We start from the raw sequence: 288,358 nt of genomic DNA on the forward strand, positions 1-288,358 counted from the left end.
TATTTTTCTTAGAACACTCTGATTTCATATGTGTTTTCACTACAGTCCTGATAATAGAGGTAATTGTTCATTCTTGAGAAGGAAATCGATGTGGCCAGTGAGCAAGGCAGTTATGTTCTAGGTTCTGAATTCCAAGCTTGGCTTGGAATCCTAATTCCACCACTCATGTGCTCTAAAGTCTTAAGTGAACCACTGACCTTTCTAGATCCTCTTCCCTCATCTGTAAAACTGACGTTTACAATGAGGAACATATCCTTTGGGTTGGTTGGAGCAGTAGAGGAAATAATGTATGTCACATATTTTACACAGTATCTGCAACAAAGAGAGTACTTCATAAAAAAACAGAAGCAAGAGAGATCAGACAGATTTAGGGTTAAGTATAGAGCTTGGAGGGATGAGAGCAGATAATAGTGAAAGGTAAGACTGGACAGGCAAGTAGGACCAGATAACATATGGGCATGTTTGGTGAGAATTAATTTCTAAACACTGCCTACATTTATATATTGAATCTTCATTTATTCTTCACAACAAACATGCTCAGAAAGTGAACTGTCCTGTCTGGGACACCTGGCTGGCTCAGTTGCTGGAGCTTGTGACTCTTGATCTCAGGATTGTGCATTTGAGCCCCATGAGCCACAATAGGAGATTATTTAAAAAAGAAAATCTTAGGGGCACACAGGTGGTTCAGTCAGTTAAGCGTTCACCTCCTGATTTCAGCTCAGGTCATGATCTCAGGGTCATGAGCTCAAGCCCAGTGTATGTCAGGATCCCAGCTCAAGAGAGTTTGCTTAAGGTTCTCTCCCTCTTCCTCTTCCCCTCCCCACCCTCACTCACAGTCTATAAATACATACATACATGCATACCCACACACATAAAATCTTTTTTAAAAAAGAAAGTGAATTGTCATTTCTATAAAAGAGAAATTAAGGTTCAGAGAAGAGTGATTTGCTGGAATTTATTTAACAAATGTTCTATCTTCATTCATGAGATTGTCCCCTTGATGCTAAAATATTAGGTGGTTGGGGGAGGAATTTTAATAGCAGGTGTTCTTTTGCTTTTCATTCCTAAACCACAAATTCCACACCCTTCTGCATAACCATTAGGAGAGACATCCGTGACTCTTGCAGGAATTAACCTTAGGCTAATTCCCAAAGGGGTCGTTGGCAGAAATAAAAAGTGACTCATTGGACAGAATTAGGATACTGAGATTCTTGCTTCTATTTTTAAAGGTATTAGGTCTGGAAAATTCAAGTTCTAATGGCAAAACCTCATGGGTAGGTTAGCTGAGAAAGAATGACAAACCTAATTTTCCCAGGAGTGCAAGTTGCATAGTCACAACTACTTGGCAAGGTTAGAACCAAATCTTGTACAACAGCTGCGTAATGTGGTTACTTGGCTGTCCTCTCTGTACGAGGGACTAGCCACCAGGTCTGACATATACAAAGCTAAACCCAGATAAAAGAGGTTTTTAACTAATAGAAAATTAACATGAACTCTGTTTGGTCTTTGCATTTATTGCTCCTTTATTCAAGGGTCCTTGAACAAAATAATGCCTAAGACGCTATAAGTTAGTACATGGCAACAGCAGGATTCCTGGTGTCTGATCAAGTATAATCCAAGGCTTTATATCTTCTTAATTATTCCTAGGTGTTCTCAAGTTGGAAAGGACAAAACGCTATTGGAAATAATGAATGAAAAAAATAAAACCCTAGAAAATAAATCCAGATACCTAGGTTCATTGAGTTTTGTGAGTTTTTTTTTTTTTTTGAGGAAAGCAAAATTTTATTTGAAACATCTTTATAGAAAATATAAAAATTATTATATAAAAATATTGATTGGAGTCGAATCCTCATTCCTTTTTTCTTTTTTCTTTCTTTCTTTCTTTTTTTTTTTTTGTTTCTGTCTGGTTTATCTCAAACAACCTGCTTAACATTGTTGTAAGTCTCTTCAAAGTACAGTAATAGTTACAACCTTTCTAGTATACACAGAGCCATTTTTTTTCCTTTTTTTTTTTTAATAGTGATCTCATTCTCCTCCATGTTATAGACCAAATATACCACAGCTATGCTATTAGCAAACTGGTAAGCTTCCCATCCAGGAAAGGTTTGGGGTTGGAGATGTAAAAATAAATAAAAATCATATTCTGTCTTAGAACAAATATGACCATGTGACACTGCATTTCAATTGGCAATGGGCCAATTAAAAGCAATGGGCATGTTGAAACTTTCTCAAAGTTAGGCTAGACATTGATCTTAAACCATGTTAAGGCAAAACAAAAAACAAAAACAAAAAAAAAAGGAAGGAATTTATTGTCTTAAATAACTGGGCAGATCATTGCAAGACAGCTGTGAACAGTGTCAGAAGACCACATCAGCAGGCTCTTTTCTCTCTTTTCTCCATCTCTGGCTGTTCTTTCCTCTATTGTCCCTGTTCGTGGGCTCTTTCTAAGTGCAGGAAAGATGGCCCCTGGCCTCTCACAGCTCCATTATCCCCATGGCTGCAGATCCCAGTAAAAGGGAGCACCTCTCTGCTTGACAGTTAGAATTGCAATCAATAAACTATCTAGAAATACCTGCCATCCTGACATTTGGGGGACTGACTAAATGAACAGGCTAAGTGTCTATTTCTGACGCATATACATAGTGCTGTATGACCAAAACCCATTAGGTTATCGCTGAAAATTCATAGGATCATTTAAAACTTTCTTTACATAAGGTACTTTGAATAAAATATCGACAAATATTTATAATTGAAGAGGGAAAACCCTTTAATTTATAGATATGTGTTTACTCAATCTACTGTTCTTTGTAGCCAACCTTAGGGGTCGCAGCAGGGGAGACCCAGGGCTGGTGGGAAGGGGGAGGAAGAGCTGCAAAGACAGAACAGTCAGTTTTTCGTGTTTGATGTGAGAGAGGGTGTAAAGAGAAAGAAACAATGAAAGCAACCAAGAAAGAAAAGAGAAAGAAGGGAATTTGTGAAAGCTGGAACAGTATTAGACCATAAACAAAATGCCTTCCAGAACAGATTGTATAAAAGGCATTTCACAAGATAAACAATCCCCTAACTGTCAAGGTTGTGAAACAGACCAGAGACTGAGAAGAGGCTGTCTCTCTCCTTTCTGTATTGGTCCAAGCAGAAATTCCTCGGATCTTTCTTTGTTTTGTTTTCACTGCAAAGAGTATGAAAATTGATAGTCCTTTAAATTTAAATTAACTAAGTCCATTTAATTTTTTTTTTAATTTACAGTGGACTAGGAAAATTTATTTTTGTGACTTTAAACCTCTCTGTTGGTAGAATGGAGAGATGATCCTTTTTGCTTCTAAACAGCATTATAATGTATTCTTCAAATACATGGAAGATATTGGGAAAAATTGTTTTCTAAAGACGCTTATAGATTTTAGCTGTTGATACCTGGCATTGCTCTTTGAGGCTATTCTGATTTCACTGACCAAATAAGATAAAATGACTGAGATTATCGTTAGTCTCAGTCAGTATGGAAGACATAACCTTTCTAAAGGTCTACTGTATTTCCAGCACTAGAAATGGCCTTCCAACTCCCACTTACATATCTTGACACTGCACTGGGGCTTTACATGTGTTTTCTCTAATACCTTTATGGGGTACATGCTATTGATCTTCCCTAAGTTACCTAAGAGGGACTTGAGAGAACCCAGGGAACTGGGCCAAGTTGTAAATCTAAGACATGGAGCCAGGTCTGCCTGACCTAAAGTCCATCTTCTTTCCACTTTACCTAACCCAGAATGTACAATTATGTTGATTTGATATAGAGACAGAAGTAAAACAGTCTGGAAAATGCTAGTTATTATGTCCCCACATCTGTAGGAACCATTGTTTAAGTCCAAATTTTGACATAATCAGAAGAGCAAACAATTTTGAGTTTGAGTTTGCTGGAAGTAACTGCAATACTGGTATCTTGCAGAAGAAAACACAAATATTTTTTTACACCAGATCTAGAAGAGGCATTGCTGAATTTCTTTTAAACAAAAATTAGAAAAAAAAGAAAAAAAGAAAAAGAAAGAAAATAATAGTAAAGAAAAGAAAATTTTAAAAAATGAAAGAAAGAAAGAAAAGAAAATTACAGCCAGTTATACCCTGTGCAAAATGAAGATTAAGTCACATCTTTGTGCAAAGGTAGGCTGTGGGGCTGACTAGGATTAGGGACAAAGCTTTTCTGTGCAATCAGGTTGGTGCTCCAAACTCCACACGACAAAGCTTGGAGGCAACATATATCAGCAAGGACTCTTGCTTGAAAGTGAGAGAAATCCACTTAGAACCAACATAGAGAAAAAGAAAAAGAAGTAGTTATCTTACAAAATATAAAGAAGGAGTGAACATCCAAACCACATGAAAAGCAAAGATTCAGTTGGGTCTCAGGACAAGATAGAACCAGGAATCAGTTGGGTATCAGGAAAGGATAGAATCAGGAATTTGAATGTTGCCAGCTCTCTCCTATCTCTGACTTATTTTCTGTTTCTCATTTGCTGTTTCTGCTTTGTGCCAAATTTTTCGCACACTGAACCAGGCTTTCTCTGTGAGGCAGGAAATGTGATCACTCTCAGCACCCAAGTTTTCTCTCAATTCCATCATAGGACAGGCCTGCCTCTCCCGTAATACATCCCTGTCCCCAAGAAACAACTGAAAAGATGGAGTAGAACGGTTTGGTGTAGTAGTCCATCCCTGGAATGTCCAACACTTTCGAGGAGGCAGAGTTGGTCAGAGGACAGCATGATTGCAGTGGAAAGAGAAGCAGTTTCCAGAAGATAGAGTTGCTTTTTTCCAGAAGAAGGCAGTAGGGTTTGGGTAGAACAATAAGCAAGTAGACTCCACAAGATTGTCTTGTCTCAGTGGCTTTTAAAGCCAGAGATTATGACTGTCAAATTCTCCTATACAATAAATTTAATCTTTAATTTAATTGATGGATTAAATATTTTATTTGCTGATACCCAATTTTATTGTAAAGGATATGTAAAATATATAATAAACTAACAATTAAATATGCCAACAAATCATAAACTACAATTTATATGAGGATGAAAAAGGAAAAACAAATGGGGCAGAAAATAGAAGTAGAATTGAATTAATTGAATAATGCAATCAGGGGTGCCTGGGAGGCTCAGTGGGGTAAGCCTCTGCCTTCTGCTCAGGTCATGGTCCCAGGGTCCTGGGATAGAGCCCTGCATCGGGCTCTCTGTTCAGCAGGGAGCCCACTTCCCTTCCTCTCTCTCTCTGCCTGCCTCTCTGCCTACTTGTGATCTCTGTTTGTCAAATAAATAAATAAAATCTTTTTTAAAAAATGCAATCGTGGCATTTTGAGCTACAGATTTTTCTTGATGGCAGGGAATTGGGAAAAGGGAACCTGATTGGTAACAGAATTCATGATATGCATAAAATAAAGCAAATCAAATTCTAAAAATGAACAAGACTATTTGTTATAATAGGACCAGAAAAATAAATGTTGTAAGGTTTTTCATGAAGTAGAGAGTGTGTATTCTGATGACATGAGTTCCACAGGAGGACTGATAGAGACATTCTCAGTATAATCCCAGAGCATCGTACAAAATACAATTGAGGAATAATTTTGGAAGGGATAAAACAATATATTCTGTTAGCAAATATTTTGAAATACCTACTACTTGTCTGACATAAATATTAGGAATACAGAGGGGACAAAATATAAAGGAATAAATGAAATGTGTATCTTTCCAAAATCATCCATGTACATTGTTTCTCTTAGTTGAGCTTTTAATAGATACTTGAGTAATAAAGAATTCAAGAAAGAATCTCTGGCAAGTAACTAGCAACTCTTCTCTGTTGCCAATTAAGGACACATTCATATGGCTTCTAAGGGAAAGAGCTAGGGTTAGAATGGATAACTTGGGAAAAACAAAGACCTTAATGTCTTTTTCCTGAAGCCATTCCACTTCCTCTTGGAGGTGAAGAAGGGAATTTCCATAGGCCCAACCAAGATCATCCTTAGAAAATAAAGACTGTCAAAAAGCCCCAAATTTCTCAGATAACTTGACAGTTAGTTGACAAAAATTATAAATCAGTATATCTGATTGCCGATCCCAACATTGTAAGATTCCTAGGATACACTCAGGAACACCAAATTTTGACCTAGGGTCCACATGAGATTACTTGTCAAATGTACATCTAGATCAGTAGACAGGATGTCATGTTACATTGATTCCTAATAATAACTTAAAGACAGAGTTTTCAACCAAAACTGACTTTGAAGTCGTTATCCTTTTTGTTGTTGTTGTTGTTTCTTTGAGGAGGCAATAGTTAATAAAACAAATTATTAAATATCCTACTTTATGTTTTACAAAATTGTATCATGTGTATCTATAAAAGTAGTTTCCAAAGTCTATATGCATGCCTGTGGAGTAGTTCCTTTTTAGGACACTGTATCCCAATGGGCCCACCTGGAACAGAAGTATCCCACAGTAGAAGTATCCCAGAGAACTCAGTGTGGTGCTAATGTGAAATTTATTCATCCCAATGGAGTTATGTAGCATCAACTGTACACCAAATGACAGTTTGGGTTTGGGTATCATTGATATTGATCAAGGGATATATTATTATTATTCATTTTACTGTCACCAGTCAATAATTTTAGCTTATCTATGAAGCCATTCCTGTAATTTATATAAGGATGTATCCATTATAATTTGCTTTGTCAGCATGCATATAAGCATGCATCTTATTAGTATACCAGTTTATTAATTGTTCTGATTTACTGACTCCATTCAGGAATGAAATTAACCTATCAGTTCCTTTTCACTCTTATTTTTATATGTAGTTTCGTGATAAACTCTCTACATCCACATAGAAAACCTGCTATTTATATCAAAATTATAAAACTTAATCTGTAGATCTCTGTTAAATCAATAGATAACAATAAATCAGAAATGACACAGAAATTCTTGGCTTATTTCTACCCTTTATTTTTCATCAGATACATGAAAAAGAATATAGGAATGACCATTAATTGATTAATTTTACGTAATGCTTGTCTACTCCTCCTAAAGGAATAGCCATGGTCTGGTACATAGGATGCACTCAGTAAATGCCTGTTAAATGAACTCCAACAAGCATATGACAGAGGGTTTCCTTCTTGTAAATAGGGAGACTATTTTTTCACTCTTTGTGCCAAAATTGAAGTGAGTTAATTCAGGTGATTTTGACTTTAAATTGAGAGTGTCTCCAGTCATCTGTGTCAATGTAATTGATTAATCAGATGCCCTAAATGGTATTGTTAGTTCTGCTTAGAGAAAATTCTATTATAAATTTCCAGTGAGGGGCACCTGGGTGGCTCAGTGGGTTGATCCTCTGCCTTCGGCCCGGGTCATGATCTCAGGGTCCCGGGATCGAGCCCCACATCGGGCTCTCTGGTAGGCAGGGGGCCTGCTTCCTCCTCTCTGCCTCCTCTCTGCCTGTGTCTCTGCCTATTTTTGATCTCTGTCTGTCAAATAAATAAATGAAATCTTAAAAAAAAAAAATTTCCAGTGAAAATGTGACTCTCCAGAAAACTCTGTGAATTAAATATTCTAAAAAGTTAAGCAATAAAAGTCACTAAGTGTTACTCTTTTCAGCTTGAAAATCATTTGGCTGTGCTGTTTTGGTTTGTTTTAACCATATAAAACAGAAATTTTGATAAATACACATGTTCAGATCCTGAACGTGTCCACTTTTTCTTATGTGCTACAAAATGTTATTATAAACACCAGTTACAACACTGTCCTCAGGACCGAGTAAAGTACTATCAACTGTAGGCACAAGGTTCCATAGCAGATTTTTAGAGCTTATTCATCTTGTATACCTATAACTTTATACTGTTTGAATAGCAGCTCCCTCTTTCCCCCTCCCCAGTCCCTGATGACCACTTTTAGGTATATGTACAAAAGAAAAGAAATCGGGATGTTAAAATCACATCTACTTTTTCATATTCATTACAGCATTTTTCATAATAGCCAAGATATAGAAACAACCTAAATGTCCGCTGATGGATGAATGGATAAAGAAAATGTGGGTGCCTGGGTAGCTCAGTCGGTTGAGTCTGCTTCCACTAGGGTCGCGATCCTGGGATCCTGGATTAAGCCCCACATTGGGGACCCTGCTTAGCATGGAGCCTGCTTCTCCTCTCCCTTTCTCTCTGCTTCTCCCCACCATTCTTGCTGTCTCTTGCTCTCTCTCTCAAATAAATTAATTAATTAACTTAAAAAAATCTTTAAAAATGCAGCAGATACATACGATAGAATATTATTCAGCATTAAAAAAGAAAGAAATCCTGCCATTTGCAACAACAGGGAAGAACCTGGAGAGTGTTGTGCTAAATGAAAGAAACCAGTTGCAGGACAAATATTTCACGATTCCCCTTACATGAGATATCTAAGATAGTGAGACTTAAAAGAAATACAGCAATTTAAAGAAAAAAAATTGAACGTCTCATTCTATGAAAAAAATGAAAAAAAAAAAGGCAGAAAAAAAAAATCTTTGTCAGAGAAAGCAGGGCAAATATGGAAACTCAGCAGGAGTTGCTTTTTAAATTCCCAGATGGTTCTGAGCACGCTCGCTTACATCTTAATTGGAAATCCTTCGTGTCTGGTATCCGTTCGTGCTTTCAGACACTTGCTTCATCGCTAAGCTAGTTCTAGCCTGATAGTCAGATATGAAGGTCTGAGCTTTTGGACTATTATTAACACAGAATCACCACTTACACTGTCCTTACACTAACCTTAACAAATTAACATGTGTGGTAGAAACCACAGAACACGGTCAGTTTCTGTCATTGGTTTGTCTGTTATTAGAAATGCTCATTGTCTTCCGGGTTTAGAGTTTTTTCTGTTCTATTTAGTATAACTATACCTACTGGGTTTTATTTCATGTACTCTTGCTTTAAACTCTGGGAAATGCAAATTTTCTTTCCTTCTTTTTTTTTTTAAGATTTCATTTATTTATTTATTTGATAGAGAGAGAGCAAGAACACAGAGAAGCCCTTTCTTTATTTGACAGAGAGAGAGAGAGAGAGAGAGAGAAGCAGAGTGGTAGACAGAAGGAGAGAGAGAAGCAGTCTCCCCACTGAGGAGGGAACTCAACAGGGACCTCCATCCCAGAATGCCAGGGTCATGACCTGCGCTGAAGGCAGGCGCTTAACTGACTGAGCCACCCAGGTGCCCCTGGAAAATGCAGATTTTCATAAGGGAAAATAGTAGATACTTATATAGGATCTTAGGACAGAATACTTAATAATTTTATGCTACAGGGTTCTTTATGATGGAGTCACTTTTATTAATTTTAAAAAAGAAATTCTCCCAGTGTATACTTGTAAAAAAAAAAAAAAAAGCCTTCAGGCTTTTAATATGCCTCTGCTTTTCATTCCCAAGAGAGTCAGGGAGGGACAAGATGCTGAGAGAGAGACAGAGCCAGGGCCCCAGGCAGGGGGACACCACCGTGCTAGTGGGCCAGGACCAGCCTGGCTCAAGGCAGAGCAGGAGGCAGCCAGCAGCAGCCATGCCAGAAAGAGCTGGCAAGGGAGCCTGGGGCATGCAGCCAGAGACCGCCAGGTCAGGGGAGGTCAAAGCAGGGGGCGGCCTATCAGAGTTCTCAGGACGGAAGGCTCGGCCCTGGCCCTGCCTTTCCTTGTGACCAGACATTCTACAAGTGGTTGTACTTCAGGTGCTGACTCCAGTTACATTGCTTCCCCTCCCCCACCCCAGAGCTTCTGAATGACAGTAAATTCCTTAGTGTCCAGCCCTTTAGAAGCTCATTCTGAGTCTCAAGTTGATACTAATCACATATTTAACCAATGTCAATCAGGGCAAATTGCAGAAACACAATCAATAAACCATTTGGACTGACTTTTTTTTTTTTCTTTTTTAATTAATTTTTTTATTTATTTTCAGCATAACAGTATTCATTATTTTTTTCACCACACCCAGTGCTCCATGCAGTCCGTGCCCTCTATAATACCCACCACCTGGTACCCCAACCTCCCACACCCCCTGCCACTTCAAACCCCTCAGATTGTTTTTCAGAGTCCATAGTCTCTCATGGTTCACATCCCCTTCCAATATCCCCCAATCCCTTCTCCTCTCTAACTCCCCATGTCCTCCATGCTATTTGTTATGCTCCACAAATAAGTGAAACCATATGATAATTGACTCTCTCTGCTTGACTTATTTCACTCAGCATAATCTCTTCCAGTCCCGTCCATGTTGCTACAAAAGTTGGGTATTCATCCTTTCTGATGGAGGCATAATACTCCATAGTGTATATGGACCACATTTTCCTTATCCATTCGTCCATTGAAGGGCATCTTGGTTCTTTCCACAGTTTGGTGACCATGGCCATTGCTGCTATAAACATTGGGGTACAGATGGCCCTTCTTTTCACTCCATCTGTATCTTTGGGGCAAATACCCAGGAGTGCAATTGCAGGGTCATAGGGAAGCTCTATTTTTAATTTTTTATTTTTTATAAACATATATTTTTATCCCCAGGGGTACAGGTCTGTGAATTACCAGGTTTACACACTTCACAGCACTCACCAAAGCACATACCCTCCCCAATGTCCATAATCCCCCCCCCCCCCGTTCTCCCAAACCCCCTCCCCCCAGCAACCCTCAGTTTGTTTTGTGAGATTAAGAGTCACTTATGGTTTGTCTCCCTCCCAATCCCATCTTGTTTCATTGATTCTTCTCCTACCCACTTAAGCCCCCATGTTGCATCACCACTTCCTCATATCAGGGAGATCATATGATAGTTGTCTTTCTCTGCTTGACTTATTTCGCTAAGCATGATACGCTCTAGTTCCATCCATGTTGTCGCAAATGGCAAGATTTCATTTCTTTTGATGGCTGCATAGTATTCCATTGTGTATATATACCACATCTTCTTGATCCATTCATCTGTTGATGGACATCTAGGTTCTTTCCATAGTTTGGCTATTGTGGACATTGCTGCTATAAACATTCGGGTGCATGTGTCCCTTTGGATCACTACATTTGTATTTGGACTGACTTTTTAAAAGATTTTATTTATTTATTTATTTGACAGAACCTGTGAGGGGGTGTGCATTGGTGGGGAGCAGAGGGAGAGGGAGAAGCAGGCTCCTTTCTGAGTAGGGAGCCAGACTTGGGACTTGATCCTGTAACCCCAGGATCACGACCTGAGCCAAAGGCAGACACTTAACCAACTGAGCCACCCAGGCACCCCTGGACTGACTGGCTTCTATGAGAGATGTGGGATTTTTTTTTTTCTTTTAGAGTTAAATGCTTTATTTCCAAACATAATCTCAAGACTTTTTTCATGTATTCAAAAATAGTAAGTAATATTTCTTTCCTGTGTAGTTTATAGTAGAATCCTTTTATGGCATGCTTTATTATTTAAATGGACTTGTGAATGAAATAGGACACAGTCATTCTGTTCTATGTCACACATACAGCAAAATTTTACTACAATATAGATGACTTTGGGGCGCCTGGGTGGCTTAGTCGGCTAAATGTCTGCCTTCTACTCAGGTCATGATCCCAGGGTCCTGGGATCGAGTCCCGTGTCCGCTCCCTGCTCAGCAGGGAACCTGCTTCTCTCTCTGTCAAATAAATAAATAAAATCTTAAAAAAAAAAATAAAATCCCAACAACAGTATAGATGACTTTTTGAGATGACGTGCAATCTAATGTTAGAAACAAACTATCTTTTAAATCCCTACTGCCTGTAGGATGGCTTCAAGATCTAGTTGCTACTATTTTCATCACCCAAATCCTCAATTATCTATCTCCTTTTCTCTTCTCTCCATGTACACAGACACTCAGTTTTAAACAATTTCCTTGCCACCCTCACAAGTTATGATTTCATGTGCAAGCAACGAAACTTGATCTTTCATTAGCCTGTATATAATGCGTACCAACTTCAGAAATAGCGCACACTGGGCCACCTCATTTAGAATTGGTAATTGTGAGCAGCATGACTCCAGAAACCAACACTTGGAAATACTCTGAAAATGGAGGTATCAGTTCCCCCACAGCAGTGTTGCTCTTTTTGTATTTTGTTTTGAAAAGAACCAAAATACATGGAGACTAAACAGCATCCTTCTAAAGAATGAATGGGTCAACTGGGAAATTAAAGAAGAATTGAAAAAAATCATGGAAACAAATGATAATGAAAATACAACGGTTCAAAATCTGTGGGACACAACAAAGGCAGTCTTGAGAGGAAAATATATAGCGGTACAAGCCTTTCTCAAGAAACAAGAAAGGTCTCAGGTACACAACCTAACCCTACACCTAAAGGAGCTGGAGAAAGAACAAGAAAGAAACCCTAAGCCCAGCAGGAGAAGAGAAATCATAAAGATCAGAGCAGAAATCAATGAAATAGAAACCAAAAAAACAATAGAACAAATCAACGAAAGTAGGAGCTGGTTCTTTGAAAGAATTAATAAAATTGATAAACCCCTGGCCCGACTTATCAAAAAGAGAAAGGACCCAAATAAATAAAATCATGAATGAAAGAGGAGAGACCACAACTAACACCAAAGAAATACAAACAATTATAAGAACATACTATGAGCAACTCTACGGCAATAAATTTGACAATCTGGAAGAAATGGATGCATTCCTAGAAACATATAAACTACCACAACTGAACCAGGAAGAAATAGAAAGCCTGAACAGACCCATAACCAGTAAGGAGATTGAAACAGTCATTAAAAATCTCCAAACAAACAAAAGCCCAGGGCCAGACGGCTTCCCGGGGGAATTCTACCAAACATTTAAAGAAGAACTAATTCCTATTCTCCTAAAACTGTTCCAAAAAATAGAAATGGAAGGAAAACTTCCAATCTCATTTTATGAGGCCAGCATCACCTTGATCCCAAAACCAGACAAGGATCCCACCAAAAAAGAGAGCTATAGACCAATATCCTTGATGAACACAGATGCAAAAATACTCAACAAAATTCTAGCCAATAGGATTCAACAGTACATTAAAAAGATTATTCACCACGACCAAGTGGGATTTATTCCAGGGCTGCAAGGTTGGTTCAACATCCGCAAATCAGTCAATGTGATACAACACATCAATAAAAGAAAGAACAAGAACCATATGATACTCTCAATAGATGCTGCAAAAGCATTTGACAAAGTACAGCATCCCTTCCTGATCAAAACTCTTCAAAGTGTAGGGATAGAGGGCACATACCTCAATATCATCAAAGCCATCTATGAAAAACCCACCGCAAATATCATTCTCAATGGAGCAAAACTGAAAGTTTTTCCGCTAAGGTCAGGAACACGGCAGGGATGTCCATTATCACCACTGCTATTCAACATAGTACTAGAGGTCCTAGCCTCAGCAATCAGACAACAAAAGGAAATTAAAGGCATCCAAATCGGCAAAGAAGAAGTCAAATTATCACTCTTCGCAGATGATATGATACTATATGTGGAAAACCCAAAAGACTCCACTCCAAAACTGCTAGAACTTATACAGGAATTCAGTAAAGTGTCAGGATATAAAATCAATGCACAGAAATCAGTTGCATTTCTCTACACCAACAGCAAGACAGAAGAAAGGGAAATTAAGGAGTCAATCCCATTTACAATTGCACCCAAAACCATAAGATACCTAGGAATAAACCTAACCAAAGAGACACAGAATCTAAACTCAGAAAACTATAAAGTACTCATGAAAGAAATTGAGGAAGACACAAAGAAATGGAAAAATGTTCCATGCTCCTGGATTGGAAGAATAAATATTGTGAAAATGTCTATGCTACCTAAAGCAATCTATACATTTAATGCAATTCCTATCAAAGTACCATCCATCTTTTTCAAAGAAATGGAACAAATAATTCTAAAATTTATATGGAACCAGAAAAAACCTCGAATAGCCAAAGGGATATTGAAAAAGAAAGCCAACGTTGGTGGCATCACAATTCCGGACTTTAAGCTCTATTACAAAGCTGTCATCATCAAGACAGCATGGTACTGGAACAAAAACAGACACATAGATCTTTTTTTTTTTTTAAGATTTTATTTATTTATTTGACAAACAGAGCTCACAAGTAGGCAGAGAGGCAGGCAGAGAGATGAGGAAGCAGGCTCCCCACAGAGCAGAGAGCCCGATGTGGGGTTCGATCCCAGGACCCTGGGATGATGACCTGAGCCGAAGGCAGAGGCTCTAACCCACTGAGCCACCCAGGCACCCCTTCTTTTGTTTTTTAAGAGAGAGCCAGTGGGTGGTGAGTTGGTGGGGGGTGGGGGGAAGAACAGAGGGAGAGAGAATCCCAAGTAAGCTTTACACCCAGAGCAGAGCCTGACGCGGGTCTTAAACTCTTGACCCCGAGTTTATGACCTGAGCTGAAATCAAGAGTCAGATGCTCAACCAACTGAGCCAGGCAGGTACCCCCAGGTTGCTCTTTTTAAAGCAAGGTGATGCTCAAAGTGGTGTGGGTGCCAGACAGTAGGTTTACTGAGGCCACGTTGTTCTGACCACAATGATTAGCACTGGCCTTACACAGCCTTTAGTGTCTGCACTGACGTCTTTTTTTCTAAATTGATGGGTTAATTATCTCTAAGGTCTAATGTATTTGCTCATCTTGTTCCTGCAAGACGGTGAACACAGCATCAGGGGATCTCAGCTCTACTCCCAGTCCTGTTTTGAAAGACCTGAAGGTAGAACTTGCTTAAATGTTCTTTGTTCCTGCTTCCCCCAAGGCTAAGTAGGGATAACTTGAATAACACAAAAATAATAGCAAAGTTACAATAATTAGATTATGATTTATTTAAAATAATTTTAAAAAGGGATGCCTGGGGGTGCCTGGGTGGCTCAGTCGTTAAGCCTCGGCCTTCAGCTCAGGCCATGATCCCAGGGTCCTGGGATCAAGTCTTGCATCAGGCTCCTTGCTTCGCCGGGAGCCTGCTTCTTCCTCTGCCTGCTTCTCTCTCTGCCTGCTGCTCCCCCTGCTTGTGCTCTCTCTATCTGATAAATAAATAAGTAAAAATCTCTTTAAAAAATTAAAAAAATAAAATAACTTAAAATGTATTATACAAATTTAAGGGGCTTTTCACCTAAAATTAGGTTAGTTCAATTGTATTTATCAAGATGGATTTATCGGACTTTTGGAGCAGGAGAACTTGCCTTTGCTAATGAAAACAGCACAGCAGGACAATGGTGCCCAAGCCAGGACTTCAAGGGCTGAGGCAAGAACAGAGGGTCAAAAGGGAGAATATTTTTCCTGACCTGGTGTGTGGGCCAATCTCATCCATTCTGGCCCAGGGCACCTGCATTTACTAAAGCGAAGTCTGACTGAGGCTGGAAGCTATTGTAATCATCTAGACTCACATGTCTCGGCGGCTCTTAGGGAATAAAGAAGATGTCCTTGACCAGCTCCTCGTCTCAGGGATCTTTTACTTACCCCTCATCCCTGATCCTGAGATCTCTATGTTTTCAGACATCTTAGGTGAACTCAAGGATGCTTTTCATTTGTTCTTTTGTTTGTTTTGTTTAAGGATGAGTTGATGCTGCGGTTCACATAATGCCACGTCAGGGCCGTCTTAGCCATGAGTTTGTACAACCATTAGATGAGGTACTTTGATGTACTTTGCATTAAGGCCAGCCCTGAATAGTACTATTTTCCATCTGTCTCTTTCCAAAGTCTGCTTTCTCGTATTTCATAAATGTTTATCTTCTTTAATAAACATTAAAAGCTTTTAACCAAATGTGGGAAGTAGCTGAGAGTTATTCTAGTGCTGAGGCATCTGTCAGTTCTATTTCTCTAAAGAATATTGTTACGTGACTTCACTAAGGAAGGGAAGGAATAGAAGCGTACGTTGTTTATAATGTTTCTCTGCATACGATAAGCAGAGAGAGTGTGGAGGAGCAGAATTGGGGTGTGGGCAGCTCTTTGGGCTCTGAAATGTCTGAGAGAGACTTGGATACCTTTTTGATACCCAAAGAAGATGATGAGGTATTTGCATTGTATTGACATTGGTTTTAATGAATGACCTACACAGGCTTGCGTTGGATCCTTCCAAATCACATTGGAAATGAAATTAAGCATCTGATAAGTGAACTGTAAGCCAATTTAGAATTAATTTAGTTTTTGTGTGAGTTGTGTTTGTTTTCCATGTATTCTTAATTAAATCACAGTGTGTGGGAGTCAGGTCCTATACTTGGGCCCTGGCTCAGAAATTGATTTTACTGTCCTTACTACTTACAAAATATGGGTGATATGAACAGTCAAAATGCCCTGGGGAACATAAAATGCCAGTGAAACTAGCTCCAGGAATTCTATGAGAAGGATATCAGGGGCAATTAACTTTGGTTCTTCCTTTGTGTCCATGAAATTCAATAAAACATCTACATGGAGCAAAATTTGCCCAGGAAGGTCCAGATAAATTTGGCATGTTGATGTCAGAATTGTATCCTATGCCAGTTCTGGTTATATCAGAATTAGTGTGCAATTCACATGAAAAAAAAAAGAAACAGATACAAATTTAGGGGGTTTGGGTGGAAGGTTTAGCTTCTGGCCCAAGTCCACAGGGGAACAAAGAGGAGGTGAAATTTCAGAGCTCAATTTGGAAGCCTCCATCTCTCCATTTGGTCCTTTGGCACAGAGCATCTCCTATTCCCATGCTTCAGATCTGCTGTTGCTGCAAAAATGTCCATAATCCTTAATAAAGTACTGCCTAGACCATGGTTATCGGTTTTTTATTAGGTTATTTTAGAAGACCTCATAATCATCAAAGGAACACACTGACAATTTTGTGTCCCACTCGACTTTCACATAGCTGGGTGTACACTTCAGACTTCCCAATCTTGAGGGAGAGGACAAGACACATACTTCTCAGGTTTTGTTTTCCTCAAGGGGGAGTCCGTCCAGGTATGAGCCAGTGGGCCCTTTGCCAGATATTAACTTCAGCTTTGTATACTGATAGAAACGGAGACCACTTTTACCTTTCAATCATTTTTATACTGGAAAGAGAATTAAAAGGCCCACTTTTGCTTTCTAGGTCTTTCTGTTCTCTCCTCCATGCTCTAAAAGACATGTAATTCTTCTAATGAGAAAACTCCCTGAAGTTTTCATTTTTACTTTTGAGACTTAAGTGATAGAGGTTTTCCTACTAGAGTGACTTAACCTACCTTGAGTGATCATCAGTATCACCTCCTAATTATTGATTTGCTTACACACTTTTTTCACCAGTCCCATCATCCACACTCTGAACACATCAATTGTTTATATAACTAAAGAGAGATGAAAGTAATGTTGGTTAAGTTATTTATTAAGGAAAATTTCTATTCTAGCGAGTTAAATTAACTTTGGCAAACCTCACATATTGACCTGGAGTGGAAAAGCAAACACCCTGAGGACCAGCTTGCCTTTGTTCCCAGAAATGTGTCTCACCTGTGGGCAGGTGAGGTTCTGAGCCAATATTATTACGCATCCTTTTTCTTTCACTGTCAGTTATAAGGTCAGGCGAGAGAAAGTCTGTGAAAATTGTACTGTCATTTGAAAGTAGGAAGTACTAATAATTCATAAATATCGAAGTAACACCTGTGTCATTGAGCAAATACTTATTTAACATCACATATGTCATCCTCCCCTGGGTTCGAGGATACAGGAATGCACAAGACAGACAACAGACTCTGCTTCTGGGTCACTTGGGGTTACCTGACTGAAACTATAAGACTTAATGGAAGGATTCAGCTACAAATCTCAGTGGTAGGGCATACTACCCTTCAGAGGCGTGTCTCATAGGCTGGTTTAGATGTTTCTGGGTTTTCCCAGGGGGGTTATCCCATGTGCTCAAAAATAAATCCACTGATGATCTTCCATCTGGGTTCTTCCTCACTGGTCATTGGTTTGAGGGAGAGGCTGAGTCTCTGCTGTCTCTTCTGTGAGAGCATGGCTCCCCGGCTTCCATGGGTAGGCCGACAACTCTGTCAGGTTCTGTGGCAAAGTTGCCCTTGGTGGTACACAAGTGGGAACAGATTTCTGTCTGCCCAACACTGTGTCAGAATTTGTCACTTGGGTTTCAAGCAGCACTGACACAGCTCTTTCAGCTTCTGTTCACTATACATTCCTTGCTAAGATGCCTGACTTCACATCTAAGATCTGCCTGAGGAAAAGACAAACAACACTTCAGAGGGCTCATATACACTGGGCACTGTTCTAAGTACTTTCCTTAGAATGGACGAACTCATTTAAGCTGCACAATAGCCTCTGTTGGGTGTGGGTGGGCAGTGCTTTATATTTTCCATTTTAGAGATGAGAAAGGGAAGGCATGGTATATTAGTTATCTATTGCTATACAACAAATGACCACAAACACTTTATCACATTTTCTATGGGTCAGAGCATAGTTTAATGGGGGCCTCTATTCATGAATGCAACCAAGGCGTTGGCTAGGGCTCTGGTCTCTTATAAGAATGCAACCAAGGTGTTGGCTAGGGCTCTGGTCTCAGGCTGAAAGACTGGGAAGCAATCTGTTTCCAATCTCATGTACATGGTTGTTGGCAAGATTCCTGTGGCACACTGAATTGAGGTTCTTGGTTCCTAGCTGGGTATTGTCCAGCAGATGCCCTCAGTTTCATGTCACATGGGTCCCTCCAGCATGGTGACCTGTTTCATCAAAGCCAGTAAGAGGAGAGTCTGCCAGTGAGATGAAAGTCACAGTCTTTTATAAGTGATAGCCCAATGCCTTTGACATCTTCTACAGCTTAGAAGCAAGTCACAGTTCCTGCCCATACTCAAGGTGTAGAAGATTACACAAAAATGTGCATACTAGGAGACAGGAGTCATTTGGGGCCATCCCAGGGTGTCTGTGTGTCACAGGAGAGGTTAACTAACTTTCTTAGTCTTAACCCTTTTGGGCTACTGTAATAAAATACCACAGACTGAGTGATTTAGAAACAATAGATATCCCCCCCAACACCCCCCCCCCCCCGCCCCATTCTGGAGGCTGAGAAGAGCAAGATCTTATCCCTGGCAGACTTAGTGTCTGGTGAGACTCCAATTCACTGTCATCTCACGTGGCAGAGGGGGCCCAGGAACCTTGCAGGGTCAATTTCATAAAAACACTAATCTCATTCTTGAGGCCTCTGCCCTCACGAGCTAATCACTTCCTAAAGGCCTCACTTCCTAATTCTATCCCCTTGGAGACTGGGCTGCAACGTATGAATTTTAGGCAGGGACACAAACATTCAATCTATAACATTTCCCCAGGATTAGCCACTAATAGACAAGCTAGCATTTGTGCACAAGAAGTCTAGCTCCAGAGGGAAGTAAGACAGTTTGGAGACTGGCTGCCCACAGAAGTAAGTCTGTTTTTCTTTTGTGTCATCTTTTGTGTGAGTTAGGAAAATAAGAGTTGCTGATGATGCAGGTTCTTTTGTGGTTGGTCTTTTTCCCCCAGACAGGTTTTCAAAAAAAACTTGAGGTGGTTTTGACACAATTTATCTAAATTTCCAGGAGCTTCTACAAAAATCATCCAAAGATACCTAACAACCTCCTTCCGTTTTCAGGCAACAGCAGCTCTGAGCTAGAACTAAGTAACAACTTTGCAACAACGTGCTGCTCTGATTCCAACAACTCCCTTCAAACCCTCTTCCTGTTCCTAGCATGCCACTGAGCTTCAGACATGCAACTTTGCTACTTCTGCAATTGAACAGAGAAGACACTATCAGCACTGCATAGTGAGCTCATTTATTAGGTAAATTAAAAGCGTTTTCTCCCAGATACCTTACCTACATAAAATTTCTTTGAATAATGTGAAATTTATACATAGAATTTAAATATTACCCCCAAACGTGCTGTCAGCTTAACAAAGTTACATTCACATTTGTAGAGACTTGATAAGACTGCTTCTTTATTACCCCAACTAGACAGGCCACCTGCTTACCTGCTCCTACACGATCTAGTTCCCCCTAGTGGTAGCTACCTGAAATGTAAATACAACAACTTGGCACTCAGGCTTTCTGAGGATAAAATTATTCATGTGTTCCTTTATGCAGTCAATGGGCATATATTCTGTAAGCTAGGATCTATAGTAATAAATCTAATTATAATAACTGAAATTATGAATTAAATTCACGTGATAAATAATTTCAACAAAGTCCTAGGGGAGTATGTGGTATACAAGAACAATACCTGGGTTTTCTACTTTTTTCAACATTCCATGCTTCCTTGCCTCAAATTCCCCTGATTATTTACATAAAACTGCAAGGTTGAGTTGGGGTTATGAATATGATCCTTGACAGGTTCTTTCTAAATTACCATATAATTGTATGTTAATTGTCATATTCTGCATACTTCAAAGAAACTTGTATAGAAAATATAATTACAGCTATTAGATTCTAAACTCTGGCAATTAGGTGATCAAAGTGGCTCTTTCTCTCTTGTAATTCTTTATGAGCATATCACAAAAGAGGAATGGTATTTCCCACCGCAGTCCCAGCTGGGAATTCCGATTGTCCCATGATTTCACAGCTGCAAATCAGCCCCCACCCTCTCACACTTGTCTCTGGCCAATGATGCTTTCCTTAATTAGTACATGACTTAAACTTCAGTCCAGACTTATCTGTTGCCTTGGTCCCTGGGCTACCTGAGGACTGGCTGGTCTACGCAGGAAAGAAAATCTTGTACATGGACGTTATTTGCCTGACATTGAACAAAGGGAAGATGAATTCGTTTGGCTGTTAAATTTGCTTTATCAACTGAATTTTCATTCTTTGGCAACTTTTCTCTCTACAGTCTAGTCTGGTGGTTACGTTTTGTATTTCTATTTGTGGTGTTATTATATTCTTATGGTTTTTATACCCTCCCCATCTTGAGAATGGCCTCTAGGAAAACAAAACAAAACAAAACACTAGGAGCTATGCCTCATCTAAACCAGTGTGAGACAAACTGTATAGAGTGTTGTGAGGAGCTGTGAGGGTCTCCTTTTTTTTCTTTTTTTTTTTTTTTAAGGCAGTATGTAGGTCTACTCCTTATTGTGAAACTCATTTGTGAAACATTAAAATGCACACGATAGACAATTTCAACAATGTCCTATAGCAATACCTTTTTTTTACTTTAAGTTTCCAGGGTCCCTTTCACTCCTCTGGGTGATTAAGCCACACATATGATAGCTTTTCTCTGGAAGTCGACTCTATGTATACTAGAGAAGAGAGCATTTGAGGAAACCTGTGATTCCTGGCATTCTCTTTGCTGGCCACTGAAGTTTTAGATTTATTTCCTTGATAGGGCACTAAAAGAAGTCTATCTGAGGAGTTAGAACACAGGACAGAAACTGAAAATGGGGATAGGATGAAATGAGAGGAGTATATGTTTTGTTTATGAAGTAACAAGTATTCATTAAGTATCTATAATATGCATGGTAGGATACCAGAGACTGAGGGGAGATACAAAACAATGCAAAAACATGCTTCTAGGGGGTTGAGATAATCTTGAAGCTGACATATGTTTGAAAAACAGGTAATAGAGTCATGGGGCACAGGTCAAAGTGCTGAAAATAAATAATATGAGTTAGAGAAACCTCTCACAAGAGGACATGGGGTTATAGCTTAAGAGGGTAGAAGTTCAGGCACTAACTTACATGGGCACAGGTGACTTGGAATTGGACTGTGTGGTGTTGGGTGGAGAAAAAAAGGAAACTGATCAGGCTAGAATAAAAGATGTTTTTTGAGCAGCTGAAGGCAGGAGTTGAGGCTTTACCCATGGGCCCTAGTCATTATGGATATCTGAGTAAAAACATAACATCATGAAAAGGATGTCTTAGGAAGAACTATGTCAATAGTTCTTAGGAAGAACTATGACTGGTTTGAGGTCGGAAACACTGGAGGCAGAAAGACTGGTTAGGGGCCAGCAGAAGCCCAAATGTGCCTATGATGGTAACTGGGAATGAATGGGAAAGACAGAAAGAAAGGATTTTTTGTTTTGTTTTTTGTTTTTGGATTGCCTGGACATGGAAACTTACTAAGATGGAAGGGGCAAAGGAGACAAAAGTTTACAGCCTGAATGACTCAGCCTGAGGGATGACCTAGTATCAACCAGGTGACTTAGTAAAGGGGAAAGCCCCAGATTTCAATAAGTACAATCATGGAATCCTGAGGTTTTAAAGCTAGAAAGGGTTCTAGGGATCATTTATTTTAGCCACTTCATCTTATAGGAGGACAACTGAGGTCAAGGGCAAATATGTGACTCAATCCAGGATAGGAAGCAGGGGAAGGCAAGGCTGTAGCAGCACCCACCTGTTTCACTAGCCTTTCTTTCTACTTCTGTCTCTCAAACTCTGGACTGAGGACCAGAGTCCATCCGGGGCCAAATTTGACAAAATAAGAAAAACAGATTGAATTTTTCAAAAGCTAAATTTATTCATTTAAAGAACTGACCTTTATTCTGTGATTATGTCCTGGCTAATGGTATTAAAATCTCCTTTAATTTAGGAAATGAAGCATTAATACAAGAGGTGCAATTTTTACTTCTTAGCGCAATAAAAAGCTAGTTAGTAATCTAAGTTCTTTCTTCAGGTTTTTGGTTTTTTATTTTGTTTTGCTTTATATATACTGGTCTTTAAAATCTAAAGGTCTGAGAGTCCACAGAAAAGATTACAAAACACTGTTTTCCTGTCTCTACCCCCACGCCCAAGGCCAGGATTACAGCCATTTTCTTTGTCATAGTTCTCTTGCACTGGTACTGGAGAGGAGCCCAAGGGATGGACACTGGTGCATGGGTGAGCGGATGAGAGATACCCCTCACCCAAGATTTTGAATCTCTCTATCCCGCCTGGGCTCCAATAAAGCTTCGCGACGCTTGAATCCTGGTCGGAGCTCAGTCCCTGGTAGGTAGAACCCTACAAAGGATACTAAGCTACAGAACGCTGGTGCATTGAGTTAGCAGGCAGGAAGGCCTGCGGCAGCGATCTTCAAAGATGTTCAAAGAGAGCTGCCCCGCTTCCTCCTAAGTATGACCTAATGGGAAGAGCACCGCAGGAGAAGTAAGGTATTTGTCTGCTTATTCTACAATTTAGGGAGATAAACACGCCAGTCTGCAAGGGCCCGTTTCCTCAATTCCAAGACTACGGGTCTAGTACTCCTTCCAGGGATACAAGATGCTGAAGTCCAACAAGATTTGGTAGCACTGTCAGGGAGGGCACGTGGGTCCCAGTGAAATCCCCTCGCTGTACACGCGAAGCCCAGGACTCCCTAGACCCCACCCTGCCGCTTCTCTTCCAGCATCCGCGGGCGGTGTGCGCGTCCCCGCCGAACTCAGCGTACGCGTCCCCGCCGGGCCCGGCGTGCGCGTGTCCGCCGGGGCTGGCAGCCGCTGCCGAGACGGGGCTGGGTCCGGTGGGCGGAGCCGGGCCGAGCTGGGCGGGGCCGAGCTGGGCGGGGAGGGGCGGGGCGCGCGAGGAGGGCGGCCGCCGGGGGAGGAGGCCGAAGAGCTGGACAGGAGGAGAAAAGGCGGCGGCCGGGCGCGGGGAGAGGCCAGTAGGAGGCGGACCGCAAGGGGGTGTGGGACGCCGAGCAGCCGGGACCGCGCGGACCAGCCGAGCACGGCGTCCTCGGCAGCCAGGGCCTGGGCCGCGGTTCGGCCGCGCGGGGCGGTGAGTGTCGGGAGGCCGGCGGGGGAGGCCAGCGCGGCGCGGGCTGCGCCGGGGACAGAGGCGGCGGCCGGGCCGTGCGAGGCCTGCAGCCGGGGCGGCGGCGGCGGCGGCGGCCGTGGGTCCCGCGGGCGGGGCCTGGGCGCAGTACAGAAGCGGCGTCCGCGGCGGCGCTGCGGGTCCCGGGCCGGCCGTCCTGGCGCGCGGAGAGGGCGTCCGCCGCGTGGGCGTCCGCGCCCGCCGTCCTGCCTGGCTGGCCGTGGAGGCGGCCGGCAAATGGCGACCCACAGCCGGGGACCGACCCCCGTGTCACCTGGCCTGCGTGTCCGTCTGTATGCGGGGGGTGGGGGGGGTGCGGAGGTGGTGGCTGAAGCGGGAGGTAAACTTGGAAAGCCCGGAGAACCTTGAAAACGCGGGTTCTGTTTCCTTTTGCCTTTTCAGAACTTGGGGGTGGTTGGGGACTGATGGGTTAAAAGTCCGATTGGGAGGCATCCTCCGCTGTCTTCCCGGGATGCGTGAAGTTAGTAACTTTTCCATTCATGGTAGTGAGCGGATCTTCGTCTTCGCCCCCGTCCTTATTAAAGAGAAACTTCCTGATTTTCTCGATCTGGGGGGTCTGGCCCTTTCCAAGTTATTTGTGTCCGGTCCCGTGGAACGCTGCTCGGCAGGGGGCCGCAGAGTGCACGTTGAATTCAAAGTCATCTCCTTTGAGTGTGTTTTCAGCGTGTGTCTTCGGGAGACGAGGCAGAAACCGGCAGGGCAGTGGGTTGTTTACCATGGTTCTTGTACTCCATTCCCCTCTCCTGTTTTTCTTGCTGAGCCGTATCGCAAGCCCCAGATAAAAGACGTTTGGGAAGGAATTGACCTTTTCTTCCGTAATTACTCTGTTGACTCTGATCCAGGAGGAACCTATTTATGGGCATTCTGCTGTCAGTGTAGATGAACTTAAAACTGTTGAAACACTTTTAAACATAAAACTTCCCAAACGTTTGGAACTTTAAAATTCTTTCTTTCTTTCGCTGCATTCCAATACTGTGTTGTATCCTTGAGAGACACAGGCTATGGAAACAGATTATGCATTTGCTCATATTTGTTAAGGTTTTAGAAAGTACTCCAGTTTTCGGCTCAGGAAGGGGAAAAGAACAGCATAAAATGTACGTTTAGGATTTTTCTGACGGTTCGGTTTTTCAATATGCAGTTTTGGCTGAATCACTGTTCCATATGCTTAGTCACTGTTTCTTACTCCAGAAGCTTAATTAGCGATAACGTGGTGTTTTGGTAACTTTTAAGTTGCCATTTCGTTCTTATCTAGTACCTTAATGCAGTGACAGAAGCTTTTTTTTGTGATTCTGGAAATGTAGGTGGGTGGAGTTTTTTGAGGGTTATCAGAGAACTGAAGTTTCTGATGTAGGCAAACTTTTATACATTCTAAGTGTGCTGGGTATTTAATTTCAACCCAATATTTTGCTATCTCTAGCATTGGAGACTTCTGAAAAATACAAAATGTCCTAATAAAGTACTTAATTAAGGGCAGTAATATTTTGAGGTAATGTATATAGTTAGGTACTTTGAGGTCACCACATAGGTGTTGCTTACTGTGTGTTTACTGTTTGATATACTATATTACTGAAATGTGACTTTTAATGGGATAAGCCCTATGCTATTTTTGTATGATTTTGGACACATCTTTTAACTAAGTTCCTATGATTGTATCATTAAAAGGACATTGTATTTGTAGAATTCTTTGACAAAGTCCTCAATCAAAAGGCTATATAAAATATTTAATTTCAAATTCAGTTTGATGAAATACGTGAGATTGGCATTGGGCTAATGCTTTTTATAGTGTAGATAGTTAGATACTTAAATCAGAAAAGCATACCTCATCTTTTACAAAAAGGGTATGTCTGTCTGTCTATTTATTGAGTGAATACTTTTAACATAGGTTATTTCCTCATACAGCTGCTTTTTATAAGCTTTATAAGTCTAAATGACCTGAAAGAAAAAATAATTTTACATAAAGCTTTGGGTATGTTAACGTGGCTGTTGTGTAAAGTGAAGTACATCCCTTTTCTGAGGAATACGTTGTATTCCATTAGACACACACGTAAAATATAACCCAACCTTTGTAGAGTTCTAGGTTGTTTTCACAGTAGAGTAATTGCCTCAAGGTCACAAAGCTGAGATTCCTTGGAAGCCCATTCCCCAATGCCCTGCTGCCCATTTTAATAAATTGAGTACCACCATTTGGGTGGATTATTTTTATCTGAGAATCCGTGCAAACGGGTTCTGGTCTGAGTATTAAATATTATATTATTTTAATTTCTTTTGTAAGTCTGTCATAATTTTATTTATTTAGTGAAGAACATTGCAAGTAGTTAGAACTTTCATTTTGAAATAAGTTACTCATGACCATATTTAGACTTAGAAGATGTATGTTTGGATTATATCATAGCTGGAAGGGTGAAAAATTTGACAGAATTTTCCATTTAATTAGGTCATCATTCTATAAAAAGTCAGAACTATAATTTAATAAAAAGAATGTATACAGTGTAACCTATTTAGCCATTTTAGACTCATCAGGAGGGCATGTGCTTTGAGTGGAGTTTAAGGATAGTGGATTTTAGATCTTGCCTAGTCACCATGATGCACCGCACCCCTCACCCCCCGCCCCTTTTAAACCAGTTAAGATGTGCAGCTGAGGTTTATTATGGTCTTTAGAACTGATTGTGCTTGATCAGCAAATCAACCAGGAGGTGTTTGTATTTAATATTAATTGTACAGTTAGTTGTATTAGTATAACTAGTACCTCCGACTATACAAAAAGGATGAGACTTGCTTAGAGGAGCTTATAGCTGATTGCTAAATGTAAAATTTCAGTCATGGACTTACTTGTGTTAACTAATTGAACAAGTCTGTCTATAGGTCCATTTCATCCTCACATTGAAGCAATATTTTATTGTTTAAGTGCAATTGCGTTTCATCTAGTACTATATGAACTGCAGTATCAAGCAGTCGGCTGATACCACTTCCTTTTTTGAGCTTTTTAGTGCAGTACCTACTCAGGCACGTGCACATGTGTGGACACTTTCACCTCTGCTTTTCTTTTTGAAGCTGATGCCTTCTGTAGTCAAGTAACCAGTAACTAGAGCGCAGAGTTGATTGGGGAGTTAAAATAATAGTGGAGCAATATACTGGTAAATGTTTACTTCTGTGCCTTTTATGACTATTTTTTAAGATTTTAAAATAATGGAAGGTTGAAATTACCTGTCTCTGACTTCTTTTCCCTTTGACTTGCTATTTTCATGGATGATTTATCTTAACTCTATATATAATGCTTGGAACATATAGATTTAGGTACTCAGCAAATGTTTGAACACTATTATTGACTTTTTATAGCTGGTACAATAAAGTAATTTTGACTCAGTCTGATTGTGTAATACTAGGTCTGTAAGGTTGTATTTTTTCATGAAGTGTGTAGTTTTCGATGAAATAAAAAACCTTGTTTTGGAATCCATTTAGCTGTTTCTTATAGTATATCTCTTTCATTTATTCATATTTCTAAAATAAGTGATGCTCCAATTAGGCACAGTCTGAAATATAGGAAACACAAGAATGGATGGATGAGACAAGAGATGGCCCTGCTTCCTTCATGGAGCTTACAGTTTTCCTGTGGGGTTTGATACTTAAGGATAGTGATTTACTTAGTGTTGTGACTAGTATTACAAGGAAAAACCCAATGTGTAATGAGCACACAGCATAATATGGGATCTATACCTTGCTTTTGGTATGTGGAAAGTAACATTTAAACTGAGACTTAAGGATCCTAGGCAGCGATTGTGGGGAGGGGTGCTTGCGTGTATTCACGTATCTTGCTAACAGAGGCACAGATAGCAGCAAGCTGTGTTGAGTGCTTTGGCTGACTTGACCTAGCATTTTTAAAATCATGCTAAGTTGCAGTGCTTCATTTATTTATCTCCTTAATTATTTTAATGAATCTGGAAAAATAAAGAAATGTTTTTTTGAAGTATTATTTTTGTGTATAGAAAATAACTTCAAATGACAAGGCCTCCTTTCACTGTATGAGAAAATGCCATGTCTTAAAACTATTTTTACGGATTGCTAGTCACAGAGTATCAGTTGGCCAAGAATTTTTATTGGAGAAAATTGAAACTATTGTAAAGCATTTAATCATTTACACATGTTTTCTAGTCTAATGAGACTTTCCCCAGTCATTCAACTTAAACGTGAATTATAAAGATGTTATTTGGAATGTTCAGATTCTTTTTCAAAGGGTTTAAGAAGACAATATTGAGGAGTTCTATAATTAAGTTTATCTTGAACTTGAAGCCTCAATTTTAGCAACATGTTTTCTAATGGGCCTGCTGTGTCACTGTTCAACTGATAAATCAGGGATGATGTTTATAAACCCGTTTCACAGGATTTATGTGCAAGTGCAAACTACCTAATGGAGGAATATTTACTCTGGTAATGATCTTGATTAGAAAAAGGATGGATCTGGAAGTTTTAAATTCTGAAGCTGAGGGTTCTGTCCTCAGAATACTCTGGTTATTATCTAGTGCTTTTTCTTAACTTACTTCTTAATATATTTACTTGTAAAATGGAATTAAACTTGATTCCTGCTTTATATTGCTGTTTTGAGATTTGCTAAATTTATATTCTTGTTCTGTAAGTTTATACTATTATAAATGCAAGTTATTTTAAAAGTAGTTTTAAATACTGACATTCAAAGCAAAGTTATGTGCTATTGTAATTACAAAGGACCAAAAAGACTTTCTTGACCACAGGGGTGATTAAGTGTTGGAATGAACTACAAGCAAAGTTGTGTAACCTCCATTCCTCAAATAACATCTTAAAATTGGATCACCAGTTACTGAAGTGCTGCCTGTTTTCTTCAGCTTTTATGAGTAAACATATCTTCTGATATGTTCAATCAGATATAGATTGAAGTCCCAGCTCTGCCATTTAACAGGGAGATGACCTTAGGGGAGTCCCTTAAGCCTGTCTGAACCTCAGTTTCCTAGGGGTTGTTAAAGAGGATTATGGGACACTAAGTGAAATGGTGTATGTAAGGAGAAGATTGGTACATAATTAGTGTGCTTTTTTCCTTCCTAAGTCTACTTCAGTAAATAAATATTTAGCTCATTGCTGTGAATGCCTTTATTTATTTATTTATTTAAAACATTTTTCTTATTCCAAGGGGAGTAGTGTGGAACTATTTTGAAGCTTGAGAAGCCTCTGTGTCTTCCTTTCAAAGTTGTTACTGTTTTGCATTTAACTTCTTGTTTGTAGCCGTTGCTGTTTTAAACAGTTTTGAGTTAAGTGGTGTTTTTGAATGTGTTCTGCCTGGTATGGTCATGTGATGTGCACGTAACATAAAGTGTTCCTGCAAGTTATGAGAGTAGTGGTTACTTCTTTGGAACTGCTTGTATTTTTAGGTTCTCTCTTAGTAACAGTCAAGTTTATAACCCTCATCATGTGAGATGAATTCCTTCTATTTGTTGCAAAATAAGAAAGCTTCCACTGTTTTAACAATCTAAGCACTCAGTAAAATTTGTCTTAATTCTTACTAACATTGTTCTTTGAACATTGGCTTAATTTACAAATGTTTCTCATCATTAGTCTGTCGTTCTTCTGTTATGACTCTTAGCATGTCTGTGTTTAACTTACAGGTTCTGTCTTAACCTATAAAATTTATGGGGTAAACATTCAGAAGTATTTAATTCATAGTTTGTAATTTTTTAAATACAATAAAAAATACAGTTTTTTGTTAAATGATGCCCTGTTCCCCCTGCCTCCTCCATGCCCCCTAGTGTCAGTAAGTGCCATAATATCAACTCCGAAATTTTCTACGTAATCAGTAGAGATCTGTCAGTATGAGGTAGGCTTTTTTGTTATTGTTTGAGGAAAATCATCCCTGGATTGGACAAAAATAGCAATTTCGGGACTAATTAGCTTACTTTAGCCACCTGAAACCCAGATAGCATGTATGGAAAAATATGTCAGAGAGCTAGTAATCTTTTATGCACTGAAGTGAAGAAAATAGGCTAAGAATCTACTTCTTACCCAGAAAATTATTACCCATTACAGTGTAATTTAATTTGGGGAGTGTTAAGATGAGTTGCTTGTCCCATGTAGGTGTAGAGACGTATAAGTAATTGACTTATTAGTAGAGATCTGAAGTCTGGGAGAGGGATCTGGGCAAGAAGTAAGTTTTCAGCATATGGGTGGTAATTGACGCTTTTGAGAAATTGAGAGCACTCAGAGGGAATGAATAGAATGAGCAAGAAATGACATGATCCCTGGAGAAGAGGAATATTTTAGAAAATATTAAGGATTAGAAAAGATTAAGGAATAGCCAAAAATAAAAATAAATATTGTAGGCTCATTGCTGTGAATGCTTTTATTTTTATTTTTTTAAAACATTAAAAAAGGTAAAAAAAAAAAAATAGGGAGAAAACCAGGGAAATGTAACATCCTAAGGAAAGACAAGTAGTTCAAAAAGGAGGGCCTATTCACCATAATGAGGTAAATGGCCAAGGAAGATGAAGTCTGGGGAAAAAAATGCCCTTTGAATTTAGCACCAAGGATCTCAGAGCAGTTTTAATGACTGTTGGTCACAAGAAAGCCAGATTAGAGGGCTGAAGAGTATATGGGAGGCATGAAGCCTATTTGTTGTTTTTGTTTGTTTGTTTTTTAATTTCTTTTTTTTTTTCCTGGAAGCTTGAAAATTTGGAAATTTCAAAATTTGGAAATTTTTTTTCCGGAAGCTTGAAGATTTGGAAATTTTAAGAAAAAAGAGTAGTAATAAAAGGGAGATATTGTTTTATTATTTAGGTTTTTAAAGATGAAATAGTTTTAAGTTTTTACTGCTCATAGGGACAAGCCAATAAAGAAGTTGAAGATTTTAGACAAAGATACATCAAATAGGATTAATAATTATAATTGAATCAGTATATTGTGCTGATGCTTTCTCTATTTTTGTATAAAATTTTTCTTGATAAAAGGAAGGACCATTAGGTATCTGTAAATCTCTCCTGTTATTTTTTTTTTAAGATTTTATTTATTTTTCTGACAGAGAGAGAGAGAGAGATCACAAGTAGGCAGAGAAGAAGGGAAGCAGGCTCCCTGCTGAGCAGAGAGCACCACGCGGGGCTCTATCCCAGGACCCCGCGACCATGACCTGAGCTGAAGGCAGAGGCTTTAACCCACTGAGCCACCCACTAACCCACTAGAGCTGGACTGGCCAGGTGCCCCTCTCCTGTTATTTTATAGATACTATTTCTCTGCTCAAATCTTTAGTGAATTCCTGTTACTTAAAGTCTGAACTCGTAAGAGTAGTATATAGCACAGTCCTCATGATCTGATTTATTTCTATTATCCAGCCCCATCTCTCAGACCTACCTAGCATTTCACCATAGTTATTTATCCATAGTTATGAACCGATGAACTAGAGCTGGAATTTAGATTTTCTGGGTAAATTCCATGTATGTTTTAATTAAGGCTTACTATGGTGATTCGTTGTAGAAGGTATTAAGGTGTATGTAGAAGGAATGATCAGTAGATGAAATCTTAAATGGATTCCTATATTTAGAGGGTATAAAAAATTTATAATAGTTTTAGTTAAGTATATTCATGAAACTCAGATCATTCTCTCAGGAATATGATGATGTCAGTGTGCTACGGGCGCTTCAGAGTCCATTTAGTTGAAACTAAAAATAAAAGCTAAAGCATTCTTTGAAATCTAAAAGTCAAATATGCTAATTTGTATTTAGCATCAGTTTATATACTACATAGTATACTAGAATTTAAGCATTATATTTTGAAACATTTAGCCTCTTAGGCATATTATTATATGAAAAAATGAACTTTTGCATTATTATTTGAAATGAGTGCTTAAGTTGTTTCAAGATGAATTGATTATATGTAAAATAAACTTGTTAAGTAGGCTTATTTTACATATATTTCTTTATGACTTGATTTTTGTTATTCAGCCGTTTTAAAAATCAACCACTTTTTGCCTAACTTCTTATCTTTTTCCCATCTCAACAACTAGAGCTGGACTGGCCATTATGGAGGAGGAGCTGCAGCACTCGCACTGTGTGAATTGTGTCAGTAGACGGTGTATGATCAGACCAGAGCCTGGGATTTCCTGTGACTTGATTGGTTGTCCGTTGGTGTGTGGAGCAGTTTTCCATTCTTGTAAAGCTGATGAACATCGACTTTTATGTCCATTTGAACGAGTGCCTTGCTTAAATAGTGACTTCGGATGTCCATTTACAATGGCTCGAAATAAAGTTGCTGAACATCTAGAAATGTGTCCTGCAAGTGTGGTGTGCTGTACTATGGAGTGGAACCGATGGCCAGTTAGTTATGCAGATCGGAAATCGTATGAAAATCTAAGCAGAGATGTTGATGAAGTGGCACAATTAGATATGGCCTTGGCCCTTCAAGACCAAAGGATGCTCTTAGAATCTCTCAAAGTAGCCACCATGATGTCAAAAGCGACTGATAAAGTATCAGAATCTAGAGAACAAATCTCAGTTAAATCAAGTGTCCCAGAAATCCCACATACTAATGGTTTGGTGTCTGTTGATGAAGAATCTTATGGTGCACTTTATCAAGCTACTGTAGAAACAACCAGAAGTTTGGCTGCTGCTTTAGATATCCTGAATACTGCCACAAGAGACATTGGCATGTTGAGTACAAGTCTTTGTGCTTCCCCAAATGACATGAGTGAAGAGCAAGATCCCAGAGGAAGCTTGCAGAATAGACACTTAAAAGACCAGGACCATTTTTATGAGGATGAGATAGGAGCAGTAGGTGGAATTGACCATAATGACACAAGTCTGAATGTCCAGTCTGAACAAAATGGTTCAAGTGATTTATTGTGTGACTCAAATAACAGTTCTTATGCCACTTCTGCTCTCTGTAATGGCTTTTCTTTGGAAAATATATGTACACAGGCCATAGACCAAAATCAGAAATTACATGGTGATTCAAAACAAAGTAACTTAACAAATGGAGAATGTATGGCATCAGATGGCACTTCACAACCTTCCAGTTCACTTTCCGTAGCAGCACAACTTAAGGAAGTAATACCATCTGGTGCTTTGCCTAATGGCACAATTCAGCATATCCTCATGCCAGATGATGAGGATGAAGGAGCATTGTGTTGGAGAAAAGTAGACTTAGGGGACTTGAGGAATGTGGATGTCTTATCTTTCAGTCATCCTCCTTCATTCAAATTTCTTTCTAACTCATGTTGGTCTAAACCAAAAGAAGATAAAGCAGTAGATACATCAGATTTGGAAGTTGCAGAAGATCCAATGGGCCTCCAAGGAATAGACCTAATCACAGCAGCATTGCTGTTTTGTCTAGGAGATTCTCCAGGAGGGAGGGGTATATCTGATAGTCGCATGGTTGATGTTTATCACGTTGACTTTGGGACTCAGACTTTTTCACTTCCATCTGCAATATTAGCTACAAATACAATGGTTGGGGAAATAGCTTCAGCATCAGCTTGTGATCATGCCAACCCACAGCTTTCAAATCCAAGTCCTTTTCAGACACTTGGCCTGGATTTAGTATTGGAATGTGTTGCTAGGTACCAACCCAAGCAGCGTTCAATGTTTACATTTGTTTGTGGACAGTTATTTAGAAGAAAAGAATTTTCTTCACATTTTAAGAACGTGCATGGTGACATTCATGCTGGACTCAATGGCTGGATGGAGCAGAGGTGTCCTTTAGCATATTATGGTTGTACCTATTCTCAGCGTAGATTTTGTCCATCAACACAAGGAGCAAAGATTATACATGACCGCCACTTGAGGTCATTTGGAGTTCAGCCATGTGTATCTACAGTATTAGTAGAGCCTGCTAGAAACTGTGTGTTGGGATTGCATAGTGACCATCTAAGTAGTCTTCCTTTTGAGGTCCTACAACATATTGCAGGCTTTCTAGATGGCTTCAGTTTATGCCAGCTCTCATGTGTATCCAGGTTAATGAGGGATGTGTGTGGCAGCCTGCTTCAGTCTCGTGGAATGGTCATACTGCAGTGGGGAAAAAGGAAGTATCCAGAAGGAAATTCATCATGGCAAATAAAAGAAAAGGTTAGTTTAATCTTAACCATATCACCCCCATATTTTATATATAGTAGACACTTAATGTTGTAGAATCAGTAAAATTAAGACCTTGTTGCAAAATTGACCGCCCTTAAAACTTACACTTTAATCTGACAGACATTTTTTAAAATAATGATTAATGAAAAACTGGGTTAGAGTAGTTTGTCATAATCATGTATTTATTGCAGACATCCTAATACTAGGTTCTAATCTAACATGGCCACAGCCACTTCTGTTTTTTTCATACTGCTTTTCTATACTCAGTTCTTCTGTAACAGTTCCTTTTGAGTCCATGTTAACCATCTTCCAGTTTGAGCTCCATCTGAGATGTTTCATCATAGGACAACGGAGGAAGCAAGGAGAAGGTTTTCTCCTGCTTACAATTGGCAGTTTCTCTGCATTCCTAGCAACCTTCTTAGATCTTAGTTATTTCAGGGAGAAAGAAAAGTTATAACTGCTGCTACTGGTAGGTGAGCAGTGGAATATTTGGAGACTAGAAACCATGAGGATGTGGATATGTGCTAGGTTGAAGTGAGGAAAGAGTGGGATACTTGGATTTGATATTGTGGTGGGGGGTCTAGGTTAGAATGGTACAAGAGAGTGTTGCATATTGGAGGCTTGAGGAGATTTAGGAAGTTTGGAGATTTAGGCAGATCTGGGAGCAAGTCTTGGGTCCCCCATTTTCTTTTGTGAAAATCCACTTTTGCACTTATTATTATTATTAGTAGTAGTAGTAGTGTCATATTTATAAATAATCTCTACACCCAGCATGGGGCTCAAACTCACAACCCTGAGATAAAAATTTGCATGCTCTACTGACTGAGCCTGCCAGGCACCCCTGCTTTTGCCCACCTTATGTTTGAGGCACTGTCTAGTAGAAACTAGAAGGCACTATAAATATCTTTTATTTCAGGAGTTTTTAATATTAGAACATTTATAATATGACATTTTGCATTTTATAAAGTAGAAAAAATTTGGTAAATTTCACCTTGATTGCACAAGGTTCATATTTCTGAATACTTTGTTCTTACCATCCTTAGGTTTTTTCTGACTTTTACTCACTGCTCCAGTTCTTCAGAATTCTACATTTTCTGTGTTTTTCTGAAGCTTTCACCAACAAATGAACATCTAATCTATTTCTTTTATGATTTTTTTTTCTCCAAATAGGAATTTTGGTGGCAGAAAGTTCCATACTTGCTGTGTATATGTATGTATACACATACAGAGGACTTGGTTTCTTTCTTCATTTGGGATGGGATATTCCAAGCATAGTATTATTTTTATCCTTGCCCACTAGTATTGACCTGTGGGGTGAAATGTTTTCTGGGGATTCTATTTCTGCAGGAAATCTCATCTACTCTTGAAGTTTAAATTGCCATCATTTATACAGGTTACTTACATGTCTATATCCTGGCCACTTTCTCCTGAACTCCAGAGGATTAAATATAAGTATCTGCTCTTGATTATCTCAGAGCTTCATCAAACTCAGCATGTCCAACCCACTTCACATCTTTATCCCCCCCCTTTTTCTTTTAAGATTTATTGATTTATTTTATTTTAGAGAGCTTGCATGCACAGTGGAGAGGGGCAGAGGGAGAGAGAGAATCTCAGGTAGACACTTGGCTGGGTGCGGAGCCCAGTGTAGAGCTCAGTCTCACCACCTTGAGATCATGACCTGAGCCAAAATCAGAGCCAAAATCAGATGGTCAACTGACTGAGCCACCCAGGTGCCTCTCTGCCCCTCTTTATCTCAGCAAGTGGTGGGGAGCCTGGGTGGCTTAGTCATTTAAGGGTCTGCCTTTGGCTCAGGTCATGATCTCTAGATCCTAGGAGTAAGCCCTGCATCAGATATGTTAGGCTTCCTGCTCAGTGGGGAGTCTGCTTCTCTCAGTCTCTCTCTCTGTCTCTCCTCCTCTGCCTCTACCCACTGCTCATTTTTCTCTGTCTCTCTCTCAAATAAACAAAATCTTAAAAAGAGAAAAAAAAGCTGGGAAAAAGCTTGATTAAAAAAAAAAATGTCGGCAAGTGGCATTTTCTATCAAGTTGCCTAAACTAGGAATTTGGGAATTAGGGTGAACTTCTTTTTTTTTTTTTTCCCCTTTATTTTCATATCTAGGTAATCTTAATATTCTCTTGAGTCTCCCTTCTTCATACCTCTCAGGTTTGCTTTACTGTTTCCACTGCCATTTACCTAACTCTCTCCCCTTCATCTCTCTCTTGATTACCACAAGATCCTAACGGGATTTCTGTTCCTAACTGGACCCTTCTCCAACATACTCTCTACATAAGGACTAGAGTTTTAAATATTTTCTTAAATACAGTTCTTACACTGTAGTGTTTAAAAACTAATGTTTGTTCATTGCACTGGGACAAAGAAAGACTCCCTAATGAACCTTTAAGAATTTTTATAATCCTGTCTTTACTTACCTCCTTAGTTTCTTCTTGTCCCTTTATATTCCATCTATGTTGATGTACTTAGTCTCCTGATGTTTTCTTTCTGACTTCTTGCCTTAAGGCCTTTGAATGTGCTGTCTCTAATATAGTAACTACATCTGAGCATTTACAATATGCTGGGCGTTGTGCTGATAAACGTACTTCTGTTTACCTGTTTAATCTACTGTCTCTATATTATGGATGAAGAAACCAAAGTTTAAAGAGATGAAGTAACTTGTCCAACTAATTGATGGATTCACATCTAGGGAACCTGTCTCTGGAGCTTGTGATCTTCATCTTCTCACTACAGATCCTGCTCACTCTACAGATCTTCAGGAAAGCCTTCTAGAACCCTACCCTAAAGCTTTTAGGGAGGTGTACAGCTCTGGTTCGTGTGGTGCCCCATTCTCTTCCCCTACTCTGTATACCCCTGCTAGAGTACTCTCCAGGCTGTTCGTGATGAATTACCGGTTTCCTTAGATTGTAAGTTCCTTGAAAAGTGAGACTCTCTGGGAACCAAAATATCCACTGCGTATAACAGCACTGCCATATAGTGGGCACTAAGTAAGTACCTGAGGAATACTTCGGAAAGAAAAATTGGCCCATTACTAAGAAGCCTTGCATCAGGAGATGGGAATCGTCCATTTTTTTCTGAGTTTGTTTCGCCAGACTCTTGTGGAAATTGGGAGGCTGTCTGTCACCATGAAATCGCTCATGAATGTGTTCTGCTGAGGCTTAACAGAACTCCTCATTCTTCCCATAGTTTCATAGGTATAGGGGATTGTAAGGGAGGCTAGCAGTATTTGTAATCTGTTGGTAGCTACTCTCTAGACCTTCATGGACTCCTGAGAAAGAACTCCACAGGAGGCGTAATTGATGGATAACCCTAAGGAATATAGGGAGTAACTACCCTTTGTGTGGAACAGTGGTGATTTCTCTTGCCCGCTGAAAAGTAAAAGTGTTCCCACGGAATTGGAAGACATCTAGTCTTCCTGGGAAGGCATTGCTCTCCTTTCCTGAGAAGCTCTGAGTGCTGAGGACTTTCCTCAAATTCATAGCCACTTTCTAGCGTATCTGCTGTTTACTGTGCATTTAGTGTGCTCTAAAATTTCCTTGTTGATGAGCTTAGCTAGGATACCTAGGCCTGATCTATCCCATTCATACTTGTTACTTGCGTCTGTCCTCCATTCATGCTTATTTCCTGTGTTCAGATAGCTTTATATTTAGAATTGTAAAGATGAGAAGGGGCCACAGCTGTCATTGCTGAACTAATAAGATGACATTGTTTCAAGGCTTGGAGCTGCTGAGTGGGTAAAAGGGGAAGTAGCTCATATTTTTACCAACAGATACATGAATAGGGATAGCAGGTGAATTTTTGCCTAGAAATGCATTTGGAATTAAATAAGATTGATATTACAAAAGTGTTTTATGTAAATTTTCAGAAACATTTTAAATAAATTGAGTACCTGTATTCATGAATATTACTAAGTACTTTTGGTACTTATAAATGGTGGAGTGATAAGGTACCTTGGTATAGTATTAGTGTGTTTTTTTAAAAATATTTTACTTGTTTGAGAGAGAGTGAGCTCCAGGGGGTCAAGGGTGGGGGGAGTGAGGGGGCCATGTGAATAGGGAGAGAGACAAAGGGGAAGGGAGAAGCAGAAACAGTCTATGCTGAACAGGGAGCCCAATGCAGGGCTTGATCCCAGGACCCTGGAGATCATGACCTGAGCCGAAGGCAGATGTTTAACTGATTGAGCTACCCAGGCATCCCTATAAGTTTATGATTTTTAAAGAATTGCTTAGGAGCAGCTAGTGGCTCAGTCAGTTAAGCGTTTCACTTTGGCTCAGTTCTGGAATCGAGGTCTATATTGGGATCTGTATGCTCAGCTGGGGAGTCTCTTGTGTCTCTCCCTCTCCCTCTATTTACATACTGTCTCTATCTCTTTGTTTTCTCAAATAAATGACTAAATCTTTTAAAAAATTGCTTAGTAAGCCAAGTTGGATGTCATTTTTAATGTTGAGTTTTGCTTTTTATTTCTTTCTTTTTGGTTACTGCATTTATTGTAGTTATAATGTCATAGAAGTGATTATCCTGCAAGTGTTTGATAAACAGATCTGCCTCCAAATGGATTTACTCCTTTTCAGTTTTGTAGCTAACTGCTTGGACCTTTATGTTGGATATTTCTCAAACAGTAGAAATGTTTGCAGTTGGAGTAAGAAGTATATTTTGATTGTTATAAATTGACTTGTTTAAATCTGAAGTAGAATTTTCTTTTAGGTATGGCGATTCAGTACTGCATTTTGTTCTGTTAATGAATGGAAATTTGCTGACATCCTAAGCATGGCTGACCACTTGAAGAAATGCAGTTACAATATTGTAGAGAAACGAGAGGAAGCAATCCCATTGCCGTGTATGTGTGTGACACGAGAACTCACTAAAGAGGGACGTTCACTTCGCTCAGTTTTAAAACCTGTACTTTAAAAACTGTAACTCCACTTGTGCATACATGCAAACACCTAGTATAATTTCTTTGTAATATGTGACACTTTATTAATGTATTAAAGATTACAACTAGCTAAATTTATTGCCACTATGTATATAATGTTTTGAAGTGACATATATTTTTATAAAGTACTGTCTAGTTGGAAACAAGTTGCCTTAATGTTTGAAATGTGTGAAATTTTTGGAACTTGCTGGACAGGGTGATTTTAATTTTTAGCTGCATAATTTCCAGAATTAGTATTTTTAATGGTGTGCATATTTTGGTTTTTAAATCTTTTGTTTCTTAAACTAACAAGATCCTGACCAAACATTTGTCCCTCATGTTTTCTGTGGGTTATAACCTGCGCATTCAGAAAGCAAAACTTAGATGCAAATTTTTTCAGCATAGGTTTTTCAGATAAAGACATTCAATTGCTTAAGAACTGCCCTAAGATCATTATAAGATTTTTATTTTCTAGTGCTCCCCTTATAGGATTGTGGATACCTAGATGATCTTTAATATGTATTTATGTAATATTTTAAATCATGATTAATGATTGGTAGTGCATTTATCATGTTTTAAAAATACCCACAAAAGTGTTTTCACCTTATGTGTTTGCAACTCTCATACAGAGAGTGACCGTGGGCAACTTCCTTTTTTGTTAGATACCACATCCAAAGACTTACAGCAGTGTGTTTTATGAGAGGTTAAAGTGAAAACTGACAAAACGCCTGTGAATTTATTATAATTTGAAACTGTTCATGTTATGATATATTTGCAAGGTTTTTGATATTTGGAAAGAAGAAAATATACCTCATTTAAAAGTTCAGATTGGGCATATTGTGTGAATAAATTTCAAATATTTAGAATGCAAAGGGCTTTCTTTCCTAAGTATTTAGAATTTTTGCCTTTTTATGTCTATAAAATCACAGCTATATTGTTTTAAGATGTTTAAGAATGTGAAATTTGGTATCTTTGTTAGATGACAATCATGAAATTGAGAAACCTGTCTTGGTTGACAATCTCCTTAAAACATTTCCAGGTTTATTTCCCATAGACTTCTCTACCAAGAGAGTAAGAATTGCATCTTTGTGTAAAGATCAAGATATAAGAGAAAAATATTCAAAGTCCTATTCTTGAAGTATTCTATTATAGTTTTCAAATGATTTACACTATTATTAACCTGATATGGTCAGTTCAAAAAATGAATATATCAGTTATTTAGAAATAAATCGCAAAGATGGGGAACACTTAAATAATTTGTTTTAAGTAACTTCTGGTATTTGGTAGTCTGAAATGGTGACAAGTTACCTTGCTATACAATATCAAACTTCTAGTGTGTCTTCTCTTCCTACATTGGTCCCTGAGAATGCTTTTTGTTAACTAGGGTAACAATATTATGGCAGTCAGATTGGGCAGAGGTGTTCCTTGGGTAATAGAAGGGAACTCTGATCTGCTTTTGACTTCTTTTGTTGGATCAAGCCCTTATTACAGTTGAAAATATAGCATTAAAAACTAATCAATTGTTTTGCCTCTCCTGTGATTTCAGTTACTAGGATAATTATTTCTCAGTGCTTAAACTTGGAACTGTGAGGTTGAATTATATAAATAATCTATTTCTGAAAAAGTCAGAAATAAGATCAAATACTGTAAAATATAACTGCCTTTTAAAGTTTTGCTGAAGAATGTGTCTGGTTAGGATAGCACAAACATTAACTTTGTTCTATTGTCGTGCTTCTTTGGTTTTTAAGTTCAGACTTCTTGTTTCTACACTGGATCATGAGATATTTAACAGTTTTCCACCTTATATTTCTTTTACACATCTTTGGCTGTTTTCTTTTTTGTTTGTTGTGCCACCATACAATTTTGTTAAAATGTTTTCTTTGTGCAACATTTGTTCAAATTCTAATAAAATTAATATTTTCCCTTTATGTGGCTCAGTAACTTTAAAGGAAAAACTTTCATATAAATAAAAATTTAATACTTGTTTGAAGATTCCACACAGCGTTTCTAAGTAGATTTTCTGCATGTAATTGGAGTTGTTTGTTGATTATCATTTCTCACCCATGTTTTACTGGTGAACATTCCTTTTTTTTTTTTTTTTTAATATGAAAAACTCATTAGTTAACTTTCTGTGCCCCTTTAGTGTTTTCCTGAAAGTAGTCCCATTTAGGGGTATTGAAAGACTGACGAGTTTCTGGCAATACTTTTTTTCTAAAACTTGTAATGGGAACAATCTATCTAGACTTTTTTTTTTTTTTTTAAAGATTTTATTTATTTGGCAGAGAGAGATCCCAAGTAGGCAGAGGGGCAGGCAGGGAGAAAGGGGGGTAGAGGGAGGCTCTCTGCTTAGCGGAGGGCTCGATGTGGGGCTTGATCCCAGGACCCTGAGATTATGACCTGAAGGCAGAGGCTTAACCCATTGAGCCACCCAGGTGCCCCTCTATCTAGCCTTTTAAGTGTGAAACGGTTTGTATGTCAATTAAGTTAATTATCATTTGAGAGGTCTTTGTTGATTTGTTAGTTTTTTTTCATTTCATTTTGTTTTAAGATTTTATTTATTCATTTGAGAGAGCACAGAGGGAGAGTGAGAAGGAGAAGCCTACTTCTTACTGAGCAGAGAGCCTTCTGCAGGACTTGATCCCAAGACCCTGGCTCAACAACCTGATCCACCCAGGCTCCTCATGATTTCTTACTTTTTCCTAACCAACAAGATAAAGGGCAAGTACTAGGATGGAAGACAGTATCTGTATTCACTTTTATCTGCTGCCTCCTTTGCTAGAACTGCATGTCTTTCTCTCTTGAGAGTGGACTCTTGCTTGTTCGCTCTCTCCCTCTCCCTCTTTTTCTCTCTCTCACCCTCGATTTTCATTAATTTAATAACTACAGCCTCCAGTGTCACCTTTTATATAATTTTCTCTCTTTCTTCCCCTCTCTTCGTCTCTCTCTGCAATTGCCTTTTGAGACTCACAGATCCCTTACAGTAGAGGTTCCCAGAATGTGGTCCCTGAGCCAGTAGCATCAGCATCACCCTGGAATTTGTTAGAAATGCAGATTCTTGGGTCTCTCTATAGACTTAACCAGAAACTTGGGGTGGAAAACAGTAATCTGCTTTAACAAAGGACTTCAGGGGATTCTGATGCACAGTTCTCACTCACAGTATGAGAACTTAAAGAAGAGCCTAGGACATGCCAGTCCTCCTGAATGGTGTGGTATTGGAGTGGCTATGTATATACACACATGTATATTACAAAATTAAGAGTAGTGGTAATTTATGAATGGTTATGATGTATGTTGTCTCAGTCTTACAGTTATATGACAAAATACATTGGGTACCATGGTGGCTGGACATTTTTTTAAAAACTAGCATTTACTAGGATTTAAAATTTACTGTTATTACTAGCATTTCATTTGCATTTCTTCTGTTCAAAGTGAATTTCAGTGCAACTTATAATTCATTAGCATTAAGCTTTAGATTAGCCGTCATTCTCACTCTTGTTGAATGGTTGTAGAGTCATGTGAACATAATAGATTTCTAGGATAAAAAGAGTAGAAGTACACAAACACTGGGTTAAATCCCTACAAAAATATTTGTAAGAATCCTTCCAACTCAACCTAAAGGTTGAGTTTCTGGATTATCAGAAGTATATAAGTATATAATCTTTTTTGGTCTTTGACCCTGTGCTACATATCCTATCAATATAGTTGCTATTATTAACTATCCCCTAACAACGGATATTGAGATCTTAGCAACTTTGAAGATAATGAAATTTTCAACAAAACGTACATATCCCTTGAAAATACGGTAGCTTATATTACTATATTGATAACATATTGTTAACCCCTACCAATCTAAATGTAGTTTTTGGCATTTAGAAGCAAAATAGATTTCTTCATACATTGCATCCCAACCTAAAAAGACATAGGATTTATTAATTTTAAAAATTTCCCAATAGTTATACAAACATTAAATAATGTGTTTCATGCATGTCACACCATATTAGAATGTGATGTGGATGTTCAGAATTGCAGTAGAAGAAAACAATTGGCCCTTATTCTCTCAGTAAACTGGATGAAGTCTTTTGATGGAAAGAATTTCACTGATAAGTGTCCGGCTGGTTGTCTACTGCTGTAAGTAGTTTCACTTAACACACTTCTGAGACCTAGAAAGTAAGAGAATATTAGTTATCCCATTAAAGAAAATCAACTTGTCAATGACTCATCCACTGTATTTAATGTAATTCAGTGATGGGTTTAGTTAGGTTTTGATCTAAATCTGAATTTCAAATAAGTTTTGAGGTATGTTAGTAAGGATAGACCAACTTTAGTAAACTTTGTTCTAAATAAAAGAAGACAGATGGTTTCTTCCTAGCGTCACCTTTTATGTAATTATTTTCTTTGATTTAAAAGATCAAAGTTAGTTCAAAAGATAAAAGCTCCTATTTTAATGATGAAAAAACTGAGGCACTCAACACTGAGGTACTGATGACTGGGGGTATTTCAGAGAAATGTTCACGTTTCTACTTTACTAATGAAAGAGAAGGGACAGTTAGATATAAGGAAATTACTTTGGAGAATATTGTTGCCTACAATACTTGATTCCTAATATGTATTTTAGAAAGAAATATTAGGTAATATCAAGAGGGAAAAAGGTAGAAATAAATTAAGTATGGATGTTGTTCTGAAAATCCTTCGTAAAAACTGGGTCTTTTGCTGAGTTTTTACAATTATTTTTTTGTATCTGTGATTGATAAAATTCTATAAATTTATTGTTTATTACATATATTTATTTGCATATATAATCTTCATATATTGGCTAAGTAGATTTTGATATATCTTGAGATAAGTTAATGGAGATACATCTTCAGGTGCTTTTTTTTGTATCTTAGAACATTTCAGAACTGACATTTTGTATTCAGAATGCTTGACATTCAAATGTGTTATTTGGGGATTGACTTTTCATTAATAACTACACAGAAATAGGTTATCAAGATGCTTCATGAATGTGCTCTATAGAAATACAGTAAAAGGTCATTGATATGAATCTCCTGTTTTTTGTTTTTTGTTTTTTTCTTTTTGACATGCTGGTCTGAGTATTGTTCATTATGAAGAAAAGCATTTCTGAAGCAAAACTAACAACATAAGTATGTTTCTTTTCACTAACACCAAAGATTTTAAGCATCCCCTAACTCATTTTTTAAATCTATTTGCATGCAAGTATTGTGACAGGAAATGGTTCTTCAATACGTAGCTAGTTTAGTGGTGATAATATTGTGTGTTTGAAAGTAATAAAACAGCATTTATGTTGAACTCTTTAAGACTGACCAACTCACCAAATCAAATTATCCTTTCCCAGGAAAAGCAAATTCATCAGGTTTAATTTTTATGTTTTTTTAATATAAATTGCTAGAATTATTTTTTTCTCAGACAAGATCGTTTAACAGATAAATAGGTTGATGTATGTGTTGCTTCATTCTTTGGCAAAGGAACTGACTAGAGTTAGCTTTCCCAGCCCCTTTCAGTCAAAGAGTAGCATTGTTATATTATTATTCACTGATCTAAGATAAAAACAGTAGCAATAATGTGTTACTGCTCAAAAGATTGAAGTTGAAGATAGGAGATCCTGCCCTTTGCTGCCTTCCTGGAATTTTATTTTCACTGAAATCCTCTTTTCCATGTTGATTGTCATTACTTCTTTTTTATGCTATGACTTCAATTTTCTGACCTGGTGATCAAAATAACCTAGATGAAGTACACAGAGTTTTTAAAAACTTGTTCTAATCAGCATATGTTGAGTAGTTTTGGTCAGTAAGTTTAGATTTGATTAAATAACATATTCAGCTTCTTTTAAAGTCTCAGCTCACAAATTTGTAGTGATAAAAAACTGAAGTATCAGCATTCAGGTTTAACTATTTGATTCAAAGAAATCAAGCTGTTGAAATGGAAACAATCATAAGTATAACATCTGTTCCAGAGTAGAATTACCCAGTGAATAATTATGTCAAGTGGGTGCCTTTTATATCAATTGATAACTTTAAAAACTCTGACTTATATTAGAAAGATTTGAAGTAGAGAAAGGTATTGATCCCTTACAACATTCCAATAGCTTTGTGATTAAAAACTCTGACATAAAGAAATAAACTGCTTTGAATGGTTAATAATTCAGTGGAAATGAATTCTCAAGATTCTTGTGCTGCATGTAAAATGTTAAAATTATATTGTTCACTTGATCAGTGTTTAAACACCAATCAATCCTAAAAACTTGAATGCATTCTGAAAGGTAATTGCACTGACTCATTCACTTACCTCGGTTGTCATTTAGATTCCAATGTATCTGTTATTCCCCTGATTTACATTAATAGTTGATTTTTCCTTAAATGCTAAGGGATATAGTATTTCTTGAAAAATATGCTAAGTGAAAGATCCTGCCCTTTGCTGCCACAAATTGTGATTCCATTTATGTGAAATATCCAGAATAGTTAAATCCATTGAGATTAATGGTTGCTAGGGGCTGGTGGGGAGGGGTGGGGATCGTGGGAAGTGACTGCTTAATGGGTACTGGTTTTGTTTTAGTAATGAAAATATTCTAGAACAAGATAATATTGATTATACAACATTGTGAATGTACTAAATGCCACTGAATTGTACACTTTGAAATGGTAAGTTTTATGTTATATGTATTTAACTACAATTGCAAAGTGCAAGTAATTTGCAGTTATTACAAAAGCCAAAAATTACCTTGTTCTCAAGGTTTATGAAATGCTCAAGTATGGTTTAGAATTAATTTATAGCATTAACAATGTGATGGATTTATTCAGGTAAAGGTCCTAATGAAATTCATGAATCCCATCACAGAAGTATGGCTAACAAAAGCAGAAATAAAGTTGTAATTCAACACAATTTATTTTAATACAATTTGGACTGTGAGCAATTGGCTTCCATGTCATTGTTCATATTTTACTTTTTACCTTATGATTCCTTGGGGAACTTCTCAATCACATTTTTTAAAGTTCTGTTTTTAAAATCATGCTTTGAAAAAACAATTTGTATAATTTTAAGGATCATTTTTTATAGTTTTATACTTTGTGTTCCTTTTAAAGAGCAAATACAGTGATGTATTACATAAGACTAAATTAATAAATTGAATCATTGTATACATTTTGTATTCTTTTGTTTTATCTTATGGGAGAAACATTTGAATCTTGAGATTGGTAGGTACTTTAATGATCATTTAGTGTCTCATTTTCTTTTTGGAGAAATCAAAGCTTGAATTTTTCAGTACGTGTGTTCGTTCAACAGGCTTTTGTTGACCACTCACACCAGGTACAGCTGAGGCTTGATTCTGGAAGGTTGTGACGTGCCTAAGTCTACACAGGGAACTGCTACTTCTTCCCTTCCCCTCATCATCTTTCTCCACCTCCCCTTCCAAATCCTAAAATCAGGTAACTATGCTAGATACATGGACAAATGGAGAAGTTCCAGAGAAGGAAATGCTTTAGGTAGAGATTCGCTTTAAATGGTTCTTCGCATAAATCTTCCCCAAACACTTTAAAGAAATGTTCTTTTGTGCAGTAAAATACACATGATCATGAAAAATCTATTACTTAAAAGGACACAATTATTAACAATTAAGTTTACTTTCATGACTTTGGGAAGAAGTATTTTCATATTACTTTAAGCCAATTATTTTCCACTGTTTTCTAAGGAGCTGGCTTTAGAAAACTATTGATTGCATTCTTGGTTTAAAAAAAGTTAAGTTACTTTGCAAATAACTGTGTCTCTGATATGATTGGGGGCACATATGCCACTTAAGGTATGTATATGCCCCAAGTTAAATAAGTATAATAAAATTAACCAAATGAGGGGTGCCTGGGTGGCTCAGTTGGTTAAGTGTCAGACTCTTGATTTTGGCTCAGGTCATGATCTCCTGGGTCATGGAACCCTAGTCTAGTCAGGCTCCACACTCAGAAGGGAGTCTGCTTCTCTCCTCCCTCTTCCTCTGCCCCTCTGCGCACACCACTGTCTCTCTTCTGAGTAAATAAATAAATCTTAAAAAAAAAAAACTTTGCAAATTAACTGAGTGAGGCTGATGGTGTGAACTAAGCTATCAGAATAAACAGTAGATGACCCTTGTGTTCTAATAGCTTTACTCATTGCAACATGGTCTAAAATCAGAGAATGGGAGGAAGTGAAATAAATGCAATAATTCATACTATAATAATTGTGATATTTGATGATTTCTCATTAACTTGATTTTATAATATTTCTATGGTAGTTGGGACTTATTGCCAAATGCATTATCTGACCCATATTTCCTTAATCATCACTTCTTATTCCATCCCCTGGAGGCTACATTTCTGTACCATTTCCCAAACGCATTATATACTTTCATGTCTCTCACCTTTACTTATCCCTTTCCTTTGCCTAGAATGTCCTCCCCTAACTTCTTTGTCTGGCAAAACTTTAGTTCATTGGTGAGGATCCAATTCTGATGTCACCTGTTTCTTCCTAGACCATTCCAATCCACCGAGCCACTCTTGTCTATGACCTTCCTCACCCTTTTTTTGCTTGTACCTCTTTTCAGTATTTATCACACTGCACTCCTATTACCTGTTTGCTGGTACCTGTACACTTATATTTTGTGAATCCCTCTAGGTAGAAACCACGTCTTAACTTGGCTTTGGATCCCTGGGCTTGGCAGAGGGCCTTATACACACAGAGATGCCTGTTGAACTAATCATGGACAATGATTAAATAATTTTTAATGCTGTTTCAGTTAGCTTTTGCTGCATAACATACCACCCCAAAACTTCATGGCTTGAAGGACGTTTAATTAATTCATGATTAGTTGGTTGGGCTCTTCTTGTCTGGCTTGACTTGGCTTGGTTGGCTCACATATCCATGGTCAGTTGATGGGTCAGCTGAAGGTTAGATGATCTAACACAGCCTTACTGACATGTCTCGCAGTTGGTGATCTTTAACTGGGGTCATGTGGATGATTAGGCTACATGTCTCTCATCATCTATCAGGCTAGTCCCGGCTTATTTACATGAGAGTAGCAAGAACAGTAAGAGAGTAAGTCGCATTGTGCAAGCCCACTCCAAATCGCTGCATGCCGTTTGATGACGTCCCATTTTCCAAAGCAGTTACATGTCCAAGTCCACATTCAAGGGGTGAAGAAATAGACTCTACCTCAATGGGAGGAGCAGCAAACTCATGTTGCAAATGAGTGTGTTTATGGGAACGGGGAGAATCATGTCCACTTTAGTCTATCACAAATGCTTAGGAAAGGTCCCAATTCGGTAGATTGTCCTTCCCTCTTTAGATTTTTCTTATAAAAACCCTTGAATATTTAAAATTAGGGACAATTAAAAATCAAAAGTATCCTTTGCTTTTTCTTTCTTTTTTGCACACTGGAGAGAGTAAAAAAGTACTGAATTTTGTTCCTCAGAGAAACTTCAGAATTTCTTGAGGGAAATGGAGTCAGAATAAAAGAATCACATTCTTGAAAATCCTCTATGTTTCACTCCTCTGGGGTCAAGGGAGGATCAGGAAGTTACCAGATCTTATAGTTTCCCCATACTGGTCCACTGTGATGCAGAAATAGTGGCAAGATTTTCTCTCAAGGATGTTGGAGTAGTATGGGGTAAACATGCAAAGCATAGAGAAAAAATACCAGAGCTGGAGAGTGGAGAAAAGTTTGGGAAACTTTGGGGTCCCGAGTATCAGAGTGGTAGTAGAGATCTAGGGAACAGAAGAAAGGCTGTTCTGAGAAATATTAATGTTGCTTATGTTGTGGAATTTGTTGATGTTCTTTGGCAGAGAAAAATAAAGCTTGGATTCTTATTCTGAAAACTCATGGACTCATGAATCATGCTTCCTTGAATGTAACTCAGTGTAATGACAGCCACATAGAACACCAATTATGTTCGGTTTACAAAATTAGAATAATAGCCCTGGAGATATAACATTGATAAATTAGTAGGCTTCAGATGTATGTTTTGAATTGGGGAATTTATGACCAAAATTCATGTATGGGACTAATTCTGAGTAGCAATGCATTAGGGGCTGGAGGGGACTTATTCCTGAGGGCTGTCTTAGCAGCTGCAAATGGTAGGAGATGGTGTGTTGTGGGACCAGCGACTCCTGAGCAGCGAAGGTAGCAGCAGGGGGAGGATTGTGTTACAAAAGGGACTCATTATACTTGTGTTTACAGGATCTACAGTCATGGTCCATCTTTCATGGCTGATAATAGTAATTTGTGTATCCTTTTTTTGTTTTTCTTTACCACTTTTGTTAGGGGATTATGAATTTATTAATTTTTTCAAAGAACCAATTTTGTCTTTCTTAATTTTATCCCTTGTTTGTTATGTGACACTGACTTTTGCCTCTTCTCCTTATTATTTCCTTCGTTTCTACCTTGTGTTTAATTTGCTCTTTGTAAAAAAAGATTTATTTATTTATTTATTTGAGAGAGAGAGAGAGAGCACATGTGTGCACAGGCAAGTAGGGGAGGGAGCAGAAGGAAAGAATTTGAGCAGACTCCCTGCTGAATGGGAGCTTGATGTGGGACTTGCCAGATACAACAACCCTGAGATCATGACCTGAGCCAAAAGCAAGAGTGGGATGCTGAACCAAGTAAGCCACCAAGGTGCCTCTGATTTGCTCTTTTCCCAGCTCGTTATTGTGGAAACTTAGATAATTGATTTTAAACATTTTTTCTTTTGTAATATAGGCATCGAAAGATGGAAAATTCCCTCAAATCACTGCTTCAGTGGCATCCCACAAATTTTGATGTTACTTCATTATCACTTAGTTCAAAATACTTTTTCACTTCTCCTGGGATTCCTTCTTTTATTTATTTAGAAGTATGTTATTAAATTTCCAAATTGGGGGAATTTTATAGAGAATAGTTGCCCCTGATTTCTGATTCCATTGTGTTCAAACTTAAAACTTTTTGAAATTTATCGTGACTTTTATTTTAAGGCCCAGCATGTGGCCAATGTTGATGGTAATCCGTGTGCACTTGGACAGGATGTGTATTCTGCAGTTTGGGCTGTAGCAGTGAGTAAATGTCATGCAGATGTTTTATCTTCTTACTGATTTCTTTTAGCACTTGCTCTATTAGTGATTAAGAGAGGGGTGTTTTCTTCTCCAACTGTGATTATGGATTTATTTCTGTTTTTGGTTCTATCAGTTTTTACCTCAGGTATTTTGAAGTTCATCATAGGTGTTCACTTTATTATTATGTCTTCTAATGAACCCTTTTACTTTTACGAAATGTTTTGCTTGATCTCTGGTAAAAGATAGGCTATGGAAAGGAAACTCTATGGAAAATAAATAAAACAGGAGAAAAGAATCAGGAAGGAGAGGATGAGAGGCACTTCGCAATTAAAAAAAAAAAAAATCGTAGTAAGCCTCCTTAAGAAGACACCATTTGAGCAGACTTGAAGAAGTTAGCAGAGTGGCTATCTAGGGGAAGAGTGTAGGTAGCGGCAAGTACAGATGCCCCCGAGACCCAATGTGTTAAATAGCTTCAAGGCAGGACAAGAAAACCAGTGTGGCTGGGGCGGAGTGAGTGGTGGGGAAAATAGCAGGAGAGACAAAGAGGTAATGGCAAGTAAGGAAAGGGTTAAGGTACAGGCAGAGAGGGGTAGGGGGCCCCTAACTAGGCTCTGAATCTATTCCTGGCAGACAGAAGCACCAGAAGAGAGTGAAACAGAGATAAGCAATAGACATCCCCCCCGCCCCGCTCCGCCCAAGATGTGAGGGACTATTTTTCTTTGGGGGCTACAGTATGATCACAGAAAATGATCAGACCTCAAAGAAGTAAGTTCTTAAGGATGTTACCATAGTCCTTGCTCAAACCAAGATGGCCCAAGATCTCAAGGCCTCAAGCTTCCTGGTCAAGTTTTCAATAAATGACAGCCACTAAAAGCCCATTTGGGACCCCTCTCACTCTAGAGAACTTTTTCTTTCCTTTCTGCTCTCACATTCATCTAATAAGCTTTCACTTCACTTCACCCTTTTGTGTCCATGAGATTCATTCTTCCACTCCGTGAGACAAGAACCCTACAATCCTGCAACACTGGGAGACCAGATCAAGGGCCTTGAAGGAAGGTTTTTGTGAGACTTTGGCTTTACAAGAAGTAGGGAGTCAGTTCATGGCTTTGAGTCCGACTTACTCCATGCTCTAATGTCCTTTTAAAGGGATCATTCTGGCTGTATTGAGACTAGGTTATAGTGGAGCAAGGAATAGAAACAAGATGAACACAGGGAGAAAAAAAAGGGAGGAGCAAACCAGAAAACAGTCTTTTAACTATAGACAGCACACCGGGGTTTGCTGACGGGGGGTTGGGCTGGGTGATGGGCTAAATGGGTGATCGGTCAAGGAGGGCGCTTGTGATGAGCACGAAATTCTACTCTTGAAACTAATATTATACTGTTGGCTAACTTAGTGAAATTTAAATAAAACCTTGGGAAAAAAATTGGTGTTGTGATAGTTGTGTCTGTGGCTCTCAGTAAAGGACACTGCATCTTTGGTCGAATGTGATAGAGGCACTGAGGGGAATTTTTTTTTTAAGTTATTTATTTATTCATTTGAGAGAGTGAGAGAGCAAGCGGGGCTGATGGGGTGGGGAATGGGCAAAGGGAGAGGGAGAAACAGGCCTCTGGCTGAGCAGAGATGCAGGGCTAGATCCCAGGACCCTGAGATCATGATCTGAGCTGAAGGCAGACGCTTAACTGACTGAGCCACACAGGCGCCCCGTAAATTAAGTGAATTCTTTTGCTAGTAACAAAGATGTCTGATAATATTTGTAAGATTGCCTTAAAATCCATGCAGATTATACTACCAAAAGGATAATGGGATTTATAAAGCATCAGTCTCCCTCATGTGGTTCAGAGAAAATACATCATGCATAATGTAGGTATATTCGTGGGAAGTTTTGGAAATGAACACCATAAAATACATGTTGTTAATGTGAGATCGTGAGATAAACCCACCATTCTAACAAGTAGATGTTTTAAAATATTAAAAAGTAGTACATGTTAAGTCTAGGAAAATAGATAATATAGATAAAAGTGAGAAATATTAACATCAAATTTCTATCACCCAACAGTAATCATACTTAACATTTTCATTTTTATATTTCTAGATTTTTCCTAACCATATTTTTTACCCACATGATACTATACTGTAAATATTATTTTGTGATTTCTATTTTCTATTTCCGTAAAGTTTTGTCCCACCTATACCCAGGCCATATTCAATAATACCCAATTCTGCAAAATGTTCTTTATAGTTGCTTTGTCCCCTGCAGTATCTAATCTAAGCCCACATAGTACATCTGGTTGTTATATATTGTAAGTGTCTTTTTAAACAAGCACTATCCTTTTTTATGACACTGACTTACTGAAAAATCCTGACCAGATTTCTGTGAAAATCATCTGCTGCCTTTGTCTGATTACTTCCTCGTTTAGCTTTTTCCTGCATCCCTTGTATTACCTGAAAATTGAAAGTTAGATTGAGTTAACCATTTCTGACTAGACTATATCTTAGCAGATATTATATTTATGATGCCTCCAGTACTTGTAAAGCATATGATGACAATTATCATGAATTATCATGAAAAATTACCATAAAGATAATTCAAATCTCTCATTTAGTCATCAGATTCAATTCTATCTTCATGAAATTCTTTACCAAAGCAACCCAGGAAAAGTGAAAGATCAATTTGAATTTTATATCCTTTGCTCTTCTTTTCTTTCTTTCTAATGGATGCATGTGAGCAATGAAATTGTACAACTGAAGAGCATCAGGAAGGAAAGAAGGAAAGCAAGGGATCTTTTCATTTACAAACTATGTAATATATGCTGTTAGATCATAAATTTATTTCATTATTTAAGATTTCAAAATATGAGAGTGACAATATTGAGAATGTTAGAGTAAGGACCTCAAATATCCTCTTCTCCGTAAGAATAATGAAAATACTGGCAATATAGTCAAAATTTCCTCCCCCACCCTGAACACAGGAAATTAACCAAAGACTTGCAACAATCCACGTAATATGTATTCAAGGAAAATGGCTGAATCTCAGTAGGAACAGCAAGCTTGTGACATCGTCCTCTCTTAAACTCCATGGAAATCTTGAAAACCAAGAGCTTATAATTATGGTGCAAACCAGCAGCTAGCAGCAACAGGAGGAGGCAGAATGGGTTTGGAGGTATTTCAAAGTCCCTTTCTCAGAGAAATGTAATTATTTAACTTATCTGGCAGTTCCCTGGCAAATTCCACTTGCAATGCGTATCTTTATTTGATCTGAATGAGAGATCCCCCAATGTGAAGAACCTTCATCCAAGGGCATTTATTGGAAATAACCAGTGATAGTTTAACTTTGTAGCTATGTGAGGCTGTGATAATAGCTGGGGCAAACAATAATCTAATGAAACTATTTAAAAGGAAAGGCTGAGAAATGCTATGTCCATGGAGGGGTTTTGCAAAGCTCTGATATATTATTGGGAATCTATAAGGTCGGTTCAACATAAAATTATTTCATGTGATACACGATATTAACAGAATAAAGGACAAAACTCACATAATTAACTCAATAGCCGTAGAAAAGCATGTGACAAAATTCAACACTCTTTCATGATAAAACTACCCATTAAGGCGCCCCTGAGTGGCTCAGTCATTAAGCATCTGCCTTCAATTCAGGTCAAGTCTCAGGGTCCTGAGATATTGTCCCCAGTCAGGCTCCCTGCTCAGCGGGAAGCCTGCCTTTCCCCCTCTTACTCCCCCTGCTTGTGTTCCCTCTCTCTGTCTCTCTCTCTGTCAAATAATTCAATAAAATCTTAAAAAAACAAAACACAACTCATCAAACAAAGAATTGAAAGGAATTTTCTCAACCTGTTAAAGGGTGTATACAGAAAATCCACGTCTACCATTAAACTTAATGGCAAAGACTAAAAGCTTTTCTCCTAAGTTCAGGGACAAAACAAGAATGACTCTTCTCACCATTTCTATTCAACATTGTATTAGTGGACTTACCAGAAAAATTAGGGGAAAAAAATTAAAAAGTTAAAAAATAAGTTTAAAAAAAGAATTTGAAAGGAGTAAGTAGAATTCTCTATTTGCAGACTGATAGATCTAGTATATAAAAAATTCTAAGGAGTGTACTACAGAACTATTAGAACGAATGAATGAGTTCACCAGGTTTGCAGAATAAATCATCGATTTACTTCAATTAAGTAAATTGAATAAAAATTTTAAAAATCAATTGTATTTCTATAAGTGGCAACAAACAATCTGAAAATAAAATTAAGAAATCAGTTAAATTTATAGTAGCATTAAAATAAAAAAAAATACTTAAGAATATACTTAACCCACTATAGAGTATTATGCCTCCATCAGAAAGGATGAATACCCAACTTTTGTAGCAACATGGACGGGACTGGAAGAGATTATGCTGAGTGAATAAGTTAAGCAGAGAGAGTCAATTATCATATGGTTTCACTTATTTGTGGAGCATAACAAATAGCATGGAGGACATGGAGAGTTAGAGAGGAGAAGGGAGTTGGGGGAAATTGGAAGGGGAGGTGAGTCATGAGAGACTATGGACTCTGAAAAACAATCTGAGGGGTTTGAAGTGGCGGGGGGGGGGTGGGAGGTTGGGGTACCAAGTGGTGGGTATTAGAGAGGGCACGGATTGCATGGAGCATTGGGTGTGATGTAAAAATAATGAATACTGTTATGCTGAAAATAAATAAAAAATAAATTTAAAAAATAAAGTAAAACACAAATGAGGTGTAGAACAAGGGTTAGCAAACTTTTTCTGCAAAACACAAGATAGTAAATAATTAAAGCTTAGCAGGTCATATGGTTTCATATGGCCACAGCTACTCAACTCTGCCATTGTAGCATGGAAATGGCCATAAACAAAACTTAAACAAATGAGTGTGCCTTGTTCTAATAAAACTTTATTTACAAAAGAAAAGAATAAACTTAACCAAAGAAATTCAGACTACATGCTAAAAGCTACAAAATATTGTTAAAAGAAATTGAAGAACATCTAAATAAACAGAAAAACATCCTATGAAGACTTAATATTGTTAAGATGGCAGTAGTCCCCAGATTGATCTATATAATCAATAGAATTCCTATCAAATCTCCAAAATGTATTTTTTACAGAAATTGACAAGCTGATCCTAACATTCATATGGAGATGCCAAAACAATATAGCTGAAACAGTCTGAAAAAGAACAGAGTTTTTTCTCACCTTTTCCACTTTTCAAGCTTACTATAAACCTGTTAATCAAGACACTATAGTACCAACCTAAAGATAGACATATAAATCAGTACAAGTGAGAGTCCAGAAATCAACTTCTACATGTATAAATTTTCAACTTTTACATGTATAAATTTTCAACAACATTTAGTTGTCTTGGCATGCTTTAAAAAAAAAAACAATAGTTTTTTCAATAAATGGTTTTGGGACAACTGGATATTCACATAGTAGAGAAGGATGTTAGACACCTTCCTTATACTACACATAAAAATTCACTCAAAATGGACCAATAATCTAAATAAAAGAGCTAAACTATTTTTTTCTAAATATAAGAGCTAAATTATTTTTTTCTTTAAGAAGAAAAAAATTGAACAAGGGTTAGCAAAGAAATTGTTAAAAGAAATTGAAGAACATCTAAAGATGTTTTCTTTAAGAAGAAAAAAATAATATAGACATAAATATTTGTGATTTTGGATTAGGCAATGCTTTCTTATATATGACATCAAAAACTCAAGCCACAAAATTAAAAACATACATTTTTTTTGACTTCATCAAAATTTAAAAATTTTTCATCTATTTTAACATTCTAGAAGCCAAACATTTTAAAATTATTAAGCCATCCTTTGCTAGCACTAAATTTTCCAGCTTTAGATTCTTCAATTTACTTTTACTTAACCTTGTCATATATTGACAAGGTATCATCCAAAGATGATACACAAACGGCCGGTAGCACATAGAAAGCTGCTCAAAATTCTTAGTCATGAGGCACCTGGGTGGCTCAGTCGTTAAGCATCTGCCTTCGGCTCAGGTCATGAGCCCAGGGTCCTGGGGTCGAGCCCCACATTGGGCTCCCTTCTTGGTGAGAGGCCTGCTTCACCCTCTCTCACTCTCCCTGCTTGTGTTCCTCTCTTGTTGTGTCTCTTTCTATCAGATAAATAAATAAACTCTTAAAAAAAAATCCTTAGTCATTAGGGATATGCAAATCAAAACCGCAATGAGATAGCTCTTTGCACCCACTAGGATAGCTATAATTAAAAAGTAGAAAAGTAACGAGCATTGGCTCTTTCCAAGAAATTGGAAGATTCATACATTGCTGATGTGAATGGAAAATGCTGCAGGCACTCACAACTGGTAAAACTCTGTCTTAATTTTAATTTTTTTAAAGATTTTCATTTTTAAAAGTTAAAAAGTAGAGCTACTGTACCACCACCTAGTAATTCCACTCCTAAGCATTTATACCTGAGAGCATCGTGAACATATGGTTACACAAAACTTGCACACAGATGTTCATGGGAGCTTTATTTGTATTTGCCAAAAAAGGAGAAACAACGCAAATGTCTGTCAATGAGAGAGGGAGGGGCAGAATATGGTATATCCATACAATGAAATGTTTTTTGGCGATAAAAAGGAATGAATTACTAATACATTCTAAGACTTGGTTGCACCTTGAAACATTGTGTTACGTGAGAGAAGCCACTCATGGGGCCACATACTGTATTAGTCCATTTACACAAAATGTCTGGAATAAGCAAATGCATACGGAAGGAAAGTTTATTAGTTGTTTCTAAGGACTGAGGTAAGAAAGGGTGGGGGGAGTTACTATTTATGGGTATTGGGTTTGGAGGATAGTGAAAATGTTTTGTGAATACACTATAAAGCAGCGAATTTTACATTTAAAAAGAATAAATTCTATGGCACACCCTACAAATACGTCTCAATTTAAATGCTCCAATATGGGGTACCTGGGTGGCTCAGTCGGTTAAGCATCAGACTCTTGATTTCAGCTCAGGTCATGATCTCAGGGTCATGAGATTGAGCCCCATGTCTGGCTTCCTACTGGGCATGGATCTGTTTGGGATTCTCTCTCTCCCTCTGCCTCCCTTCCCACACTTTCTCTCTCTCAAAAAATAAAAACTAAAATATCCAGTGTATAAAATTCACAGAATTTAATATTGTTCATTTAAAAAGAGTTTTGAAAATTTCACCTGTACCTTGTATTGTCTGCTTTTCATTTGATCATCAACACTGTGTGTTGTTACAAACAGAAATGTTCAGAGCATGAATCTCATTTGCGTGCGGCAAGGTTGATCTACCACTCATAATTTCCTCATTTATCCTTGCCTTTATCTGCATGAAAAATTTACCCACGTGCAAAATTAAAAATAAAACCGATTGTAACATCACAGCACATAAGCACTTTCAATAACTCATTAATCCTGCAAAGGAAAAGGCTCAGCAGCCATTGTCACTCAATAATGAGTGTGGCACAGAAATGGACTTGGGCTATTTACCATTCCCTTCATGTTAACTCTAACATCCTCTCCATTCTTGCTCACTCAACCAAACATTTCTGCAAAGCCAGTGAGGGGGAGTGATGTTTGTACAGGGATGAACTTTAAGCACTGTGTTCCTGTCAAACTTCGGATCTTTGACACTAACAGAAATTATTATAAGAGACACCGGAGTTGAGAGCTTGAGAACAATGCAAGTCATGGGTTACTGAATATTAGCCTCCTAACATAGCCTCCTAAAATTAGTATCTCTTTTTTGGATGTATTTGTATTGCAACGCTACCATGATTCAGCTCTCTGTGACCTTCACTCAATGCTTTCTTGAAGTTGCAGTTGCCACCTTAGGGAGTTAAAGGTTGGCCTTAGGAAGTCCTGATATCAAAGGTTGTGTGGGGACTTAGAACTCATTGTTCTCATTGCCTGCCGTCAGGGTGCTGATAAGACTGAATGCCAAAAAAGAATTTTTTAGACAAAACGCTAAAAGGAATGCAGAGCCACCCAGCCACTCTGGATGTGATCCCCTTAGTGGGAATGTGCTCCATTGAACAGCACTCGGTGCTCTGTACATTCAAATTCTATCTCCATACTGACTTTCCCTCGGTGTGGAAATATGATTATCTTCTCCATCTAATGTTAAACAGAAACCCCCACCGGTGCTTCACTGCCCTCCTCACTTCCATCTATCCCATCCTATCTCTCAACTCTTTATGTTGAGTCTTTTGAAAGAGCGGTTGGTTCTCACTCTGCCCTAGCTCAGGTCTTATCCCGTCCTATCTCTCAACTCTTTATGTTGAGTCTTTTGAAAGAGCAGTTGGTTCTCACTCTGCCCTAGCTCAGGTCTTATCCCGTCCTATCTCTCAACTCTTTATGTTGAGTCTTTTGAAAGAGCGCTTGGTTCTCACTCTGCCCCAGCTCAGGTCTTATTCATTAAGCACCTTGAACAATTTGATTTCCCTTCAACACAGGCAAATAAATCATGTTCAGCAATAACCTTTTGGATTATCAATTCCATTAGGATATTTTCATGTTCTTATCTTACTCCAACTTGACACTTGAAACTCTTGCTCCTATATCTCCCCTCTACTACACCCTCCTACTTTTCCTTGTATTTATTTTGGTTGCTCTTAGCTAGACTTCTTAAGTGCATGGACCACATCTTATTGGTCTTCCTATTATCAAACTTAGTGTATCAGACAGAACAAACACACAAATATTTGTCAAATAAGTGAATAAATGCTCCTTCTCCATCTCAAGGTTCTTCTCTAATACTAGTGGACATCAGAGCTTCGTCCTTGGTCATCTTCTTCACACATATTCTGCCCATATAAACGGATAATCCCGTTTACTTTTCACCTTCAGGTATACCAGATTTGGTAGCTCCTAAATTTAAACCTCTTCTAAACTCCAAGTGATTGACCCAGTTGTCTTCCAGTTAATGTCTCCTGGATGGCCTGCAAATATCAGAGTTCAACATGTACAAAGCCTGCAAATATCAGAGTTCAACATGTACAAAGCCTTCCTCATCTGTCTTACGAAAAGCATGCCTTAATAAGAGGGTTGATCAGTTGTTAGGAGCAGAGATGTTGAGACCCTTTGTTCCCGTTAGTTGTTCCCTAGGTGTGAGTGCTTTTGTTCCTTTAGTTCTCAAAGAGAAACCTTGATGAGAGAAAATTTTTTCTTACCAATAGACTGCTGCTTTTTTATAGTATAACCTGAATGGCTCTCTGAATTTTTTCTCTCTGCCAAAGCCTTAGATTCTCTCTTTGATTGTTCTAGTTTGGGATGGACTAGAGACTGAAGGAATTAGTGGGAAGCAACAGTGTGCGCGTGTACGCGCCTGTGTGTGTGTGTGTGTGTGTGTGTGTGTGTGTATGAGTCCCATTACATGAAGAAATTTGTTAAGAAAAAAAGACAGAAAAAATCCATTTTGCTACTTATATAAAATAAACACCTTTAAAAATATTTTTATTTATCTGGAGATAGATATTGAGCATCAAAAAATTTAAAAATCTTTCAAGCATGAATGTTATTACATTTTATACCTAAAATCCCATAACTAGCTCCTGACAATTGACAGTTACTAAATAATTTCATTTTCTTTTTTTTTGTTAAAGATTTTTATTTATTTATTTATTTGACAGAGATTACAAGTCAGCAGAGAGGCAGGCAGAGAGAGAGAGAGAGAGAGAGAGGAGGAAGCAGGCTCCCCACTGAGCAGAGAGCCCAATGTGGTGCTTGATCCCAGGACCCTGGGATCATGACCTAAGCCGAAGGCAGAGGCTTTATCCCACTGAGCCACCCAGATGCCCCTAATTTCATTTGATACAACCAATTCAGTTGCATGTCATTGACCTATCTGCTTGTCTAGAATTGCCTTAGATATTGATTACAAATAATGACTGGTCTAATACTAATATACTCAAAGTTTTTACCACTTACTTGTTTAATCAAAAGGTAAATTCGGAAACAAGATGGGATCAGAAGGGAGGCAAACCATAAGAGACTCTTAATCTCACAAAACAAACTGAGGGTTGCTGGTGGCAGGTGAGGGGTTGGGAGAGGGTGGTTGGGTTATGGACATTGGGGAAGGTATGTGCTATGGTAAGTGCTGTGAAGTGTAAACCTGGCGATTCACAGACCTGTACCCCGGGGCTAATAATACATTATATGTTAATCAAAAAAAAAAATATATATATATAGAGAGAGAGAAGGTAAGTTTGTTCAGGGTCGTCTGGGTGGCTTAGGCAGTTAAACTTCTGATTCTTGGTTTCAGCTCAGATCATGATCTCATGGGTCCTGGAACTGAGCCCTCTGTGGGGCTCTGTGCTCGGTGGGGAGTCTGCTTGAAAGATTCTCTCCCTCTGCCCCTCCCTCTGCTTTCTCTCTCGCTCACTCACTCACTCAATAAATAAATCTTTTAAAAAAGTAAATCTGTTCACAGTTTATAGATTTGTACAATGTATAGTTCAAATATGTCATTGGACCTAGAGTATTTTACTAGTTATGGCATTTTAATTTATCCAATGGCTTTTTGCTTTGATACTAAACCATCGAAATGTTAAAATTGAACAGATTAGTAATTATATGGCCACATTTATTTAATGTGAAATATATGTATAATAATGCAAAAGATGGTTATGTAATCAAGAAGTCAAGAGCAATGAAGAACACAATGAGTCTTATACTGGGATTCAGCATCTATTCATCTGCTGTGAGCTAGACAGTACAGGTACCGTGTAATTGTCGTTGCTCCTATAGTAAAGATGATACAGCTGAGTCAACATGACAGAAGCTGAGGATTCTGTAGGAGAATTCATGAGTAAGTAGTACTCCCCAAAGTACTTCAAAAGTATCATCCAGGGCGCCTGGGTGGCTCAGTGGGTTAATCCTCTGCCTTTGGCTCAGGTCATGATCAGGTCAGGTCAGGTCCTGGGATTGAGCCCGGCATCGGGCTCTCTTGTTCAGCAGGGAATCTGCTTCCCCACATCCCTGCCTCTCTCCCTACTTGTGATCTCTGTCTGTCAAATAAATAAATAAAATCTTAAAAAAAAAAAGTATTCATCCATTCTCTGGCTTCCATTTTTGCTATGAGGAAACAGCTGTCAGTCTAGTTATCTTTCCTTTGTATATTACCTTTTTTTTGTTTTCCCTCTGCCTGCTTTTAGGATAAACTCTTGGTCACTGGTGTTCTTTGTTTTCATTATGATAGATCCAGCTATGCATTATTTTTTGTCCCATTTGGGATTCATCATCATTCTTGAATCTGAAGATTTATATTTCTCAAAAAGACATACTGTAAGTCATATCAAAGAAATGTGAACAGTAAATAGAAGGAGATAGAGAAAGAGAGGTTTAGTTAGTTTGTTTCAAGATGAGAGAAATAGTAATATAAGTGTTACTGATGTATCTGATCCAGGAAAGAAAAAGAAATTGGTGGCACGGTGGGGGAAGGGCTATTGTCATGCCCTTGAGTAGCTGAGAGGAACTGAGATCATGCGGAGTTGGAGTTAGCCTTAGCCAGGAGGACTGACATGTACTGTAAGAGAGGGAAGGCAGAGTGTATGAATCCACATATATTTTATTGGGTAGAAAAGGGAGAAGCAATAGCATCTAGTAATTTTCCTTTATTTGTATACTTTCAATCAAAATTTCTTCAAATTGGCTTTTTTATCTGTTGCTATGTAAGTCGACATGAAAGAGCAATTTGTGTCAGAAACTCGTAGGGAGTTTAGAAAAATGACACGTGTCTTGAGTCCTCGTTCTCAATCATGGGTGGTATGACACCCTGGGGGACATCTGGTGACATCTGGAGACATTTTGGTTGACACAACTGCAGATGTGCTACTGGTATCTAGGGGGTAGAAGCCACAGATGCTGCTAAACTTCCTACAAAGCACAGAAAAGCCCCACAAAATAATTATGTGGCCCCAGAGGTCGATAATGCTGAGGCAGAGAATAGCGCTGGTGTGGAGCAGTGGTGAACAAGCTTTTCTGGAAAGGGTAAGGTAGTAAACATTTCAGGCTTGGAGGCACGTTGGTTTCTGCTGCATGTCCTCAACAATGCCAGGTTAGTGTGAAAGTACATGAGGGCAATAGCAAATGCGTGAACCTTCCTGCGTTCTAACAAACATCATTTTCAAAAGCAGGTGAGTGTCCCATTGACTATTTTCCTAACCCACGATCTAGTAGAAGTTTTTACTTCTGCTGCAAAACCTAAAACATAGAAGCAAAGTTTACACTAATCTTCACTGGCAACAACGATGAAAAGCTCTGCATTCCTGATGATGTTGGTGCTGTGATTAGTTGGCCATGTGCCTAGTTGGTGCTTAGTGAATGTTTTCAAATCCAGACAATTATAAGTTGGTAAGTCACCTGTTTTATTTCAGACATTAAATATCTTCCTATCACTATTTTTTTCTCCTGAGATGATCTCCTAGTAGCCACTGGTCCTATCCACATCCTTGTGATTTGGGGATTCTCGTGTCTGCTTTTCTCCATGACTACAGGTATATCTCTCCTCTATCCCCAGACACATTAGTTTCTCTCTCTCTCTCTCTCTCACACACACACACACACACCCACCACACACAGCCGAACTACACTGAAAGGTGTTTATTTATTATTGACCTCATTACTCATCTAATGGTTTATTTTTCTTCTGATATTATTAATTAGCACATTCATACATACTAAACAGATACAGTTTTTCATTTTATTGAAAAAGACTCACTATTCCTTTGAGGACTTGCCAATCCCAAGCATTATGATATTATAGTTTAACCAAATCTTTAAGTCATTCAGAATCAAATCTTCACTGATCAGACATTGAAATATATTCTTTATAGAACTATAAAATTAAATTTACTTTATTATTTTACAATTTTCAAAAATCAAGAAAAATGCTACCTTTCATCTTTTTTCAAAGTTGTATAAGTTTCATAGAAATCTATCATTCTTGATTTTGAGACACTAAGTTAGAATTATTGTCCAGAGTTTTCTTCCTATGTTATCTTTAACTTAGCTAGCAATAAAAGAATCACATCTAAATAGTGAGTAGAAAAGTTATCTTGACATTTTTAATATTTTCCACTGAAGATGTGGCTTGTATTGTTTGGGAACTTATATGTAATTCAAAAGTTGAAAACTTTTTCCCTCATACCACAGTAATTAGCTTTGTATTTATTCTCAGCAGGACTAAAGTTCATAATACATATAGATCTTTAAAGTATGACTTTTTTCCTAATAAAGGATCACTTTTAATGTACTGTGAAGGAAGAAATGCAGCTAACATGGCTCAAACATTTCAAAAGAATTTGCCAGAAGTTAAAAACTAAGATAATAAAAGAAAGTAGGCCAGAGAGTGAGAAGATTAGAGGAAAATAATGATTAACTTATGGAAATTAGATGGAAGAGTAAAATAGAAAACAAAAGAATTCCTATGCATGATGGGCAATGAGAACCATGACAAAGAATGTTTCTTAAAGCTTCTACTTTCAGTATATCTTTTTATTAATTTAAAAAAATTAATTAACATATAATGCATTATTAGCCCCAGGGGTACAGGTCTGTGAATCACCAGGTTACACACTTCACAGCACTCACCATAGTACATACCCTCCCCAATGTCCATAACCCCACCACCCTCTCCCTACCTGCCCCCCCCGGAAACCCTCAGTTTGTTTTGTGAGATTAAGAGTTTCTTATGGTTTGTCTTCCTCCCAATCCCATCTTGTTTCATTTATTCTTTTCCTACCTTCAAACCCCCAACATTGCATCTCCCCTTCCTCATATCAGGGAGATCATATGATAGTTGTCTCTCTCTGATTGACTTATTTCGCTAAGCATAATACCCTCTTGTTCCATCCACATTGTCGCAAATGGCAAGATTGTGTTTCTTTTGATGGCTGCATAGTATTCCATTGTATATATATACCACATCTTCTTTATCCATTCATCTGTTGATGGACATCTAGGTTCTTTGCATAGTTTGGCTATTGTGGACACTGCTGCTATAAACATTCAGATGCACTTGCCCCTTTGGATCACTATGTTTGTATCTCCAGGGTAAATACCCAGTAGTGCAATTGCTGGGTCATAAGGTAGCTCTATTTTCAACTTTTTGAGGATACTTTCAGTATATTTTGAAAAGGTTAGGTTACACAGGAGCATTACTCCAAAGATTTCAAGTTTTCTGCTTCAGAATAATACCAAACTCAGTATAAGGTGGTTTAAAAATTTCTCTACCAAAGTGTACTTTTTTCATAGCAAAAATTGGATAGACTTGAGAGACAAACAGAAAATATCTTACCTCTGTGAATTTGGGGGTTGAAGTCCTCCTACTTGATTATATACATTATCGTACTGATTAATACCTACTTTCCCCCTAAATTGACATTGCTTAAGTTGATTCCCAAGAATGTGAAATTCAACATTTAAAAAATAGTATTTTTATACTTAGATTAAGTCAGCCTCTTTAGTGTTTAAATATTAATATTACTTTTTTTTTTAGTTTAGAAATACATTTTCAATGTAGGTATAGCTTCTATTTTTTAAAGTGGGCCCCCATATATCTACTCACATCATTTTGAATTGTTTTGATAACATAATATCCTCACATCTCTGTACTATAATTGCGGTGTCAATTAATTTAACATCACTTGAACTGTAGCATTTTTTTATGAGGTAGCAATAAAATTAAAACCTCCAAATATTTTATTATAAGTGTAAGGCCTTTGGAGTCAAAAAGCTTTGGATTTAATACCAACTCAGCCACTTGCTAGCTTGTAACAGAAAAATTTAATTAACCAGTTAAGTTTCAGTGTCTTAACCAGCAAAATGGAATCCTAATTTCTACTTAAGAGAATTTTATTAGATAATAAAACCAAAGTCCGAAGCTCAGTGACTGCAACAATGTAGCTCCCATTAAATGATCACTTCTATTATGACCAAACTATTTGAGAACATCTAAGTATTTTGAAGCAATTAGACTGTTTCCTAAATATTTTGCATTTTTATTCTGATGTTTTGCTTATCTAAATAATGAGATGCATTATAGACTGTTCTGTATAAACAAATACTAACCCTGTGAAATTTCTTATGCCTAAAATAGTTTTGTTTTGCATATTTCTGCTTGTAGAAAAATGTCACACTTTCAGTTTTCCAAGTACAAGTTGTCAAACAGATCCTATCTAAACAAGAGCTGTTTTCTGAAGCCAGTAAATACAAGGGAATTTAGTAAACTTTTCCTAATTTAACCATTTTTCCATGTTACTTAGCAACCAGCTAATACTTCAGAAAAATCTCCTTTTTGTACTGAATTGCCATTGAGATTTGTGTCTGTTGCCAAACTGAAGATCAAATAGATAGTCACAATTTCCCTAAGGGACACAGCTGAAACCTAGCTAATGTTACCTCATCGCCACTAAAAGCCCAGTGTTTTCTACACTTCCTATTTAGAAATACCATTATGTGTTGTTACTTGTGTATAATAAATTCATAGTAAATCCTCTGAGACTGGGGCTATAAATGGAAACGCGTCATGTAGCCAACCATGCCTCCTTAATACTTAACATGTGCCCGTCCTCCAGAAACATTCTTTATTTGCTTTGAGAGCACATTAAATAAAGTATAATATGAGTAGGGTAACAGTACATTCTGTTTTGCCTGGCATGAATCTGGTTTACATCTACTGTAAATCAATTAACATTGTTAATTATTTTAACACCTCTTTTCATTCTCAAAATTTATCAGCTTAAGATAATAAGTTATGTGGTCACCCTGGATCTGAAAAATTTGGAGGCAGTTCAGAAGAGAGCAATGGAAATAACTAGAGAAACAACTAAAGGAGTTGGATTTATTTATCGCTTGAAGAAAAGGGTAAACATAAGGAGATTACACTCTTCAAGGAGAAAATCCAGAGGAGCTATCCCGAGAGGAATCGAAATCCTCAGCCTGCTTTCCAACTCAGGTCTGCATAGAATGAAAACTTTTACATTGAAGATATGCTATGTAGAAAGTAGCAAGACAGTAGATGTACATACTAGATTACACCCAGTAAAGGTTATTGTTCCTTATTTTTAATATTTTTTCAAGAACAAATAGAATATGAACATACTGTATGATTTAGCAATTCTTTTATAGAACTACTTATATAGTGATAGGTCCTAGAGAAATTAGTGCAAATGTACAACGTGAAGTACATACTAGGCTGTTGATAGCTTTATGTTTATAATAGGTCCATACCCAAAATAATTCACCTATTAGGGCACCTGGGTGGCTCAGTGGGTTAAAGCCTCTGCCTTCAGCTCAGGTCATGGTCCCAGGGTCCTGGGATCGAGCCCGGTGTTGGGCTCTCTGCTCGGCAGGGAGCCTGCTTCCCTTCCTCTCTCTCTTCCTGCCTTTCTGCCTACTTGTGATCTCTGTCTGTCAAATAAATAAAATCTTAAAAAAAAATTCACCTATTAACAATAAAATTTATAAAGCATAGGATATTCAGGCAATGAAATATGCTACACATGAACAAAAATAATTAAGTTATACTTACATGCCACAAGATGTATGTGTTTCAAAGCCATAGTGTTGAGAAAAAGACTTGTTACAAAAGAAAACATGCAGTATGGTTTCATTTTTACGAAATTCAAAAAAACAAGTGAAACTTTGTTTGTATGCGTGCCTTAGAAGCAAATCCTCAATCAAGGATTCTGGTTCAGGAATTAATTTGAAACTTATGAAACTACTGATACTCAATCATTTGTGACCTACACAAATGCCAGTTATGGTTCCATGAAATAGTTTAGTCAGGAAGAAGAGCAGTAGAGGTGGGGAAATAGACAAGGCAGAAGCAGATCATATAGGGACTCTTTCCAAGGCAGTTACCACTGTGGATGACTACAGCTTAATCCCCTCAGGGAAACTCAAGGGAGCCAGAATTCTGGACATACCAGAATTAACTTATTTTAGGCACAAAGAGGTTAAGATATATAAATATCTTAACCTCTTTTTTATATTTTCTGTTAATTTTTGTGGGGGGACATGCAGTGAGTACGATGTAGGGCAGATAATTCAGTCAACCCAATAAGGACACGTGATATGAGTAAGACATAAATGCTGGTGGTTTTAAGTCATGGATATTTTGAGGACATTTGTTATCAAAGCATCACCTAATCCTGACTGAACACCTAGTTCTTCAGCCTTTTCCAAAAGGCCCACTTGAAGGGAGTGTGGAGAAAGGGAAAACAATGGGGACTATCTCATAGGTTGGAAATGGGGAGGAGAGAGTCAAGTCAAGAGGGTGTTGCATGTGGTCTTCCAGCTGGGAGATCAGGAACAGCAAGATCAATCCCCATTTACTCTGAGGTCCTTGGGAGTGAGGGTATTGTTCACCTGGAAGGTAAAGTAACATATAATGAGAATGATATACCTCCAACTCCTGAATATACAGACCAATGCATTATTTTATTGCAAAGTGTCAAGGACTCTCTTCCTTTTTTGGACTGGTTAATTTGAAGGTAGTGCAATAAATTTCTCTACTCTAAAAAACATTGAGATTGCTCTTGAACATAACCCAGGACAATACAGCTTCCTGGAAAATCTCAAGGGAGGGAGTAGGCTTAAAATGCTGGTGATGGATGGAACCATCACATTAAAGACTATTTGAAGCTATTCTTAAAAAGTTCTATAATCATATTGTTCAGAAAACCAAAAGATAACTAATATTTATTTTCTTGAGGAAAATCACTTTTCTCACTCATGGATCATGTATGTTCCGGTGGCTGTATCATTGACACTTGAGGTGACCACAGGAGAGGAAGGACATGGAAACAAAAGGAAGTGTGTGTCTCTGATAATCCTTTATGTTTTAGAAAATTAGATGTATGGATAAAAACAAATAAATGAGAAACTTAAAACCTGTTTTTAATAAGCATCCCAGTTTCCTCATATATCAAACAAAGGAACATGGAGCTCCTTCTGGTTCTTAGAACTCTACTGTTCCAAGCACAGTTGTTCTTTCTTTGAATTTTCTAACTCAGAGCAATGTGGGAAACCAACTATATTAAACTGATTGACTACTAAAGGTATTAATCTGGTGAAATAAATTATATTCTCATTTATTCTTTGGAAGAATTTCTAAATTGATCATGGAATCAATTGCTCCTCCACCTGGGACATACAAACTTAATTAAACCACAGAATTTTTTTTCCCAGGTGAATTTACTGGCCTTGCAATGACTATGTCATAGCCGGACACTTATTGGAAATTAAAGATTCTGAAAAATCAATTTTTTCCTTAAAGTGATAATAAATCACACTTTCTAAAAAGAATGTTACTGCATCCAAAGATATTTACTTAAAAAATGCAATCTCATGTATCTAACATCATACTTCAGGAAGTCGGATAGCTAAATGAGATTATTAAATATATATTAGCCTTGCCATGATTAATACTGTTTGCCTGGTAAGCTTGCAGGTGGTGTACTCACATACTCACTGCCAAAGATAATAGCAAATAGATTAGAACAATTTACAGTATGCTAATTTTTGCTATTATAAAATAGCACAATGAACTTATCTTCATACTGAACTAAAGTGTATGAAATCGTTCACCTCTTGATTTTAATAAGTTAGATATTCTCTCTTTGGACAGTAAACACCCAAGACATTTTCTTTTCTCTATTTCCCATTTCTTCATTATAGAACTACCATAATATGCTTGTTTCTCTATAATTATTATTTAAAAAAAGATTTTATTTATTTATTTGACAGAGAAAGAGAGAGAGATCACAAGTAGGCAGAGGCAGGCAGAGAGAGAGGGGGAAGTAGGCTTCTTGCTGAGCAGAAAACCTGATGCAGGTCTCGATCCCAGGTCCTTGAGATCATGACCTGAGCCGAAGGCAGAGGCTTAACCCACTGAGCCACCCAGCTGCTCCTCTTTGTTATTTTTAATAGAAATTGTAAAACATATAAGTAAGAATGCAGAACTAGTCTAACCTATAATTGATTAGTGCAGAATATGTCATATAGTTATCTGAGAAAAAACAATTTCTGGGATCTGTATCCTTTGTTAGTCTGACATTACATTAAACATGCTTTGAGATTTTTTGTGTCTCTGCTTTTGTTGCTGTGGTTACCGGTGTACCGGAATACCAGTGGCCCTTCACCCCCACCTCTTTCTTGTCTTCTGTCCATTCCAAGCTCTGGTTGCAAGTCCTTCATGACCGGATACCAGACCCAACCTGTCTAGGTCCTTGGTGCTTCAGTCCTTCTGCGACCTTTATGATGCCTGCCGCTAGTTGTTCGTAGCTGCTTGGTGACAAGTAATTTAGTATTGTTAAACTTGAAAACAATAATTTTTTGTGTTGTAACAGTTTTCATGTGTATTTCTTTCCAGCAACTATACTGATGAACTCTATGAGAACAAGAATCACGTTTTATATTTGTTGGTGCGTTCCAAGTCACCTACCCAATGCTGTATACTTCAAAAGTATTTGTACACTGTGGTGCCTGGGTGGTACAGTTGGTTGAAGAGACCAACTCTTGGTTTCAACTCAGGTTGTGACCTCAGGGTCGTGAGACCATCCCCATGTTGGGCTCTGTATCGTGCTGGAGTCTGCTTAAGACTCTTTCGTTCTCTCTCTGCCCCTTCCCCCTATGCTTGCATTCTCTTTCTCTCTCAAATGAATAAATCTTCAAAAGTATTTGTATATAGATTGTCTCTTGTGAAATGGTTATCACTTTTGGAAGAAGCTGAAAAAAATAAAAAGGTTATTCTTCTATGTACTATCGCAAATCAGTACCTCAGTGTATGCTGGAGGAAGCAAATCCTCCTCTTGCAGATTCTTAGGAATCAGGTTTATGTGTATTTTCCTTTGAAAAACAGGGGTTCGGGATACCTGGATGGCTCAGTCAGCTAAGCATCTGCCTTCAGCTCAAGTCATGATCCCAGGGTCCTGGGATCAAGCCCTGTGTTGGGCTCCCAGCTCAGGAGGTAAAACCGTATTTTCCCTCTCTCTCTCTCTGCCCCTGCTCATGGGCTTTCTCTTTCTCTCTCTCACTCTTTCTTTCAAAGAAATAAATAAAATCTAAAACAAACCAAAAAACCAGGGGTTCAAAACCCACATGACTTCAAGAGGCCCACAGCTGTTCTAATAGTTGACTTGCTGTTTTTGGAACAGTTTTATTGAGATATTATTCATAGAAGTCATCTATTTAAAGTGTACAATTTTAATTTTAATATATTCACAGATTTGTGCAACCATCACTATAATCACTTTTAGGATATTTTTAACACTTCCTTTCCCAAACCCTATACCTTTATTAGTCACTCCTCATTCCCTTCCCTATAGATTCTGATCTGAGACATCACAAACCTCCTTTCCGTATCTGTAGACTTGCCTATTCAGGACATTTCATATAATTGGAATCACACAGTATGTGCTCTTTTGCAACTGGCCTTTTGACTCAGCATAACATTTTCAAAATCAAGCCATGTTATAACATACATCAGTACTTTATTTCTTTTTATGGCCAAATATAGCGCATTTTGTTGATTTAGTCATCAGGTGATAGAAATTTGAGTTGTTTTCAATTTTTGGCTATTAGGAATAATGTTGCCATGTATATTCACTTGCAGAGTTCTTTTTTTTTTTTAAGATTTTATTTATTTATTTGACAGAGAGAAACATCACAAGTAGGCAGAGAAGCAGGCAGAGAAAGAGGGGGAAGCAGGCACCCTGCTGAGCAGAGAGCCCGATGCGAGGCTCGATCCCAGGACCCTGAGATCATGACCTGAGCCGAAGGCAGCGGCTTAACACACTGAGCCACCCAGGCGCCCCTCACTTGCAGAGTTCTGAATGGACATTGTTTTCCATATCTTGTGAAGGAGTGGGATTGCTAGGTCATACGTTAACACTATGTTTTACCTTTGGAGGAACTGTCAAATTGTTTTCCAAAGTGGCTGCACTATTTTGCATTTTCATCAACCTAAATAAAACTTCCAGTATCTTCATATCGTCACTACTTCCTTTTTAATGCTGTCATGAAAACTAACAAACAAAAACTCTTGGAGTATCAGGATAAACAACAACTTGGCCCCAATTTCAGGGAGACAATATGGGCATGGTGGAAAATGGAGTGTTGGGAGTTCAAGCCCATCCAAAGGGGGAGACAGTCCCTTCTCAGCTCCACCCATTGTGTCTTGGAAGCTGTGGCCCCTTCTTGCTAAATCTTTTTTTTCAAGAGAAGATAAAAATTTGGATATTCCTGTGAAATTTTCCAATATTTATATTTTGGCAAGGAATTAAACAGAAGCCCATGTATGTCTGTCGGTTGTGGTCTGCAGTTTTGTGGTCTCTGCTACAGAAAGTACCAGTGGTTTCTAAGATCACAGACCAGTGATGTTGCAGCCACTATGTTACTTCCCACAGAGGGAGCAACTGTTACTCTTACAATTTCTCCATCTAGAACTCCTCCCTACCCTTACCCCCTACCCTGACTTTATAAATTCTACAAGCTCTTTTTTGTGTAGGGGTACAGAGATATTAACACCTCACTCTAGTCACATTTCTACCTGAAATCGAAGGGAAATGTGCTAAGTCAGATTAAGAAAACTTGTTTCTCTCATAATAGCAGTTTCTGGCCTTCTTCCAAGGAAAGAAGCTTTAGAATTTTGGTTTCCTGTTTCATTCATCTCTTGGAGTTCCCTGCACTACAGAAGGGCTGTGGAGTTTCTGGTGAAGTTCGTGCATAACAAAATCTTAGCAGAGAGTGCAGTCTCCCACAGGGCAGACCCCAAAGGCAGATGATATGGTCATAGTGAATGTATATAAAGTCTAGGGTACTGTTCTAAATCTAGTTAGATTCATCTGTGTTTGTCCAGACTGCTGCATATAATCTGTTTACAGCTCTAATTTTACTGAGGTTTGCCAACTGGATCTAAACAACTTAATTTTTTTTTTTTTTAACACTTTTAGAGTAGGGCTTTAGTTTATATATGTCTTTGTGAGAATTGGAATAATTCCCTGCTTGGAGAAGGAAATAGTGAAATGTGTTAGACCTGAGAGATGGCACCCCCCAAGGCTCCATATGTAGATTTGCCTCGTGGCACTAGGCTTACCCAGGAACAGACAGTTTATGGGAGGAGAACTGCACCCAGAACAAAAGGCTTTGCAAGTGGAGCATGGATTGCATTTCAGCCCTCCCCAGGCCTCCCCAGCCCTTCAGCCTAGTGTTTCTGTGCCCAACTATGTGCTGAGTCCTTGTCTGGAGAGGCTATTGAGTCAGGCATTCCTGTCTTCGTCATTTATTAGTTGTACGGCCTTAGGCAAATCAGTTAATGCTCAAACAATTTGTGGCTTTTTCTGGATAATGGAGATCATAGTTACATCATGGAAATGTGGACAGAATTAGATAAGAGGTGTTTGACACCCAGCACAATGCCAAGCCCATTGTAGATAAGAGTTCAATAATCTGGATGTTATTATTGTTATTTTTATACACTGTACAGAAAAAATATCCAAAACCTAGAATTGAGATATAAGGGTGACTGCCTGTCTTGCGTATTGGAGCAGGACCCTCAGTACCCTCCGAGTTATTTCATCCTCTACAAGAATATTTGTGCCTGATTTATGTTACTGTTTACTATTGGTTAGGGCCCTCCCTCCAAAAGCTATTTATTCAATATTGTAGATGTTTATCTGTCTAAAATGCAAGTGATTTCTGGGTGGCAGGATAGATAAATCCAAAAGTTAGTTTTAGTGCCCAGTAGGATATTAATCAGTTTTGTATCTAATCTAGTAATCTACCAGTCTTTCCGAGTCTATACATATTAGGTCTGGAATTCTTTTTGAACCACTTTTATCATTCTGCTGGTTTCTTCATTAATATATGTGAGAGTCATTTTGGAAAATTATACTTTGACAATCTCCATAGCGCATGCTTGGACGAGGATATAGTTTTGAATAAGTGGTTACTTCCTTTAATTAAACAGGAGTACAACTTCTCCCCAACGATTCTGCATTTCCGGGAATCCTTGAGCTCCTAGTATGAACTAGAGTTTAGCCGGGGAAGCCCATGGTCTTTACACAGTTCCTGCTTTACCCTTTTTTTCCTATCGAAGGTCAATGGGGTTTCACTTCAGGCTTCTCCTTGCCAGCTATCACCAATCCTTGCTTTCCTTCTGGGATCCTCACCGTTGTCCCCCTGGTGTTGAAGTAAACCAATGTTTCCAAACCAACCTTCTGTTTGTCCTCCTTTCCTCACGCCAGACAAAAGCATCCTAAACAGCGTCACGTTTAAAATACCTGTAGGCTTGATAGAAACACGTACAATGATTAGGAAAAAGCAGCAAAGGGTGAATTACAGAGTGTTCAAATTCCTGAAAACTACTTGTCAGGCTTGCCTCCTGCCCCTCCCCCGCGCGGGGCTGCTCGCCTTCCCCACCTTAGTCTCAGTTCTTCACTTAAGTATCAAGGAGCCTGCTCTGCTTCCAGCTAACTCTTTCCCTTTTCTCAAACTCCTCGAAAGTTCCCGTTGGAGTTTCAAATCATCCTTCCTAGCCACTACTCTTTTATTCCTAGTGGATGAGGTGTTGACCCTTCTACCCTTTTTGAGAGAGGTGTTAATTAACCTGCCATTCAAATTACCCCAGACCTAGGAGGCTCTTTTTCAATCTGAAGGAAGCTCTGAACTGGTGTCTCTGAACTCAAGGTCCAGCTAACCGGCCTGGCCCTGTACTTTCGCTAGGAAGAGCCAGTTGGGGTCATTGCTTGACAGAATCCAGGCTCAGACGACCTGTTGAGAAGAGGCATTCAGTTCAGAAGTGCGGAGAGGAGGTGTGGGTTTTACAAAGCGGACAGCAGCCGGCGTGTGTGTGTGTGTGTGTGTGTGTGTGTGTGTGTACACATGCGTGGCAGGGAAGGGGCAGGTCAATATCTTTTGAAAAGAAATATGCTTCACTGTAATTTTATACTTGGACCATTTAAAAAAAATCAATATTTCTGGGACACCTGGGTGACTCAGTTGGTTGAGCGACTGCCTTTGGCTCTGGTCAATTTAAAAAAATCAATATTTCTGTAGCATAAATTGCATAAAAATGCATGACTAAACTGACTGTTGGTGATGTCCTAAAAATGCAGTTCTTGTCTGTATGGTGGGATGGGGTGGGAGGTGGAATTATTGGAATCTCCTGCAGATAGGAGATTTTTATATGTATCAGAAAGGGGCATGGATTTTTTAAATAGTTGAGAAATTGTGGAATTTTTAGACAAAGCCTGGGTATAGGTCAAATCTGTCTATTGCTTCAGATCCTTGAAGGGATTTCAAGTAGCCTAACCTACAATTTTCCAACCCAGAAAAAAGTAAGCTGCAATATGCAAATTTTCTAAGCTATAATTAAATTCTTTCAGGAAGGTTTTGTTGTTTGCTTTTATTTTTTTATTTTTTTAAACCACAGAATTGGAAATAGTGTATGTGGCACATTTAACTCTTAGTATGTTCTGACAAGTAATAAACTAATGCTTATAACAGTCCCTGAACTATTTGGATGAAATATGGTTTGCATTAGTGAGTGTGTGTATACATATACAATGTTATAAAGGAAGATTTATGATAACTCACTGACTAGTGAAAGATTTCTTCAGAAAACATAAATTACCATAGTTCTAAATAATAGCTTTCCCTGAGGGAGCATTGAAAGAATTTACATTTGAATTGGATCCTGAAACTCTAAATGTGAATTTATCACCCATTCTTCAATAAATGTTGTAGTTTTATAAAAGATAGCACTATAGAAATGAAATTCAATGACAACAAATTAGTTTGGTCTTTTAAAAATTATCAAAATTATGTTTCTTTACTGAGCCAACTCTAGCTCTAAATTCAACTTGTCTTCATATAGCATCAAGAATCTAACTTCAAACGGATTCCATAAATAATCACTTCTAATAAATACCACAATTTTTTGAACTGTAAGAAGAAATCTCAGATGGAGGACTCAACCAGGAAAAAAACCTTTTTTTTTTTTTTTTTAAGATTTTATTTATTTATTCGGAAGAGAGAGCACACAAGAGCAGAACTGGGGTCAGGGAGGGAAAGGGAGAAGCGGACTCCCTGTTGAGCAGGGAGCCAGACACAGGGCTCAATCCAGGAACCTGAGATCATGACCTGAGCCAAAGGCAGATGCTTAACCAACTGAGCCACCCCGGCACCCTTTTACCTTGACTTTCCAAATCTGTATTTCCATTGTCAAGAAGACAGGTGTATAAAGGCATAACAATGACCATTTTCTGGGGTCTGAGATCAAATCCATTCTAAGTACCAAAATATTTATGTCCTTATAGACTTGTCTATTAGTTTAGATTTATCTGTTTCATCATTCCTAAGGATGAAATTGGTTATAGGAAATAATTATAGGAAGTTAGTTTTTCATTAAGAGCTAGTGGAGAATAACTCACTTAAATATGCTGGGATTTAAAGGTAGTCTGTAAGTGATTTTCCTAGAAATCAAATTTTTTATAATGTATATTATATATATCTTTAACTGTAAGCTGAATGGATGACTTTTAGCACCAGCTCTGTCCCTTCCTTGCTATGGGTTGCTTACTGAAACTTTCTGCACATTTTCCTCACATACAAAAATGGAGATGCCATATTAGTTACTTCTTAGGACTGGTAAGAGAATTAAATGAGACAATATGAGTTTGAAAACCACATGCTTAGTTCATAATAAGGGTTCAATGGCTATAATAATTTTTATGGTTAATAAGTTCAAATGATTGATGAAGTATGATTGAGGCTTTGGAATATGTCCTTTTGGTCTTGTTCTTCTTTCCAACTGCATTTTACTTAGTGTACAATGTAGCTATCACATCTACTATATTTCAATCTATGCTGTAAAATACTACATATTTGGTTTGGGGATTAAGGGGATACTTCTGACTGTTAAAATTACTCAACTCCTTTATGATAGAAAAGTAAAGGAAATAATGCCTCTTGATCAAATATGTTGCCCCTTTTGTCTCTTTCTCCTTCATTCTTTCTTTTCTTCCTTCCTTTTCTCCCCCTCCTCCTTTTCTCCTCGTTTTATCTACGGAATGGACAATACTCACCCTGGAAGAGCTGGTGGGAATAATGCCATTTGGAAAGCATACACACAGGCTGCATAGAACAACAGAAGAAAGTCCTGAATTGACAGTTCCCAGGGTCCTTGCACGGCCAAACGACTCTTAATTTCCTAAAATTAGTCTAAGAATATTTTGTTAACAGCAATCTGAATAAGCTGACTCACATGCCACCATGATTTAATGTCTGCTTTGCTACTGAATCAGCCATGTTTGGCTAGCCTTGCTGTCTTCTTTTCTTTGTGTTTATCCTTAAGCTTAGCAACCAACCAAACACTGAATGGAATATCAATATTTAAGAGTAAAGCATATTAGTTTACTAACTGTTCCACTGACAGACTCAGTTTGTATGGCTTACATTTGTATTTCTTTTTGTTTTACTTATGATATTCTTAATGCATGAAATTTTAACTCCCCCCGCCCTATTTTTCACAAGCTTTCAAATACTGGTAAAAACATGAACTAGGAATATTTATGTGTCTCTGGTTGTTAAGTGGTGAATATACAAATGTAAGAACAGGAGAACAATTTTATTAAAGAACCAGAAAATAACAAGTACGTAAACAGGAAGGATGGTTATCTTAAACCAGTAACAAAAATTAAAGCCCTCTCCCCACCCAGGTAAATAGGTTTTTCCTTTTGACCAAACAGCTATAAATCTGTATTTCTTGACAGTATTTGGTTTACTGAAAGCAAATTTTAAGCATTTTTTGTTTTTATGCCATTAAAAAAATATCACACATTTGTAATCATAGAATTATGGTCCGTATTGTTTTACCTTGAAAAGGACTCGAAAGTATTTACTCCAAACGCGTTTTACATATACTAAAAATAGAATATTTTTTGAAAAAATGAAAGCGATCATGTGTCATTTCAGGCATCAAATTGGACTAGGCAAGGGAAAAGTAACCAGTGTTTTTCTGCATCAGCTCTGGGCTCTGAACGGCATCTCTTCCACCAATCAGAGAGACCTTCGGAGTTAGCAGGGTCGTTCAAGATGGTTATTTTATACCCTCACGTTACAGATAAAGAAACCGGAGGCCCGGAGGAAGGGACCTGTTAAGGGCCAGGGTCTTCCCCCAACTTCACTGTTAATGTCAGGCCATTTTTCTTTACGACCCACAAAAACATAATTTCGACTTTTTGGGAAAGATGACAGGAAAATCGCAGGGTTTCTGGGCTGTTTTCCTCCCTTTCCTAACCCGTTTAGACTCCCTTTTGTCGCCTCCGCCGCGTCCCCAGCGGCCCCGCGGAGCCGCGCTGCGGGAAGAGGCGATCCGCCCGGGCAAGCGTCCTTCTCCGCGAGAGGACACTCGTCCCGCGCCCGCTTCCCGTCGCCACAGGCCCCGGGCTGGACCAGGCCCGGCTTCTAGACCGCGTGATGTAGCCCAAAAAAGGTGCAGCCTCGCACGTGTCCCCGCCGGCGCCCCGGCCCCTGGCGACCAGGCCCCCTGCGCCGCCGCCCAATCGCCGCGGCCGCTTCGCGCTCGGGCCACGTCCGCCGGCCGCCGGGCACCGACACCCGGAGCTGCGCCGCCCGCCGCCATGCGGTTCCGGTTCGGGGTGGTGGTGCCGCCCGCGGTGGCCGGGGCCGGGCCGGAGCTGCTGGTCGTGGGGTCGCGGCCCGAGCTGGGGCGCTGGGAGCCGCGCGGGGCCGTGCGCCTGAGGCCTGCGGGCACGGCGGCGGGCGCGGGGGCGCTGGCGCTGCAGGAGCCCGGCCTGTGGCTCGGGGAGGTGGAGCTGGCGCCCGAGGAGGCGGCGCAGGACGGGGCGGAGCCGGGCCGCGTGGACACGTTCTGGTACAAGTTCCTGAAGCGGGAACCCGGAGGAGAGCTCTCCTGGGAAGGTACTGGAGCTGGCGTCCCCACCCGAGCGCGCCCCGGGGACTGCGGCCTCGGCCTCGGCCTGGGGCGCCCGCCGGTGCCCGCTGCGCGCTCCCCGCGCGCTCTGCCCGTCTCCCCGGCTTTGAAAGCTGCCCCCGAACTCCCCGGCCGCCCCGGTGGGCCAAACAGTGTCCGCCTGCCGCGCCTCGGACTCGGGGCGCGTCCCTAGATCCCTGCCGCGCTCCTGCGCGCCGGCCCGCCCCTTCGCTCCCTGACCCTCCGCCCTTTTTCCCAAGCGCCGGGTTCCCGGGGTGTTTCCTGGCGTGTAGGCTGCGCGTCCCGGTTTCCTAAGTAACCCCCGTCCCGGGGCACCCGTCCTCCCCGCGCGAGTCCCTGGCCGCCTGGCCCGCGCTGGGGCTCACGGGTTCTCTCCAGACCTCTGCCCTAGTGTTTCGGCGGCCCGGTTTACCCCCTGGTCCCCTAAGAAATGACCCAACCGGTGAAGCTGCCCTGTTCCCTCATCCACGTGCTTCTGTATGAGGTTTTATTTCCTTAGATCTGAGAGCGAACCAATGCAAAGACATGGAGTCTTTCTCCTTTTAAATTTTTTAATTTATTGAGATATACTTTGATTTCCTAAGATATAAAAACAATATATGCTAGTTGTAAAAAAAGAAAAAAAAATCAAATTTCAAAGTAAAAACTTCTTCCCTGCACTGCCTTCTGCCCAGTACGTGTTTGTCTCTACCTATCATGTATCTATCTCACGCACAAACTATATGATTCTGTATCTTGCTTTTTCTTGATTAACGATATGTTGCCAATACTTTTTAGCGTCACTCCATATAGATGCATTTTATTTTTTAAAAGGCAACAAAATATTTTGCGTCTAACTAGTGCGCATTCAGATGGTTTTCGTTTTCCTCTGTGTTAAACAGTAGTTGCTTCACTGAAAGTCCGTGTATGCAGTTATCTTTGAGTATTTGGGGGTGTTGCTATATGGTAGATTCTGAGAGGTGAACTTGTTAGGTCAGCGTGTGGCCATATTTCACATTTCAATAAGGACTGCGAAATTATACCCTGAAAAGGCTATACCAGTGTAGACCCCAACCCCCAAGCCCCCCCCCCCTCCCCCAGCGAGGTGTGAATTTAGACAGCTCTTTAAAAGTGGTGTGCAAGGTAGAGGATTGGAGTATGTGTGATCAACAGTTGTCTAAAGCTGATGAAATGAATGTCTCTTTAGAAGTATATATGACAAAAATGGGCCATTTAGTCCCTAACGATGTGGAAACAAAGAATCAATAAAGAACATAAGTATTCTGTAATACGTTTGTGTATTATCCACTTGGTTTTATGAACGGGTGGCATTTATTCTCATTTTGTATTACCGTGCCTGAATGGAGGGCTGTGCTCACCAGTTTATGCCCTTCTTTACAGGATACAACTTTTATTAATAGAATTACATAATATTTTTAACAATAAAATATCTGCTAATTTTAATAAAAATTATGGACTTTCCCCTCCCTAGTTCTCCTCCATTTCTGTTTTTAGCTTTTCTGATAATCCTCCCAAAGTTCTAAATAATTTGCTTCTATTGCTATTTCTTAATGTATTACGTGTAGCTTTTGTGATCTTAGATTTTGAGTTTCTATATAAATTTTATAAAACATTTTAAAATTAAAATTAGACAGTATCTACTGTGTATCCATAAATTTAACCATCATACTTGCTGTGAAATGTGAGGAATTTAAATTCCTTATCTCTCTGCTCCCTGCTGTTTTTTTTTTTTTTTAAAGATTTTATTTATTTATTTGATAGATCACAAGCAGGCAGAGAGGCAGGCAGAGAGAGAGGAGGAAGCAGGCTCCCTGCTGAGCAGAGGGCCCGAGGCGGGGCTCAATCCCAGAACCCTGAGATCATGACCTGAGCTGAAGGCAGCGGCCTAACCCACTGAGCCACCCAGGTGCCCCTCCCTGCTGGTTTTTATATTATTATTTTATATAAAAATTATCTATGTATAATTGTTGACTTGCTATTATATAGAAAATTCTGTGCTATAATAATTTTGCTGTGCAGAAAGTTACCCCTGTACAAGAAGGTAAGAAAAATAGCTGACACATATTCTTTTCCCTCTCCTTACTTTGGTTATTTTCTCTTTATTGGTAAGTTTTATATAATTTATATTGTGTTTTATAATTGTTACTATTCCTTCTTGTTTTGGATTGATAACTTGATTCTAAAAATGTTAAGTTAAAGAGCATTATGAGAAGCATCATGGTCAGCGTTTAAGAGTAAGGATTCTGGGGGCACCTGGGTGGCTCCGTGGGTTAAAGCCTCTGCCTTCGGCTCAGGTCCTGATCTCAGGGTCCTGGGATTGAGCCCCGCCTCGGGCCCTCTGCTCAGCAGGGAGCCTGCTTCCTCCTCCCTCTCTGCCTGCCTCTCTGACTACTTGTGATTTCTGTCTGTCAAATAAATAAATAAAATATTAAAAAAAAAAAGAGTAAGGATTCTGGAGCCAGAATGCCTGTGTTTACTAATCCATGTGTGACCTTGGGCAAGTTACTTAATTTCACTGTGCTGTCTTTGTTTTTTTTTTTAGGTTTTTATTTTGAAAAGATTTTACTTATTTATTTGACAGACAGAGATCACAGTTGGCAGAGAGGCAGGCAGAGAGAGAAAGGGAAGCAGGCTTCCCTCTGAGCAGGGAGCCAGAAGGAGGGGTTCGATCCCAGGACCTCAGATCTTGACCAGAGCAGAAGGCAGAGGCTTTAACCCACTGAGCCACCCAGGCAGCTCTACTGTGCTGTCTTTGAAAGAACTAAGCTGGCTAATAAATCTAAAAGAATTAGAAGAGGACTTACATTAAGTGTTAAATAAGTGATAGTGATCGTTATCTTTACTGTTACAATTAGGAAATAATTATTGCAGAACCAAGTAGTGCAATTAGACTCATAAAAAGTGTAATTCTGTGACATGGAACACAGGGAAGGGATTCTTTTCCCTTAACACTGTAAGTGTTAAGATACCCCGGTTTGTTTTACTTCATATTTGGGTGGTAATGTTCTTCTACATCTTGTGTAAAATTTCTAGGTTTTTTTTTCTTTTTTTTTTTTTAACACCAGAAGCAGCACATTGATCATCAGAATTTTCCTAGCTTGACTGCAGTATTTGATGAATGCAAACTTCTCATTTTTTGGAAAAATTTTTGCCTTGAAAAATTGGGATTCTTGTTCTAATTTTCATTGATGTAGTGCGTTCAGAGCACAACTATCTGGGATTTTTTGTTTTTAATTGAACTCCCGGATTAGTTACATTGTTTTGGATGCCATGTCTTCCTCTTTCTTAAATATCTTACTCATTTTGTTGAGTTGTATCCTAAAATAATTTTGAAGAAACAGTAAATGGGAGATAAAATATCTGAATTCTCAGTTTCTTGAAAATGTCTGTATTTTGCCTTCACACTTGACTGATCCTTTGGTATTCTAGTCGCAAATTAGTTTTCCCTTTGAAACCTTTGCCTCATACCTTGTAGTACCCGTTGTAATGGATAACTATGATGCCAAACTAAGCCCATTCCTCTATAGGCAATCTGTTTTTTCCTCCCTCTTTTGAAGACAACCTTTCCTTAAATTATTTTACCAGGATGTATCTGAGTCTCTTGTTTTTATCACTTGACAATGGGTTGGATCTTTCAGTTTAAGTAATTGTTGCTTTTAACTCAGGGAGATAATTTATTATTTCATTTCCTCCCCTGTTTTCTCTGTTCTTTCCTCTGAAATGGCTATTAACTATATAATCCACATTCTGCATACATGTGAGTATCTCTTTTCTCTTATATTTTCCATGGTTTGTGTTTGGATGAATTTTCCTGATAATGTTTCCCAGATCACTGCTTGATTTTTAATACTAACTATTCCATCATTTAGTCCTTACACTGGATTTTTTTACTTTTGGCAATCATATTTTTAATCTTCTGCATTTTTCTGTTATTATCTGATTTCTTTTCTTTTTTCATAGCTGCTTGTTCTTCCTGTATGGATAGAATTTATACCTGAATCTTTCCGATGACATTAGATAGAATTCATTAAAAGTTGTTTCTATCTTGCGTTAACTTTTTTTTCTCTAGGGGCAATTTTTTTTTTTTTTTTTATGCTGTAAGTTTTCCATAAATATTGGACAATCCTTGGATGACCATTCATTTTTATAAATAAAGTATATGTTGATTAGTACAGGCAGCTGTGCTGATTTCTTGTTTAAGTTGTTTATCTTTAGCCCAAATCCCCTCTAAGTGGGGGGGACATGCATGGGCATGTAGTTTGGCAGATTTCCTTCTTTAGGGTGTGAGGCTGGGGAGCCAGTGAGCTCCAGGTCCTTACCATTAGCAAAGTAAAAACAAACAAGCAAATGAAACTTTACTATGGGGAAATATATTTTAGCATATTTTATATCTAAATGGGGTTGCCTTTTCTTTCTTTCCTTTTTTTTTTTTTCTCCTTTTCCTTCTCCTTCTTCTTCTTCGTCACCTTCAACTCTACTGGTAGATCCACAGACATCTCAAGATCTGTTCACCTAGATCTCTAGCCATATGCCCTGGGGCCCTTTCCACGAAAACCCTTCCCTCCTATGTTTAGAGCACACTGAATTCATGTTGAGGATATGGTGGGCCAGAAGGAGGCATGCGGGAAACTTGTCCTTGCAATCTTTTCCAGGTTGGCATCCATGTGCTTGTTAGGGGTCTTCTTACCTGTTGCTTTTTTAAAAGTCTTCCCTAACTCACCCCTTAATCTTTCTCATAGTGCTCTTCCTTTCTTCATACCTCATCTCACAGTTTAAAAGCACATTAGTTATATTGGCCTAGACTCTTTGATTGCAAGTAATAGAAATGGAGTGTGAACCAGTCAAAAAAGAGAAATTATTATTAACTCATAGAAACAAACTAAAAGAAACATGGAGTTTAACCTCTCTGCTCTTGCTTGCTCTCCAGCTGTCTCTCTTCCCTGTGGGTTTGCTTTACTCTGGTACTGACCTCATACCAAGGAATGAGGAAATCCTCATTCCCTCATTCCTTGGTAGCTGACTCTACCAAGCTAGACTTCCCAACAGGGAGCTCCAGGCTTACATACTCAAACCAAGAGAAGGATAAAAAAATTCTTCCCCGACAGCTCTCGTTAGAAAAATGTGTGGGAGAGATGGGAATTTACCTTCCTGGAACCCAGTCATTCTTGCCAGGGAGGTGGGAGTACATGAGTATTTCCAACAGCAAACACTTTTTGAAGTAGGGGAGGAACACTTTCCTCCCAAAAGTGACTCTTTCAGGGGCAGTTTAGAATATGGTGGGCTGTAAGTTCACAGAAAACACAACAAACAGTTGTTTAAACTAATAAAGGTTAATCTTTCTGCTATAAAAAGTACATAGAGAGATGGTGTGGTAATGGCCCACAGCCCATGGATGTCTGGAGAGGTGTCATTGCATTTTCTTGTCTTTTTCCTCAAGACAGACGACAGTCTAGTCATCACATCTGCATCCAGTGGAATATGGGAGGAGAGAGAAGATTGGCAGCATCACCCGTGGGTGTCCCGTGTATCTGGAAAGCTGCAACCTCAGCAGATTACTCTTCCCCACAACACACATACTTCCTTTCAGTTGGTGATTAGGAATAAAGCTACTACAGTGATGGGCAAGTTTTTATGTAAACTTAGTTTTCAAATCAGTTGGGTAAATACCTAGGAATGGGTTTGCCAGAGCATATGAAACTGTATTGAACTTTTTAAGAAACTTGTCAAACCATCTTCTGAAGTGGCCGTAGCGTTTTTCATTCCCACCAGCAATGAATGAGGGTTCCTGTTGCTAAACATTCTCATCAGCAATTGATTTTGCTCAGATTTTGGGTTTTAAGTATTCTTATAGTTGGTGGTTGGTATCTGATTTTTTAAATTTGTGAAAATACATGATGTTGAGCATCTTTTTATATGCCTATTTGCCATCTGTATATCTTTTTAAATTGGCAGCTCAGATCTTTCTTCCACTTTTTAGTTAGGTTGTTTGTTTTCTTATTGCTAATTTTTAAGAGTTCTTTGAATATTTGGATACAAGTTCTAAAGAGATATGTGATCTGCAAATATTTCCTCACTGTTTGAGACTTATCTTTTCATTCTCTTAACAGTGTTATTTACAATGTAAAACTTTTAGTTTTAATGCAGTCCATTTTATCATTTTTTTCTTTAATGGGTTATGCCTTTTGTTTTGAATCAAAAAACTCATTTCTAAACCCAAGGTCATCTATTTCTTTTTCTGTTTTATCTTCTAGAAGCTTTTTATAATTTTGTGTGTTACATATAGGTCTATAATCCATTTTGTATTAATTTTTATCTATGATACAAAGTGTCTAGATTCTTTTTTTTCTTTTTTTTTTAATGAGTATCTAATTGTTCCAGGATCACTTGTTGAAAATTCTTTCCTTCCTTTTTTGATGGGCGATGGGCCTTTATTAAAATTTAGATATTTGCACTGATCTATGTGCTCATTCTTTTACCCATGTCACACAGTGTGTTGATTACTGTAGCTTTATGCTAATCTTGAAATATGAGTAGTATGAGTCCTCCATCTTTGTTTTCTTCAGTATTGTGTTGGGTCTTTTTGGTGTTTACATTTACATTGTAGAATCAGTTTGTTGATATTACAAAATAATGTGATTTGATTGGGATTGCATTGAGAATATATATATATATATATATATATATATATATATATATTCAAAGTTCAGAAAAATTGACATCTTAACCATATCAAGTCTTTCAATCTATGAACCTGGAGTACATCTCCATTTAATTAGATCTTCTTTGTTTTTTTTCATTAGTGTTTTGTAGTTTTCTCCACATACAGATCCTGTACATGTTCTGTTAAATTTATACATATTTTGGTGGGGGAGGGTGCTAGCTTAAATGGCATATTTAAAACCTTTTTGATTGTAGATTTCAATTGTTCATCACTGATACATATGAAAGAAATTGACTTTCATATCTATTCATTTATGTTTGGATGTTGTAGTTTTTCATTTTAGAGTTGGAAACTTTTTCTGGCAGTTATTTGTGGATAAGTTTGTTACATTTTTTTTTAAATTTTTTATTTTTTATAAACATATATTTTTATCCCCAGGGGTACAGGTCTGTGAATCACCAGGTTTACACACTTCACAGCACTCACCAAAGCACATACCCTCCCCAATGTCCATAATCCCACCCCCTTCTCCCAAACCCCCTCCCCCCAGCAACCCTCAGTTTGTTTTGTGAGATTAAGAGTCACTTATGGTTTGTCTCCCTCCCAATTCCATCTTGTTTCATTGACTCTTCTTCTACCCACTTAAGCCCACATGTTGCATCACCACTTCCTCATATTAGGGAGATCATATGATAGTTGTCTTTCTCTGCTTGACTTATTTCACTAAGCATGATACGCTCTAGTTCCATCCATGTTGTCTCAAATGGCAAGATTTCATTTCTTTTGATGGCTGCATAGTATTCCATTGTGTATATATACCACATCTTCTTGATCCATTCATCTGTTGATGGACATCTAGGTTCTTTCCATAGTTTGGCTATTGTGGACATTGCTGCTATAAACATTCGGGTGCACGTGCCCCTTTGGATCACTATGTTTGTATCTTAAGGGTAAATACCCAGTAGTGCAATTGCTGGGTCATAACGTAGCTCTATTTTCAACATTTTGAGGAACCTCCATGCTGTTTTCCAGAGTGGCTGCACCAGCTTGCATTCCCACCAACAGTGTAGGAGGGTTCCCCTTTCTCCGCATCCTCGCCAGCATCTGTCATTTCCTGACTTGTTGATTTTAGCCATTTTGACTGGTGTGAGGTGATATCTCATTGTGGTTTTGATTTGTATTTCCCTGATGCCGAGTGATATGGAGCACTTTTTCATGTGTCTGTTGGCCATCTGGATGTCTTCTTTGCAGAAATGTCTGTTCATGTCCTCTGCCCATTTCTTGATTGGCTTATTTGTTCTTTGGGTGTTGAGTTTGGTACTGGCACAAAAACAGACACATAGATCAATGGAACAGAATAGAGAGCCCAGAAATAGACCCTCAACTCTATGGTCAACTAATCTTCGACAAAGCAGGAAAGAATGTCCAATGGAAAAAAGACAGCCTCTTCAATAAATGGTGCTGGGAAAATTGGACAGCCACATGCAGAAAAATGAAATTAGACCATTTCCTTACACCACACACGAAAATAGACTCAAAATGGATGAAGGACCTCAGTGAAGGACCTCAGTGAAGGACCATCAAAATCCTTGAGGAGAACAGAGGCAGCAACCTCTTCGACTTCAGCCGCAGCAACATCTTCCTAGGAACATCGCCAAAGGCAAGGGAAGCAAGGGCAAAAATGAACTATTGGGATTTCATCAAGATCAAAAGCTTTTGCACAGCAAAGGAAACAGTTAACAAAATCAAAAGACAACTGACAGAATGGGAGAAGATATTTACAAACGACATATCAGAAAAAGGACTAGTGTCCAAAATCTATAAAGAACTTAGCAAACTCAACACCCAAAGAACAAATAATCCAATCAAGTTTGTTACTTTTGAAGTTTATCTTGAAGGTTTATAAGGACATGTCTATGGTAGCTTTTACTGTAGGACTAATTTAGCTCTACCACTAAGGAATGACCCTTCTGTGTTCTCTTTTAAATGCCCCATGTATTAAATAAGATCTCCTCATTCTGATGGAAATGCAAATGTTTCCCAATTCTGTGTGAACTCTGCCAGTTCTTTGGCATACAATATTCAGAAATGTATTGTTTGTTTTTTGTATGGCTTGCTATCTGTTCTTTGTATGGCTCTATCAAATTTCATCTTATGCATCCACAGATTGGTATGAAGCCAAAGAATCTAAGAGACATTGATGCAGGTTCATGGAACTTTCTCTTCAGGGCTTTTTCATTTCTGAAATTTGGTCCTACAAATTCCAATCACCCTATTCTCCCCAAACTTGGATTTCTATTTCCTCAGTTACTGAGACCACTGAGTTCTGTTCAAATCTTGTTCCTGCATCATGGTTCAGAAATTCTCTACAGGCAGAAATCCGTGGCATTCATATTGTTCACCTTGTTTCTTTTTCTTCTCTCAGAGATTATAGTCCTATGCTGCTTTTTGTTCAACATTTAAAAACAATTGTTTCATACATTGTGCCATTTTTTAAGTTATTTTATCGCAGGAGAAAAAGTCTTGGATTAATTTTTAAAAGTTTGCAGGTAGGTATTTTTCCAGCATATTTTTATAATTTTGCAAAAGAATTCCTGATTTTATTATTTATTTATAATATATTTATATATATGTGTGTATATATATATATGTAGATATATTCATACACAGACATACTCACACACATACACAGTCTAATCTATATCTTTCTTGTTAAAATTGGGTTGTTTTCCTTGGGTGTATCTTCTAAAAGGGATGATTAGTAACTATACTGTGGTTGTTATGAGGACTAGCTTATAAAATGCCTAGAACAAAGTAGTAGCTATGACTTTAAGATAGCCAACAATTGATGAAATTTATTGATCTTAAAGGTAGTTTATGTTCATAGAAGCAGCAGCAGTTTTATATAATATTGGACTAATCCATACACTGACCCCAAACTATACCAGCATTGCCAGTATATTCTAGATTTTGCTGCAACCTCCCAATAATTATTTGCCTTACCCATTTGTACTTCAGCTATCCTGTACCTTGGTGAAGAGTGGGTTTGAGTGGAGGATAGAAGGACATGTACTGCATAAGGGATGTTATCCACATTGCAGCTGAATTTTGTGGATAGAGTGCATGTAACTTGTTTCTTCGTCTAATTGCAGAATTCTTTTATATTTTTAATCCTTTTAAAATTTCAATTCAATTTAATTAACATATACTGTATTAATAGTTTCAGAAGTAGAATTTATTGATTTATCAGTTGTGTACAACTCCCAGTGCTTATTGCTTCAAGATCCCTCCTTAAGGCCTATCACACAATTACGCCATTCCCCCACTCACCTCCCCTCTAACAACCCTCAGTTTGTTTCTTATAGTTAGGAGGTGTGTGCTCAATATTAATGGGATAAACTTTGACTAGAAGAAAGATCTCCTAAATACAAACTTAGTCCTTTGTTTTATCCATTATGAGGTGAGAGTCTTTCAAGAACATAGCTGTGCTTACTACACTCAGAGGAATCATTAAAAAGGCAATATAAAGAGAGGGACCTAATTGAGAGTTACACGAGAATAACTTAATGAGATATGAATGACAAGAATAAAGAAAACTTTAAAGAGTGACATATGACATGACACATACACAGTCTAATCTATATCTTTCTTGTTAATGGTGCCAGGGCTTCCAATCAGGCAAGCTCATTAAAATGTTTTATTATTCCAAGATCATCCTCAACTTTGAATATGACATGGTCAAGAAAGAAAGATTTATTTTGGTAATAGTTTATTACTGTTGAATGAGAAATTCTGACTGAAAATTGTGATAAATAAAATTTAACTGATTTTTGGTCAGCTGAAATTACTGTATGATGATTTAATTTTGTGATGGGGAAAGTGGGTCCGAGAGAGGTTTAGCAAATATCCTAAGCCCACACACTGTTAACCTGTGGGAAACACCTTTACGCAGGTGTCATGATTTGGCACTAGGCAGGGCATGGAAATTTGGTGAGTGAATTTTCATATTCCATACACAAACTCTAAATCAAAGACTTCATAGATGAGAAGGAGTTCACTCTGGCTGCGTAAGATCTAGGATATCTCTGTTTCATCAGTGAGAAAGGGAATTGACAGAGAATGAGAAAAAATGGAGAGGTCAATGGAGACTGTTTACTCGAAAAGATCCTTCTCTTAGTATTCTCTCTTCCCTCCTCTCCACTCCTTTCTCTTCAGAGCATTCATTGAATGTGTTATATCAGCTCAAATGACCTGAAGTTTTAACAACATCAAGAAGGATATTCAAACCAAAATGAAAAGCACGTTTTACCTCTCTTGGATCAAAACCAGTTGTATCAGGCAGAGGAAAATAATCCAGGAGTAGATATTACTGCAGTTTCTTACTCTATCTCCCCTCATACCTGATCCTCCTTCATTTGCCAGAGAGTTAATGGGAGCAGAAATGAAAGTGCTTGCTGTTTTTAGATGATCTGTTCATGTCCCCTAGAAGCAGAATGAGGTCCCAATTTTAGGAAAATGTAAAGAAAATATTGTTGCATGCTCACATAGTGGGAAAGGAGAAAAGTTAGGAACTTTTTTTTTTTTTTTCCCAAAAGATGGTAAAGCAACTACGAACTTAGCAATGTTATTTGGCGCTCCTGTGGAGACAAAATATCAGTTGGATAAGGCATTAAACGAGTATAATGTGTTTTATGGTGTTTAATTGAAAGATAAAATGCATACCGTGGAGATTTTATACTTCATTAAATATGTTTCTTTGTGTAAAGATAATGCTCAGGAGGATTTGGGATGTGAGTGTAAATGAGGGAAAGATTTACAAATTGGATTTGTAAAAAGCCAGAGAATGGACGGATAGCTTAATGAGATGAGACAAGTCTGAGGAGATTTCAACTTTCTGTGAACGAGATGGGCTCAGCTGGCAGGTCAGGTCTGAGTCACTGAGCTCCCGCCAGGTGTGAGAGATGGCTCTGTGTCTTTGGGCCGGCAATGGTGCCAGGGCTTCCAATCAGGCAAGCTCATTAAAATGTTTTATTATTCCAAGATCATCCTCAACTTTGAATATTGTTACCTAGAAATGTTATGTTTTCTGCTCCGATGGTGGATCCTGGGCTCTGTCCATCTAGCTCAGGTCTGTATTTACACTGAAAGAGAAAGTTGACATTTTCAGTTCTATGACCTTCATGTTTTAAATGTTAAATCATAATGTCACATTAACATAACACAGAGCTTGATCCTGAATTTTTGCTAATTAAACTATAGAGAATTAGAGGAATGGTTACTATCAAATCATTTTCTTTTCAGTGTGGTTGTAAAAGGCTCTATATTATGTCTGTGAGCAAAGAAAAATTTTATCAACATTTCACCCATGATGGCCAACATTTCTGGGTGTCATATTTATAGGTTTTATGAACTATTAGTACCTTTGGCAAAAGTTAGTATGACATTTAAATCCATGTCTTTTGTCATAAATTATCAATTTATTACCTTCTTTATTGGTTGAAATCTCTAAAAATTTATCTGTTTGATGAGTATGACAACAATTACCCAGAACAATTCCAGAGCTGGAGAAATTTTGAACTCCCATACACAGAAAATTATATTTGGGGGTTACACTACTATTTCCATGATCTTAGTTTCAGAACTATCCTAAATATCACCTATTGATTTCTGAGGTTGTATAAATTCTGAGTGTGGGATACAAGAAGACATTGGCTTAAAGTGTTGCTTTAACATTTACTAGTTCAGAATAATTATGAGGAAACATTGAGCCAATACACGTGAACATTCTTTGTAAATGGAAGTAATGATTATTTTGTACTAAAAATATTGACAAGATTTTGTCATTGGCTTATTTATGTTTATCATTTTCTGGTGGTACTTCACATTTATTTGCAATGAGGGAGTATCCCATAAAATTTTTTTTTTAGAGAATTTTTTTTTAAATTTTATTTATTTATTTGACGGAGAGAGAGAGATCATAAGTAGGCAGAGAGACAGGCAGAGAGAGAGAGAGGAGGAAGCAGGCTCCCTGCTGAGCAGAGAGCTGGATGCGGAGCTCAATCCCAGGACCCTGAGATCATGACCTGAGCCGAAGGCAGCGGCTTAACCCACTGAGCCACCCAGGCGCCCTCCCATAAAAATTTTTTAAGAAAAGCACTTTACCCCGAACTATGTATACATTTTTGCAAAGGCTTCAGTTTTCACTTACTTAATCTATTTAGAAATTTGAATCTGTAATTTTCACTTGATGATGTCTTTTAATTGAAGTTCAAGAGGTTTTACTATTTTTCAGAGAGATTTGCTTAGAATTCATTAGTGAATCAATCTAATCAGGTATGAGGAATATGGAGAGATATAACCCAAATTAAACTTTAAAAAAGGGAACTCTTAGGTACTCTGCTATTACAAAGGTGAACAAAATGCTATGAAAATAAAAATGTATTAAGCTCATTAAACCTCACATTTTACTATTACTTAAAACCTTATTTTGGTGTTAGCCATTGAGAAAGGACGTCTATAACTTTCCGTTCCTCATTTAGGCACCCTAACAAATCAGAATATGTATTTGATTCATCTGATCAACTCATTTTATACACAATTATGAGATTCAGTTATCCACCTGACATTGTGATAAGTGCTGGGAAACACTGATGAAAAATTCACAGCTCTTGAGTGTAAGAGGTTTGTATTCTAGATGAGAGAAAAAAAGACTTTTTATCAAGGAAGGATTGTAACAGCAATCTGAAATTCTGTATACAGTGGAGTGGCAGAGGTTTATCCGGTAATCAGTAATGGGAGACGGGTTGAGGAAGTCTTTATGGAGGGGATAGTATTTTAAACTTGGTATTTAAAGAAAAACAGGCTCTTCCCTTGTTATTTTTTTCTGTAATTATGAAAATAAAAGCAACACATTTATTCCTTTTTTAAAAAAATTAACATATAATGTATTATTTGTTTCAGGGGTACAGGTCTGTGATTCATCAGACTTACACAGTTCACAGCACTCACCACAGCACATGCCCTCCCCAGTGTCCATCACCCAGCCACCCCATCCCTCCCACCCCCTCCCCTCCAGAAACCTTCAGTTTGTTTCCTGAGATTAAGAGTCTCTTATGGTTTGTCTCCCTTGCTCGTTTCTGAAGCAACGCAATTATTCCCAAGGATTTGTCTGATGTGAATCTAAGAGGAAATTGGTGCTCTGACTTGATCTTCTATGAGTGAGAATCCTTGTGTTATTAAAGTGACCATGGAAAAGCCAGAGTCTTTTCAAAGGCATTTAAGTGTTTAATCCTTTGGTGGTAGGATTCCTCTGGAGTCCTGTGATGGGTGGCTGAGCTGTAGGATTTTGGGGAAAGGAGTGCTGAGGGAGAGTGCTGTCAGGCAGCTGGTTGAGGAAGGTGGGGATGGGAGGAAGGGGGGAAGGGGTCTACAGGAGATGTGGGGGTGGGGGTTATGCTTATGGCGTGGTGAGTAGGACCTTCTTTCTTGAGGCCTCTCTCACTGCTTTGTTCGTTTGGACCACTGCTGTTGGCATCTTTTCTTTTTCTTCAAATGTAACTCAGGTAACTCTCAGCGAATTTTCTAGATATGCCAGTGATTCCCTAACCTGACTGAGCATTAGGATCACCTAATTGGGAATCACTGGCATATCTTTAAAAACATACAGATTCTTGGGTCAGTCACAGACTTACAGAATCTCCAAAAATGGAGCCTGGAAATCTGTACTTTCAAAAAGAGTTTTATTGAGATATAATTTACATATCATAAAATTCACCCCTTTAAAGCATAGAACTGAGCGGTTTTTAGGATATTCACAAAGTCAACATGAATTACCCAAGGTTTTCACCACTCCAAAAGAAAATTTTCTACTTGTTACTAATCAGTCCCCGTTTCTCCCTTCCCTGTCCTCTGGCAAATGTAATAATGTACTTTCAGTCTCTATGAATTTGTCCATTCTGAATGTTTCATATAAATGGAACCATATAACATGTGACTCCTTGTAACGGACTATACATGCTTCATTCATACTTTTATTGCTGAGCAACAATTCATTGTATGGCTATACCACATTCCATTTATTTGTTCATCAGTTGATGGACATATGGGTTGTTTTCACTTTTTGAATAATGCTGCTATGAACTTTTGCATAGACATGTTTTTATCTCTTTTTATTTCTTTGTTCATTTTCACTTCTTCTGGGTATATATCCAGAAGTGGAATTGCTGAGTCGTGATAACTCTTTGGTTTTATCATTTGACAAATTGTCACACCGTTTTCCAAAGTGACTATCATTTTATATTCCCACCAACATTGCATGAGAGTTTCAGTTTCTCCATATCCTTTACAACATATGATATTGCCTGCATTTTTAATTTTAGCCATTGCAGGGGTGTGAAGTATCTCATTATGGTCTTGATTCGCATTTCTCTAATAACTGATAATGTTGAACATCTTTTCCAGTGCTTATTGGTCATATGTCAACCAGAGGTTACCCATTTGTGAGTGTATCTTCTTGGAGAAATATCTATTTATATCTCTGTCCATCTTTAATTGGGTTATTTGCCTTTCAGTTGCTGCATTTTTAAGAGTCCATGTGTTTTAAAACTCTCCTCTGGTGGCTATATAGATAATACTTGGATGGGCCGTAGGAAACTAGGGTAGGCAGCTGACATACCTAACTTGGGTTGAACAATGAAGCCTTTACCTTGAAATGCATGAATTGGTTTTGTATAGTACTTTACTTTGTTGTAAACATGTAAGGCAATATGATTTAATGGTGATTTAATGGAGTTATCTGTTAAATACATTTATCTTCCTTGGCCAACCCTGCTACCAAGTTCATCTTTTTGTGCACTACCATTAAGTGTAGGTGCTCTTTGAGCCTCTTCCCTAAATCACCTCTTATCTCAAGCTACAGTCTTCCTTTGAAGGATTGTCTCCAATCTTGTGATGATCGAGCCCTAACTCTAATTTCTCTTCTGGACTGATGTATTCTATTGTCTATACAACTTTTTCATCTGGGTGTCCTGTTAGTACTGTAAGCTGAATATATCAAAACCTCAACTACTGATAAACCTTCACAAAGCTTTTTTTCCCCCCGTGTTCCTGATGTAAAGATACTAGCTCAGTCACTCAAGTGTGTGGAAGCATAACTTCTTCGGCTGGGCTGATTGCATGATGAATCTCTGAGGTATGCCAAGCATTTCCTAGTCCACATCTTAAGAGATTGTGATTTAATAGTTCTGGGATTGGCCAGGGAATAAGAATTTTAGAGTTTCCCCAGCCAGGTGCCTTTGATAACCAGCTGGTTTGGGAGGTCTCTGTAAGATTCTGTAAGCTGAAATATTTCAGTTCTCCCCCAACCCTACCCCCAACTACCTCTTTTTATTTTCATCCTGCTGCCTCGGTTATGGTTTGTTTCCTTGGCATTTCAGTGGCCTTTTACATGATCTAACTCCTTTGTGTCCTTTCTCTATTCAATCCTTCTTCCACATTGCTACCAGAATTTTCTTTTTAAAATACAGATTGGATAATGTCACATGTGCAATTAAGAATTCTTTGTCAAGTTCTTATTTCCTATAAAATAAATCTAAACTTCTTACTATGGCCTTTCAGGCTTCTCACAATTATCTACTTTTGTCTGCACTTCTGCCACTTCCTGAAAACAGTCTAAGTTTCAGCCACCCAGATTCCATTTTTCCCCACTGTTTCATGCAGCTCTTTCAGAGTGCTCTGCCTTTTCTTCAATATCTGTCACTACAGTGGCAAACTTACGTCTGCAATGAACCATCTACATTATTCCATTGGCTTTGGTGAAACAACATGAAAACTAATCAGAGGTAGCTTCTTCAAATAATTTGTATTTATTATACAATTTTTAAATGCGACAATTGATTCTATAATGTAAAGTTATTGGATCTATGTAAACCAAACCAAACCAAATTAATGCACAACACTCACACATGCACATACCTATTTCTTTGGATTAGGGATATACAGGGGATTAGTATCTTAATCTCCATGGGTGTCTGTCATGGTCCATTAGTGGCATTGTAGGAAAGATCCCTTTCTTTTTCTTGAGCAGCTGCCGAGGCCATCAGTGTTGATTGGATTCAGTATGAAGGCTTTCATTAGAACCTGTGCTCAGAGATTTAACCTTCCAGCATTAGCAGAGGGAAGGAATAGTATTCACCCTTCCAGATGGAGTATGCCCTACTAAGCTATGAAAACAACACAGTTTAATGAACTAATATAGTTTGGTCATATATATGACTAGTGCATATGCTGCCTCTATTGCGTCTCCCCCCCCCCCCCCAACTGGTTGTGAGTTTTATGTAGATTTAAGTTAGGCACTAATGTGTTGATCCTAGATATAATTTGTGTACATTTGGCTGTGAGGCCCTACCCCATCGTTTTATTTATATGTACATCATATAATGTACATATTTATATGTGCATCATTTATATATGTACATCAAACAACCCTGATATGTTGCTTCTGATCAGATGTGGTATCCTTCATTGGATACAGACAACTTTCCTGAGTTTTTATTGATAAAAATGTTATGTCAATACTGGAATTTAGAGCCTTAAGTCAAAGTTACAAACATTCTGAATACCTTTCTGTCTACTTGTTTAATTCATACTCATGTAGATCTCACATGTCTGATGCCTACACATTCCAATTCCTCTAGCCTTCTATGATAACCCTCTCTTTTATCATTTAAGTAAAATTGCTTGAGTTTCCATCTGGCATATGGAGAGATCTTACCTCTTTTCTCCACATTACCCAGAATCACCTTTCCTCAGCATATTTGGAAAAGTTGGGGTATGACATGCTCTTAGTTACCAGTGTCCCCATCCTCTCCCTGTGGGTGAATTATTATTCTTTGCTTTGTTGAAGAAGAATATCTTTGTCATACGGCTTATTTTGGTCAATAATATGTAAGAGGAAATGATGTATGTCACTTCCTGTTGATTTGTTGCACTCTTTTCTCTCTGCGAAGAGATTACTATTGATATTCCAAGTAGCGACTGCACTGACTGATGGTCGCAGCTTGAAGATGATGAAAATGTGAGGAATGTCTCTTACTTAGCCAGTCTGCAGTGAACTCTAGTGTGGGCAAGAAGAAAACCTTTGCTCTTCTGTGCCACCTGATAACTCAGTTGTTTATTATCATAATATGTCCTATGATCTAAAACAATGCCTAACATTTGGCAGGTGTTTATTAAATACTTGATGAATGAATGAACTTGAGAAAGGCACTTTACAGGTGTCTCAAATTGGTATATTCATACCCTCTGTGTTCCCTTCTTCAATGTGGTTCTGGACATGTGAGTTTGTAGACCAGGATAGAAATGCATCATTGTCTTAAAGCAATATTTTTTTCTAAAAGACATTTGAGGAAAAAAAAAAAAACCTAAACCCATTATTTCAGATTGAAGGAGACATGTGTATGATACAGAATAGAACACAAACCTCATAGGAATTTTTATTTTTTTAGATTTTATTTATTTATTTGACAGAGAGAGAGAGAGAGAGAGAGAGCGCACAGGCTGGGGAAGTGGCAGACAGAGGAAGAGGGAGAAGCAGGCTCCCCACTGAGCAGGGAGCCCAAAGCAGGGCTGTATCCCAGAACCCTGGAATCATGACCTGAGCTGAAGGCAGATGCTTAGTGACTGAGCCACCCAGGCATCCCCTCACAGGAATTTTTAAAGGAAAAATACAAGTCTTCAAAGAATTTTTATGACAGTAGGGTACTGCATCTAGCTATGTTCCCAAGACCCCTTGGAAATTTTGGAGAAGCCTTGATAATCTTCGAGTCTCAGTGTCCTCTTCTCTGAAATAACAGTGTTTAGATGAGAGTAGTCAAAGGCTCTTTAGGAGGGGCTCCCTGGTGTAAGCAGCGGTGAACTGGGAGCCGGCAGTCTTGGGCTCCAGTGCTTGCTTTGCTGCTAAATACACGAAAGATTCTGTCAAGTCATTTAATTGACTAGAACCTCAGACTCTGGAAAAGGTGTAACTCACACCTATCCCATCTGTACCCCTGCATTTTATTTTTGATGAATAGTATATTTGAAAGTACTTTGAATATTATTAAGCTCTTTCAAAATTGATAGGAAATTCTTGTATCTTTCCAAATTTGAAGATTTTATTTATGTTATAATTCCACTGGGTGGCAGTATTTCACTTGTATTCTACTCTAATTCTGTAGTTTGTATACAATCTCAAACAAAAGGGTTTAAATCACAATCTCATTCTTTCCCAACCTTATCTCTCCACTTTCTCATCCTGTGCGCTCCCTATCTCCCAAAACAATTCTGAAAAAGTTACCATCCATTTAAAAAAGATTTAATGACATAAATGTGAAGATAAGCACTCTAAGACAGCAAGCAGTTTATCCAGAACTTGTGCTTCATTTGGAAGAAGTGTTAGCTTAATTTTGTTCAGATGTAAGCAAATTACTTTAAGGTAGGTAATTAAAACCAGTTAAAAATCACCTACAAAAATCTTGCCATTGACTTTTTTGGTGAATGCTTTCACAATTATTATTTTTTTAAATTAAAAAAAATTTTTTTTAAAAGATTTTATTTATTTATTTGACAGACAGAGATCACAAATAGGCAGAGAGGCAGGCAGAGAGAGAGAGAGAGGAGGAAGCAGGCTCCCCACTGAGCAGAGAACCTTATGTGGGGCTCCATTCTAGGACCCTGGGATCATGATCGGAGCCAAAGGCAGAGGCTTTAACCCACTGAGCCACCCAGGCGCCCCCACAATTATTTTTTTCAATAAACTCATGTAGACATTTTTGACTGATAATACCATGGATGCTTATTTTATCCTGTGTATCATAAGATCATAAAATAGTTGTGCTGATTCCTTATTTTAAGTTATTTTATTTTATTTTTTAAATTTTTAAATTTTTTAAATAAACATATAATGTATTTTTAGCCCCAGAGGTACAGGTCTTTGAATCTCCAGGTTTACACATTTCACAGTACTCACCACGACACCCCCCACCCCTGCAATGTCCATAACCCCACCACTCTTTCCCTCCCCCATCCCCCCAGCAACCCTCAGTTTGTTCTGTGAGATTAAGAGTCTCTTATGGTTTGTCTCCCTCTCGATCCCATCTTGTTTCATTTATTCTTTTCCTACCCCCAAACCCCCCATGTTGCATCTCCATTTCCTCATATCAGGGAGATCATATGATAGTTGTCTTTCTCTGATTGACTTATTTCGCTAAGCATGATACGCTCTAGTTCCATCCATGTTGTTGCAAATGGCAAGATTTCATTTCTTTTGATGGCTGCATAGTATTCCATTGTGTATATATACCACATCTTCTTGATCTATTCATCTGTTGATGGACATCTAGGTTCTTTCCATAGTTTGGCTATTGTGGACATTGCTGCTATAAACATTCGGGTACACGTGCCCCTTTGGATCACTATGTTTGTATCTTTAGGGTAAATACCCAAGAGTGCAATTGCTGGGTCATAGGGCAGTTCTATTTTCAACATTTTGAGGAACCTCCATGCTGTTTTCCAGAGTGGCTGCACCAGCTTGCATTCCCACCAACAGTGTAGGAGGGTTCCCCTTTCTCCACATCCTTGCCAGCATCTGTCATTTCCTGACTTGTTGATTTTAGCCATTCTGACTGGTGTGAGGTGATATCTCATTGTGGTTTTGATTTGTATTTCCCTGATGCCGAGTGATATGGAGCACTTTTTCATGTGTCAGTTTTTCTCCATTGAGAATGATATTTTTGGTGGGTTTTTTCATAGATGACTTTGATAATATTGAGGTATGTGCCCTCTATCCCTACACTTTGAAGAGTTTTGATCAGGAGGGGTTGCTCTACTTTGTTAAGTGCTTTTTAAGCATCTATTGCGAGTATCATATGGTTCTTGTTCTTTCTTTTATTAATGTATTGTATCACATTGATTTGTGGATGTTGAACCAACCTTGCAGCCCTGGAATAAATCCCACTTGGTTGTGGTGAATAATCCTTTTAATGTACTGTTGAATCCTATTGGCTAGTATTTTGGTGAGAATTTTCGCATCTGTGTTCATCAAGGATATTGGTTTGTAGTTCTCTTTTTTGATGGGATCCTTGTCTGGTTTTGGGATCAAGGTGATGCTGGCCTCATAAAATGAGTTTGGAAGTTTCCTTCCATTTCTATTTTTTGGAACAGTTTCAGGAGAATAGGAATTAGTTCTTCTTTAAATGATTGGTAGAATTCCCCCGGGAAGCCGTCTGGCCCTGGGCTTTTGTTTGTTTGGAGATTTTTGATGACTGTTTCAATCTCCTTACTGGTTATGGGTCTGTTCAGGCTTTCTATTTCTTCCTGGTTCAGTTGTGGTAGTTTATATGTCTCTAGGAATGCATCCATTTCTTCCAGATTGTCAAATTTGTTGGCGTAGAGTTGCTCATAGTATGTTCTTATAATTGTTTGTATTTCTTTGGTGTTAGTTGTGATCTCTCCTCTTTCATTCATGATTTTATTTATTTGGGTCCTTTCTCTTTTCCTTTCGATAAGTCTGGCCAGGGGTTTATCAATTTTATTAATTCTTTCAAAGAACCAGCTCCTAGTTTCGTTGATTTGTTCTATTGTTTTTTTGGTTTCTATTTCATTGATTTCTGCTCTGATCTTTATGATTCCTCTTCTCCTGCTGGGTTTAGGGTTTCTTTCTTGTTCTTTCTCCAGCTCCTTTAGGTGTAGAGTTAGGTTGTGTACCAGAGACCTTTCTTGTTTCTTGAGAAAAGCTTGTACTGCTATATATTTTCCTCTCAGGACTGCCTTTGTTGTGTCCCACAGATTTTGAACCATTGTGTTTTCATTATCATTTGTTTCCATGATTTTTTCAATTCTTCTTTAATTTCCTGGTTGACCCATTCATTCTTTAGAAGGATGCTGTTTAGTCTCCATGTATTTGGGTTCTTTCCAAACTTCCTCTTGTGGTTGAGTTCTAGCTTCAGAGCATTGTGGTCTGAAAATATGCAGGGAATGATCCCAATCTTTTGATACCGGTTGAGTCCTGATTTAGGACCGAGGATGTGATCTATTCTGGAGAATGTTCCATGTGCACTAGAGAAGAATGTGTATTCTGTTGCTTTGGGATGGAATGTTCTGAATATATCTGTGATGTGCATCTGGTCCAGTGTGTCATTTAAAGCCTTTATTTCCTTGTTGATCTTTTGCTTGGATGATCTGTCCATTTCAATGAGGGGAGTGTTAAAGTCCCCTACTATTATTGTATTATTGTTGATGTGTTTCTTTGATTTTGTTATTAATTGGTTTATATAGTTGGCTGCTCCCACGTTAGGGGCGTAGGTATTTAAAATTGTTAGAGCTTCTTGTTGGATAGACTCTTTGAGTATGATATAGTGTTCTTCCTCATCTCTTATTATAGTCTTTGGCTTAAAATCTAATTGATCTGATATAAGGATTGCTACCCCAGCTTTCTTCTGATGTCCATTAGCATGGTATATTGTTTTCCACCCCCTCACTTTAAATCTGGAGGTGTCTTTGGGTCCCAAATGAGTTTCTTGTAGGCAGCATATTGGTGGGTTTTGTTTTTTATTCATTCTGATACCCTGTGTCTTTGGATTGGGGCATTTAGCCCATTAACATTCAGGGTAACTATTGAGAGATATAAATTTAGTGCCATTCTAGTGCCTGTAAGGTGACTGTTACTGTATATTGTCTCTGTTTCTTTCTGATCTACTACTTTTAGGCTCTCTCTTTGCTTAGAGGACTCCTTTCAATATTTCCTGTAGGACTGGTTTGGTGTTTGCAAATTCTTTCAGTTTTTGTTTGTCCTGGAAGCTTTGATCTCTCCTTCTATTTTCAATGATAGCCTAGCTGGATATAGTATTCTTGGCTGCATGTTTTTCTCTTTTAGTGCTCTGAATATATCATGCCAGTTCTTTCTGGCCTGCAAGGTCTCTGTGGATAAGTCTGCTGCCAATCTAATATTTTTATCATTGTATGTTACAAACTTCTTTTCCCAGGCTGCTTTCAGGGTTTTCTCTTTGTCGCTAAGACTTGTAAATTTTACTATTAGGTGATGGGGTGTGAACCTATTCTTATTGATTTTAAGGGGAGTTCTCTGCACCTCCTGGATTTTGGTGCTTGTTCCCTTTGCCATATTAGGGAAATTCTCTATAATAATTCTCTCTAATACACCTTCTGCTCCCCTCTCTCTTTCTTCTTCTTCTGGAATCCCAATTATTATAATGTTGTCTCGTCTTATGGTGTCACTTATCTCTCCTATTCTCCCCTCATGGTCCAGTATTTGTTTGTCTCTCTTTTGCTCAGCTTCTTTATTCTCTGTCATTTGGTTTTATATATCACTGATTCTTTCTTCTGCCTCATTTATCCTAGCAGTAAGAGCCTTCATTTTTTTATTGCATCTCATTAATAGCTTTTTGGATTTCAACTTGTTTAGATTTTAGTTCTTTTATATCTCCAGAAAGGGCCTTTATCTCTCTGGAGAGAGTTTCTCTAATATCTTCCATGCCTTTTTCGAGTCTGGCTAGAACCTTGAGAATTCTCATTCTGAGCTCTAGATCTGACATATTACCAATGTCTATATTGATTAGGTCCCTAGTCTTCAGTACTGCCTCTTGTTCTTTTTGATATGGTGAGTTTTCCTGCCTTGTCATTTTGTCCAGATAAGAATATATGAAGTAGCAAATAAAATACTAAAAGCCTGGCAAAGACCCCAGGAAAATGTGCTTTAGCCAAATCAGAAGAGACCCCAAATTGTCGGGGGTGTGGGGGAAAGGGAGTAAAAAGTTCAGGAAAAAAAAATTAAAAAAAGAAAACAAATAAAGAAAAAAATACAAAAAAGAAAAAAATATATATATTAGACTGGTGACTAGAATAGGGTCACCCACTTAATTTTGGGATTATTTTGGTTTCTTAGAAGAAACTACCTCCCATAAATTTAAAGAATGAAAAACATATATAAGGGTAAACACAATGAAGGGATGGAATATGCCTATCGAGATGAAATAAAACCTTTTTAAAAAAATTCCTAACAAAGGTGTTGATAAAGTAAGTTGATTGGGAGAATAAAGGAAAATAAAGTGGAGAGAATTTGCCTAGGCTGGAGACTAGAACAAGCCCGGAGCTAGATTTAGGGTACATTTTGATCTATTAGAAGTTGTACCCCAAATTTTTTAGAAGAAAAAACCCTATGTGTATACAAAAAATAAAGTTAGATACAATGAAGGATAAAATATGACTATATTAATGAAGGTTCAAAAAAGAAAGGTATTGTTAAGATAAACTAGTTAAAAACATTAAAAGAGGAAAGGGTAAAAGTTAAAGAAAAATTTAGCAGAAGAAAAAAATAAAAAAAATAAAAAAAATTAATTAACTGCAAGACTAAAGAATCATGGGGAGAAAGCCATGAATTCCATGCTTTGCTTTCTCCTCTGGAATTCCAGTGTTCTCCTTGGTAAGTGAACTTGGTCTTGGCTGGGTTTCTTGTTGATCTTCTGGGGGAGGGGCCTGTTGTAGTGATTCTGAAGTGTCTTTGCCTGAGGCAGAATTGCACGGCCCTTACCAGGGGCCATGCTAAGTAATCTGCTCGGGTTTGCGTTCCGGAGCTTTTGTTCCCTGAGTGCTTTCTGTAGAGTTCCAGAGGACTGGAATGAAAATGGCGGCCTCCCAGTCTCTGGCCCAGAGGAGCCGAGAGCTCGGGGCCCCACTCCTCAGTGTGCCCTCAGAGAAAAGCGCTCAATCACTCCCATCTCCCTGGCCTCCAGCCATGCTCCGAGCTCACCCAGCCTGTGACCAAGCATCTCTGTCTCTGGCACACAGCTCCACCTGGAGTCTCCGAACCCCACAGATCCCTGAGCTCCCCCAAGGGGTGTCTCCCTAGATCTTGTGGGGACCCCACTCACAGAGCAGTGGAATGTGCCACCGATTATGGTTCAAGGTAACCCCGAGTTGAGAGCTCACTCTTCTGCTCTGTCTCTGTAGCCGGCTTCCCTGCTCTAATACCTGTGAGCTCAGCGACACTCAGACACCCGTGATCCTTCTGTGACCCCATGGGACCTGGGGCCACGTTGACCCCGCGGGGGCTTCACCCCAGTTTAGCCTCTGGAGCGATGTCCCTCAGTGGAGCAGACTTTTAAGAGTCCTGATTTTGTGCTCCATTGTTCCGCGGCTTGCTGAGAGCTGCCCCACCCCCTCGCCGCCCCTCGTGGTCTGTGCTGATTCTTTGATGTCTGTGATATATTTGAGGACCACTTTGTCATGGTTCCACTTTGTCATGGTTCCGTATCAGTAAACTGTGCCAGAGTTTTTTAGAGAATTAATTCTACAAGATGAGTTAAATAAGAGAAGTTACCCTTATAAAGCTTGGTAAGTGGTTTCTTGCTGATTTCTGTTGATATTGAGGCTTCAATGTAAGTGGTAGCTAGGTCTATCAGAGTTGTCTTGTCCTGTAGCCTTAAAAAATCAAAAATTTTTTTTAGCAACATAATGGAATCTTAGTTTTCAGTTGTAAGGAGACCATTGATGTGATTTTTAGGTGACTGAAATTACTACATTCTATACAAGGGAAAGTAGCTGCTTTGAAAAAATTACACTGTTTATAAGACTTGATGTAGATAGAGAAGTCTTCATTTTTAAATGGTGACATTTGATAGCAAATTCTAATTTTGTGCCAAGTAAGTCTTTGCTGTTTTCAGGGAGGAAAAAAGAGTAAGTTAAAAAAAAAAGATGGTTGTCTAAACTTGAATTTATATGTTAATGAAAATTTCATCTCTTTCTCTGGCAGCCATAATTATAAAGCACAATTCATTTTTTCCTGGTATACATAATAATGATAAGCTATATGCACTGGGTGCATGAGCATTTTTTTTTTTTTAAGATTTTATTTATTTGAGAGAGAGAGCACGAGCGGAATGAGGGGCAGAGGGAGAAGCAGACTTCCCACTGAGTAGAGAGCCTGATGTTGGGCTCAATCCCAGGACTCTGGGACCATGACCCAAGCTGAAAGCAGACACCCAATCCAGTGAGCCACCGAGGTGCATGAGCATTTAAACTATTTTTTTGAGTAAGAGTATCTATAGCCTTGCATTGATTCTCAACGGCACTTATGATCCACAAAAAGTAAAAAAGAACCCTAATATTTCACCATCATTGCATATTTTTAAGTAGCTGTAAATTTGCTTTAGAATTCTTAACCTTATCGAATAACAATACTGATTTGGGTAAGAGGAAAAATGGAGGAATAGTGCATCTTGGTTTCAGTGAAGAATTTTAGAAAAATCTCCCAATGTTTTTGTCTACAAATTAGAAAGTGATGTCTGGCTGATAGATTAGTTAGGTGGATGCATGCATGTTGAATAACTGAGACTAATGTGCCCAGATTGATGAACCCGTAGAACATGAGGGTGAGGGCTAGTGGCTTTTTACAAGTCACTTTATTCTAGATCCTTTTCTGCTAAGTCTTTTTATCAGTAATTTATGAAGCATGCTTATCAAATTTCCTGATAAGAGATAACTGGGAGAGGGCGCCTGGGTGGCTCAGTGGGTTAAGCCTCTGCCTTCAGCCCAGGTCATGATCTCAGGGTCCTGGGATCGAGCCCCGCATCAGGCTCTCTGCTCATCAGGGAGCCTGCTTCCTCCTCTCTCTCCGCCTGCCTTTCTGCCTACTTGTAATCTCTCTCTGTCAAATAAATGAATAAAATCTTAAAAAAAAAAAAGATAACTGGGAGAGATAGTGGCGGTTGTGTCTGAGAGAAGCAGTATTCGAAATATGAGGGCCCTGAAATAGGAATAAACCAAAAATAAAATAAAAATCAGCTCTTACATTTGTATTGATAAGGCATTATATAAAAATGGAGAACTAGAAAAATTTGCCTTGAGAACAATTCAAAGTGAAAAGATTTGGGAGCTTCAATTAGTTTTGGTTTTAAGGAGAAGCTAGCATGGTTTGAGCAGAAATTGGTCAGAATTTTTTAAGTAGGGAAGTTGCCAGAAAAATCAGGGACCTTGTCTTTGGAACATGAGCCCATGTAGAGTTACTGTTATTGCAGTTTTGTCTTGAAACATACAGGTCTGAACAAAGCTGTTATTGAAACAATTTGAGCTCATTTTGGGATATACCTGTCCTGTAAGTCAGTGTACAGTTTGCAGACAGACAGGAAGGACAGGGAGAGAGATAAGAGAGGAATAACAGTAGTTAAGAGCTCTTATTGAACACCAGCTGTGGTAGGTAGGTCCTCCGTTAAATCCTTTAAATGGATTATCTAATAGACTTCCCTTACTACAACCCTGTGAAGTAGATAGTACCAGGATTCCTTTTTCAGAAATGGAGGCACACATTGCTTAAATGAATTAATCATTACTTTTTATAGTAAGTAGTAGAGCTTGGAATGGACTCCCAGTCTAGATCATGAGCCCCTGCTTTAATGGCTCTACTAGACTGCCTTCTGGAAGGGGATGGGGAGTATTATGAAGCCAACAGGGGAAAGATTTAACAGAGAGTGGCCACAATCTTTAAATGCCATAGGCAGGTAAAGAAAGATGAAAAATGAATCTGACAGGAGATGACTTCATTTCAAGTTTTTTTTGTGGGAATGTTGAGGGCAGATGTCAAATTGTAGTGCCCTGAAGAATAAATATTGAAGGAGGGTATATTTGGTGAGGACAGGTCTGGTCAGGGGAAAGATAAGGTTATAAGAGATGATGGCAGGGAAGTCCACAGGAAAACTGGAAGTAGAGGCATGGGGGAGGTTTATGGCCAGAAATGGAAGGAGGAGATTTTCTGTACAGTAAAGAGGTTCTACAAACCAAACATACCAGAAACTAGATGAATAATCTGTTCTCTCTCTGTCTTTTCAGCAATTTTCAAGAGTGTAAAGTACATTAAAATGCTTTTGGTTTTGGGGCACCTAGGTGGCTCAGTTGATTAAGCATCTGACTCTTCGGTTTTGGCTGTGCTCATGATCTCAGGGTCAAGAGATCAAGCCTGAGTTGGGCTCTGTGCTCAGAGGGGAGTCCCTTGGGTTTCTCAACCTTTCCCACTGCCCCTCCCCACACCTGCACGCACGCTCTCTCTCTAAAATAAATAAATATGTGTCTTAAAAAATGCTTTTAGGGGCACCTGGGTGGCTCAGTTGCTTAAGCGTCTGCCTTCATCTCAGGTCATGATCCCAGGGTCCTGTGATCAAGTCCTGCATCTGACTCTTTTCTCAGCAGGGAGCCTGCTTCTCCATCTGCTGCCACCCCCCACCCCTTGTGTTTTTTTTTTTCTCTCTCTCTCTATAAATAAATAAATAAAAATGTTAAAAAATGCTTTTTGTTTTATTGTTGATTTATTTAAAAGTACTTTACAATTCACATTTAGTGCATTGAGAACTTTTGAATGAAATCAAGTAGAGCCTTGAAACCTAAAGCATATGGTTTTTCCTCTGAAATGGTTTGCTGGAGAAAGATGACATGCTCAGACCCATCATAATCACCTTTAATGGCCTAATTAGCATTTATTTCCCCCTCACTTTCCTTGTCTAACAGAATCCTGGTTTGTTGTGGTAGCACTGGAGATGGGTCATTATTGCTTTAATCCGTGTGATGCTCTATTCCCCCAGGCTAGCGCTTGGTCTAAGGATAGCTGTGTCATCTAGTTCTGGCTAATGAGCTGTTAGAAGTCCTCTAGGTGAGGTTCCCAGGAAAGTTGTCACTTTTCTCATGAAGAGGAACAGAGATTCGTTGTCCTTTTTTGTGTCTAGGAAGTGGAGTGTCCAAATATGATGCCTAGAGTCACCCTTTGAACAGGAGATGACAAGTGTGACAACAAGGTCAATGTGTGAAGGATGGCAAAGGGGACATTGGGAAAGCACTTGGTATTACATCAGTTCTGGGCTGCCTGGCTTCATACTTCTGATTATGTGACAGATAGACCTGTATTCGTTGAACTCACTGTTGGTCATGTTTTGTGTTGCTTGCATCAGAAAAAGTCCTGAGACAAGCAAAATCCTGCTTCAGCTTTTTCTTGTACAGATGTAGTTTATGGCTTTGGTAACCTATAAGATAATCTTTCTGATTGAGCCTCTTTTATTTTTTTCAGCCTATAGTGTCTCATTAAAAGGGTTGAAAACAATATGGCTTTTCAGTTTCAGAAACAATTTAGTTTTTGAAAATGATATCTGACCACTCTGTTCTCTATTTCAATTAGCTATGCATTTCTAGTTTTTTTCCCCCAGTAACTAGAGTAGCGCCTGCATGATGTTTGCATTAACTCTATCATATCATAAAATATTTGTGCTGTGGAAGAAACCAAGTCAAAAAGCCATTAGAGATGGTTTTCACTTCAGAACTAGGTCAGTTCAAGGGAATGTTTTATTAAACCATTTGTTTCACATTCTAGAAAATCTTAATCGAAGAGAGATTTTATGCCAAAACATTTGCTTACTATGAAACTGCCAAAATGTGTGTCTTTCTGGTTAGGAAGGGATTAAAAGGCAAATGATCCTCAACCTTCTTCAGAGTTCCTGGGATGAATAGGATTATTTTGTGTTCTCTGCATCTAAATGTCCACACTCTTGTGATATGGCAGCTAGGGAAAGTTAATCACCTTCTGCCTCTGCATTGTTGGGCTTAAAGTACACAAAGATGGGTGACATGGGAGCTTTTGTAGTGGGTGTGAAGGTATGAAAAATGAAGTAGTGAAATCTGACTGGAAGCATTTTCTTCATATAGTGAGTCTACTATTAATATAGATGCTTTATCTATTTTTAGAGTGTGACTTGGATTTGTGTTCAGATGATGAAACACAGTGTAATTTCTAGTCAATTTGGAGAGTGCTATGGAGAGAAAAATTGACCTGCCCATATAAAACAGCAAAAGTCTAGACACTACCATAAAAATTGTTTAAATGACAGTGGGAAAATCAACATTAAAAATTATTAGAGCAATTAAACAAAAATTTATTAAGCACATGAATAAACATCTCTGCATGTGACATAGAAAGGAAATGCAGTATCCAGCAAATACATCCAATTATGCAGAGATGAAGCATCTTAATATGCCGATCTTCTTGTTTAATCAATCCCTTGAGTAATGGCATAGTTAGCTACAAAAAAAGATTTGATCCCTTCAAATCAGGTGGTCAGACCTTTTGGCTTTGCTGTTGACTATCATAATATTGAATGAATTATTAATAATTCAGTCTGGTGCTTTGAGTCAAGCCCAGTAAGAACAATCTGAGTTTCAGATTTTCTCTAAAAATTGTATAAGGAGAGCTCTGTTATTGTATTTAATTGTATTTACTTATTTTTGAAGATTTTGTTTATTTTTTTGACAGAGAGAGTGAGTGAACACGCACAGGGCTGGGGGTTGCGGGGTGGGGGGGAGTGGCAGGCAGACGGAGAGGGAGAAACAGGCTCCTTGCAGAGCCTGCAAAGCCTGATGTGGGACTTGATTACAGGACTCCAGGATCATGACCTGAGCCGAAAGCAGTCCCTTAACCAACTGAGCCACCCTGGTTCCCTCTATTTAATTTTAAATGGAAGTATAATTTTCTGGTTATGCCATTGTTTGGGATCCTTTTCAAGTAAAGCTTCAATCTCTGAGATGCCTACCATTTTGAGATGTGGGTATCATCATGAATCACTAGTTAATATGAATCTTCCACATCAAAAAAAAAAAATCTGACTTCTTACATAATGGCTAAAGAATTAGTAACTTGAGGGGTGCCTGGGTGGCTCAGTGGGTTAAAGCCTCTGCCTTCGGCTCAGGTCATGATCCCAGGGTTCTGGGATCGAGCCCCTGGCTCTCTGCACAGCAGGGAGCCTGCTTCCTCCCCTCTCTCTCTCTGTCTGCCTCTCTGCCTACTTGTGATTTCTCTCTCTCCGTCAAATAAATAAAATCTTAAAAAAAAAAAAGAATTAGTAACTCGGTTCTCTGGTTTTGCAAGTCAGTTGTTGTACAGTGCTTGCTTTAGAATTTGGTAAGTAATATGAACCCACAATGACTATTAGGTTGTCACTCTACCTACTGGAACAGACAGATTTGTTGCTGTTACCTATTTCCTGCTTTAAATCCTACTTATTCATACGTTGCTGTGCCCTCTGTTATGTATTAGCATACCCTGTTGTCAGTCACACCTTGAGAGCTGTCACCTCCGTCACAGATCCTGTCTTGGAAACTGTGGCTCACACTGAGCCTGTCATCCTTGGTTTTCAGTCTTCTACATCCATGGACACATTATAAATCTATCACCGTTTTCTTTCCTAGTGAGCCAGTTGCTCCTTACAGTACATTTCAACACAATATCAGTCACCATATGTTGAAAATGGCACCAGAAAGGAAGCCTATTTGCCATTCTTGAATATTCTGTTTATGTGTTAGTATTTTATGGTATGGTTTTACAGTTATTTTCATCATTTAAAGTGGCTGTATTTCATTCACTGATTGCTTTATGTAACCTTTGTCTAATGAAAACGGGTTCATTCATGGTGGGAATTGTGTTTTAAATTTCATTTGTCAACCTCCCTCTACCACGGCACGGGTACATGAGTTCTCAGTAATACTTGAATGTGAGCTGAATTAAACTCTAGAATATTTCATGTATATATGATTACATTAGTCTGCTTGGGCTGCTACAGCAAAATATTATAGACTGGTGACCTATGACAAACATTTATTTTTGCACAGTTCTAGAAGCAGGGTGACCCAGATCAGAGAGCCATCAGCTTTGTTTTCTGGTGAGAAGTCTTTCAGGCTTGCCGATGGCTACCTTCTCACTATGTCCTCATGCAGTTTTTCATCCTGGCCTGCTTGGAGACACAGCTCTGGTGTCCCTTCCCCTTTTTGTAGACACCAATCCTATTGGATTAGGGCCTCACCCTTCTGATTTTACCTCCCTAAAGGCCTTATTTCTAGGTATAATCCACATTGGGATTCAGAGCTTCGATGTATAAATTTGGGGGAAACATAAGTTAGTTCATAACAATGAAGATATTACATATTAGTAAATCTTTTAAGAAAAAAGAACTATTGAATTTTTCTTCTTCTGTAAGTTCTTTTTTTCCTTCTCTTATATGTTTTCAGCCTAACTTAATATAAACTTCCATTTTCCCCATACTTTTCTGTAATCTTGGGAATTTCCCCTAATTTCCACTTCTAATGTTTTCTGTATGGTTGGCAGCCGTTGATTTTTTTTTTTTTTCCTCTTAAAATTCTTAGCTGGAACCGATCAAGATTATTCTAGGAGTTTTACTTAAAAGATCTCCTCTGGAGGCTTGGCCAAGAGTGGGTCCAGGGTTAAGCTTTATTAATCATTCCTGCTGCACACAACAAGCTCACCTTTGAGAAGACCAACACATCATACCTACCTACCAAACAACTCAAGGACTTTTGTTGATCATTTCATAGAATTTGAAGCATTCTCATAGAATTTGAATGATCTTAAGTCTGGTTATTAATGAGAACAAAAAAGGCCAGACCTATTATGTACAAAGGTATGAGCCTGCTGACTTGGAATTCCATCAAGTAATTGTCTTAGGCTGAGTGGCTCATTTTTGACTAAAAGAGTTAGATAAGTTTCTATGTCCAGATGTTCTGAAGAGAAGATGTTTACGTATCCCACATTTCAACTTATTTGCCATAAAAATAACAATCACCATTTATCAATAATTCTACTTGGAAAGACAGTCACACAATGCACACGCATATATATACAAGTGCATACACATGCACTTGCACATACATACACATACACACACCTGAGCCAGGTGTTTGGTTCATTACCTTAATCACCTTGTCACATTTGATGTTTTCTCTCTGGTTGCTCCAAACTCTATCCTCCTTCTCAAGTAGTATTTTCATATCTACCATAGAAAATCCTTGTTATCTCGAAGTCTAATTTCCTGTTTTTGTCATTGCTAAGTGGGCCACCATTTGTGTTTGTAGTTACTATTATTTTTAACCAAATCCCTCAAAGCTCTTTTCAAATTTGTTGGGTTACTTTATACTGGATTTTTCTTAGGAGTTATTTCAGCTCTAACTGTAGCCATGACACTCTTAACTATATAAACCTATCTTAGTGCAGTACTGTTACACAGGAATGGGGCTTTGTCCACCTGTCTGAGTTAGTATAGAATTTCCTTCATATCCTCGTGTGGTCAATGATTTCCTAGTTTTCATTAGCCAAATAACATTGTTTTTTACCATTAGCAGAAAGTGTTGTCTACTTATATTTTTTAATTAAGATTTGTGCATTTCTTTAATGAAATAAGATAAAAATCTTTTTAAATGAAAATGTTCTACGTAAGTCTTGCATTGGTTATTTTCCTATTAGAGTTCATTGCTTTATTTCTTAACACTTCATTCTGTTGTGTGTGTGTAGAATACACACATATGTATGTATTCATATATATATTCTCTTTATTCTACTATATATATGTAATTAGTCTCTATTGCTGTAGATTTGGGAGATTGGAACCTCTCTAAGATGCCTGTGTAAGCAACAAAGGTTTACATCCTCATGGCCGTTCTTTTTTTTTTTTTTTTTTTTTAAAGATTTTTTATTTTATTTATTTGACAGACAGAGATCACAAGCAGGCAGAGAGGCAGGCAGAGAGAAAGAGAGGGAGAAGCAGACTCTCGGCTGAGCAGAGAGTCCGACGCGGGGCTCGATCCCAGGACCCTGGGATCATGACCTGAGCCGAAGGCAGAGGCTTTAACCCACTGAGGCACCCAGGCGCCCCCTCATGGCCGTTCTTGACTTTGCTTTCTTGCTTCTGCTCTGCTTGTTCTATATCAAGTCAACATAGGCAAGGAATCTGGTTTTTAAATAAATTTTTATTAGTGGACTGTTCTCTCTCTCTATACAAGAAATTTGTGTGAGTGTAGTGGGTTATATTGGCAGTTGGTGAAGAGGAAAGAGGAAATAACAGAAGGACAGACAACGCAAATTAAATATTGAAATGCTTGCCTTTACCTGCTCTTTGTTGTTCTCCTGACCAGCTTGTTTTGATTATCTGCTTCACCTTTTGTAGTTTATTACTACCTGAATCCTCTCTTCTCTTTCCTCTTTCTCCTTCTTACCTTTCCTTCTTCTGAATCTCAACATCCTTTTCCCCCATCCTCTCCTTCCTTGATTGCATCTGAGTCCCCTAGTCTACAAAGCAGTTCAGCTATCTCCCATCCCCAGCCCCAAACCCAGCTTTTTTTCTACCATTGCAGATTGCAATTTATCAAAGTGCTCAACTCAAACAGGATCCACTCTTTTAGAAAGGCAGTTGGTTCAGCAAAAAGAATTTTTCTATGTTTTATTTTATTTTTTTTAAAATTTTTAAGAAGATTTTATTTATTTATTTGACACACATAGATCATAAGTAGGCGGAGAGGCAGGCAGAGAGAGAGGAAGGGAAGCAGGCTCCCTGCTGAGCAGAGAGCCTGATGTGGGGCTCCATCCCAGGACCCTGGGATCATGACCCAAGCCGAAGGCAGAGGCTTTAACCCACTGAGCCACCCAGGTACCCCTGATTTTGCTTTTTGCCACTGGAACAGAATATCAAAATGCCAAAGAGTTGGTAATGATTATACCATGTTTGTACAACTTAATGCACCAGTAGCTTCTGAGGCAGTAATAGATGGGGCATGAGAAATTTGATTTGGGTGAATTACTAGCTAAAATTAGAGATTAATGTGTTAGGTTCAGATTTAATGTTCATGTGCTAGAAAAAAACTTTAAACTAATTAAACTCCAAAGAGGATTGATTCAAATAAAATATCATGAATAATAATAAGAATTTTAATTTTAAGTGGACTGCACTATCCAATTGATTGTGTTTATGCAATATAACTTAAAAACTTCTGAGAAACAAACAGGGTTTTGGAGGGGAGAGGGGTTGGGGGGGTAGGGTAAACCTGGTGGTGGGTATTAAGGAGGGCGTAAATTGCATAGAGCACTGGGTGTGGTGCATAAACAATGAATTTTGGAACATTGAAATGAAATAAAAATTAAAAAATCTTCCTGATTTTGTAAAAAATATACTTGTTTTAACCTGAACTTTCAAACTTGTAGAACTATTTGAAATAATGTGTTGGTTAAGATTTTAAATTCTGAGGCTTCTTACTTCTCTGTTTTTTTTTGTTGTTGTTGTTTTTTTTTTTTTTTTTTTTTTTTTTTTGAGTGTCAGGAAGCAGGCCTCTTATTCCTTGACATTTATACACTTTATTTTAACTTACCTATATTGCCTTGATGAACAAATAACATGATGGCCAAATTTGCTCTATGGAAAGAGGTGTTTATTGTTAGTTAAATCAATCCATTTCCACTTTTCTGCCAATAACAGATTAGTTTGTTCTACCTTAGTGAGCTGTTTATTTATTTTAAATTAATGCTAATGAATAATTGACAATGGCCAGCTCCAATCTGGACAAATAATTCACTTCCACCTCCTCCCCCACCTATTCCCCTGCCACAAAGTTACTCCTTTAACCTTCTTTTTAAAATTATTTAATTTAACTTTATTTTTTTTTCAGTGTTCCAAAATTCATTGTTTATGCACCACACCCAGTGCTCCATGCAATGCGTGCCCTCCATAATACCCACCACTAGGCTCACCCAACCCTCCACCCTCTCCCCTTCAAAACCTCAGTTTGTTTCTCAGAGTCCAAATTCTCTCATGGTTCTTCTCCCCTCCAATTTGCCACAATTCACTTTTCCTTTTCTTCTTCTAATGTCCTCCAGGTTATTCCTTATGCTTCACAAGTAAGTGAAACCATAAGATAATTGACTCTCTCTGCTGACTTATTTCACTCAGTGTAATCTCCTCCAATCCCATCCATGTTGATACAAAAGTTGGGTATTTATCCTTTCTGATGGAGGCATAATACTCCATTGTATATATGGACCATATCTTCCCTATCCATTTGTCGTTGAAGGGCATCTTGGTTCTTTCCACTGTTTGGCAACTATGGCCATTGCTGCTATGAACATTGGGGTATAGATGGCTCTTCTTTTCACTACACCTGTATCTTTGGGGTAAATATCCAGTAGTGCAATTGCAGGGTCATAGGGTAGCTCTATTTTCTCTATTTTTAATTTCTTAAAGAATCTCTACACTGTTTTCCAAAGTAGCTGCACCAACTTACATTCCTACCAACAGTGTAAGAGGGTTTCTCATTCTCCACATCTTCTCCAGCACTTGTTGTTTCCTGTCTTGTTAATTTTGGCCATTCTAACTGGTGTAAGGTAGTATCTCAATGTGGTTTTGATTTGAGTCTCCCTGATGGCTAATGATGATGAACATTTTTTCATGTGTCTGTTAGCCATTTGTATGTCTTCATTGGAGAAGTGTCTGTTCATGTCTTCTGCCCATTTTTTGACATGGTTATCTATTTTGCGTGTGTTGAGTTTGAGGAGTTCTTTTTTTTTTTTTTTAAGATTTTATTTATTTCTTTGACAGAGATCACAAGTAGGCAGAGAGTCAGTCAGAGTGGGTGGGGAGGAGGGGAAGCAGGCTGCCTGCTGAGCAGAGAGCCTGATGCGGGTCTCGATTACAGGACTCTGGGATCATGACCTGAGCTGAAGGCAGAGGCTTAACCCACTCAGCCACCCATGTGCCCTAAGTTTGTGGAGTTCTTTATAGATCTTGGACATCAGCCCTTTGTCTCTAGTGTCATTTGCAAATATCTTCTCCTATTCCATGTGTTGCCTCTTTGTTCTGTTGACTGTTTCCTTTGTTGTGCAGAAACTTTTGATCTTCTTGAAGTCCCAAAAGTTCATTTTCACTTTTGTTTCCTTTGCCTTTGGAGACATATCTTGAAAGAAGTTGCTGTGGCTGGTATCAAAGAGGTTACTGCCTATGTTCTCCTCCATGATTCTGATGGATTCCTGTCTCACTTTGAGGTCTTTTATCCATTTCGAGCTTATCTTTGTGTATGGTGTAAGAGAATGGTTGGGTTTCATTCTTGTACACAAAACTGTCCAATTTTTCCAGCACCATTTATTAAAGAGGCTGTCTTTTTTTTCACTGTAAATTTTTTCCTGCTTTTTTGAAGATTATTTGACCATAGAGTTGAAGGTCCATATCTGGGCTTCTCACAGCCTAGCCAGCTGGCCCTTTTATAAAGTAGATGAGACCTGGAAATGTTAACTGAGCTCCTAGGCATAAAAGATCACTGTGGTATTAAATAATGTGTTTTATATATATTGTACTCTTAGGCCAGTCTTATGGAATAGAAAGTGAATTAGAAGCTTAAAAAATTTCCAGTCTATTTGGAAAAAGCAAAACATAACAAGCACCCAAGTTTTGTTTATTAAACTTATTATTTTGAGGTAATCGTATATTCACATGGAGTTGTTAGAAGTAATATAGAAAGCTACACAGGATCTTTCCATATTACTTCTAACAACTGCCTTTTCTCACTTTTCTTTGCCAGTCTTGTTAGAGGTTTGCCAGTTTTAATGATCTTTTAAAAAACCCAGCTCTTTGTTTCTTGATTTTCTCTAATGTTTTTCTGTTTTTAATTTCATTTATTTTCATTCTTTATTTCTTATTTTTGCTTTGGGTTTATTTTGCTTTCCTTTTTCTAATTTCTTGAAGAGGAGATTAGATTGATTTGAAACTTTCCTATTTTTATTGTATGTATTAAATGCTATAAATTTCCCTCACAGCACTGCTTTAGCTGTGTCCCACATATTTTGATACATATTATTTTGATTTTCATTCATTGCAATGTATTTTTAATAACTTTGAGACTTCGTTTTTGACCCATAGATTATTTAGTAATATGTATATTTGTTTCCAAGTGTTTGAAAATTTCCCCATTATCTGTTATTGATTTCTAATTTGATTCCTTTGAGGTTAGAGAAAGCACTTTCTGTGATTTAATTTTAATGTTTTGATATTGTCTTATGGTCCAGGATATGATTTAGCTTGGTATATGTTCTGTGCACACTTGAAAGTGTGCATTCAGCTATTGTTGGGTAATGTGTTCTGTAATTGTCAACTAGATTCCATTGGTTGATGTTGATGTTGAGTTATTTTATTCTTTGCTGATTTTTTGTCTAGTTGTTCTATCAGTTTTTGAGAAAGAGGTGTTTAAATTCCCAACTATGATTCTAGACTTGTCTTTTCTCCATTTAGCTGTCTTAGTTTTTAGTTTCATATATTTGCAGCTCAGTTTTTTGTTATGTACACATTTAGAATTCTTACAGCTTCTTGATAGATTAATACTTTAAATATCATATAATTTCCCTTTCTCTTTATAGTAATCTTTGCTCTGAAGGTTCTACTTTATATGATATTAACATAACCACCTGTTCTTTCTTTTGATTAATTTTGCATGGTGTATCTTTTTCTACACTTTTACTTTGTACCTGCCTATAATTTGAAGTAAGTTTCTTCCAGACATCATACACTTGGTTCATTTTTTTTAATATCTTTTTCAGATAATTATAACATCTCTGTCATCTTGATGTTGGCATCTTGTAAGCATTTTTAATTTTTATTCAGTTTGAGATCTTTGTGATTTTTGATATAAGGATTTGAAACCTGAACCTGTTGAGTATTATATAATGTGTCCCTGGATCTTATTCAAATTTTCTGATTTAACTGGATTCCCCTAGCACTGCTCCAGTAGGAGGGTGGGGATACCTCATTACCCAGGTTCCCCACCCACTGACAACTGAAGGGATTGACTTTATTACTACTGAGTGGGGTGAGAGTTCCAGTTCTCCATTTGGCCTCCACTGACACTTCCCTTGCTGAAAGAAATGGAAGTGTTTTGTTACTTCTCCTAAAACATGTATGTGTAAAAATGAGTAATTCAAAAAACTAATTCTAGGAATGACGAATTCTTAGGAAGTTGATGTTGTGTAAATAATTTTTCTTGAATGTTGTCATTTATGTCTATTTGAACTCCTCAGTAATGTATTTATTTAAGTTGTAACATTTAAATTGTTGTAAGTCTTGGGGCACCTGGGTGGCTCAGTCTGTTAAGTGTCCAATTTTTGGTTTTGTCTCAGGTTATGATCTCAGGGTTGTTAGATCAGCCCCTTCCCCCACCCCACCCCATCAGGCTCAGTGCTTAGCATGGAGTCTGCTTAGGTTTCTCTCTCTCTCCCCCTCATTCTCTACTCCTCTTCTTGCTTGCCCTCCCTATCTCTTGCATGCTGTGTGTTCGTTGTAAGCTCATCCTTTTTTATCCAGGTATCAAATGTTGGGATGCTTTCAGACTTGGTTCTAGAAACCTTTTTTTTCTATATCACTATTGTTTTTCATTGTGACTCATCTATATAGCCTTGCCTCAATTGCCGTTTATACTTAGATGACTCATAAATTCGTTTTTCTACTTCAGATCTCTGGTCTGATGTCAAACTGATAATGCCGACTCTGTACTTAATATCTCTCTCTCTTTTTTTTTTTTTTTTGTATCTAAATGGCACTTCAAGTCCAAAAACTAGACTGATGATCTTCCCGTCAGATTTTACATCTTAGTGAATGATACCACCATATATTGAGTTATATTTGCCAGAAGCCTAGAGTCATTGTTTCTTCCCTTTATCCTTCACCTTCCATATCCAGTTAATCACCATGTCCTGTGGGTTTTCCTTCCTGAATCTGCCCACTCTTTTCCACTTCTACCTCCAGGCTTTCATCAGTCATCTCCTGTCTGGGCTAGAGCAGTAGTTTCTTAAATGGACTTTTTGCTTTAATCTCATTGCATTTGAATTACATTTTTACTCTGTAACCAGAGAGATACTTTTAAAATAAAACTTGGTGATGTTACCTGCCTACTTAAAATATTTCATTTTTTTGTTGTTCCTATGGAAAATACCAAAATCCTTAACATGACAGCACAGTGTAGTGTAGATCATGTTTTTGACATTTAATAAGTATTTGTGGAAAAATGAATAGATGAACTTATATAGTTTAGAGTGTGTGCTATTAAAAGAGTATTATTCACACATGCATCTCTATGTATCTCTTTTATTCTTGTTATATTTCTATTTGATATGTTTCTAGAAGTGGGGTTACTAGTACAGTTTGGTTTTCATCATCATTGATATTTAATATATCAAGGGTAAAGGACCACTTGGTGTAGTGCCTTGTAGCCATCAAGAGAAAAAGAGAAGTCTGATCTAGGAGGATCAGTGATGATTTGTTAAGGGAACCATCTTGTACCTCCTACTTGGTGCAAGGGAGTTATATCCTAAAGAATGGTCCAATGACTTAAATATTTTTTTGTTTTTGAGATTTTATGCCAAATAACTTTAGGTAAAATATTCTATAAGATAGATCAAGGAACAAATGTGTCTGATTTTTATGTTTGTAACAAATGTGACTTATTCCTATTTTTATTTTGCTTATACTTTTTTTGTTTTGAAGAAGTATATGAAAATTAGGTAGTTTAAGGAAAGGAATGATTTGAAATGAGGTGGTCACATAAGACGGGCAAATAGAAATAATGTATGAATTATAATTTCATAGAAGTAAAGGATCTGTTTACTAGTGTAGTTGATACTGGGCAGAATGTGATGTAGGCAAATAGTATTTTCAGAGACATGTTCTTCCATCTCTGTCTCTTTTGATTCACTCCATGGAGGGAGGATGGTGTGTGCTGGTGGTTGTGAAGCAGGCAGAAAACAACATGAAGGTATCAGGTGCCCGAAAGATGGGGATCTAGGGGTATCAGTTTGCTACTAGCTTGGCACTTACTAGTTTTGTGACCTTGGGCAACATAACTAATCTTTGTGACAATTTCCCATCTGAAAATAGTACTAACCACTGATTTACATGCAGACCAGTTTGGATGTGATAATTTGTTTTATTATTTATTAATGTATTTATTTTAAAAATTCATTTGTTATTTGAGCTGATACTAAAACACTTTATTAATGATTCTTTTTTATTACTGATTTTAGTTATGAATTTGCATACCAAAAAGAAAAAAAAGGCTGCAAAATGACTCACAACGAGTAGTTAGGGCACTGAGAGGTACCATTAAATTCTGAGAGTTAGTATGCTCTTGGTAATACGCATGTATTCAAAGGGAGCACAGAACTCTATGAAATTCATATGTAATTACAAATTTCTTCTGTTTTTCCCCTCTAGTCTATTTTTGTTTATAATGAAATGTGTGGATTGAGAAGCTTTGTATTTATTTTCTTCTTATTATTAATTTTGCATCAGCTACTCTGCGGGTGTTTAAGCAAAACATTGATTTAATTGCTCTGTTTGTCATTTCTTCTTGTTCCAGGCAATGGACCTCACCATGACCGTTGCTGTACCTATAATGAAAACAACTTGGTGGATGGTGTTTATTGTCTCCCAATAGGACACTGGATTGAGGCCACTGGGCACACCAATGAGATGAAGCACACCACAGACTTCTATTTTAATATTGCAGGCCACCAAGCCATGCATTATTCAAGGTAAAAATAGTGCCATGTTTATAAGCATAGAAATAGGACACGAGGTAGTATTAGGACAATGGAAGTGTTAACTGTGTTGAAAACAGCAGTATCTCCCTTTGAAGGGGCATATAGGCCTGCAGTACTTTAAGGAGATGAATTATAGTGAATCACTGTGTGAGCTTTTCTGGTTCTAAATGTGAAGGATCCTTTGTATAAAATTCTTTTACTAATTATACTCTCTGGCATCTAGATATTTTGACCAGATTGTATTTAGCCAGTCTTTGTACTTTCATAGTGGCTCCTAGGTCAACATTTATCTCTTATGCTACTGAACAACACTGAAGCAAAAACTGGTGTCTCTTTATAAATTTTTATGGAGGTAAATGTGTGAAAATGTAGACATAAAACTAGCTTAGATGTGATCATTTGCTCTGTTATTTAGTAATATATTTATTTTTATTTGTTTATATAATTGCTATGCCAGCAATATGTGCCATAATAAAAATTCAAACACTGACGAGGATGCTAACTGAAAAGCAAAGTTCAATACACTCACCTTCATTACCACTCATCAGAAGTAATTATTTCCAGTGATTTTATGGTTAGTTTTTCTGGAGTTTAATTTCAAGTCTTAAATAATATCCATGCACTTTATTTGTTAATGTATCAATTTAAAAATCGCTATTGTTTCCCATCTGTGGCATGAGATATTAATTTCACTTAGACTTGTCTTCTTTCCCTACTCCCACTTCCTGCCAGTTCATTAAAAAAATTCTTTTTTTATTTAACTTCATAAAAATTCTATTTCTTGACCTATTCATTTTTGACAGTGTTTCTTGATTTCCTACTGAGTAAGTCAGATATTTATTGTCCTCATATTTTCCTCCACATCTACTTCTACCTGTTACTGCCTGTTTTGCATTACTTTCACATTTTCAAGGTTTATAGAATTTACAATTAATTTAGTAAATTAAGTTTTTTATAGTTTGATAATTTGAGAATGGAAACCAATACTCTCAACATTTGAAATAGCATGTGAGTATCATTTACTGTAGAATGTGCAGTGTTTATGCCATGGACAAAGAGAGGCATTCTCATGTTCTTAAAAACTGCATTGCTTTGAATGAGAGATGTTATTAGTACAAACAGGGCAGTGAATGGTAGGAGAGAGGATGCATCTCCTTTGTAGTGTTAGGGAATTCATGTTCTTCTTGGACATACCGTTCTTGTAAATCCGTGCTAGATGTTGACCTTGCTGATGGATTCGTGGTAGAATATGAGGAAGAGGAGTTCAGCATGAGCCGTGATTTTGTAGCCTGAGCAACTGGATTAATGGTGTTCTCTTTTTTGAGACAGGAAGACAAGGAGATGAGCAGTTTGGAGTATGGATTGAGATGATATTCTATTGTAGATGTAATATATTTGAAATGTAGGTTAGATTGCAGAAAGGAAATCAATTTGATGTCTGGAGTTTTGTGGAGAGATTGTGAATGGACAGAAAAAATTGGAGCTATCAATATATGGACGACATTCAAAGTAATGAGTCCATTATTTATTTATTTTTAAGGTGTGTGTGGTTTTGTTTTGTTTTGTTTTGTTTTTTAAGAGAGAGTGCCCAAGTGGAGGGAGGGGAAGAGGGAAAGAGAAAGAATCCTCCAATAGACTCTCTGCTGAGTGTGGAACCTGACAGCGGGCTCGATATGATCCTGAGCAGTAATTGAGTCAGATGCCTTCCGACTGAGCCAACCAAGCACTCTCCAAAATGATGAGTTTAGATGAGATCATTTAGTGAATGAGTGAAATATAGCAGAGACAAAGGAAAGAAGTGAAAATAATAAGGCCTCATGTCCATACAAAGAGAAGAGGATCCAGAGAAAAGAATTGAAAAGGAGCACCCATTGAGATGTCCTGACCTTTAGTGAGGTCGTGTTTCTGAGTTATTTTTCATTTTTGGTGAACCACATTTTGAAGGGTCCTGTTTTAGGCTCTAAGAATTTTCTTCTACTATTTGATTATTTCTGCTTCTTTGTTCTTTTTTTAAAAGATAGATTTTTTCATTTATTTATTTATTTGACAGCGATCACAAGTAGGCAGAGAGGCAGGCAGAGAGGTGGGTAGAGAGGAGAGTGTGGGGAGAAGCAGGCTCCCCGCTGAGCAGAGAGCCTGATGTGGGGCTTGATTCCAGGACCCTGAGATCATAAAGGCAGACGCTTTAATCCACTGAGCCACCCAGGTTTTCTTTGTTCTGTTGTTAAAGATCCTCCTTAGATGGATGCTGGACCTTCTGGATTTATATCTTATTCTTGACTTAAAAAAAATATTTTCATCTCTAGGTTTTATTGCTTTACATTTTGGGAGACTTCTTTTTTTTTCTTCCAACTCAACTAATTTTTTCCCTTAATTTTCCCTTTAATTTTTCCCTTCATTTTGATAATTGTATCCTTATTTTTTCTGGATTCTTATTTTGTTATTCCCTTTTTGCATATTAGCCTATTCTGCTTTGTAAATGGATATCTTCTTAAGTCTTTCTTACAATATTAATGAGAATGGTTTTGAAGTCCTCTTCTCTTACCGAAATTATTTGTTCCCTCCAGAATCAGTTGTCCTCTACTCATTTTGGCCTTTTTCTTTTTTGTTGTTGGTTTTAAATGTAACTGGAAATTCTCAGTTGTTCACATTTATTATTGGAAGGAGGAGGTTGATTATTAAATTTGGTGAGCATGAGTTTCCTCTGCCATTACTAGCTTCTGTACCTCTAATAGCATTAGCACAATGGTGTGCATTTGGGCAGATCATGTCTCCCTGGGGAGAAAAGAAACAGTCAGCCTGGGTACTACTGCTACCCCACCCTGAACTGGAAGATGAGGAGGACCTGTGTAGGGCACATTTCTCACTCTGAGAGCCTTTGTTCCCTATGTAGTTTCCAAAATTTATTTATTTATTTATTTAAAAAAAGATTTTATTTATTCAGTTGACAGAGGGAGAGTGAGCACAAGCAGGGTGAGCAGCAGGCAGAGGGAGAGGGAGAGGGAGGAGCAGAGAGCTCCTGAGCAGGGAGCTCAGAAGTGGGACTCAATCCCAGGACCTGAGATCATGATGTGAACCAAAGGCAAAGGCTTAACAACTGAGCCATCCAGGAACCCCTAGGTTTCAATTTTTAAAGAAGGAATTTCTTCAGCTTCATATATAGTATCATAGCTGTATGTGGGGTGAATATGAAACATGTACTCATAGTTCTTTCACAGTCATGCAAAGATAGCTATATTTAAAAATTTTCCTTAAAACAACTCAATTTTACATCTAAGTCTTTATTCTACTGGATTTGCAGATAATTCAACCTGTTACTATCCTTCTAAGGTGTATATGTATATATTTTGTGTGTGTGTGTATCTGTATATGTGTACATGTATATATTATTTATATGTCTTTGTGTTTGTATATATATGTGTGTATATATATATCATACCTGTTTGTTGAGAGTTATTATCATAAATGGATGTTGAATTTAGTCATGTCTTTTCATTTTCCTTATATACATATAATATGAATATATACATATATACACACACAAATATACATATTTATACCTCAGAAAGATAATAATAGGTTGAAATGATATATAATGTATATAAAAAGATACAATATCTAAGTAATACTTATAATATATAATAAACATATGGTTATACCTGAGGTATAATATATATATATAACATAAAAATGCATACCTAGGGGCGCCTGGGTGGCTCAGTGGGTTAGGCCGCTGCCTTCGGCTCGGGTCATGATCTCGGGGTCCTGGGATTGAGTCCTGCATCAGGCTCTCTGCTCAGCGGGGAGCCTGCTTCCCCCTCTCTCTCTCTGCCTGCCTCTCCGACTACTTGTGATTTCTCTCAGTCAAATAAATAAATAAAATCTTTAAAAAAAAATGCATACCTATATACTTGGGATATATTTATAATGGCATAAAATCTCAGGTTTATCAGTTTTGGACTTAATAGTAGTATCCTTTGTTCCTCTATCTCTATAACATAGATTCCTGGGAACTTGGTAATAAATAATAATTGTTTATAGTGGACCTGGAGCCTATGTTTACTTTTAAGGTGTCCTATTAACTTCCAAGATTTCTCACAGTTTGGTCCCAAAGTCACCTACTTGAAAATCAGTTGGGTGGTGTGATTTTTTAAAAAAATTTTGAATTGAGGCATAATTGACATATAATATTATATTACTTTCAGGTGTATGACAATAATTCAGTATTGGTATACCCTGTGAAATGATCACCACAATAAGTCTAGTTTCCTTTGTCACTATATAAAATTACATAATATACATATGGTGTTATTGACTATAATCATCAAGCTGTACATTACATCTCTATGATTTGTGTATTTATGACTGTAAGTTTGCACTCTTTAACCCTTTTCTCCCCCACATACCCCACCTCTTATCCCTTTCCTATCTGGCAACCATCATTCTGTTCTCTTCATCTTTCAGTTTTGTTTTGTTTTTTAGATTCCACATATAAGTGAAATCATATGGTGTTTGTCTTTTTCTCTTAGTCGTTTCACTCAGTATACTCTCACGTTCTATCCATGTTGTTGCAAATGAAGATTTGATTTTTAATGGCTGAATAGTATTCCTATGTGTGTGTGTGTGTGAGAGAGAGAGAGAGAGAGAGAGCGAGAGAGAGAGAGAGATTATGTCTTCATCCATTCATCCATCAACAGACACTGGTTGTTTCCATCTCTTTGGTATTGTGAATAATACTGCAATGAACGTAGGGATGCGTGTATGTTTTTAAATCAGTGTTTTCATTTTTCTTTAGATAAATAACCAGAAGTAGAATTGCTGGATCATGTGGTGGTTCTATTTTTAGTTTTTTGAATAATTTCCATACTGTTTTCCACAGTGACCACACAAATTTGCGTTCCCACCAATAGTGAATGAGGGTTCCCTTTTCTCTATATCCTTACCAACACTTGTTATTTCTTGTCTTTTTGATAGCAACCATTCTGATAGATGTTAGCATGATAACTCATTGTGATTTTGATTTGCATTTCCCTGATGTTAGTGATGTCAAGCTTCTTTTCATGTACCTCTTTGCCATTTGTATGGAGAAATGTTTATTCAGAGCCTCTGCTCATTTTTTAATTGGATTGTATGAGTTCTTTATACATTTTGGATATTAACTCCTTGTAAGATAATATGATTTGCAAATATTTTCTTCCATTCAGTAGGTTGCCCTTTTATTTTGTTGATGGTTTCCTCTGTTGTGCAGAGGTTTTTAGTTTGGTATAAGCACATTTTGTTTATTATTGCTTTTGTTGACATTACCTTAGAGTCAGATCCCAAAAAAAATTTTTGTGAAGAGCAATGACAAGGAAATAATTGCCTGTTTTTTCTTGTAGGAATTTTATGGTTTCAGGTCTTACATTCAAGTCTTCTATTACATTTTGAGTTAATTTTTGCATAGTGTAGGATAGTGGTCCAGTTTTATTCTTTTGCATAAGGCAGTCCAGTTCTCCCAATACTGTTTATTGAAGAATCTCCTATCTCCATTATATATTCTTTACTCCTTTGTCATATATAAATTGGTCATACATGCAAAAGTTTATTTTTGGACTTTCTATTTTTTCCTATTGATCTTTGTGTCTGTTTTTATGCTAATACCATACTATTTTGGTTACTGTAGCTTTGTAATATAGTTTGAAATCAAGGAGTATTATTTTGCTTTGTTCTTCTTTCTCAAGATTGCTTTGGGTTCTTTTGCGGTTCCATAGAAATTTTAGGATTGTTCTATATTTTTGAAAAATGCCATTGAGATTTTGAATAGATTTCATTGACTCTATAGATTGCTTTGGATATTATGGACCTTTTAATAATATTAATTTTTAAATCCATGGGCACAGAATATTTTTCCACTTATTTGTGTATTCTTCAATTTCTTTCATTAGTGTCTTATAGGTTTTTAGTGTACAGATCTCCTTGCTAGTAATCTGTCTATTCAGATTTTCTATTTCTTCATGATTCAGTCTTAAAATATTCTGTTTCTAGGAATTAACCCATTTTTTTTAAAGATTTTATTTATTTATTTGACAGAGAGAAATCACAAGTAGACGGAGAGGCAGGCAGAGAGAGAGAGAGGGAAGCAGGCTCCCTGCTGAGCAGAGAGCCTGATGCGGGACTCGATCCCAGGAACCTGAGATCATGACCTGAGCCGAAGGCAGCGGCTTAACCCACTGAGCCACCCAGGTGCCCCAGAATTAACCCATTTTTTCTACGTTGTTCAATTTCTTGGCATATAATTTTTCATAATAGTCCTTTGTGATTTTTTTGGTATTTCTTTAGTATCAGTTGTAACTTCCCCTCTTTAATTTCTGATGTTACTTATTTGAGCCTTCTCTTTTTTAAGGTGAGTCTAGCTAAATATTTATCAATTGAATTTTTTCCCAAAGAATCAGTTCTTAGTTTCTTTATTTTTTCTATTGTCTTTTTAGTTTTTATTTCATTGATTTTTGTTCTGAGCTTTATTTCCTTCCATGTACTAACTGAGGCATCATTTTCCCCCTCTTTTTCTAGCTATTTAGGTGTAATGTTTGATTATTTGAGGTTTTTCTTGTCTCTTGAGGGTTGCCTACCTTACTATGAATTTTCCTCCCAGAACTACTTTTGTTATACCCCATAGGTTTTGGTATATTGTATTATAATCTTTATTTGTCTCAAGGTATTTTTTTTTATATCTCCTTTGATTTCTTTGTTGAGTTATTTGTTCAGTAGCATGTTGGTTCTTCATATATTTATGACTTTTTTCAGGTTTCTTTTTGTGTTTAATTTCTAGTTTTATATCATTGTGGTCTAAAAAAACATTTTATATGACTTCATCTTCTTACATTTATTGAATCTAGTTTTGCAGCCAAATTATGATCTATCCTGGAGAATACTCATGTGTACTTAAGAAGAATGTGTCTTTTGTTGCTTTTAAATGGAATATTCTGTGTATAGTGGAGTATTAAATTCTCTTATTATTGTCTTCAATTTATCCCATAGGTCTGTTAATATTTGCTTTACATATTTAGGTGCTCCTATGTTGAGCATATTCATATTTATAAATGTTATATATCCCGTTATCTTATGTGATGCCCTTTCTTTTCTTTTATTTCATTCTTTGTCTTAAAGTTTATTTCTCTGCTATAAGCAGAGCTAGCCCAGGTTTCTTTTGGTTTCAATCTGCATAAAATATCCTTTTCTTTTCTTTTAGTTTCAGTATGTGTATGTCCTTATATCTGAGGCTAGTCACTTGTAGGCAGCAAATAGAAGGGTCTTTTGTTTGTTTGTTTGTTTTAATCCATTCAACCACTCTGTCTTTTTGTTACAGAATTTATGTTAATTATAGGTAGATATTTACTTGTTGTTTTTGTTAATTGTTTTTCTGGCTGTTATATAGTTTCTTTCTGTTCCTTTCTTCTTTTCTTGCTCTCCTCCCTTGTGGTTTGATGACTTTCCAAAGTGTTATATTTAGATTCCCTTCTCATTATCTTTTTTTTAACAGCTTAATTTTCTTTTATTTTTTTCAGTGTTCCAGGATTCATTGTTTATGCACCACACTCAGTGCTCCTTGCAATACGTGCCCTCCTTAATTCCCACCACCAGGTTCACCCATTCCCCCACCACTTTACCTCAAAACCCTCAGTTTGTTTATTATCTTTTGTGTATTAGCTGTTGTTTTTTGTTTTGTGGCTACAATGATGCTTACACATATCAATCTATCTGTATCTATACCAGTCTGTTTTAAGTTGATAGCCAAATAAGTTTGAATGCATTCTAAAACTCTATAGTTTTACTACTACATTTTTACGCACTTATTACTACTACATTACAGGCTACATATGTTTTATGTTTTTGATGTCACACTTGACATTTTTACTTATTTATTTATTTTAAAGATTTACTTATTTAATTTTTAAATTAAATTAAATTAATTTTTGTGTGTGTTCCAAAATTCATTGTTTATGTACCATACCCAGTACTCTATGCAATACATGCCCTCCTTAATACCTACCACCAGGCACACCTAACCCCCATCCTCTACCCTCCAAAACCCTCAGTTTGTTTCTCAGAGTCCACAGTCTCTCATGGTTCATCTCCCCCTCCGATTTGCCACAATTCACTTTTCATTTCCTTCTCCTAATATCCTCTGGGTTATTCCTTATGCTCCACAAGTAAGTGAAACCCTATGATAATTGACTCTGCTTGACTTATTTCACTCAGCATAATCTCTTCCAGTCCCATTAATGTTCATACAAAATTTGGGTATTCATCCTTTCTAATGGAGGCATAATACTCCATTGTATATATGGACCATATCTTCTTTATGTATTCATCCGTTGAAGGGCATCTTGGTTCTTTCCACTGTTTGGCAACTATGGCCATTGCTGCTATGAACTTTGGGGTACAGATGACTCTTCTTTTCACTACACCTGTATCTTTGGGGTAAATACCCAGTAGTGTAATTACAGGGTCACAGCGTAGCTCTATTTTTAATTTCTTAAGGAATCTCCATGCTGTTTTCCAAAGTGGCTGCACCAACTTGCATTCCTACCAACAGTGTAAGAGGGTTTCCCTTTCTCCACATCTTCTCCAACACTTGTTGTTTCCTGTCTTGTCAATTCTGGTCATTCTAAGTGGTGTAAGGTAGTATCTCAATGTGGTTTTGATTTGAGTCTCCCTGATGGCTAATGATGATGAATATTTTTTCATGTGTCTGTTAGCTATTTGTATGTCTTCATTGGAGAAGTGTCTGTTCATGTCTTCTGCCCATTTTTTGACATGATTATCTGTTTTTTGAGTGTTGAGTTTGAGGAGTTCTTTATAGATCTTGGATATCAGCCATTTGCAGTGTCATTTGCGAATATCATCTTCTCATGTGTGTGGTTTCCCTTATATGTGACAAGTTATTTTTCTCTTGCTGCTTCTAGGATTCTCTTTTTGTCTTTTACTTTTATTTCATTAAAATTAATTAACATTTTAATTATAATGGTCTTGGTATGGATCTCTTCAGGTTCCTTGTAGTTGGGTATTTCTGAACTTCCTGGATCTGGATGTTTGTTTCCTTTGCTAGGATAAGGAAGTTTTCAGCCTCTAATTCTTCAGATAGGTTTTCTTTCCCTTTCTTTTCCTTCTCGGACTACTATGAGAAGAATGTTGTTCCATTTTATGTCCTGTAGGTTCCATAAGCTGTTTTCACCTTTTCAAATTCTTTTTTCTTTTTGCTGCTCTCCTTGGGTGAGTACCACAGCCCTGTTTTCTATGTCAGTGGTCCTTCCTTCTGCTTCATCTGGTTTTCTCTTGACCCACTCTTGTGTATTTTTGACTCCAGTTATTGTATTCCGCAGCTCTGCAACTTTTGTTTGGCACTTTCTTCTGTTTTCCATCACTTACTTGAAGTTCTCTGTGTTCATCCATTCTTCTTCCAAGATTGGTAAGCATCTTTATGATCTCTTAATCAGGTACTTTACTTATCTTTGTTTCTGTAAGGTTTTTTCCTGGGGTTTTATCTTGTTCTTTTGTTTAGAACACACTCCTATGTTTCTTCAGTTTGCTTAACTCTGTTAATTTTTTTAAAAAAGATTTTATTTATTTTAGAGAGAGAGAGAAAGTGTGTGAGCAGGGGGAAGATCAGAGAGGGAGAGAAAGAGAATGTCAAGCTGAGCACAGAGCCCAATGCAGGGAGATCGTGACCGGAGGTGAAATCAAGAGTTGGCCACTTAATGGACAGCCATCTAGGAGCCTTGACTCTTTTTCAAGGTCAAGTCTTTTTCAAGAGTCAAGCCTTGACTCTTATGTATTAGGTGAAACATATCGTTTTCAGTCTTGAAGGAGTGGTCACAGGAAGACTGGTGGTATGTTTCAGTACGCTGTCTGTACGGTTACCTCTAGGAGATAGCCTGCCAAGAACTATCTCTGATGTTTCATCTCTGTAGGGCCCAGAAGCATAAAGCCCACTGGCCACCAGTTCCAGGCATTCAAGGGGAGTCCTCTGTGTGGTCTGGATGCTATTGCTGGCTTTGGCAGGACTGTGGGGGTAGTACTGAGTTGGGGTTACCCACCTGCCAGGTTTAGTAGGGCATAATTGTGGGGGAACATTGGACCAGGACAAGCCTGCCAACCAGGTTTATCAGGGCAGGGTCACAGGAGAGTGTAGGGGGCTGGGAAGTAGTGCTAATGAGGTAGAGAGAGATTAGAGGGTACAAAAATGGTGTCTTCTAGGGCCAGCACTATTGAGGTTGAAATCATACTTCTAGCACCTTTGTCCCCAGAGATAGCTCCAATAGACCACTGCCCCTTTGGCAGATGCTTTAAGATTAGCCAATGAATCTCCTTCACTTATGGCCTAGATGTGTTTCAACCTGATGCTTTTGCACTAGGATCCCAGGGTGAGTGAGTCTGTATATGCCCCTTCAAGAGTTTCATCTGCCCTCCTTTTTTTTCTTTTAAAGATTTTATTTATTTATTTGTGTGTGTGTGAGAGAGAGAACACAAGCAGAGGGAGTGGCACACATAGGGAGAAGCAGGTTCCCTGCTGAGCATGGCGCCCAATGCAAGGCTCAGTCCTAGGACCCCGAGATCATGACCTGAGCCAAAGGAAGATGCTTAACTTACTGAGACATCCAGACATCCCAAGAATTTCATTGGGTATCCTGGATGTAGTACTTGGTTTCAAAGTGGATGTTTGGCAGGCTCCTCTCTCAAGTGAAGATCCCAAGGGCTGGGATAACTGAGGTGGGGCTTGAACCCATCACTTCAGGGATGTGTGAGGTGTTTGTGAGATCCCATCTGCTTGTGGCCTGCTGTTCAGGGGTGTGGTTTCTGCAAGACTATGTCTCTGCCTCTCTTACCCATATCAGTTTGGCTTTTTTATCCTTTGTTGTGGAAGATCTGCTCAGCTAGTTTTCAGGTCTTTTTCAGAGTTGTTGTATATGTAGCTGTAGATTTGGTGTGTCTATAGGAAAAGTGAGTTCAGGTTCTCCCTACACTGCCATCCTGAACCTGCCTCATGACTTTTTAAAATACAGTTTGTGGGTCCCATGGAGTCCTGGGAACTTTTTTTATCCAGTGTTTCCATATGATTCTTATGGGCGTAAAACTTTGAGAATATGTGTGATTAGTCCATAAAGATAGTAACTTGGAATTTAAAAAAGGACTGTTTTATGTATCTTCAGTCATTTTAGCTCAACTCTCCTTATGAATTGATTCATTCTCATGTGAAACTGGGCAAGGTAAAAATGTGAGTTCAGTTTATAGGGAAAGATTTGTAAAGACATTCATACATTTCATTATTAACTTGAAAACATCTAATTATTTGCTTGTTATATTCATCTGACTATAATGCTAAAATAATTTGTGAATTTATTGTAGCTGTTGAAATAGACATGCAATATGTTATGTTTGAACTTAAGTAATAGTAGAGATCTTCAAACTCATCTAACAGTTTTGTAATCTCAAATGATCATTCTGTAGTTTGAATATGGGAGTGGAATTATGCCTGCACTTTTTTTTTCTTTCATTTATTTATTTTCAGCATAACAGTATCATTATTTTTTCACCACACCCAGTGCTCCATGCAATCCGTGCCCTCTATAATACCCACCACCTGGTACCCCGACCTCCCACCCTCTGCCACTTCAAACCCCTCAGATTGTTTTTCAGAGTCCATAGTCTCTCATGATTCACCTCCCCTTCCAATTTACCCCAACCCCCTTCTCTCTAACTCCCCATGTCCTCCATGCTTTTTGTTATGCTCCACAAATAAGTGAAACCATATGATAATTGACTCTCTCTGCTTGACTTATTTCACTCAGCATAATCTCTTCCAGTCCCATCCATGTTGCTACAAAAGTTGGGTATTCGTCCTTTCTGATGGAGGCATAATACTCCATAGTGTATATGGACCACATCTTCCTTATCCATTCATCCATTGAAGGGCATCTTGGTTCTTTCCACAGTATGGCAACCGTGGCCATTGCTGCTATAAACATTGGGTGCTATAAACATTGGCCCTTCTTTTCACATCTGTATCCTTGGGGTAAATACCCAGGAGTGCAATGGCAGGGTCATAGGGAAGTTCTATTTTTAATTTCTTGAGGAATCTCCACACTGTTCTCCAAAGAGTCTGCACCAACTTGCATTCCCACCAACAGTGTAAGAGGGCTCCCCTTTCTCCACATCCTCTCCAACACATGTTGTTTCCTGTCTTGCTAATTTTGGCCATTCTAACTGGTGTAAGGTGGTACTTTTTTTTTTTTAATGGTTGGGTTAAATCTTATCAGAGCTGAATTGTCACTATCCTTCATAATGACAGGACTTTCAAGAATACAATATCTAACAATTAGGTTTTATATAATGTGGCAAATTCATTCACTCCATTCCCTCAGTGAGAATTGTGTGGGTTCCTATTTGTAACCCCTGTCTTCAGTGCTGGACAGTTTAAGACAGAGAGCCAATGATCTCTGCTAGCAGGAACTCATGTTCTCACAAAAATGTAAACAGCTGCAATATAGTGAGAATCTTGTTACTCTGAAGTTGTATATGTGGTGCAATGAGGGATGGGGGGAGAAGTCTGTAGTTCAAGGAACTATTGATGAATAACGCTTGAATGGGAACATGATGGAGCACATTTAGGGAGGGAAGTCAAGTAAGGACAATAGCAGGTGCAAATATATGGAGGTGTGAGAGTAATATTCAGCTGACCAAATAGTTTTGCCCATTTTGGATAATTTTGAGAGTAAAAAGAGGTAATTTTAATAATCACCCTGCACAACACATTAAAATAGGACTGTTCTGGACACACCAGAACATAGGACAACGTAAAGAACATGTCAACCAGAAGAGAACCTTCTAGTACCTCATTCAGATCCAGAGAGTTACACTGATAAACACTCTGGGACTCTGGAAATTCTTTTGTAGCGATCCACACCCATTTTGTCATATAATTATGTTTAGGGGGTTTATGTGGTACATTTTGGTTTGAAAATTTAACCAAGTTATACAAGTATTTAACAAATGCGGTAGGTTTACAAGGTTTATTATGAAAATAAAAGTCTGCCTATATACATGTGTCTTTCCCAATTTGGTCTTTACACAGGCAACCATTTTCACATTGTTAAGCTGATTATTTGCTAATTACCTTCAGGCAAATGATAAATAATGTCATTATATTGCCACTTCTTAGTTTTAGTTTTAGGTATTACCTGTTGATCTCACACCACAAACTATGAAGATTTAGCTCTTTTGTTCTTGTCCCTTTCCCCTACGAACCTCAGTGACTTCCTTTCTATTGTTCAATTTTTCCAATATAGTTATACAGTAATTTTGATGAAATCATTATTTTACATATTTATGGTAAGCCTGTGTAAATGCTATTTAACACCCCCAACTCTTCACAGGTATCCACATTTACTTTGAAGAATGTATAGCTTTCAGGGTTGCTATTGAGAAATAAAGGCATTATGGCTCTTGATCCTTTATGTTTTAATTGCTTCCCCTGCCCCCAGAAGTGTATAGAATCTTTTCATCTCCAATATTATGAAATTTCTTGATGGTATATCTTGATGTAGGGCTATTTTTATCTATTTTGCTGAGCTCTCAGTGAGTAGACTTTTTTTAATTCTGCAAACTCAGGTACTTTTTTTTTTTATTAAAGATTTTATTTATTTATTTATTTGACAGACAGAGATCACAAGTAGGCAGAGAGGCAGAGGCAGAGAGAGAGGAAGGGAAGCAGGCTCCCCACTGAGCAGTGAGCCTGATGTGGGGCTCCATCCCAGGATCCTGAGGTCATGACCTGAGCTGAAGGCAGAGGTGTTAAGCCACTGAGCCACCCAGGAGCCCCAGAAAGTAAATTTCTTGAATTATATCTTTGATGATTTCTTTTCCTTTTTTTTTTTTTTTGGAACTCCTATGATTCAGATATTGGAACCTTGGCCTGAGTCATTTTTGTTTTGGGTATCTTTGTCTTTTTTTTTTTCTTCTAACATATTTTTTTCAATATTCTATCCTATCCTATTCTTCTGACTCAGGTAAGATGCTACCTGCTAGAATAAGATTTTAAAAATCAGCCACATTCAGGCTATACTTGGTACCAAGCTATATTTCCCTCTTTAGTAGACTTATTTTTTAATGCAAAAGAATGAATAGTTGCATTAAAGATACAGGTAACTAATTTAGCAAAACTTTTGTGGAAAGAGATTCTAATTTCTGTATCTTGAAAAGACTTATTGCCAAATAAACACATTTTACAAGACATAAATTAGACTTTATGAAAATCATTTTACATGCTTTTAAAAAGAGTTATAGTTCAGAAAATATATTATGAAAACATGCTTTTACTTTGTAGCTTCTGTGACTTGTAAAGAAAAGATACACCATAATTTTCAAAACTCAAAATTATTTTAAACACTGTAGAATAATAGTTTTGCACATTATGCTGTTGTATCTAGCACTTTTTCTAAAATGAATGAAATTAATTACTTTGGTGAGAGAGTGAGGAACTTGGGTGCCATACAGTTCTTTCATTTTTCCCTGGGTAACCTTAGGACAATCCTAGAATGATTGTGGATTTCAGTTTCCTAATTTGCAAAGTGAACTGGTTGAACTCGATGACTGTTAAAGGCAATTCTGCAAATAAACGGGGATAAAAAATAATTTAAAAAAGCCGAGGGTTATGCAACATTTTGCCAATATGTTACACTGTCCTATGACTACATTCCATACAAGCTTTTCTGGTTTCGCATCCAGGGACCAAACGCCAGCAACAGTGTTTGCCTGTAGATGGTACTCTCTTTCATTTTTGTAGCCCAGTTATGTAGCCCAGTTCAACTCACGAAGCTAAATTTAGAAATACATGCGTTTTATAGCCTGTTTACAAATAATCATTAAGTATGTATATACTTAGAACATTTTTACATTGTTTATATTTGTAATCAAATTTTGACATGAAATCTCTTTTGGAGTCAATAAAGAATAACCACAAAATTTGGTGTGAATAGGAACCAATTTCATTGTCCTTCCGCGGTTCATTATCAAGACATTATTGATTAAAGGAAGAATCTAATTTCAACTGGCATTTACATCTGATTGAATGATTTGAGATTTTTCTAAACATTGAAACCAGGATTGTAATTGTTCATCCTAGTAAGAGAAGAAAACAGCATAATTCTCTTTCCTGTTTAATTCTTCTGATCAGGCAATTATTTTTATTGGGTGAATTTTATTTAGCTGAATGTGTGAGATTGCATGAAAAAAATCCTTTTTCCTATAAAAATAAAGTTCATATTTTATAAGGACAAATTAATTAAGGGATATCTTCTTTTTCTTATGCTTAAATATATTTACTATGAAACATATTTAGTATGTTAAATAAAGTAGATATTTTATATATTTTATATATATGCTTATATTGGGATGATTTATTTTCAACATTATATTAAAAAATATTGGTGAGAGATAATAGTATTCTAATGGTAGTATGGACAAATGCAAACACACCCCTCAAATTTTGTTTCTTAGTAGTTACTTAAGACATATCTGCTAAAATTTGTGGAGAAAAAAATTTTTCTGGTGTGCTATTGTGGAATCATACAAGTATAAAAATAGTAGCTGGATTCTGTGCTGCCTTGAATATTATTGTGTTGTTATTTAACTTATGATTGAAATGTCTTGGGCACTGCCAAATGAGAGAGAAGCTTGGTTGAAGGAAGAAACTTGATTATCAGATCTCAGCTCGTGTCTGAATGGTAGGAATCATAGTAAGAAAGAGGGAATATTCTATCATATAAATTAAGCAAATTGGATTCCTAAGTCATTATGTACCCAAAATGTGAAAACTTTCCTCTAAAAATATGGATTTTTTATTACCAAAGAGAACAGAGAAATGAGCATATATAGGATACTGGAGAGTAGTTTATTTTTTATTTTATTTTATTTTTTTAAAGATTTTATTTATGTATTTGAGAGAGAGAAAGAGAGTGAACAGGGGGAGGAGCAGAGGGAGATGGGCAGACTGACTCCATGCTAAGCACAGAGCCTGATGCCAGGCTTGATCTTACAACCCTGAGATCACGACCTAAGCTGAAATCAAGAGTTGGACGCTTAACCGATTGAGCCACCCCGGTGCCCCAGGGGAAGATAATTTCTTAGATGGGTGGTATTGCAGAATGTTTTAATGTTAAAGACTATCCCATAGATGTTTGAGAAAAATTAATGATTAAAAAAAAAGGAGAGATGGGCCACCTGGGTGGCTTAGTTGTTAAGCATCAGCCTTTGTCTCCAGTCATGATCCCAGGATGATCCCAGGGTCCAAAATTAATGATCAATCAGGAGTGAAACTGAACTCATGAATGGCAAATCAAGAAGAAGGGGATCAAGTTGTTATAAAAATAATAGGTTCACACACATGAGGAGCCATTTTGTTGTACAAAGTGAAGTGTATCTGTATCTGTAAAGCTACTTGTATGTTTAGTCATATCACAGAACAAGTAGAAAAGAAGAAAAAAGAAGGAAGGATAGAGAAGATAGCGGGAAGGAAGAAGGCATATAGACTTTTTTGGCAGGGGAGGGTGTCTTGACTACTTTCCACTCCATTTTTCTGGGATAGCAGGTAGTAACGTGGATTATTTTTTCAATCCCATTTCCTTCTGAAGCATGCTCTATCCCTTGAAAGTTCTTTCTGAACTTTCTGAATAGTCTGTTGTTTCTGGTGTTACCAGAGGTTTGGGCTTCGGTTTCTAATATGTTTCACTGATTACAGCCATGATGATGAGGTTTTTTTTTTTTTTTTATTACTTCAGGTCTTTTCAAAGAAAACAAAGCCCAGGGATGCAGTGAAAGGAAAAAGCATTTTCAGAGAGATCTGCATTGATCAATGGTCCTCAGCCAGAATAATCACTATTTACAGTTGCTGGGGTTTGAGAGCTGTTCTTTAATTTGGGATATTCAAGACAGATATATTGTTAATTGAGTCAAGGCAGAGTCAATAAAAATGGTATCACAAAAGCTGGAAATACATGTGGTTAATTGAACATCAGAATACCACATTTCAAAATACCTTTTTTTATGAACTTGTTTAGCATTATCCCATACTTGAAAAGAAGTGTCATTTTGTGAAAAGATTTCCTTACATTTAGATGAGTAAACATTCCCAGGATAGAGCAGAGGGGAATAATACTCCCTGGCCTGATTTTTTTTTTAAAGATTGTATTTATTTACCTGACAGACAGAGATCCCTACTTGGGAGAGGCAGGCAGAGAGAGAGGGAGAAGCGGGCTCCCTGCTGAGCAGAGAGCCTTATGCAGGGCTTGATTCCAGGACCCTGAGATCATGACCTGAGCTGAAGGCAGAGGCTTAAACCACTGAGCCACCCAGGCACCTCTTCCCAAGACCATTGCCTTGCACAACTACGGAGCATGTGATTCGTATCGTAGTGTCTGTGACAGCCCTTTCCCACCCCACTTGCTCTGTGCAGTGTGAAGGCTACATTGCTGTCTGTGAAGGGCTTGGTTGGATAATAATTTTAAACACCATATAAAAATCTAGTTGGTGGGCCTTATCAATCTTTTGGGTTGATATGTACTTTAAATTTCTATAGTAGATTTGGGGCCCAAGATACAGTAAGTTCTAAGAAGTTACCTGTATTAATCTTTTTTGTTAGTCAAGTGACTGATACTCCATTGTATCTCCTTTGGGACTCTGCTTGAGGTAATGCCTCTTATGTTATTTAATCTTTAGCACATCCAACTTCACATTGCTGAGGTTTAGAACATGCTACCCCCAAATATGGCACCTTGGGATATTGAATATTTTAAGCTGACAGAATTTGAGAGACAGCGTGTACAGAAAGGACTTTCTGATCTTCCTCCCATCAGAAGACCCTTGTGTGAGAGGTGCCTTCCTTTCACCTGGAGGAAGGGAACATCTGTATCTCTGAAGACTAGGACGACTCCAAATGCACAGGCCTTGCTAAGTTTCTCCCAGTTTACTACCTTTAACTCATATCCCTTTGCCCTGTCCCATTTTCCTACGACTTTTCACTCTTCATCAAACCAAGTATAAAAATGATCAGGTTTAACTTCTTCTTTAGGTCCTCCTTTCCTTTTGAAGGCTTCCATGTCATGAAAACCATATTAAATATTATATTAAATATATAAAGTTATATGTTAGTATAAATATATTTGTATGCTTTTCTCTTGTGAATCTGCCTTTTGTCAGCCTAATTTACAGAGCCTCAACCAGAGAACTTAGAAGGGTAGTAGGAAAAATAATTTTTTCCTCTGCAATAATAGTCTGAAAAATCTTTCTGGAGCTTATGTCGGGAGAAGTATCAAAACCTAGAAATGTCTAGAAAATATTTCTAAATAAAGGAGTAAAATTGAGATTAAAAAATTATATTAAGGCCTCAAGCTATTGATAAGATTAATAGTTAGCATTAATTTCATAAAAAATCACAACTACTTCTGGATTTTGAATTTAGAAAGCTGTATAACTTTTCCCTGCTTTAAAAAGCAAAGTAGATTTTTCTACATATTTAGGTTTTTGAAATAGCCTTATAATGCATGTGTCATCCTGGAGTAAAATTTTTATTGCTTAATTATGACTTTTAACGGAAATATCTTAAGTTTCGTTTGGAATTCAGTGAACTGTACCATTCCAGAATAAGACTGAAATAAGATCTTTTAGTTGTATTTTAAGTGAAAAGAATAGAGAAGGCATCTGCTGAGATTTCTGCTTTTAGAAATAAAAGTAAGAAACAACTAACTCTGACTGAAACAATTTCAGAGTTCTATAATTGTAATAAGGACAAATAATGAGTTTAGGAGCAAAAGTCATCTATTTTGTGGTAAATAGTGAATCCAAACTACAGATCTTCATGAAAAATAATAAGGCTGTAAAATTTTAAAATGCTATAGAGTGAAGAACAGGTCAGTCATTTAATGGAACTTATCTATAAATAAAATACAAAATAAAGAGAGAGGTAAAATATGACTGCGTGCTTGGATAGATGCAGACAGCATTTACTATTGAACTTCAGCTTGAAGTATTTCATCTTGTTGACTAATTTCTTCAACTTACTTAAAGATGTTTGTTTGGGGCTGCTTTCTTGCTAATGAAAATAGACTTGTTTTTGGAAAATCAAAATAGTAAAGAAAGAGTGTACATAAACGTAGTACTGAGAAAAATTAAGGTAATGAAGCAAAGAGTTGAGGAAACAAACACAGTTTCAGGACATACTAAGCCAGTGGGAATTTGGCATTACAATTTTGGAGAAAGTTGAAGGGCAGTCCAATGAAGTGTGTCACCTGTGTGCCTATATGTCTGAGTTCAGCAGACACTGGGCACAGAGATTGTAAATCTTCAGATGTTTTTAGAGTGAAAGGACAGTCTTTTAATTTGAGCATGACATTGGTCCTTAAAATGAACTTGAAAATCTTAACAAAAGGCTGCTTCTTGGGGTGCCTGGGTGGCTCAGTCTGTTAAGTGTCTGCCTTCAGCTCAGGTCACGAGTCCAGAGTCCTGGAATCTAGCCCCACATTGGGCTCCCTGCTTAGTGGGAGCCTCTTCTCCCTGTCCTCTCTCGCTATCTCTGTCACTATCCATCTCTCCCTCAAATAAATAAAATCTCTCTCTCTCTCTTTTTTAAAGTCTGCTTCATATTCTTCAACTTCTAATAAATACCTGCTCCATAATAACATCAGGATCCAACTGACCAAACAAGTTCTTATAAAAACACCACTTATATTGGAACTCCGATCCCTGGTTATGGGTCAAGTGTTTAAGAGAAGCTAGCATAGAGAGGGAAAGAGCACATGGGAGAAAAGGAAGAGAGAAGAATGTAAATGAGAAAAAGCAAAGGTCAGAAAGAAAAACTAAGTATATTCTAATGATGAGAATAAATCCTGTCAACCTGGGAAGTATAACTTCCATAAAACAAAGAAACAAACAAACAGCAAAAAAAAAAAAACCCTACAACACATGCCTGGAAAAATAGCCTCAGAAGAATTCAATTTCTTGAATCAAAACAACAAAAAAAAATGGAGCATATTCTTTTGTTTATTGTAGTTTATCACTCATCAGATTTTATTGTTGATTCTAAGCCTATTACATTGTCTAAAATGAATCCTACCTTATTTGATTAGTAGACACAAAATATATTTCTAGCATTTCCTAATAATAAACCTAAGACCTATGCAAATTTTTATCCCATCAGTGAACTATTGAATAGTGTCCATTTTTATCTACAAAACAGGGCAAAATTCATGCTGCCAGGCTATGAAGGGAATGTTGAAGAGCCTGTAGAGCAGGAAATTTTTTTTCTTTGAGATATCAAATACTGTGCATAGTATTTTGTAAATAAGAACTAAGTAGTCACACTGGATCAGGAAACTCCCATCCAGTTTCATGTGGCTGGCTCCTTTGGTAACCTTTGACAACCATGTCAACTCTTTTCCATCATGTTGACATTATGTCATCATACTGACATATGCAGGTATTGGCCAGGTCCTTTTTCTGATGCCAACTCCTAAAATCCTTCTCTGGTAATTCTTCTAGTCAAGAAACCTTGACTATTTCATCCACTATTATATTTCCGGCCTTGCTTGTATTCTCTGCCCTTTGGTTATGTATGCTTATTTAGATCACTTCTTATCTTAAGGGAGAGTTACTTAAAAATGCCTCCTCAGAAGACCTATACTCCGTCAGTGTAGGGTATGTCTGAATTCAGCTTCACATTTATTCACTGCTTTTAACACAATGCCTTGCATATAACTGATGGTTACATGTGTACATTGAATGATCAACTTCATGAACTTTAATGGATCATTATTATTTGCCTTCTAGGAACTTAACCAAACTTTGGAAACTCATCATTAGGTCTTGTGTGGTGCCATAGGGTGGGGTAGAGGGGAAAATAACTGAATTGCTACAAAGTTATAGTTTGGCTACCATCAGGCACAATGCCTTCTTCTCTGTTTGATTCTCCAGAGGACCAGAGAGTCTGCCCTTGTGTAGTTAGTAATTCAGAGGGGATCGTTTTCAGAAGTAACTGAATTTTGATAAGTACAAATTTCAGTGGATAGAGTAGGCCGATGGGCATAGAGAAAGGTGAAGAAATTGAAATTATAAGAAAATTATAAATAAAGAGTTGTAGAATGTTGTGGGGCAATGTTACAGGGTCATAGAGGGGAAACTCAGATCATGGTGTTAAGTGTTTCATGTTCACTGCAGAATAGGCCTGAGATTGCCTATTCTTAGAAAAGCCTCTTTGCAAGGTTGGCCCTTCTAGTGTTCTCTGGAAATATGGCAGTAATGGTACCCTAGACTGATGGAAAACTTTCCCTAAATGAAAGTGGTGGCTCACTGTGCCTAAAATATGCAAAGAATGTACTTATGCTTAATTCCTGCCTGCCTTTTGGGAGTCCAGAATTCTGGTACATGCTTTGCAGGGAGTGCCTACAGAGCGGTAAATACCATTGGCAGTGTCTCTAATGAGCTCCCTGTCAGATAATCCTTTTTATTTACTGTCACAACTCGTTGCTAGAGGAATTAAGCACACCCTGGAAGGGGACTCTTGGAATGTGGCACCTGGTTTGATCCAAACTTCTTCCATGCACTTTTCCTCTTTGCTGATTTTGCTTTGTATCCTTTCATTGCAATAAATCTCAGCTGTGAACATAACTGTATGCTGAGTCCTGTGAGATCTTCTAGCAAATCATAGAAACTGGGGTGGTCTTGAGTGGCATACCCACTTTGTAGGACCCAGTCCAGCTAATGTCTTGAGCTGATGATGCAAGCCAGGGCCGCAGGCTATCAGAAGTCTCATCACCACTAATTAGCAGGGCTGCAGGTAGCCTTTTTGCCTTAGACAAATATCTGGTCAGCTGGTAGGAATCCAAGGGACAGGTGTGCCTATAATATGGGACTTTTTCCACTTTTTAAAAAATTTTTTATTTTTTATAAACATATATTTTTATCCCCCAGGGTACAGGTCTGTCAATCACCAGGTTTACACACTTCACAGCACTCACCAAAGCACATACCCTCCCCAATGTCCATAATCCCACCCCCTTCTCCCAAACCCCCTCCCCCCAGCAACCCTCAGTTTGTTTTGTGAGATTAAGAGTCACTTATGGTTTGTCTCCCTCCCAATTCCATCTTGTTTCATTGATTCTTCTCCTACCCACTTAAGCCCCCATGTTGCATCACCACTTCCTCATATCAGGGAGATCATATGATAGTTGTCTTTCTCTGCTTGACTTATTTCACTAAGCATGATACGCTCTAGTTCCATCCATGTTGTCGCAAATGGCAAGATTTCATTTCTTTTGATGGCTGCATAGTATTCCATTGTGTATATATACCACATCTTCTTGATCCATTCATCTGTTGATGGACATCTAGGTTCTTTCCATAGTTTGGCTATTGTGGACATTGCTGCTATAAACATTCGGGTGCACGTGCCCCTTTGGATCACTATGTTTGTATCTTTAGGGTAAATACCCAAGAGTGCAATTGCTGGGTCATAGGGCAGTTCTATTTTCAACATTTTGAGGAACCTCCATGCTGTTTTCCAGAGTGGCTGCACCAGCTTGCATTCCCACCAACAGTGTAGGAGGGTTCCCCTTTCTCCACATCCTTGCCAGCATCTGTCATTTCTTGACTTGTTGATTTTAGCCATTCTGACTGGTGTGAGGTGATATCTCATTGTGGTTTTGATTTGTATTTCCCTGATGCCGAGTGATATGGAGCACTTTTTCATGTGTCTGTTGGCCATCTGGATGTCTTCTTTGCAGAAATGTCTGTTCATGTCCTCTGCCCATTTCTTGATTGGATTATTTGTTCTTTGGGTGTTGAGTTTGCTAAGTTCTTTATAGATTCTGGACACTAGTCCTTTATCTGATATGTCGTTTGCAAATATCTTCTCCCATTCTGTCAGTTGTCTTTTGATTTTGTTAACTGTTACCTTTGCTGTGCAAAAGCTTTTGATCTTGATGAAATCCCAATAGTTCATTTTTGCCCTTGCTTCCCTTGCCTTTGGCGTTGTTCCTAGGAAGATGTTGCTGCGGCTGAGGTTGAAGAGGTTGCTGCCCGTGTTCTCCTCAAGGATTTTGATGGATTCCTTTTGCACATTGAGGTCCTTCATCCATTTTGAGTCTATTTTTGTGTGTGGTGTAAGGAAATGGTCCAATTTCATTTTTCTGCATGTGGCTGTCCAATTTTCCCAGCACCATTTATTGAAGAGGCTGTCTTTTTTCCATTGGACATTCTTTCCTGCTTTGTCGAAGATTAGTTGACTGTAGAGTTGAGGGTCTATTTCTGGGCTCTCTATTCTGTTCCATTGATCTATGTGTCTGTTTTTGTGCCAGTACCATGCTGTCTTGATGATGACAGCTTTGTAATAGAGCTTGAAGTTCCACTGTTTTTAAAAGTTACTTCATGCTTATATAATGTGGTCCTTAAAAGTGTGTGCTCTCAGTTGGGCTGCCACAGTTTGAGTTCCAGCTCTGCTACTTCCTGGCAGTCGGCTGTTAGGTACCTTACTTAACTGTTGTGCATCATCTGTAAGATAATGATAATAACAAAACTTACTTTGATAGACTCTTGACAGGCTTACATGAGATAAAGAAATGTGCTGATTCTTTTGACTTGGTTCAGTGGTTTTACATTTTGACCATTTCCTAAGGTTAGTAGTACAAGGCTGGGCTCTTCTCTTCGTTGCAGACCTGGTGATATATTCTTCACCCTGTTCACTTTGGATTGGTTGTGTTTTAGGAAGAAGGTTTTGCAAGGCTGTAACCATGCTGCCATTTTTCGTGGGAATAAATTTACTTTTAAATGTTCAAAATTGATAACCATAAATGGAACGACAAGATGCTGAGATTTAGCCTTTTTTTTTCCAGAGAAGATTTTTTATTTTACTTATTTATTAATTATGTTCAATTAGGTAGCATATAGTAGTACATCATTAGTTTTTGATGTAGTGTTCAAAGATTCATTAGTTGCATATAACACCCAGAGCTCATCACATTGCTTATGTATTTTTCTTAGTTCATGAGTAGCAGGAAAACACTTGAAAACATAGAAAAGACCAACACTGCAGGTAAGTAAGAAAATAAAATTTTACGGAGCACCTACTACCTTCTATTATATTGGTAACTAATTGCACTAATTCATCTTACTCTTCCAACACTTAATAAAATGGGTGTTAATATCCACATTTTAATGATGAGGACCCTAAACCATGGAGAAGTTAAATCCATTAACCCATAAATGTAGCCACTAAATTGTAGGACTGGGATTCAAACACAAGACTTTTGGTTTTAAGGACTGCTATCCAAGTATTATGCTGTCTTATTAAAAATGTAGTGAAAGTAAATACTAATGATCAGAAATGAAAATAGGGAATGAGGAAGAAGACTCCTATGTTTGCTATATATGCTTCTTTAAAAGCATATTTGGCCACATGAACCTGGCCAAATTAGTCATACTTTTTGATATTTCTGTAGCAGAATTTATTGTGGTTTCTGTGGCTTCATTTTTTATCATCATAGACTTTTGAAATCTAAAACCTTAACTGATAACTTCCCTACCCTTTCACATGTTAGATTTATGGGTTTGCTCTGAATATTTCCTTTTCAATTACTGCAGGAAAAATAGATCTTATCTGTATACTCAGACAGCATTTTGGGGTCAAAACCTAAACATATCCAGCAGTAGCAACTCTTTTTAAAAATATTTTATTTTATTTTTTCACTGTACCAAGATTCATTGTTTATGCACCATACCCAGTGCTCCATGCAATATGTGCCCTCCTTAATACACATCACCAGGCTCACCCATCCCCCCTTTCTCTCCTTCAAAACCCTCAGTTTGTTTCTCAGAGTCCACAGTCTCTCATGGTTTGTCTCTCCCTTTGATTTCACCCAATTCACTTCTCTTCTCCATCTCCTAATGTCCTCTGTGTTATTCCTTATGCTACACAAGTAAGTGAAACCCTATGATAACTGACTCTCTCTGCATTATCTCCTGCAGTCCCTTCCATGCTGTTGCAAAAGTTGGGTATTCATCCTTTCTGATGGAGGCATAATACTTCATTGTATATATGGTCCATATTTTCTTTATCCATTCATCTGTTGAAGGGCATCTTGATTCTTTCCACTGTTTGGCAACTATGGCCACTGCTGCTATGAACGTTGGGGTACAGATGGCTCTTCTTTTCACTACATCTGTATCTTTGGGCTAAATACTCAGTAGGGAAATTGCAGGGTCACAGCATAGCTCTATTTTTAATTTCTTAGGGAATCTCCACACTGTTTTCCAAAGTGGCTGCCCCAACTTGCATTCCCGCCAAGAGTGTAAGAGGGTTTCCCATTCTCCACATCCTCTCCAACACTTGTTGTTTCCTGTCTTGTTAATTTTGGCCATTCTAACTGGTGGAAGGTGGTATCTCAATGTGGTTTTGATCTGAGTCACCCTGATGGCTAATGATGAGGAACATTTTTTCATGTGTCTGTTAGCTATTTGTATGTCTTCATTGGAGAAGTGTCTGCTCCTGTCTTCTTCCCATTTTTTGATGTGATTATCTGTTTTTTGAGTGTTGATTTTGAGGAGTTCTTTATAGATCTTGGATATCAGTCGTTTGTCTGTATTGTCATTTGCAAACATCTTCTCCAATTCCGTGGGTTACCTCTTTGTTTTGTTGACTGTTTCCTTTGCTGTGCAGAAACTTTTGATCTTGATGAAGTCCCAAAAGTTCATTTTTGCTTTTGTTTCCTTTGCCTTTGGAGACATATCTTGAAAGAAGTTGCTGTGGCTGATATCGAAGAGGTTACTGCCTATGTTCTCCTCTAGGATTCTGATGGATTCCTGGCTTATATTGCATTTATTTTTGTGTGTGATATAAGAAAGTGGTCCAGTTTCATTCTTTTGCATGTAGCTTTTCTTCATCAAACAGTGTTTTCCCAACACTTTGTTGAAGAGACTGTCTTTTTCCTATTGCCTCTCCTTGTCTCCTTTGTAGAAGATTAATTGACCATATAATTATAGGTTATTTCTGGGATTTCTAGTCTGCTCTATTAATCTTTGTGTCTATTATTGTGCCAATACCATACTGTCTTGATTACTATAGCTTTGTAATATAATTTGAAGTCCAGAATTGTGATACTGTCAGCTTTTTTTTCTTTTTTGAGATTACATTGGCTATTCAGGGTCTTTTGTGGTTCCATACAAATTTTAGTATTGTTTGTTTAAGTGTTGTGAAAAATGCTGTTGGTGTATTGATAGGGATTGCATTAAATGTGTAGATTGCTTTGGGTAGTATAGGCATTTTAACAATATCTGTACTTTCAACTCATAAGCATGGAATGCCTCTCTGTTTCTTTGTGTCATCTTCAATTTCTTTCATCAGAGTTTTATAGTTTTCATAGTACAGGTCTTTTGCCTCTTTGGTTAAGTTTATTCCTAGGGTGCTTGCTTCAGCAGCACATATGCTAAAAGTGGAAAGTTTATTCCTAGGAATCTTATTATTTTTGGTGTAATTGTAAATGGGACTGTTTTCTTAATTTCTCTTCTGCTACTTCATTATTGGTGTATAGAAATGCAGTGGATTCCTGTTCATTGAATTTTGTATCTTGCAACCTTACTGAAATCATTTATCAGTGCTAGTAGTTTTTTTGTGGAGTCTAGTGTTTTCTCTCTATATGGTATCATGTCACTTACAAATAGTGAAAGTTTTACTTCTTTCTTACTAATCTGGATACATTTTATTCCTTTCTCTTGTCTGATTGCTGTGTCTAGGACTTCCAATACTATGTTGAATAAAAGTGATAAGAATGGACATCCTTGTCTTCTTGTTCCTGACCTTAGGGGAAAAGCTCTCAGTTTTTCACCATTGAGTATGATATTAATTGTGGGTTTTCCATATAAGGACTTTATTATGTTGAGGTATATTCCCTTTAAGCCTACTTTGTTGAGGGTTTTTATTATGGATGGATGTTGTGCCTTGTCAAATGCTTTCTCTGTATCTATTGAAATGATTGTGTGTGTGTGTGAGTGTGTGTGTTGTGTGTATGTGTGTGTTTAAAGATAGCATACTTGGTTTTACTTTTTTTTTTTTTTAAGATTTTATTTATTTATTTGACAGACAGAGAGAGAGAGAGAGAGATCACAAGCAGGCAGAGGCAGGCAGAGAGAGAGGGAAAAGTAGGCTTCCCGCCAAGCAGAGAGCCTGATGTGTGATGCGGGGTGTGATCCCAGGACCCTGACATCATGACCTGGGCCTAAGGCAGATGCTTAACCATCTGAGCCACCTAGGCACCCCAATCATGTGGTTTTTAAAAAAATTATTTAAATTCAATTCAGTTAACATTTTCTGTATTATTAATTTCAGAGGTAGAATCCATTGATTCATCAGTTGCATACAGCACCCAGTGCTCATTACTTCAAGCGCCCTTCATAATGCCCTTCACCCTGTTACCCCATCCTCCCACCCACCACCCCTCCAGCAACCCTCAATTTGTTCCATATAGTCAAGAGTCTCTTACTGTTTATCTGCCTGCCTGTTTTCTTCTTGTTTTATTTTTCCTTACCTTCTCCTATGTTCATCTGTTTTTTTTCCTTAAATTCCTTATGAGTGAAATAATATGGTATTTATCTTTCTCTACTGACTTATTTAATCTAGCATAATACCCTCTAGTTCTACCCATGTCATTGTGAATAACAAGATTTCATTCTTTTTGATTGCTTATTAATATTCATATATATATATATATATCACATCTTTTTATTTATTTATTTGACTGAGAGAGAGATCACAAGTAGGCAGAGAGGCAGGCGGGGGGGGCGGTGGTGGTGGGGAAGCAGGTTCCCTGCTGAGCAGAGAACTGGATGCAGGGCTCAATCCCAGGACCCTGAGATCATGACCCGAGCCAAAGACAGAGGCTTGAACCACTAAGCCACCCAGGTGCCCCATATACTACATCTTCTTTATCCATTCATCTGTCGATGTCAATGGACATTTGGCCTCTTTCCATATTTTTGCAGTTGTGGACATTGCTGCTATAAACATTGGGGTGCAGGTGCCCTTTTGTATCACTTGATCATATCTTTTTTATCCTTTCTCTTATTGATGCAATGTATTATGTTGATTGATTTGTGAATATGGAATCACCCTTGTATTCTAAGAACAAATCCTACTTGATCATGGTGAATTACTTTTTAATTTATTGTTAGATTTGGTTTTCTAATGTTTTGTGGAGGATTTTTGCATCTGTGTTCACCAGAGATATTAGCCTGTACTGTTCTGTTTTTTTGTTGTTGTGTTTCTGTCTGGTTTTGTGATCAGGGTAATGCTGGCCTCATAGAATGAATTTGGAAGTTTGCCTTCTTCTACTTTTTGGAAGTTTGGTAGAATTTGTCTATGAAGCCATCTGGTCTTGGACTTTGGTTTGTTGCGAGTTTTTTGATCACCAGTTCAATTCATTGCTGGTGATCAGTCTGTTCACATTTTTTATTTCTTAGATTTTTTATTTCAGTTTGTTAAGTTATATGTTTTTAGGAATTTATCCATTTCTATTAGGTTGTCCAATTTATTGGCATATAATTTTTCATAATCTCTTGACAATCCTTTGTGTATCTGTGGTTTTGGTTGTTATTTCTCCTCTTTCATTTGTGATTTTGTTTGATTCCTCTCTCTTTCTTTTATTTTTTATTTGATGCATGTGGCTAGAGGTTTATTAATTTTGTTGATCTTTTAAAAGAACCAGCTTTTGGTTTCATTGATATGTTCTATTGTTTGTTTTTTTTTGGGGGGGGGTTCCATATAATTTATTTCTTCTCTAATCTTTCTTATTTCCTTTCTTTTGCTAGTTTTGGGTTCTGTGCATTTTTCCTTTTCTAACTCCTTAGCTTTAAAATTAGATTGTGTGAGATTTTTTTTTTTTTTTGCTTCTGTGGTAGACCTATATTGTTATAAACTTTCTTCTTAGAACTGCTTTGGCTGTATCTCAAATATTTTGGACTGTTGTGTTTTCATTTTTGTTTGTTTACATGGATTTTTAATTTCCTCTTTGATTTCTTATTTGACCCATTCATTGTCTAGTAGCATGTTATCTACTCTCCAAGTATTTATGCCCTTTCCAGATTTCTTATTGTGGCTGATTTTTAGTTTTAAAGTATTGTGGTCAGAATAGATGCATGGTAGATTTTGATCTTTTTGAATGTGTTGAGACTTGTTTTGTGGCCTAATATATGATCTATTTTTGAGAATGTTCTATGTGTACTTGTAAAGACAGTGTAGTCTGCTGTTTTAAGGTGGAATGTTCTGAATTTGTCTGTTAATCTATCTGATCCAGTGTGTCATTCAAAGCTACTATTTTCTTGTTGACTTTCTGTTTGGATAGTCTGTCCACTGATGTAAGTGGGGGATGTAAAGTCCCCTACTATTATGTATTGTATTTTATTGTATTACTATCCATTAGTTCCTTTATGTTTGTCATTAACTTTTATGTACTTGGGTGCTCCAATGTTGGGTGCATAAATATTTACAATTGTTAAATCTTTTTGTTGGATTGTCCCCTTTATTGTTACATAGCATTCTTCTTTGTCTCTTGTTACACTGTTTGCTTTTAGGTCTATTTTATTTAATGTAAGTATTGCTTCTCCAGCTTTCTTTGATATTCATTTGCATGATTATTGCTTCTGCATTCCCTCACTTTCAATCTGCATATATCTTTAGGTCTGAAATTAATCTCTTGTAGGCAGCATATAGGTGGGTCTTTTTTTTTTTTTTTTTATCCCTTGCATCACCATGTGTCTTTTGATTGGGACGTTTAGTCCATTTATATTACTTTGAATGGACTAAATGCCATTTACACTCAGAGTAATTATTGATAGATATTTATTGCCATTTCCTTACTTGTTTTGTAGTTGTTTTTGTAGTTCTTCTCTGATCCTTTCTTCTTTTGCTCTTTTCTCTGATAGTTTGTGGTTTTTCTTTAGTGATATTCTTGCATATCTTTCTCTTTATTTGTCGAGTGTCTATTACTGGTTTTTTGGTTTGTGGTTACTATTAGATTTGTATATGACATCTTCTGTCTATATTAAGTTGGTGGTCACTTAAGTTTGAACCTATTCTTTACTCCTCTCCTCTCTGCATTTTAGGTATATGGTGTCTTTACATCCTTTTATTTTGTGAGTTCTCTGATTTTTATAGATATTTTTTCTGCTGTTGTGCTTCCTACTTTTCTTACTTTTACTTCCGGTCTTTCCTTTCCACTCAAACAGTCTCCTTTAATATTTCTTGTAGGGCTGGTTTAGTGGTCATGAACTCCTTTAGCTTTTGTTTGTCTGGTAAGCTCTATCTCTCTTATTCTGAAAGATAGGATAGTGGCTATGCTTGTAATGATTAGAATGGAGTAGAAGGAGAGTCTTCTAGGGTTTGTAGAAATTCTGTTTCTGGATTTGGGTGCTGGCTATATGTTTATATTCAGTTTGTAAAAAGATTTATTGAGCAGTCCACTTATATATATATTTAATGTATATCATTTTCAGTTGCAAGTTCTTAAAAGTTCATATACTCAGTCTTGCAAATACTTAAAAAAATTGATAGAGTGAAACAAGTCCTAATGTGTTACAAAGATAAACAACCAAAATGACTTATTGTGACTTTTCTCTTCAGTAGTTTTCATCAGAAAGTTAGGTTCTCATTCAAAACAAGTAATTAGGGCTGGTAAAATAAAAGGCAGAGAAAAACAATTTATTTTGAAGCCCATTAACTGATTTTCAGTAGATCCACTTAAATTGTGTTTTAGATTTCTGGTACTGTACTTATTTTACTTGTTGATGTTTATCTCAAGAATGGGATAGACCAAATGGTTGTATTTGTGAAAGTGCTTTCTGATGTTTGCTAAAGCACACTGGAAAAGCCAACCTAATAGCACGATAGCTTTTTATAGATCATAAAAGAAACAAAGAAAGCCTCTTAAAAGTATATTTGAAGCTTCATGGGTCCTAGTCAGGAGATGGAATTATTTAGTGTTTCAGTAAAGCCAGGGGACCATCCTCCTTTTATGTACCAAAGTATCATGCCAGCTGCCTACTTTCAATATCAACAAGAAGAGGATGGATAGAATTTTCACACCTGAAATTTGCATTGGAAACAATAAAGCATACATGAACATTTTCTACATATCCCTTTGATCTATATAATAAAATCACAGAATCTCAAATTATGAAAAATTTTAAGAAAAGCTCTTGAGTAGCTGAAGGGCATACTGTGGCAGGTGTGTTGTTCAATAAGGTGGACATCGGTATTAGGGCTATCAATCTCTGCCAAGCTCCCTCTTCTGTTGTGGTTATTTTATATTCATGACCATTCTTCTTCCTTTCCTTATGTAAATATAAAAAAATCCACCAGTTAATTCCTGATTCTGTTTGCTGGATAGAGAAGGCAATTCATTAATATATCACTCACTATTTCTTGCTGCAGACATGCTATGCATTGCTAGGCAGAGGTAAGGGCTCTCAGAAAAGCTTCCTTTACATTGATAGAAACAGGTGTTCTCTTTTAGTTGTCAAGTCAGCTCCCTTCTGAGAATCTTGGATAAGTGGTCCAAATTACATCTAAGAGGAAAATCCGCCCAAGCATAATTACTTTTCATCAGGGTGCCACAAATAACGAACAGAACAGAACACTGAAAGTATATTGTAGTCTACTTAATCACCATCATTTTAAAAAGCTGATGTTGAATTCCTTACTTCAAGGCAAATTGTATAGCTTTGGTGGAAAATTAGGCGTATTTTCTAAACACTAAATTATGTTTCTTCTAATTCACATTTGGCGAGAAAAGCTGGGTAGTCTTTGTAGCAATGGAATATAAGAGATAAGGTTTGCAGCTGCCATTTCAAACAGTGCATTTTTTGGTCTGTTCTTTAATAGCTTCCTGTGTTGTTATTCGTATTGAATGAATCTCCTTCTTTATCTTTCCTGGTAGGATAAATTTCATCAGGGCTGCTATCTATTCAGGATGTAGGCAGATGCCTTGTATCACCTTGCTTCTCCATCTCCTATTGTCCCTCACCCCCACCCAAGAGGGGAACTTGTGGAGAGCAAGAGATTATTAATATGGGTAGAAATAATAGAGCGTTTCCCAACGATAAACAATTATTGAGCACTGTGCCTAAGAAATCCTGGTCATCAGAATTTTAGATAGCATCTCTCTGCACTTAAAGGAAGTTCTAGAATTGAAAATCTTTGGTTGAGCATGATAGAAAATCTGAGACTAAAAAAAGCTGGTGTGTGACTATGAGTACAAGCATTTATTAGATATGGGGAAGTTTCTTAAAGTTTTCATGACTTGGTTTATTCATCTATAAAATTAGGATAATATCCTATAAGAATCAAAGAGCCTAAAAAATGCCCCCCCCCCCGGATTGTACGTGATTAATAGTAGTCACTATAAACAAAAGCTAACATTTTAGGGAGGGTGTGCAGACTTTTGGAGAGATAGTGGGAGAGAGTGCCCGTCGTATGTTAGTACCTTCAACCAGGGTGAGGGTAATTTAGGTGCTGAGAGAGAGGTGAAAGATGGAGATAAAGATCTGCCTATCCCATCTTTAAATTTTTTTTAAAGATTTATTCATTTATTTATTTCACAGGCAGAGATCACAAGTATGCAGAGAGGCAGGCAGAGAGAGAGAGAGGGGGAAGCAGGATCCCTGCTGGGCAGAAAGCCTGATGCGAGGCTCCATCCCAGGACCCTGGGATCATGACCTGAGCCGAAGGCAGAGGCTTTAATCCACTGAGCCACCCACGTGCCTCTACCCCATTTTTTAAAAGTGAAAATAATTTCACCTTTTAAAAATCAAATATTTACCCCACTGAAATGGAACTGGCTAGAAAAACCTGAATTGGAAAAAGGAAATTAGAAGTGATTACTCCCAAATGGGTTGATGGACTTAAAATGCTCATTCAGAAAGTCAGATTTGTCTTGGCGATTAAGTTACTCTGGGCAGAGCTATAGGCTCCCCAATACATTACATATGTAAGGCAAGATTCTCAAGCTTTTCTGTAGAGGGTTGGGCAATGTGTATTTTAGGCTTGCTGGGTCATATGGTTTCTGTTGCATGTAGTCAGCTCTTTTGTTGTAATGTGAAAGTAGATATAGACAATATGTCATCAAATGAGCATGGCAGTGTTCCACTAAAACTGTATTTACAAAAACAGATGGTGAGCTGGGTTTGGTCCATGGGCCATAGTTTTCTGCATCTCCAAGACACAGAGATGAATCACACGGTACCAGAGTATAAGGGACACAACAATCATGTAGTACAGCTTTCCCAAAAATGTGCTCTATAGAGCATCAATATCAACTGGTCAAATACGTTTTTGAAATGCTGCATGATTTTTCCTTTTCTTAGAGGGTCACCGATGCATCAATACACTAAAGCCCTGATTTTTTTCAGGGGTATAACATTAGAAATAAGAATGATAACTAATGCTTAAACAGTGCTTACTCTGTGCCTGGAATGGTTCTAAGTGCTCTGACATATTATTTCATCTACTTTCCCTGTGAGTATTGTTAATGCCATTTTATAGTTGATGAAACTTGGGGCATTGGCAGGTTATCTGTCCAAGGTGTAACAGAATGAGTGGAGCTGGGGTTCAGAGATAGGCAGCCTGTCTCCAGAGTCTGTGCCCTTGGCTGCCTTCACCTCCATGTAACATCTGGTCATTGATGTGCAGTCAGTACTGTGTGAGCTGGGAAGGTGCTTCTTTACTCCAGTTCTCTCAGTTTACCCATTAGGAAGATGAGGTCTGGAGAGACACCAGTGACTTTGCAAGGGTCACAAGCATAATTAATAACTGAGATAAGTCTACAAATCAATTAAATCACTGCTTGTCACTTGAAGAAATGCTTAAATTAATCCTTTATAAAGACAGAAGATCCTTTTAAAAATAAGTAACCACCTCTAATTTCCTTTTTCCGATTCAGGTTTTTCTAGCCAGTTCCATTTCAGTGGGGGTAAATATTTGATTTTTAAAAGTTGGAATTATTTTCACTTTAAAAAAATGGGATAGGCAGATCTTTATTTCTATCTCTTACTTGTCTCTCAGGCTCCAAATCAGCATTTCCAAGACTCAGAGCACATCAGAATCAGTTGGGGAAAAAATGATGCTGAGCCCTACCCCACCACCTTAGAAATTTATTTATTTTTTAAAGATTTATTTATTTATTTGAGAGAGAGAAAGAGCATTGGGGAGCATGGAGGGGAGGGACAGAGGGAGAGAATCTTCCAGCAGACTCCCTGCTGAGTGCAGAACCCAACATGGGACTTGATCTCTGAGATCATGACCTGAGGCGAAGGCAACCGCTTAACTGATTGAGCCACCTGGGTGCCCCCAAAATTCTGTTTAATAGAGGATCCGGCTTAAGTATTTCTTCTCTTTTTTTTTCTTTTTATTTATTTATTTTTTATTGTATTTAAGATGTCTCCACGAGCTTCTAGTATGTGTCTAGTGTTGTGAACCACTGCTCTAGAATCACATTTGTTATGGTCTCCTAAATTTGTCTGCTGACCTTAACAGCTAACATTTAAAATACTACACGGAATGAAACAAAACTTATGTGGGCTATGGGTTATAATTAGTAAAAATGTTACCACATTCCAGACATGAATGGAACTTTATTATTGCAGATAAATTGTGCTGGTGGCTATAATATTCAATCAGTTTTATGTGAGTGGGACCTTTAGATTGACAAGTGTAACTGCAGAAGCAGACTAACTCAAAACTCAAGGATTCGGGTAGGTTGCTACAAGTCTGTATGACTCAAATAGAGGCTCTTCTCTACCTTTTTATCTGTTTAATGCCTGGGACTTATGGTGGAAGAAACAAGTATTTTGGAGGATTAGGTTCTGCCACCATTCTTCAACTACTTAAAAATGTAATCATTTATGATAGAAAACTTTAGAAAAGAAATGATGTATAGTAGAGGAGTTTAGCATAGAAACAGACCACCTATGAGACCAAATGGGATTGAAATTATCAGGCCTTGAGATGGTCTAACTACTCCTATGAAACACTAAATTTGTCTTTAAGTTTTCTGGCAGTGCTGACAATATACTGGATATACTGTTAACTTCTGGGAATATGGTGCTCAATAAGATCATTCTTGTTCTCAAGGAGCTCATAGTATAGAGGAGGAAATGCTCAGTACAATCAGCATTTCAGAGTGAGAGAGTCCAGAGCTGGAAATAAAGGTGTATGGTCATTTATTTATGTTATGGGGACACAAAGAAGGAAGACCTAAGTGAGACTATGGGCAATCAGAGAAGACTGAATGGCCTTAATCAGATAGATGAACACTAAAAATGCATTTCAAAAGGAAGAACATCAGGTTAAACAGCAGGGAAAGAATACGGGGCATTCAGGAGAATTACAAATATCTCTCATAAATTGGAGGGTGGGGTTCACAAGGGGATGTGGAATCAGGGATGTATGTAGGGGTCAGATTCCAAAGATCAGACCAAAGACTTACAGACTTTACTGAGGGTTGCTGGAGGCAGGGGGATAGTGTGGCTGGGTGATGGACATTGGGGAGTATGTGCTGTGGTGAGTGCTGTGAATTGTGTCAGACTGATGATTCACAGACCTGTACCCCTGAAACAAATAATACATTATATGTTAATTTAAAAAAAGACTTACAGACTTTATATTGAAGGTGATGGGTAGGCACCTGACTGTTTTAGGTAGAGGAGTCACATGGTCAGATTTCTGTTTTAGAAAGATTACTCTAGTTACAGTGTGGCAGACAGACAGACTGGTAACTTAGAAGGCTGTTGGTGTAATTCACTTCTTTAAGTGTTGAAGATCTGAAGGGAAGCAATGATAATGTAGACCAGGAGATAATGTAGACTAGATAATGTAGACAGCTATTTAGGAGATTGACTTATATGGGTTAATGACTGTAAGAAGGGGAAGAGAGAAAAATTAAGTTTCCTGCCTTAGATGGGCAACTGTGGGATAATTTACAGAAATCAAAAACACCAGAGGAAAATTAAGTTTTTGGGTAGGGAGCAAAGAGTGGAAGATGGTGAAGATGAGTTCAGTTGCTACTTAGAGCACATTCAGTGGAGAATTCCAGTAGAACATTGAGGTCTGAGCTGGAGGCAATAGCTTTGGAATTTACCAGGTTGTAGATGACAGTTATAGATGGCGGTGTGTGTTTGGGAGATGACTTACAGTCTGGAACTCTGAGAAACACTCACAAGGTTTATAGAGGACGCAGGGTTTATGAAGGAGACAGAAGCATAGTAAAAATAAACTGGGTGTATGTGTGGTAATGAAAGTGATCAAGAGGATACATACTACCACCTAGGGATGTAATCTGGAACAGAGATAGAACTGAGGAATACCTTAAACTGTGTGAGTATCAGTTGTGCTAGATGGGACTTGATGGGTGTTGGATCTCTGACACTAACTGAATTCTCTTAGTGGGAGCCTATGGGTGGTTCATACTGTTTAAGGGACATGTGCTTTAGATATCAAACATGTTTCAAAAGTTTGAGATCCTAACATTTCTCCATACACTGAAACCCAGCTGTGAATGCAGAGTAAATATCTTCAAAGTCTTGAAAAAAATCGAAGCACTTGCAAGGTGGAGATGACAATGTCCTGGGTTATGAAACATGGAAGAGGCAATTTTAGCTTAAAAAATTAAGGCCAATTTCTACCAATTAAGCACTTCAATGAGTGCTCAGTGGAATGGATGATCTTAAATAAAGCTGTATTGTGAAGGTCTTGCCAGAACAAATTAGCTGCCAATAAAAGCACCATGTAACTGAGTGCACTCTCTCCATGACTAGGGTTGCTTAAGATTACCAATCTAAATATAACAGTTTGGATTGGGGTATGATTGGGACTTAGCCTGTTTGTGAATTGTATTAGACTGCATGTCTGACTGTTTAGCACCTTTCCTAGTTAGGGATAACATAAGGAGATGAAACATCCCTATTTCCTGGCCTCTTTTCCCATAGCGGTGGACCTTCAGGATCTCTGGGTAACTTAAAACAGAGGCCTTTCCAATTTGCATATCCTTGGGAGGGTTTACTGGCTCTCATGGCTTCTCTCTATACATTGTGAAGTATACTGCATATGCCTGACTTCAGGCTGAAAGAAAGAAGCAAAACGTGTCAGGGATTTTGCATGTCTCAATATTAGAATATTTGTGGTTTAACATCTCTCCTGTTCTCACCATCCTAACTACTAACATCTCACAGGGGAGGAGGAGGTGTTTTTTGTTTGTCCTTCTGGAACCTTACCTAATTTCTAACACCCCAAAAGTGCTAATGGCATCTGAGTTTTCACCCATTTAATTCCTTTTGGGCCCCATAAATCTCAAGTCTTATGTGAATTTTCCCTGATTTTCAGCATCTACATGTAAAAAATCTCCAACTACATTTTAAAAAGATAACACAAAAGGAAATTTTAGGTCTCTATCATGAAGCTGATAAGCACTCCAACAAAGGAGAAAAGAAGAATGTTTTAGAGTCAAGGAAGGTTGTTATGTAAGATCGTCATTTGGCTTGTTGCAGGACCTTCACTGGAAAATCAAGAAAGAGGGCTAAAGAGATTTAGAAACATTCTCTAATTAGAATAATAAAAAATAAAAACATTCTCTCTACATGGTTAATATTAGGCCTCTAATATTAGCATCAATAGCAGAGATACAGTGCTTGTCTCTCTGTTTGCTCTTGCTGGAGGACTTTCTTTTACTTGTCAGTGTACCTGAGTACTGAAGTACTGAGTACTGAGTTGTAATGAATTGTTGTGATGCGTAATAAAATAATGACAGTATTTAGATTGAATATCATTAGTAGAGTACTCTTTTTTTTTTTAAGATTTTATTTATTTGACAGAGATCACAAATAGGCAGAAAGGCAGGCAAAGAGAGAGAGGTGGAAGCAGGCTCCCTGCTGAGCAGAGAGCCCGATGTGGGGCTTGATCTCAGGACCCTGAGATCATGACCTGAGCCAAAGGCAGAGCTTAACCCACTGAACCACCCAGGCACCCCTAGTAGAGTACTCTTTGCTACTGGGGCCAGCAGCCTTGGTCGTACAAGGAAGCTTGTGAAAATGCAGGATCTTAGGCTCCATCCCAGACTTACCGATTCACCATCTGCCTCTTAAGATGATTCTCAGATGCTGCTTCTCCACGTTAATATTTGAGGAGCTCTGGTCTAGATGAACAGTAACCATTCAAGAAAACTATATGGTCAAGAAAATTATAGCGTGAACACCTATTGTGTTCAAAGTACCGAATAGAATTTTTTTTTCATGCTAGAAATTCCTTGTATTTTAATTAAGCAGATGATTGGTTGGCATTGAAGAATTAGTATAAAAAAGAAAAATGAGTTTTTTTTCATTTGCTGTCATGTGTTTTAAATTCCTTTTTTTTTTTTAAATTCTAAAGCTAAAATGAAGACTCACAGGTATAAAAAAATAAATTTTAATAATATCTCTTTAGTGAATTGATTAAATAAGTCAGTTTCCTGTGTACCACTTTGTCTACAGTGCATATTTCCTTGATATGAGATAAATCTAGTTGATGATCAACTTATTCTGCATGCAAAGTTCTTATATCAATAAAAACCCTATGTTATTAATATTTTAATAATGGATGTAATGATTTGAGTGGAAAACTGAAAGGAAGTTTGAATAGTTTGATATCATCAAGCCTTTAAGCATGTGAAGCCATGAGCATGATGGCTGGTATATAAAATGTTGGTTAATCTGAAACTTGTAAAAACACATAGTAAACAAATTCAGGGAACAATAGGTTTCACTGAAGGCAGACCTGGTTAAGAAACTGTAGATTATAATATCACATTAGTAAACTTGGGAGTCATTTTTGAATTTTCACTTTCTCTCCACTCTTTTATCTATTTAATGTGCATATCCTGCTGGTTCTACCACTAAAGTGCATTTTGAGCTAATTCATTTTTCTTTATCTGCACCAGTACCTGTATTCCAAGCCGTCACTATCCCAAAGGTCTTCCCTTTTCCTCCATAGTTTCCTGTTCTAGATTCTACCCAATTTATTTTCAATTAACAGCTAGAGTCACCCTTTAAAAATGCTAAAACAAGTCCGTGTAACTCCTCTCCTTAAAAATCTGTCACTGTTTTTTCATTGCATTTGTAGTGTTAAACAAATTCCCGTGCATGTCAGTAAGGCCTGGTATGGTCTTCTCAACCTAACTCACGCCCTATTCCTTTCTCGCCCACCTCACTCCATGTCTTTAGGCTTCTCTCAGTTCCCAAAGTCTACCTCACTCTTTCTCACCATAGGAATGTTGAATGTCTCACTCCTTTTCCCACATCAGGTCTTGGTTTTAATATCACCTTTTCAGGGAGGCCCTTCCTCACTGTCTTAACTGAAGTCTAGCTTTCCTGTGATTCTCTATTTTAACTCCCTGTTCATGTCCACAGTAGCACATTACAAATAAATTTCATACATTTTACATATTTACTTGCTCACTGCCTGCCTTCCTCAAAGAATGTAGGCTTACAGGAGGGAATACCTTGACTCTCTCGCTCACCATTGATTGTTGAGTGCCTGCAAAAAGCAGGCATCATTACCTATTTGTTAAATAGATGGAATGACTTTCAAACAAATACAGAAAAAAAACCCCTACATTTAATTTTTAATTACTTCCTTGATCTTCAGTGGTTCCTAGTTCATTATGCAAGTGATTAATTTTAAAGGAATCTTTTCAAGTTCATTATGTAAGAAAGTATTAAATGTGACATTTTACTCTTTCAAGGAGTGCTCAGCTTTGGAAACAAAATTAACATGCCAAGAGGCTATTTTAATAGAACATTTTGTTGAAATTTGTATCACAGTAATCAACTGAGGCTGCTTAGCCTGGTTATTTGCCTCAGTCTCTGTGTTACCTTGACTGACTTTAAGAAAGTGAAGTGTGCCAGTTGCCTTATTTATTGCTATAATCTGTCAGTGTGGCATATAAGCCAAATTTCAGGACAACAAAGGCTCAAAACCAAGAAAGCCAAACTCTCCTAGACACAGAATTTTTTTTTTTTTCAGATTTTATTTATTAGCATGAGCACAAGCAGGGAGAGAGGTAGAGAGAGAGAGAGAGAAAGGGAGAAGTAGATTCTCTACTGAGCAGAGAACCTAATGTGGGGCTTGATCCCAGGATCCTGGGATCATGACTTGAGCTGAAGGCAGACGCTTAATGGAGTGAGTCACCCAGGCATCCCTTGGACTCAAAATCTTAAGAAGTTGTGAGTCCGAAGAGTGTGCTCTTACACATTTCAGTTGATTATCCTTTGAGATCCATTCTCTGAAAGCCAAGCAAAGAGATTCAAGACTGTATTGTATTTATCAAAACTAGGTATCTAGTTCTAAAATTCAGAACTTTGGAACTGAGTTATTAGATTAAGAAGGAAGCCCAAATAGCACAACCAGGGGCCTGCTGATCTTGTCTGCCATGTTGGAGACACTCAAGTGCTAGACTGAAGGACAGGAGTCAAGGAATGGGAGTGGCTAGTCCTATTGTGTAAGAGGACAACTGGGATGGCACAATCAAAAGTTAGCTGTAGAACTTCAGAGATCAGGATGAAAGGTGAAAAATATCTATGAAAATGTTTTACCTGATGTATGGATATTTGAAGAATCTGGATGATTGCATGTATATATTTTAAGTCTGGATGTTTAGACTTTGTATTAGTTTTCTGAGGCCGCTCTCACAAAGTGCCACGAATTGGGGCAGTTTTTATTTTTTAAAAATTAAAAAAAAATATTTTACTTATTTGACACAGAGAGAGGAGATCACAAGTAGGCAGAAGGGCAGGCAGAGAGAAAGGGGGAAGCAGGCTCCCTGCTGAGCAGAGAGCCCAATGCAGGCTCGATCCCAGGACCTTGAGATCATCACCTGAGCAGAAGAGCTTAACCCATCCAGCCACCCAGGCGCCCCTGGGGAGGTTTTTAACCAACAGAAATGTATTTGTTTCAGTTCCAGAGGCTAAAAGTTCGGGATCAATGTGTCTACAGGGTGGATTCATTCTGAAGGCTTTGAGAAAAGGATCTATTCCGAGGCTTTTTCCTTGCCTTGTAGACGGCTGTCTTCTTTTATCTTCACATCGTCTTCTCTGTATGTGTCCATGTCCAAATTTTCCCTTATAAGAATAACAGGCATACTGGGTCAGAGCGTACCCTAATGGTTTCATTTTTACTTGATCACCTCTGTAGAGACCCTGTCTCCAGGTGAGGAGGTATCAAGGTGCTGGGGGTTAGGACTTCAATTTGGAAATTTTGGGGAAACTCAATTCAATCCATTTCAGACCTTAATAATTATTATATGGCATTTTTAATATAGAAAATAAAAACATATGTGGCTATAAACTACATAGCACATCCAAAAAAAAAATCTAAGAAACTAAGTGTACCTGTGGAAATTAGCATGTGCTCTTTGTATACTATAGTGTATAGCTTATAAGCAAACTATAATAAAACTGTTTTTTAAATAAGGAAATTAGAATGACTCTCTAAATTGAGATTTGTCTTTGTTTAGTCATTCAGCATTACCTGGAGTCTTACCTGGAAGTTTGGTAATAATAACAACATTTAACACTAGAGGACAGATTTTTAGCAGGACTTATATGTGCTAATGAAGCTTGGAGCTTACTGGAGGTTGATTTTAACGTTTCTCTTGCTTTCCCACTAATGAGATCTAAATGATAGGACTAATAGACTTTTTTTCTTTTCCCATTATTTAAAAGCCAGATCACATTTAATTTCACATTGAATTGCCTATAAAATATTAAATAAGGTAAATGCAACAAAATTATCCAACTTAGCAAATGTGCTAATCATTTTTTTTTTTTTTTTTGCTCCTGAATCATTAGCTGGATTTTATAAGGAACCTCAGCAAAATCCATTTTCTCCCTCTTTGAAATGGTGCTGTGTTTTTATGGCTGGGAAGAAGGCACTGTGTTCAACAGCTGTCGTCTCCTGGGGTGATAAGAAATAAACAAATCCTATGTTCATACATTGATCCCATCATCCCTTGTTTCCCGACATTTTTTTTTTCCTTATGGACAGAATACAATGCTAATTTTCACCTTCAGGAAAAGGTTATTCTGCCATTTTTCAAGGCCATTAGTGATGGAACTGAGATGTGGAGTCCATACTACTGGCTTATTTGCTGATATCTTCTGTTTCCCCCATGCTCCTCCCTTCTGTCAATACCCGATGGTATTTTTTGCAAAGTGCTTGGATGCTCATGATGTACGCATTATTGCCAGGAAGGCCTCCTTTGACTGACAGCAGAGATGGAACAAGTGGGCTCTGATTCATATGCTTCACTTGCTGTTGTAACAGGAGCCCTGGCCTGACAGGTGAAGTGAACAGTGTAGTATAGTGATGAAATTACCTGGGACCACAAATCCAGATTCACCCAAATGAAATTGATTTTGATTTGCCGTCCAACAAAGTAAGGTTCCAGAATGTCAGCCATCCATCCACCCTCTGTAACCCCAACCCCTGGACTTAAGCTAAGCTGTGATCTTATTAGGATGGATTTTATTTAAACACCTTTTTGTTGAATCATGATAGCAATAGTCAATACTCAAATGAATAAAACTTTTATCTGCAAAAGTACGTTCTTTTCTTTTTTTCTTTGCCAAAGTACATTCTTAATGAATATTGCTATATTAAATATTTGTCAAGACTCAGAAGTAGATGTAGTTTTGACTCTTTAGAAGATGCTACTCATTAAACACGTAGACACACAGCCTCATAGCTGCTCTCTTCTAACAGTTTCCCATTCCCCATGCTCTGTGTGGGAATCATTTTTAGTTTTGAAAGTATTTTTGGAGAATGGGAAGGGCTAAACTCTTCTGTGGATGGGTAGGGCTGAGCAATCCATGCCCTTTCATTGCCATATTTTTTTTGCTGCTATTAAAAGGTATTGAGGTCTCTATACTAACTTTCTACATGTTTATTGGGATTGGCCGGGCTAGTGGTTTTGGAATCTGGCTGCATAGGGAATATATATATATATATATATATATATATATATTCCCTATGCAGCCAGATCTATATATAGGTATATAGATTATATATATAGATATATAGATATGTATTTTCTATCTATAGATAGAAAATACATATCTATATATCTATATATATATAAACCTGGTTAATTTCCTGGAAAAAAAAATCCACAGAATCATAGATCTTACTGCACAGCCACTTAATAACTACCTCTGGACTAGATGTTGGCAATATATGCTTTTATAAAAACTGATGTGGCTTGAATGCAGTCAGGTTTGGGAACATTTGTGTGTCCATACCCATTAGGTGCAGTGGTTTCCTCTGACCTTTCCAGATAATCTATAGTTGAGCTGCCGGAAATCTGATGTAACTCATGATCAAGACTGAGCTATTCATAAAGTAATTCTCTGCAAGTTTTATAGTGTAATTTAGAATATAACTTTGAACTATATATTTTTTATTTCATTATTTTATCTTTGAAGTTTTGTATGTCTTGCCTCGAAACTACCTTTACAGAGGATTTTTATTCCCCAAATCCCATATTTCAACAAGCTTCTTTTCACCTTAAGAAAACAAAATCTGGATTTTAAAATGGCTTAAAGTGTCATTGATGCTGAAAGAAGATTAAAAGTAAGATGAGATGAGTAAAAATTGATTTTTAATAGTGTCAAATCATTCTCTTCTGAATGGATAAGTAACAGTGTAATTACTGTTTAGAAAGTACACCATGCATCTTATTACCTCCAGCATATCATGTAACTGGAAATATATCACCTGTTATTAGAGACAGCAAGCTGAGATAGGATCCATAGGAAGGGCACTTAGGCTGTCTGAGGAAGCAGGATCCATTGATTTGTGTGTTTCCAACAAACTCCGTCCTCTGGCTCCATCTCTAATATAACAGTTCAGTACCATTTACTTTCTAACTTTATTTCTCCATTCTTCAACACAGCACTTGTTTTCAGAATTTATCTTTAGTGATCTATCTCCTAGGTTCAGCACTTACTGCTTAAAAAAAAATCAGGAATTTAAGAATTTATACTCATTTCTTCAATATGGACTCTGACTTGTGGCACTTCTAGAGGAAGAATTGTTACCAAAAAGTTAGAAATTCCTGATTGAAAAGCTAGGGTTGACATGTGTATGGGAATGTATGTAAGTGCCTCTTTCAAGGGCTTATTTCCATTAGAAACTTGATGTGGGAAAGGTACCAACTTTGGGCCCGTTTACCTTTGAGCTGGTCTGAATTTCCTGAGGTCCCCAGTTAGTTGAAGACCAGGTCTGAATGAGATGGCAGAATAACACCTTCCCTTTTGTTGTTTTCGTTCCCAGTAACAGAGTATGATTCTATATACTGACGCTCGTTTGGCATTCTGATTTCTTATTTTGTCTGATTTGCTTTGTAGATCTCTGTGAGCTATTATTTTGTCTTTATTCAAATCTTGGGGCCAGACACTATTGGCATTTATTCTCTAGGTAGGTACTAAGGGCTATGGACTCAGAGAGCACCGTATTCAGGAGAACTCTGGGTAACATTTGGAATTTAGCATACCTGTCATGAATTTCATTCATTTTAATATTTTACCAGTCCACTTCAAAATTTTACCAGTAAAAATGCATGGTTGTTCAAAAGGTTATATTTCTTGGTTAAACCTCTGGGGTTTCTAACCCCAGCTTTGGATGCTTTAGTGTGCTCTGTTAGAACCCACAGCATAGTCTGACAACCCACCACTGCTGTCCACTGGACATCCAGCAGGGAACTGGAGGAGAAATCTTTAAGCGACAATTGAAGGGGGTGTGGAGTGTTTAGATAGAGCTGGTCCCTGCTCTCACTCAGCAGCCAGAGGGAGGGGCTGATGACCCAGGGTGTGCGTCCTTTCCATTCCTGTGAAGACTGAACACTCAGCTAACAATGTCCTAGTCAAGCGCATCCCTTGAGCACTCTCAACGTGTTCCTGCTAATGACTTTTCTGTCAGCCCACTGGCCTAATGGAGTGTTGGAGAATGCTTTAGGGTCAAGAATAAACTGAAAGGCCTTTGAATCCCATCGTCATCTTCACAATACCATTACGTCTTTTCTGTGTTTCTGAATATTCTCTTTATTTTAAAATTTGTTTCTTTATTTTTTCCATAATCATCTTCAGTAGCCCATAAGAAATGCCTAATAAGCTATTAGACTTAAAGCCCAAGCAGCAATAAAAAATCGGTTTATCTTCTGGAGGGTAAGTAGGATTCAAGTTGTAGGTGAAGCTGGATCTTTTTTTTTTTTCTTTTTCAATTTTATAAAGTTTTTTAAAAAAATTTTTTGTTTCTTTTCAGTGTAACAGTATTCATTGTTTTTGCACCACACCCAGTGCTCCATGCAATCCGTGCCCTCTCTAATACCCATCACCTGGTACCCTAACCTCCCAGTCCCCCGCCCCTTCAAAACCCTCAGATTGCTTTTCACAGTCCATAGTCTCTCATGGTTCACCTACCCTTCCAATTTCCCTCAACTCCCTTCTCCCATATACACTATGGAGTATTGTGCCTCCATCATAAAGGACGAATACCCAACTTTTGTAGCAACATGGACGGAACTGGAGGAGATTATGCTGAGTGAAATAAGTCAAGCAGAGAGAGTCAATTATCATATGGTTTCACTTATTTGTGGAGCATAACAAATAGCATGGAGGACATGGGGAGATGGAGAGGAGAAGCTGGATCTTGAGAGGTATTTTCATTGTGGATGGGGAATACCCACGTTTGAGGATTAGTCCCTTGGCCTCTTACGTTAGCATGAACAATGACAGCAACAGCCAAAAGAAAAAAAAAAAAAGAACCAAAACACAAAGCAAGCTAGATTTCATTTCATTTAAGAAAATAGGACGAGGGGCGCCTGGGTGGCTCAGTGGGTTAAAGCCTCTGCCTTCAGCTCTGGTCATGATCCCAGGGTCCTGGGATGGAGCGCTGCATTGGGCTCTCTGCTCAGTAGGGAGCCTGCTTCCTCCTCTCTCTCTGCCTGCCTCTCTGCCTGCTTGTAATTTTTGTCTGTCAAATAAATAAATAAAATCTTAAAAAAAATAGGATGAGTATTCTAAACTCTGTGGTGTTCTAATGAAGGATACACAGAACAATGGAACACTATCTGGATAGTCAATATAATACAAAATTACTAAAGTAAGTAAATTATAACAAATAGACATAAACTCCTCTTACATTCATTGTACATCCACTAGAATCAGTCGTATTCAAAATACCTTATTTAATTGTATTCTCTTTCTGTGAATTAATTACTTTTAGACCCATTTTAGCGAGAAGCTCACCACAGGCTTAGAGATGATAACTAACTTGGCCTAATAATAGACGGTTATTACCAAGTGCTTTAAAATTATCGTGTTATGATTGGCATTTTTTCTTGCTTGTGTTTAGTGCCCTTTCCATTACACACCACTTAAAATGTTGTAGTGGTGTTCAACTATGTTATATTAGACTTTTGCTTCACCCTCTAGGTCTTGTCTCTTTCTATACATACATAAAATATCTTAAAATATGACATGGGATACCATATTTTCATATGAATGACATCACCTATGAGCCACAAACTGTGTCAGATATGTTGGTCTCATTCCTGCCTCGTATTCCCTTTCTTCCTACAGGCAATAAGGAGTTCTATTCCACTTTTATTGTCCTAAACAAGGCTTCTTAATCACAGCATTATTGACATTTTGGCCTCAATAATTCTTTGTTGTGGGAGCTGTCCTGTGCATTGTAGGATGGTTAGCAACATCCCTGGCCTCCCGTCTACCAGGGGACATCAGCACCACCCAGCGTCACCATCTAAAATGCCTCCATAATCATTGCCAGATATCCCTTGGGAAACCAAATTATCCCCAGCTCAGAAGGACTCCTTTAAGCTCAATATGAAAATAACTGAATAAAAGTGTAGGCCTTCTGCTCAACTTCTTTTCTGGCATTAGGGACTTGAAGGAATTAATTATGTAGGCATTGTATTAAAACTGGTCAGATTCCCCTGTGGGAGCAAACAGTGGCTTAATACAATGAGTCATCAGCTCTCCAGGGCAGCTGGCCTCCAGAGGTAGCTCACCATTCTAAGCTACTTCAGTCTTCTAGCAGCTCAGCATCCACATGTGTTTCCATTATCGTCGTGGCAGGGAGAGACAGAGCATAGAGCATTGTGCGCGTAGGTCTTAAATCTGTCCCTCTGGAAGGGACACACGTCTATTGATATAAGTCAGTCAGAGAGCTCTTTCAGGCAGAGAAGTAGTTTAGTCCTTCATGCTGGGAATACTGGTGAGGATCAAGTGATGTTTACCACCATCATCATTTCTGAATGCTTTATATTGAGCCTAGTAAAGTTCTAGATGACATGACTGAAATAAAGTTGAAACAGAGTATTACTTCTGGAGGAACCCATTAGTTCTGGAGAGGATATACACATGTGAAATAATGAGCAAGACAATATATACCACACCTAACAAGTTGTAATAATGTGCATTACATTTATATGTTATTTGGAAAATATTTACATTTTTGTGATGTTTGTGTGGTATGTCTCTTGCGTTCCGGAACCCAATTTCAACATGTGTAGAGTGAGGGTATTTCCCCATGCATCCAACTAATTTTCTGGACACTAACAGTTTGGATTAATTCTTACACTATCCACCTGGAGATAACATTAGCTTCTGCAAGGTAAGAATTTAGTCCTATAGGTCTATAGTCCTATAGGATGCTCCTCCACTCTTCACTTCAGATGCCATGTGCAAACAAAGTTGTTACTGTGCTTCTGATAGACTGGCTATAAATCAGAGGTACTATGACCCTTTTCTATTTTGGGTTTGATTAATTTGCTAGAGCAGTTCATAGAGCTCAGAAAACATTTTACTTGATTACTGGCTTATTTTAAGAAGGTATAATTTAAGAACAGCCAGATGGCATAGATGCACTGGGCAAGGAACGGTAGGGAATTGCATAGAGCTTTTATACCTTCTCAGGGAGCCCCACTCTTCCTGTATCGCCAACCTGGAAGCTCTTGGAATCCTGACCTTTTGGGTTTTATGGAAGCTTCATTACCTGGGGATGATTGATTAAGTCATTGGCCATTGGTGATTGGATCAACCTCCAGCTCTCTTTCCTCCTAGAAGCCAAGAGGTGGGACTGAAAGTTCTGTCCTCTAGTCACAAAGTTGGTTCCCCTGGCAACCAGTCCATCAGATAGGTACCATCCGAATTACTCATGAATGTATAACAAAAGACACCTTTAAGCCTCTTATCACTCAGGAAACTGTGCTGGAAAGTGAGATGAAGACCAAATACATATTTCTTATTATAAATCATAATATCACAGTATGTCTGTCTATTGTTTTTTTTCTTAATGTCCAGTAAAATTTTATAAATCTTTCTGGTTAAATGTATTCCTAGATGTTCTATAATTTTGTTTTTATATTTGAGAGTCTCCTCCATTTCTCCATTTGTACCTGGCTATTGTGAACACAGAGAAAAGCTGTTTGATTTTTGTATATTTTCCCTCATCCATGTATCTTAATACTTTTAATACTTTGCGTAGCTTTTGTAATTGAATCTTTTAGACAGTGGTTCTCAGGTTCTCAGGATGCACTGAACTAGCAGCATCAGTATTGCCCAAGAACTTGTTAGAATTCTAAATTCCTGGATTCTCTACCCAGATCTACTGACTCAGAAATTTTGATGGTGGGGTCCAGCCTTTGGGATATTAGATATAGAAACATACTTGAAAAAATATCGACAACATTTTCTTTCTTTTTTTATTTTTCAGACAGTTCTATTTCTTCTTAACTTGGAGCATTAGATGAAATATATAGGACAGTGTTGGGCACTAAGGTATATAAGCTTAACTTTGATTTTGTTTAAAAGGAGATGGTTAGCTTCTGGTGTTGAAAAGTTCTCCTACTTTTGAAATTTGAAATGTAGAGTTTGAAATTTTTATGTAGAGTTTCAAACAGGAATAATGGCCTATTTTTGAAAATGTTTTCCAGAATTTACTGATCTAATCACTGGAGTTTTGCCTTTAACTTGTTAGTGTTTGAAATATGTTGATGAGTTTCCTAATGTTGAACCACATATAGACTCAAGGAATAAATACATCTTAGTGGGCTTATTTTAATATGTTTTAAGATTTAGCTTGCTAATGCTTATTTCCTAGCATTTTGGTTAATAGGATTATTTATTTCCCTAAAAATGACAGCCCCAGTATTTTTTCTTTCAATAATATTGTTATTATATCAATAATATTGTTACACCATCTAATATTATTACTGCAGCTCTTCCTGTGCCAGATTTAAAGGTTAACTGCATTTTATTACTAAATTTTATTATATTTTCTACAGCTTCTCATATTTCAAGCCATGACAGTAACAATAATAATAGTTGCTTCTATATATTCTCATTAGAATTCTACCAAATATCTGGCTGGGTAGCTGCCCTCGTCAAGTGGAACATATAACCATCAAACTGAAGCATGAATTGGGGATTACAGCTGTGATGAATTTCCAGACTGAATGGGATATTATACAGAATTCCTCAGGCTGTAACCGCTACCCAGAACCCATGACACCAGACACCATGATTAAGCTCTATAGGGAAGAAGGCTTGGTCTACATCTGGATGCCAACGCCAGATATGAGCACTGAAGGTAAGCATCGGAAGAATCTTTCTGGCTTTTTGCTGAATGTGTTTCAGAGACGCCCTTGCTGTCTGTCCATCTGTCTACCTATCTACTTACCTACATACCTTTCTGTGTATAATTGAATGACTTAATCATGAATGGTGGAAATGGAATCAATATAAGGTTTTAATTTAACATATTTAATGTATTTTGGCACCTTGGCTAAGATTCTGTTTAACATGGCTCCTTTGACTTATTTATTGAACATGTATTTATGTTCTTATGACTTATTTATTGAACATGTATTTATGTATTTATGTGTATCTAAGGTATGTGTGGCATTATGCTGGTAGCTAGAAATAGAGTGCTGAGGCAAAGCAGGTATAGCTCTTGTCCCCATGGAGCTTCTAGTCATAGGGAGAAGACATGCATCGTCAAATGACCATAAATAGAGATTTACAACTATGATGACATTTTTGACAGGAAGATACTGCTATGAGCATGCACAGGCAAGTCAGATGTAGGAAGAGAGTCAGGGAAGGTTTGCTTGGGTATGTTTGAGCGAAGTCTGAAGGCTAGTGGGGGTGAGGTAGGAGAGAGGATCTCTCCTCCCAGAGAGGAAGATCCCAGAGGATCCCCAGAGGGCCGCCAGCTTGGGACATCTCTGGGGCAGGAGAATGTAGAGTGTCACGGGAGGTAAAAGTTGGCACTGTGGACAAGGGATGGGAAATGGGCCCAGAGTGGACCTGGGGACCCCCGTTAGGGGATCACTATAGTGGTTGAAGTGGGAGATCATGAGAGATGACCCAGATCGGGGCTGGGTGGCGATAGCAAGGCTGTAGTTCCAGCACAAGCACTGGTGGAGTGAGCATGTCTTTGTGAAGATGGGTTATGACATGGGTGCTGCTGGGGAAACAGGAGATGAGTAAGGCGGTGTTTTGATCTCAGAGCAAAAGGTGGTAGGAGAAGTTCAAAAGTAATTACAATACAGAGAAGAATGTGATGTGAGGAAGGAGTCAGGTGCTCCTGGTGGCTTATGAGGTGTCGGGGGACAGCACAGGGAGGCTGTATCTGTGTCATGGCATTTGAAGTGGCCTGGTTTTGACAGGTCAGTGGGGAGGGAGGAAGAGTATGCCAGGTGGAGGAAACAGCATCGGCGTAGCCCCAAGGCATGGGGTTTTACAGGAATGCTCTGTGTTTCAGCTTGGTGGTGGAGTAGGGTGCTTGAGGAGGTATCTGACGCTGAGAACCGTTACACTGCCAGTATCAACAAGATGTCAGCAGGGGGCAGCAGAGAGCTGTGGGAACGGCACAGGACGCGGGAGTTTGGTGAATTGCAGTTCTGCGGGAAAGGAGAACTGAAAGGCAGTTGTGCCTAGTCAGAAACGACTCTACCATCTCCAGCCCCCAAAGTACATAATGTATCAGACACTCTCCTAAGCGATTTCATGCCTTGCCTCATTTAATTCTGACAAGACTCCAGGCAGATGCAGTTATCTCCATTTTGCAGAGGAAAAGACAGGTACAAAAATGTGCAATAATGTGGCCATAGGAAAACGGACAGATGTAGCCTGGATTTCAAGACAGGCAGCTAGACTCACACCACTGCTGCAGACACCATGCGGTGACTCCTGTCCCCGCATGCCCCCTGAGGCTCTGCATGCACATTCCACAGACCAGCGCCCTTGCAGTCCCTGGTAGTCGTGATCACCTGGACTTAGACAAGTTGTGAGTGGGCAGGGAGGTGGCTTGTCTCTCCGGAGTCAACAGTCCAGGATGTGGGTGGGGACAGAAGAAAGTTCTCAAGGATCCTAGGGAGCTGGACGTAGGCCACCTTGACTATGAATCTCAAGCGGTTCCCAGGCTGGACTGAACCATCACTAGGGAAGAGGTATAACTTTTACTTTTATTTTAATTTTTTTTTTCCTGAGGGAAGAAATACTCCTCTTGGTAACAGTGGTCCATGTAGCTGTAAGAGCTTTGCTTCTTTTCAAGGAAAAAAAAAATAACTTCACTTGCACGGAAGATCAGTGGTTGAATCTAGGCCCACTGTAGTTGTGTTATGGTCTTTTTGGGGTCCCAGTGCAGCATGACCGTGGAGCACCTTCCACACTGAGGCAGTTTGGCAGCACTCGTGGCAGTGGAAGGAGAGTTCCCGAGTAACTGTGTGATATTCAGCCGACTAGATCCTGCACTTGGAAAATGGGATAATCATTTCTGCCTTACGGGATCAAAATAATAGAGTAAGATGATTGATATGAAAGCGCTTTGTTTCTCTGGTTTCAAAACAGAAGATTGTTAGGTTCAACTGCCTATAGCTTCCAGAGAGCGTTCTGATTCTTGCTTCCTTACTTCAGGTTTCATAGCATTGTTGCCCATTGGAGGATAAGGTGAGACAAAGCTTAGTGTATCTCACCTGCATCCTGTCCCATCCCTGCACTGATTATCTAGGGGCCCTGGTGACCAATAGGTATTTGCCTGCTAGTTTGGGGTATGCAAAAACCTGAGGGAAAACCCCATCCCCAAAGGTACACCGTAGTTTGTTAAAACCCAGGGTCACCAGGTCCCATGCCAGTCACATCAGTAGAGCACCTCCCACACGGAGGCCCTCTGGCAACAACCAGGACAGCAGAAGGAGCGTTTCCAGCTGCAAAAGGCCAAACAATAAGACTAAATGAAGGCTTTCTTTGGTTCAGCATGACCTGGGGAGTAATCAAAGGGTTAACGACCATTTCCGAGGCTCCAGGGAAGTTCTGACCACCGGATTAATCTGGGTGGCTGACAATATTAGCACAATGAACATATAGATTAATCAGCTATTTTTGGAACGCAGAGAAAAATCCATCTGGAAGTGTTTTGAGCTGTAACATAATGCTGTCAGATAAAGTCTGAGAAAGAAGACAGTGTGTTAGGTCTGACTGTCACCACCAGTTGTCACAGACCCGTTACAATCAATTGTACTATCGATCCTTACTCTGGTACATTTTGTCACATGCCAAGGAGATAGGTTTTTTTCTTTCCTTTTTTTTTTTTTTTTAATTTTGGTTTGTAACTTTCACCTGAGACAAATCAGGCACTCACCTGAAAAAAACCAAATGTGTTCATTAAAATTCCGTTTTCCTTCGTAGGAAGCACTCGGACTGTGTTTCAGCCTCTGTTAGGGCAGTGCTGGTGATAACATAGGGTCTGCCCTTGCCTCCCAAGTCAGGGCATGTGCTTCCCAGAGTCCTCGGCTACCCCTCTGTTGTCACCCTCTGTTCTCTGACTCAACACCGTGTGCAGCTCTGCCGTGATGCTGACACTGACCTTGGAGCCACGCGTGTGGGCTTGAGACTCGGCGTGTGGGCTTGAGCCTGGATGCTACTGCCTAGCTATGTGATAGCGAGAGGGCTATTTCCTGCACTTGGAAAATGGGGTAATCATTTCTCCCTTGCGGGATTATAACAATAGAATAAGATGATTGATATGTAAGGGCTTTGAAAATCACCAAGTTGGGACTAGATTTTTAGTCCAAACTTCTTAAGTTTCTACTGAAGTTGGTACTAGATAATATGGATTTTATCTATATTATATTGCAAAGGTGGAAAAGAAGATATGTTCAAATAAAATAATAATACATTCAGTCATAAATCTGCCTGGAGTGAAAAAAGAAGGCTGTGCGTGCATGCGTGTGTGCGTGTGTGTACAACACATACACACACATACACACGCACACATGTTAATCTTGGAAAGGCTGAAAATCACTCCATAAATAATGCCTTTCAAGGTCAACCTTAGGTAAAGGGCATCTTCAGGGCCTTTTCCAGTCCTCTCCGTGATTTCAGGCGCTAATGCCGCAGGCTGTCCCCAGCATGTCTGTGTCCCTCTTCTCCCAACCTTTTTTTGTTTTGTTTTGTTTTTTTTAAGATTTTATTTATTTATTTGACAGAGAGAGATCACAGGTAGGCAGAGAGGCAGGCAGAGAGAGAGGAGGAAGCAGGCTCCCCGCAGAGCAGAGAGCCCAATGTGGGGCTCAATCCCAGGACCCTGGGATCAGGGCCTGAGCCGAAGGCAGAGGCTTAACCCACTGAGCCACCTAGGCGCCCCTTCTCCCAACCTTTGTTTGCTCAGTACCTGCTTTCAGGAAGCTTTTAATCATTCCAGAGCTGGATTAGCCTGGAGAAGGTGTGGGCCACAAGTTAGATTAGAGGGGTCCAGTAGTGTCTCAGATCTAATGAGTATTATTGGATTTTATTTCATTTTATTTTTTATTCATGCATTTAATGAATGCTTATTGAGTATCTACTGAGAGCCAAGGCCTGTTTTATATTCCAAAATAAGAATCACAAACAGTGAAATGTTTTGTTATACCGGGACAGGGTTTAAAATTTTCAACTTAGCTGTCAACAGTTAGAATTTGGAATATTTTATAAAAAAATTCTGGATTTCTCTCTTGCCTTTAGGTATTATTTTTACGAATGGAAACCTTTTATCTAATTAAGGTCTGGATGGAGCCTAAATACATGAAATATAAAAAATTAGGGGCTAGGTGCACCTGGGTGGCTCAGTGGGTTGGGACCTCTGCCTTCAGCTCAGGTCATGATCTCGGGGTCCTGGGATCGAGTCCCACATCGGGCTCTCTGCTCGGCAGGGAGCCTGCTTCCCCCTCTCTCTTTCTTTTTTTTTTTTTTTTTTAAAGATTTTATTTATTTATTTGACAGAGAGAGATCACAAGTAGGCAGAGAGGCAGGCAGAGAGAGAGAGGAGGAAGCAGGCTCCCTGCTGAGCAGAGAGCCCGATGTGGGACTCGATCCCGGGACCCCGAGATCATGACCTGAGCCGAAGGCAGCGGCTTAACCCACTGAGCCACCCAGGTGCCCCCCCTCTCTCTTTCTGCTTGCCTCTCTGCCTACTTGTGATCTGTCAAATAAATAAAAAAAAAAATCTTAAAAAAAAATTGGGGGCTCTTGTTGATGTTGTGTAAGCTCTGATTCTGGACACCCTCTGTTTATTCCTTGGTGGGTTTTGTGTTAGCTCAGGCTCCCTAGAACGGGTTTTCTAGCAGAGCCACATGGCCTTTTGGGCACAGGGAGCCCCTCTAGGGTAGGGAAGAGGAACTAACACCAGGAAGTTGTTGCTCTTATCTGGGCTAACAGCAACCGTGTGACAGGGTAGGTAGGGGATAGAGACTGACTAAGAACTCAGACTGAGAGCATGGTGGCCCACAAGTGCCCCTGGGCAGGCAGGTCAGGGAAGGGCACTGGTGCAGTGGTTAAGGCCAGAGGCTTTGGAGTTGCACCTGCTGGGTTTCAGTGGCCACTGGGGAATAAGCTTGGGGAGGTCTCCTTGCCTCAGTTCCCTCTGATATAAACTGAGGATAAAAGTAGTACCAACCTCATAGTTGTTAAAAGGTGATTGCCAATCAACTATTGCCTGCTCGGTGCTCAGAACAGCACTTGGCGGGTAGAAAGGGCTTAGTAAATGTGAGCTGTCATCAATCAACACAGAGTGATTTATAGTCCCTAGAAATCAAAATAAGCAAGAGCTCCAGTGGAGGCCAGGCTAAGACAGGTGGCCATCCTGGCCCACGTCCTCGTCTGGCATCCTTTATATGTTATTTAAATATTTGTTTGACAGTTCTTAAGTGTAGCAGCTAAGTGATTCTAGGAGAAGACCACTGAGGGGTGAAACCTGTGTTTAAACCGGGAGCCTTCTGGAGCTTCCCAGTGGCAGCTGTCACTTACCTTCTAGGATTGCATGACCGAGGTCATAGAATTCCAAGCTCACACATATCCCTTTTCAACTTCTAAACTGTGTGCATGCCTCTTGAAGAATCTTTTACAGATAAAAAGGAAAGGGAGAGATAGTGCATCATTTGGGCCATTTGATGCAGAGCCTTCCTCAGTGACTCTCTGGCCAGAGAGCAGGTGGGGGAAGGGAGCCTGACAGGTTCATGTGAACCCCAGTTTGGGTAGGTCCCGTGACATTGAGGCTGCAGAAACTGAGCCTGGGGGCTGGGACTCTGCTTCTAGAAGCTCCTACCTCAGACCACTGAGGTCTGTCTGTATACTGGGCATTTAATGAAAACCCATGTTAAAAATACTTCTTGGGGATAAAAAATACAGCACAGGGAATAGAGTCAGTAACCTCGTAATAATGTCGTATGGTGACAGTTGGTGACTATACTTACTGTGCTGAGCATAGTGTCTGGGATAGAATTGTTGGGTCACTGTGTTATATACCTGACACTGACATTGTATGTCCACTGTATTTCAATGAAAAACATTTTTTTTCTGCTCATCTCCTGGCAATGTACATGGTAGCTGGAGAGGTATCTGTAACAGGAAACTTGGTCAGTGAGGCCAGCCATGGCAGGAAGAACCCAACTTCCCAGTTAGATCAGCTGTCATTCCTTTCCCGGCTGGTATTAGTGGGGCTACACCTCTCACACCCCTTCAGCAGAACAAAAATCCTTGTCTGTGGGCAGACCTCACTCATATTGGCAGGGTCACTCAAATGTACTTTGGAAGTTTTGCCTCCTCTGATCTCCCAGCTCAAATGGTGCATCAACTACATGGTAGTCTCCCTGAGACAGACAGTGAGATGTCACTCTGGTACATAGGACCTTCTACACTTTGTTCCATTTCTGGGGACGTTTTACTGCCTCTGGGGAAGTGCCCTGAGCAACTGGCTATGTGGCATGCCCATCTAGCTCTAACCTCAGCATACCCCGAAACCTAGTGAGGAAGTGCCCATCAATGACAGTTTATGGCTGAGTTTGGGCTCTGAGGAATCAAGCAGCACAGAGGAGCTGGCAGGACTCCCCTTAGATGCCCTCAGAGATCAGGCAGGGAACATGGACACAGGGTGATAGACAGCAGGGAGAGATGGAGCCTGAGGGATTGCTAAGTGTGCGCTGACCAAAGGCATTCCAGTTACAAATGTCTCTACACTGCTGTGTGGGGCCTGTGGCTTGAGGTGCTTTGGTGAGACAGAGGGATAGAGAACCAGCAGCAAAATTAGAATATTATCTTGGCTTCAGTGCAGATTTTCTGCTCCTAACTCAGAACAGGGTGAGCCTGAAGCTAAGGTAGACCCACCTGGGATGGAGTGAAACTGAGAGGGCCTTCAAACCATGGTCTTATAACCTCTGTCCTTCTAAGGCTCTGATGCCTGACTGCCATTTGTTGTATGGGTCCTTAAGAGGCACTGACATTTTGGAAGAGGACATCTGAAGAGGGGAGTTCGAACTCACTTGAGTGGTTCTCATGACCTCCTGGCTCCATTCCACCACGGAATTCTAGGCCTCAGGATCTGCAGTGAAACCATTGGAGGGGGGAGTTTTTCCCATCTCTCCCCTCATCCAGTGGGGTGGCAGTGCGAAGCGCTACCGTGCGCCTGTGTGGTTGAGAGCACAGAGTAACTAGTGAACGTCAACGCACGGGCTCATAATCCAGGACTCTCTACAGTTCCCCCTTTTATCCCCTTTTGAAGTTGTCCACTTCGTCGTGTGACTGTCGTTCACACCCCCACCAAACCCATTATCTTTGCTCTGAGAACCTGTGTGCAGAAGAAATTCCAGGCCTCTAGGAGCTTGATGGCTTTAGGGTGATCTCTGCCTCACGAGACAAGAGAATCTAGCAGGTATGAGCAGAGCATTGTGTATCCTCTCAGTGTGTAAAAGGAGAAGACATATGATCACCTAATAATCAAAATAGTAGTCATGAAGTAATGGTAACTATAATCACAATTGCCCAGTAAAGGAGAAATGGAATCATTTGAACACTCTGTATCACGGGGGAATAAAAGAATGATCGGTTATTGCATGCGTGTCAGTTAATGTTGGCCATCCTATTGGCCAAATGAAAATTGGCATATGTTGAGTGAATAAGATTGGCTCCTTTAACCAACATGGATTAATTCTCTGTTTTGCATTGATCTGGAAGATCCATTTGGATTAAAGAAAGTCTGGGTGAGATTTCTGTAAATCTCTGCCCCATCTGTACAAGCCCTTCTGATGGATGCAAAAATCCATTCTTCTGACCATAGCCAATGGTTAACTTTTCTTTGAAAGGAAATTTGCACTGATGCAGGAGTCACTCAGAGCAAAAACCAGGGAAATTTCAGAGCTGACCCACTGCCTCTGGGGTGTTTTTTCTACTTTATAATTAGTAGGTTTTGACATTGTCTCACCCTTTCCCTCACAACAAAGGAATAGCGCAAGCTCGCATACCCCTGCCCCTCCCTGCATGGCACTCATCTCACCAGGCACTGGAGGAGCTCTCATTAGTGGCGATATTGGGGTTTCATTATTCATGTGTCTGTGCTGTGCTTTCTCAATCCCAGGCCGAGTACAGATGCTGCCCCAGGCGGTCTGTCTCCTGCACGCGCTGCTCGAGAATGGACACACCGTGTACGTTCACTGCAACGCCGGGGTCGGCCGGTCCACGGCGGCCGTGTGCGGCTGGCTCCAGTACGTGATGGGCTGGAATCTGAGGAAGGTGCAGTACTTCCTCATGGCCCGAAGGCCGGCTGTGTACATTGACGAAGACGCACTGGCCCGGGCAGAAGAAGACTTTTTTAAAAAATTTGGGAAGGTTCGTTCTTCCATCTGTGGTGTGTAGGTGGCCTGTCTGATTCCCCACCCTCCCATTTTCCTTAGGAACCCAGTTTCCTTAGGTGATGTTAGTAGAATGACTAGAAACAAAGATTCCACCAGAACTGAAAAGATTGGTCACTTGGCTTGGCCCGCAGTCTGCCCCCTTTTGTCTGGGGTTGACATTCTGTCATGCTTTGATTGGGCTGTATTTTCTTTGAAATTCTTCACCGTGGAAGCTGTGACTAACTGACACAGGAGAAAAAGCCACAAACAATTGGACTGCACAGTGTTCTATCATTGGACAGAAAAGTAATGCATGCATCTGTTGTATTACGGCTTAATCACTACACCTTCTCATGGCACTGTAATGTGACCCGCAGAACAAAAGATGGGGGATCCATTGATGGGACTCCTTGCACCTTGGTGCATGCACAGGTACACAGCTTTTCTGCTCAACTAAACTGAAAGGATACAATGAGAGCTGGTCAGTTGCCAAAGAAGGGACTGTGGATAGAAGCATGGACTAAGACAGAGGAGGAGCTCTCCTGACTGAAAGTTGATGGCTTTCTAGGCTTGGTGTTGACATCCTGCTTCCCAGTTGTTCCAGTCAGTTCCAGGCACTACCTTCTCTACCCACAACCCTGTGTGACAACCACAGGACAGCTATTGTCTCTCTCTTTGGTGTAATTGAGGCTCAACAAGCGTAGACAGCTTGCCTCAGGTCTCTTGGCTGGTCTGGGACCAGCTGGTGTTTAAAGCCCATGTTTATGTGTCTCAGTGCTTTCAACACCACTTGTTGGTTTTCCAGCACAAGGTAGTGGATTCTGTGTCTTTCTCTTAGAATAAGGCCAGTTTTTCTACAGCAGTTTCTACAATGAGAAATGAAACAGTATTCTGATTAGTTGCCAAGGAATTTAGGAAAGTAGTTCTATTTTGTGCCACCTGACTTAAAACATGGTGGGTTGTGCCAGCACCCGAGAGGCCTGAGCCATGGCTCACGAGAGGAGCCGTCCTACCAGAAAAGCCCGAGTCTGTAAATGATTGTTGCACAGCTCAGGCGCCATCCTATTTCATCCCTCAGTTTAAACCAGTACAGAGTTACTGTGCCCCCAGAATGTGAGGCTCACTACCCAGGGTTCTGTTAGAAATACAAAGATGAACAAGACCCTGCCTTCATAAAGCTCACAGCCCAGAAATAACCCAGTGTTCAACCAGCCCTCCCGCAGGATTGATCTATGATGATATGCCGGAGTGGGGGAAGGAGAAGTAGCTTTTGTCGGGTGCCTTGTGTGTGCCAGGTGCTTTTCAATTTTAATTGAACCTTCATGGTACCCTATGAGGGCAGTTCATTACCTCTAATATAGAGCCGAGAAGATGAAGGATCAGATAGTTCAGTCAGCTGCCCGGCATCCATGGTGAAGAAATGGGTGAAATGAGAAAGCTACATTTGTTTAATTCAACACCCTTGTTCTATGACACTGCAATGCCTGCTTATTTTCCTGCTCCTTTTTTTTTTCTTCTGTAATTATTTATTGATAGATACGAGAGACTCTGAATTAGGAAGTATGGGGGATAAGAAGGACCCAAGGTAAGTTCCACTGGAGTTCAGAGGACGCAGGGACATCGGTACTGTGGGGCTCAGGGGCGACGGCTTTTGATCTGTCAGAGAATGCTAGACAGCTCACGTTTCTCCTGTAGGTTTCCAAGTTAAATTTATAAGGCAGGATTGAATATTATGAAATCTCGCCCCCTTGCTAAAAATAACTAGAGATAACTATTATATCTGAGTAACCCATTTATGATCATAATATGTTGTGTAAAACTTAACACTAAAAATGGAATATTTCTAACCAATGGTGTGTGTGTGTGTGTGTGTGTGTGTGTGTGTGTGTGTGAATTTTTTTAATGCCTAAGAAGCTCGGCTATGTAAGCTCCACTATAGAAAGACCTTTCCAGGTGGATTTTCCTTTTTCCTCTGATAGGAAAAATCAGTTTAGGGCTATTAAAGAATGTTTTGGAATAACCTCTCTTGTCCTCAATAAATAGATGTCTAATGTATTTCAAAATTACCTGGAATTTTGCTGAATAAAAGCATTAAAATGACCTCTGATTATAGGATTAAAACTTTTTTTTATTAACTTAGTCTGAAATTTAAAAAACAGTTTCCTTGAAGAAGCAGTCAGCTGAGCTAAATTGTTTTTCCTTGCACTCTTATTTTCTCAATTGCTGATGAAAATTGGCAGTTACAGGGCAAAAGGAAGACAAAGGTGAGGGCCCCGCAAAGAAGTGAGGATGCAAACCTCAAAAATGTGTCACAGAAAATCAAAGCAGGAATGATGTCATTAGCTACTTGTCACTGGCATTAACAAAGCTTTCTGGTTACAGATTTCTTAAAGAAAATCATGAAATCTCACTCATGGTTAAGAAATGCCCAAATGGGTTTATTTCTTCAAACATGAATCATGGTCCCTGAAATATTTTGTATGCAACATTAGGAAATATCTAGAAAAATAAACACATTCTTCTGACCAACTAATGGTGTGGGTGAAAGCCACTTGGCTTTGCCTAAGAGATAAAGATGAAAAAATGAGCTGGGGGCCTTGGTAGTAAGAGAGGAATGAAAGGCAGGCTCTGAAGACAAGTTACATAGATGGGAGAACTCGCCATACAGGAAAAACACGGAGTCAGTCTGTCCAAAAGTTACAGCTGAGGATCTTTGCATTTAACCTGGGTATTTCCTTTATTGTTCAGAGGAGCAAACTGAGCCCCAGGGACACCAAGCCACAATTCGTGTAGCAGGAGTTTTAATTGAGGCCCAGAGGGAAAGGAGCAGTGAGGAAGGGGATTTGTTCAGATTTACTGAGGGGTCACAGCAGAATTCACGAGCGAGAACAGCCAATACTGAGCGTGGGGAAGAATTGGTACGAGGATTCATGAAAACTGGAGGAAGCAGAAGAAAAATGGCTACAATGAGAAAAAGCAAAGGGCACCGAAATGTCCAAAGGGAGAAAAGGCAGGGGTTCCCTTTCACAAAGATAGTCTTGGGAGATGGAGAAGGCAGGTGTGACCATAGGAACAGAGGTGACTCAAGGTTATGTTCCCAAGAGAGAAGGGCATGCTCTGTAGCCACGGACTTCCCTTTGGGACTAGATTACAGCAGGAAAAAGCAGCAGCTGTAAATAAGGAAAAGCTTAAAAAAAGGCGGCTGGTGCCTGGGGGGTTTCGTTGGTTAAGCATCAAGCTTTGGTTCAGGTCATGATCTCGGGGTCCTGGGATCGAGCTCCGTGTTGGGCTCTACACTCAGCAGGGAGTCTGCTTCTCCCCCTGCTCGTCATGCTCTCTCTCTAATAAATGAAATCTTAAAAAAAGAAGAAGGAGGGGGAGGAGGGGGAGGGAGGGAGGGGGAGGAGGGGAAGAAGAAAAAGGAGCAGCTGAGCAGAATGCGCTGACTCCAAAGCGACTTGTTACCTGTAAGGAAAAGAAGTTCCCACAGAAGATGGAATTGAGAATAAACAGGAAAGGGTAGATTAAACTACCTCTCACTTTAATAATAATAATAATGGCAGTAATAGTAAAGGGAGAGGAGGGACAACTGTAACAAAAATTCTAGCAAAAAAATCATTCATTCTAATAACAGCAATCATAGTAACAGGAAGAGGAAGGACAATATTAGCAACTACTTCATTCATTCTAACAGTAATAAAGGCAAAATACTACAGATAAGGCAGGACACTGGTAATAACTTTATTCTCTCCTTCTCTTGCTCCAAAAGACTTTCCTAATTTGATTAATGGAAGCATACATCCTCCGGCTTGGATTTGAACCTCAGAGTCATTCTTAACTCCTCTTTCATTCAGACATTACATTCACTCCACTGGGGAAACATGTTACTTCTCTTGTCAAAGAACATAAAGCCTAATTATGTTTTAATCCCTCCACTGACTGGACTCCAGAAACCGTGTTGTAACTTGGTTTCTCTGTTCTTTTCTTCTTCATATCTACTCTCACTTCGTGGCCAGTGTGAGCCTATAAAAATGCCTGGTCACATCATGTCATTCTTTGCTCAAAACCTCCACTGACTTGCTGTGTCATTCAGGGTGCAAGCCTAAGCCCTCCCAGGACTTATCTACCTGCCCCCATTACACCTCTGACCTCCTCTCCCATCACCTCCCCCCTCATTCTGCTATAGCCACACTGGTCTTCCTGCCCTATGAATATACAAGTTGGCTCCTACCACAGGCCACTTGCACTTGCTCTTCTGTCTGCCTGGTGTGCATCAGCTTGGTGTCTGCCCTCCTCCACAGTGCCTGTCTGGACCAGCCTATCAGCAACTGCCACCCCAACCCCAACCCTCCCCTTCCTCCTTCTCTGATTCATTTCTCTTCATAGAGCTTAGTCCTGGCCAATATGTTACATAATTTCCTTATTTGTCTTATTGTCTGCATCTTTTCACTACAGTGTAAACCTCGGAAAGGCCAAAATTTATATCTGTTTGGTTTGGTGAGGTACCTAGAGTGCCTGGTATATAGTCCAGTGAGTGCAGGACTAGACCAGCTAATAACTATGAGAGCACATGTGTTCCATGTAGTGTGCTCTTATGCTATCCATCAGTCAGCTTACATCATCTTCCCAACAATGCTATGATAAATATCATCATTACCCCTATTTTTTAGATAATGGAAGAGGCATAGGGAAGACACTAACTTGTTCTCAGGCAAGTAAGATAGTTTCACCCCTGGTTTGAGGAGTAAGCTCCTAATGACCTTCCTGTATAAACTCTGGTCATTGTGCAATGCATGTGCTGGTTTGCTAGGACAGCCTTAACATACTGGGTGACTCAAATAGCAAAAATTTACTGCTTCAGTCTAGGAGGCTACAGGTGTGAGGTCAAGGAATCAGCAGGGCTCGTTCCCTTGAGGAATGTGAGGGAGGATCTGTTCCAGGCCCTCTCTGCTAGTTTCCTGGCAACCTTTGGCTTTCCTTGGTTGGTAGAAGCTTCACCCCTACCTCTGCCTTCATCCTCACAGGGTGTTGCCCCTGTGTGTATGTCTGTGTGCAAATTCCCCCTCTTTGTAAGGATACAAGTCACTTTGGATTAAGGGTCCACTCAACTCCAGTATGACATCTTAACTAGGTACATCCACAAAGACCTTCTTTCTGAATAAGGTCTCATTCTGAGGTACTGGAAGTTAGGCCTTCAGCATATAAGTTTGGAGGCAGGGGCATAATTCAAACTGCAAAACTACAGACAATATCCATCTGAAATCTGTGGAGGGTGAAAAACCCAAGAAGGTTGGAGGAGAGTGGAAATTTGGAGGAAGGGACCAGAATAGCTTGAGTTTCCTTTTCTCCCCCCACAGGGTTAGCCTGACCGTCAGGCCACATTTACAGTGCTGCTAAGGTAGCAAAACAGCACTGACAGAAAACCTTCTCGTTTTAGGTTCAGGAACCCAGACTTGAGCAAAAAATAAGCCTTTCCTTGGTGACAGAGATTGGTTGTAGAAAAAACATGTGTTCTTTTCCAAGCCCCTGAGATACTAGATGAATTTCTGAGGGCTTCTGGATAAAGTTTTCTCACTCTGGAGGAAGAACTACAGGAAGAGATGCTCTTTGTTTCTTTGGTGGTGATTGTGTGTGGATGTGTGGTCGCCATGAGCAGAACCATCTTCCTACCAGCCTGGGAGTACGCCCACACAGCTGGACGGAGGAAAGGGATGACAAAGCTGGAGCTACTCCGGAAGAGCCCTGAAATCTGCCCATCTTCTTTACCTCTGTTGTGTGAAACGATTATTTCTTTGTGTTTGAGCCAGTTAGAGTGGCGTTTTCTGTTGTTTACAGTGGAAGGCATTGTTAATGGGTACTGCTTACCAGCACATATATTGTAGTTTAAAAAACAGTATCTGTTTTTGTCATCACTCGTGGCATTAAAACACATCTTGATTTCTGATATCATTTGAACTGCTTATGTTTTACATTTGGCTTCTGTTGGGAGCAGCGCCTAAAAGTGGGTTTCCGAGGATAGTTGTTGAAAGGGAGATAGAGGCTCTTGAATGATTTCTCTGTCGCAAATTCGAATTTTGTGACAGAGAAAAGTAATTCGTAGTGGATCTATTAGACTTTGGAACCTGTATATATTTGTGATTTCTTGTTATTGTCCTTTAAGCAGTGGTTCTTACCTAGCTAGCTGAAAGCTAACTCCAAATGGAAGTTACCGAGAAAACTCTCTTCATTTTTTCTTGGCAATAAACAAAAACACTCCACAGAATTACACCTTCAGGTAATCTCCAAGCCTTAAATGACACAGGTAATGTTACCATCTAGCCAAGCAGCTAACGAAAAATAAAATGGATGGGGAGGGCTTGGCATTTATGACTTCTTTTCCCTACCTTTAGACAGAAATTATACTGAGTATAAAGAATATATATATTTTTTTAAGAAGTAGAAGAAAAAGAAAAAGGTAAACTGCAGAGGAAGAAACAGTAAAAATAATAGACTTTTCAGAAATGGAGTACTTATCCCCTGAGCATATGAATTGGTTTTTCACATTTAAAAAGTAGAATTCTCAGGTAGAAATTTAAATGAGAGAAACTTAAGATGATTGCTATGACAATGTTCAGTGTTTCCTGTTGTACACTTAAATTATAAACTCAGAACAAGTTCTTACCTGATGAAACCTATTCAAAAATCCACTAGAATTCACATTCAGAATACTCTGTTGATGAATAATTAGCTGTTTTTTTTTCTCATGTAAGGTCATTTAGAATGTGGTAAAAATGTATTTGTATGTTTTATATCATTGATCGTGTACTGAGGAGCTCTTTTATCCCCTTTAAATGATGTCTTCTAAATCATTTTTGTTTGTTTATCTTTGATTTCTTAGCATTAATTTGGTGTTTACATGAAATATGTGGTTCATATACATTATAGTAGGAATGCAGTAGTTACACAGACATTGGGTTACTGTAGCTAGAGGATATGATAGGATTTCCAGGAATCTGTGGGAGAAAAACTTTAAGCTGAATACAGTCTGGACATTATCATTAGACCAAAGGACAGAGACCCAAGAATAAGTTGTAGGTAGCTGAAAGAGTACTTCAAGGCAGACAGAAAATATGGGGCCATTCAAATAAAAGACAGGATGAATTCCTGTACTGTGATTGTATCAAGCATTATGCCAATATTACTACAGGAAATAATGCTTGGTATTCAGTGAATAGGATTGCTGTCATTTAAAACCTGAACTGTAAACAGTATTAAATGATCTGGCATAGCATCGGAACGTGGTGCGGATTACAAAGGAGAAATGCAGAAGAAAATGGATGGCGAAAGAATAGATAACTGGACCTGGAACAGAATAGAGTAGATAATTGTCATTGTCACACCTATCAAGCCTTTTCTCAGTTCTTAGAGAAAACTCAGAATTCACTGAACGCAATTTAGTTTGCTTTATATGGTTGTTGAATAAAATGAAATATATTTTTGTTCAATAGAGATCCTATTGTTGCCTTCTTAATGTTAAATGACAAACCTAAAAGTGGATTTATGGTCCAGACAATTTCAGTGAATATTTTGGACCCATTGTGGGACAAACAAGGTAAGCATCCCCTATTTCTAACAGAATGGTATTCAAGCAAAGCTTATGACTGCCTAGCACCTCCCAGGTTCCAGGGACTTAAGCTATTTCTGCTTTTTTGTGGTTATTTGAGCTCATTTCTGTTTGTTTAGTTTTTATTTAAAAATTGTTTTTGCTTTTTCTCTTTTCTCCTGTCTTGTTTTTATTTCTGATTTTAATTATTTCTTCTACCTTACAGGGAAAGAACTTTGACATCGACTTGTATCCACTTGTCTTTACCCTCCTTTATGTTGGCATTATTACAGTGATAATTACGGGATGTTTTTGATATACTTTCTCTTTTCTATTGTTAGCTTTAAAAAAGAATCTGTTAGGGATGACAAAGAAAATGTTTGCGAGGACCTACTCCTCATTGCCAGACTTACAATTACCACACCATCCCATTTTTTATTTCTTCCATCTCCCAACTTCCATTATAATTGAGAATTTTAAGCCCAGTGACTCTGAGCATATTATTATCCTCCGCCCCTGGGGTTCTGTGTCTCCTCATTAGCCACAGCTTTCTTTCTGTTAGTTACTTTGTCCCGCCGTCAGCACACTTCCAAAAGCATTCTTTCATGCTGAAATATCTTATCTGCTGGGTAATCCTTCTTACCTTTCTCTCCATTGTTGCAGGTAGATTTCCGTCTTCAAATTTTACATTGTAATTTTCCACTTAGATGTCAGGAGGAGTAGTGTGTTTGCCGTTTTAAATCAGAATTTTCTCAATCATCATCTATCACAGTGACACCCAAATCTCAGTCTCAATTCTAAAGCTTTCTTCCTTCCTTTTTTTCCCTAAAGCTCTTTCTTGAGGTCTAGGACTATATATCAAAATTTTTTTGTAAACATTTTTATTTGGACATCTCCCAGTCAGTATGCCACAAACTGAAGTTTTCCCTCTTTTGCCAAATCCCTCATATTTTTGTTGTTGTTGGGCAGACTATGGCAGCACTTTCTCCCCAGTTGCTCAAGTCAGGAAACCAAATGTCCTGTCTGCCAGCTCCTTCCCTTACCCCCTTCTAATCACTCAACACGTTCTCTCAATTATACCTCCTACGCACCTCTGAAGTGTGTTCATTCCTAACTATCCACTCTGACAGTCTCCTAAAGGATCCTGACTTATCTTTCTGTTGCTATTCTTATCCCTTTCTGGGCACCAGAGAAACCGTTCTGAAGGTCAGCTGTGACTCTCTTCCTTGCTCATCACTTCTCAATGGCTCCTCATTGTTCTTCGGAAAAAGTGTAAGAGTTCTTATTGTGACATATAAGGCACCTTATGATCTAGACCACACTTTCCCTCCAGTCTCTCTTGTCATTCCTAAATCCCCCATGAGTACTCTTCAGTGATAGCTACTTACTGAAATGCTCTATGAACTTTGTATCCTCTGTTTTTTATGTATTTTCTTTTCTCTGCCTGGAGTCCTCTTTCCTCCCATCTGTGGCTGGCCGGCATTTCAATTCCTCCTACAGGTCTCCAAGGTGACCCTCTCTGAGATATCTTCAGGAGTCTTCAAGTTTGCTCCTCCCAGGCTTTTTCATAGGACCCCATGTTGGCTGCTCTTAAAGCACTTAACACACTGCACTGTAGACTCTTTAGGGAGGACTTGTAAATAGTGCTTAGCAACATAGGCTTTTGCACACTCTTATATTATTGAAGCCAAATACTTTTTTGGATCCTGTGCTGAGGTCTAATTTATGTTTTATCTAAGAAAAATGTGGGGAATACATTTCATGAAAACTTTTTAAAAATATAAGTTAATGATTGGGGTAATTCGTTAATGAAAATACTATCAAAGGCTTGCTTTTGTTATTATCTTGTGTTAAGCATTTTAATAACTATTTCTCTATATACTACTAGTATTTAATGGTATTGAATCACAATAAATATCATATATCAGAAAGCCATGATCCTATAAAATATCCTTTTGCATTTTCAACCCAATCTCTTGCTGACAATTGCATGTATTCAATTCCTCTTTGGTTTGCCATCATAGGCTAATACCAATGGCCTTACAAAAAGAACATTCTTAGGAAATGCATTACTATATGCACTAAGAGTATTGTTGATTGTATTACATTGCACAGTATTTTCCCAGTGAGTGATCTCATGGAAGAAATTCCATCTGGCCAAGGATTAAGCATAGTTGCTATTTTCCTGAGCAATAAAAAACCAATATTTTATGCAACTGTGAAGCTTACTAATAATTCGGTTTTCCTCTTCTCAGTAACAATTAGGATTATGTAGTATAAGATTTTGAACTAACTTTACCTGGGTCTGCTTTTTATTTCTACCCATTTTTACCCCATTGCCTCATTTTCTTGTTTCAAATTTTATTTTCATTTTGCTATATTGTTTGATACATTATAAAATGTTGTATTTAATTCCTTTTGGAGAAAGAGAGGTACAAATCAGTACACAAAATAGTTGCCATGCAATTTATAGATTCAATGCAATCTCTCTCAAAATACAAATAGTATTTCTCACAGAACTAGAACAAATAATCCTAAAATTTATATGGAACCATAAAAGACCCCAAATAGCCAAAGCAGTCTTGAGAAAGAAGAACACAGCTGGAGGCATCACAATCTTAATATATCTTATGTTAATATATCAGTACATCTTAATAGATATATACAAAGATGTTGTAATCAAAATAGTATGATAATAGCACAAAAATAGACACATAGATCAATGAATAGTATAGAGACCCCAGAAACAAACTCATATTTATATGGCTAGTTAATCTATGACAAAAGAGGTAAGAATATACAAGGGAGGAAAACAGTCTTTACAAATAAATTGTATTGGGGAAACTAGACAGCTATGTGCAAAGAATGAAACCGAACCACTTTCTAACACCATACAATATATAAACTCAAAATGGATTAAGGACCTAAACATGAGACCTGAAACCATAAACCTAAAAGAAAGCATAGACAGTAATTTCTTTGACATCCACTATAGGAACATTTTTCTGGATGTTTCCTCAGGCAAGAGAAAAGCAAGAATAAAGTTGGAACTACAACAAAATAAAAGGCTTTTTCACAGCAAAGGAAACCACCAACAAAATGACAAGGGATCCTACTGATTCAGAGAGGATATTTGCATATGATAGAACTGATAAAGGGTTAATATCCTCAATATATAAAGAGTGTATATAACTCAACATCAAAAAACTGAAAATCCAATTTAAAAAGTGGACAGATGACCTGAGTAGACATTCTTTCAAAGAAGACATACAGATGGCCAAAAGACACATGAAAAGATGCTTAACATCACTAATCATCAGGGATATGCAAATCAAAACTATAATGAGCTATTATTTCACACCAGTCAGAATGGCTAAAATCAAAATGACAAGAAATAACAAGTGCTGGCAAGGATGTGGAGAAAAGGGAACATTTGTGTACTCTGGTGGAACATAAATTGGTGCAGTCATTGTGGAAAATAATATGGAGGTTCCTCAAGAAACTAAAAATAGAAAAGCCATATGATCCAGTAATGCCATGACTGGGTATTTAACCAAAAAAACCAATAACACTAATTCAAAAAGATATATGCACCCCTGTGTTTACTGCAGCATTATTTTCAATAGCCAAGATATGAAAGTGACCTAAGTGTCCATCAATAGATGTATGGATGAAGAAGATGTGGTATATATCCAGAGTGGAATATTATTCAACAATGAAAAAGAATGAGATCTTGCCATTTATGACAATATGGATGGATGCAGAGTGTGTTATGTTAAGTGAACTAAGTCAGAAAAAGACACCATTTCAGTTCACTAATATGTGGAATCTAAAAAACCAAAACAAATGAACAAAGACCAGAAACAGACTCATAAGTAGAACAAACTAATGGCTGCCAGAAGGGAGGGGGAATCTTGAAATTAATATTACACCATGTGTTAACTAACTGGAATTTAAATAAAAACTTAAAGGAAGGGGGGATGGGCAATGGGTAAAATAGGTCAAGCAGGTTCCAGTCATAAGATAAATAAGTCATGAGGATGGAAAGTACAACCTAGGCAATATAGTCAATAATACTGTGATCATATGGTGACAGATGGTAACAATGCTTGTTGTGGTGAGCATTGTATAATGTATAGAATTGTCAGTCACTATGTTGTGCCCCTGAAACTACTAAAACATTGTACCTCAACTGTAATTCAATAATAAAAATTAAAAAAAAAATCAAAGAATCTGAAAGGAAAATAACCAAGAGCAAACACTTAACATTTTGTCATATTCTGTCCAACCCTTTGTTCCTATCTGTGGGTGTGGATATATGTATATTTTGTAATATCAAAGTCATATTTTAGATAAGAAATAATGCCATGTTGAAGCACTTGCCCCACAGAGAGCCTCACATTATGAATATTATTGTATAAATGTCAAAAAAAAGGTGAAATTCATAAATGTTTCAGGGCAAAATTCTAACTTTTGGAAATGAAGATATCCTGAAAATAGTATTATCCTTTAACCTTCACCTCATGGACACAAATATCAGAACATTTTCTCAAACCTACAGAATGTCTCCATACTTATGTGTTAATTTGATTGATAGATGCATTCTCATGACTAAGCAAGAATGAACTAGAATTTAGGTCATTGTCCTAAGTTTCCTGCACATCGAGAATTTTACAGATGAAGGAGGGTATTTTCCTTTTCTTTTTCTAACTAATCCAACAATGTACTGAATCTGTATAATTTCTCTTGTAATCAGTAGAGTAAATAATCTGTTGTGACCACCTGTTCTTCCTACATATTTATACTGTTTTTCCTACATATAAACAGCTGTCGTCCTCAGAAAGTCATAAATAAAGCCCACAACTAAAAGATTAGGCAAACTTAGTGACCTGTTACATTTTTAGGTTTCTGAGTAGTGGAATTCTGTCTCCCAGAGAAAACTGCAGATACTATAGTCAGTGTCATTACATTGTCAGTATTTCCTTTTAAAGTTGGCACTAAGTCTTAATTTTTTGCCTATTTATAGTATATTATTGTCTTCAATGATAGTGAAAATTTGTTAACTCATTCCTTAAAAGACTTGAATTTAGGTACACAATAAAGTTTTGAGTATTTTTATTTTTATTTATTTAGTTTCAAGTTTTTATTTAAATTCATTAGTTAACATAGAGTATGTAATATTAGTTTCAGGAGTAGAATTTAGTGATTCATCACTTACGTATAACACCCAGTGAAGTTTTCTTTTTCAAATAGGCTCTATGCCCAATGAGGAGCCCAACATGGGGCTTTGACCTCATGACCCTTAGATCAAGGCCTAAGCTGAGGATGAGTCAGACATAACTGACTGAGCCACCCAGATGCCCTAAATATTTTCAGGATATTAAGCTGATGATTAGAAAATGGAGGTGACACTTTTTGGAGGATACTGGATCATTACATATATGAACCAAATTGATAAAGGAACCCTGCACGCTGGCACGCAGAGATTGGAGTTGTGTGCAAAGACAAGTTATTTTATTTTTTAGATAGCTGCATGGTCCTGGATGTGCCTAAGGAATAACAAATCATATAAAACATGTTTCTTTTGCAAGATAATTTTGTGATGTCCTAAGCAAATGTGTCCTAGTTTAGTCTGAAGCATTTGCCAATTTTCTCTCTCCAAATATTACTTCCACGAAATTACTTGTGGTTAGTACAGACTATAACTTCTCTCTCAGCGGTCTCTTTTTTTTCAGATCACAAAGAACGACTTTTTGACCTATGATATATAATTTTTGATCATCATTTTTAATGACAGACATAAAGGACACATAAACCAAATCCACATTTTAGTCAGGAGTCAACCTTCCCACAGCTATAGTAGAAATGCTATCAATAAGATATTCTGCAAAAACATAAAAGAGAGAAACCTGGATTAGTAGTAGTTGAAGTGAAAACAATCTAGGGTGTTTAAATGAGCCAGCCATTTGTTTTTGCTGCTAAGAAGGCTAACAACGAGAGGCTGACTCATTATACACACAAAAATACAAACAAGGAGTGCTCAGGTCCTGACCACAAAAAATGCAAAACTCTGACTACTAATCAATTGAAGGATTATATTCAGTTCTGTCAAGCTTGAAGTAGGAGATTGACATTTCCAGATTAGACAATTTTCTGAAAAGGACTTCTGATTTCTTCAGAAGTAGAGATGGAGAAAACAAGGTTCCGAGATCTTTTTGTACGAGCATTTCCGCCTTTTGAACACCCATGCAAACACCTGTCTTCCAGGTGTTGTGTGGGTTTTCACTCATTTAGCAATCACGGTGGGTTTGTTCAGTTAGATGTAATTATCAAAATATGTGGAAAGGAGCTTAGGAAGATTCACTTGGAGAAAAGGAGACTGTGGAAAGAAATGACACTTTTTAAATGTTTGAGGGATCAGTATATAAATAAAGCAATTAATTACCTTGTACTTGCTGCTCCAGAGAGCGGAGGTAAGATCCATTGTCAAGAATTATAGGGTGGTAGATTTCTGCTTCCTTAAAGAAAGGACTCTCTAGGGGCAACTGGGTGGCTCAGTGGGTTAAGCCTCTGCCTTCAGCTCAGGTCATGATCTCGAGGTCTTGGGATTGAGCCCTGCATCGGGCTCTCTGCTCAGCGGGGAGCCTGCTTCCCCCTCTCTCTCTGCCTGCCTCTCTGCCTACTTGTGATCTCTTTGTCTGTCAAATAAATAAATAAATAAAAAGGACCCTCTAAATAGACTTGGAAGATGGTAAAACAGATTTCTTTGTGAGATAATGAGCTTCCCATTACTAAATTAGTTTAAGCCAGAATTTGAAAAATTTGCCTCCAAAATGTTTTAGAGAGGATTGATTACTGGATGGAAGATTTGATCATATGACTTCTGAGCTCCTTTTCATAATTAATAATCTCTGCTTCACATGATTGATTTAGGTCAGCTTTTGATTTCCTCTTTTTCCTTGAACATTAAAAGCTACAGACTAACATTTACCAAGGGAACCAAAGGATATGGGAGGAAGGTATCAAAGTCCTAAGATGCTCAAAGAGAAAACTTGATACTCAGCCCTTGCCACTCCCCAGTGATGTTGGAGAAGACGGGGTAAAGAAAATAGAACAACCTAAATAATTGTGAACATTCTGTAGCTTGGCAGAGGGTTTCACATTATGTGTTTAGGGACTACGTCAATAACGTGTCTGGGCCAAATGGAGTGAGCTGAGGGTGTCTTCTCCATAAAGGGCATGGAGGGTCATAGCCTGCAGGAGAAAGAAATGACCACCTTTGCCACAGGAGTCAGCCCCTGAAATCAGGTAGAGTTCGCAAAACTGGCTTGTTTGGGTGTAAGTCATCTTCTCCATGTACTTTCCATGTAAGATTTTTATTCAGAATTCTTTATGAAGATTTCACTTTTAAAACATGCCTGACGAAAATCCAATATGGTGTCGGTGAAACAAATTTGAATTTGATCCTTTTTGAAGCCAATTCTAGCTTACTGACTGACAATTCGTAGGTTGTTGTGAGATTAGGGAGACAGACTGGTCATGTCCTGCCTGTCTACCCATTTATTATTTTAACTTTAAGCCAACTAGGGAGTCAGATCAAATTAAATCGACTCAGGGCACTACTCAAGTGTATTAGACGTGTGTGGATTTTACTGGTTTCTTAGTTGTCTGGCTAAATACCAGCCCTGCCCTCCTGTTGGAAGAGCTTGTTTGCTTTTACTGTTTCATAAAACAAGAGCTGTTGGCTGTGTTGATGTCTCAGCCAAGTACATTAAAGACAAGGATACTTGTGAATATGATCATATTTCTCAAATAAATAATCTGAGTTGTTTTCTCTCTGTTTCCCCTGCTGTTTAATTTCTTCCCTTTGACATAATTTGCTGCCTGATCAGTTAAAGCAATTAGATATTTGTGTTAATTAGATGCTTGTTGTCTATTCTGAAGTGGAGGTACTTAGCTCGTGAGGGGAGCTGGCCCTTAGATGCTCGTTCTGAGAGTAAGTTGTCTTGCTTTGCTCTTTTCTCTGTGGCACACGCCTATCAATTTCTTCAGCGGTGTATGTCTCTCTCAAAATACATTAAACTTGAATGGGCCTGCAAAGAAGCATTTCCTCTGTGCCAGTCTGTTTAACGAAGTGTCGACTATGCTCTTTTTTTCTTGTGTACCTCTGGAAAAGAGATGACCAACTGAGGAGGCCAAACGAACATTTCCTCTCACTTAGTAAGATCTTGAACTGCTTAGGAGGGGATACCTGTGAAAGCAGCTCAGGGGGTTAACAAAGATTTTTTTTTTCCCTGTGAGTTAAGTGTGGAAAGCAAAGTCATTTTACAAAAGAAAAGAACACAGAAAGGGGATTAATGAAATGGTTTAGTTCTGATACTTCTGGCTTTGCTAAGGTGTGTATGTGTGGGCATGCATACCTCACTGTGAGTACACACAACTCTTTCTGAGTCCTGAGTACTGTCTGCCCCCCACGCTCAGGAGCAACATGTCAGGTGTCCAGCCACTAGTCGTGACACAGGTCAGGGAGAGGAGAGAAGCGAAGAAAGGTTACGACAGCTGGTGCTGACCTCACAAGAAAGCAAGAGCTTCGAAGTACACTTGTGATTTTCCTTTTACTTGCTATTCCTTTTGGCTTATGTTACCCTGAGCATCGGGCAGCTTGGGATGGAGACGACATGCCAGTTGAAGATTGAAGAGCCGTGCCCTATCTCCTCACCCACCCTCTGCCCTGCCACACTGTCCATCAGAGCAGCGGTGCCATCCCCTTTCAAGCCACGAACTCGTGGCATTTTCACTTCCTCTGTCATCTTCATTCTGTTCATGCCTTTTACTGCTAGACCAAATTTCCTTTCATCTCATGCACCCCCTTTAGGTCTGTCTCACCTTTTTCTCATGCCTGTTGGCAACAAACCTGTCCCGGATACTTCTTAGTTTTGTATCTTGATCAATGTCACTCTCCTGGACTTCCTCCCTATATCTTTTATGTTTAAATCATTGTCCCCCATGCAGTCTGTGTTGTTTTTTCCTCCCATCTCTTAGCCTCTCAACATTCTTCTTAAAACACCCTTCTCTCTCTTCCCTCAAAGCCTTGTAGTGCCTTGTCACTGGTTATGTTGTCCAGGATTCTAAGATGTACATACCATACATCACAGCCTGTCAGGGACAAGCCTGGAACTTCATTTCCTTAGTTTCTATTCATTGATTCATGGGCCTTTTCTCATGTTAGACAAACCTGTCCCAAACACTCATGATACAGTCATTCCAGTCCAAATGCCAAGCATTTAAGGCAACGGGCTCATAAGCCTAGAGCAGTTTCTTCTTTTAAATCCCCCCAGTTGTGTGTCTCTCCTGCCATTAAACTGCCAAGATCATTGCTGTTTTATGAAACCTTTCTAGATTAACCAGAGGGGACCTGCACTTTTTCTCCTGGAATACAGGATTCCCATGACTTCAATGAATATCTCAGCCATCACCTTTTTTTTCTTTTCTTTTCTTTTTCACCTTTTGTCTTGTTTCTGATGTCAGCACAGCATATCCATAGATGCTGTTCTTAATTGGATTATCACAGAGCTATATGTAAGCCGCTGTGTTACAGATTGTTGCGTGCATGTGTGTGTTGGCAAATTTTGAGAGGGCTCAAGCAGTGGATTCCTGTACATAGTGTCTGGCCAAACATGTGCTATGAGTGTACAGTTGATTCTTTAGGCTGCTGATGAAAGCAATATCAAGATATCACTCTGGTACTAGACACAATAGTAGCAGTAATAGGTTAAAATGAATTTGGTTTCATAACAATTCTTTGATGGACTTACTAAGATTCTTCTTATTTGCTGATGAAGAGACTGAGGTACAGAGAAGTTAATACCTTCTGAAAGGTCACACAGCTTGTAAGTGTTATACGCAGAATCAACATCAGGCTGTCTGATACCATAAACCCTACTCTCCACCATTATGCCGTGTTGCCTTATAGCTGATTTACTTTTAAATCTGTATTGAAGGCAACCCAAATTCTATTTTCAAATAGAATTTTAACATTTAAAATATTTAATAAAAAAACTATGAAGCAAATATTTATGTCTTGACATAGAATCCAATAGATTTTGATTAGTAATTTAGAAATGTTTTCCACATGAAATTTTAATACAATATTTAAATATGAAAAATTAATATAAAATGTAAATACATGCTTTTAAGAGCATACATTTTTTTATTTATACCAGGGTGCTGAGGTTATATTTCTATAGGTACAAAATACAAGTGGGGAAAAAGAGTGAAGATATCTAAGAAATTAATTACACAGCTATGCCATATTAAATTTATGCATGTGTGCTGCCTACAGACGTTCATGCAGCACACTGAAATAGCTGGACAGGGGATGCAAGAATCATGTGCAATTGATTTCTTTTCATGTGGCATCAGAATTTCCTGGATTTATTTCTGGATTTGGTTTTCATTTTCTTCCTTTTTTGTTGGAAGTGAAATTGAAAAAGAATCTGGACTATTGGTAAAGAGGCTGTCAATTGGCAGAATTAAATTTCCATAGCTAGTCACATGGTTTGAGGTGTATCCTGTAATAGGATAGAGAGCTGCAGAATGAACAGGTAGGATTATATATGGCTTCTTTATCAATAAATCCAAAGTATTGAGGGCGAGGGATAGAGAGAATCCTCCCAGAGGAGCTCAATCTCATGATCCTGAGATCATGACCTGAGCTGAAATACTGAGTTGGATGCTCAAAAAACTAAGCCCACCAGGCGTCCCTGAATGTAAGTGTTCTTGAAAGATAGCGATGTTGGTCTTCCTCTGAGCCACATATATTCTTTTTGGGATTGGCAGTCGGCATAATCATACCTCCACCTTTCTCTGTGGTTGAACTTCAAAATGAAGAATTCCTGTATATCACCTGTTTCAGAGAAGAGAAAAGCTAATGAAACAGTTGAGGTACACACATCTATCGGACCAAGTACCAGGCGTTAGTGATATCACAGTTAGGACTAGTGTTCAAGCTATTCAGAATATGGTTTTTTTTTTTTTTCCAATGTTTCTATAAAGGATAAGGAGCAGAAAAATCCTTTACACAATGAGAACATGCTGAACCAAGGGAGTATTTTACTTATCAAGTATAGCATGTTGTTTTAATTATAATTGTTGAATAATTATTGCTGCTGGAAATTCTGAGCAGTCTTTCTCTCTCTCTCTCTCTCTCACACACACACACACACACACACACACACACACACAAAAGCACAGGTTGACAGTTAAGGCCACTTTCTGATTTTCAAAAATTGATTTTTCTGTGATAAATAAACCATAACACATATAATCTATCCTGGCAAAGTTGTTATTTAACTTTCATTGTCATGTTGCTGTCTCTTTAGTGTGTTACTCTTCTCCATCCTTCCTTCCCTCTCCCAAACCCCCATGTGACAAGAGGCCACCATCATGAATGCTAGGAATGCCTTACTGTGGTTCTGCAGCCTGCCCTCCTCAGGTATAGGCCATATCCCCTCTCTCTCCAAACTATCAAATGTTCCTCCTGCTTGTGACTTACTATCAAGGTTGGGCTGTATTCTAAATTCTAGATGCAACATGATTAAGTAATAATAATTGGATCTATTTAATGCTGTCCCCAAAATCAGACACCAAAAAGAGACCTGCTTGCTCTTCAGAAATCCCTGAAAAAGGAACCCTAAGTAGTGAAATCCCTGGCATTGGGAGGGTCTAGGTGCTCTTTGGAGGTTCCTTATTAGTGTTTTCCAAACTTTGACCTTTTAGCAAACCATCTCCATCCTTATGTTTAAGATTCTCATGATTATTTGAAAGGAGAAGTTGGAAGGAGTTGGGGGTAATGTGCTTTATTCTATTTTTCCAAAAGGAAGTAATATTGTTAACTAAGGGATGTATTTTGCAGGAGAACATGAGAAATAAAACACCAGTCTGACTTACTTATTTTTCTCAAATTGTCTTCTACTTTTCTCTTTCTTTGAAAGATCATAATGAACTATTTGATTTATGAAAATTATTCTGGAACAAATGACACTAAATACTGTGCACTTTTTAGCAAATTAGTGTTCTTTAATTATATATTTTGAAGATCATAATAAAACTAAATGGGAAAGATTTTCTTCATGGAGAAAATATTATTTCATGTTGAATAGAGTATTTCCAGATATTCTTCTGTGCCTGGGTTAGATTTTCTAAAATAGTAACTTTTTGTAGAGTCAATATAAAATTTACATTTGTAAGAGCTGGGTGAAGCTAAAACTGAATTATTTAAATATACATATGTTTTAGTCTCTACTAGAAATCAAATTTGTTTAAAAGAGAATTATCCTAAGTGGTCCAGTGTACCCAAATGTCTAATATATTTTTCTTGAGTATGATAGTAAATTCCTAAAGGAAAGTTTCAAGTCTTTGAATATGGTAATATTATTCAGCAGGCATAATAACATTTCTCAAATTCCCAAGAAGTACAAACTACTTTATTTCCTAAAATGATAAGTTTTAAAAATGTATACACATTTTAGAGATTTTTCTGCATGGCCCAAAGAACATAGACTCTTTATGGTTATCCAGTTTGGATTTTTTGAATAAACATTTTATTGTTTATAATTCTGGTGGGTAAAAATCAATCAACACATTTCCATCCTATATATTTTAATGAAAATTCTCCCCACATCTTCAAAGTTACCCTGAAGGCTTTTTTCCCCCCATTTAAGTTACTTATGATCCCATTAGTGGTTTGGGATATGAAAATGTATTTTGTATTTAGAATCACATAACTTTCAGATTTTTTAACTGGAAGGGATTCTAGGAGATTATTTCTAGAATAACTTTTTCAGTCTACAGATTTAAAAAAATGAATCTCAAAGAAGCTACATAATCCACCTGAGATATCAGGCAGATATACGAATTCCCAGTTCAGGGCACAGATCAGGTCAGCAAACATTTATTACTTACCAGGGACTTCTAAATAATTAAGAAATAATGTCAAACTTCTAGGAGCTTATAATCAAGTAGGGTATACAGACATGCTAATAGTATCAACAGAATGTGTTAAACATGGTAATAAAGGCAAATACAGGTTAAACATATAAAACAGGAAGAATTGATTCATTTGATAAGTCTTTTTATTTTTCTTAAACAAATATTTATTGGGCACTTACTAAACATCAAGTGGTAAGTACTAATGAACTAAAATGTACACAATCCCTGAACTCAGTATTCTTAGTCTTTGTGGGGAGAGAGGCCAATGAATTAATTACATAAAAATGTAACTAGAAACTAAAATAGTGCCTTGACTGCAGTTCTAGGAGGGCACACAGCAAAAGGAACCTCGATGGGGAAATGTTTCCTTCCCATCCAGTCACTGGGACAACCCACAAGTTAAAGGTGTCAGGCTCACTGACTTTAGCAGTCAGGTTTTAAAGAAAAAAATTCTTTTGAAAAAAATTTAGGAAATAACAGCTTCTTTTCTAGGTAGTTTAGTTTGCGCAGAAAAGGCATACACTAAAGGTATTTGCAGCTTCACGGGCTTGAAAGGGTCACAGCTAGACACGGCGCCTGCCATTGCGCCAGTGGGCATGACTTCAGTGGCTCTTTTCTCCATGGCCAACCACAGAGACCACAGACAGTCTACAGGGCATGGATGCCAGCAAGAACACTTCTGTTGCTCTGTCTCTGGACCCAAGATGTCTCAATCATTTGGTTAACAATTCTTTTTTGTGGTAAAATTTGGAAAAGTAAGCAATTTCAATCTTAAGACTGTTTTTTTCTACTCCAATGTCCCTTTCTCTTGCCTCAGATGATCGTGAAGTGGTTCCAGGAATTTATGAGACTTATCTAAAAGGAAATGGAATTGAGGTATTGGACTTGCATTTAATGGGAAACGTTTGTGCAGTTTTTCAGCCACTTTAAGGCAAAGTTAAAATATTGATAACCATCCTGATATAAGAATGTATTCCTGAAATACTCCTCTTGCTCACTGTGCTGACTCCACCTGGCATTATAACATGAAAGTACAGGGCCAGAGGTCATATCATATTATGAATGTGACTTTCAGGGGCCAACACCACACATTTGTGAGAAATGGAGGAATACAAGATGTGAAAGGTACAGAGTCAGAAGCTAGTCTGTGGAAAATCCTTCCAAAGATCAGATCTGTAATACTCTTAGCAGATGATCTGGTTGTCATTGATGTCAAACCAAAAGGAAAGTCATTCCTTGCTAGGTGTAACTTGATAATGGTGCAAATATACCTGTCAGTGCACTAAATTAAGTTAAATTAAATTACATTAAATTAAACAAAAACAGGTAAGGTGAATTCTGAGAGATGTAGTCACCATAGGTAAAGTGATACCAAGAAGGCTGTATCTTATATGGTATTAGAGTCCATTCGGGAGACACATATATCACACAGTAATGTAAAAAGGGAAAGTTTAATATAAAAAATATTAACTGTTGTGGGATTATCTACTAATGAGTAAAGAAAATATGAAGAATGGGAGAATAATAGCAGACATGGGAAATAGCTCCCCCTATAGGGCTGAGGTGGAGCATCCAAGGAAGAAGGGAATTTGGAAGGTAACTACCTTCCTCTCTCCAGCACATGGTGAGATTCAGACTTACCCTGGCGAATCTGCAACCATGACCTGCTGTATGGTGGAGACCTTGCCAAAGTGCTGTCAGAACTCGATCCTCTGGTGTAGGGGAAGCTGTCCATGAAAAGCTGCCCTGCTGAAGAACTCACTGAGAGGCCACTTGCTGAGATATTGCCCTCTAGGGTGCCAATTGGGAGCTGCCTGTAGGTGGTCCTGGGCTGCAGATGCTGTGGGAGCCAAGTGAGAAGAGCATAACCAGGCACCAGAAGAAAACCCCTTCAGTGTCCTTCTAGCACCTTCTCCTAACCAAGCTTAACATCAGGCCACCTGGCAAGGGAAAACCATTCTAATTTCACAAACAGGCAAAGACAGTGGATTTGGAACTGAGAAGCAATAAGTTGATGACTGAAACACCCCCTTTAGGAAACTGTCATTGCCAATACCTACAAATCAGGTAGATGTTGCAAAACCCAGTGGTGAAAATTGAAAAATAAGGAAAACCATTCCTCTTGTATGTCTCTTCTACTCTCCACACTCGACTCCAACACTGCTTTGTTTCTTACACTTCTGGTCACCAAATGTGTGATTTTTTTCCCCTTAGACCAAGCAATTTTGTGACACCTGCTGAATGTCCTACAATTTAACTCAATTCTGACGCTATCTAATTGGTGATTCCATGAGATCTTGCAGGTTAATGGCTCAGTCCCACAAGACTGCCCCACACCCCTGCTTCAGATGCCAATCCCAAGTCCGGGGTGCCACTTGTGCTTCCAACCACTGCGCTATAAATTGGAAGTTCTCACAACCCCTCCTTGGGGTTATTTAGTTTGATTAATTTGCTAGAGCAGCTCACAGAACTCAGAGCAACATTTTAGTTATTAGAGTACTAATTTGTTATAAAAAGATTTAAACAAGGAACAACTAGATGGAAGAAATGTATAGGGAAAAATATGTGGGAGAGACACAGCTTCCATGCACTCTGTAGGTGTGCCCCTCTCCCAGCACCCCTATGTGTACACAATATGAAAGCTCTCCAAGCTTTGTCCTTTTGGGTTTTTAGGAAGGCTTTATTACATAGGCACAATTGATTAAATCAGTGGCCTTCAGTGACTGATTCAACCTCCAGACCCTCTTACCTCCTTGGAGGAGGGGTGCTGAAAGTTCCAACATTTAAATCACAGGTTGCTTCTCTTCACAACCAGTCTTCATCCTGTGGGCTTTCTGAAAGTTGTTTTGTTAACATGAACTCAGATGTGGTTGGAAGGGGCTTGTTAGGAATAACGAAAGAAACTAATTTCACCTTTATCACTTAGGAACTATTTCAGCAACGAGGAAGAAAACTAAATATTATACCAAAGATGTCCCTTTTACCCTTATATAGGAAATGGCAAGGCTTGTAGGAGCTATGAGCCAGGAACCACAGACAAAAATGGAATATGCATTTTTCTTACTGGAAGTCACAATGTAACAAGTGTATGTTGAAATGAAAACCCTCTAAGAGCAAGGGTGTGATTGGGAGGTTGGGGAATAGTGTAGGAGGTGGTAAGTGAAGAAACTTGTTGTTGTTGCATGGAAGGAATACAGTTTTTTGTTAGAAATGACAGAACTAGGCAGACATGATAGAAGAATTCTGTTAGAAACTTCAGTAGGTTTGAGATCTGGCCACAGACTGACATTTGCCTTCTGGCTATGAATTTGTTCACTGTAGGTAACAGTGTGCAGAGAACAGAGCTATTGACTTTAGGAGGAAAACAGCAGTTATTTTACCAGCAAAATGTCTTTATTTGGGAATAGAAGAGGAATTGCAATTTGGGACGGGAGAACTACAGCAAAAACCATAGGCAGATCCAGAGAACAAAGGAGAGGAATGGTCTTTGTGGAAAAGGGGGGAGTTGGGAAGGACTATTATAACAAAAAGTTCATTGAAGTAAACTGGGAGTTTGAAGTGTAGTGGCTCTTCATTGAGTGAGCTCTGATAGTCTCTTCGCAACTGGGCTTGTTGCTAGGCAAGGAGAAAATCTTCCTCCTGCAGGAAGTGTAAAGTAAGCTTCTTTCTGAAAGGTATGCCTTTTCCTGTTGAGGCTAAAAGAGGCTGTGAGTGGTACAGTGTGAGAACTCCTGCTTCTGCCTTCCGGCTTCCCAATTCCATTATTTATTTTCTTTCTTTCTTACTTCCTCTCTCTCTCTTTCTTTCTTAATGTCCAGTTAGCCAACATAAAGTACATCATTGGTTTTTGATGTGTTCAGTGATTCATTAGTTGCATATAACACTCACTTCCATTTTAAATGAGGTTTCCTTTATTCAGTTTCACGGTAGTGAGTGAATGCATTGATTACTATTAGGCGAAAATCTCCAAGTGGAACACAACTTGCCTTATTCATGGATAAGTAAAGAGAATAAAACAACAGGCATCTTATAAAATGTATAACAACAGAAAAGTGTGTGTAAAAGGATAAAAATTGGGGTGATCTCAAACAATAAATATAAAGAGACAAATGGTAATATAGCCAATATGATAAGATAAAAATGGAAATAACAAATGTAAGAAAGAAAAAAAGGAAATAACATTGGTTTTTCTCAGATGATGTGATGGCTAAAAAAAAATAGAATATACAGAAACTTAGAAAAATTAAGAGTTCAGCAAGGTTGCCAGTTGTAAGATCAACAGATAAAATTTGATAGCGTTTCTATATTTGGAAATAATAAATCAGAAAATATAATTTTTAAAGAAAAATGTAACTTTTGTAACATAAAGAAAAACTATAACTAAGATACTCTACCAAAAGGTTATATATGAATTTGTGAAGAAAATTATAATACTTTATTGAAGAAAGTAAAAGGAAATTTATATACATAGAGGGTTATACTATGTTTACAGATGACACAGTTTGCTGTAAATATTTAAGTGATTCATTAAAAAGAATGGGCAGAATGACCTAGAATGGAGTTTAACCACAAAGAACTATGATCACACATATAAGGCAGAGTCTAATGAGTTTTTTAATGTTTCACTCTTAAATATATAAGAAAAGCTAAGGATTACCATGTAGTCTTCCAATGTATGTAAGAAAGACATCAAAGTATACAGAAATGGGTACAGATAATATAGAAAACAAATGAAAATTTCAAAAAAATTATAATTTACATTAAAAAAGAGAAATTGTGGCACCCCTTAAAAAAATAAGAGGATGCTACAGAAAATAATTAATAGAGTTATTGAAAATTAAAGATATAATAAGTGAAATAAAAAATTTAATAGTGAGTTTGAAAGATAAAGAAATTTTCCACTAAGTAGAACATGACAAAAAATGTATAGGAAAGATAAGAAAATTAGAGGGGTTGCCTGGGTGGCTCAGTCAGTTAAGCATCTTCCTTCAGCTCATGTCATGGATCTCAAGGTCCTGGGATGGAACTCTCTGTAGGGCTCTCTGCTCAGTGAGAGCCTGCTTCTCCCTTATTCCCCCCTTCCCCACCCCCCGCTGGCTCCTGGTCTATCCCAAATAAATAAATAAAATCTTAAAAAAATATATTGGAGAACGAACTCTGGAAGTACAGTATTTAAACAGTAGAAATTTCAGAAAGGGAGCATAGATAATACATTGGGGAGGAAATTATCAAAGATGTAGTAAAAGAAAATCATCCAAAAGTGAGGAATGTAAATTTCCATATTGAAAAAGTTTACTATTTAGCACAATAACTTTCAGTAAACTTTATTCCTGGATATTTAAAAATAATTAGAAAAGTCATATCAAGACCTTTAATCATGCTATTTTAGAATACCAGAAGACCCTAAAAGCTACCCAAAATTAAAAAAACAGGTCAGATACAAAGGATCTGAGTGGCTCAAAATAAATACTAGATGCTAGAAAACAATGAAACAGCCTTCTATTAGGAAAACAGTTCTATGCCCAGCCAAACTATCAATCAATATAAATTCAGAATAAGATATTTTCAGACATAAAGTCTTTAAAAATTTATTTCCTGTGCAGCACTTCTTAAGAACCTAATGAAGAATGTGTTCTTATCAAAATAAGTAAATAAACCAAGAATGAGGAAGACCTAAGATCCAAGAAACAGGATACAGCATAGAAGAAAGTAAAGAGGAATCTCAGGATGACAAGTCTGTTGAAGGCTTAGAGAGAATCCAGTCCATATGATAGCCAGAAGGTAAGAGAGTTCCAGGAGAAATAGAGGTATCTTTAGTTCAAAAATGGAACTAATAACTTTTCAGTATGACAGTGTAGAAAAGTATATTGAGTGGTATTTTTATAAGATTGTGTAGGGTGTAGGAAGCCATCAAATAGATTTAAAGAAATGAAAACAAATGAAATAAAAGAGAAGTATTTTGTAATTCCAGGAAGAACCAGAAGAAACACAAGAAGAGGAATTAAGTCATAATGTAGTAAAGAGTAAAAAATATCTACATAATTTTAATAAAAATATTCAATATATATACTATAAAAGTTGTAATATAGCAATTTTGAGAAAATGGGAAGAGGGGAAGAGGAAACCAGATTTTCATGTAACAGAATAATTAGGAGGAAGTCTGACATAGTTGAAAGTATGCATTAGATGTATATTATGTAGAGATGTGGGCAAATCCCAAAATAGCAAAAGCAGTAGAAAGTGATTGTTTTGGGAAGTGGAATGGGGGTGGGAATGTGGGAGAATATTTTTGTTTATGCTATATACTGCACATGTTGTAGTGTCTCCAAATAGGGTCATTACTGGCATTTTGGGTGCCAATGCTTTTCTTCTGGGGGGCATCCTATGTGTTATAGGATGTTTGGCTCACCTAATTTTTGGGTAAAGGATGCCAGTAGCCCCTTCTGGGCATGTGACTAATCTAAATCCTCCTACATTTTTCCTAAAGCCCTCTGAAGGAAAATGGCATTCCTTGTAGTTAAGAGCTATTATCTTCCTTTGATAAAGATGAGACTAATTATAGAAAGAAACAGAACCTGTGGGATGTAGAGAAGTGAATACTCAGAAGAAAATCCATAGTACTAAAATAATTTCACTATACGAAACATATAACAAATGGAAACAAATTAAACATTCACTTCAAGAAATTTGAAAAAAATTAAAAAGGAAAAATAAAGAATAGATAGTTAAGATTTAAACAGAAATGAATGAATTAGAAGAAAAAAGTAGATTTGATATATATAAGACCTAGCCCTTTGAAAAGACCAAAAGACAGAAAACTTCTGGCAATGTTAATCTAGGAAAAAACATCAGGAAAGTACAAATATACGGAAAATAAGCAGTGAAACTACAGATTAAAAGGATTTTTTTTAAAGAAATGGGAATATAATGCCATATATAAACATATTTGAACATTTTAATGAAACATGATTTTTTAGCACAATTAAAATTATAAAAAATAATGAGGAAAAAGCAATCTGGAAAAGAAAAGAAGAAATAAGTTTATATTCGTAACTTACCTTCAGGGGTGCCAGGGTGGCTCAGTTGTTTGAGTGTCTGTGTTTGGCTCAAATCATGATCCCAGGATCCTGGGATCGAGCCCAACATCGGGCTTTCTGCTCAGCAGAGCCTGCTTCTCCCTCTCCCTCTGCCTGCCACCCTGCCTACTTGTGTTCTCTCTAAATCTGTCAATAAATAAATAAAAAATGTTAAGGAAAAAAGTGCTTTCAAAAAACCAAACACACATTTAGAAAAATACATTCAAAGTTTATATTACATGGAAGTTCTAGGAACCTCCAAGAAATAAATATTTCTCCATCACCGGAACTATTCTATAAAGAGAATTGAAAGTTTTCCATATAAGAATAATATGAAAATGGAAGGTGTGAGCATACACATGCAAATCCTGAAGACCAATTTATTTGCAAATAGTCAAATTTTAAATAAAATGTCGGCAAATTTTATCCAGCAGTATAAAAAAGCACTAATAAGTTACACGTTTTGTAATGACCTACCATAAAGGAATGTTTCATCAGGAAATCTCAGTGGATTTTATCAAAAGATAAAAATTATTTGTTAATCTCAATAAACAGTAATAAATGCATTTGATTGATCACAACATACATTATTGATATGTTGTTTTAAAACACAGGCAGTACTAGTGTTTTAAAATGTTAGCAGGGGGGCACCTAGGTGGCTCAGTGAGTTAAAGTTTCTGCCTTCGGCTCAGGTCCTGATCTCAGGCTCCTGGGATGGAGGCCCGCATTGGGCTCTCTGCTCAGCAGGGAGCCTCCTTCCTCCTCTCTCTCTGCTTGCCTCTCTGCCTACTTGTTATCTCTGTCAAATAAATGAATAAAATCTTTTAAAAAAACAAAAACAAAAACAAAAATACCACTAGCAGGGACACTTCCTTGACTTTTAAGGAATAGTATTAGCATTTTGAAACAGTTAGTTTACCTGTATTATTGTTTTGAGCTAACATTTTGTTATTAATGCTCAGTTTTATTACACTGTGTTCTGAGAGGCCATATGCCACTGGCTGGCATCATCAAATCGCGATACGGACGGGAGTGCTGATGATTGTTATTATTGCACACTGTTCTGCACATGCTACTCAAGGAACTAAAGATAAACAAAAGAAAGGTATAAAAACTTTCATAAGCAAAACCAAATACCATTGTTACTTGTAATACTTTAATGGCCTAACTAAAAAAACAAATCTGGAAATGAATTAGTTGAAACGTGGCTGGTTTCAAAATCCATATGCAAAAAAACAATAGTTTTGCGCTCTATCTAGAATAAGTGGCTAAACACCAAAAGTTTAGAAGTTTATTTTAAAAAGCAATAAAAATGTGAAATAAAAAACCTATGACACACATGTTACATCTTTGTATATTTGAACAAATGAAAAAGCATAATCTGTTGAAAGAGTATGTACTTAAAGAATATGTGACTCTCGGTCTTGGGATTGTGAGTCTGAGCCCCATGTTGGGTGTACAAATTACTAAAACAAATAAATGTGAAAAAAGAAAAATGGCTCATTTCTGATGATATTAAAAAAATCCATATGAAACATTTTTCTGAGAACTTATTAAATAAGTTTACATTTAATCTTAAAGAAAGAAGAAATATTAAAGTTATAAGGTAATACACAATTTCAATAACTAAATCAAGATGGTTCTGATATCAGAAAAGATAGGCATATCAGAAGAATCAAATAAAATACAAAAAAGACCCCCAAGTTTATAATTGAATAACTGTAATTTTAAAAACTAAAATTAGTGGTGGAAAGGATTATTATTCCAGAACATACTGTGCATTAAATAGATATTTAATTGCATATGTATTAAAAATACAAAAAACACCAAAAATGGAGGTAAAAGGCAATGACAAAGCAGGAAATCAGCTACAAAATATGAAAAACTTGTATAAGTCCTTAATATATAAATTACTATGAAAAAAAGTTGGGAAAAAACCAAATGGAAACGAAACAAGATCACCAGAGATGATATATCAATGGCTCAAATAGCTCTTAGGTTCTTGTATTAGATCAACTCTAATGTAGGTTTATTACAATTCTTCAGGTAGTATACACCCTGCAATTTAGCAATTCTAGGAATTTATCCTAAGGAAAATTTCTAGGAATTTATCCTAAGGAAATAATTGAATAAGTATACAAAAATGTATGAACAAAGATATTAACCCAACTTGGTCATGGTGTATAATTTTTGTATATTTTAGGATTTAATTTGCTAATATTTCATTAAGGATTTTTCATGTATGTTTATGTGCAGTGGTAGCCTCTAGTTTTCCTTTCTTGTGATATCCTTCTTGTTTTGGAATTGCGGTGATGTGGGCAACATACATTGAGTCAACAAGTATTTCCTCTGTTTCTGTTTCTTGGAAGAAATTGTGGAGAATCAGTATCAGTTCTTACCCAAGTATTTGATAGAATCCACCAGTGAAACTATCTGGGTATTGTGCTGTCCTTTTTTGAAGGTTACTAATTATTGATTTAATTCCTTTAATAGAATATTAATATCTACATATTAAAATATATTTAGAATATATATTTCTCCTTGTGTGAGCTTTGGTAGTATATATCTTTTAAGAAATTGGTCCATTTCATCTAAGTTATTGAACTTGTAGGTACAGAATTTTTTTTTTTTTTGGAACTTTTATTTTTTATTTATTTATTTATTATTATTATTTTACTGCCTTAGAGCCCTCATTTATTTATTTATTTATTTATTTAAATTTTTTATTTTTTATAAGGTTCCTTTCTTCTTAATATCCATAAGATCAGCAATAAGAATCCATCTTTTCTTTCCTATATTGGTAGTTTGTGTCCTCCTTTCTTCTTCCCCTACCCCTAATTTTACTAATTTTTTTCTAAGAAAGAGCTTTTGGTTTTATTATCACTGTTGTGTTCTTTTCATTTAGCTGATTCCCTCTGCAATTTTTATTATTTTCTTTTGAATGCTTTAGTCTTAAATTGTTCTTCTGTCTCTCATTTTCTAAGGAGGAAATTTAGATGATTGATTTTAGATATTTTTTCTTTTTAACGTATACATTTAATGAAGCTACAAATTTCCCTCTAAGCACTGCTTGTGCTGCTTCCACAAATTTTGTTATGTTTTAGATTAAAATAATCATTAATTTGTCTTGAGACTGTCACTTTGACCCATGGGTTATTTAGAAGTGAGTTGTTTCATCTCCAGATGTTTGGAAGTTTCCATTTTCTTTCTGTTGCTAATTTCTAGCTTAATTCCATTGTAGTTTGAGAACATATTTTGTATAGTTTCTATTTTTTTTTAAATTTGGTAATGTGTGTTTTATGGCCCAGAATGTGGTTGTCTTGCTGAATGTTCATGGGATCCTGAGAAGAATGTGTACTCTGCTGTTATTGGATGGAGGAATTTGTAAATATCAAATAGAACAAGTTGATTGACGGTGCTTTTCAGGTCAACAAAATCCTTACTAATTCTCTGCCTGCTTGATTTATCAGTTACTGAAAAAGTACACTGAAGTGGGTTTGTCTATTTCTCGTTGCAGTTCCATCAGTTTTAGGCTCCCATATGTTGATGTTCTGCTGTTAGGTACATACAAATTAATGATTACTATGCCTTCTTGGAGAATGAGACACCTTTATCACCATGTCCTGTCCTTTTGCATTCCTGATGACTTGTCCACTGTGTCTTAAATTAATATAGCCACTCTAGGTAAGATTATTGTTAGCATGGCATATCTTTCTCTAGCCCCTTGCTTTAATCTGTCTGAGTTTTGATATTTAAAGTGAGTTACTTGTAGACAAATATAGCTCAGTCTTATTTTTATCCACTTTGATAATTCCTTTCTTTTAATTGGTGTATTCAGACCATTCACATTGAAAGTGATTATTGATGTGGCTGGATTGTGTTTGTTACTATTTGCTATTTGTTGTGCTTGTTCATTGTTTCTTCTTTTACCATCTTCTTGTACTATCTCTGTTTTAATTGGGCCTTTTTTCGTGGTCCATTTTATCTCCTCTCTTAGCATATCATTTAGGCTTCTTTTTAAAAACGTTTTATGGTTGCCATAGAGTTCAAAATATGCATTTTTATCTAATCTAAATCCATCTGCAGATCACACTGTAGTGTTTTAGGTGCAGTGCCCCTACCTCCTAACAGAGTATTCCTAGTTCCTCCTTCCATCCTCTGATGTTCATTTCACTTTTCCATGTGGTATAATCATCTGATACATTGTTACTTTTATTACTTTAAACAATAGGGATGCCTGGGTGGCTCAGTGTGTTATGCCTCTATCTTCAGTTCAAGTCATGATCCCAGGGTCCTGGGAGTCCCAGGACTTGATCTTGCTCAGCGGGGAACCTGCTTCTCCCTCTGCCTGCAACTCCCCGTGCTTGTGTTCTCTCTCTTAAATAAACAAGTAAAATCTAAAAAAAACCCCACAAAAACAAACAAACAAAAAACCCAACAAATTATCTTTAAAATCAATTAAAAATAAAATATTTTATTTTACCTTAATGTATTCCTGTTTTCCTTTTTTTAATAGATCTGAATTTCTGACCTATATTATTATTTTCTTTCTCCGTGAAGAACTTCTTTTAATACTTCTTGCAGGATAGGTCTGCTGCTGATGAATTCTCTGTTTCTGTTTGTCTGAGAAATTTTTTCTCTTTCACTTTTTTTCTCTTTCATTTTCTTTTCTTTTTTAAAAGATAATATTGCTGCATGCAGAATTCTAGAAAGGTATATTTTTCTTTCAGCACCTTAAATATTTCACTGTATTCTTTTTTTTTTTTTTTTGACTTGCGTGGTTTATGATGAGAATTCTGCTGTTATTCTTCTTTTTCTTCCTCTATAGGTAAGGCATTCCCATTCCCTGAGCTTCTTTTAGTAGTTTGTCTTTGATTTTCTGCAGATTGAAAATGATCTGCCTCTGGGTTTTGATGTTTATCCTGTTAAATATCCTGTTAAATGTTTGTGATCTGGTATCAGTCACTAATTTGGGAAAATTCTCAGACATTATTATTTCCAATATTTATTCCAGAATATTTCCATTATACTTTTTTTTCTTAATGTTGTATTCCAAATATGTGTGATGTATGCCTTTTGGAATTTACTATAGTTCTTGAGTATCCTATCTTTTTTTTTTTTTTCATTTTTTTCTTTTTTGCATTTCGGTTTGACTGTGTCTATTCACATATCTTCTAGCTCACTGATTCTTTCCTTGTCTGTGTCCAGTCTACTAACGAGCCCATCAAAAACATTCTTTGCTTCTATTACAATATTTTTGATTTCTAGCATTTCATTTTGATTTTTAGAGTTTCCATCTCTGTGCTACATTGCTTATTTGTTTTTGTATGTTTTCTGTTTTCTATTGGATTCCTTAACATATTAACCATAGTTATTTTTAAATACGCTAATATTAGAAGAACTATGTCATATCTGAGTCTGGTTTTGATGCTGGTTTGAATCTCTAGACTGTGTTTTTTACTTTCAGTATGCCTTGTATTATTATTATTTATTATTTTATATATATCTTAAGCTTGACATGATGTATTGGGTAATAAGAACTGTGGTAAGTGGCCACTGGTGTGAGCTTTCATGTTGTTTATCTGGCTAAGAGACAGGATGTGTTTCATGTTTATTGTAGGTGTCAGTGGCTTCCAGTTCCTCCAATGTCCTTGTTCTGGTCTCCACTTTGTCTTCAGGGTTCTCTAAGAACTCTTCCTAAAGTAGAGTCTGTGTCTTACAGCACTTTGGGCTGTCATACACTCTTCTTATATTGAAGTCCTGTTTTAACATGGTGTATTGGTGTGAGTGAGAGGAAGTATTTTATCATCTTAAGATTAAATTTCAGTGTTTTAACAGGTGGTTGTCCTTTGGCTTCATAACAAAGGCTTTCCTTTTGTTATGGAGACTATTCCGGCATATTTCAATATGACTATTTTCCCTACCTTCCACCAGGTAGGGAAAATAGTCTATCTTGTGAGATTCCTGGAAGTAAAATCCACAGAAGTCTTTACTTTCTCAAAGATTGTGGCCCCCAGGAGTTTCTCATTCTCATTCAAATCCACACCCAGACTCCAACAATTTGTCAAATTTGCCAATTTTGTGTACCTACAGTGTATGGCTCCAGCAACTTCTCTGCTGGATAAATAGGTGTTGGCTGTGGTTTTCTGTATTTTCCTGTCTCTCCAAATTTCAGCATTTGAATTTGCCTTATGACCTCAATTTTCTGATGGAGGTCATTGATTTTCAGTTTGTTTAGTGTTTTTTCTTAAGTTAAGAATGGCATTGACAGTTTCTAAGCATGTCATGTCAGAACTGAAATTGGATGTTGGGATTATTTTTTCCAAGTTTTATTTTGCTTCTGTCTCATTTCTTTCTTTTAAAATTTGAATGGTGCAGTGACCGTGCATTTCATGAGCAGCCCAAATCTTAGTGATCTTCTCATCCATTCAGGCTGATCCTCTTTTGGCCTAACACCTATCGGTACATGTAACTCAGACCCTTTATTGGTTTTCACATAAAATCCAATTCCACTTACCATTCATCATCATTCTCTTCTTCTTAGTTTTGTAGTCTCTACTTAAGATTTATGGAGGCACTGGAAAAGATGACAGTCACATGCTGCACATCATGCCCCAGACAAAGCCCCATTAAACATATCTCTTACAAAGTCCTCTGTCCTGTTGCTGCTTTATATATTCTGCTTTGCTGTTCTCCGGTAACCTGCATATCAACCCCAGCAATGGTACTCAGCTTCTATTGGATTCCATAAATGAAGTACCTTTTATTTTATGGAAGCAAGCACATATGTAAATGAGAAGTTAAAGAGTGAAATGCTCTGTCCAGTAGCACCTTAAGTTATACTTTCCTTACCAACAGCCATTTCGAGGTAGCTCTAATTCGTCCCTACTCTCACGGTTGTAGCTGCTTTTGTAAACCACCTCCAGACTGTCCCACACATTCCAGAAACTTGGAAACTTGGGTTATTTCTGCAGAACAACAATGTATCCTGTATCCTGATGGACCTGATCCATCTATTTGTCACAATATATTGTTCCTGAGTCTTTATCTGTTTGTTTCCCTCTGATACTAGAAGTATAAGTTTGCAGAGTACAAAACACAAGTCCTAGAGTATATTTTAGTCATCTTGCATTACTCCTGGCATATGCTAAGTGCTCAAAAATAGTTTGGTAAGTGAATGAATGACTTAATTGGGGATGATTTTTTTTTATCAGAAAAGTGGAAATGTTTGTATTCATTTATAATATCAAAGAAAAACAATTTAGAACAATGAGTGCTAATTAATATGATTTTCACTAAATTTACAGACATTAAAATTTTCCTTAATAATTTGCCCAAATTTGAATTGCCTTTGAATTAACTTTGGGATTACTAATGAAACTAGAATAAAATTTCCTGAAGGGCATTTCTTAAAAATAACTTAATTATCCAAGTTAAGCATGTTCCACATGAGGAATTTTAATTCTGTTCTCTAAGGAATTATTCATAAATTGTATGATTTGTCCATTCTTATTAAAAGAAGAATCAATAGGCCTTTAAGTAAAATTAATTTATTTCCCTATAGCACTCATAGTTTTTATTAGGTTCTTTCCAATATTAAGGAATGTTAAAACTGAGATTATATATTTTTTTACCAGAAGATAAACATGCCAATACTATACTCAATGAGGTCTACAAATCCTGTATGTACTGAACACACATTATTAAGACACTGTAGTTGTCTGTGTAATTCATTGTGATTCATCAGGGAAACATATCCTGAGGTCTTTGGTGTTCATTGTCAGCAACTGAGAAGCATGCCCTTAATATATTTTGCAGTTGAGTGAATGGCAGCTAAATATGTAAGTGATTTTCCAAGCAAATTACTCTCTGATTTGTGCATACATAACTTATATTTAATTCAGAGGTTTTGTTTATGAGATGTCACCAACATTGAGTTTTCATTTTCAAATCTTTTGATAAATTGACTCATAGAGAATATGGATTCTCTTCAAATGGCATACTCTTCAAAGTTTTAGATATTTTGTTATGTTTTATATCTCATCAAATATTCCTTTAACCCAAATTCTTGTGTTTTTTAATTTTTTTCTCCTCTTGGGAATGATGTAAGACTTGGGTAAAGTGAGAATTATGTTCAGTAATGACAATTAGAATATATGAATTAGGTACTCAATTTGTGTGATACATCCAAGGAATTGCAAATCATGTTTTGTCCCTGGCTTCACCTGTTCGAAAAAAAATGAGTCTCTTCTTTCCCCAACTTGCTGTACTGAGAGAATTCTTATCTACAGAAGTCAAGGAACAGCTGTTTACTAATGGATCACAGCAGGAGAATAAACACAGCAGTCTGGGCAGAGGATATTTTTCACTCTTGTGCAACTTGTTTCTCAATATTTTGTCCTCTGTTGTGGATTATAAAGTGTGTATGTGAGAATAAACATCAGCAATCACTCTTCCTCTCTCTGCATGAGGAATAACACTTTGAGGCATATTAGTAATTCATATATTCTGAGCCATGTGCAATGCAGTTCTTTATTGAATAAAGTGAGTACAAAATAGAAACATGTATCGGGTTTACTTTTCTCATTAATCATAAGAACAGCATAGTAAGATGAGAATGTTTCTTTCAAATGGGGCATCCCTGATTCGGCTGTTTTTATATTTTGTTATATTGTGCTCCTACAAATTACTGCATGTTTTCCATAATTCCACAGCTATTGCATGAATCTAGGGGAGATGTTATGAGGGTGAACTAGCGAAGTGATTGAAATAAGAACATTTCAAGAAGATTTTTCAAATACTTGAAAGAGGTCATGTGTAAAAGGAAATATAAAAAAATCCAACCCCAATAGCATTCACTGGATTTGGCAATTAGGAAGTTTTTGGTAATGTTGTAGTCAGCTTGGAAGCCATACTACAAAAAGATAAAGATTATATTAATTATTGAGTACTCTTTTAAGCAGATTAGCATTAAGGACCATCAGAATTCATTTGAAGTTTTGTTTTAGATAAGGTGGGAAATATGCATTTCTTTGGATTGGGGATATATCTAGAATTATTTCTATTATGTTAAGTTCTAAAATTTTTTTCTTTGAAGGTTGGGTTTGGGTTAGAAATTGCTATTAATAAATAAGAACGGGAGCTCTTTCTACATGCTGGATAGGATGCTGCCCAATTCATGGATTTATGAATAAAGTCAATTATGTCTTTAAATTTAACAAAACTAATGAATAGGAAAGATAATTTGGGGGGACACATAATCATCTCCACAATATATAAAGATCAAAATAAAGGAATGCATCTTTGAGTGTATATCTTGTGTATGACTTACCATATTTCTTTATTTTCAAATATAGTGATATTCACTCTTCTCTTTGTTCATATTAACACTGCTCAAAAAATAGATGTCTGGGCTATAGACTCAATGACAAAGAGGAGTCATGTAATTTCAAGGCATAAATAATTCTGACGGTGTATTTTGGTATTTGAGAGCACAATGCCATTATACCTGTGTGCTGCTTGCTTCCTCCCTGAGTGCCAAAGTTTACCTCAGAAAAATAGTAAAAAGAATAGGATCTCTAGGGCACCTGGGTGGCTCAGTGGGTTGAAGCCTCTGCCTTAGGCTCAGGTCATGATTCTAGGGTTCTGGGATCAAGCCCTGCATCGGGCTCTCTGCTCAGCAGGGAGCATGCTTCCCTTCCTCTCTCTCTTCTGCCTGCCTCTCTGCCTATTTGTGATCTCTGTCTGTCAAATAAATAAATAAATCTTTTTAAAAAAGAATAAGATCTCTATATTAATTTTTAAAAGACAAGTTTTTTTTTTTTTTTTTAAAGGATTGTGAAGATGATGTAACAGGAAAAAGATTTCGTATCCCACATTCAACAAGCAAAACACTGGACAAAATATATAAGAGAATGATTTTTAAGACACAATGCATCAAGCAATAAAAGACCTTGAGTGATGAGAGACAAGTGACTGGAGCCCAGTGACTGTCCCAGCTTACCCTCTAGCAATAAATTCCAGCCTGCTCCCAGGGAGGGGAAATCTAGGTTATTCCCTGAGGAGACTCCCTGAGGGTTTGGGTTGATGAAAGCAGCTAGAGTTTGCAGGACAGAGTCCTGGAGAGGTGAGAACTAGACTGAGAGGAAAAAAAAAAGGAAGAGATTTGAAAGTTCCCAGCATTCACACAGGCCTGGAAATTGTGCCTGTACCTACCAACCAGTCTGGAAAATCTAATTTATGGAAAATTTTGTTAAGTATGTAAAAGGACTTTGCATTATGATTGAGGCAAAATTAGCTTTAGCTAATGTGTACTCTGGTCCTGCTTAATATATTTTAAATGCAAGACTCAAAAAAGATCAAACTCTTTCCAAGTAACTTAATTGTATGCCAAAACAAAACTAAAAATGATGATATATATCATAGTCATATAGCAGACTTACACTATGTGAAATGTTGAAGAACATCCCTTAGACAATGATACCAAATGGAAAATCGGATCTAACCAGGAATAAAGAGACATAAAATTTTCCCTACATGGGAAAATTTATAAGACATTTTTATTATTAAAATATTTTTGAAAAAAATGACTCTTCAAACAAAAATAATAACAATGTGTTCTATGGTTTATAATCTAAACAAAAGTACAAATCTCAAAGACCAAGATAAAAAAAATGGAAGTATACTGTAAGGTTATTGTATTATTGTGAAGTGGTATAATATCATCTAAATATGGACTGTTGTAAGTTAGAGGTTTCTGCTATAAACCTAAAGTAATCACTAAAGTAACAGTTCAGAGAGTTACTGCTAAAAAGCCACAAGATGAAATAAATTGAAAATAAAATTCAATTAATCCAAAAGTTAGAAGAAAAAGACAAAGGAAACACATGTGGCAAAAAAAAAAAACCCAAAGAAACCAAAAAACCCCAAAAAACAAAAAACCAAAAAACCAACAAAAAAACCTCACAAATAGCAATGGTAAACATAGCCATATTCATAAGCACAACAAATGTAAAGGGTCTAAATATTCCATTAAAGGGCACACATTGTCAGACCCAATTGTAAGCTGCCTAGAAGAAAGGTACTTTAAATTTGAAGACACTCCTAAGTAAAAAGTTAAAGTATGAAATGTATACCATTCTAACACTACCAAAGAAAGCTGAAAGAAAACTGTAATGGCTGTATTTTATCAAAGTAGATATTAGAGCCAGGAATATTATGAGGGATAAATAAGGTCATTTCATAATTATAAAAGGGTAGATGGATCAAGAAGACATTACAATCCTTAATGTTTAATGGATCTAAAAATAGAGGTTCAAAATACATTAAGAGAAAGCTAATAGGATTGCAAGAAGAAACAAACAAATCCACAATTATAGTTGGAGATTTCAGTCTCTCTTGAAAATTGATCCAGTAGTCAGAAAATCAACAAGAATGTAGAAAACATAAACAATGCCACCAACTTGAGCCAATTGACATTTATAGATTATTCCACCCCAAAATAGAATTCATATTCTTTTCAAGTGCACATGAATCATTTGCCAAGGCAGACCACATTCTGGGCCATAAGAAGAGTCTCAATAAACAACTTGAACTCAGTGAAAATCAAATTCCGCATACCAGATTTGTGGAATGTCTCTGAAGTCATAGTTCACAGGAAATAAATAATACTAAATGCCAGTGTTAGAAAAGAGGATCCCAAATCAATGACATCAGCTTACACTCTAAGAAAAAAAAAATGAAAGAAAATTAGGCCTAAATACTAGAAGAAAGGAAATAATAGTATTATATTGGAAATCAATGACATAGAAAACAGAAATATCATACAGAAAAATTAATTACACCAAAATTGTTTCTTTGAGAAGGTCAATGAAATTGATAAATCTCTAGCTAGTGATCGGGGTGGGAGGCAGGGAGAAGAAACCAATTAGATCAGGAGTGAGAATGGTGCATAATTATAAATTCTACAGATATTAGAAGGATAATAAGAAAACAACATAAGTTGACAAATAAGGATGGGTTTCTTAAAAGACAGACTACCAAAGTTCTTGTAAGAATACCAAAGTTCATGCAAGAAATAGAAAATCTGAGTAGTCCTTTATCAGTTAACAAAATTTTGTAGATAGAAATTTTCCCACAAGGCAACTCCAGGGCCAGATGTCTTCATAGTTGTTTTCTACAGAAAATGCTTACTATAAAGCCACAGTTATCAAGACAGTGTATTATTGGCATAGAGATGGATGGACAAATCAATGGACCAGAATAGTTGTCCAGAATTAGACTAACATATCTATGACAACTGATCTTCGACAATGTACACAGGTGATTCAGGAGAGAAAGTATGGTCTCTGCCACAAATAGTGCCGGAACAGTTGGATGTCTAGGGGCAAAAAAGCCCCACAATAACAACAAAAAATCTTTGACTTAAAGCTCACACCATATAAGAAATTAACTAAAAATTAGATAATATGCTAAAGAAATTCTGAACATCTAAAACTCGCTAGAAGAAAACATTGGGAAAAAATTATTGTGATATTGAGCTAGGCAAAGATTCCTTAGACACGACACCATATGCACGATCCATAAAAAAAAGAAATTGGATTTAATCAAAATTTAAAACTTCTGCATTTGAAAGACACTTTTAAGAGTATAAAGACATAAGTCATAGAGTGGGAGAAAATATTTTCAAATGATATATATGATACAGGACTTCCACCCAGGACATGTAAAGAACTCAACACATAATAAAAAGTAAGCAACTCAATAAAAAAATGTGCAAGTTTTGAACAGACATTTCACCAAAGAAGATCTTCCAAAGACAGGGCACATCAACACAGGAAAAGATGCTGAGCATCATTTGCCATTAAGGAAATGCAAATTAAAACCCTAATAAAATATTGCTATACACCTATTAGGATGGCTGAACTTAAAAAGATTTACCATACCAAATACTGGAGAAGATGCGGAAGAAACGGAACTTTCATAGAATGGTGCTGGGAATATAAGTGGTGCACACCCTTTAGGAAACAATTTGGTGCTGCCTTAAAATTTGAAACCTAATACCCACCCTGTGATCCAGCCTTTCCACTCCCACATATTACCCAGGAGAAATGAAAACATATAGCTATAAAAAGACATCCATACAGTTTTTTTAAAAAAAATATTTTATTTATTTACTTGACACAGAGAGAGATCACAAGTGGGCAGATAGGCAGGCAGAGAGAGAGAGAAATGGGGAAGCAGGCTCCCTGCTGAGCAGAGAGCCTGATTTGGGGCTCAATCCCATGACCGTGAGATCGTGACCCAAGCTGAAGGCAGAGGCTTAACCCACTGAGCCACCCAGGCACTCCATTCATACAGTTTTATTTGTAATAGCTCCAAACTGGAAATAACCCAATATAATACTATATTTCCAATGGAAATAACCCAAACAACCCTATCCACGAACAGGTCAATGAAAGAATGGTCGGCTGATATATGCAATGACTCAAAATCATCATCATGCTCAGCACATGAAACCAGACAAAAAAAAGTACATTGTATGTGACTGACTCCATTTATATAAAACTCTAGAAAATGCAAATAAAAAATGAATGAGTGATTGCCTGAGAATGGGGATCGGAGTAGGAGAAATAGATTATGAAGGGGAATGAGGAAATTTGGGAGGTTAATGGGTATGTTCTTGATTGTGGTGATAGTTTCACAGAGTTTACATGAATCAAAACTTAATCAAATTATACATTTCAGTATGTGAAGTTTATATCAATTATATCTCAATAAAGTTGTTTTTAAGAAAAAGTTGCTATTTATTCCTGTTCATTGGCTTTTAAACTGCCAGATTTGTACTTTGGGATATTGTATAAATTGGGAAAAAACTGCTACTGTGTTGTCCTAATGACAGTATTTCTTGCCCCTGAAATCTGACCCCTAGACTCTCCTATAAATCTCTCATTAATTGAACAACAAAAGGTGAAGGAAGTGCAGAAGAGGTAGGCCTTCCCCAGAAATCCAACACCAGGGACTGATTCTTTCCACTCTCTTTGTAACATTGCTTCTGAAGAACAGTTTTTTTTTTGTTTTGTTTTGTTTTTGTTTTGGGGTGTGTGTGTATGTATGTGTGTGTGTTTGAGAGAGAGCAAGAAAGCGTGTGAGTGGGGCTGGGGGTATGGGAGAAGTGGGGGTGTGGGGTAGGAAGACAGGCAGAGGAAAAGAGAGAACCTTAAGGGGTTCCAGCTCATGATCCTGAGATCATGGCCTGAGCCAAAATCAAGAGTCAGACACTTAACTGACTGAGCCACACAGGCGCCCCTGGAGAAGTATTTTTAATCAGCCTGGGGAGACAGTCTTCCAGGGTGGGAATTGTGGGATAGGAGGGAATGGAAAGCCAGAGTGTATTAAAATCTTTGGACAATAAGATAATGTATAGTTTAAAAACAAAGCAGATCTATGTCCTATTTGTGGTTTCTTTTTTGGTGATTTTTACTTATTTTGGTTTTTAAATAGTTTTAAAGAAGGGCATTGAATTTTTATGCAAATGAAAGAGAAGAAGGTTTATAAGATTAAGAAACACTCTTTTAGGACATTCTTATTACTTTTTATTTAGTGACTCTTAATTTTTTGAAGAGTTTTGAGAGCTATAGACCCTCTCTCCGGAAAAATGAATCCACACATAATGTTTTGTAGAAGTGTAAGGGGATCCACAGATCCAGCTCCCAAATGCCCACAGATTCCAGGCTCGTAGCCTATATCTTCAATCATCCTGTTTTCAGATGTCCTCTGGGAAGTACCAGAAACTGTAGATACAGCGTGTACTTCTGGAAGTATTGTAAAAAAATGCAGGATGCCTGGGTGGCTCAGTTGGTTAAGTATCTGCCTTTGGCTTAGGTCATGATCCCAGGATCCTGGGTTGGAACCCTGTGTCAGACTCTGTGCTCAGCAAGGAACCTGCTTCTCCCTCTCCCTCTGTCTCTTCCCTCAGCTTGTGCTCTCTCTCTCAAATAAATAAATAAATCTTAAAAAAAAAAAAAGAATCTGGCTGGTAAATATTGGGATGATGAGATTAATCTGGCCTACAGCCTTTGGAGAAGAAGCAGGAAGTAAGCCTTGGCTAAGAATAGTAGCTTTATTTCCTGCTAGCTGTGTGATTTTGGGGAAAGCACGTAACTTCTCTGAACCTCACATTTCTTCATTTTAAAATGTGGAGATAATAATATCTGTCCACTTTAAAAGCACTGTATGAAGCTCAAGCAAGATACAATTAAAATCTGTGTAAGTGTAAAAACTATCAAATGTAAATAATTATTACTCTGCATAAGAAAGTCAGAAACTACCTAAGCCAAAGGGGGCTTTTTTTTTTTTAAAGATTTTATTTATTTATTTATTCGTCAGAAAGAGAGAGAGAGAGAGAGAGCGCGCATACAAGCAAGCAGAGAGGCAGGCAGAGGCGGAGAGAGAAGCATGCTCCCTCCTGTGCAAGGAGCCCGATGCGGGACTCGATCCCAGCACCCTGGGATCATGACCTGAGCTGAAGACAGCGGCTTAACTGACTGAGCCACTCAGGCATCCCCAAAGGGGGCTTTTAAACAATGCATTTGGATACATGCTTTGAAATGGGACATAGATTTTCATCTATTATATTTACATAATACTCTTACAATCTCACGTAACTTCTTGATCATTCTAGAAATGAATGAAAATCAATCCAGTGCATTTGCCATTGCCACTAGGGTGCATGAGTTTTCTGGTTTCATCAGGAACTTTCCATAATGTGATGCTTGATTCTGCCAGTGGGTAGCATGCCAGGGTTGGGGGGAGGGTTATGAGGTCCCTTGAATGTTCTTGAACAGTCCGTCCCTTCACATTATCATGGATTGCCTAGATAGTACAGTAGAATGATTCTAGTATGACTACAGAGCAAAACATGTTTGTAAAATTCATGCTGCTTAAGCAGGTGTGTGGTTTTTAATATCTGTCTAGGCTATTATTACAAAAGTAGATGTTGACTACACCAACCTTGCAGGAGTCAGGATAGAGTCAATGCTGAAGTGCCATTTTGCCTTTTCCTTTTCAAAGTGTAAAGCTTTTAAAGAGGTGTAAATTTTACTGAACAGCATTTCAGCAACTCATATATCACTTGGTTTTGAAAACTCCATGCCTGTGGCTGCCTCCTCCCCCTTCAATTCCATTGTATTGGCTACGTTGACACCTCCAGTGCAAACTCATTTATAGTCTGGGCGCCAGAACACTGGAGCTGCTTGAACACCCCAGGGGGAAGTAATTATTCCATCAGAGGACTCTTACTGTCCTCATCATGCCGCTAATTTCTGCATGATTTAAATGTGCATTTGCCGCTGCCTATTATTTGGCTGGAGGAGACACCACAGGTGCTATTATCAGCAAGAACCTGGCTGTCCATCTTTTTCTTCCTTGCAGTGTCAGGTGGGTATTCTGACATTTGAAAAGAGAAAGAAAGCATGGAGGAGATTGGAATCTAGTTCTTGGCAAGCCCTTAACAAAGCACCTTGCACTGGATTGGGAGTCACAGATCTGGGCTCCTGTTCTGGCTTTGCATTTACAGGTCATGTAAGCACAGATAGGTCACTCGGTCTCTGAGTTTCAGATTCCTGTTTGTGAGTAAGATGACAAAACAAGGAGTTTTGGCCTGTAGGAGAAGTCCATTTCCTGGCAATTATCTCATTCTTAGCCCCCTGGGAAAATCTGAAATGCAGAACAAGTATATTTATTATAGAGCTATAATAACAACTTTAATTAATGCAATCTTAATAAACATAAAATGACATTAATTATGTGGCAGCCTTCCCTCATGCTGTCACATTCTTGATCTCTAAGTCTGGAATACAAATATGAAGTGCTTCTAGTTGACAACAAGGGTGAGTGGCCATACCACTAGGCTCTTTAAATATCCAGCCTATAGTGGGGGAAATTCACTATTCTGGGCATTGCAAGGGGAATGTGGGGCCAGATGTCAGACTCTGGGGGAAGACCATTGGGCTCTCTCTGTATGATCATAGAAGCACAGGCACATTCCTTGGCATGATCTGGCTTTAGGATTCAATAGCCTCATGTTGGATCAAATCATGATATCTGCCTCATCCGGGTGCTTGGCTGGGGAAGCAGGGTGTGGCAGATACAGCACCCACTAAGTCTCATGTACTTTCTTACATTTTTCAGGCTCCCCTGCAGTTTTGTTGTGGGCCTGTGGCTAGTTCTGACCAATGAGCTAGGAGCAGATGTCTTGGTTCCTTTTGCAGACACAAACAATAAGAATCTGTCTGCTCCCACCAATTTCTTTTATCCTGTCTTGGCAGCATGTTCTAGATGGTATAGCTCCATGATGGATCTGGCTGGTCAGCTTGGATTGGACTTTACCTAAGCGAGAGATAAACCTTTGTTGTTTCAAGTCATCCAAGTTGGGGGGTTCTGTGTTGTAGTAGCTCGTGTTAATCATACCATTTAAAAGAGGGTAGAGGGTATAGGAGATGGACGACAAATGTTTGAAAGTTATCTAGAAACAATTCCAGTTCTCAAGGAAGAGTAGTCTAAGGAAACTTTTCAAAAATAGATTGGTCAAGAAAAGTTATTGACCTTCCAATGAGTCAGTTAACCGTGTCTGGGTCACCATGGTGTTTGAGAAGAGCTTGTGTGCACGGGGTGCTGTTAAATGGCTCCCGAGGTTCTCCTGCTGCACCTATTTCCCTGACCATCCGCAGACGCTCTAAGATGGTGCCTGTGAAGGGTGGCGTGAGCCCGAGACAATGTTAACTCACAAACGGTGGGCTTACAGGGAGTGTCCTGAGCACGTTTCCCCTTTGCCAAAGTCAACTTGCTGTTTTGTGATTTCTAAGGAAGATTCCAGACTCTGTTTATTGGATTTTCACTGTCCTTTTATTGTACTACTAATCCAGAATGACTTTGACACAGGCACCAGGCGCTTTTCTTTCCTAATTTACTAGATTTCTTCAGACCTTAGGCTACTTTCGCCTTAGGGTTGTTGCCAGGCAACAGCTGAAAGTCACTGGTCTAAAACGCCTTAGAGAAAGTCTTCTTTTAAGAAATTTAATAGTTTCTTTTGATTGGAGTGTACAACAAAAGGTTGACTTGCATTTTGAAGGGTGGCCTGCAGTATCTTCTGAATGTTCTTTGCTGTTTTGGGTGTTGGTAATGGTTTTTGTCTCTCTTCCTCTCAGGCCACATGAAAGCATCTCCTCTTCAATAACCTTCACTGGTTAATACGTAAGAAATGGGGTAAGCAGGAGGTGCCTCGGTGGCTCAGTTGGTTGAGTGTCCAACTCTCGATTTCAGCTCAGGTCATGATTTCAGGGTCATGGGATGGAGCCTGGCCTAGAACTCTGTGCTCAGTGGGGAGTTTGCTTGGGATTCTCTTTCCCTCTCCCTCTTCCCCTTTCCCAGCTCTCTCTCTCTTTCTCTCTCTCTCAAATAAATAAATAAATAAAATCTTAAAAAATCAAAACAAACAGAACAGAGATGGTCATTGGTGGGATGAAGCTGAAAGCTTCCTGAGGCTTATATTATGGTAACAGTGGTGATTAAGCCTTTCTTTGGCACAAACACGGAAATAAGCTCCAGGCAAATTTAAAGGGCTGCTGGTTAGGTGGGTCACCTTCCATGTGAATGTAACACAGGCTTTGATGTTAGTGGTCCTGTCAAGTTTCATACAAGACTTCCTATCAACATACTCCACTACATACACATGCACACCCTGTGTGTATGTGTTTTAGTCTTCATATCTATGAGTAGTTACATATATGACATTATACTTATTTTATGTATTTATGTACGAGTGCACATATATATATATATATATATATATATATATGATCACATGAGTTACAATGTAGTAACCCCCTCGCCACCCCCCATACACACATCCACACCATACAGAAGCAGATTTTGCAGAGCTTGTGTCCTCTTGAGAGACTGGATGATTTTTCCTCTTCCTCCTTCTGTACCCACCCACACCTCTCTTCCCCCGTAGTCATCAGGATTCTTCTGTCACATGCTGTGCCTTGGGCAGTGCCATAGTTTCCAAACCTCAAGTGCCCTCTAATTTCTCAAAACTTACCTGTTCAGGGTCCCATTTTCCTGAGAATCTTTTTGGTGAGTTTGATTCTAGTCTAATAAACTAGTTCTCCGTGGTGGTTGCTCATGTCTTCTGGTGTTACACTATTAGAGAATTTAGAGAATGTAATTGTACACATAGGACACAAAGGACACATACAATGAGTCCTTTTGAGCTTTATCCCTAATGCGCTGCCTTTAGGGCCTAGAAGAGGGCGAGGTAGGTCAGGTGCCTAAATGGCAAAATCGAAAGAGGGGCTTGCACTACTCAGTGAGTGCCCCTTTAGATTTTGTGCCTTAGGAGCTTGGTTACCACACCCTTGTTTAGGTCTGACTGCTGGTTGGAAGTGTAAAGTGCTGTGGCCAGCAAGAAGAGAGGCACTTCTTGTCACCTCCAAGTTCACATTCCATAAATACCTGCTTGCTCTGAGCAGTAACCCTGGGACAATTGAGGTTTTAAATTCATTTGCCTAAGTCAAGTATAAAAACCCACACAAGACATGTCAGTTTGTCAGGGTATTCCTTGATGACTGACAATTTTGAAACATAGCTAAAAAAAAAAAAAGATTCTGGGTAATAACAACAGAGGAAGTTGAGCATAAAATGATAACTAATTTGGTACTGACGTAGTTTTATTTTAGCAGAATAGATATTCTGAAATTTTATGATGTTTAGGATTAATTTAAGGCCTAGAATGAGACACAATCAGTAAAAATGAAGTTTGCAAGGTCAGAAACATAGCTGTTTCTCAAATAGATTAATTGCCTTCAAAAGCAAAATTCACAGGATGGCCTTTGGATGGGCACTGATAGGCATACCCCATCAGTGAGGAGGCTGCTACCTATTTCCAGGTACAAATGGGTGGATGTAATGCTGATGTTCAGTGGCTTCCTATTGCCTCGCTTAAGTCACAGATACAAAGGTAATATTGTGATAATAAGAAATATGTAGTGCAATCATTTCAAAGGTTGTAGAAATCATTCTAATCATAAATGTTTCTCCAAATGAGAAATTAAATAAACAGGAAAATATTACATTATATTCTTATTAAAGGAATAGTGGTTTTGAACAATTGCTTTTGAAAACAAATGGGTGACTACTTCACATCTATCACCAAGGGCTAACTATATTAGCCAAAAATAAGTGATACAGGTTTTGTTGCAAGCATTCCTAAAGAAGCGATGGTACTTGATTTTCTCTAGCAGGTGCGTGCTATTGATCTTGGGCTTCAGAAACTTCCTTCTAACTTCCAGTCATTCTTTTCCAAGGATACTTGATAGACTGGAGCTAAGGCATGTAACCATGGAGGGGGAAAGAAACACTGATGGAGCTGGACTGAAACTTGCCGTACATCTTTTCAATAGCATTAAAGAAGGAATGGTTATGTGTTTATTACTTTTCTATATCACTTACTTTTTTCTTATTTTCTACATTTGTTTAATGATTTATGCAGCACCATGGTGTGAGGCTAGGGGTGGGTAGAGAGATTTCTGCAGGGATTCAAAGCCTGTCTTAAGCCCTTAGGCTAAACCCTTTGATGCAAGAGGATTAGGTCTATTTGGGTATACAATATCTAAGTGGAAAAAAAAAAAAAGAGATGTTTTATTGATTTTTCTATTTTTCCTCTTGTACCATATCCAGATCTCAGGTTTTCTCAGGCTTGCAGTAAAATTCTGACTTCTCCAAGCTGCCATCTTGTAATGACTTCCTGTTGCTTTGGCCATCAAATCCAAACTCACAGCCAGTAGTAAGCCCTGCATGAGAGGAACTCTTCTGGCCTCTCTACTCTTATCTTCTTCTACTCATTGTGCTCCATGCACATTGGCTTCATTCTATTCCTGAAACGTTTACAACTTTGGATTTTTTTGCATACATTCCCTCTCTCTGGGATTCTTTTCCTCCAGCTCTTCCCGTGGCTCTTCCATCCTTAGGTCCCAACTGAAATATTGCCTTGTAATAGAGTCTGTCTCCATGTTTAATGCTTAACCATAGATAGCTACAAGCCTGCTCCTCTGGGAAAGCCAATAAGACAGTCTACCCTCTCACTCCCTTGACACAGGTACATGTGGGAATTTAAATTATGCAAGACCCAACCCATTCATGGGAACACTCACCCTAACCCCAGCACCTAACCACAACAAAAAACTAAGCCACATGCCCCTCTTTTTGCTCATGTCATTTGAACTGGCTTGGATATCTATGGCTCTCCCTCAAAAGCCTCATTATGTAAGTAATAAACCTTTTCATACACTCTTAGTGCCTGAATGGCTTTATCAATCTCCATACTGAAATCAATTATGAGTGGAAGATTTGACTCACCCTTTATGGTGCAACCCCAATGCACAGTTCCTCAGACAGGTCTTCTCTAACAATTATCCCAGGATAGCTTTGCCAGTAATTCTCTATCTCATCGTGTTTTCCATGTCCCAGTCCTCAAAAATGTCATTAATACATTCTGTTGTTTTCAAAACAAGTAAAATAGCAATGATCTGTCCTTTAATACCTTCTACAAAGTGACCACTACATCTCCAAATAGGTCTCTCCCTACTCTATGAACTCCCAACCAGTCAGTCTTTACAGGTCTTTCTTGACTAGGATATGACTATTTTCTCTCTACCTCCTTACTCACAATTCCACTTACTTGGAAAGCCCTGACTCTTTTCTGCTTGTTCAAGATGGATAGACCCCTCTCATATTTGGGATGATTTCTTCCATGAGCTCTGCTAAATAACTTCAAACAACAGCTTTTCCTGTATTTTGTAAAACCTTTATCCATAGAATTGATTATATTAGTATGCTGGAGTAGCAGTAAAGAAAAGAGAAGGTCTTCGAGAGGAAGCCTGAGAAAGTGAAGCGTGTTCTCTGCAATGGGACAGGAGAAGAGAGCTAAAGACTCACAGGGAAGTGGAGACTGGGCAGCAATTCCCAGGCAACATCCCAGGGTCAGCGGTGAACAGACAAGTAGCTCTGGGTATGCCAGAGAAGGAAGCAGCTGTGGTCTCAGAACTCAGCCTCCCCCCAAACTACCAAGCTGAGCAGACCATCAAAGTGTCAGGGTCTTTCATCCTGAAGAAATCATGTAGACTGTTGTCTCAAAATAACTCATGTGGACAGGTGATTGTGGCCTCCTCAGACCTGGATGCTCTATCAACTCAGAGAAATGAGCCCTTGGCATTGACTCAAATTGAATTTCCTTTCAATCTGGGCCAGAAATGGGTTGGTCTAGAAAAGAAAGATATGTGCTGTTTTTTGCACACCTGAATTTGTGAACTTATTATTTTATACCTGCTACTCTACTACTTTATTTAACTCATTAAATTAGCATGATACTCATCCTTCTTTTGTGTTTGTGTGATATCCAGCTATATAATTTCAGACTCTAGTAGGATTTTCTGCATATGAGTAACAACCAGATTTTTGTGTACAGAAAAACTGGGGCCACTGTTTGGCACGGAGACTTTTAATTAGTCTCTTGGTAATCATGGTCCTCATAAATGGTCCAAGGGCTGGGAAGTACTTCATATGCATTTAGTAATCCAATTGTTATTATATAAATAAGAGAAGATATGTGAGTCAGGGAGTGGGAGAAAAAATGATAGTTCAGTTATTAGGGCTTGACTGACTCAGGGCTATAATTTGTAATAATAACTGCTGTTTGTATGTCCTTACTGGGCATGGCTGTGCCTCCACACCCTCCACTTGCTTTCTTCCAGTGCTGTGTTAGTAAAATGAGAAATGCTATTTTCAAATCAAAACTAAAAAGGTGCTCATTAATAAAAAAAAAAAAAAGCAGAACAAAATTGTATATAGAATATTACTCTAGGGATGTCTGCATGGCTCATTTGGTTAACCATGTGCCTTCAGCTAAGGTCATGATTCCAGTGTCCTGGGTTCGAACCCCTCATCGGGCTCCCTGCTTGGCAGAGAGCCTGTTTCTCCCTCTCCCTCTTCCTGCTGCTCTGCCTACTTGTGCTCTTTCTTCTCTCTGTCAAATAAGTAAATAAAATCTTCAAAAAAATTACTCTAATTTTGTTGTTTACATATCTGCATGTATATGTATTTGGAGAATAGACACCCAAAAATATTTTTATGGCTAGGAATGTAAATATATCTCTCTATGCCTGTATCTACATCTGTACACTCTAATCCTTGCTCTCCCCAAATGATGAGATGCCTGATGACTTCTATTTATTGTTTATAACTTCCTAAAATTTCCAAAGTGAACATACATTTTTTAATATTCAGAAAAATTATAAATGGCTCAGTTTTTTATTTTTATTTTTTAAAGTCTTTTTAAATTTATTTATTTTATTTATTTATTTTTTTCAGTGTTCCAAGATTTATTGTTTATGCACCACACCTAGTGTTCCATGCAATACGTGCTCTCTATAACACCCACCACCAGACTCACCAATCCCCCCCACTCCCTTCCCCTCCAAAACCCTCAGTTTGTTTCTCAGTGTTCAGTCTCTCATGGTTTGTCTTCCCCTCTGATTTCCCCCCAACTCACTTCTCTCCGTCTCCTAATGTCCTCCAGGTTATTTCTTACACTTCACAAGTAAGTGAAACCATATGATAATTGACTTTGTCTGCTTGACTTATTTCACTCAGCATTATCTCCTCCAGTCCCGTCCAAGTTGATACAAAAGTTGGGTATTCATCCTTTCAGATGGAGGCATAATACTCCATTGTATATATGGACCACATCTTCTTTATCCATTCTTCTGTTGAAGGGCATCTTGACTCTTTCCACAGTTTGGCAACTATGGTCATTGCTGCTGTGAACATTGGGGTACAGATGGCCCTTCTTTTCACGACATCTGTATCTTTGGGGTAAATACCCAGGAGTGCAATTGCAGAGTCATAGGATAGCTCTATTTTTAATTTCTTAAGGAATCTCCAAACTGTTTTCCAAAAAGGCTGCACCAACTTGCATTCCCACCAACAGTGTAAGAGGGTTCCCCTTTCTCCACATCCTCTTCAACACTTGTTGTTTCCTGTCTTGTTGATTTTGGTCATTCTAACTGTTGTAAGGTGGTATCTCAATGTGGTTTTGATTTGAATCTCCCTGAGGGCTAATGATGAACATTTTTTCATGTGTCTGTTAGTCATTTATATGTCTTCTTTGGATAAATGTCTGTTCATGTCTTCTGCCCAATTTTTGACATGATTATCTGTTTTTTGAGTGTTAAGTTTGAGGAGTTCTTTATAGATCTTGGATATCAGCCTTTTGTATGTAGTGTTATTTGTGAATGTCTTCTCCCATTCTGTGGGTTGCCTCTTTGTTTCATTGACTCTTTCCTTTGCTGTGCAGAAGGTTTTGATCTTGATGAAATCTGAAAAGTTCATTTGTTTCCTTTGCCTTTGGAGACATGTCTTGAAAGAAGTTGCTGTGACTGATGTTGAAAAGGTTACTGCCTATGTTCTCCTCTAGGATTTTGATAGATTCCTGCCTCATGCTGAGGTCTTTTATCCATTTTGAGTTTATCTTTCTGTATGTTGTAAGAGAATGATCAAATTTCATTCTTGTATACATAGCTGTCAAATTTTCCCAGCACTATTTATTGAAGTAATTGTCTTTTTTCCACTGTATATTTTTTCCTGCTTTGTCAAAGATTAGTTGACCATAGAGTTACGGGTCCATATTTGGGCTCTCTACTCTGTTCCACTGGTCTGTGTGTCTTTTTTTGTTCCAGTACCATACTGTCTTGGTGATCACAGCTTTGAAGTAAAGCCTGAAATCAGGGTACTTGATGACCCCAGTTTTGTTTTTCTTTTTCAACATTTCCTTAGCAATTTGGGGTCTCTTCTGGTTCCATACAAATTTTAGGATAATTTGTTCTAGTTCTCTGAAAAATGGTGGTGGAATTTTGATCGGGATGGCATTGAAAGTATAGGTTGCTCTAGGCAGTATAGACATTTTAATAATGTTTATTCTTCCAATCCATGAACATGGAATGCTTTTCCATCTTTTTGTGTCTTCTTCAATTTCTTTCATGAGTGTTCTGTAGTTCCTCAAGTACAGATCCTTTACCTCGTTGGTTAGGTTTATTCCCAGGAATCCTATAGTTCTTGGTGCTATAGTAAATGGAATTGATTTTCTAATTTTCTTTTCTGTATTTTCATTATTAGTGTATAAGGAAGCAACTGATTTATGTACAATGATTTTGTATCCTGCCATATTACTGAATTGCTGTATAAGTTCTAATAGTTTGGGGATAGAGTCTTTTGGGGTTTCCATATAAAGTATGGAATTAACACTTTGAATAACTTTTATTTCTCTGTGTTTTCTGATTGTTATTGCTAGAACTTCTAGTAGTATGTTGAACAACAGTGGCACCAGTGGACATCCTTGTCATGTTCCTGATCCCATAAGGAAGGTTGTCAGTTTTCCTCATTGAGAATGATATTTGCTGTGGGTTTTTCATAGATTTTATGAAGTTGAGGAATGTTCCCTTTATCCCTACACTTTGAAGAATTTTAATCAGGAATGGCTGTATTTTGTCAAATGCTTTTTCTGCATCAATTGAGAGGACCATGTGGTTTTCTCTCTTACTGACTTGGTCTATCACATTGATTGATTTGTGAATGTTGAACCACATTTGCATCCTAGGGATAAATCCCACCTGGTCATGGTGGATAATCTCTGTAATGTACTGTTGGATCCTATTAGCTAGGATCTTATTGAGAACCTTGGCATCCATATTCATCAGGGATATTGGTCTGAAATTCTCCTTGTTGATGGGGTCTTTGCCTAGTTTGGGGATCAGGGTAATGCTGGCTTCACAGAAAGAGTCTGGAAGTTTCCCTTTTGTTTCTACTTTTCGAAACAGCTTTAGGAGAATAGGTATTATTTCTTCTTTGAATGTTTGGTAGAATTCTCCAGGGAATTCATCAGGTCCTGGGCTCTTGTTTTTTGGGAGGTTTTCGATCACTGCTTCAGTCCTGTTACTAGATAATGGTCTATTCAGGTTGTCAATTTCTTCCTGATTCAGTTTTGGACATTTATAGGTTTCCAGGTTTATAGGTTTCCATTTCGTCTAAGTTGCTTAACTTACTGGCATATAACTGTTGATAATAATTTCTGATGATTGTTTCTATTTCCTTGGTGTTAATTGTGATCTCTCCCTTTTCATTCATAATTTTATTAATTGGGGTCCTCTCTCTTTTCTTTTCGATTAGTTTGGCCAGTGGTTTATTGATCTTATTGATTCTTTCAAAAAAACAGCTTCTAGTTTCATTGATATCTGTTCTAAGCTTGTTTACTTCCCTTCTTGTGCATCAGGTTGGCTTAATTTGTTGTTGACTTTCCAGTTCTTTAAGGTGTAAAGAGAGCTTGTGTATTCTGGATTTTTCAATTTTTTTGAGTGAGGCTTGGATTGCTATGTATTTCTCTCTTAGGACCACTTTGGCATATCCCATAGATTTTGGAACAATGTGTCTTTATTCTCATTGGTTTCCCTGAATTGTTTAAGTTCTTCTTTGATTTCTTGGTTGATCCAAACATTCTTAAGCAGGGTGTTCTTTACTGTCCAAGTGTTTGAATTCTTTCCAAACTTTTTTTTGTGGTTGAGTTCCAGTTTCAATGTACTGTGGTCTGAGAATATGCAGGGTACAATTTCAACCTTTTTGTATCAGTTGAGCCCTGATTTGTGACCCAGTATGTGGTCTATTCTGGAGAAAGTTCCATGTGTGCTCAAGAAGAATGAGTATTCTGTATTAATATGAGAAGAGAGAAGAACCACATGGTCCTCTCAATTGATGCAGAAAAAGCATTTGACAAAATCCAGCATCCGTTCCTGATTAAAACGTTTCAAAGTATAGGGATAGAGGGAACATTCCTGAACCTCATCAAATCTATCTATGAAAGACCCACAGCAAATATCATTCTCAATGGGAAAAAGCTTGCAGCCTTCCCGTTGAGATCAGGAACAAGACAAGGATGCCCACTTTCACCACTCTTGTTCAATATAGTATTAGAAGTCCTAGCAACAGCAATCAGACAACAAAGAGAAATAAAAGGTATCCAAATTGGTAATGAAGAAGTCAAACTCTCTCTCTTCGCAGATGACATGATTCTTTATATGGAAAACCCAAAAGACTCCACCCCCAAACTACTAGAACTCATACAGCAATTCAGCAACATGGCAGGATACAAAGTCAATGTGCAGAAATCAGTGGCTTTCTTATACACTAACAATGAAAATACAGAAAGGGAAATTAGAGAATCGATTCCATTTACTATAGCACCAAGAACCATAAGATACCTGGGAATAAACCTAACCAAAGAGGTAAAGGATCTGTATTCAAGGAACTACAGAACACTCATGAAAGAAATTGAAGAAGACACAAAACGATGGAAGACCATTCCATGCTCTTGGATTGGAAGAATAAACATTGTTAAAATGTCTATACTGCCTAGAGCAATATATACTTTTAATGCCATTCTGATCAAAATTCCACCAGTATTCTTCAAAAACCTGGAGCAAATAATCCTAAAATTTGTATGGAATCAGAAGAGACCCCGAGTCACTAAGGAAATGTTGAAAAACAAAAATAAAGCTGGGGGCATCACATTACCTGATTTCAAGCTTTATTACAAAGCTGTGATCACCAAGACAGCATGGTACTGGCATAAAAACAGACACATAGACCAGTGGAACAGAGGAGAGAGCCCAGATATGGACCCTCAACTCTATGGTCAATTAATCTTCGACAAAACAGGAAAAAATGTACAGTGGAAAAAAGACAGTCTCTTCAATAAATGGTGCTGGGAAAACTGGACAGCTATATGTAGAAGAATGAAACTCGACCATTCTCTTACACCGTACACAAAGATAAACTCAAAATGGATAAAAGACCTCAATGTGAGACAGGAATCCATCAGAATTCTAGAGGAGAATATAGGCAGTAATCTCTTCAATATCAGCCACAGCAACTTCTTTCAAGATATGTCTCCAAAGGCAAAGGATGAAAGTGAAAATAAACTTTTGGGACTTCATCAAAATCAAAAGCTTCTGCACAGCAAAGGAAACAGTCAAAAAAACAAAGAGGCAACCCACGGAATGGGAGAAGATAATTGCAAATGACAGTACAGACAAAAGGTTGATATCCAGGATCTATAATGAACTCCTCAAACTCAATACACACGAAACAGGCAAACATATCAAGAAATGGGCAGAAGATATGAACAGACACTTCTTCAATCAAGACATACAAATGGCTATCAGACACATGAAAAAATGTTCATCATCATTAGCCCTCAGGGAGATTCAAATTAAAACCACATTGAGATATCACCTTACACCAGTAAGAATGGCCAAAATTAACAAAACAGGAAACAACATGTGTTGGAGAGGATGTGGAGAAAGGGGAACCCTCTTACACTGTTGGTGGGAATGCAAATTGGTGCAGCCTCTTTGGAGAACAGTGTGAAGATTCCTCAAGAAATTAAAAATAGAACTTCCCTATGATCCTGCAATTGCACTCCTGGGTATTTACCCCAAAGATACAGATATCGTGAAAAGAAGGGCCATCTGTACCCCAATGTTTATAGCAGCAATGGCCATGGTCGCCAAACTATGGAAAGAACCAAGATGCCCTTCAACAGACGAATGGATAAGGAAGATGTGGTCCATATACACTATAGAGTATTATGCCTCCATCAGAAAGGATGAATACCCAACTTTTGTAGCTACATGGACGGGACTGGAAGAGATTATGCTGAGTGAAATAAGTCAAGCAGAGAGAGTCAATTATCATATGGTTTCACTTATTTGTGGAGCATAACAAATAGCATGGAGGACAAGGGGTGTTAGAGAGGAGAAGGGAATTGGGGTAAATTGGAAGGGGAGGTGAATCATGAGAGACTATGGACTCTGAAAAACAATCTGAGGGGTTTGAAGTGGTGGGGGTGTGGGAAGTTGGGGTACCAGGTGGTGGGTATTATAGAGGGCATGGATTGCATGGAGCACTGGGTGTGGTGAAAAAATAATGAATACTGTTTTTCTGAAAATAAATAAATTCAAAAAATTAAAAAATAAAAAATAGAAAAAAAGAAGAAGAATGAGTATTCTGTTGTTTTAGGGTGAAATGGTCTGTATATATCTATGAGGTCCATCTGGTCCAATGTGTCATTCAATGCTCTTGTTTCTTTATTGGTTTTCTGCTTGGATGATTTGTCTATTACTGAGAGTGGCATGTTAAGATCCCTGCTATTAATGTATTCATTAATACATTAATACATAATCAGTATGACTCCTTATCTTGATTAACAATTGTCTTATGTAATTGGCTACTCCTGTATTGGGGGCATAAATATTTACAATTTTTAGATCTTCTTGGTGGATAGACCCTTTAAGAATGAAGTATTGTCCTTCTTTATCTCTGACTATAGTCTTTAGTTTAAAATCTAATTTATCTGATATGAGAATCACTACCCCAGCTATATTTTGAGGCCCATTGGCATGAAAGATGCTTCTCCATCACGTCACTTTTAGCCTGGATGTATCTTTAGGTTCCAAATGGTCTCTTGTAGACAGCATATGGATGGGTCCTGTTGTTTTATCCAATCTGCAACCCTGTGCTGTTTTATGGGAGCATTTAGGCCATTCACGTTGAGAGTGATCATTGAAAGATGTTTTTATTGACATCATGTTGCCTTGTTTCTGTAGATTGCCTCTATAAATTTCTGTTCTATGTCACTCTTGGGTTCTTTCTTTTTTTTTTTTTTTTTTTTTATAAAACCCCCCTTAATATTTTTTGTAGTGCCAGCTTGGTGGGCACATACTCTTAAACCTTGCCAGTCTTTGAAGCTCTTCATCTCTCCATCCATTTTGAATGTCAGCCTTGCTGGATAAAGTATTCTTGGCTTCATGTTCTTCTCATTTAGTGTCCTGAATATGTCTTGACAGCCCTTTCTGGCTTCCTGGGTGTGACATTATTCTGATGGACCTTCCTCTGTATGTAAGGAATCTTTTCCTCCTAGCTGCCCTCAGAAGCTCTTGTCTAAAATTCTGATTCATCAGTCTCACAATCAGGTGTCTTGAGGTCTTTCTAGATTCATTGATTTTGGGGGATGTTCTTTCTGGACACGAACACTGGTTCCATTCCCCAGATTGGGAAAATTTTCATCCAGAATTTGTTCAACTATATCTTCTAGTCTTCTTTTTCCACCCACTCAGGGATCCCAATAATTCTGATGTTGGAACATTTCATGGTGTCATTTATCTCCCTAATTCTGTTTTCTGGCTTCTAAGCTGTTTTTTATAAAGCAGTTTTTTATAATGGCAAGTGGATAGAGAGGCAAGGTGCATTACTTTTGTCCTGTGCTTTATTTATAACAGACTTAACACAGTATTTATTCACTTGAAATGTATCTTGGAAAAGAACTATGATTCTACATGTTTAATTATTGTCATCCCATGACCCATGTTCTCCAGAATATTTTTAGTGAAATATTTTCTGAATTGTATTACTAAAGTTAATTTTAGAAATCAATAACCTTCATGTTCAGGATATACAGCTTTTGGTTATAGCTCTATAACTAATATATGAAGACAAAATTCAAAGTGATTATTTCAAAATGAAACCAAAAGTCAACTAAAAATATTTGACAAAGCTGACTGTTTATTAAATATATGGTTTTAGAACAGAAGAAGCATTAATAGAAGAGTCAGTGGTAGAGCTACTCCATGCCTTTTGTTTCCCAAATCTGACCAACATTTCCATCTGTCCATGCCTTGAGGGAAAGAGAGCTAACTTTTAGTCAACACCTCTCAAAGATGGGGTGTAGTCTTATGTGTACCCAGGTCCACATAACTACCTGAGTAACAGGTGAACAAGAACCAGCAGATGATCTGACTTAATTTACCAGTGGTATTTTTTTAAAACATTGATTAAACTAAGGAAAATTCACATTAAAAAAACACTAGATTTCCAGTTTTTCCTAAATTCCAAAGGTTTAAAAAGACCAGGCTCACTTGCCTGCATGGCCTGCCATGGGCCAGATATCATGGTCTGCACTGGCCTTGTTTCATACAATTTGTTTATCTGCCTGAATCCTGAAAGCATTTCAATTAACAACCTATGAAAGCCCTCTAAACCCAAGACACCAAGATTTGGGACTTTGCTTTAGAACAAACATTAGATGATCTCCTAACCCCAAGTCACCTAGGTATTCCACCGTCCCTCATCATTAACTGGGATGTGCAAGTGCCCAGAATAGCAAAAGCTTTGGCAGCACTCATTGGGCAGCTACCCTTGACCTGAACTGAAGTTAACCTTCTATAGCACTCATCAAATGTTTTTGTCTCCAGACTCCTTTCACTCTTGAATATTACTGTGGACCCCAATGGTCTTTTACTTATGTGAGTTGTATTCATCAATTGTTGTCATATTAGAAATAAAAATGAATATGTATCCGTTTGTTCTCAAATAACAAGTCCATTAAATGTTAACAGAAATAATATATATGTCTTTATTTAAATTCAATTAGCCAACATACAGTACATCATTAGTTTTCAGTATAGTGTTCCATGATTCGTTAGTTAAGTATAACACCCAGTGCTCATCACATCATGTGCCCTCCTTAATGCCCATAACTGAGTTACCCCATCTCCTACCCACCTCCTTTTCCACAATCCTAAGTTTGTTTCCCAGAGTCAGGACAGAAATATTATTAAATGAAAATAACTATACTTTCCCAAACCAAATTTTAATAAGAAGAGTAGGATTATTTTATATCCTTGCAAATCTCTATATAGACTCACTTAACATGAGACAGCCAGAGTCTTTTATCCTTTTATCTGCTTCTACATTTAATCTGCCCTTAATATCACACATCATGGAACCCCTTGAAAACTTCACTATGTGTTCAGAAGAAAGGGAAAGTGAGAAAGTTAAGTGTCTAAGTATTTTTATGAAAATAATTTTGGCTTCATAGACCCTTTGAAAGGTTTTGGAGATTCCCAGCTGTCCCTAAATCATACTTTGAGAACAGCGGGATTCTTATAATCTTTTATTTATCTCACTTGATAGGAATGTTCATATGTTTCACTGGAGAAATACTATGGTATTTGATTACCTGGTGTGCTCCCAGACTTTGAAGGGAATGGGAACAAATAATATAGTATATACCCTCCATGAATCTTGTAAAATATGAAAACTCAAAATTTTCCCCCAAATCTATCCTTAAAGTGGATAAATAATTATGGACCTCATACACTTTATCAAACAAACTTATTGAAAATGCATATTAACACACAATAATAATAATAAGGGAAACCTCAGCATAGCACAGATGTATTTTTTTTTTAAGATTTTATTTATTCATTTGACAGAGATCACAAGTAGGCAGAGAGGCAGGTAGAGAGAGAGAGGAGGAAGCAGGCCCCTTGCTGAGCAGAGAGCCCGGACGTGGGGCTTGATCCCAGGACCCTGGGATCATGACCTGAGCTGAAGGCAGAGGCTTTAACCCACTGAGCTACCCAGGCGTCCCAAGGCAGATGTATTTTTGAGATGTATTTTAAAAACTTGCAACCTCTGGAGATACAGCATGATTGAAGAACTATATCCCTATATTTTAACATATCTCTTTATTCATTCAACAAATATTGTTTGACTGTCTACTATGAACACCTATGGTAGTGTTAGCTCTAAGTTACTGACATTACTTGATGTGGTGAAAAATCACATTCGTTTGATGACGTTTCCAACCAGAGAGAATGATACATGAGTATTTAATTTTATGGCATGATTTAGATGTTGATATGGAGTTTGCATAGTAAACTATGGTATGTGGCCTAGACCCTGCCATGTGCCTGTTCTTGTAAGCACAAGTCCATGGTTGCTTTTGTGAGAATTGAGTCTATATGACTCAGAAAGCATAAATATTTGCTATCTGGCTCTTTACAGAAAAAATTTGTCCACCCCATCCCAATCTTGAGCACTGATCTGAAGTTTTCCCTGAACAACTGGAAAAATAAGATCCAGGTTATTTATTATATAATGAGTGCTCTATGAATTTTATGTTTTAAGACATCTCCAATGATTTCAGTTCAAGGATAGTGTGGATTGTATCAGGAAATTCTAAGTTGGCAGAATACATACTGAACAGAACTGATTTACTGAGAGGAGAGTTGCAATGGAGGCAAATTGGTCTCTCTAGATGAATTTCTCTGCTGACCTCACTCTTGCCACCTGGGCTGATGTCTCCAAGGTCTGGGTCTATCCATAGCACTTTGTGCCAGGTTGTCCAAGTATTTGATGTGGATAAGAACCAGCCAGATGGACAGTGGTACTCCAGAAGTGACCTTCCTATCACCTGTTCAGTATCAGGGTCTTGTGTCTTTCATGGATAGGGCCTTTTATAATTTTGGATGATCAGTTGGATGAAGCTACTTCTTGTTCTTCCTTTCGCAGAACTACTTGGATTGCTGAACTAATCTTGGCTTTATAAATTATACATCTGAAGAGTTTGAGTTATGACCACAGAGAGAAGAGTAGATTATGCCGTCTTTACATAATTACTGTGTCCGTCAGTCTCAGATTAGCTGTGGTGAAGAGATTTGCTTCTTATGAAGTCAGAATCAATTAATTTACTACATCGACTTGGTGTTTACCTGTTAAAAGGCCATCCATTTTAGGGAGAGAATGTAGTTGGAGAAGAGGAGCCATCCGCAGAAAAAGTATGAAGGAATAAATTTCTCTATCTCTCTTCTACGATCCTTTAAAAAATTTCCCCTTTCCTGGAGGTGATTATTTTTTTAATTGACACTAATGGTATTGGATAACTGTAGTGGTTATTATAAATCATTTAAAATAGCTGCAAGTTAATCTCTATCCATTATTTATTACCTACATATAAGCTTATGCTATATTTGTCACAACTCTTATTATTCTGGTCACAGAAACTGAGATGAAGAAAGGAAGGGACTTGACCCAAATCACATAATTAACAAGTAGAAAGTTGAGATGAACACTGGCTTTATTTACTTTTCCAAATCCTTTGCCTTTATTGTCTCTAGGCTTCCCATGACACGCACTCAATTCTAGTCCTTTTGGGTAATTCCATAGGCTTTAGGCATTCCCTGTTCATGTCCCCTTCTTATTTCCCATGACAGCCAGCTCCCAGATAGATGGTGAAATGTAAGAAATGGGAAAAATAATTCACACTAGAACTAATTGGGATTAATTTATTTATATATTCTACAACAAATTGTTGATGACTTCTGTTTACCAAATATTTTGCCTGTGTCTGGATTCTAAAAATGAAGACAACATGCCTGCTCTCAGGAAGCTCCTGGCTTGCAGATGTATATACTAGACAAATAATGACCACATATTACCTTTCCTCCATGATAAATATATATATATATCTCCATTTTAAGTGGGATAGTGTTATAATGATGAAACTTTCGGCACTGGCCCACCGGCCTCATACAAGTGTAATAGAGGGTGGGGGTGAGGGGTCCAGGGAACCCTAGGACCTGTAGTAGCTTCTGCATAAGGATGATCCTGTTAGAAAGTAGTCCAGTTTAGACTGTTACCATGCCTACAATATTAGTACTTGGGAAGTTTGTGAAGATTTATCTCATATTTAAATCTAAATTCTAAAATGCAGCCTAGTAAGTTATTATTCCTCAAGGACAATTTTGGCAAATTACAATTTTGTTGAAGAGGAAGGTGATGTGACCCTTTCATCTTGATATTTTAGATTTCTTTTCTTTTCTTTTTTTTTTTTTAAGATTGACTGATTTATTTATTTGACAGACAAAGATCACAAGTAGGTAGAGAAGCAGGCGGGGCTGGGGGGACAGGCTCCCCACCGAGCAGGGACCCTGGTGCGGAGCTCGATCTCAGGACCCTGAGATCATGAGCTGAGCCAAAGGCAGAGGCCCCAACCTACTGAGCCACCCAGGCACCCCTTGCTATTTTAGGTTTCTTGTTCCCTTCTCTCTACTCCTTCCTGCAGCCAGTCTAGAGAGTAGTGCTTGTAGTCACTCTGGTGGGGTTCAGATATAGTACCCCCAAGATATGGCACTTTGATGTATCAAATATCTTAAGCCAATGAAGTTTGAGAAAATAATAGAAACAGAATGGTCACACCTCCCTACCATCTCACTTTCTTACCTGAATGCAGGAGATGAGTCTCCCATGCAGAAGTTGCCCTCCCTGTATCAGGAGAGGAGAGGACATTCTCATCATCAGAGACAGGGAATTTAGGAACGGGAAATCCCCAAAACCAACCTCGTTAAACTAATACTTATCACCTAGTTTCTTCCCCATTATTTACTACCCCGAGTCTGGACCACTTTGTCCTAATTCTTCACCAATTTATTGCCTCTTTGTCTAAAAGACATATAAGCTCCCTGCTCTGGTGACTTTATGAGGCCTTCCTTCTCTTGTGAAGGCTCCCATGTACATGTAAAAATTCAATACAATTTGTATGCTTTTCTCTTGTTAACCTGTCTTTGACAGTTCAATTTTCAGACCCAGGAAAGCACCCTGAGAGGGTTGAAGAAAACTTTCCCCCCCTTCAGCTATGTGAACTCCTGTCAGAAAATGGACAGATGGAAGATTATTCCCAAAATACATACTTTCTGAATTTAAAGATTGTAATGAAACACTGCTGTAATGATACCATGCCTGCATATTTAGAGGAATTTTTAAAAGATTTATTTATTTATTTTACGGGGGAAAGGGGGAAACAGAGAGAGAAAGAGAGAGCGAGTGAGCAAGGAGGGGGCAGAGAGAGAGAAGCCAACTCCCTGCTGAGCATGGAGCCTCATGGGTCTTGATCCCATGACCCTGAGATTGTGAGCTGAACTGAAATCAAGAGTTGGACTCTCAACTGCCTGAGCCACCCAGATGCCCCTAGGGACAACTTTTTTTCTATGTGTACGGTGAAATACACACAGATGAACTGTTAAAACTGCTATACTTCTATTTTCTATTTTTACATGGATGTAACATAACACTGGAGATAGAACAGACCTCAGGCATCCCATGATTTGCTACGAGCCAAAGGTCTTTCTTGCTTTTTAACATGATTCTGTACAATATTTGCATATATACACCACCAGAGTTTCTTTGATTGCTATGAAAAAATATAACTACAAACACAAAACGTCTCAATGAAAATCATCGTAAATACTTTGGATGTGTTCAAAGAAAGAACGGGAATCAGAGACGCAATCGGTTGCGTGGTATGGCTGCATATATTCTTAAGGAAAGGAAAGTCAGCTTTCTTCAGCAGAGAGGTGACAGTCACCACAAGGAGAATACGGCTTGAGGATAAGCTAAGTGCTTCAAGTTGCCTTGCTGCTCAGTGTTTCCCAGAGAGCCTTTCAGAAAGCCTGATGCCAAAGACTGCTTTCTAGAAAATGGGCTGACACTTCTTGTATTCACAATATTACCTTATAATTGTAAGTGCTTCTCCTCCTCCACTTGTTACCTCAATTCCCCAAGCTCTAAATACTTTCTGCCTCCTAAATACTCTCTTATTAACCTCCAAGCTGTGGTGAGGCTGGCAGGGGAATTTGGAAGGACTCTTCATCTTTTCAGCTCAGAAAGTTCTATCATATCAGGGTCAAGTAACTTGCAAGATCTCTGCTCATCAGAAATACATTTGAACCTTCTGGCTTTGCATAAGGAGATGAGGGAAAAAATAAAAATATGTCAGTGGTAGTCACCCAAAGGAAGAGAAGAGCATGTTCGCCAAGGTATTAGTTGAAGGTATCTCCACAAGTATACAGTTTGAGGCCTGCGCAATCATGGCAAGCTTTTTATATATTCTGTTCACAACAAGAATTGTTTGTTTAAAAATTTAGTTCTGGGACAAAAATGCAATATGTAAAACTCTGAGGTCCCTCGCCCACCCCATTTAATTGAGTGGCTTTAGTTGTAGAACTCAAAGTACCAGCAGACACAAAAGTAATGGAATCTGGAAATAGATTATGTATGCATAAAATGCTATGACTGCAAAAAAAGGTTAGTTTAATTAATGTTCTCCATTACAGAGTCTTGTCTTTGCTAGACTGCACCTTTCTTAGGAAGCATGAGCTTTAGTTGTTTATATCAGAAAGGTCAGGGAACTACTTATGAGAGCACAGAAGAATAATCTAGAAGGCGGGAGGGGAAGAAAAAAGGAAGTTAAGATTGTGAGGCAAGGCTAGGTTTAGAGGAACATTTGGGCCACGGAGACAGCTCTGTGTGTGTGTGTGTGTGTGTGTGTGTGTGAGAGAGAGAGAGAGAGAGAGAGAGAGACTGAAAGAAAGAAAATGAACTTTTGAGATTTCATTTGTGGATTAAAAATGTAACACCCCCATTGATTTTTGATAGTTTTTAGATGTTATTCTGGAGTTTCTTTTTAAACTACACTGATAGTATTACAAAGTAGTTTGGTTATAGTAAGTGGAACCTGTGAAAGGGCTGATTTCTGTATATCAACGACAGTCAAATATTGCTGATTTTTCCTGGGCCACCTTGTGTTTGGTGTGAGTTAGTGTCTCTACAAGGACTGGTGGAAGTGTTCCAGCCACAAGAGGTCACAGGCACAAAGGCAGTGGGGAGGAAAGGCAGGGCAGCACCTGGGGCTGGTTTGTGGTTCCCTGGAGAGGAGTGGCAAGTGACCTGATGCTGAGGCTACCCCAGCGCTCCCTAGCACGCACTTTTTTCCAGACACCATGCCAAGCACTGATAGTACAGAGTCCAGTACAACCTCACAGGGGTCCTATGAGGCAGGTGTTATTAGTTTGCCTCATACTCATTGTTATTTGACTAATGAAGAAATGAGGCTGAGATGGTTGATTTTATGTGTCCACTTGACTGGGCTGTCTGCTGAGTTGATGTGATTAACATATAAACTATTAGACTTTGAGTAAAGCATATTACCCGCCATAGCTTGGGTGGTCCTCATCGCATCATTTGAAGGTGCTAAGAGAAAAGACTGAAGGCCCCGTATGAGGAAGGGATTCTGGCTCCAGATGGCTCCTGCCAGAATTTCAATTTAGACTTGTCAGCCCCCACAATCACGTAAGCCAATTCCTTAGACTCAGTCTCTTGCTCTCTCTCTCCTTCTCCCTGTCTCTTCATTTTCCTGTCCCCCATATATACCATATATATATACATATATATATATATATATATTCTCCACCCCTACACATACACACAGACATACCTTGTTCTGTTGTACTTCACTGACTTAACTCTGCAGATCCTGTTTTTTACAAATCTGAAGGCTTGTAGCAGCCCTGCATTGAGCAAGTCAATCAGCACCATCATTCCAACAGCATTTGCTTACTTTGTGTCTCTGTCTCATTTTGGCAATTCTCTTAATATTTCAAAATATTTCATTTTTTTATTTGTTATGGTTATCTGTGATTGGTGATTATAACTTGCGGAAGGCTCAGGTGATAGTTAACATTTTTTAGCAATAAGGTATTTTTTTAAATTAAAGTCTATGCATTATTTTTTTTAGATGTAATGTTATTATACACTTAATAGACTACAGTGTCATGTAAGAATATTAACCTTACTATGTACTGGGAAACAAACAAAAATCATTCAATGTGTTTTACTATGAATATACCTTATTGCAAAGGTCTGGAACTGACCCTGAAATATCCCTAAGTTATGCCTGTATGTATATATACATTTATATAAAAGTATATATTACATATAAGATATGCTTGAAGTATATCAGATATATATTATATATAAGCATATATAATAAATATTTATATATGATGTACATATACATATCCTGTTGCTTCTATTTCTCTGGAGAACCCTAACTAATACAGAGCCTTATTTAGGGAGCTGGGAAACTATAAAGCAGGGACAGGAACTCAAGGTTTTTCTGGTTCCAAAGTCCGTACTTTTAATCACTTCATCACACTGCCCCCCCTTATTTTTCATTATGAAAGTGTCATCCTATGTTCCCATTATTTGTTTATGTGTCTGTTTCCTCTACTAAGCTATAAACTCAAGGGAGCAAGAACTTTTATATCCCCAACATCCAGCACAATGCCTGTCACATGCCATTGCGCAATACATATTTGTTTTAGAATCTGAGACAAAAGATTTATGGTAATGTGCTTTGATAACTGTAAAGCACTATCAAAATATGAGACTTTATTGTTATGTGGCCAATACATAATTTTTGTTCAGTTATTTATAAGCAAATATAGAATGTGTGTACCTAAATAACCAGACTGTATATGCCTAAGCCAGTGTGAACATCTAAGCTGGTATTATTACTTGTTATAATTTTTACCCCGGGCCAGCAACCAGAAGTGAAGAAATATTTCCAGGATAGAAAATAAAATTACATTTCTCTCTGTAACAACTAAGAAAAGAAATAGCAATCACAGACTGTTTTCCATATAGAATAGAGCCAGCAGCATTTAAGTTGGAAAAGGCAAGTAGGTTCAATGTCAAATGCTAGCTTTGAATGACTGGAGGGGCTGTCTACAACCCTTGAGAAGATTGTGAAGGCAGTTGTCCCCTCAGCAAAGAGTGCCATGATTAATTAACAAACAAAAATCATTAACCTAGGCAGAGGATTGGGGAATGGGCAACACAAGTGCCATTTTGTCTTCCACCCCGATTTAAACAATATAAGAGTAGTCCCTTTAGTGTTTTTGTGAATTGGCAAGGCTCACTGTTCTGAAGGAGGACAGGAAGAAAAGTTCAACTTGAAAGGGAGCCAGAATGAATTTCGTGAATCAGGTAAAGCATTCTGAGTTCCTAGGTGAAGATTAATCTCCTTGGTGCTGTCTTTAACAAAGAGTAAATTCCACATTTTTTTCCTTGTAATCATCAAAATCATATAAAATCAAATTAACCATTTTTGGGGACATATTTGCTGGACTCAAAGAATAAGTTGTCAAAGGCCTGTCCAAAGGTAGGAAAGCAGGATAGAAAGAAATACTATTATGGCACCTGGGTGGCTCAGTTAGTTAGTTAAGCATCCGACTGTTGATTTCAGCTCAGGTCATGAATTAAGGGTCACGAGATTGATCCTTGCATTGGGCTGCTTATGGAGCCTAATTAAGATTCTCTCTTTCTCTCTCCCTCTGCCCCTCCTCTCTTTCTTTCTGGTGGGGTGGGGGAGAGAAGAAGAAGAAGAAGGAGAAGGAGAAGAAGGGGGAGGGGGAGGAGAAGAGGAACAAGAAGAAAAAGAAGAAGAAAATATTATTGTTATGAGGTATTTTACTTTTCACCTACATTTCACCATAAACTAGATGATAATTTCATAGATTTATACAGTCACTGGTTAGTCAATGCCTTTGCACACTATTCCTTTTTGCATGTAAAAATCTTCCACCTGGGATTACTTTACTTCTGTTTAAGATTTAGACATTGTTTAGAATCCATGTAGTAGGGATCTTTAGGTGGTAAACTCACTTTTTCTTCTGTCTGAAAACGTTTCTGTTTTTTCTTCATTCTCGAAAGATACTTTTGCTTGGTATGGAAATTTAGGTTGGCAGTGATTTTCCATCAGTCTGTATTTCTGCATTCTTCTGGTTTCCATCCTTTATGATGTGAAGTCAGCAAGCACTCTAATTATCTTTCTCTTGCATATAATCTAGTCTTACTCCTTAGAGTGTTTTAAATATATTTTTCTTTTTTCACTTCTCGGTGTCACTATTATGTGTCTAAAATTGAATTAGTTTTTATTTATTCTATTTGAGGTGTATTGGAGTCCTGCATATGGAGGTCTTTCAATACTTCTTTAAAGTTCTCAGCCTTTTTATCTTCAAATATTATCTATTCCCATTTATTCATCTTTTTATGAATCTCTAATGAAGTATTATTATAGCCCGGTCACTCTATCTTCCATGTCTTTCAATCTGGTTTTCATACTTTACATCTAATTTCTTCATAGCTGTGTTTCAGTTCTCTGATTCTCAGTGAACATGCATCTAATCTGCTGTTTAATCACTCTTAAATTTCTAATTTGATCATTAAAGCTTTATTTATTTGTTTTTTATTTAAATATGATTTATTTTGGGTGTATTATTTAAATGCAGTTTTATTTGGTTCTTCATCAAATGTGGTCATTCTCTATCATGTCTTGTTCTTTGCTTATGGTTTCAAGTTTATTTAATTTTTAAAAATTATCTAAACATACTAAACATAATGATTTTGCATTCTTTATTTAATAATTCTAATGTCTGAAATTATTTTTAGTCTCTTTCTATGGTTTACTCCTTATGGTAACTTGTTCATGTGAGTCCTTGGCTCTTGTAGGGTGAACTATTTATTGTCTTGGTCTGTATCTGTGTTGAGTCTTTGGTCAGAGTTCAGACTGACACTGTAAAAGCTGACTTAACATTTATTTATGGCATTCTCTTTTGTGTGACACATCCAACTCAAAATGATTTCAAATTTATTTCTTACTTTTTGGACTAAGAAGCATGAACTTGTGCCCAAACCCATTTGAAGGGCAGGTTGAGTTCTCAAGTTCTCAGGTAAGTGTTTTCTTCCAGGGTCATAATTCAGACATGCAAATATCCTTACTTTCTCCTTTAGTGTCATTAGGGTCCCTGCTTTATACATGGTCTCCTTCTGGCTTCCCCATCTTCAGTGGGTACTAGACTTTTCCTACCTCCCTTCATGTACAAAGAAGCTAACAAATCAGAAGCTTAGCTTTCCATCATTCAGCAAAAACCTTTGGGACAAAAGCCGGTCTTGGTATTTATTAACTCCCTTAGTTATTATTACCCCTAATTTTTAGGATCTTTTGATTCCTATTTTTTGTGTGTGCTAGTTCAGCAGTGCATTTAAAATGATTCCTAAGAAAATAGTTTATCTATCTTATTCAGAAATGTTCTTTGAGTTGTATAACCAGTTATATTACTAAAAAGTCAAAATCAAATTTTATTACACTGTGCTTTACTTAGACTTCTGCCAGGGACATTTGACTAAAAGACATGAAATCTCTTCACCCACACAGAACCATAATCATTGAAGGTATTTAGGGGGTTCTCTGACTTGGTGGTTGAAAGCTATAAATGCATTTACCAATTTATGTAGTTTTTGTCATCCTGGACTCTACAATGTATGAATAAAAGGAAATTCACATTAACTCTGGTTGGAAAGCTCCCGGAGTCATTTTAACTGCTATCAGCTTATAGATGCATATTATAGATCATGTCCAGGCAGGTGATGGAGAATAATGAAGTACATGGTACGTGAGGTAGTAGCAGAGAAACAGAGCCATATGGCTTAGCAAAATTTCCTGTTATGCTGCACATACTCTCCCTCTGGGATGGAGGACCCTGTGACCATAAGTTTGTGCTAGGAAGGGCAGGCTGCTCATCATAAGGCACCATCTGGGACAGCTTATCCAGATGCAATTTCCCTTAGCAATTTTCCTATGCTCAGCTCCATTACCATAATGGATAGATTTCTGTCATCTGTTCCTTGGGAATATTTTGTAATATCAGTGTTTACAATGTTAGGATTTAAAAAAAATTTGGGGGGGGGGAGCGAGGAATTGAAGAGTATAACAATTTATTGTCAGTGAATATGAAGAGTAAAATATTCCCTTGCTCTGAGCTCTTTGCTCAGTCCTCAATGTTGTTTACACTATTTTTTTTTTTTTTTAGAGAGGGAGTGGGGGAGGGACGGGAAGGGGGGAGAAGAAGACAAAGAACCTTAAGCAGCCTTCACACCCAGCTTGAGCCTGAGATCATGACCTGAGCTGAAATCAAGAGCTAGACACTTAACTGGCTGAGTGACCCAGAAGCCTCAAAGTAAAAATTCTTAATATAAGTCTACAGGGTGTATCAGTCAACCCACTACACAGAAGTCTGGATATGAAAGAGTCTATCCATTTTGTTGAGTTAGAGGAGGTTTCTGAAGGACATGGCATTTAAATTGATCTTCAAAGCATGCATACTAGTGTGGAGAACCCATGTTTTCTTAATAGTAGAATTTTCCTCTAGGAAGAGCCTTGTTTTATTTGATAAATACTCTGACAATTCTATTTGGGGTGGGGTTCTGAGGCTGCTTAGGTGCAGGCTATGTACCAGACTTTTGATTTACTGAGTAGAACAAGTGAAGTGAGTGTGAACTGAATTTAGTTCTTAGGAAACATATGGAAAACAAATGTGTTTTCAGGGAAGAGGTTTTGGGTGAGAAAAGGGAGATCAATGAGGAATCACATTGGGTTTGGGGTAGGTTTTGCTACCATGTGCATCCTTTTTTAAAAATTTTATTTATTTGAGAGAGAGAAAGAGAGCAAGTGAGAGAGAGCACGAACATGGGGAGGGGCAGAGGGAGAGAGAGAAACAGACTCCCCACCAGGTAAGGAGCCTGTCGCGGGGCTTAATCCTAGGACTTGGGATCACAACCTGAGCTGTAGGCAGATGCTTAACAGACTGAGCCACCCAGGTACCCCTATGATGTGAATCTTCTTTCCCATATTACCATGACATATTTGGTAAAATATCCCCTTATTTTAATGTATTCCAGAATTAGACCTACCAGCGTCCTACTTCAAGGGTGTTTCCAAAGACCTAGTCTCTGATAACAAATGGATAGGGTTGTAATGAGAGTGAAAGGTAATTTTTTTTCCTATTTGGGTTCTTAATCAAAGTTACAGAGAGGATGCTTGAGGGTATATTTTCTCTTAGGTATTTGAAGTCCAAATAAACTGAACGCTTGATTAGGAGCTTCTTAAAATACTATAGAGGGAAGAGGATAGAGAGTGAAGTTGGCAGGTCTTTGTGGAAATTGAGGGCTCTTGCTCTTGGGAGAGATCATTAAAGAAAAACTTTTCATATGGGAATATATGTGTGTGAGTGTGTGTGTATGTGAATGTACGTATGTGTGTTTTGAGTGTTCATGATGCAGAACCCTGAAGCTAAGAAAATAACACCCCTCCCCCACAGGAAGTACTATTTCTACAATCATGGAGCTTATAATTTTGCAAGAGAGATAATCATTAGACTACCAAGTATCAATTAATTTCAACTGGGATAAGTGCCATAAGGAGGGTTAGAAGGAATTAATGTTTAATAAGGGGACCTGATCCAGTCTTGTTGGTCAGGGAAAATTTCTCAGAAGTGACATCATTCAGATATAAGTTTCAATGAAGGAAAAGGGAGAGAATGTATTCCAGGCAGGAAGAGAGAGTATGTTGAGCAAATTCCGAGGTGGGGGAGAGGCTGGCAGGGCAGAAGATTCAGTATGGCTAGAGCCTAGAATGGAGGAGGAAGATAGATGGCAAGAGGTTTAGGCTGGAGCTGTAAGCACAGGGCTTTTCTGCTGGATCCTGTAGGGCACTTTTTTGTAATTGGTAATACAGTCATTAAAGAGTATGGGAAGGGGAGTGGCATGTTTATTTGAATTTGTTTACTTAAAAGACCTCTCTGGTTTTATGGGAGAAGACACAATAGGTAGTGTGTTGTACTGCATTATCTTTTCCACTTCTGCATTCCCTCCACAGTTGGAATAACAGATCCTTGTTTTTTACCTTGTGACTTTGTACCCCTTCCCACTAGATGGGGGCAGCATATGTGCATGCCTGTGGGATGTCAGGCTTGGCAATAATACATGCATTGCCCAATGGAATGTTGGTGGAGGCTCTGGATGTGCTTCCAAGGTTTGTTTTGGCCTCTTGCTTCTCTGTCAGTCATGAGACTCATGTCCATGTGCCACTGGTCCCAGGATGAGACGGACAAACCTGAGCTAAGCCGACCCCCAGGCCTCAAGTCAGAAAAACAAATGCCTGGTGCCATAAGCCACTGAGATTTCACGGTGGGGTTTGCTAACACACAGGAGGGCATCAGAATGGAAGCAAGGAGACAAATTAATGGCTTAGGTAAGAGTCAATGGTGGATCAGACTGGGATAATGGCTATGCAGAAATGATGGAAAGAACTGAATAGATTTCAGAGATATTTAGGCTTTTGGGTTGGTGATATGGATGACCTACTGAATGCAGAGATAATGGGAAAGAAAATGCCAAAGATGATATTTCAACCAAAGGTTCTTGCAGTATTCTCTAACCTTATGGTCCTAAAGAGAATTGAATATGCTCAAAGCTTTCAAATGCTTTATGTCATTTTATTTGTGACTACAAAGATCATGACTTTGTGAAAAAATTCAATAGTCAAGACGTCTTCTCCTAGGAGCCTACGGGAGAGGCTGCAGGCTGCTGGCCATGCACTGTTCCTCTCACAGAGGTAATCCCAGCCCAGGCTTCAGAGGACCTGCGACCATGGGCTAGACAGAGGACAGGCCCTGACTTCTGACATGATTGGTCATCTAATGTCCTATTAAGGCTTTGAGGCTGTTACCGGCACGCCAACTTCTGCTCTTAAGAAACACTAAGCCTATCACTTTTACAAGGCAGCAAAAAAAAAAAAACACCCCCAAAACAAACAAACAAAACCCCAAAACCCCAATGTATTACATTTTAGTGTAGGATGCTTGTCCGGCTTTCTGCCTGAGGCACACTTTATGCCTGAACTTGGATCCACAGCCTTGTAGCCTGCCCTTTCCCCATACAATTTCCCAATTGTTTCTGCGTAATTCTAATGGCTGGTTATTTTTTATTTTTTATATTTTTCAGAGAAGCAAGACACTATTTTCTGTCCATTAGCGAGCTGCAAGCAGCCTGGTTTTCACTAACACAGTGAGAAGATAAATGTTGGCAGTTCAGTTCTTGCAAAAATGGGGTAGCAAACTGCACCAAGTCAAGAATCCAGGCCGATTGTGACTCACTCTGTCACTGAGCAGGTGGGGTTTCGCGGTCCGCAAGGGTGTGGAGACAGCAAGCTGGCTGTGTGGCCTTCCTGACGGAGGTGAGGGCATCACAACCATCTGGGAGTCATTCATCAGGCAGTGTAGCCTGTTCGGTCTGAGCTTCTCCATTCTGCCTGCTGCATTTTCCCGTTAGACTGAACTCCAGCTTAGCGGTTGGTCTCTCTTCTCCTTTTGATGGGGTTCGGCCATTACAGGAGTTACTTAAAAAAATATAGATATAGATATAGATATGTTTATATATGTATGTATATTTTATATATGTGTATAAATGTGTATAAATATATATGTGTATATATATATTTATATATATGTGTGTGTGTGTGTGTGTGTGTTTTGACACCAGAATTAGGAAGATTAATTACAATTAATACTTAAAAACATGTTTTAGGTAAGTTGGTAAAACTGGGATGTGTAAGATCCCATTTGATCTCCCACATTCAACATTCCTTTAAGATTTCCATCAGAGCAGCTGATAAGGACTAAAATATACTGATATGTATTTCTCCCTTTTCATTTCATAGTTCTTGAAGTCTAGGGGAAATATGGCCCAATAAAGGGGAAGAACAAAAATCAAAGTAGGAAGTGGTCTCAAAAATCTCCAAGCCATGTCCTGAAAAAAGTTCCTCCTTTTAGGTAAAACCAAATACAAAACAAGTATTTTTTTTCTTTTCTTTTCTTTTCTTTTTTCCCTCCTTCAGATGTCAAAGATACTGTTTCAATAGAAGTGGCAGGAGATTTGGAACCATTAAACTTTGTTTTTTCTAGTTCTGATACTGCCAAAATTTATTGTATGGCCTTGGGCTAGTCATTTAATACTTCTGAGCTGCAGAATTCTCCTGTGGAAACTGAGATTTTCTTGGATGACCTCTGTGAAGACCTTTATAGGCAAAAGTCTATGTTCTTTCATTCTATGGATTAGCAGTTGATACTAGCCTCGATTTATTATTTTATAATGATATTTTTGCTGGTGTAGACACCTTTCAGAATCCATGGATCATTCTTTGAACAGACAGTAATTTATTTTGACTGTATTGATTACCCTAAGTGTCATTCATTTTTCATGATTAAGAAAAAAGAGCATCCTTTGCTCCATCCTGTTTGTGTTTTTTCAAGGCTATATTTCTCATCCCTTTAATCTCATAAATCTAAATCTAGCAATGGAAAGTGCTAAGAAGGAAGTGGTCTCAAAAATCACAATGAGCAAAATGAAATACAAAGACAAAATTGAGCATGCAATTAAACCAACAAAAAATAAATGCAAAATAATAGAGGCTGAAAAATCCAGAGCAAGATTTAAACTATCTAGAGGGATCTAGCTAGGAGCTCTGGCTTAAATTACCCACAAAATGACATGAGATGAAGAGGATCTAACTGGCTTTGTAAAGATTGTTTTATTTCCAGGTTAATTTGCCTTTCAGTAAGATCTCTTTGCTTTAGCGGTTGACTTCATTATTTTCTGCATATTCTCCATATACTGCTATCACTTGTATAAGTTTCTTTTTCTTTCTTTCTTTCTTTCTTTCTTTCTTTCTTTCTTTCTTTCTTTCTTTCTTTCAAGATTTATTTATTTAAGAGAAAGAGAGCACACATGTGAGTGGGGGGAGGGGCAGAGGGCGAGGGAGAGGAGAATCTCAGGCAGGCTTCCCTCCAAGCATGGAGCCTCAAGTAGGGTTTGATCTCAGGACCCTGAAATCATGACCTGAGCTGAAACCAAGAGCTGGATGCTCAGCTGACTGAGCCACCAGGTGCCCCTGTGTAAGTTTCTTAAGTTGCCCTTTCATGGATACCTCAAAGGACATTTCAGATAGAACTGAAGAGGACTTTGAGCAGTGCCCCCCTGGAATATGTGACAATTCACCCACTCCTGTGAAGGGGTCCAGAATATGCCACCCCAAATTTTGCCACTTTGGCACATTTGATTATTTTGAGTTAAAGTCAGTTACGAAATAGCAGACAAAAAAAGAGCTTCCTGCCCTCCCCCAATCTGTCTGAAAAGAGGGAATAAATCCCCACCCCCCACCCCCACCTCATACCAGGACTAAGAGAGAGACAGTGATCACTGGAGATGGAGAGCTGGCACTGAGATTGGTAAGTAAGATTAGTAAGGTGACAAACCTTACTAAGATAATGCCTGTCTTCCATGATTAGCTCTCCCCTGTATTTCCTTCTGACTTCCCACAGTTTGTGAGTCCTGGCAGCCCAGACTCCTTTCTTTTCTAATCATGTATCTGTAGCTCATTGCCATTTGTTAAAATGGTATGAAGCCCCTGAGTCTAGCTGCTCCTTTGGGTTTTCACCTCTTCTCTGTGATGTCCCCATGCACACAAAATTTTAAATATTGATAAAATTTTTTTGCCTTTTCTGTCATACTGTTAGTCTACCTTTTGTTTAACTCTCAGGCCCCAGTCACTGAACTTGAGGGAAAAGGAAGAAGTTTTTTTCACTCCCATATACCTGAATCCCACTTGTCCACCAGGAGAAGTTCAGGAGTCACTCTGCCAGCAACCCTAGCTGTGGCCTCTGATAGAGGAAGAGAAGTGAATTTGGACACTTGTAACGGCAGAGGGGATCAGGAAGAGAGGATCCCCTTATCCCAAGTGGATTCAGCTAGTGGAGAATTCTTAATGGTCCCTTATGGTTAGAAAGTGGTCAGAACATTTGGAACCACATCCTTATTAAGATGTAGACTTGACTTTCAGATTGTTTTCCTTCCAGTCAATTGTTTTACAGTTTTATAGTCTGATAATGTTTTCTACGAATTGTACATTTGTCCTAGATTCCTTTGAAATAACTCTGTTTTATCTACGAAGACTTAGCCTTATTTACCGTCAGTGTCTCGTATAGAAGGCTGAGTTTTTAAAGAAAAATAAATGCGTTTAAGGACAGAAAGTCTAAACCATGGTGCATGTTACTTGGAAATGTTCAATGTTTTTTGCCATTTAATGTCTTGTAAGTTCCAAGGGATAGAAACCAACTGGAGTCCTATGTGGCTTGGGTGGATTTTTGTGCATAGTAATCTTCCCTAATGCATCACACTTTGAGAAATTGATGTTAATTTGTCTAGCACGTACCTCTGGAGGATCTTTGGCATTTAATGGCTATCATTACAGTTGTATTCTTAATTCTCCTTTGTTCATTTATTAAAACACCTGTTTGGAACCTACAAGATGACAGATACTGTGCCAGTGGTGAGGGCACAAAGATGAAAATCCTAGATGCCTAACTCACTCTGACTCCTTTAACTGGCATATATGGAAGCATCTGTTGAAAATTAGGTCAAGTACTTTTGAAATCTTTAATTTTTACTACTTAAATTACATGGATTGTTTGCATGCAAAAGGGTCCTAGAAAATTTTGTCTTACAGAGTGAAAATAATTCAAAGTATTTTAATTTACAAGAATGGCTTTCCATTAAAGATTATTCTAAAAAGAATAACACCAAATATATATATTTTCTTAAACACAGTTAATACTTATTTTTAGTTCTTCACAAAATTGCTTTCATGCATGCTTAATTGATTGGTCACAAAGAATCTGCTCACACCTTTAAAATAAAAAAAAAAATTGAGTGTGTGTGTGTGTGTGCGTGTTTGTGTGTTGAGTGTTATATCCCCACAGTCCAAAATGGCTGCCAGTTCTATATTTTATAGGCCATAATTTGTATCTGACTTTGAATTGCTTAATTCTTATTTTATAATGGAATAAAAATAAGAACAGATTTTGCATAATTATAATTATTCTAAATTTTAATACATTATTTTAAATAGAAATTAAAAATAATTTCTATCATACACACCTGTCTTCTGAGTTATCATTATTTCTAAGTGACTTTAGGGCTCTGGATTTACCATAGACATAATTTCAAATCTTAGTGTTTACATTTTTCTTAAAGTTTCAGGACGTGCCCAACGGGAATTTCTAATAGCCTAAACATATAGGTTAGTTAGATGTCAAGAGATCTTCTGAAAGGATGAATTTTTTTACACTGATTTTTCATGTTTCTTCCCTTCCTGTCATGTATAATGTTTATTCTGTTAGGTGTGTCCTTAATACTGAAAAGAGAAATTTCCCTAAAGAGAAAAATGTTTTACCCTTTATCTACCACCCAGTTCAGATAAAACTTGACCATGGACATCGGTTTGAAGATTCTTGTTTTTGTTCAGAGCTGAAAATATGTATTTTCATATCTCTTTCTACCGCGTGATTCTCACGGAGAATCACTCGTGTTATGAAAACAAACTGTTAGGGATTGATTTATTGGTTTGCTAATTCAACCAGGTAAGAGGAGAAGGGAGATGTGTAATGCTGGGGGTGAGGCAAAGATATATCCAGGAGGGAGGCCTTCCTGCCCCTCCGAGACTAAAGTCATTTTGGCTCAGCCCCAGCTCAGTGACTGAGAATTCCGAGCTCTTCTCACCACATAGGAACTTCTGACATATTTCTCCTTTGTGGTTTCCTCTGGATTTTTCCACTGTGTTTTAAAAACATAGCATAATAATAGGAACGTTGAGGTAGAGTAAGGCCAACAGATAGGGAGATGACTGCCTTTGAAAAACTAGTTACTCACAATGCCCAAGAGCAGGAGTCATGCCAAGCCTTGTGGGCCTGCACGGGGAAGCATGAGCGTCAGCCTGAAGAGAGAAAGCAGGGGAAACAGAACAAGGGCCTTCGCTGTGTGTGTGTGTGTGTGTGTGTGTGTGTGTGCGCTTTAATGTGCTTTAAAATTTCTGCTCTTTGCAAACTACTTCACAGACCTTTTTAAAACAAATTTACTTTTTTTCAGTGCTCCAAGATTTATTGTTTATGCAGCATACGCAGTGCTCCATGCAATACGTGCCCTCCTTAATACCTAGCACCAGGGTCACACAACCCCCCACTCCTCTCCCCTCCCAAACCCTCATTTTGTTTCTCAGAGTTCACAGTCTTTCATGGTTCATTTTCCCCCTCTGATTTCCCCCAATGCTTTTGCAGGAAGGAACAGGCAAGACAGGGTAAGCAGGCTTGGGGTTGGCCCATCCATGGAACAATTTCATCAGGCTCGAGGGCATAGGAGCTGTCCCTCATTGTCCCAGGGGATGAGAGTAGGTGGAGAGTGGCCCAGAGTGTGAGCAAGAAAGGAGATGGTTGGAGGTGTATGCTCTGCATTACTTGGTTTGTCTTTGAAGAGCTCTCTCCTAAGAGAGTAGTTTCCTATCTCTAGGAACTGGCCAACTGTAGGAGGGTCAGCAAGACCCCAGATGTCAAAGCATCAGAATACATGGTTAAAAAGACAAGATTCATACAACTAGGTCTAGCTCACTATCTTGGTTCTTCCTCCTACAGACTGTGACTGAGAATACTCTTCATCAGTGTCCACAAAAGTTCTTATCACAATCAGAATTTTATTAGTGTAGGCTTGAAGTGTTAGTGGAGAGCTACAAGGAGTTATAAACAACTGTGGGTGTTATCTCTTTTCCTGTCTTTGCCTGGCTCCTTCTTCCCTCTCCAGTGAAAACAATTTCCTCTCCTTGCCTCTGGCGGGCAAATTCTTACATTTAGTCCCTCCAAGGTCTTAGCTTCTACTCAACCAGAAGCTTCAAATAATTTTCTGAGCACTGGTGGATCTCTTCTTCTGATGATAAATATTTCTGCCAACCGCTAAGAAAATAAAAATGCCCTATCTCACACTGATAACATCATAAACATATATAAACATCAAACTGATAAGGTGGCTGGAGGAGAGCTGAAAATAACAAAAGCAAGAAGTGATTTTATATTAACTATAAAGTTGAAATGAACATGGAGAATGTGGCACCATTGAATCGTAAGTGACAGTTTTGGCAGCAGCTTTGACAAACGTACCAAGGCTTTGCTCCCTGAGGCAGGACGTGATCTGTGAGCTTGTGTAGAAGGAATTTATCATATATGCTGGCATTATTACAAGGCAATTTGTGTTATCATTTGGGGAGAACCAAGGATGATTTGCTATATAGCACGAGAAAGGACTCCTGGGTCCCCAAAACCCTGGCTTCGGAGGGGATAAGCTGTCTTTAGAACATGTGCCTCTGGTTATTCTGTGAAAATGACCTAGGAGCATCTTTAAATATCTGCTGTCACAGGACATGTGTGATGGTTAATGTCATGTGTTAACATCCAGAGAGCTGGTAAAACATTTCTGGGTGTGTCTGTGAGAGTGTTTCTAGAACAGAGAGTATTTGGATTAACGAACTGGGGCAAGATCACTCCCATTTTGTCAGTACATGTCATGCACTCCTCTGAAGTCCTGATGGAAACAAAAAGGCAGAGGGAGGGCAAATTTGTTCTCTGTTTGTGCTGAAATATTCATCTATTCATCATTCACCTTCTCCTGTCTCTGACACTGGTGCTCCTGAATCTTGGGCCTCTAGATTTAGACTGAAGTACACACCCGGCTTTCCTGATTCCCTACTGATCACATTTCTCTGGAAAACTAATATAGTATGAGTAACCGGGAGCAAGGATTCTTGATACACGAAATAAAACTGTGCAATTTGTTTGTTGCATTCCCTTGGGTCTTTCCAGGGCTTGCATTCTTCTCGTGTACAAAATGGGAATAATGTCTCTATCCCATAATTGTGTAAATTCCTCTAAAGAATGTATGTAAGTGTTCATCCTTGACTTTAGTATTGGTGGTGGTTACCATTCTCTGGTTAAATGGATCTCAAGTACAATGAGAAACTAAATCTCAGCATAATATTTGCCTGAAACTAATTGATGTAATATTTGTTCCCATGTTTGCATATTCTAAACAAAAAATGAAAAGAAATTGGACAGAAATGTACTTTTTAAGTATATATTGGCCTATGTGTTCTGATCAGCTACAGACGTCTTGAGTTGAACTGGAGGGGCAATCAAGTCATAGGGTGTGGGATACTCCTCCTGATGGAGCCTGGATTTGACTGTTGCTCAGGCCTCATTATCAACAGGTAAGTGGCACTTCTAGGAACCAGAGAGAGAGAGAGAGAATGCAGAGTGAAGAGCTCTTGAAGAAGAGCTGCCAGAGGACTGCTCTCTGATTTGCATCCAGAGAAATCAGGAATATACTGCTCAGACACCTTGATTTTGCCATAGCTTCTTCCTTCTTATTTCTAAGTAATGATGAAACATGTATTCAGCTCTCATGGTGCCTGGCACAAACCAAATAAAGAAAGGCCTGTCATAGGACAGCTTCTACTTTAAAGCCTTTATCTATCTTTAAATCCAAAGGTTAAGATTTCCCAGAAATATGAGATCATAAAAAAAGAAGTAGCTAATAGTATCCTTCTGGACCATTCCCTAGTTGTTCTGCCTTTTAAATATAAGTTATATTTAGTGAATAAAAGTATCAGTATATTTGTGGCTAATCATTGCAGGCAGGAGGTAGGAGAGATTGGAAAGCAGAGAAGCCACCATAACCCATAATCTGTTGGTTCAGAGAGATTGAATATATGAAGGGACAATGGCCAGACCATATATAAAGATAGAACTTTGACCCACAACCTGCAGCAACCTGCCTGAGAAACCAACCCCTTATCTACAATAAACAATCCAGGAAGAAAGCCTGCTGTAACTCAGACTTGAAGGAAGCCAGATTTCTATCTGTAGTGAGAATTCACGAAGTTCTCTTTCTAAATAAAAAGTTTTGCAATAGTTTGTGCCAAAGATCCAAAACCTGATTAATAATTAACACTTTCTTGGGGCACCTGGGTGGCTCAGGTGGTTAAGTGTCTGCCTTTGGCTGAGGTCATGATCCCAGGATCCTGGGATGGAGCCCCATTGGGCTCTCCACTCAGTGGGGAGTCTCTTTCTCCCTCTATCCCTCTCCCCTGCTTATGTTCTCTCTTTTTCTCTCAAGTAAATAAATAGATAAATAAAATCTTTAAAAATTTAATTTAAAAAGTAACTGACCTTGCCTATTTTTTCCCCCATGTCCAGTTTATGACCAACAAGAGAAAGCCCAATATGTATTCTTTTTTTTTTTTTTTTTAACATTTTACTTATTTATTTGACAGAGAGAGAGAGCACAAGTAGGGGGAGAAAGGGAGGGAGAAGTAGGCTCTCCCTGAGCAGGAATCCTGATGTGGGGCTCGATCCTAGGAACTTGGGATCATGACCTGAGCTGAAGGCAGACACTTAACTGACTGAGCCACCCAAGTGCCCTGCCAAATTTGTATTCTTAACCAATCACGAAGCACATATAGTTAGCCCACCTGCAGCTTCCTTGTGCCAATAGCCTCCAATCAGGGCACGCTTGAAGCCTTATCTTTTTCACCTTAAAATTTCCAACTCCCCTACCTGTCTTTGAGTCTATACCCAAATGCAAGTGATAATGGCTGACTCCCTTGCTATAGCTAGTTCAGAATAAATAGTCTTTACTCTCCTCATTGGTTGGTGCTCATTTATTTCCACAGTTCTGAGAAGGACCGGACGGCTGAGTGTGGGTGGCTCTGTACAAATCGCTCCCCACTGTGGGAGAACTCGGTGATTGTCATGGGTCGGCAATGGCATCTGTCTCTTAGTGGACAGCCCAGTGGGTCTGTGTGGGAGTGAGTGATGGTTAAGATCTTGAGAGTGTACGGGCAACCAAACTTCACATCTTAGCAATGAACCTGAGGGACTGGGTATAGACATGGCAAAAACAAAACAGTACAGCCTTTCCAGAAGGAGTCTGAGAGGATTAGGTAGAAAGCCAATAGCTCACAAAAACCCACAACATACAGACCGAACTGTACTTTTAACTGTCCAATGTGCTGCTGTTAAATTTCAAAAAAGTATTTACTTTAGCAATTTTATGACAATATTTTACTAACTTTTAAACTGCTTTTGACATAGCCTTGAAATTCATTTAAAAGGATTTCCCCCCTACCTTAAACACATCAAAGCAGGGCTTCAGGCAAAGAAATAACTCAGGGAGTTTTACTCCTATGAAAGTCAATTTGGAAAAGGTAAATTCACAAAGTCAAAGTGAAGTTACCAAAAGTATTATCAGAAAAAACAAAGCCCAATTGAGGCTATTATCAACAGAGCATTTTTACTGTTTCACTTACCAAAAATAACTGTACACATGACACAATTGTGATTAAGACCTTGTAACTGTAGAATGAATCTTCCTCACCTCACTGGTTTCCAGCGCTAATTGAGATGTGTTTGTTCATTTGCTTTCTTGTTATTTATTATTTGTGTCCTCTCAGTTACAAAGGTCAGCACTGCAATGCCAGGAGCTCTCCCTGGCTCTTTAAGAATCTGGAGGTTTCTACTTACCTACTTAGGGTGCTGGTTCTTCACGGTAGCAGCTCATTAGAACCATCCTACCTCAGACCAATTAAATCATAACCTCTCGGTGAGTTTATAAAAATAGCTCCCCAGGTGAGTCAAATGTGCATAGAGTGTTGAAAAAACACTCCTAGAGGAGGCAAGATTTCCTTGACAGTGTCACCTTGAGCTGTGTTTGCTTTGTTTAAAGGTTGTCAACATTTAATAAAGCAACTTTTACCTTGTCCTTTTTAAAGCGATGGTAACACCAATGCTCCACACTGGAGCCTCGCCTGGCTTGTTAACTGCTACTGCCCCAGGATCCAAGGTGGCGGTGGCCGTGGGGGTGGTTCTCACCAGACTGGGGGGAGTGGGACAACGAAAGGCAGATTCCTCTATTCCTTCTCTGTTGCTTCAGTTTTCGGTATGAAAATGATCAACTATATAGTGCAGGAGGCAAAGAGATGAAGTGCGGGTGTATGTCAGGTTGGTTGCATGACTCTTCAGGAAGGACACATGCTGGTTCTGTCAGGAAGGAGAGTGTTCTGTCACCAGTGATAGTGACCACCCAGGGGATACAGGGCTCATAGGTGTGGTAGCACCTTTGCACTAACAATTAGAGAGAGCCTTGAAAAACAGATTTGGAGGCACGGACTCTGTGCCTTCCAGTCTCGGATTTCAATGCAAAAATAACACCGGGCGACTCCATATGAGGGACTTTGTTTTCTAGAATCCATGAGACCACAAATGAGGTACTAGACTTAAAAACGCTCAGTACCTGGGCAGTTAGAGGAGGAAAGCAGGAGTGTCGTCCCTGTTACCAGTCCGTGTTTGTGGAGGGTCTGGCTTCCCACCTTCTGCTGACTGGACCTTTCCCTGAACAGAAATGTCTAGAGACAGCCTTTGGGGCCTCCTGACAGGCACATAACTTAGAAAGGCCTCTGCGTTCCTGATTTAATTTGAACATGTTTTTGTAGAAATGACTGCTTTGAATAGTTTCTTAATTTCTTCTACTCCTCTTAATTGTTCTCATTCTTTTTAAACTTCTCATTGATTTAGGAGAAAAGAGGTTCAGAATAATATGCACTCTCACTCAAGTTAAATAAGTGCCTTAAATGTACCATTTTGTGCAGGATCCCTTTCAGACCTGGGAGAGGGGCCCTGGCAGGCTGAATTGTACCTTTATTGTTGACCTTCTAAGTACCATTTTTCCAAGAGCACAAAGTTCATCTGTGAGTAAAGTCACTCCAACATTACCCCTGGTTTCACCCTATAGCAAATTCTCAATGACAATTGAAAGTGGCACAGAAGGCAAGTGAAGCCATAAAGAATACTAGAGTTAATTTTTTTTAGTTTAAAAAATTTTAATAGACTTCTTTTTAAGAGCAGTTTTAGGTTCTTAGCAAAACTGAGTGAAAATGCAAATATTTCCCATATACCTCCTGCCCCTAGCCCCCACATGCCTAGCTCCCCCATGATCACCATCCCCTACCAAGATAGAACATTTATTGCAATTTATAAACATACTTGACACGTGATTATCACCCCAAGTCCATAGTTTATATTATGGTTTACTCTTGGTGTTGCACATTTTGTGGGTTGGGAGGAATTTATAATGACACCTGTCCATACTTACAGTGTCATTCAGAGTCATTTCATGCACCAAGTCCTCTGTGCTCTGTCTATGTATCCTTCCCCCTCCCCTTTAGTTATAATTATTAAATCTGACAATTCCTCTTACCAAACACTTCCAGAACTATGTTCATCTATTCAGCAAATATTGTATGAATGCTTATGAAGTGCCATACACTGGTCTAGACATTGGAGATAGAGCAGTGAACAAGCTCTTGAGGGCTGGGCTTACCTGAATCTTATATTTTGGAGGGAGAGGAATAAACAACGAACAAGCACAAATTCAGAAAAGAATTAGTGTTGTGAAGAAGACAAGTGAGTGACATAATAGCGATTGGCGTGAGAGGGAGTGCAAGGCTCCTCTATAATGGATGGTTGGGGCGTCGCCTTTCTGAGATGGGGCATTTGAACTGACATCTGAAATATGGGAAAGGATGGGCCATGCAGAGATTGGGGGAAGTGTTGCATAGAGCAAAGAACAAATTCATTTTTTCCCCAAATGGGAATAACTTGCTGCATTTGAGAAATGGAAAGAAGCTGTTTGTGCTTGGGGCATTGTGAGTGAACTGGAGAGAGGCAGGAGAGGGGGGCAGGGAGCTAAGTGGGGCTGGACAGCACAAGGCTTCCTAGGTCATGGCAAGGCACTGAGGACTTTTTCCAAGTGAAATGGGGAGGCACGGTAGTGTTAAAAAAGGGGCATGCTGATTTTATGAAAATCACTGTAATTACTTTGTGAAGACAAGTGGAACATGGACAGAGCAGTGAGCCTGCATTGGCAACTGTAAGGTGGGTTAGGAGGCTATGCAAGGTCTAGCTGAGGGATGGTGGGGGTTTGGGTGATGGTGGTTGCAGTAAAGATGGAGGGAAAGGAACAAGGAGCTTGAGTCCAGGGACTTGATGGATTAGAAACAGGGTGAAGGACCAAGGGCAAGCGAAGTTGACTGTGGTGTTGACATTTACAGGACAGGGAAAAATAAATAAGGAGCAAGTATTTTTGTTTTAATTTGTTTTGTTTTGTGGGGAGACTAGACAGGATTAGTAGTTGTGTTAGACCCATTAAGTATGAGAACCCTACTGATGTGTTCATGTCGAATCAGCAGTTGAATGTACAAGTTTGAAGATGTAAATCTGGGCATCATCAGGGCATAAATTGTCTGTAAAGTCAAGGGACTAGATGAGATCATCTAAGAGAAATGAGCAAGAAGCTGGAGGGAGTGGTATAAGGTCAAGAGAAGATTGATTTGTTTCCTTTTACAGCAGAGCTGTTAGAGCATGTTCAATGGTTATAGAGGTGAATTGGTCAATGTTAGTGTCAAACAGCAAAATCTGGACACCTGGTTGTGAAGTCTTCCCTGCTACGTGTTCCAGCAGGATTAATTATTCCCTTGTCTCTACTCTCACAGGATTTGCTCAATAGTATTTAATAACATTTTATTATGGTAAGTTATGTAAATTTCTGTCTCTCAGGTGGATAGTAAACTCTTTGGGAGAACAGGTATCATTTATTAATTGTCAACTCTGTCAAGTCTTTATTAGGCACATGATGTGTATGATCTTAGTGCCTCTTCACAATAGCCCTTTATGGAAGACATAATCTTCTCCAGTCTGCAGATGAAAAATTCAGGCTTAAGGACACTGAGTAACTGACACACAATATTTTGGGTTGGAAGCAGAATTGAGATTCCAGTACAGACCTGCCTGCCTCTCAACCATACACTTCTTGCCACACTTCTATTTCAATGTGTTCTACTATGTATCTTGGTGCCCGCTTAGCACAGTAACCCATCAGGCACATGCTAACCTGAAATTCAGGAATGGTTGAGTGAAGTAAAACAAAGCTACAGCAATAAGCCTTAAAAACCTGTAATTCGATTACTCTCTCATTCTCTTGTTTCTGATGTTATATTCCATTTGTTGATGTAGGGCGAATATCCCAGAGTTTTCAAGCCTACACTGGTCCTTCACTGGAATCCCGCTGTACTTCTTGATCAGGAGAAAGAAACGGGGGAGCTGGTGCTGGAGGTTAGTTGAGTTGATGCTGGCAACTGGTGAAGCTCCACTTGAGAAATGCCTAGGAAGAAGGGGCAGTGGAAAGGGGAGAATCTTTGGCTTAGTAAGTGAACATGGTTTGCTGAAGTATGGCAACTACACAAAGTCAGAATGTAATTCTTTGTTTAATATAAAAATGATTATTTCCTTTTGTTTGGCAGTTTTCCTTCCTAGGAAGGAAAGTCTGTGCTGTATTAGCCCACTGCACTCACTTGTGTTCTGTTCTAATACAACTGAGGTCAGCTGGCCTGAGGGGGATTTTTGCAGGTCCTGACCCTGCTGTATCACCAAGGGAAAAACCGCAGGACTCATGCAGTTCACTGTTCACCAAGTGCTTGTTCTGTGTTGCTATTTTTCTATATACTTTGGGAACTACAAGAGAATTACTGTCCTGAAGAAATTTCATGCAATGGAGATCTCAGGATTTGAACAGATATTTAAACCACCATAATGGCTGGATTCAATTAAGAACCAGTCTTTCATTTTGAAAGCCCATACTGTTTACCTATTATGTACCCAGACATTGTGTTAGGAGCTACAGAAAGTTTAACTAAAAAAAACCCCAATGTTCTGCCTTCAGTGAGCTCAGATTCAGAAGAGAAGCAGACAAATTAAAAATTTACAATAGGGAATTTACAATAGGGAAATTTACAATAGGGAAAATGTCTTGATGTAGATAGGAAGAGGATGCTTTGGGAACACATAGGTGGAAATCCTAAACCCACTAAGAACCCTGGAGAAAGCTTTTCAGAAGGGGGCAAGATTGAGTTAACTGTAAAGAATGAGCAATAATTAGCTAGTTGAAAAAGGTGGTGGAATGGGGAAGAGCATTCCTGGAAACAGAAACACATTTGCAAAGGTAAAGAGTTGAGGAGTTGGCTGCAATTCTGTGTGGCTGGAGCAAAAGGTGATGTGGTGTGCTGAGAAGCAGTGAAATGTGAGGTTGGATGCAGGCAGGCATGAGATAAGCAGCTGCCTGCCTTTGCCTGGGAGTATGGATTTCATCCTGAAGGTAATATAAAGCCTGGAAATAATACTCCAGAAGGAATGTGGATAATGGCTTTGAAAACGGACAAAACCATAGCAAAGAGGCTGGGAAGCTGCATCAGTAATCCAGTTTTGAAATGTTGAGGGTATAAATTTCAGCCTGTGAGAGTGTGACTGGAGAAAGAAGACAGCTTAAAATGTAGATGTAGGTGATAGAATCAACAGAGACTGTAAATTCTTTTAATGTTGCTGGTTAGGGAAGGAGGTCTAGTTAGTATTGATTTTTGCTTAGCTAGAATAGACAAATGGCACATTCTCTGGGTCTACTTGTGGAGGGGGTAGGGAAAGGGTAAAACAATGAGTTAACCCCAGAGCATGTTAATTTTGAGGTATTTTTTCTGCATCCAAATGGAGAGAGCCAATAGGTAAAGAGTATCTTAGCTAGTAACACAGACAGGACATCATCTCAAAACATGCAATATTTAGGGCTAGAGTTAATGCAGAGAAGATGTAGAGATGTGGATCCTCTACAAAATGATGTGGACCATTTTGTAGTTCTTAAATTCTTTGATAGCTTGATCACTCCCATGATCATACCCGAGACATCGTCATTATCAATACATCTTATTCTTCCAAAATCTTAATTTCATCCATCCTACTCTCTGACCACTACTTCCTAAATTTATAAGTCATTCCCTCCAGTGTACTAACTCCAATGATGTGTCTATGCCTACCGGGGCCTACAGTCCTGTGTTTACATCTTTTTCATTAAATAGTATTTGACCATTTTTTTCACTATCCCTTACTCCTTCAATGCTCAGGGTCCCTGCTTATGCACCTTAAATTTATGGTCAATCATTCTAATCACTTTCTTGCTCCCTCTTGCTTTGTTGTACTAACTTGACAAATAGTAACTCTGATTAAGTCCAGTCCTTTGCCTACTTTCAGTGCCTGTGCCTGTGCAACTGATTGTGAATGGAACACACACACGCACATGTGCATGTGCACAACCACACTATCTGGTCTCATTTTTACATTCTTGACCTTGAATTTCAGGTGGGTCTTTCAAGTGCTACCTGGCAATCAGATAAGATATTTTTATCTCTTATTGTACTAGATGGCTATTTATACCTTCTTTTGTGTCTTCAATCCCCCTTCCCCAAACAATCCCTAATCTCTTCTTTACTGTCACGAGATGAATTTGCTTTCTATTTCACTGAGAAAATTAGATAATTGGAAAGTTTACTGAAAACACAGACAGAATCCCTCCATCACCTTTATTCCCCATAAGAATCTAGCACACATACTTCGCTTTCTTTTCCATTGCCAGAAGTAAAGTCTCCACATTCATATTGAAAGCCAGACATCCCAAATATGTATGCGCTAGATCCTGCGTCCTCTTGCCTACTCAAGGACATCATTTCAGCAGTCTCTCTCTATCTCATCAATTTTCCACTCTCTGCTCAACAATTCTCATCAACACACAAACTGAAATAGTTCTCCATTAAAAATAACCTTCTGTCTCACCGTCATTTTGCTCCTCTCTGCTGCAACATTCCAGTTTCCCTCCTTCTGTTCATTCTTAATCCTTTTTCAATCAGGTCTTCATCTCCGCCAAAATTGCCCTTGTCAAAGTGACCAGGGACCTCCATGGAAACCAGGGACCTCCATGGAAACCAAAGCTCTCATTGTCCCTTTTTGTAGCACTTGACATAGCTGATGACTCCCTTCTCTTTGTTACTTCTTTTGGCTTCCGGCATTCCAGCTTTCTTTGTTTTTGTCCTCTATTGCTGATTCCTCCTTCTAAATTGCCATTGCTGGCGTCTTCCCTCTTAATATTTGATTGCCCTAGGTCTCAGTTCTTGGTCCTTTTCTATTTCCCATCAAAACTCATTTTCTTAGTCATATCATCCTGTTATATAACTTTAAATACTGGGTGTATGCTAATGACTCCTAAATTTATAACTTCTGTCTAGACCGTTCTTCTGAATTCCAGACTTATATATTCAACTGCTTCCTTAATATTTCCAGTTAGTTGTGTAGAAGACACTTCAAGCTTTCAGGTCCCAAACAGATCTTCCAACCATCTGTCTCCCCTCAACATTGTCTGCCCACAGTTTTCCTCATCTCAGGTGATGGCAACTCCATTCTTCTAGATACTAAGTTCTAGATATTGAGTTGTCCTTAACTCTTTTTTGTCTGTTAGGAAATACTGTTGGGTATTGTATACAATTGGGTATTGGGTATAAATAGGAACTGACCATTTCTCACACATCAGCATTCTCATCCTGTATAAACCACCACCATCTCTTGTGCAGATAACTGCAATAGCCTTCTGATTTGTCTCCTACTTCTACTCCTGCATCTTTACATCCATCCTGAATATACCAGCCAGACTGATTCTTCTACACAAGCCACAGAGCATAACTTCTAAGCTCAAAACCCTACAATGGCTGTTTATTTCACTCTGAGTAAAAATACAATAATCTAAAAATTCCTGCATGACCTGGTCACCATCATCTTTCTGAGCTCATCTTCTTACCATGCTCCCCTTTTCCTGCTTTTGGTTCTTGCATTTCAAGTATGCTCATGCCTTAGGACCTTTGCACTTGCTGTTCCTTTTGCTTTACTTGTTAGATACAGGGCTAACTCCTCATGTCTTTCAAGTCTTTGAATAACCATTACCTTCTCAGTGAAATCTACCCTAACTACTGTATTTAGGCTTACCAACTGCCTTCCCACTGTGCTGGCCCTTGTGATCCCCTTTACCTCGTTCTACGTTTTATGTAGCTCTTACCATTATTCAAATATTATGTAATGTACTTATTTATTGTTTTCATAGCTTATTGCCTAATATAAGTTTACAAGGATCTTTGTATTTTTAAAAATTTTCTTTTTCCACGTTTTAATTTAAATTTCAGTTAACAGACAGTGTAATACTCGTCTCAGGTATAGAATTTAGTGATTCATCACTTACATATGACACTCAGTGCTCATCACAATAAGTGCCCTCCTTAATACCCATCATCCATTTAACCCACTCCCACTACTCCCCTCCAATAACCCTCAGTTTCTTCTCTGTGGTTTAGAATCTGTTTTCTGGTTTGCCCCTCTCTCCTCTCTACCCCCATGTTCATCTGTTTTGTTTCTTAAGTTCCACACATGGCTGAAATCATATAATATTTGTCTTTCTCTGGCTGACTTTTTTTACATAACATGATACTCTTTAGCTCCACCCACATCATTGCGAATGAAAAGATTTCATTCTTTTTATGGTTGAGTAATATTCCATTCCATTGCATTCCATTGTGTATACATCAGTACATCTTCTTTATCCATTTATCAGTCAATGGACATTTGGACTCCTTCCATACTTTGGCTATTATTGATAATGTTGCTATAAACATCAGGGTGCATATATACCTTCAAATAAGTATTATTGCACCCTTTTGGTAAATACCTAATAGTGCAATTGCTGTATCGTAAGGTAGCTCTATCTTTAACTTTTTGAAGAAACTCCACATTGTTTTCCAGAGTGGCTGTACCAGTTTGTATCGCCAACAACAGTATAAGAGGTTCCCCTTTCTCCCCAACACCTGTTGTTTCCTGTGTTGTTAATTTTGTCCATGCTGACTGGTAGGAGGTGCTATCTTACTGTAGCTTTGATTTGTATTTTCCTAATGATGAGTGATGTTGAGCATCATATCATGTATCTGTTAGCCATCTATATGTCTTTTTCAGAAAAGTGTCTATTCCTGTTTTCTGTCCATTTTTTTAAACTGGTTTGTTTAGTTTACAGATGTTGAGTTTTTTAAGTTCTTTATATATTTTAGATACCAACCCTTTATCAAATACATCATTTGCAAATATCTTCTCCCATTCTGAAGGTTGCCTTTTAGTTTCGTTGACTTTTTCCTTCACGATACAGAAGATTTTTATCTTGATGAAGTCCCAATAGTTCATTTTTGCTTTTGTTTCCCTTTGCCTCTGGAGACATATCTAGTAAAAGTTGTCACGGCCAATGTCAAAGAGGTTTGACTCTCTGTGTTCTCCTGCAGGATTTTGATGGTTTCCTGTCTCGCATTTAGGTCTTCATCTATTTTGAATTTATTTTTGTGTATGGTGTAAGGGAGTGGTCCAGTTTCATTCTTTTGCATGTTGCTATCCAGTTTCCCCATCACTAGTTGTGGAAGAGACTGTCTTGTTTCTGCTGGATACTCTTTCCAGCTTTGTCAAAGATTAGTTGACCGTAGAGTTGATGGTCCATTTCTGGTTTTTCTGTTCTGTTGCATTGATCTGTGGGTTTGTTTTTTGTCATTATTATACTGTCTTGATGACTACAGCTTTGTAATATATCCTAAAGCTTGGAATTGTGATGCCTCCAGCTTTGCTTTTCTTTTTCAAGATTGTTTTGGCTACTTGGGATCTTTTGTGTTTCCATACAAATTTTAGGTGTTTGTTTCAGCTCAGTGAAAAATGCTGGTGACCTTTTAATAGAGATTGCATTAAATGAATAGATTGCTTTGGGTAGTATAGACATTTTAACAATATTTATTCTTCTAATCCATGACTGTGGATTGTTTTTCTATTTCTTTGTGTCATCTTCAGTATCTTTCATCAGTATTTTATAGTTTTCAGAGTACAGATCATTCACTTCTTTGGTTAGGTTTATTGTTAGGTGTCTTATGGTTTGTGGTGCAATTGTAAATGGGACTGATTCCTTGATTTCTCTTTCTGTTGCTTCATTATTGGTGTATAGAAATATCACAGATTACTGTATTTGGTTTTGTATCCTGCAACTTTTCTGAATTCATGTATCAATAGTGGTAAATTTTTGGTGGAGTCTTTTGGGTTTTCTATCATCTTGTCTGCACAGAGTGAACTTTAACTTCTTCCTTGCTGATTTGGATACCTTTTATTTCTTTTTTGATTACTAAGTTTAAGACTTCCAATACTATGTTAAATAACAGTGGTGAGAGTGGACATCTCCATTTTATTCCTGATCATAGAGGAAAAACTCTGTTTTCCCCCACTGTGGATGATATTAGCTGTGGGTTATTTTATATATGGCCTTTATGATATTGAGGTATATTCCCTCTATCCCTACTTTGTTGAGGGTTTTTATCATAAATTGTTGTTGTACTTTGTCAGATTCTTTTTCTGCATCTATTGAGAGGATCACATGGTTCTTATCCTTTCTTTTATTAATGTGGTATATCCCGTTGATTGATTTGTGAATATTGAACCACCCCTACAGCCCAGTAATAAAGACCTCTTGATTGTGGTAGATGACTGTTTTAATGCATTGTTGGATTGAATTTACTAGTGTTTTGAGAATTTTTGCATCTATGTTCAGCAGGGATATTGGCTAATTGTCTTCTCTTTTAATGGAGTTTTTGTTTGGTTTTGGAATCAAGGTAATGCTGACTTCATATAATGAGTTTAGATTTTATTTATTTATTTGACAGAGAGGGCACAGCAGGTGGAGTAGCAAGTAAGGGGAAAGGGAGAGGAGAAGCAGGCTTCCCACTGTGCAAGGAGCCTGACATGGGACTTGATCCCAGGACTTGGGACCTAAGCCTAAGGCAGATGCTCAACCAACTGAGCCACCCATGTGTTCCCATAAAATGGGTTTAGAAGTTTTTCTTGTCCATTTTTTGGAATAGTTTGAGAAGAATAGGTATTAACTCTTCTTTTATGTTTGTTAGAATTCACCTGTGAATCTATCTGGCTCTGGACTTTGTTTGTTGGGAGATTTTTTTTTTTTAAGATTTTATTTACTTATTTGAATGAGAGAGAGTGCAATAGAGAGAGAAATGAAGGGCAAAGGGAAAAGCAGACTCCCTGCTGAGAAGGGAGCCTTATGTGGGACTCAGTCCTGGGACTCCAGGGTCATGACCTGAGCCAAAGGCAGATATTCAACTGACTGAGCCACCCAAGTGCCCCTGTTGGGAGATTTTTGGTTATTGATTTAATTTCTTTGCTGGTTATCATTCTGTCCAAGTTTTCTAATTCTTCCTATTTCAGTTCTAGTAGTTTATACATTTCTAGGAATTTATCCATTTCTTCCAGATTGCCCAATTAGTATAATTTTTTTTGTATAATCTGTATAATTTTCATAATATTCTCTTCTAATTTTTTGTATTTCTGAGGTGTTCATTGTTATTTCTTCTCTCTCATTTGTGATTTTGTTTACTTGAGTCTTTCTTCTTTTTGGTAAGTCTGGCTAGGTCTTTATCTATTTTATTAATTTTTTCTAACTAGCTTTGGTTTCATTGGTCTGCTCTACTTTGTTGTTGTTTTGTTTTTTAGTTTTTGTATCATTTATTTCTCTTCATCTGCTGGTTTTAGACCTCATTTTTCTAGCTCTGTTAAGTGTAAGTTTAGGTACTTATTTGCGATTTTTCTTGCTTCTTGAGGTAGACTTGTCTTGCTATATTCTTCTCTTTGATGGTCGCTTTTGCTGCATCCAAAATGTTTTGGGCTGTTGATTTTCATTTTCACTATTTCTATGTATTTTTTTTTTTTTATTTCTTCTTTAATTTCCTGGTTGACCCTTTCATTCTTTAGTGGCATGTTCTTTAACCTCTGTGTATTTGTGGTCTTTCCAAATTTTTTTCTTGTGGTTGACTTCAAGTTTAATAGCATGTGGTCAGAGAAGGTGCATGGTGTGGTATTAATCTTTTTGTATATTTTGAGGTCTCATTTGTGATCTAGTTTGTGATCTATTTTGGAGAATGTACCATGTGCACTTGAAAAGAATGTGTATTCTGCTGCTGTCAAATGAAATGTTCTGAATATATCTACTAAGTCCATCTGGTCCAGTGTTTCTTTCAAAGCCATTGTTTCCTTGTTGATTTTCTGTTTGGGTGATCTATCCACTGATGTAAGTGGGGTGTCAAAATCCCCTGCTATTATTGTATTATTATCAATGAGTTCCTTTATGTTTGTTATTAGTTGTTTTATATATTTGGGTGTTCCCAAGTTGGGGGCATAAGTATTTACAATTGTTAGATCTTCTTGTTGGATAGTTCCCTTTCTATGATATATCCTTCTTCCTCTCTTGTTATAGTCTTTGGTTTAAAATCTAGTTTTGTTTGGGGGCTCCTGGGTGGTACAGTCAGTTAAGTGTCTAACTTTTGGTTTCAACTCAGGTCTGATCTCAAAGTTGTGAGATCAAGCCGTATGTCAGGCTCTGTGCTCAGCCCAGAGTATGCATGGCTTTCTCTCTCCCTCTTCCTCCACCACCCCATCCCCAAAGTAAATAAATAAATAAATAAATATCTAAAAAAAAAATCAGTTTGTCTGGGGTGTCTGGGTGGCTCAATCACTTAGGTGTCCACCTATTGATCTCAGCTCAGGTCTTGATCTCTGGGTCACGAGTTCAAGCCCTACACTGGGCTCCATGATGGTTGTGGAGCCTACTTAATTAAAAAAAAAATCTAGTATTTCTGATGTAAGTATCACTACTCTGGCTTTCTTTTGAAATCCATTTGCATGATAAATGGTTTCTATCCCCTCACTTTCAATCTGCAGGTGTCTTTTGATCTGAAATAAGTCTCTTGTAGTCAGCATATACATGGCTCTTGTTTTTTAATTCACTCTGAAATCCTGTGTGTTTTGCTTAGAGCATTTAGTCCATTTACTTCAGAGTCATTATTGATAGATCAGTGTTTAGTGTCATTTTTCACTTTTTTTTTAATCAATTCTGGACATTTTCTCTGTTCCCTTTCTTATATTTGTCACTTTGGGTCTTTTCTTCTATTTTTTTTTTTTCCTTTTAAGTTCCTTTATTTCAAGAACCTAGAAGAGCACCTAACACAATGAAGACCCTCCACAAATATTGATGGAAATAAATAATACTGAATGAGAGAATCCTTTGCTCAGAAAAATATGTACATATACAAAATAATTTGTAGTTATTATAGGAGGCTCCCTTACGGGCATATGAGGCTTATTTGATGACTCTAGGATAAGTACCCATGTAGAAATTAAGAACAGCAGAAACCAATGGGCACATGAGCATCTTAGGAATGGCTGAAAAAAGAGGAATATAGGAAGGAGATAGATGGAGTATGCAAGTATGAAGCCAAGTCTAAGATGTCACAGAGGAGGAGGTGGGTCCTTGTGAACAGTGTCAGATGCTACAGAGGAAACAATTTTTGAGGTGAAGGCTGACGGTGACTGTTGAGTATTGGGATTAGGAGGATATCACAGAGCAGGGTGGAACAATAGGCAGAAAAGTGAATAAATAAGAGGGCAGAAAGTACAGACAGCATTTCAAGGCAGTTGATTAGAAACAAATGGAATTAGGAAAACATAGTTGAAGAAGATACCTTGTTATAAAAATGGGCAAGATCTGATTATGTTTATATGTTGAAGGGAAAGAACTTTAAACAGTCTATAAGGGATGTGGAATTCTGAGTGGGAGACATCAGTGTAGTTTGGGAGAGGAAAAATGAATCTTAAGGGATGGGTAGGGTTTGGCTGTGTAAGGACTCATACAGTCTCAAAATATGAGACAAAAAGTTTGTATTATACTGGTTGAGATTATGCCCCCAGTAGTTAGACTTAGTATTATAATCCTGCTTTGCCACTTGCTAGGTATGTGACTTTAGAGATGATTCTGGGTCTGAATTTCCTCATCTGCAGAATGCAGCTAATAGCAGAATCTTCCTCATACAGATTATTATGAGGATTGAATGAGATGGTTTCTCTACTTAGATGTCAACCTGAGACCTACCTGCCTATCAAGTTCTAAGGCAATATGGCTTACACTTTTGTTGGTTTTATAATATTCAAAAGTCTAAAAGTTTTCTCCAAATCTCTTTACCCCCTTGGATTTTATATTCTTCAGTCACTTGGTTTCCCTCTTCTGTGTGCTCCGTAGCGGCTTCTGTGTACCCTGTACTCACTCTAAGGGACCTCTCTTCTTTCTGTGGCTTCCTCAAAAAAATAAAAAATAAAATAAAAAATAAAAAACTTTAAAAAATTAAAATATAACTAAAAAGCCACCATCAAAAAATTGTTCAATGATTTTTGTGGAAAATTGGTAAGGAGAAGAGTGCAGTGGAGAGGGGAGGTTATATCAGCAATTTCAACAACCTGGAAGCAATAGTCAGCAGCACCCCTCCCACCCTATTGTTCTGCTGAAATTCACATTCTTGGAGTCTTGAGTCTCTCTCCAAGCTGCTTCTCCTCCCTCCCTCTCATCTCTTCTTTCTCCTGTTCACTTGCTGGAGTCAAATCTCCATGGTGGATTATGTAAGGAAGCTTTCTCCTCTGAAGTCTAGAAGACACTCAAAAACAGAGCCTTAATTGGAGCTTTCCCCCCAATCACTTAATCAGATTCCTCCAGAGGAAAACAATTCTTTTAGTAGAAATTCAGGAGCTGGCTATTTAAATAATAATTTTTTTTTCCTCCTGCAACATTTGTAAAGTACTTGAGTAAGCAAATCTAGCTATTATTGTTAAAAAGAAAATGAGCATTTAGTTCTCATCTAAGTCTGGGCTCTGGCAGCGGAATACGGAAGATTTGGAACACTTCTTGATTCCATGTTTGCTGTGTTTAGACACTCCATCTGTAACGTTCTTTGATTCTCCAGCCCCACCTTTCCAGCAGCCAACTTAGTCTCTACCTTCGATTATCAGGTTAGCATCTCATAGTTACATCATTTGTTTCAATAGCATGGGCCATCCTTTATGCTGTGTCAGAGCCCTGGACTGTTACTCTGAGGTCATAGTATAGGCTAACATGGTGGTTGATGGCCTGGGGCAAAATGAGAAGAGGAATGATTAATGTCTTCTACCTTAAGATAAATATGTGGTATTCCTAATTTCTTCTACTCAAAGAAGCCCTTTAGTCAATTTTAGTCACAGAAAGTGATTAGTAGACTTACTATGTTATAACCTTTGTTTTTGTGAGTTTTATACAAAACTAGAGCTGATCCCTGGGTAAATGCCATTTTGATTCCATTAAGGTTAAATTTCAAATAGACAGTAAAGGGCAAAGCAAGAGCTGAAAGTAATTACAGAGAAAAGTGCACATCTGCTCTACTAGAGTGTCCATCTTGCTGCTGATGCTGAAATGGATTAGTCCTTTCTCAGAATTGGCTGAGCAGCTAGAACGGTAGGATGTTATTAAATGACAAGATGAGTCCATTTTGGAATGAAGTCTAAAACTCAAGGTGCTCAAAATAAATGACACCAATAACAAAGTACATTTCTCCACTTCTCTGGAATCAGCTGAAGTTCTCTTGCTGAGAACACAAAACGCTGACCTTTATCCTAACCAAAACCTTCTAATGTAAGTAACTAGGATATTGGAAAAATGATATATGGTTCATTACCATATTTACCTTCATGTTAGGTCATTCTTTAGTAGTAAGTTGTGATTTTAAGACAATTTACAAAGTCCTTCAAGCCTTTGGAGAAACACTGAGTTAGTGTTATGGTTTATGGGCTTTGTATCTACATGAAAATAGTAGGTAAATCTTTAAAGTGGTTTATCAGTTGGAGTGGCCTCAGGGACTTCTCCACAGGATGCCAAAATGACTTCTTATAAAGTGAGTGTTCCAAGTTTTACTTTTGTATCTCATAGATGGTGTAGAAATCTAATTGGAGTAGTGTAGCACATGATTCTGTAAGAGACACCACCTAATGGGTTTATGATAATCCACCATAATCCTAGAAGACCCATATTTCTGTCCAAATAGGACATGGAATTTTTTAATGTGCATCTTTAAGTGCCTGCCTGACTCTGGGGGATAATACACTATCCACTTAGTGCTTCATTGTCTCTCTTCCACAGATGCCGCTGAAGTGAGCATATTAAAGATATTGCCTACCAATCATATAAATTAGGTAGTGTTTTTGCAATGACAGACATAATTTATATCTATTGCCATTTAAATAGTTCCTACATTATGCCTTTTGAAGCTCTGTTGCTTGTGATAATGGGTTATATGAAAATAATAAAGTCTCTGGGAATGTCACTTCTGGGCAGCTCTGTTTATAATAACACGAGATATTCCTTGGGGAGCCCCCAAGCACAGGGTTCCTTTAGATAGGTATACATTACTACTTACCTAAGTCAACCCTTTTATGCCCCTTCCTGGGAGACAAGGCTATCTGAAGTGCAGACCTTTGGAACCAAAGTTCATTGCTTATTTTTTTTTTCTTCTTCCCTCCCTTCCTTCCTTCCTTCCTCCCTTCCTTCCTTCCCTTCGATTTATGTATTTATTTGAGAGCATGCATGCATGAGCAGGCTGGGGGTGGGGGGGGAGGGGGAGGGAGAAAGAAGCTTAAGCAGACTCCCCACTGAACACGGAGTGTAGTGCAGGGCTTGAATTCATGACCCCAAGATCAAGAACTGAGCTGAACCAAGAATCCCAAGAACTGGCCACTGAACCAATTATGCCACCCAGGTGGCCCTATTTCCTGGTTTTTCTTATTTGGCCACATCATTCCCTATTACATCCTCCCAGAGACTCTATACATATATATTTATTTATTATACACTTAAGTGTATCTCATGTGTATCCAGAGGTGAGAGAATCTCTGGATACACATGAGATACACTTAAGTGAGCCCTATGTTCTCACAGTCCTACAATGGTGGTACAAATTTAAAGTGGCATTAATCTCTTTGATGCTTTCTGTTGTTCTGTCCTCACTATGATTTTAGGGATAACTATTGTTTTCTGACCATCCCTACCCCTCAATTTTATCACTAGGTATGGACTGGGCTCTTAGTTGATCTAGGTTTGTAGGTCCTCAGAAAGCCAAGGAGAGTTTCTAGTCAGGTCTCTGAAATATTCTACTTGGTTACAGGTTTAGTTCCTCTCCTGGAAATTCTTTCACCTTCTCCAGGACTTTGCCTGGAGAACAATAGCTATAATTGCAGTCACCACCTGATTGGATTTATGATACTTCACCATCAATATCAAAAACTCATTCATACGTTCAGTTAGGTGAGTTAATGGCATTGTGCTAGGAATCACCATCCATGCAGCTTCCAAGTCAGTGATGGTGGCAGTAGTCACTGCTGTTGTCCTGGGAATACAGTAACATTTGGTTGGCTATCCCATTAGGAAAGGGAGTTATAACTGGGCTCTGTGAAACTCCACTCTGATTAACAACTACTAACATTGGATCATTAAGTGTTTGAGTGTCAGTTCAGGGCCAATGCTCAAGAAACCTCAAAAATATTAGTATGTCCCCTTTCACCTATGCATAGTCCCTTGGGAAATGGATGCAAGTTCCTTTGGGAAGCCTAGGAGGCCATTTATACAGCCTACTTTGTAAACATGTGGCAGTGCCTTTGGTTCCTTCCTCAAGGGAGCCTGGCTCTAATGTGAGAATTTGGTGAAAGGCTGGAAAAACTGGGGCCTCAATCTCAGCTGTGTTTACAGTAGCTCGAATTTTTGGTGTCTACAAACTATGTAATTATTTTAGTAGGCTGCTCATCAATTTCAGTCCTAGACACCACAATCTGTTGTAGTCACGACCAGATCCCCGATTATTGCCCCAGTCCTGCTGCCCCATCCATACACATGCCCTCTCTTTCTCTGGCTATCAAGTGACAACTGCACTACAGGATCCCATCATCTACACTGATGCAGGGGCACCTGGATGGCTCAGTGGGTTAAAACCTCTGCCTTCAGCTCAGGTCGTGATCCCAGGGTCCTGGGATCGAGCCCCACATCGGGCTCTCTGCTCGGCAGGGAGCCTGCTTCCCCCGCCCCCGGCTGCCTCTCTGCCTGCTTGTGATCTCTGTCTGTCAAATCAATAAATAAAATCTAAAAAATAAAACAAAAAAAAACCCCAACAACAACAAAAAAAGGAAGCCCCTCTCAGTGGCAATCTGTCCCTTTGTCATTGCCAGTTGTCAGAAGACAGCCCGTGCAGAGCTTTACCAAATATCCCATGCTCCCAGCAATGTATTCCTTAATGCCTTGGAGTAGGCAGTGTCTTCTGGGCCATCCTAGGGGACATGGTTAGAAATAAATAAGTGCTCTCCATGATAAATTTACTCTAACCTCTTCATTGCTTCCCAATTTCACTAACCTTCCAAATTTCTCTATAATTAGGATTTTTCAACCTTGGCATGATTGATATTTTGGATCAAAGAATTCTCTGTTGTGTTTGCTACCATGTGCATTGCAGGATATTGATCAACATCCCTGGCCTCTGCCAACTAGAGGCCAGTAGCTCCTCCCTTCCATTTATGACAATCAAAATTATCTCGAGACATTGATAAATGGCCCATGAGGAAGATCCAGGGGAGCAAAATATTCCCTGGTTGAGAAATACTGCTCTTTTTATTGAAGAAAATTATGGTTGAATCCAGGTATCAAAGAAAAAAAATTACAGAAAATTGTTAAAAATATCTGGCTGTTTCAGTTAACACACTGAATCCACATTTTTTTTTTAAGTAAATGTACGTATATCAACAAATTTGACTTAGTACATCATGTTTGTTCTTGCCTGGTCTACTACACTTAGAGTTCATTGCTATCATACTCCCTATATATATTTTTTTTATATAGTTTGACATAATCTTTTAATTATTTCCACCTATAACCTGTTTTTCTTTGGTTGAAATTTGTAATCAAGGCTTTGAGGTTTTCTGTTATCTGACTCTAGTTATGGAACCCAGAGGCAGTTTGGAGGGCTGTAGGTAGGTCCAGAGAAACAGTTTTACTCCCTTGTAAGGAAACTGCTTCTGGTGATGTGGAAGAGATATTTTTTTCTCACCAAATAACTACATGCCCTATCACACTTTTTAGTCTCCTTGCAACAATGGTGTTCCTAGTTCTGGTAAATGTGCTATGAACAGAAGTGTTGGAAGAGGTCACTGTGAGGACATGACCTTTGGTTGGCCCACGAGCTGAACTTGGGCAATCAGATACTCCTCATCCCCTTCCCTGTCCTTGGAATGTACCCTCTGCCTACTGTTCTGCAAGTGGGAGCTGCCCAGTGACCCACCCTTGAGATAGTAAGGTAGTGTTGGGATCACCTGGACAGCATATATAACCAAACCCAGTTAAAGCCACTATATAAACTTTTAAGATTTTGGCATGTGAGTGAGGAGATCTACTCATCTTGTGGCCACCTGAGACAAGCCTCATGAGTAAGTTCCCTTGCTTATTAAACCTGCCACCTACCAATCTGGAGTGGTCTCCCTCTTCCTTTGGTCTCTCCCTGCCCTCCTTGTAAGGAGCTGGTTTTAGATTTCTGATTTCCTGAGGCTGTGAACTAACAAGGAGGACTATGTGATATTTTTAGGCTGAGGTGTTTGAGAGCTGGTTTGGGCATCTCCCTTTGCCTCTTCCCCATCAATGGTTACCATGTGCTCCACCAGCCCCCCTACAAGTTGCTTGAGCTTCAACTAATCTGGGCTGTAAACGTCTGTGTGGAACAAAGTCCCTGCTATCTGCACGGGACAGGTACCATGAAAGAGAAATACACTCTTATTATATTAAGTCACTAAAGTCTTACGGTTGTTGTTACTACATCATAGCCCATCCTGTCCCTATGAATCAAGTGAGGCCATTAGAAGGTTTTCAGTTATGGGGGTGGCAGCCCCATCAGATAGGGGAGAGGGCTAGCTTCTGTTGACAAATGAGGTTTTTAGTAGGTATTATCTTCCTGGAAACTACAGTTGATAATTTAACTAAGTACTTTGGCACTTGCATGCTGTGAATGATCAATATTCATATTTCTTCTGGCACTGAAGTCATCATTTCCTTCAAATCTAACTAGGTTAGATAAACAGTCCTAGGTGCCTAAATCTTATGGTCAACTTCCCAGAATCCCTTCTAATACCAAATAGTTATGGTCAGGGGAAGCAACCTTCATTTAAGGAATCCTGCTGGCAAAGAATTCTGGGAGAAGAAATGGTTCTCAGGCTTCTGAAATTTTCTAGATCTGAGATGGAATTGACTTGCCAAAAGAAATCCAACCTTTGCCAAGTATTTCCCTGTGTATTCTGTTCTAGGCTTCTTGTGAATACCAGTTGTTTACTTTCCTGCATCCATTGATGTGTGAATCGCTGTTAAAATCTTATTGACTAGGAGAAAGTTTTAAATATTAAATGCTTGCTGTACATGATAAAAATGATATGGAGGATGTTATATGCTTAGGATTGTTGCCATCTTATGCTAGGTTCTTCTCAAGGATAATAGACTTGCCTCTTTGACTCCCAAGTTCACAGTGTATTGAACAGTGCCTGGAATATGATGTGTTCACTAAAATTTATTGAATGACTAAATAAATGTGCACTTCAGCATCTTAGAAAGATGAGAGATCACTGTCGGCCAGCTCTGGGCTACAGTACAAGGAATAAAGATGACCCTAAGGAATTATCGAAAGAAAGTAGAGGGAAAAGTTATAAACACAAATTTTGAATGCATTGTATACAGGGAGCCATCAGAATGCAGAAGCGGCGCAAACTATATCTGATCTGAGTCTTGAAAAATTGGCAGGAAGTTTCTGGGTAAAGTGGGGTGGGAAAAGAGGGTATTATTGCTCTAGGAAGAGGAAATAGCATAATGCCCTAGAGAAATTACATGGAGTTCAGAAGTTCTGGAGCATAATGTTGCAAGGAGAAAAGGGCAAGATGCTGGGCTGGAGAAGCAAGCACAAGTTGCTCTCCCCACTGGAGCTCCGTGCACTGGTCTGTGCTTCCCAACTGTATTTAACTCTCTGACCCTCTTCCTCACCACATAATAAAATCCAACCTAGAATGCCAAGTATGTAAACCCAATAAAAGTGAAATGTTATTAGTATATTTTAAAATGTTTGACATTTATATAATTCAGAGGACAGTGAGAATAATGTGTATTTTTATGAAACGGAAACTTTCATGTAAGAAACTGTATGCAAGATACTTGCTTGTGCATTTTTAGTAGTTTAAAATATTTTAAATGTATGTATGTGTTCATGTGTGTACTCAGATCAAGTGGTGGAGAAATTTACTTCTACCAAATAATAGGGGCTTGAAAAATTCTACTCTAGATAATACACAAGTATTTAAAAAACATTTTTTTTTAAAGATTTTATTTATTTATTTGACAGAGAGAGACACAGCGAGAGAGGGAACACAAGCAGGGGCAGTGGGAGAGAGAGAAGCAGGCTTCCCGCCAAGCAGGGAGCCCAACGCAGGGCTCAATCCCAGGACCCTGGGACCCTGACCTGAGCCGAAGGCAGACGCCTAACAACCCAGGCGCCCTCCCCCAGATTTTTTTTGTAATCAAGAAAAGACCTACCCGGTCAGCTTGCATTTTAGAGAGAAATCTAGCAGCAGCGTGGAGGGGAGATTGAAGACAGAACACAGAGGAGACTGTGGTGGGGTACCTGACGCTCACTAGATACCCACGAGTGCCCCGCACTCCCTGCTTCCTGGCCTCCTTTTCATTTAGGTTAGGACCATGTGACTATGACCAGTTTTGGTCAGCTTTGTCTCTTCCAGGCTGAATCAGAGAAAAATGAGTGCAGTTTCTCTATCCTATCTCTTCCCTTTCTGCATAGCAGTTGTGGGTACCACTGTTGAGTTGAAATTCTCCCCAAGGGGAAGCCGCCTGAACTGTTGTCATGACATGGAGGACAGCTACAATAGAAAATTAACTCTCTCCCACTGGCCCTCGTGCGTGAGAGAAATAAACCTGTACTCTCTTATGTCAAGGAGATTTCAGACTTAGTTTCTTACCCAGCCTAGCCTAGAGCCCACTGACTCATAAGATAATGAGGGATGCAAAACAGGGATGAAAAAGAGAGGGAAAATTGGAAAAAAAATTAATATCAAATTGGCAGCCATTTGTAATTGATTTAATTGAGGGATTAGGAAAAGGGAGCTTATGAATGGCTATAGATGTTAGGTTCGAGTAAGGATGCATGGCATATAATCAAAATACAGAAATAGAATATGGTATTAAATGAGATTGTATTTATATTTCATTTGTGAGAGTGCTTTTCTCAGTTCCAGCTGCATAGTAACTCAATAGATAATTTTTTTCTTCTATTCTTACAATTCACATCATTTTATGTATCATAAAGACATTTAGCAAAGGGCTAATTTTTAAAAATCTTTTATAAATGATTATTATAAAACTAATAACTGTTCTGCCTTGAAGATTGGAACATAATGAAAACAGGGAATAGCTATTTGCAACACCAACCCTGTCCATCAAGTTTCTGTATCTATAAACAAGCTCAGCAATTTCGCCCACCCAGCACTTAAGGCCACTCTTTATGGTATTAGAAGGAAGCGTCCTGGAGCCTACTTTCTTGTTTCTGATTGGCTTCTTCTTCCTCTATTTCACAAAGCCTGGAACTGGAGACTAGGTGAGTTTGAACGGAGATCAGAAATGCTCTAGGAGGTAAGGCCCCTTGGGCTAATCCTTGCTCCATTGCCAGTAGAGGGTTTGGACAAACCAGGTACCTTTGTTAGCAGGTGGACTTATTTTCCCATGCCTTTTTTGTTTTTCATATGCTTGAGATCATGTTATATATTCAATTTTGAAACGAATTTTTACTATATTTCTCAACCTATATGCTTTCCATTGCTATTGCCTTTTTACTTAATACTCTTTATTTATATCTGTATCCCATTTTTATCTTACAGTATATAATAACTTGCCTTGCCTTTCCTGTACTTTTAAACTTTTAGGTTTTCTTTTTTTTCCCTTTGCTGTTTTTGTTTTAGTTTTTCATTTTTTTTTACTACTGTTGGTCATGGGGTAATGAACAACTTTGTGTCTAAGGTTTTGCTGTAATTAAGACTATTTTGAGCCACCTTGGTGGCCCAGTTGGTTAGGTGCCCTATACTTGTTTTTGGCTCAGGTCATCATCTCGGGGTTGTGAGATCAAACGCTCTGTGCTCAGCATAGCGTCAGCTTGAGATTCTCTCTTCCTTCCCTCCCTGTCCCTCCTCTGGCTCACACACGCTCTTTCTCTCTGTCTCACTCAAATAAATAAATAAATAAAATCTTAAAAAAAAAAAGAGAGAGAGAGACTGTTTTGGGGGAAGAATGTCAGGAGTGGAATTTCTGGATCAAGGGATAAGGCTGCTGCGTAAATATTGTTAAGTTTTTTCTGAAAGTGATCTGATAATTTCTATGCCAAAATCAGTGACTACAGTCCCCTCTTCATATTACAAGGAATTCATTAAAAATGAATTCCTACATGCTGCTAAAGCAGGAATCATGCCATGTTGCTGGTGCTGGAAGTTATTTCACTCTTCTGGTGGGAGGTGTGCTGCCACTGGGCCTGTTGCCTTTTCCATCAGTCTTCTTGAGGGTAGGTTGCACATGGTAAATAATAATGCCACGGGTGGGAAGCTGATTTCATGGCAGAGGTCAAAGCCAACCTACTCCTCGTGTGACCTCTTTCCAGGGGGCCTTTGTCCATGTAGTTCTCTCTCACTTACCTTTAGCCAACTAGAGATTCATGTTAGATTTTTGAAAATGATTTTGTCTCTAGAAGCAGATGATAATTTAAAATGTTTAAAAATAAAGGAGCATCATCAAATTTTAATTACTTTGTCATGCATTCATTTATTACAACCACACTTATTAATGGAGGGAGGAACTCAATCAAAATAATGTTTTGAGATTTTTATTAAGGAAATGATCACATTGCTTAATGTTTCAATCACATATATGGTCCTCCAATGATACCCGGTTGAATCCCATTTTATATTAATCCACATGTTTCTGAGAGAGATATAATATGTAACTAAGACTTTTTTAAATGAAGGTAAGGGTTCATTTTTTCTTCTGCTTTTTAGGTAGTAATGGGACAACTAGTAAAATATAAATAAGGTCTGAAGATTTGATAATAGTAATTGATTAATATTCTGTTGATGTCCTGATTTTAGTAATTATAGTGGTTATTTAAGGAGTTGTAACTTACTCTGACATGGTTCAGAAAAGCAATAATTTGTACATATATACATATATGTACATATGCATACATATATAGAGGGAGAGATGAACTGCATATGGTTAAAGTTTAACACTTGGGGAATATGGGTACAGGATATACAGGAATTTTTGTTTATTCTTGCAAATTTTCTGAAATTATTTCAAAATAAAAATTACAAAGAAAATAATCAAGGATCAGAAATAAAAACCTCTCCCACACTAAAGTTTTCCTCTACCTATTTGCAAAATTTTAATACTAGCATTTATTTAATAGTTTTAGTAGAAATGATATATGATAGCCTGCAATAAAGATTTTTATTTATAAGTTATATGCTATCATGATAATGGGAGGATCACTAGAAACATTTAAATGAGTGTGCCAAGGCTAAAGCCTAAATTAATTGTCCTTGCATTTAGAATCAGTGCTCGGCAAAATAATTATGCATTCAGAAATCATTGTAATGCATATTTGTAGTGAATATTACCACAAATCTGCATTAAAATCATTGTTCAATTCAATGTAATGCTTATTCAGTGAAATCCTGAAAATCTCAAGACGCTAATTTTCTTATTGATTTGCACATTCAGTGTGTGTCGGACATATATATTAATAGTCAGGGTTTATGTTGGGTTCATTGGCTTTTATTAAGCACTTCCAATTTGCTCAGTGCTACATACATGATAGGAGACAGTCACTGTTTATTTTCAAGGTGCTTTCCAAAGACTGAATATTAAAGACAGCTTGAGCGAGGCTGGCCCTGTGCCAGGCTTTAATAAGGCTACCACCCCTCTCCTCCTTCTTCCAGATGGGGAAGAGGGGGTGGATGACATGTGCTGCTTGGGGACCTATGAAGAGAGCGCAGGTGAGCGTGCGTGCACCTCCTCCCTGAAAGCAGCTTCCTCGGCTGGCTGTCATCTCTTCTTCAGGAAAGTCATTTATTTGGGGCTGTGCGTCATTTAGAGGACACTGCTCTGTAGCTTGCCTCCGGATGACTTTGTAAAAGCAAGGAACTCTGGAAAAGATGCCGGCTGAGTTTGGCCTCTGGAGCTGTGTGGCAGATGGCAGCGATGAAAGGCAAGAGGCTTGGTCCTGCTCAGTCTGGCTGGCAACCCTGGACAGCAAGGAGATGCTCAGACAGCAGAGGGATTCCCATCTCTCTCTCCTGGCCATCTTAATCTAGCTTGACACTTACTGACTCCAAAATTTTCCCTGAATCATCTCAATTCACAGCTGCCCCTCCTTTCACTGACTCCCATGGCTTTCCCTGTGGCTTTATCCCACTCTCAAAGGCTTACCTTGACCTGTATTCATGCGTTTATTGTCTTGCTTGGAGGGCGGCTGCCTCAGTGCTAAATCAGGTAATAAAAATCTTTTTTCAGAGACCGGGGGCAAGAGTTCGGTGGTTCAGGGCTCAGCTCCAAATTCTTTCTTCTACTCCAGCTCGAAGACCTTGGGCAAGTATTTAAGTTCTTTCAGCCTTAAGCTTCCACATCTGTAAAATAAGAGTAAGTTTTTATTGCAACAGTTACTTCTACTTATACCTCTCTTCTTTAGGACCTTGTGCTTGGGATTCTGGATCAGACACAAGTAAACTAAGTTGACTCAGTAAACAACTGGGAGATTTCACTGACCTTATTATATGTCTCAGAAGGTAGGTGATAGACTGTGATAGCTATAGGCTCCCACAGAGTGGAAAATTTTCACAAGCCCTGTGTAGATATGTTCTTACGGAACAGAGCAAATCCTCTAACTAAGCCTTCCTCCTCTACTCTTTGCCACTCTGTAATAATAGGCACCCTGTAAATAATTGTAACCAAATGGAAAGTTACTCCTCCGAATTTCTGGAGTGAAGTTCAACTTTGTGCTTTAGGACAGATGGGTCTACAGTTACCTCAATTTTTTCTATCAGTATGGCCAGAGGCAATGGCTCTGAGTTCCACCAGATGGGCACAATATACTACAGGCAGAAACTTCTCAGGAAGTAAGATAATTAGGACAACAAAGAGGGCAAGAGGAAAGGAAATGTGTGACTCTTCCTGGCTATTCTACCTTGAAATACATGGCCACACAGGTTGGGTATTGCACAACCTTCTTTGGTGCCCCAGGCATGTTGCCAGATCTGAATTTGGACACAAAGGGATGTTTCAAGGTTTTTTTTTGTTGTTGTTGTTGTTATTGTTGATCAGGTTTGTTCCAAATTCATCTGAATATTAAAAATTTTGTGATTCTTATTAGGACTCATAGTCACGGGAGTCTGAATCTTTGTATTGTTAGATACAACATCCACTTAGAAAAGTTAAGTGACAAATACTACAGTGCCTGTGCTCAGAAAATGTGAGCTGTTATTATTATTACAAATGTCAGATGCATCCCTGAATCTTGCCACACGTGAAATGTGGCTCCTCCCAATGCTTGATGAACCCAGTCAGAACACGCTAGCATCCTTAGTTACCAGTAAATTGAATTTGCATATCTCAGCTACTTAACATTTTCCACAAACCAAACCTGTGCCAGCCCCCATCATCAAGGGCTAGCTTACCAACTTCAGGCTACACAGAATCTGGTAGAAGCACGGGATGATTCTATACCCTGAATGCTTTCATCAAAGCCAGCCTACTCTGATTTTTCCTTTGTTTCCTTTCTGTTGATCTTTATAAAGAAGTGGAGCGGCAGGTATGGGCCCTTTTTCAGTTTTTCAGCCCTATTAGAATTAAGGATCTTTGCTAGAAGGGAGAAGGCAAGTCAAGGCAAACTGTGTGAGCAACTAATTTTTGAGTACAAATTTCCACATTCCACTACGCTTGGCTCCACTATAGTTAGTTTAAAGTCATTTTCTCCCATGCCGGATTGAATTTTATAAATTCTGTTTTATCTTTAGAAGATAGGAGTCTGAGCCTGTAGGAGCCAGGGGAGGGTCCAGAAATATCTATCACAGAAGGTCCAGAGATCTCAGGAGCCAGGTGTTTATGTAAGCAGGTTTGAAGTAGTGTCCACCAAAGCAACTGACAAAACAACTTCTTCTTCTCATCCCCGTCTTGTCTACTGAGTAGTCTGGTAGATACTACTGCACCACCTGGGAGCTGACCAGGACAGGTGTTGGGCAGTAGTCCTCTATGTCCTTGCTGGTGGCCGAGTCTGTTCCCCAGGTCTGAGTATCGTTACCTGATAATCAGATCTGTCTTTAGCCAGCCTCACTGCTTAGATGGTGTAGCTGGAGGCGTAACTTCGAAGCAATTCCCTCTATAGTTTTCTCAGGCTTGCCTGGGCTTTAACATCAAAATGCAAGCCATAGAAAATCAAACGGAGCAGGATTTACATGTTCTGGAACAAGACTGTTGCTCCTGTTTTATTTTCTTCACTCAAAGGGTTTTGATGAGGGATGTTTTGATGACTGTTTCTCTGAACGGTTGGAACATCCGTATTAATGATTGTTCTACAGCTTTAAAGAAAATTCCGTCATACCAGCTCACAGTTCTTTTTCCCCAGCTCTAATTACATAAATTCTTATATAAACAGATGTCTGTTACACTAAAGTTGACTTCACTTGGGAACTCAAATTTTTCTGAGTTCATATGCCAGTGGGCTAAAAGAAGTATCTTTTGATGTTACCGAGGAACATTTTATGCCATCAGGATGTGAGCAGAAAGGCACTCATCAATCAAGCTACTTTGCCTTCATGCTCCAAGGAACAGAGAGAAAAGACCCAGAAGAGAGAGCACACTACAAGTCTCAGCTTGATCCCTAACGGAACTCTTTATCTTGGTTAAATTAATTCCTTTTCCCAAAGTACACACTTTTGTCAGTGTCTTCTCTGTAACCGTGATGAAGACAATAATATATAAAAGACTTTCCTCTGTTGAGTTTTATTGATCTTCATAAGAAAGTCCTGAAATAGGAAAAGGAGAAACTGTACTCTTCCATTAGGTAAAGACTCAGATCTCAAAGTCATGGTGCTAACACCAATTCATTCATTCATTCATTCATTCACTCACTCACTTATTCATGCATGCACGCATGAAACAAATATTTCTGATTGTTTGCTATGCACCAGGCACTGTTTGTGCTTCTACAGAATGATGACCAAAACCAGATCTGAGCATTGCTCTCAAAAAACCTTATAGTCCAGTTGAGGAGACTAACATCAATCAATTAATAATAAAAGTTGATGGGGCACAGGGTGGCTCAGCTGGTTAAGTGTCTGATTCTTGAATTCAGTTTAGGTCATTATCTCAGGGTTGTGAGATTGAGCCCTGGGTCTGGCTCTGGGCTGAGCATGGAGCCTATTTAAGATTCTCTCTCTATCTTTCCCTCCACCCTTCCCCCCTACTGGTTGATAATTATAAGCCATGGTAAACTTGTGATTTGAAAGTATAGGGATTATAAGAGTATATGGGAAAAGTACTGAAAATGTTCCCTTCAAGAAATGAATTTTGGGTTTAGTCTGAATAATGCGTAGGGTTTGCCTAGGGCAGAGCTGGTCAAGAGAACACATGAGGTAGGGGAAAAACATACTCTGCTTTGTGATCCTGGAAAAGACCAACTTGATAGGAACTTCACCAGGGAGGAGGCAGGGGGTAAGACAGGAAAGGGGTCAGAGGCAAGGCATCAGATTGAGAATAGCCTTGCATGTCATGTTCAGGGTTTTTCCTCATTCTAAGAGCAATGTGACAATTGTGTATATATTTATATAATTATGTATATATATTTTTTCAAAAACACACATAACCAGACTTCTATATTTAAAAATAAGTCCCACTATAGTATAACTCATTAGTAGGAGGCATCAAAAGTGGATGGGAATTACTAGTGAGGAGGCATTTTGTA

At 38.2% G+C, this 288,358-nt stretch overlaps 2 protein-coding genes and 1 long non-coding RNA gene across 5 annotated transcripts; 2 read left to right on the forward strand and 1 right to left on the reverse strand.

Annotated features, from left to right (window-relative positions):
- The first annotated feature begins 23,515 nt into the window (after nt 1–23,515).
- On the forward strand, nt 23,516–40,685 carry FBXO30 (F-box protein 30). The gene is made up of 3 exons (XM_059177330.1): nt 23,516–23,627; nt 31,699–33,754; nt 38,481–40,685. The coding sequence occupies exons 2-3, from the start codon at nt 31,715–31,717 to the stop codon at nt 38,682–38,684; spliced, it is 2,244 nt and encodes a 747-aa protein (XP_059033313.1). The 5' UTR covers nt 23,516–23,627; nt 31,699–31,714; the 3' UTR covers nt 38,685–40,685.
- Nucleotides 23,524–179,269, forward strand: EPM2A (EPM2A glucan phosphatase, laforin). Of its 3 annotated transcripts, none has more exons than XM_059177332.1 (4): nt 23,524–23,627; nt 118,666–118,840; nt 168,367–168,608; nt 176,907–179,269. In XM_059177332.1, exons 2-4 carry the CDS (start codon nt 118,779–118,781, stop codon nt 177,182–177,184), a joined length of 582 nt encoding a protein of 193 aa, XP_059033315.1. In that variant the 5' UTR covers nt 23,524–23,627; nt 118,666–118,778; the 3' UTR covers nt 177,185–179,269. The 3 variants fall into 3 exon arrangements, with proteins under 3 accessions (XP_059033315.1, XP_059033316.1, XP_059033314.1); XM_059177331.1 differs by lacking the exon at nt 23,524–23,627 and adding an exon at nt 77,345–77,722; XM_059177333.1 differs by lacking the exons at nt 23,524–23,627; nt 168,367–168,608 and adding an exon at nt 77,032–77,722 and having other exon boundaries at nt 176,907–177,105.
- LOC131833713 (uncharacterized) lies at nt 169,814–176,952 on the reverse strand. The gene is made up of 3 exons (XR_009354575.1): nt 176,826–176,952; nt 175,816–175,958; nt 169,814–170,770 (listed from the first exon to the last, which is right to left on the reverse strand). It is a non-coding gene; the product is annotated as an uncharacterized LOC131833713 (long non-coding RNA).
- Nucleotides 179,270–288,358: the final 109,089 nt, after the last annotated feature.

Source organism: Mustela lutreola, chromosome 6, assembly GCF_030435805.1.
Source record: "Mustela lutreola isolate mMusLut2 chromosome 6, mMusLut2.pri, whole genome shotgun sequence".
Classification (NCBI taxonomy): domain Eukaryota; kingdom Metazoa; phylum Chordata; class Mammalia; order Carnivora; family Mustelidae; genus Mustela; species Mustela lutreola.

Bases quoted from the DNA above. Each gene is read 5' to 3' on its own strand.
- FBXO30 (XM_059177330.1), top strand. From the start codon at position 31,715: ATGGAGGAGGAGCTGCAGCACTCGCACTGTGTGAATTGTGTCAGTAGA. The intron at 33,755-38,480 runs GTTAGTTTAATC...ATTTTCTTTTAG, and splicing joins CATGGCAAATAAAAGAAAAG to GTATGGCGATTCAGTACTGC.
- EPM2A (XM_059177331.1), top strand. From the start codon at position 77,422: ATGCGGTTCCGGTTCGGGGTGGTGGTGCCGCCCGCGGTGGCCGGGGCC. The intron at 77,723-118,665 runs GTACTGGAGCTG...TTCTTGTTCCAG, and splicing joins AGGAGAGCTCTCCTGGGAAG to GCAATGGACCTCACCATGAC. The intron at 118,841-168,366 runs GTAAAAATAGTG...TATTCTCATTAG, and splicing joins CAAGCCATGCATTATTCAAG to AATTCTACCAAATATCTGGC.